Here is a 288358-nt window from a genome sequence, read left to right as displayed (position 1 = left end):
ATATATACTTATAATAAATGCATAAAAGTTTTTACTAGCTTCACAATACTATTCTCTTCTGCTAGCCTATGAAAAAACTTACTGTACCGAAACCCACGTTGGAATATTATATTATTTGGATTTTTAAGAAAGCTATCCGGCAGAGTTTAGGCCACTGCTGTATAGTCAATTTTTGAATATTGAATCGGCATAAACTTGAACTATGTTCCATGCTTGCAATATTCATTCTAAATCTTTTGGCTAATTAAGAGCAGTGATTTTGAAATACGTATAAGCTGTCAACCAGTATTTTGGTTAAACACTGGTTTAACCAAAACAGATGACTGGTCAGATACCTCAAATGTTTATCATTTTAGCAACTACTTTTTAGTTTACTTTGTTGCACTGCACTTATGAATCCTGAAAATAGGCTCATCTGACTTTCATTCTTTTTTACTTAGTCATTAGTTAGTCATCGGCTTCTGTGGCAATATTTTTCCCAACTTCTTAAGTAAGGAATCTATTGATATGAGCCGGTGTTTTCTTTTCCAATAAATAATTGTACGGACCAATGAAGAGAGCCATGTATGGAGCCTTAGACACAAAAGAATAGTACTTGACAGTAATTTCTTTAACTAGCTTCAGCAAATGACCGATAATATGTCGATAGCGTAGACATTTTACATCAAAGTTTTGTGACGAGGTCTTGTTATTCAACTTGGGAAACTTATTTCACTTAACAAAAAAAAATCTTTTCAGAGTAAAGTGAAGATGAAAAATGTTTTGCAACACGTGTCATTGAAAGATTAAAAAGTTTTACTTCAGTCGCTTTGAAAGTTTTTAAGCACAACTGGCAAGCACAATACTTGACAAACATTTTTTAAACAATATGGAGTTTCCATAATTTTTTTATCTTTTCGGTGATTTTTTACTCACGCTTAGTCTTCTTACATTGAATTTAGTTTATTAGCCTTACATGTTTGTAAACGGCTTCGCAAACCAATGAAAATCTTTTTATTAGTAGTTTTTGCAGTTATCTTGTGTTTTCAATTTTAAGTTGAATGTGTTTATGTTATGACTAGCAACTAATTAACATAGCATTATAGATTAACTCGCTCAAATTTTCTGAACATTTTCTAAGAAGTATCAGTCTAGAGTTTCTTCAGTTTTAAGTGTCAAGGTGATCTGACCGTATATGTTTAAAAAGACATTTTGGCAAAGCTTTATCTTGGTAAATCGCTCAGACAGAAAATACTTGCTAATATCAGAAACAATTGCAAAAGATAGAAAATTACGATGTTTTCTGATAAGACCTAAAAAAGTTTTGTAAGAGCACACATATAGTGCACTGAGATATTATTTCAAAAATATAAAGTGGCCTCTTATTTTGGTAATTTATTACCACATGCTAACTTTTAATAAAACATATCTAACTTAGTCTTATTATAAGATCACATCGGACAGCCGAAGTGGAAATTAGTGCATCTATACACATAGTTCTTAAAGTTTGTGTGTGTGTGCGTGTGTGCGCGCGTGTGCGTGTGTGTGTATGTGTATGTGTATGTGTATGTATGTGTGTGCGTGTGTGTGTGCGTGTGCGTGTGCGTGCGTGTGCGTGTGTGTGTGCGTGCGTGTGCGTGTGTGTAAATATACGTGTCCAGCTATAGCTATTAAAATATTAGAATCATGAATTTTTAATACAGAAGATTTAATATTGGTACCTCCCGTTCACCAGTCGACTGTCTTACTAACTGAGTTACAGAGCTTGATCAGTTCTCTAGGCAATTTATGTTCCTACATAGAAGCAAATAGGCTAGCGGTTTATGCCATGGTATAAAGTTATAGCGTAGCTCCATAGAAGAAGTAGCTCATATTAGTAAACCTACTCAAATTTTCCATTGGCATTGTGCCATGCTAATAAAAAGTGGCAGGCAACTTTCAATACCTCTCAATTTTCGAAGGCTGTTTTTTAATACCCGCGCAACGTCAGGTAGCACTGCTAGTTTTTATAATACTTTTTTCAGGTTTTTTTTGGTTTTTCCTGGTGTTCCCAATGACACATTTTTACTTTTACTTCACCAGACTCTGCCAAGTTTACCCTGACCAAATTTTATCCGCTTCAGCACAAAAATCTACAAACACCAGAAATACATGTACATGTATATTTCTTAACATTGTTAGCTTGAATTTGGAGAACATAACATGTTTTACTAAAGTAAACAAAAGTTTAGCCGCAGTAAGCATCAATTTGGCCACTAAAATAGATTAAAGCTGAATAATGTTAAAATAACTCTTTCATTATTTTAACAAACCTTAAAATTTAAATTTAATGTAGAACATCCTGCACCAATTTTAATAATGTGCTGCTCAAGTTTTAACACAACAATATTTATTTTATTTAGATAAAATACTTAATGTTTTAGTTTTTATTAGGTTGGCTCAGAAACATTTGTTTTAAAATTCCTAAAATCCCTGCTTCATATCTTCTTCTTTGGACATCCTGTGTTATAGAATGAAAGTTTTTTATTAATTAAACTTTTTGGAAAGAAAATTACGCGAACATTCAAAGTGTGTAAGACAATTTTATTCTACAAAACACTTATTACATCATGATGACTAATCAAATTACCCTCAAAGTAATATTTCAATAAGGGTGAAAATCTGACAAATGTTCAATTTGTTAGTACAAGCAGTAAAATGACAATCTGTAGAAACCATTACACAAAAAACTGCACGAGAAATACTAGAGATAAAGCAGACAACTCTGAAAAACTAAAATAAATTAAACTTGTCAAAAACAGTAAATAAACTAAAGACATATTTTTTCTAATTTTATTTAAAATGATCTGCTTGGCTGAAGAAATTTCTTTATTAAAAACAAATCAAGCGCCTTTTTTGCAGTAGTCTTTTGATACTCCTAAATCAGGTTGCAGTTGGAACAGTTGCAACGGTTGTTGCAGTATTCTTGCCGCCTACAAAAAATAAATAACTTAAAAACAAAATATATACTTAACTTACATTGTATTTAATTACTCAAAAAGACCTCAATCTTTACAATATGCTGAAGGTTAACAGAAAAAGCTTGTGAAACTGAAAATCTCAAAGCTTTATTTTCCACTTCTCGAAGCAGTTTTACTACTCGAAAAAAAATGTAACTATATTTTTAACGCTCGTTGATCCGATTTATTTAATGAAAGAAGTACTTTAGCCAAAGTTGTAAGCTTTTTATTGCATTGTTGCTGATATTTCTCTGAAATTTGTTCCTTTATTTCTAAATATTTTCTTGCTGCCTGAATGTTGTTCTTGGAAAAACCTAAAATTTGTCTTCAGTAAATGATTAGAGAAAACTATGCAAAAAAATTCTGCAATAAATTGATTCCAATGAATCAGCTTTTCTATATTTGTTGCATTGCTTTTTTTCACAGAAACTAACAAAAAAATGAAAATGATTTACGTTGTGTGGGATTCACATTCTGATTTTTCAGCACTTCGAACTAACATGTTGACAACTGCACCTACCCATAACTTTCCAAAATGGTTGAATTGTAATGATTCTGAATCTCTGTGGTTTAGCAACCATTATTAGCAAGCCTTCTGATGACCTCTTCAGATATACTAGACTGCCAAGCAACTAGCTAATTTTTAAAAAGTAATAAATAGAAGCAATTATAATAACAAAAAAGATAAATGATGTGCAGGTATTTTGGTCACTTGTAAGAGAAAGACTGAAAGCCACAAAAATACATTCAAAATATATACCTCAAACAGTTTATTTATTTCATGAGTGATTTAGTGAAAGGGTTGATACTTTAAAAGGTTCTACATGCAAAAATCTTTGGTTTATTGTTTTTATTGTTTAAAGCATTAAACTTTAGTAGAGCTGATGGTGAAAGCAAAATTAGTAGCGAGTCAAATGTATTGCCAGTATAGGTCAAACATTTAAAATCTGCTACGCTGTAATAAAAAATTAGGTTCACCTGAATTTTACATTTTTTCTCTTCGACAGAAGAAAACGACCAACACTTAGTCTGAGCAGTTGTTAAAAAAATTTCTCTGTCAATTTATTTTAAGTAAATGCATTTGGATTGAGTACATTGAAGTTAATGATTTGAAATCATCACAGAGTTTGGTTGAAAAAAACATTCAGCTACTCTCACAATTCGCAAATCTTACCAAAAGGCAAATCTACTATATAAACGGCAATCGTGGTCTGTGTATCTTTCTATCTGTCTATCTATCGGTCTGTCCACTTTATAGAGTACCGTACTTTTATGACTATTAGCCGCTACTAGGTATCTAGGGCGAATTAACGAAAATCTCCAGTTAGTGCGCCTCTATACATAACCAATTCATCATTTGCCGTTTTCACACAAAAATGATGTAATAATTACAACTTTATGGCTTTATTTTAGCTTCATGACACGCGATGCTTTTTTTTTCGTCGATGTATTAGGGCTAATTTGTTTTTGGCAAAGCGATATCGACAATAGACTCTCTCGATGTTAAAATTTGGCGATTAATCTTTATTAACTCTATGAAACAAGATGCCCTTTTTGTGAACCTCTAATTCTGGATTTTCTTAAAGTTCAATTGCTAAATGGCTGTTAAGGTCACTACTTTTCACCCAGAAAATTTTATTATCTCGAGTAGGAATAACATCCAGATTCTCTCACCTTTTTTCAAAAAAAGACACTACAATATTTTATTTTTACATAACATACCGTTGTACCAGTATCGTCGTATTCAGAGTTTTGATGGATATCTGTTGGTGGAACAGTAACTTTTTTATACACACACTTCTATGCAAAAAATTTTATTATTAATTCAATATTGCCACAAATTTTATTTTGTTTTCTCAGTTTGTATTAATTGCATCATTAACGTATCATCTTTTATTGTAATTGTTGCAAAACCAACTTAGTTTAGCTATTACTCGCTAATCATTAGAAACTTACATCTAATCCATTTTGTAATAGTTTTAATTTTTTTAGTTTATTAGACTGGCAGAAAACCTTTTCCTCATGATATGAAGTTTAAAAGTTACAGTTGTTTGACAAAATTTGATAAACTTTACAGTTGTTTATATTTTCTTTCAAATTGTTTCAACTACACAAAACACTTTTCTCATGATAGGTTACCTATCATGTTTTCTCATGTTACCTATGTAGTTTGAATCCTAGAATGGCAAATGTTGTTATATATGTTAAATACAAATAGATTTTCTGTGCAAAGACTTTTTTATCACCCAGGTACAAGTACAGCTTATGGTGTAAAATGTTGAAAAAATGCTTTACCGAAGTTGTTTTTTTGCCTTGGGGCGGATTAAAGTTTACATAATTTTATTTCAATGGGAAAAATTGTTTCGGAACTCGAACAACTCAGTTTTTGAACTACCTTATGGAACTGAATATGTTCGAGAACTGAGATTCCACTATACGTTATTAAAAGATATAGGTCGCTGAAGTTATGAAATTTTAAATTTACAATGGTTTGAAAACCTTTACAGTTGTTTTATTTATTTTTAAATTAGTTGTCCTGCAAAAAACCTTTTCCTCATGATATGAAGTTTGAAAGTTGCAGTTGCTTGAAAAAATTTGAAAATCTTCACAGTTGTTTTATTTTCTCTTTTAATTTATTTCAACTACACAAAACACATCTTTCATGATTTATAGTTTGAAAGCTAAAAGGACAAATGTTGTTATATGTTAAATACAAACTAATTTTCTGTGCAAAGACTTTTTTACTACCCAGGCAACGCCGGGTAGCACAGCTAGGCTTGGGGCAGTGACGTACACTCCGGGATGCGTGGGAGACCTTTTTCGCCTCAAGTACAGCGAGAGTCTCCAGGCACGGCTTTCCTGATGAATGAGTTAGCGAGTGCGAGGCGATTGAGTGTTAGGCAATTGATTGCGAGTGCGACGCGATTGGTTGCGAGACAATTGGTTGCAAGTACAAGGTGATTGATTGCAAGGCGACTGCGAGGTGATTGATTGCAAGGCGAGTGCAAGGCAATTGATTGCAAGGAGAGTGCAAGGCGATTGATTGCGAGGCGGGTGCGGGCCCATTGATTGCAAGGCGATTGATTGCGAGTGCGAAGCGATTGATTGAGAGGCGAGAGCACGAACGCGATTGTCAACTGCTTGGCGGGTAAAGACTGGTCAGTCGAGGCGGGGGCTCAGCAGAAAAAATGCGCAATTGTCAACTGCAAATATAGACGGGTATGAACGGATGCATGAATCTACTAGACACATAAATCTAGAATATTTACTAGATTTTACACGCATCTAGCTGTAAGACACATTGCAGAGTTAAATTGTTCTTTTCAAAATTGGCATGTATATGTGCATGCATACTCGGATCACAACAACAATTTCAGTAGACTGCATATTTGGAGTTGTTTTATAGTATGAATGACAGCTCTCAATTAACCTTTCGCTGCATGTGAATCTGTTCCTCTAGGCGAGTAATGCAGCTAGTCTTACATAAGGCAACGGAATTGCAGCTAATTTTATGCATTATGATTCAATTTAAATGTCAAAAAGCACACAGTATATTTTTTGTGCGAAAGGATTGTTGTGTAAACCAACTTATTTCAACTATTTACCTGCAATTCTCTAAACATGGTCTGCCTAAAAAATACCAGTTTACGAAAGCAGCAGCTTTTTAAAGCTGTATAACACAGTTTTGTTAAGTTGTACTGTAACATTTGAATTTTTTTAAACATTTAACAAGCATATTATATATTTCATAAACTGTACATTTTCTAACAAATATATTTGCAATGCCAATTAAAAAGGTCAACTTACTAGAAGTAGACGACACAACCCTCAGAAGATTCAGTTCTGCATTTCGCAAAATGCAGATAGAGACAGCACAGACAGCAAAAGATCACGACAACGGCTCCAAAAGCAGCTGTAAAATATCGTTTGTATTGATTATGTATACATGCCATTGTGATACGGTAAAAACATTGTATAAACAGGGTTTTGTATGCCGAGGGTGCACTGTATTTACAATTTCGAAATATTGTATGCTTTGAAAGTTAGAGCATAAACTGTTGTAAAAAAATATTTTAGGGATCTATAAAACTTGACATGTTTGTAAAAGCCAAACTCATGCATTAATCGAAGCTGATATTAAGTTAATAGCTGCACCAAAGCATTGTAAAAGCTGAGCAAGTCAAAGTTCTGTGAACTCACATAAGCCCCAAACGGCTCCAGTTGATTTTTCAGGTAGGAATGATTTAGTCCGACTAGTGACATTGTTGGTTACCCCTAAAACACATATTGCAATATACAAAATATTCAAGTTGTGTTTAGCAAGTGGCTGATATTACGAACATTGACATTTCATATCTAGTGACCAGTATGCCAGCAATACATAGAGTGTGTCAGAAAACCTGACAACTGGTTAGGCATTAACATGGCCCTGTTTACAACAGGTTTTTTTAATACCAACATAAATCAATCAAAATGTCTCATGCATAGGGCATTGGATCAAAAAGTTTACTTTCAGCTACTAAAATTTTTAAATATCTTTATCAATTTTCTTTGTAAATGTTGCAACTTTACTGTGACATTATCACACACAAAATTTGATACAAATTTTTTTTGGTATGTGAGTAATGATTCACATCACTGTGTATGTGAATTTTTGTGAAGCAGATAGAGGTTTTTACAATACTACGTCAATACAATTGTGCTGATTATTGTGAAACAGAAGACATTGATAAACAGTTGTTTGATACGTGTAAGTATAATGCATATGTGAAAAATTTTCAAACCTCTTCAGAAATGTATGAATTTTCTGTTTTCAGCCTTAGAGGTGTGAAATAACTTTCTTATTTTAGGGACATTTGCTATTTGTTTCACCATCAATAGTTTAGGCTTATCAAGCAAATATAAAGCTCAAATATTTACTTGAACTGTGTTTTGTCGTAGTTCAGTCTTGGGTACAGAAAGAAAATCCTTTCACCTTCTGAAGCTGGCAGCTTTACGCAAAAAAGCAACTTTTATTAAGGTTAAGCCTAACTTATAAACATTATGCAGTAGTAATTAAAACTAAAAACCTCTCTCTATTGTTTGATTCATTACCTGTGGACCTAGTGCATTCACACAAAGAAATGAGTCAACCAGTATTTATGGAATTTTTGATTGAACTTGGTAGAGAATAGAATCTGTTTATATTACCTAAGCAATTTTAACCTTAAATTGTTACCACATGTAATGTGCCAATTTATAATGGTCGCTGTTTTGGCACATTCAACTTACCAAGCCAAAAAAAGCTGTAGAAGGTAAATGAAGTCGATTTTGTAAACATTAAAATTTTTATGTATTCAAAGTGGTTTTATTCAGTTAATGTCATTATTGCCAAAGTTTCCTGATGTTATTTCAAATGAAAGGTTACTGTTCATTATACAATGGAGCCTGATTTTTCCAATTTAATTTAATCATGCTTGTTGATAATGATTCAATTTGAAGTATTGGTTTAGCCGATCAAATATTTAAACAGTAAAGGTCCCATAGGCTTTATACCGGAAGGGAAAATATGAACCTAAATGATAATAAATCCATAGCTTTTTGGTTCTTACTCTAGTTGAGATAGTTAAATCTATTATTCAAATTGAAACTTTCTTCAAAATATGATATTTAGAAAATGTGTAACGATGTAATTTTAATTACAAGTCATACTTTCCAACAGAAACCAGCAAGTCTTACACAGCTTCATGTATGACAACACATTACACCAAGCTGACAGAGACTCATACTTTCATATCTTTGCAATCGGGTCTGAATGTGAAACACTGCTTAGTTCCATCAGAATTATTGTTCATTATTTCGTCTACCTGCATCATAGATCAAAAGCTAAATAAAATATATACATGCAAATCGGGTGCATAACAGTTTGATTGAGAGATATTCTCTTTTATTGTTGCAAAGAAGCAGTGTTTTTCGAGTATATTCTTTACCGCCAGATTTTTTGCTTGCCAGCAAATGATTTGTAACGTACAGCAAATATTAAATAATATTACCAAATGACACGTAAAAAGAGTTTCTGAATCATTATAAAATAACTTGTCATATAACCTAAAATGGCTAAAATAGTTTCAAAAGAAAATGCACATTTAAAAAGTTCATTGCCAACAAGAACATTACACTCAAATAATTCACCAATAACCAAAGCAATTGAACTCACTTAATTGTAATCAGTTGACTGATGCATATAAAGGTTATGCATATTTTCAAAGCTTCCAATCATTCCTTTAAAAATAATAATAAAATAATTGTTAAGGTAGTTGAATTATTTTGCAACTAATGTTGCTCAATGCGATAATTATATATAAAGTTTTGTAAGTTTTGTTGTTACAATTAAAACTACCACAAACTTAAGCTTACAAGTTATCTAATCTCATGAAATGTTTTTAAACATTACAGTTTTGTGCCAAAAAACATATAAGGAAAATTTTAATTTTTTATACAGACAAAAAGATTTACAGCTAGCCCATGAAATTTTGTACCAAATGTACTGCACACTTCGCTTAGTGCAGATGAGTCCATATTCGAATCGTTCTTTTCATAAGAGAAAAGATACAATGAGATATCATCTGAAATAAGGATTGTAACCCCTCTGTTTGTCAGTATTTTATAATGTTTAGATTAGTGTATAAGGTAACAAAATATTCGCTTCCTAATACTTCTTGTTTGGTTGTGGTTCATCTGGCATTTTAACCGTTTCTGTTTATTATATGTTTCAAGTACACAAACCTATAGACAAGTCATAACTGATTTGAAAGGTATTAACCCTTTCTCTGCCATCCATTACAAATTTAACTATCTGCCTACTTCCAGCAATTGTACTTAAAAAGGCCAATTTTGCTTCGAGGTATGTATACAATTTTTTCAATTTCAAACTCCATCTAGAACACCTTTGTGATATATTTTGTTTTGTCCACATTTTAGCAAATAGGGTCGTGAAAAAATTTTGATGTATCCATAATTTATGCATTGATACAAAGCTAAAACAATCCTCTAAAATGTTCCTTACTCTTGCAAAACTATTAGTTTCACTACCATCAAAGTCAGTGTTTCTACCCTAATTATCTGTGTAATCACAAAAATCTGAATTGGCTATAGTGTCATCAACATAAATAACTATCTATTTTCTAACTCGGCAGGTACTTAAAAAGAGCCATAAGAACACTAGATAGTTCAAATGTCACAAATAAAAAATATTGTATTCAAGTTGGAAATACACAACAAAAAATTGAACTTGTTTGGTAAATTTAGCCTAATTTTCTAAATCAATCTTCACAAAACACTTTCAATGCCATTGAAAGTGCTAAAAATTGTTGGTTATGTTGTTCACGAACAATTAAGTTTTATTACGATGCAAGTGCTGGGAACTTAAAAAATGCTTCTAAGACAGTACTGTTGACCATATAAGACAGACAAATGTGTCTATGGCAGTCAAAGGGTTAAACACATGGTAATAAGATCATTACAACAGATCTATTTGTACACAGTTCTCTACTAAACTTTTTGCTACCAAGTAGTTTAAATGTAATATATTCTGTCCACCATGATACACCACATTCTGATCCACCTGTCCACATTTATACTTTTGGATGCATGGCATGTAATATCTAAATATCAACAAGGAGGTTTACACTAGCACTTGCCTCATAAAATACTACAACAGTGATGCAGAATGAGTTAGGGCAAATATTTGACTTGCTTCATTACTGCCAAGAGCATGGTCCAAGTCGGACAATCTATGAATAATATTATATAGCATCACAATACTATAATATCAAATAGAAATGAAATAATCACAGCAAGTATTGCTATTGGTCAAAATATCTCATTCAAAAGTCTACTGACCAGCAATAGCAAAACCTCACTGACATACTTTATTATCATAGAAAATTGTAATAAAAACAAACTTTTTAAAAAAGTGAAACCAACTTCAGGGTTTGTTGTGAACGTTTGATATACTGGTTCAACACAAGCGGATGATTGATTAATTTCCTTTAAGTGCAGATACCAAAGCTTGACTAATTAAATATTCATTTATCAGATATATTTTGTACAAAGCCTTCAATGTTGCAAAACACGGCTCTTGGTCTTATTCAACAGCTGTGCTGAACCTCACCACATGGTTCGTGATACACAAAGGGTAAAAATACTGAAAATAATTGCTTGTTTAAATTCCTAGAAAAGAAACTCACAACATATTCCTACACCAAAACATGCAGATTTGGCACTCATTTCTAATATACCATGGTCTGTTCAAGCTGTAATTACATGTGAATGTCTCAAAAAGACAACCATGGTAAGAGTTATGTAAAGCATTGCTGGCACGTTTCATAACAGCACATGTGTATTGCACAATAACCTATCAACAGACTCCGTCATAGGACTCCACTTCTTAGAGAACTTTTACATATGCTTCAGCAAATGGTTCACATATAATGATGATGTTTGATTCAAATTTCTAATTTATGCAGGTATTCTATTTTTACGCATAAATGTTGATAGAAACCGATGGCAAATCAAACAAAACTTACGATCAGAAACATCCTCCACTTGGCCAGATACCTGGTCAACTTCTGTGGGACCACTTGGTCCCACAGATGCAATTATCAAAAGGAACGCAATAAAACGCTTGAAGAATGCCATTTCAAACAGGCCAGCTATATCCTAAGTAGCTGTGCATGCGAATGATGCTATATCAGTAGTTAAAAACCACGTGAGCATTTTTAAAAAAGTCAAAGGTGATTGGCCAGTTATGTAAGTTCATTGTAAAAGTATTTGCTAATTTGATTATTATTGGTCCTATAGCTAAAACTAATGATGATATAGATTAGATGCTCTGTGTTCAGTGTTGGAGTAATTATCAACATAAAAAAAATAGTTCAGCAAAAAAACACATTGTTATTCAGTTTCTTCGATGTTAAACTCTTTGCAATTAATACCAATTTTACAATATACATGTAAGTGTATGTTGATTGTTAAAGATACAGATTTACCATTATTTTTCGCAATGATAATGTTTATGACTACTTTGAACATTTTACCGAAGCAACTGAATTAAGTTGACAACAAACAGAGTATTCCTTCAAAAATGCATGAAGCAACTCAATAATTGTTTAGGCATATTAAAATAATAGGTTAATGCATGATCAACCAAATTATAGCTCAATTAGTTGACAGAGTAGGCTACTCTTTTAGGCATGACTATTGTGTCATATTTTATTCGAAATGCTTAGATGAAAAAATTTATGAGATATCTAAGTGCTGAAACAGTTTTTATATCCCTGAAAGAGGTTTTCTCTCAGGGTTGTCTTTTAGTCCATGACAAATTTTGCACCGGAAGCGCTTTTTGACATTTTATAGTATGGGTAACAGAATAGCACATCTGTGTGGCAGCACAGATAATTTACCACTATGCTATGTATGTTCCTAATAATTCAGCAAAGTTTAGACTCTTTCATTCAATAATTAATATAATAGTATTTATATAATCTTATCAAATAATCTGTATAATATATATAAATATACATATATATGTATATATATATATATATATATTTACATATATATATGGTATGCGAGATCTCTATGTGAACTAACTGTATGCGTATAACTATTCTGCAACCAAAAATATGAAAGAGTGGCCCAATTGGTGTCGCGCCTGACTGTAGAGCAAAGTTAAATTCTCGTGCAAAGCAATCTTTTCTTCCCAAAGCTCTTAGCGTGGCTTTTTACAGACAGACCGTCAAACATGGCTATTAGTGTAGATACAACGAAAGCAAATAAAGTGTATGTTTCAAATCCACATGTATTCAACTATAAAAGGGCTCTCTTTTTGGTAGGTGTGTACAAATCCATATACAAGCTGATTTCCATATTTATTTAGTAATATAAGTCTTGTTTGCACTCTATTGATTAGTAGCGTTGCCAAATAATGTCAGTCAGGTAATAGTCATAAGTAATCAACTAAAATCAGCCTTTAGCTTAGAATTTGTGGTCAAAAGACACAAGGCGCTACAAATTCAAAAGTAACTAGCTTAAACTTTGTTGTTGGTTTCTACAAGTAAACGAATATTTGCATTTTTATTTAACCAAATCTAATAACCACGGTCAAAATTCTCGGGAGAAATATTCTGTTAAAACATACTTTTGAAATATTTTTTGCAAATAAGTTTCCATTTAAATAATTCTTGTTACAGCATCAGGTCATTTCTCTATTCTAGTAACAAGTTTTCCTAATTTTTTTTACCAACATTTGTTTATGTCAGTCAAAAGAAACCTGAATCATTTTGTATATGATTTTAGTTTAAAGAACGTTGCATTTTATGTAGCCTATAGACAAGTCATAACTGATTTGAAAGGTATTAACCCTTTTTCTGCCATCCATTAAAAATTTAACTATCTGCCTACTTCCAGCAATTGTACTTAAAAAGGCCAATTTTGCTTCGAGGTATGTATACAATTTTTTCAATTTCAAACTCCATCTAGAACACCTTTGTGATATATTTTGTTTTGTCCACATTTTAGCAAATAGGGTCGTGAAAAAATTTTGATGTATCCATAATTTATGCATTGATACAAAGCTAAAACAATCCTCTAAAATGTTCCTTACTCTTGCAAAACTATTAGTTTCACTACCATCAAAGTCAGTGTTTCTACCCTAATTATCTGTGTAATCACAAAAATCTGAATTGGCTATAGTGTCATCAACATAAATAACTATCTATTTTCTAACTCGGCAGGTACTTAAAAAGAGCCATAAGAACACTAGATAGTTCAAATGTCACAAATAAAAAATATTGTATTCAAGTTGGAAATACACAACAAAAAATTGAACTTGTTTGGTAAATTTAGCCTAATTTTCTAAATCAATCTTCACAAAACACTTTCAATGCCATTGAAAGTGCTAAAAATTGTTGGTTATGTTGTTCACGAACAATTAAGTTTTATTACGATGCAAGTGCTGGGAACTTAGAAAAATTCTTCTAAGACAGTACTGTTGACCATATAAGACAGACAAATGTGTCTACAGCAGTCAAAGGGTTAAACACATGGTAATAAGATCATTACACCAGATCTATTTGTACACAGTTCTCTACTGAACTTTTTGCTACCAAGTAGTTTAAATGTAATATATTCTGTCCACCATGATACACCATATTCTGATCCACCTGTCCACATTTATACTTTTGGATGCATGGCATGTAATATCTAAATATCAGCAAGAAGGTTTACACTAGCTCTTGCCTCATAAAATACTACAACAGTGATGCAGAATGAGTTAGGGCAAATATTTGATTTGCTTCATTACTGCCAAGAGCATGGTCCAAGTCGGACAATCTATGAATAATATTATATAGCATCACAATACTATATCAAATAGAAATGAAATAATCACAGCAAGTATATTGCTATTGGTCAAAAAATCTCATTCAAAAGTCTACTGACCAGCAATAGAAAAACCTCACTGACATACTTTATTATCATAGAAAATTGTAATAAAAACAAACTTTTTTAAAAACTGAAACCAACTTCAGGGTTTGATGTGAACGTTTGATATACTGGTTCAACACAAGCGGATGATTGATTAATTTCCTTTAAGTGCAGATACCAAAGCTTGACTAATTAAATATTCATTTATCAGATATATTTTGTACGAAGCCTTCTAATGTTGCAACACCCGGCTCTTGGTCTTATTCAACAGCTGTGCTGAGCCTCACCACATGGTTCGTGATACACAAAGGGTAAAAATACTGAAAATAATTGCTTGTTTAAATTCCTAGAAAAGAAACTCACAACATATTCCTACACCAAAACATGCAGATTTGGCACTCATTTCTAATATACCATGGTCTGTTCAAGCTGTAATTACATGTGAATGTCTCAAAAAGACAACCACGGTAAGAGTTATGTGAAGCATTGCTGGCGCGTTTCATAACAGCACATGTGTATTGCACAATAACCTATCAACAGACTCCGTCATAGGACTCCACTTCTTAGAGAACTTTTACATATGCTTCAGCAAATGGTTCACATATAATGATGATGTTTGATTCAAATTTCTAATTTATGCAGGTATTCTATTTTTACGCATAAATGTTGATAGAAACCGATGGCAAATCAAACAAAACTTACGATCAGAAACATCCTCCACTTGGCCAGATACCTGGTCAACTTCTGTGGGACCACTTGGTCCCACAAATGCAATTATCAAAAGGAACGCAATAAAACGCTTGAAGAATGCCATTTCAAACAGGCCAGCTATATCCTAAGTAGCTGTGCATGCGAATGATGCTATATCAGTAGTTAAAAACCACGTGAGGATTTTTAAAAAATTCAAAGGTGATTGGCCAGTTATGTAAGTTCATTGTAAAAGTATTTGCTAATTTGATTATTATTGGTCCTATAGCTAAAACTAATGATGATATAGATTAGATGCTCTGTGTTCAGTGTTGGAGTAATTATCAACATAAAAAAAATAGTTCAGCAAAAAAACACATTGTTATTCAGTTTCTTCGATGTTAAACTCTTTGCAATTAATACCAATTTTACAATATACATGTAAGTGTATGTTGATTGTTAAAGATACAGATTTACCATTATTTTTCGCAATGATAATGTTTATGACTACTTTGAACATTTTACCGAAGCAACTGAATTAAGTTGACAACAAACAAAGTATTCCTTCAAAAATGCATGAAGTAACTCAATAATTGTTTAGGCATATTAAAATAATAGGTTAATGCATGATCAACCAAATTATAGCTCAATTAGTTGACAGAGTAGGCTACTCTTTTAGGCATGACTATTGTGTCATATTTTATTCGAAATGCTTAGATGAAAAAATTTATGAGATATCTTAGTGCTGGAACAGTTTTTATATCCCTGAAAGAGGTTTTTTCTCAGGGTTGTCTTTTAGTCCATGACAAAATTTGCACCGGAAGATTTGTATATATATTGCATATATATGTATATAAATATACATATATATGTATATATATACATATATATATATTTATATATACATATATACATATATATATATATATATTACTATATATATACTATATATAAATACATACATAAATATAGGAAAATACTATATACATGTATATATATATGGTATTTTTCAATCTCTTCTCCAAGAGGGAGATATTTCTCTACCTTTTCCTTTTCTTTGCTGGCTATATTGTAGTCATTGGGTACTGCTATATCTATTATAGTAGCTCTCTTGTTCTCCTTGTCTACCACCACTATATCTGGTTGGTTTGCTAGGACATGCTTGTCAGTTCGGATGTAGAAGTCCCAGAGGATCTTAGCGCGGTCATTTTCATTCACCTTACCAGGAGCTTCCCACCAGTGTTGTGGTTTATTAAGGCCATACTCATCACAGAGACTTCTATACACAACACCTGCGACATGATTATACCGCTCAGTGTATGCGTTTCCTGCTAGCTGCTTGCATCCACTGATGATGTGTTGGATGGTCTCAGGTGCATCTTTGCACAGTCTGCATCTAGGATCGTCTCTAGTGTGATAGATTTTCGTTTGGAATTGCCTTGTTGGGAGCACTTGCTCTTGGGCTGCCATGATTAGCGACTCTGTATTGGCCGTTAGGTTTCCTTTGTTTAGCCACATATATGTCTGGTGAAGATCGCCAACCTTAGATATTTGTTGGTGGTAAGCACCATGAAGAAGTTTCGTGTGCCAGTCAATTTCCTCATCATCTGTAATCTCAGTAGTCATTCGGGCACTGGGCGCAATAACACCGGCGCATAAAATGTGGCTTGCCCAAATACCAACAACAATCAACTCAGGTGAGTTGCAGAAAAGTGCGCTATTGGGAACAGCTAAGACCTTGAGGCGAGTGCTTCAACTCCCAGGTCTCTGGTAGGAGACCCGAGTTAGAGCAGAATTTACCACCCATACGGAGTATCCGGGGTGAGGAAGCAATTTTATATATATATATATATATATACGTATATATATATGTGTGTGTATATATATATACTACAATGGCTAAGCCTACACTAAAATAGCTAAGCAGATGGAATGCCTACTAGAACAAGGTGACCATCCAGAATGGCTGACCAAAGAATGAACTGTACTTCTGATAAAAGATCCAAAGCAGGGGCCAATTCCAAAAAACTATCTATCAATAACGTGTTTGCCCACCACCTAGAAACTGCTCTCAAGAATAGTTGCAGACAAACTGGAATAGCACATGAGTCACTATATGACCAGTGCTCAGGAAGGAGTTGGGTGCAACACCCGAGGAGCCAAACATCAGTTACTGGTGGATCGGATGGTCTGTCAAGACAGCAGGAGAAGGCATACAAATCTAGCCATGGCTTGGATTTCCTACAAAAAAGCTTACGATTCAATTCCCCATAGTTTGATACTTGAGTGACTCAGTATGTACAATGTTTAACCTGCTCTTGTGGCATTCATCAAAATGTCAATGACCAAATGGAAAACGGAACTGGAGGCTAATGGCAAATTGCTGGCGAGTGTAAAAATTGAGCGTGGCATTTATCAAGGTGACTCCTTATCACCGCTGCTCTTCTGCATATGTCTAAACCTCCTTAGCAATATTTTGGAGACAACTCAATATGGGTACCAGTATAAGAGGTGCACCAAGATAAACCACCTCTTTTACATGATTGACATCAAGCTGTACACTAACAAAGAAAGGGACATTGATTCGCTAATATGCCTCACTCAGGTCTACAGCAAGGACATCGAAATGACCTTCAGTATTGAGAAATGTGGAAGGCTAATTCTTAAGAAAGACCATTCTATGCTTACAGATGGCCTAAGAATACCAAACGGTACCATCAAAGACATAGAAGAAGGGTACAAGTACTTAGAGATTATGCAAAGCAACATAAACCACAAAGCCGAGGTACATCACAAAGCCATTACTGAATACAAGAAACGCCTTCAGCAGGCTCTACGGAGCCAGCTCAATGCCAAGAACCAAGTCATGGCAATAAATACCTATGCACTGCCAGTAATAAGATATCTAGCAGGCATAATAAAATGGACTAAAGAAGCTATAAAGGAAACAGATATAGCAACTCGTAAACTGCTGACCATACATGGAGCACTCTACCCAAAATCTGATACCACTAGATTGTATCTCAATAGGAAAGATGGCAGTAGGGAACTCAAAAGTGTACAGCAGATAGTGAAGGAAAAAGAACAAAGCATCAAAGCATATGCAGCCTCCATGGCCATCTCAGATAAGTTGCTAACTGAATTTCCATCGGCTGCTCTTACAACGGACCTACGCCCTGATGATGAGGAAACTGACTGGCACACGAAACCTCTTTATGGTGCTTACCACCAACAAATATCTAAGGTTGGCGATCTTCACCAGACATAAATGTGGCTGAACAAAGGAAACTTAACGGCCAATACAGAGTTGCTAATCATGGCAGCCCAGGAGCAAGTGCTCCCAACAAGGCAACTCCAAACGAAAATCTATCACACTAGAGACGATCCTAGATGCAGACTGTGCAAAGATGCACCTGAGACCATCCAACACATCATCAGTGGATGCAAGCAGCTAGCAGGGAACGCATACACTGAGCGGCATAATCATGTCGCAGGTATTGTGTATAGAAGTCTATGTGATGAGTATGGCCTTAATAAACCGCAACACTGGTGGGAAGCTCCTGGTAAGGTGAATGAAAATGACCGCGCTAAGATCCTCTGGGACTTCTACATCCAAACTGACAAGCATGTTCTAGCAAACCAACCAGATATAGTGGTGGTAGACAAGGAGAACAAGAGGGCTACTATAATAGATATAGCAGTACCCAATGACTACAATATAGCCAGCAAAAAAAAGGAAAAGGTAGAGAAATATCTCCCTCTTGGAGAAGAAATTGAAAAATGCTGGAATGTAAGAACAACTGTAATCCCAGTAGTCATTGGGGCACTGGGCGCAATAACACCGGCGCATAAAATGTGGCTTGCCCAAATACCAACAACAATCAACTCAGGTGAGTTGCAGAAAAGTGCGCTATTGGGAACAGCTAAGATCTTGAGGCGAGTGCTCAAACTCCCAGGTCTTTGGTAGGAGACCCGAGGTAGAGCAGAAATTACCACCCATACGGGGTATCCGGGGTGAGGAAACAATTTTTTTTCAATTTTATATATATATATATATATATATATATATATATATATATATATATAGTATGCGAGATCTCTATGTGAACTAACTGTATGCATATAACTATTCTGCATCGAAAAATATGATAGAGTGGCCCAATTGGTGTCGCGCCTGACTGTAGAGCAAAGTTAAATTCTTGTGCAAAGCAATCTTTTCTTCCCAAAGCTCTTAGCGTGGCTTCTTACAGACAGACCGTCAAACATGGCTATTAGTGTAGATACAACGAAAGCAAATAAAGTGTATGTTTCAAATCCACATGTATTCAACTATAAAAGGGCTCTCTTTTTGGTAGGTGTGTACAAATCCATATACAAGCTGATTTCCATATTTATTTAGTAATATAAGTCTTGTTTGCACTGTATTGATTAGTAGCGTTGCCAAATAATGTCAGTCAGGCAATAGTCATAAGTAATCAACTAAAATCAGCCTTTAGCTTAGAAATTGCTGTCAAAAGACACAAGGCGCTACAAATTCAAAAGTAACTAGCTTAAACTTTGTTGTTGGTTTCTACAAGTATACGAATCTTTACATTTTTATTTAACCAAATCTAATAACTACGGTCAAAATGCTCGGGAAAAATATTCTGTTAAACCATAGTTTTGAAGTATTTTTTGCAAATAAGTTTCCATTTAAATAATTCTTGTTACAGCATCAGGTCATTTCTTTATTCTAGTAACAAGTTTTCCTAATTTTTCTTACCAACATTTGTTTATGTCAGTCAAAAGAGACCTGAATCATTTCGTATATAATTTTAGTTTAAAGAACGTTGCATTTTATGTAGCGTCTAGTTAGAGCAAGCTTAAACAACAGTGATATGTATTAAGAATATAATGAAAAAACAAACTCTGCGTATCTTCCAACTAGCTAATCAATACAGTCTTGATATCTGCTTGCTTATTCAACAAAATTATTTCATAAAGCTTTGTTCAAGAATGGCAAAAGAGGTCTATGAGCCGTATTCATCCGTTATCCAATTTTCTTTAATTCATAAACATACACATATATACATACACATTTATCTACACTAAACATATATTTCTCAATGTTGGTCGTCCTTTGTTGTAAATGTCCATCTATAACTATTAAAATCTTGGAATGAATAATACCTAAAGCGGAAGATTTAAATCTCGTAACCACCAATTGGCCAGTCTGACACTGTGTTGCTAACTAAGCCAAACGTGCTTGATAGAATTTGCTAGCCATTATATGTTGCTGTATAAGAGCAAATAGGCTGCCGCTTTTGGTCACAATGCAAATTGATGATGTAGCCTATTGAGAAGTGGTAGCTTACTCAAAGCGGTAGCTTACTGGTATGCTTACTCAAATTATCCATTGGCAATTTGCTAGGCTAATAGCAAATGCCAGGCAACTCTCATTACATCTCATTGTTTATAAGCTGACTTTATTACCTGGGCATTGCCGGGTAGCATAGCTAGTATATGTATTAATGTATATATATGTTTATATATATATATATATGTATATATATATATATATATAAATTGTTTCCTCACCCCGAATACACCGTATGGGTGGTAAATTCTGCTCTAACTCGGGTCTCCTACCAGAGACCTGGGAGTTTGAGCACTTGCCTCAAGATCTTAGCTGTTCCTAATAGCGCACTTTTCTGCAACTCACCTGAGTTGATTGCTGTTGGTATTTGGGCAAGCCACATTTTATGCGCCGGTGTTATTGCGCCCAGTGCCCCAATGACTACTGGGATTACAGTTGTTCTTACATTCCAGCATTTTTCAATTTCTTCTCCAAGAGGGAGATATTTCTCTACCTTTTCTTTTTCTTTGCTGGCTATATTGTAGTCATTGGGTACTGCTATATCTATTATAGAAGCCCTCTTGTTTTCCTTGTCTACCACCACTATATCTGGTTGGTTTGCTAGAACATGCTTGTCAGTTCGGATGTAGAAGTCCCAGAGGATTTTAGCGCGGTCATTTTCATTGAACTTACCAGGAGCTTCCCACCAGTGTTGTGGTTTATTAAGGCCATACTCATCACATAGACTTCTATACACAACACCTGCGACATGATTATGCCGCTAAGTGTATGCGTTTCCTGCTAGCTGCTTGCATCCACTGATGATGTGTTGGATGGTCTCAGGTGCATCTTTGCACAGTCGGCATCTAGAATCGTCTCTAGTGTGATAGATTTTTGTTTGGAGTTGCCTTGGTGGGAGCACTTGCTCCTGGGCTGCCATGATTAGCGACTCTGAATTGGCCATTAGGTTTCCTTTGTTCAGCCACATATATGTCTGGTGAAGAACGCCAACCTTAGATATTTGTTGGTGGTAAGCACCATGACGAGGTTTCGTGTGCCAGTCAATTTCCTCATCATCAGGGCGTAGGTCCGTTGTAAAAGCAGCTGATTGAAATTCAGCTAGCAACTTATCTGAAGTGGCCATGGAGGCTGCATATGCTTTGATGCTTTGCTCTTCCTCTTTCACTGTCTGCCGCACACTTTTGAGTCCCCTACTGCCATCTTTCCTATCGAGATACAATCTATTAGTATCAGATTTTGGATGGAGTGCTCCATGCATGGTCAGCAGTTTACGAGTTGCTATAACTGTCTCTTTGATGGCTTCCTCAGTCCACTTTATTATGCCTGCTGGATATCTTATTACTGGCAGTGCGTAGGTATTTGTTGCCATGACTTGGTTCTTGGCATTGAGCTGGCTCTGTAAGACCTGCCAAAGGCGTTTTTTGTATTCAGTAATGGCTTTGTGATGTACCTCGGCTTTGTGGTTGATGTTGCTTTGCGTAATACCCAAGTACTTGTACCCTTCTTCTATATCTTTGATGGTACCATTTGGCATTCTTAGGCCATCTGTGAGCATAGAATGGCCTTTCTTAAGAATTAGCCTTCCACATTTCTCAATACCGAAGGTCATTCCGATGTCCTTGCTGTATACCTGAGTGAGGTGTATTAGCGAATCAATGTCTCTTTCTTTGTTAGCGTACAGCTTGATGTCATCCATGTAGAAGAGGTGGTTTATCTTGGTGCCACTCTTAAACTGGTACCCATATTGAGTCTCCTCCAGCATATTGCTTAGAGGGTTTAGGCATATGCAGAAGAGCAGCGGTGATAAGGAGTCACCTTGGTAGATGCCTCGCTTGATTTTTACACTCGCCAGCTTTTTGCCATTAGCCTCCAGATCCGTCTTCCATTTGGTCATTGACATCTTGATGAATGTCACAAGAGCAGGGTGAACATTGTACATACTGAGGCACTCAAGTATCCAACTATGGGGAATTGAGTCATAGGCCTTTTTGTAGTCAATCTAAGCCATGGCAAAATTGGTTTGCCTTCTCCTGCTGTCTTGACAGACCGTCCAATCCAACAGTAACTGATGTTTGGCTCCTCGGGTGTTGCACCCAATTTCTTTCTGAGCACTGGTCATATAGTGACTCATGTGCTCTTCCAGTTTGTCTGCAACTATTCCTGAGAGCAGTTTTCAGGTGGTGGGCAAGCACGTTATTGGTCGACAGTTCTTGGGAATCGGCCCCTGCTTTGGATCTTTTATCAGAAGTACAGTTCGTCCTTTGGTCAGCCATTCTGGATGGTCACCTTGTTCTATTAAGCATTCCATCTGCTTAGCCATTCTAGTTTGAAGTGATGTCAATTTCTTTAACCATAAGGCTTGAATCATGTCATGGCCAGGTGCTGCCCAGTTCTTCATACGCTGCACTCTGCACTTGATGTCTTCTTCGCTGATGGTGAATCCTTGCTGAGCTACAGTGTTGATGGCTCTCTTTAAGCCTCTTCAGCCAATTTGCAGTGGTGTTATGATTAGTCTCTTTCTCCCAGATGTCCTTTCAGAACTTTGAAATGCTAAATCGGGGAGGCTCAGACATTGGCCTCTGCAGTTCACCTTTGAACTGAAAATACACTCTAGATGGATTATTGATGAACAGTTTGTTCATTCTCTTGTTATCCCGTTCTTTGGTGTATCGCTTCAGTCGTGCCGAGAGTGCTACTAGCTGCTGTTTGGCAGATTCTAGAGCTTCTATTGTGTATTCCCTTTTTGGGTGCTCCAAACTGTGGTTAGATCTCTCACTGAGCCTACTAACTTTCTTGGGCAAGTCCTTTATTTTATTTTGTAGCCTCAGCTGCCAGGATGGAATGGCTTGAAACCTTGTTGGCAGTGGCTTATATATATATATATATATATATATATATATATATATATATATATATATATATATATATATATATATATATATATATATATATATATATATATATATATATATATATATATATATATATGTATATATATACATATGTGTACAGCAGACAGTGAAAGAGGAGGAGCAAAGCATCAAAGCATATGCAGCCTTTATTTCCATCTCAGATAAGTTGCTAACTGAATTTCAATCAGCTGCTCTCACAACGGACCTACGCCCTGATGATGAGGAAATTGACTGGCACACGAAACCTCTTCATGGTGCTTACCACCAACAAATATCTAAGGTTGGCGATCTTCACCAGACATAAATGTGGCTGAACAAAGGAAACCTAACGGCCAATACAGAGCCGCTAATCATGGCAGCCCAAGAGCAAGTGCTCCCAACAAGGCAACTCCAAACGAAAATCTATCACACTAGAGACGATCCTAGATGCAGACTGTGCAAAGATGCACCTGAGACCATCCAACACATCATCAGTGGATGCAGGCAGCTAGCAAGGAACGCATACACTGAGCGGCATAATCATGTCTCAGGTATTGTGTATAGAAGTCTATGTGATGAGTATGGCCTTAATAAACCGCAACACTGGTGGGAAGCTCCTGGTAAGGTGAATGAAAATGACCGCGCTAAGATCCTCTGGGACTTCTACATCCAAACTGACAAGCATGTCCTAGCAAACCAACCAGATATAGTGGTGGTAGACAAGGAGAACAAGAGGGCTACTATAATAGATATAGCAGTACCCAATGACTACAATATAGCCAGCAAAGAAAAGGAAAAGGTAGAGAAATATCTCCTTCTTGGAGAAAAAATTGAAAAATGCTGGAGTGTAAGAACAACTGTAATCCCAGTAGTCATTGGGGCACTGGGCGCAATAACACCGGCGCATAAAATGTGGCTTGCCCAAATACCAACAGCAATCAACTCAGGTGAGTTTCAGAAAAGTGCGCTATTAGGAACAGCTAAGATCTTGAGGCGAGTGCTCAAACTCCCAGGTCTCTGGTAGGAGACCCGAGTTAGAGCAGAATTTACCACCCATACGGGGTATCCGGGGTGAGGAAACAATTTTTTATATATATATATATATATATATATGTATATATGTATATTTATATATATGTATGTGCATATGTATTTATATATACATATATATGTATACATATATGTATATATGTATATATATGTATATATATATGTATATGTATTTATATATACATATATATATGTATATTTGTTTATACAAATATATGTATATTTATTTATATATATTCATATATATGTATATTTATTTATATATATATATATACATATATATATTTATATATAATGTATATATATATATATATTTGTATATATGTGACCCAGGCAGTCAGAATGTACAATCGTGCTAAAACAAAATTTTTGAGATTTTTATAGATTTAAACACTTTATTGAACTTGTAAATATATTTTGTGGTTCTACGTGAAAAAATTGTCATGCCACAGGCAGACCATTCTAGGCTGGTGGTCGAGTTGATACACAGGAATCTCCTGATTTTAGAACTCTAGGTATGTAATTGTTTCTCTTGGAGGGAATACACATTTGACCAATTAGAAACCAAGGCTAGTATGTGAGAATATGATGCCAATATGCAAGGCAAGCATGTTTTGCTAGGCACTGGAAACCTGCCTCTTTAAATGTATCTTTTTCCTAGATTAATTCGTTCTCCTTTGTCTTGGGCTAGTTTAAACTCTTGCAGCTTTATTGGTGCACGTTGTGAGCATGCAGAATATAACAAAGTTTTGACCAGAAATGTATAATAAAGTTTTACTGAACAGGGAGAAAGGCAGATAAAAGTTACAAAATGTATACCAATTTCAGATACTTAAACTAGACAAATTTAAATCTAGAGTAGAACTTAATACGCATTCTATGTACATCTGCAGATCTGCAGTATCTTTCCTATGTTACAATTCCAGGGTTGATTATCTCATTCTTTCTAGTGTCACTAATACCTTTTTTAGATATCCTGTGTCATCTCTTGGTTTTTCTGAAGCCACTCATTTCACAAGAGTTAGGTTCCACCTCAATTATACTGGATACAAAAAATTGTGCTTTAATGATCTGGCTTTTCTGCTTAGTTAACTGGAACAGAAAAACCTATTGCAACAGATTAGCGAGAAAAAAGTAAGAGTTTACTTGGAAGGGAGCATTTGTAACAGAGCAGGTTTTTGTGAATCCCAGATTTATGTCCAATGAAAATGTGGCTACTGCAAAAAGTGTTGGAATTTTATAACCGGCCAACATGTGCGCTTTCAAGTTTCACCAGGAAAGTGATAGAAAAAGCGAAACAATTATTTTGACAAACATGTAGATCGGAAATAGTATATTAAATGTGTGAAATCTGTTGCATTAAAGCAAACTATCAGTGAACTTGTTAAAGCAGGAAGAAATGACAAAAAATATAAGGAAAATCATTCACATTCCTGTCTAAAAGGTAGTTTTTTTAGTTTATTTTTACTCAATTTTGCATTTCTAGAACTTTTATTTTTGTGTGTAGCAAGACCACGATAGTTAGCAGCTCACAAATTTTACTCCCATTCCTTATCTATATGTTATGTATATATATGTTATATATAGTCAAACATGGATAACTCGAACTTCAAGGGACCTGGCAAAAGTGTTCGAATTATCAGAGCGTTCAAGTTATCAGAGCACTGTCACAAGTCCATGTATTTACTTATTTATTAGTAGATACATGTACATATACAAACTATAATATAAATCAAAAGCACAAATGGCTTGTTTCAAATTAAATGCTTCTAATGTAAAGTTTAAAACGTTTTTATCAAAAAGTATAGAGATTTTCTATCACTTGAGATTGGTTTGTTGTTTGAGATGATGTTAATGCCAGGACGTTTTTCAGGTTGACATTGGCAAAACTTGATCGTTGTTGAAATGCTCAAAAGAAAAGACATATTTTTCTTTTGAGCGTTTTACCCACGATCAATTTTGTCGATTTTTCTTGAAGTTTATGCAAAGATAACTTTACTTTACCTGGGATTCGTTAAGAGCAACACTCCGAGGCAGTTCAATTAAAAGTTTTACGAGGTTTTACAGTACATTGTATATCACTCACGCTTTTTGAATGGGTACTTATTGAATGTACACACGTATTCTGTGTTTAGGTCAAACGATGAATAATTTTTTTAGCTAAGACAACGTATACGTTTAATTACCACAATTTTTAAGATGTTTTAAACATTCAACATTCCGGCGTTGATGGAACACGGAACCAACGTCAGAAAACTATTCGTCACGGGCTAGCCGGGTCACGCACTCAAGGATTTTCGCCACGCACATACAAAACAACATGCTGTTTTTGTTTTGTATGTGCGTGGCAAAAATCCTTGCGCGCGTGACCCGGCTAGCCCGTGCTACTCATCGTATAGCAGTATAAATCAAATTTCACCAAACCTTTAGAAAAGTCGTTGACAGAAATATTTTGCCGATGGTGGTAATAACGACACTTATGAATTACGAAAAGATGCGGTTTACCTCTATGGCTTTGAAAAAAGTGATTTTCTAAAGCGATAACAACTGTTTCGGTATCCGTTGGGCAAAAAACAGTTCGAATTAACAGTGTTGAGTTCGAGTTATCTATAGCAAATTATCATTACGTGGAAACGGACCAAAGAAACCGTTCGAATTAACCATGTGTTCGAGCTATCCGTGGGCGAGTTATCCATGTTTGACTGTATATAACAAATATTTTTATAACATAGATATATGCGGTATATATAGTAGATAAATATATAGTATATATAGTAGATACATATTTAGTAGATTTATATATATATATATATAAACTATATTAAAGACTGAAAACTTTTAAAACATTTTACAACTTAAAGTTTCATGGTTGCTACCATTCATCAGGTAAAATTAAAATGAACTGAAGCTCATATGACTGTACGTAAAAACACATCGAGTAGCTTAACGATAAAGGCCAGCTACAAATATGGTAATACAACAATTTAATTGGTTCATGTCACAGCATTGCAAATTAAGTGCTTATTTGAATGTCTGCACTTTGAAACAAGCTCGTTTCTCGAGTTTAAGCTTGCAAGCTCAGGCTTCTATAGAATGAAGTATTTCTCCCAAATACATAAATTACAGCATTTACTGGTCTTATTGTAACTACTCGCTTTTTTCAATATTCTCCACTTGATGTCGTACTAGATGGATCAATCTTTAGGCTGCCATATATAATTACTTAGTCCTGTTGAAGTTCGTTTTGATGGATTGTTGAAGCTGCTACGATGGTTGTAATATCTTTTCTTGAATGAGCCCTCTGTCAAGCCAACATATGTCTGTTTGGTAGCATTAGGTTCGTTGGTCATAACTGTAGCCTGATAGATGACAAAACTGGACGGACATGCATTTGGCAGTCGACATGTACTTCTATCTCGACAGTCGCATGTTGCTGGTGGCTTTTCGTTTGATAGCTGCGCTTTGTTGTTATTTGTAATAATCTGTCCAATATTCTTCATGCAGCTATTGCTAAGTTTTAAATTGTTTCTATTAAATATCGAATAAAGTTTGTGATCTTTGGGAAATTCTTCACTCAGAGCTCTGAAGAAAAGCTTTCCTATATTGGTGGCAACATTTTTAAAAAAAGGGGGTTATACCAAAGTATATTTCTCTTGCGTTTGTTTCTGGTGTTATGCGATGTTGTATTCTCACTAAATGTCAGTTTATGATGGTATCCACTTCTATTAAGGGCTTCTTGGTGCTCTTTTGTATTTTGTCTAAATATATCTTGATTTGATGATATTTTGGAGAGGCGCAGGTTGACTGATGCTGGAATGTTTTGATGATGGAGGGTGGATGGTTAGATCTTGTGTGCACGTATCTAGGCATATTATTGGGCTTGCTGAAGGGTCTATATAATTCATTCTGTAGATCAAACGATATATCCAAAAATTCAATGGTGCTTTTATTTGCATCTACAGTTATTTTCAGCCCATATTGATGAACTAATGTGCACAGATTTTTCTTGAGCTTCTCAGTTTGTTTAGGAGTTGCTCTCACTACGCCAAGTCCATCAGCTCGGTATAATCCAAAAGTCTCTTTTGTGATTTGGTTTATCTGATGTAACATAAAGCAGCCAACCAGTTCACATATTTCTGCTCCATCATAGGAACCCATAGCCACATCGAAGCAGTCTGCATGTCCTGATTTCCCCCATGCTTCATGATCACTATATAGCAGGGTCTTTTTGGTGTGCAAGATTATTCTGCGCTCATCAGATGTTATAGTCTCGTAGTTGGTAGCAAAGTCTAAAGCTAGAAATAGAAGGTCAATAGATATAGAGGGGTAGAACTCAACAACATCAAAAGATAGAAATCTACACTCTTTCTTATTAGGAATAGCATTGAACCATGTGATTACGTCATGCGTGTTGTTCCATTGATTTATGCTGATGGCACTATTTATTTTAAAGTTTATGCGGTCTACTATGTTCTTGCTTACGATGCCAAGTTTGTTCTTAGTAGTTCGATATGGCCTGAAAATATCTGTAGATGCAAATAAAAGTACCATTGACTTTTTGGATACATCGTTTGATCTACAGAATGAATTATATAGTCCCTTCAGCAAGCCCAATAATGTGCCTAGATACGTGCACACAAGATCTAGCCATCCATCTTTCATCATCAAAAACATTCCAGCATCAGTCAACCTGCGCCTCTCCGCAATATAATCAAATCAAGATATATTTAGACAAAATACAAAAGAGCACCAAGAAGCCCTTAATAGAAGTGGATACCATCATAAACTAACATTTAGTAAGAATACAACATCGCATAACACCAGAAACAAACGCAGGAGAAATATACTTTGGTATAACCCCCCTTTCTCTAAAAATGTTGCCACCAATATAGGAAAGCTATTCTTCAGAGCTCTGAGTGAAGAATTTCCCAAAGATCACAAACTTTATTCGATATTTAATAAAAACAATTTAAAACTTAGCAATAGCTGCATGAAGAATATTGGACAGATTATTACAAATAACAACAAAGCGCAGCTATCAAACGAAAAGCCACCAGCAACATGCGACTGTCGAGAGAGAAGTACATGTCGACTGCCAAATGCATGTCCGTCCAGTTCTGTCATCTATCAGGCTACAGTTATGACCAACGAACCTAATGCTACCAAACAGACATATGTTGGCTTGACAGAGGGCTCATTCAAGAAAAGATATTACAACCATTGTAGCAGCTTCAACAATCCATCAAAACGAACTTCAACAGGACTAAGTAATTATATATGGCAGCCTAAAGATCGATCCATCTAGTACGACATCAAGTAGAGAATATTGAAAAAAGCGAGTAGTTACAATAAGACCAGTAAACGCTGTAATTTATGTATTTGGGAGAAATACTTCATTCTATACAAACCTGAGCTTGCAAGCTTAAACTCGAGAAATGAGCTTGTGTCAAAGTGCAGACATTCAAATAAGCACTTAGTTTGCAATGCTGTGACATGAACCAATTAAATTGTTGTATTACCGTATATGTAGCTGGCCTTTATCGTTAAGCTACTCGATGTGTTTTTACGTACAGTCATATGAGCTTCAGTTCATTTTAATTTTACCTGATGAATGGTAGCAACCATGAAACTTTAAGTTGTAAAATGTTTTAAAAGTTTTCAGTTCCTAATATAGTTTATATAAATGCTCTATTTTAATATTGAGCACTCTCTTCTAGTGAACTGCAACCTTCTTCTTCATCAGTATATATATATATATATATATATATATATATATATATATATATATATATATATATATATATATATATATATAACGTGGCACATAAAATGTGGCTTGCCCAGATACCGACAGCAATCAACTCAGTTGAGTTGCAGAAAAGTGCGCCATTGGGAACAGCTAAGATCTTGAGGCTGGTGCTCAAACTTCTAGGTCTCTGGTAGGAGACCCAAGTTAGAGCAGAAATTACCACCCGTGTAGGTTAACCTGGGTGAGGAAACTATTTTGATATAAATATATTTTTAAATATATATATATTTACAATATAAATATATAAGTATATATTATATACATACTTGTATACGAGTATATGTCAATAAAATCAGTACTATGAGAACCGAAACTAAGACTAAATATGAAACCAGTAGTGTCAATAAAACCATGCTGATGAAGTCTAATCAGCTGATCTACCAGCTAAGTAAGTTGCAAAGAAATGTTAGATTTAAACCATCCGCCAATAGTACACACAATTTCACCTTGTACTAAAAGTGCAAACAGTTGTGCACTCTATGATAGGTACAAACAGTTGCATACACAATGAGAAGAGCGGACAATTGCGCACAATTGTCTGCGATATGATAAACTGTAAGAAAAGTTCGCTGAAAATGGTGTCATATGCAAATGATAGTTGTATACATATAAGATAAGAAAAATAGACAGGGAATACATAAACTTACCAATCTAAATATTCAACATTGATACTTCATGAAAAAGATGAGATTTTTTAACAATTGAGACAATGCGCTGAAAAATTTCTAAGTAAAAATCGCAAGCTTTCATTTTTTAAGGAAAATGATTCAGCTTGCATGTCTGTTGTTCCTGTCACAATCCAGAACAGCAAAAAGTAAAAATACCAATTATTAAGAAATACCTAAACTTAAGAAAAAATGGCAAACTATTATTGGTTCGACGCGATGACCTTCATTAAAACACTGAAGCGTAGAAAGTTGTACTCAGATCAGAAAACATTATCAAACAAAGTAGGAGAGAATTCAAGTGAAAGTGAATTTGTCAATCCATTGTGGAATCCAATCATCAATCCATTGTCGGACCAAAATTGACAAACTTACCAACTGAGCATGAAAGTTACTTCTGCCTTCTAAAGTATCACAAATACCAATTTAGTAGAGATTGAAAGAGCTTAGTATGTTTCAGTTTGCTCTTATACATCTTTGCTTAATACATGAGTTAGGAACATGACTGTTTTTTTATTATAATATACCCTCTGGTATAATCTCAGCTGTCACTCTAATGGCTGTTTCAGAGGTTGGCACCCTCTTTCAAAACTTTTTATTCAATAAAGGCTACATATTATAGCATTTGGAAAAATACACTATATGATGTGGATATAATTGCCCCAGATACAATAAATAGAGACAATTGCGTACACTATACGTGCACACGATTGTGAATACAATTTTTTAAAACTGTACAAAAACTTTTGACAGATTTGTTTTAATCATATCAAAATAATACAATTGATATTACAACTATTAATTGGCTATTATAACAGACTAATTTAATATTTTACAAAATAACACATTTACCAGTACAATCTAGATGAAGACAGCATCAACATGTATTCTACATATAAACTGTTTTTTGACCACAAAGTAAAAAACAAACCAATTGCTAAAGCTAACATTTTGTTTGTTCATAACAAGTACCTGTAAGACTTGTATAAAATTTATCAGGCTCAGCCACAAACCCACCCATGAGGAAATGGTGAGGATTTCTTTCATTTCCGCAATACTCAGCCAGAGTCGACTCTATGCGGATGGTGAACTTCTTTGGGATGTTGTACCAACAGTACCTAAAAGTGAGCAAAACTTTGATCCTTTTTGCATCAAGCATGTTTACCACTATTGAAAATTTTTATAAAGATTTAGTACAGGAGAAAATACAGTTAGATGCAATTTTGAAAATGGTTATTATAGCCAAATGTTTTACTAAAAAGCCTGCAAAAAAAAACATTTGGTGAGTACTGATTTACTGAACTTACTGGCTAATATAATTTCAGTGTATTACAAATTGGTTTCACTATTTTAGACTGAAACTTCAAACAAAAATGAACGTGCCAAATCTTCTGAATTTTTACCCAAACAGTTCAGTGATGAAATTGAGTTCATTACTAGTTATGAAGGCCTCTACAAGCGGTAAACTAGTGAAGATTTGAGGAGACACTGGACAGTGATTTTTGGCTACAGTAAGCATCAGAAATATTACAGACTCTATAACCTTCGATTAGACAACAATTATGTACATACATTACTAACTGAATTGAACGTAAGAGACAGATTCAATAATGGTTAAAATTTAAGCTACATGCTTCAATTGAATTTGAGCAATAAATCAATAAAATAAACTGATTGCGATACTGGCACACCAGTGCAGGGCATGACAAACTTTGTAATGTTCTGTTGTTAAGAGAAAGGGAACTGACTATGAAAATTGTTTGAATAATTCTCTCAAAAGCAGTTTATAGAAAAAGCAACTTGGTCAAGACCATCAATCGTTTGGTCTCTGCATGTGTTAACCAGCATCATCATCTATCTGTATCTATTATAAAATCATTCTATCAAATTTCCAAAGACTTCACCAGGCTACATCAAATTTAACAAAGCAGTAGTATCAGCTGATTTGAATAGTTCTAGAAGCCCTATCAAAACAACCTTTGCTTATTCTGCGTGGTTGCTTACAATCGAAAAGAAAGAAATAATTTTGGAATTTAGCAAAAAAACAATATTTTAGTATCTTCAAAGCACTGGGAAGGAAACAAAAAACTTCAATGGGGTATCACTCAAAGAGTTAGCAAATATTGAAAAAAATATTTGACATACCAATAAAGTTTTCTAAATGAGAAAAATGAGATTTCATTTGTGGCTACACAAGTTTATTGTTCACAAACCAATTATGAAGAAAATGTGTGCTTTGCACAAAACTTGTAACTTCTCTTTGACTGCATACATGTGTATGTTTCTCGCAGACCAAACATATATATTCTTCAGGCGTTTACTCACTGCCAAAACCATATTTGAGAGCATAAAAGACATTGGAATTGTAGTGAATGACAATTGAAAGCATTATTCATACATACATACATGTAGCTGTTTTTGACATTGAAAACTATCTTAAAACAACCCATTTATGAAAATCTACAAAACAATACAGTGGCTAGCTTAACACAAGCTAGCATCAGTATCTGGGTACTCCTACATTACTGGTTATAAATCACCACAAACATTCCTCAATGACGAAGACGATGAACAATATAATTTGATATAACTATCAAGGCATCACAGACTTTCAGAAGGTTGCATCAGAATTTAAAAAAACCTAGTGTATAACATAATCAATCGTATATTGATTATTCCTTACATAACAATTCAATATTGAAAACTGTACACTGACAGAGAAAAATCATTTGTTGTAAAACATGTAATCTTTGAACTGATAAAATCTTTAAGGATCTCCAAAAAGCGACATCATGAAAGCAACCTATCAACATTTACCTAATCTTCTTTCCCATATATATTAGTGTATAACAACTCTAAATGATCAGTTTTCTGTACATTGTAATGCCTATAACAATTCTGATTAACATTGTTTATAATTTACCATAATCATGCCATTACCATTAGAACACAGCATTCCCGCTATAATTGTTGATTTGGGTAGGGCGGGAAAGTCTACATTTATATCAAGAATGATACGATTTCATAAAAAATGATAATGCCTACACTGAAGAAAGTTTATTTTTGTTATAGTGATTGGTGACCATTGTACTAGTCTGAGTGCTTTAAAGCTGTTGAATTTCACTAACATATCATTAAATAAATAAATTAAATAATTATATAATAAATAAATAAAATGTTAGCTATGATGTTCTTTCAACAAAATGCAGTGAAAAAATAGAGATGATGTTTACAAAAAACAGCCAGCATAGAAATGATAGCGTTATATTTATGACTCAAAATACATTTTATTGCACTAAACACTTAAGGACATGTCACTCAGTATATCATATTTAGTAATATTTAAACATCATAGAGATGTAAACTAAATCATATATCTTTCCATGCAAATGTATGGAAAAAAGTCTAATTTATTAATCAAAGCCTTCAATTATGCTATATCAGTACTATTTGGTTACCTCTTCTTAGAAATAAAAAAAGAAGAAAGAGAAAGAGAGAGAAAAAAAGAGGGAAAAAAGAGAGGGAGAAAAAAAGGAAAAGAGATGGAGGAAGGAAGAGAGGGGAAAGGTGAAAACCAGAAAAAGGAGAAAAAAAGAGGGAAGGAAAAAGGAAAAGTGAAGAAAAGAGGAAAATAAAAAAAGAAAGAGAGGGAGGAAAAGAGAAAAAAGGGAGAGAGGAAAAAAGAGAGGAAAAGCAAGAGAGGGAGAAAAAGAGATGAAAAGAGAAGGGGAGGAAAGGGAGAGAGGGAGGAAAAGAAAGAAAGGCAGAAAAAGAAGAAAAGGGAGAGCGAGAAAAAAAAGGAAAAAGGGAGAAAGGGAGGGCAAGAGGTAAAGGAAGAGAGAAAGCAAAATAAAAAGGGAGAGAGGGAGCAAAAGAGGGAGAGGTAAAAAAAAAAAGGAAAGAGAGAATTTTAGGAAGAAGAAAAGAGAGAGAGACAAAATCTCTGAGTAAGAGAAAAAAGGTACTTCATGAGAGAACAAGGTATTTCTTCAATATATTCAATAGCAAGACCTACTGATGGTCTCACTCAAATATTCCGAACAACCATTTTCCTTCTTTTAACAAGTGTTAACAAGGATTAATAGTGTGGGCAATAGGGTTGTGAGGATCATCTTGAGTTTAAAAAGCTCAATACCATGGCAAGTTAAAAAGTTTTGAACCAATTTTCTGCCATTGAGTCTCCCGATCAAAGTTGGTTTACACTACAGATCTGCTTATTCTCACCAAATAATACCAAGTAACTACAAAATAACAAAATTACAGCATAGTAGAACAAGAGAAATAGCAATGGTACATCAAAGCTCTTCAATAAGTTAGCATATAGAGCTAAGTACTAAATCAACTTACCTAATCTTGATTTACCTTATGTTGATGTACTACATGTATACAGCATTACAGACCTTACGTAAATAACCAACACTTATCTTATACAATCTCTTATCATGACACAAAATAACTTGCATAATCTATCACCAAACAACTCTTAAAAATTCTATATGGTGTTTACGGTGTTTTCTATTAACTACATTATATTTCATATCTCCCAAAATAGCACTATGATTAACTCTTAATCAAAGCTGATCTAAAATTGAACACAATCAATAATGCTGTTTCAGTCACAAAGTCCTACAGCCTCCTTTAAAAAGTTTATCAAAGTTTTAGATAAATTATAACAAATTAACTAAATCACTATTGATGCTGATCTGATACAAAAGCAGAAATGGCATAAGAATATATATCAATATAGTTAATATGTACAATTTATATAAAAAAAAATATATATATATATAAAATTTATTCATGTAAAACCTTAGATAAAAAACAACTTCATTACTATTAGTTTCATGTCTGTTACGCAGACAATCATCAGACTGATGATTGTCTGCGTAACAGACATGAAGCTAATAGTAATGAAGTTGTTTTTTATCTAAGGTTTTACATGAATAAATTTTATATTTAAGCTCTGATCACTCATTGAGCACTATTTGCCAGCTTTAACACACTACATTGGAATATATATATATATATATATATATATATAATATATATATATTATATATATATATATGTATAGTATATATATATATATGTATATATACATACATATATATATATATATATGTGTGTGTGAGTATGTATATATATATATATATGTATATATATATATATATATATATATATATATATATATATATATATATATATATATATATATATATATATATATATATATATATATATACTAAGTTCTTATATATAAATATATATATATATACTGTATATATATACTGTATATATATATATATATATTTTTATTACATATGTGTGTTGATGCTTAATAAAAGTTTCGTGACTAAATATCAAAAGATAATTTTGAATGTGTTTAAAGTTAAATAAGGTTAAAATTGTTTTTTTAATCCTTTGTTGTTATTTATACTATATTTAGTTTTCTTTAGCAATAGCTTGTATGTATTCTTACGTTATTACCTGTAGTGCTTGAGAGGCAAATGTATGGGTTGACTACAATAAATATAATAATTGATAAGTGCAACTGAAACGTTTTAAAATGGTGGCAGCATGGATGGAAATTTTGTTCAATAGAAAAAAGAATTATGTAACTGTAGTGTCATTAAAATTAGTGCCAAAGGAGTGGTTTTTTGTAATATCAAACACCATACAATGTTATTGTCTTATAGCTTTACTTCGTACTTTACTTGGTACATCCATTAACTGTCGAAATCATTTACTGTGGTGTTGTAACTATGATATTTTGCTTGTACTGTGTGTTTACAAATGTTTATATTTATTAGTCAGTTAGCATGTTATCAATGAAATAGAGGTATGAAAAGGAATCTAGGTCAATAAGTAACAAGAGCTAGAAAAGGAATTACAAGTAGAGTATTAATAACAAAATTTGAGTTGAAAAGGACTGACACAGAGAACTTGTAATATGCAACATTTTGATTGATGGACTGTTTAAGAAATGATAACTTGTCAAACGTCAAACTCTATAACCAGTTTCAAGATGTTCAGTTCATTGAGAGTTGTCTGCCCTACTAGTATTTGATAAATTTGTAGGGGTTATCTAATCTATCAGTGGCAGAATACTCATTTTAATGATAGTTTGACCTATCACAAGCTATCGTATATTGTATGTTTGACCAAAATTCGTTTCAACTCTGTAACAAGCTGTTATGTTTTGTACAATGCCACAATAGGTGAATAGTAACAGGTGAAAGGTCACTACATGTGCTAAATGATAGGCTAAAAACTAAAAGGTAAGTTTACAAAATTTAATTTAATTTTAAACTACCCTTACTTATTAGCTTCAAAAAGGATCATTGAGAATTTGAGCTTTTCATTTCTGGAACATTTTAAAGCATAAAATTAGCCTTTGTCACCAGCCAATTTAGCAACTGAGATGCAATGCTAATGCAATAATGACATAATGAGATAATTCACAATTAATGAAATAATGAGCATAATGAGATGCAATGCTAATATTTTTCAAACAATGCAAAACTAATTTAGCTATAACTCTTGTAGCTATTTCTCATAGAAAATACTCATAGAAATAATCATAGAAATACTCCTAGCATGAACATAAAAGTACTCTCATCTACAAAGTAGCTTTCTATTCTTTCCTTAACTCTCTGCTCAATCTCTCGGGATTTAGTCTTTAGCTCTACCTCAAGTCCTGCAAAATTTAAATTCGTGGACAAAGTGAAAATATTTATTATTGCACAATCTTTCGGTTGGGTATTTTAGTCAACAGACCTTTAAACCAATCAGGATCTTCCCTCAGTTTTCAGTTGATTTTCCTGGAGGTGGATTACCTTTTAAGAGTACATCTCAAAGCATTGGGTCATAAATAACATTCAAGCACAACTCATTAAAAACCTTAACTTTTGGAGGACCACTCTTTTTTCCCAACTGCTTCTTTATTTTGTCTATCTGATCTAAAATGTGACAATAACAGATAACACTGATTTGTTATTCTGTGAGGTGTGTCTTCTACGCAATGATGACATAATACTGATTTATATATTTTTTATACAGTCAAACATGAATAGCTCACCCTCGGATAGCTCGAACACATGGTTAACTTGAACGGAATTTTTTGATCCGTTCCCACACAATGATAAATTGCTTTAGATAACTCAACCTCAACTCGGTTAACTCGAACAGTTTTTTGCCCAACGGCTACCGAAACGGTTGTTATCGCTTTAGAATATCACTTTATTTCAAGCCATACAGATAAACTTCAATTTTTTGTAATTCATAGGCGTTGTTATTACAACCATCAGCAAAAATATTTTTGTCAACAACTTTTCTAAAGGTTTGGTGAAATTTGATTTTTAATAAACATCCGCTTAGCGATGGTCCTTCAGAAGCAAGGAAAAGTGAGGTAACCTTCGCATAAACTTCAAGAAAAATTGGCAAAAGTGATCTTGGTTAAAACATTCAAAAGAAAAAGATATCTTTTTTTCTGAGAATTTCAAAAACGATCAAATTTTGCCAATTTTAATCTAAAAAACGTCCTGGCAATAACATCACCTCAAACAACAAACCAATCTCAAGTGAAAAAAAAAATCTCCATACTTTTTCGTTAAAAAAGTTTTAAACTTTACTTCAGAAGCATTTAATTTGAGACAAACCATTTGTGCTTTTGATTTATATTATAGTTTGTATATGTACATGTATCTACTAATAAATAAATAAATACATGGACTTGTGACAGTGCTCTGATTACTTGAACGCTCTGATAACTCGAACACTTTCACTCGGTCCCGTGAAGTTCGAGTTATCCATGGTTGACTGTATTTTGTTCTGTTAGAATACACATATGCATGCTTTCACGACTAATGCTGGGTCTTCTAAAATAAAAGGTCTGGCTGTCTGTCCAATTGAAACGTTCAACTAAAATTTTGCTAAGCAGCAGAACAATTATTGTCTATGGTTAGTGTGTATCAGGCATTTAGTTTTATACTTTCCAATTTAGCAATTGATTTTTAACTAGTTTGCTCCTTACATACAATTTTCATTATTTAGGGGGACTGAAGGCTACGACGTTTTCCCATAATCTATATAATGGCATATTCTTGTTTAAAATTTTGGAAAATCTTCTCGGCAATCTACAACACTAACCGTGTCTATGATGACCCTTTGAATCTATCTTATGAGAGGTAAATATAAAGACAAGTACGATAGAATGCTAGTCTTGCAAAATAAAATATCACAACACTAGATGAAAATTTATTTCATAACCTTGAAATCTCAGCAATTAAAACGAAACTATCTGCAAAAGTGCAAATATGTCTAGTAAACAGCCTCAAATTTAATCTATTTCATTCCTTGGTTTACTGGAAATCTACATGTAGTTGTTTTTGACTAAGAAAAGTGCTGGTCTGTGCAAGCTACAGTTGTACTGTAACTGGTCTATGTTAAATGCACTACATCAAGGGTATATCTATGTAATTTCATTATGCTTGCAAAAGAACATCATCAAAACTTAATCGCTGTTAAAACAGTCAGGATTTCAGGTTAAAACAGCTTAGGAGTTGCAGTGAAAGGACAACTACTTGCAATTTTTTGCCTTTTTTGTACCACATCAATTAAATTTTCAGCTTATTTATGAAACTTAGCTGGTTGTCTGCAGCTACTTTTAGTACAACTACTGACAGTATAAACCTCAACTGTAACAAATACAGATATCCTTACTACAAAGTGGTTCTATTTATAGACATAATAACAAATGCCGGCGTTACCCAAGTAATAAAAAGAAAGTTTAAAAAGAAAATTTTTTAACATATAACTACAATTACTATTCTAACTGTTAAACTTCATACCATGAGAAATGTGTTTTTGTGCAGTTCAAATGAAATAAGAGAAAAAACAAAACAACTGTATAGGTTTCAAAACTTTTTTCAAACAGCTGTAACTTTTAAATTTCATATCATGAACAAATTGTTTTGTTGAAATACATTGTAAAGTTAAAAAAAATAATCAGAATGTTTACATATCACATGATATTACATTACATATTATATACTATCACTATGCACTATAAATGAAAAGCGGATACCTTTCTCTTTGCTATTATTAATGTAAAGCTAGCTATATTCATAAATATTTACATATTATATTTGCATTTATTTGAACATGATATCGAGCTTTAGGGCTTAGCTGCTCTACACAATTGTTCTGGCTCACAATTGAATGCTATCAATGATAAAAGGAGACAAGCTACACTAGTTGTTAGCTGACTCCACCATTAATGCTGCTTCTAGCTGTTACTAGCTCTTACAGCTGCCTGGGACACTCATCTGTCAGCACATTATTATACTGAATGTCTAGTTAGAAATGGCAGCACACGCTGATGTAATCTTCTCAAGTTTATTCATGATATCAAGTCATAAGCTGGATGGTATCTGTTCTGTGTAAGAAAATATATATTGGCTGTCAACCTTGCAATTTAATGTGACATCTGAAGCTAAGATACTAGCATGGAGTAGGAAACAAGTTTTATTTAATGTTGCAACTATTTCGATAATGTTTTTGTAATTAAATTTTCTTCTGTAGTAAAAAGATTTTTAAACCAAATCAGTTTGCATTATAATCTTTGCTCTACCACCACAGCTTTGATTTTATCTGATCCCGAAACATGTTTCCTATAATAGAATGGGTAATTGGAAACTGGTTACAAGTACCTGCTGATGCCAGTCACACTTTAGGACAGTGTTACCATTGACTAGTGCAAATAACCTCAGCTATGCTGCGTGTTTGCCTAACAAAATCAATACAATTTTCTAGCCACTTTCTGTATCGTTCATACAGGCAGTTACCAATCCAACTTTCAAAAATTGAAAGAAGCAAACTTTTCATTTATTGAAAATTAATATTTATTAAAATACAAGTATCTAATGAAGATGAATAAAATAGCCACTAGAGCGAAGCATTTAAAAATTAACAAAAATAAATTATAAAACATAAATTAAAACAATATGTTAATAAAAGTTCAGGTAAAAGCAACAAGCAGGTTAGTAGTAACAGACTAGTAAATATTGAATTTATTAATAACATTACTATAAAAAATATCAAGTAACAGTATACTGGAAATGATCATATATTCACAATACCTATCACCTCTACAATATACCTATCACCTTCATCACATAATGAATTTAAAGTTTATGTGCTACTTTTTGACTTTGGCCAGAGCCTTTCACTGATCTATCGCTAAGTCTTCGTGCGCAAATTTGTCGTGACACACGGAGTGAACAAATTTTAAGTTGTCTTTAGTGAATAATCGCTTATAAAAAAAATCTTTGTCAATATTTTTACTCTTCTTTCCTTTAATGTCTTTCACTAGTTTTTCCAATGCATTTTTCTGTTGCTCCCTGCAACAAAAAATACAGCGCCTTACCAAAGAAGCTAAAATCAATGCAACAATTAAATGACTACAAAGTATGTTGGGTCGTTGTTCAATAACTTCTGGAATTCTGGGTTTCTACACATTCAAAGAAAAAAGGGAGTAGAGGGAGGTAAAGAGATAAACAGAGGGAGTGAAATGAAAGCAAGGGAGTGAGAGAGGGGAATGGGGATAAACGGGACAAGTGAAGGGGAGATATAAGAAGGGAATAAAAAAAGTGATGGAAGGAAAAGGGGTAATAAAGATAAAGGAAGACAAAGAAAACTTCTCTGAGTGAGAAAAAAAGGTAGAGTTTATAAGGGAAAAATATCAAATAACATTATACTTTAAATGATCATATATTCACAATACCTATCACCTCTACAATATACCTTTTTTTCTACAAATACATATCACTTCTACAATATACACACCACCTCTACAATATACCTATCACCTCTATAATATACTTATTACTTCTACAATATACTTATCACCTTCATACTTATCACTGTTGGTCTTTGATCAGAGCCATCCCCTTCTGTCTGTCGTCCCCTGTCTGTCGTTCCCAGTCTGTCGCTAACTGTTTATGCACGGATTTGGTATGACACACAGAGTGAACAAACTTTATGTTCTCTCTAGTGAATAAACGCTTATAGTAAGAATCTGTATCAATTTCATCTTTTTCTATGAATGTGGGGGATAGCCGTAAAGCTATCTTGGCCAAACTCAGAACCCCTTGTGTTTGCCAAGCTACATCGGTTTTCCTCTTCTGAGGCTGCTTTTACAAGCAGAGCAGGAAGTCTGCCAGAGTCTGACTTCTAAATGGTACCTGTAAGGTTTGGCGCAATTTCACTGCTGCTACCAGTGTCAAAGATTTTACCCGCCTTTACTTAAGGCATGATCTAGATTGTAATAAATGTTGCATAAATGTAAAAAAAGAGTGTGGTTTTTCATTTGTTTTATTCCGAAGGAAATTCCATTAGTCGTGGAGCTGCAATTACTCTGCCTTCCTACCAACAGCGCTCCCTATATATACACATATATTAACCTCGGACCGTATAATGGAACCAGGTAGGAAACCATATAAGAATAACGATTAACAGAGTCGCTAACACATTAGCTTAGTTACGGCCAAACTAACAAGTTATTAGAAACAAGACACTTGACACCTAATAAAGACACACACAATATGCAAAAGATATATAAGAGTAATTATATGCGAGAATATAAAACCTCAGAAATAAATTTGTGGCCTGGCATCCGCCACATTTCTCAAGTTTATTCATTATATAAATTTATAGACTGTATGGTATCTATTATGTGCAAAAAATATCTAGTGGCTGTCAACCTTACAATGTAATGCCACACATGAAATTAAGATACTAGCATAGAGTAGGAGACAACTTTTATTTAATGATACAATTTTGAGAGGTTGCCTTCAAAATTATGTTGTTGCCTGTATTACAATATAAAAAAATTAAGTTAGTTTGCTAGTTTTCTATCAAAAACAGTTTTGATCTAGTCCCGAACCACGTTTCTTATAATAGAATGTTTGTTTGGGAAGTGGTTACACGACAGAATACAATAAACGCGGCTTGTCACTTTCTGTAATGTCCATACAAATAGTTATCCGTCCCACTTTGAAGAATCTAGAGAGAAGAAAACTTTTCATTTATTAAAGTATTAATTAAAAATCACATATTTAGAGAAAATAAATAAAATAAATATTTACTAGAGCCACGCAAATAAAAATAAACAAACCTGAAATATACAAGTTAAAACAAAATATCAAGAAAAGTTCAGGTAAACAAGAAGATTAGTAGTTACAAACTAGTAGATATTGAATCTATTAATAACATTGCCATCCAACATATTAAGTAACAGTATATTGTAGATGACTATATATTCATAATACCTATTACCTCTACGATATACCTATCACTTTCATCACATAATGAATTTAGAGTTTATATGCTACTCTTCGTCTTTGGCCAGAGCCTTCTCCTGATCTATCTCCGATTGTTCGTGCGCGAATTTGTCGTGACACACAGGGTGAACAAGTTTTATGTTGTCTCTAGTGAATAATTGCTTATAGTAAGAATCTGTGTTTTCACTCTTCTTTTCTTTAATGTCTTTCACTAGTTTTTCCACTACATCTTTCTGTTGCTCCCTGCAAGAAAGAATACAACACCTTACCAAAGAAGCTAAAATCAGTGAAACAATTAGATGAATACAAAGTATGCTGGGTCATTGCTGAATGACTTCTGGAACTCTGGACCCCTACACATCCAAAAGAAAAAGGGAGTGAAGGGAGGTAAAGAGATAAACAGAGGGAGTAAAATGAGAACAAGGGAGTGAAAGAAGGGGAAGGGGGGTAGAAGGAACGAGTGAAAGGGAGATATAAGAAGAGAATAAAAAAAAAAGATGGAGGGAAAAGAGGTAATAAAGAAAAAGGAAAATAAAGGGAGTATTTCTGAATGAGAAAGAAAAGAGGTAGGGTTCATAAGATAATAAAGTATTCCTTCAACACCTCAGGTTTTAAACCTCAAATGAGTAAGAGAGAGAATGGAGGTAGAGAGGAATAGAAGAAAGGGAGAGCGATAAAGATATACAGTGAGAAAGATAGGGTGAGAAAAAAAGGAAAAAGAAGAAGCATATCTGAATGAGAAAGACAAAAAGGTAGAGTTTATAGAAGTAAAAGGTCATTTTTGAGCATATTCAATGGTCATGCTTACCGGTGGTCAAACTCCCATGTGCTAAACATTAGTCGTGCCCTTCGGGACAAGTAAGGGTTAATCAAGTGACCTAGGTGAAGGTCTTTTCCGAAGTTAATATTTTTGTTATAAGGACAGCTTTCAGATCGGTAGTCCTACAAAAACAACATCTCTTATATTATATCTGCATACGTTCACGCTAAAAACAGAGAGCATGAAACATAATGGATAAGATGTTTCCTGCTATGGTGTCTACATCGAGTGACAAAAACTATTGCTGTAGTTTTAGAAAATTTTTAAACATGTACAAATTTGTCATAAGTTGAAACTTCTGTTAAAACTTTATTTCAAACAGAGAATTGTGCAGAAACGCAGATTATCCCATTCATGATAGGTTACTTATTATATATGAATTTGAAATAATACTTTGGAGTTTTAAACTCAGCTGCTAGGAGAAAAAGAAAAGTTTATCACACCAACACCAAACAAATTCTAATGACTCTTTGTAGTCAGATTAACATCCAACTTTAATTAATAGATCAAGTCTTCTTCAAGAGAGAAGACTAGGAAGAGGCTTGAATTATGAATTGTTCATTTGCTTGCATATAGCTTTGAGCAGTGTTTAGGTGCTACTTTTGATTTATGTTTCCCTGATGTTACGAAACATTAATCTCAAACATATAAACAACGTTTTTGTTTTCACAGTCTTCTGTTTTGTTATTATATATGAGGCATGACATGTTGTCAAGTATAAGCTAAGAGCTCGAATATTTAAAGTTTTTCATAAACATCCTAACAAGTGAAAATTGTAAAAGTGGATTTGCAAACAGATGAGTAATAGAGTTTTAGCTAAAGGTTTGCAATTCACTAAAATATATAGTAAAACTTCCTTCAAGTAATGTATGTGTTTAGTAGAAATTTAAATCTTTTTTGTAAATTAAACCTTTGTAATTTACAGAGATTTACATAATATATGTAAATATTTTTACATAATAATACAGATATTATGTTACACACAGTATCTGTATAATGTTACACACCTATTTCGAAGGTAGGACTATCCACATAGTACATTGTAATGTTACATTTTCTTGCAGACCATATCCTCCAAAATACACTAAAGTTATTGTAGGTAACTATAGTTACTAAGGCTAACATAGTGTAGGGTTTTGTTACCATTATTGTTTTTTTAATGATGATGGCTTTTACTGATTTTTACCGCTAGGCGATTGCATTAGATAATTACTATTGGTTTCCATGCAATTATATACGCCTATACAATATTTTCGCCTTAAAATGTCAGCACTGAAATGAACTAAAATCATATAATTGTATACCAAATAACCTTTATTGTAGTCATAGCAAAACAGACTATATTTAGCCATTACATGCTAAGTATTTCCCATTTACATTCAAACACATTTACAGTTTTATTTTTTTTCCAAATTAATTTCACCAAAACACTTCTTTCAAAATATGGAACCTAAAAGTTACAGTTGTTTGAAAAAGTTTGAAAACCTTAATAGTTGTTTTTGTTTTTTTTCTGTTAACCCACTTGAGCTGAACAAAAAGCACTTTTTTCATGATATGAAGTCTAAAAGTTGAAATCGTAAATGTTGTACATGTTAAATAATTTTTTTTCTGTCCAACAAGCTTTTAATTACCTGGGCAACACCGGGCATTCAGAAGTTGTTATATAAAAACATGTTTATCAGTTGTTGCTTGTTAGGATGTTCATTATTAGCTAAACTGCGAATAAAGCTGAACTGATATAGCGGCAAAATAGCACATGAAAATTTTTGATATTTTGTCGTAATCGGTACAATCATGAAATTTTAATTTCGTGAGAAATTATTGTTAATATTGTATGGTGGAAAACAAATTTGTCTGAGTATGGCGAGGACGACAAAGCATCGTGTTTCATAAAGTTTGGCGAAAAATAGTTTATAACATGGGCATCGTAATTTGTGAGCACAATGTATCAAATAATACGTCATTTAGCGAGTACAATCGAGAAAAGTGTATATAGTACATGATAAGAGTGATAGAATGCTAAAGACTGTGTAGCTTAGTGGTTAAATATGTGGTTAGAAATTTGTGGTTGCTATCTCCATGAGTTCAAATCTACCGCGAATTGAGGTTTTCATTTTAAAATTTCATTAGCCATATCTAGGCAGATTGAAAGACACTGAGATTTATAAATATACACTAGCTGGGCTTTCCGGTGTTGCCTGGGTATTAAACACCATCTTATAAACAATGTGACTTAATAAGAGTAGCTTGTCACTTGCTATTATCCTGGAAAATTGCCAATTAATAGTTTGAGTAAGCTTACTAATAAGAGCTATACCTCTCCGTGATGTTATGCCAACACCTCGCGTAGTAACGGAAAGCAGTAGCGCAATTGCTCCCTTATAGCGACATATATCATCTCGCGAATTTAACAATCTCTGTGACCGAATTGGTACGGCCTCAGACTGACCAAACGGAGGGTCTGAGATCAAATCTTTTTCATTACGAATTTTTTATTCCAAGATTCTAGCTAGTAGTAACAGTTACGTATAGCTGGTCATACCAAAAACAAATGGCAGATGACAAACTTTGGGTAATATATAAATAGATGTATATATAAACACTAGTCTCTGACAACAAAAACTTGAAAAAGTTGAGCAATGAGTAAGCCCAATAAATTCTTTAACTGCCAACTTGACATGATTACTGAAGAGCCAACAAGGAGTTATGTGCTCCCAAAATTTAAACTCTATAGCATCCATCTTGTGATGTATTATGACCCATCAATTTCTATTTTGTAATAGTCAAACCATTACTGACCAAAAATAACTATATTTTTTCAACGATGAATAAAAAATCATTAAGAATGTAATCTCTAAAGATATTTTTTTCAATTTTAAAATAATTTATGTTATTTGTTTCCAATATGCCATAAGCATGAAAGTTCTTCACATGTGTTTTATTTAAAAATTTCCTGACAAACATGAAAAATATAGGAAAAAATATTAATTTGATAAAAACTCGTAAACTTTGAGATTTCCTTTAAGTTGAAAAACTGATATTGTAGTTATTTACATGTTGCACACAAACAACTCTGTTGACAGCATCAGTTGTTACTTTAACAAAAGAACAGTTTTGTGAGTTGCATTCTTTGAATTATACTAACTCGTTAAAAAATCCAGTTAGATAAATTTAACCAAGCAAAAGCTGAGTACTATATTAAGGTACTTAGACCTAATGCAAGTGAAAGACTGAATTAACCAATAATAACTTAATACTATATTTTGATGCACCAAATACACTGAAAAGTTTCTGACCAACCAGTTACTGCTCGTGGCATCAAAAGTTGTATGTTCTACAAGAAACTCACCCCTTTACACTCAAACCACCCGTCAGCATCACAGAATGCGCCTTTGTCATGGTGACTTTTAGCTAAATAGTGGGAGTTGTAGAGACAGTCTTTTGCTTCTAGTTTCGTTTGCCACTCCTCTATAATCTGTATCGCCAGTTGTTGCTCTTTTGTTACTTGTGCCTCTTTTTTTGTTTTTTCAACTTCTTTTTGCAATTCCTCTAGTTCTCCTGGTTTTTCTAGTTTCTTTCGTTCTTGTATTCTTTGTTCGTTTAGTGCTTTTAGCTTTTCGGTTTGTTCCTCCAATATTTTTTGCAATTTCTTTAGTTCTCCTCGTTTTCTTAGATGTTCCGGTACATCAAACTTGTCATACACGATTTTCTTTGTCTAAAATAATATAATAAAGTTAACTTCGTTGACGGCACAATGTGGTTCTTTCTTCAAAGACTGGCCTCAACTTTTGAATTTATACTTGTTTGCTTTCTTTGTTATGGTTTTGATAATTGTGGTATCTCCGTAAGAAGAGCCTCAATATTCTCTCACCATTCAGTCTAACAAAACAGGCCGGTATCTCATCTTCACATTTCTACCAGTATCGCGAGGTACCAGAATAGTCGTGTTCAAAGTTTTGATAGATAGCTTCCGCTGGGACAGTAACCTTTTTTATACACAAAAAAATTATTTTTGAGAATTGTCAATATTAATTCAACATATTCAGGATTTTTATTATGTTTTCTCAGTTCGTATTAATTGTATCATAACCAAATCATCTTTTATTGTAATCATAGCAAAACAGACTTAATTTAGCTATTACTTGCTAATTATTTTATACTTACGTCTAAACCCTTTTATAGTTGTTTTATTTATTTTTAAATTAGTTGTTCTGCACAACACACTTTTCTCATAATAAAAAGTTTGAAAGTTACAGTCATTTAACAATCTTTGAAAGCCTGTACAGTTGTTTTAGTTTCTCGTACATTTTTTCAACTTCACAAAACACTTTTCTCATGATATGAAGTCTAAATGTTAGAATGGCCAATGCTGTTATTTTTTAAATACAAATAAATTTTCTGACCAAAGAATTTTTTATTATCCAGGCAATGCCGAGTAGCACAGCTAGTATACATATATACAAGGAAAATTGTTTTCTCAACCCGGTTAACCCAAATGGGAGGTGATTTCTGTTTTAACTTGGGTCTCTTCCCGGAGACCCGAGAGTTTTGGCACTCACCTCAAGATCTTAGCTGCTCCCAATATATGTACATATATATACATATATATGTATATATACATATATATACATATATATATATATATATATATATATATATAAAATTGTTTCTTCACCTCGGATACCCCGTATGGGTAGTAAATTCTGCTCTAACTCGGGTCTCCTACCAGAGACCTGGGAGTTTGAGCACTCGCCTCAAGATCTTAGCTGTTCCCAATAGCGCACTTTTCTGCAACTCACCTGAGTTGATTGTTGTTGGTATTTGGGCAAGCCACATTTTATGCGCCGGTGTTATCGCACCCAGTGCCCCAATGACTACTGGGATTACAGTTGTTCTCACATTCCAGCATTTTTCAATTTCTTCTCCAAGAGGGAGATATTTCTCTACCTTTTCTTTTTCTTTGCTGGCTATATTGTAGTCATTGGGTACTGCTATATCTATTATAGTAGCCCTCTTGTTCTCCTTCTCTACCACCACTATATCTGGTTGGTTTGCTAGGACATGCTTGTCAGTTTGGATGTAGAAGTCCCAGAGGATCTTAGCGCGGTCATTTTCATTGACCTTACCAAGAGCTTCCCACCAGTGTTGTGGTTTATTAAGGCCATACTCATCACATGGACTTCTATACACAACACCTGCGACATGATTATGTCGCTCAGTGTATGCGTTCCCTGCTAGCTGCTTGCATCCACTGATGATGTGTTGGATGGTCTCAGGTGCATATATATATATATATATATATATATATATATATATATATATATATATATATATATATATATATATATATATATATACTCAAAATATGTAGGATGGGAGGCCCCCTAATAAGAGGCCTTCGTATATATATAAATTATCTAAAATGTGTATAGCAAATTGATAATAGGAGGCGGAACATTTTTGCCTCTTATCGAGGATATATTTTTAAATTCATTAAAGGTAGTTTTGAACTTGGAGTTGTCTCCTCAAGGATATGTGTCCAAAATTAATGAATTCATAGGTAAAATTTTTACACACTTAAGAGTTAAGTCTCCTTACCCCAAATTTTGCAATAAAATGCACAACTGATGGCTGCCAGCTGAGCTTTTATAGGCAGGTTTTTATCAGGCATGAAATCAAAGTGTTATGTGATGTGAATAATAAACAAACCAATTATGAATTGAATTAGCAAGAAGTTATTTTTTGAATATAAACCTTTAAAACTGATGGTTTGATTTCGATGATTGTGGTCTATCTTTTGAACTTATGTGTAAATTGGCTACTTTTCCTCAATATAAAAAACTCATAGCATTTTATTTATTGTACAACAAATATAGTTTGCAAATGTGGATGTTGGCTGACTGGTTATTGTCATGGCAAGAAGGGACTGAATGGTAGGTACTAAAACAGCTGTTTTACCTAACATTTTTATCCAAAAAGTTGTAAATGCATTAAAACCAATTAAAATAGTTTGTATTTTATTACTTCACAACAGTGCTAAAAATAAATAGCAAACAGCAACACATTTATGCAAACATAGTATGATCATGCAGAACTACGCTAAAAAATCATCTCTTGATATTAATGTTAAGAAATCAACAACATATTGATACTTAATTACAAAACGATATAATACCAAATAAATTTAAAAGATATATTCTACAAAAGTAGAGACATTATTATTCAAACACATACAAAGTATTCACAATGTGTTTTTATTATTTGTTATGATTCATCAGTGTCAGTTTATAAAACAAAATATTATTATGTTTTATTTGGTATTGTAAAATGACGCTATTAAACTATACAGTTATATATCCATGTACATATACATATGTACATGTATATAGTTTTAGTGCGCATGTAACAATCGTAGGATATGGAATGTTCAAAAATAGATAGAATGTTAATTTTGACTTCTCCCCTGGTATTCTAAATCACTGCAAGATAATTTAGATAAAAATAGCAAATTTGATGCTCCTATGGAAGAAATTGTATTTACAGGGGAGATAAATCCTAAAATGTCATTTTCGCCAGATCTCTCATAGAAGGGGAAATGACAGCTACGGCACTTTTTCAGCTTTGAATTATCCATACAATAATTAGTCTAAATCACTGCAGAAATTTCCACTGAAAAACGGTGCCAATGGAAACGCAAGATAAACTGTCTTGGCCCACGGCCTATAAGGCATCAAAGTGTTAATTGACTTCATAACAAGTTTTTGGAAAACCATGAACAGGCCATTAGGCAAGCCACTAATTAAAAAGCTTACACTGTTCTGGCTACATTATTACAAACATACTGTAAGAATCGCTTGCAGCTAGTTTTCTGATGAAGGCAGCAAAAATTCAGTTATTTTATCTTAGTTCATTGGCTATCATTACAACAATGTATCAATAGTTACAAAGAACATTTTTTTGCTTCTACTAGCACTTTATATTTGTATATTTGTATTAAATAAAACGTTGATGTTTGTCAATAAAATGCTACCTCACCAAGCGGAGAGTGGTTAAGCGAATTACTTCACCTAATGAAGAACAGGTTCAGGCTTTCCTTTTTTACCGGTTTTAATAGGCAAACATCAAACAGAGCAGACAGTAGTCAATAATTTCTATAGTACGCAACAATTTTGTCTGTGCCTCTGAAGCTAGGGGCAGAGATTAAAAAAACTATTTTTATTGGTTTGGCTACTGGTGGCATACAGCTTAAGAGTCGACTACCCTAACACATGCAATAATGAGCTGTCTTCTTTAAGGGTAGAATAATTGTGGATGTAATTATTCTCTGCACTTTATCAACACGCATGACCATCCCTCAAAGTACAGCGGACTGCCATGGGTATTAGTAATAACAATACAATGATAATTGTAAAGTATGAAAGCCGCAGTCTGAAAAAATACATATTACATACATATACATATTTTAAATAAACTGATAACTAACAATGAATAAGACATGTAAGATAGATTTTAGAAAAAAAAACTAGAAGGTGCTATGCTAGATAATGAACACCAAGACTAATGAATGAACTATAACAAATCAAAACAAGCAATCAGACAGTAGGGGACACATAAGTGGATGACAAAAAGAGGCCTTAAGAAAGAGGCAGGGTGTCTAATAACAGCAGCGCAAGACTAAGCACTGCAAACCAATTCCAGGAATGGTAACTAAGTGCAGGTTGTGTAAGACAAAGGTTGAAACAGCCATATTGTAAACAAGTGCTCAAAGATTGCACAAACTGAATACAATCTCTGACTTGATCAAGTGGCCTCAGCAGATTACTGGAGTATCTGTAAGAAGCATAACATACCACACACAGCATAATAGTATAATCATAGGGTAGAGCCAGTGTCTGAAAATGACAAAGTGAAAGGTTTAGTACTGATCAAAAAAGAAACAACAGATTGTCAGATTAGTTGTATAACCATCATATGTGATGCCAGAGTAAAAAGAAGGAAATATATAAAGGAGATGTACAAAGTGCAAGATTTGAGCATCGAAGGCTGTAGAATTTTCAACCGAAAGTAATATAATGTATGTAGTGGTTGGAGTGATTGATACATTATTCAGCCAGCTTGTGTCATATCTCATTGAGGTCAGTGCTCAACAGTCTTTCAAACAACTCAGAAAACAGTGCTGCTAGGAGCTGGTCAGATTTTAAGGAAGACTATTCAGTAAAATGACTCGTTAAAGTCAAAATCATCAGGCTGAGGCCTTGGCTCACCTCCTACCAGCCATCCGGTTGTGAAGACAGTTTTTAGAATGACACTAATAATATAAATAATAGCAGTGTCTGTCCATATGTCTAAAGCTAGATATAGAGGTTAGGAAAAACATTGCATGGGAAATTGAACTCAAATCTTTGGCTGAGCAGCTGTGCACACTAACAACTAACACTAAAAACGGCTCAGCTTAACCACCTTGCAGCTATGTTGGGCAGTGGGCCAAGGCAGTTTATTCTTGCATCTCCGTTGGCACCCCCTTTCAGTGGCAATTTCTGCAGTGATTCAGACTAATTTTGGTATGGATAATTCAAACTGAACAGTTGCCACAGCTGTCATTCCCAATTCTGAAAAAAATTTGATAAAATTTTGTTTAGGACTTATCACCCCTGTAAATAAGATTCTTTCCATAGAACCATCAGATTTGCAACTTTTTATAATATTTATTTTGCTGCAATTTAGTATGTCATTGGTGAAGTCAAAATTCATCTTCTATCTACTTTCTAACTTTCTATATCTTACGATTGTTACAACCACATGTAAACTATATACATCTATATACGTATATGTAAATGTAAATGTGTGTATAGTTGTATGGTTTATTAGCTTTATTTTACACAAAAAATTCAAAACTTTTTTAATTATGTTTTATAACCTGAAACTGATGAATCATGGAATATAATAATTGGTGATTATTATTAGCATTATTATTAGTGGTATTATTAACAGCTAATATCAGCAGTCTTACAAAACGAGATGGGATATTTCAAAATACCGCATATCCTAACTATTTGTTCAATATGTTTAGTTCTTAATCATTTTCCTCACTATCGGCATCTTCTGCTACTCCTGCTACAGTTTTGTTTCAGTGCATGCATGTGAAAAGCTCTGTGTAAGGCAGCTCTGCCATGATACTGGCACATCAGTTCCCTCGGGACCTGGATTTTGACACTCCCATAGAACAGCTTGTAGAATTTCAGGTGGGGCGATAATTCTGGTATGACACTTTACTGCATACTCATCATTTTCCTTACCCAGTATCCACCAATGTAAAGAAGGAAATTGTGCTTTGGCAAGTTGTGTTGTTGACCCTTTCCATATACATGTATGTATAGCTGCTACATAATTGACACAATGCACATGGTTTTCAGCGATTGAAGGGAGGGACTGACTGGTTTAGACCTAGACACAAACAGCCGGTCTGTTAGTCAGTTGAAGTCTGTACCATTTTCCTGGGTGCTATCTCCTTGGCCATAGAGTCTGCGTGTGTAGGTTTCACATAAAGAATGAAGTCGCTTTGAAACTTAAATGATTCCCAGAGTCCTTTCATTACCTGCTGAAGGTTGACTTCTGAAATACTCACTCACCTCACAGTGTCTTCTCATAACAAGCTCAATTTTGCTGCTATTTGTCTCTGATGGCATATGTTCTGTGAATCTAGTAGCGATTGCAGACAACTTGAAGCGTACACTATTTGAAACAGACCATTCAGGCTCTTTAAAAGTGTTTTCCAGCTTTCTAGACAGTGACTAGTCAATGTTTATTAAGTTAATTTTTTGAGAGTCATGTATGTGAGCTACACAAATCATGTCAAAGCGCAAACAGTGAATGCACTTATCTTGTATCTTATTAATTTCTATTATTCATCTGTGTCAGGTAATAAAACATAACTAATCTGTGTCAGGTTATAAAACATAATTATCGTGTTTTGAATAGTTTTTGTAAAATAAAGCTATTAAACCATACAATTATTTACATACATTTATGTACATATTCATATATACATGTATATAGTTTACATGTGGGTGTAACAATAGTACGATATGGAATGTTCGAAAATAGATAGAAGATAAATTTCGACTTCACCAATGACATCCTAAATTACACCAAAATAATTATGATAAAAAGTTGCAAATCTGACGCTTCTATGGAAATAATTTAACTTACAGGGGAGATAAATTCTAATATATTATTTTTATCAAATTTATCATAGAAGTGGGAATGGCAGCTGCGGCAACTCTTCAGTTTTGAGCTCTCCATACCAAAATTAGTCTAAATCACTGCAGAAAATGCCACCAAAATGGGGTGCCAAAGGAACATCATTTCTAGAACTGTTTTGCCTGCTCGGCCCGTAGCCTATGTGTAATAATTTTAGAAATTCAGCTTGCCAGACTGACAGGGTACCAGTTTTTCTGTAATAAGAATTCTGGGCCTCCTTCTTCTCTAATTAAGCCATGGTTGGAGGTTTGGGAAAAACGTTGCGTAATAGGTAAGGTTTCATACTGGGTAAATATTGAAAAGTTGCAACGAAAAAATTATTTTTTACAAATAAATTGCTGCTTTGATAATTTCCCGAGGTAAAGTTTTTAGAATTCAGCCCGTTCATGAAACATCACTGCCAGAGACAGCTAGAGGAAAAGCACAAGGATAGCGACAGCTGAGAAAATTAGGTTTTCACACTGATCAAGAACAGTCCCAGCAATCTTGTACTATGGGTAGAAAATCAGCAAGGAGATGCAAACAAACATTTGTAAAAAATATTTTAAAGAACTGATCAGTTTACACTCTCATACATTTACAAGTAGAACTGCTTGGAGTTTGTATTTGATGGAGAACAGGCTAATGAAAAGGCTGTACTAATGAACTACCAATACAATCATCCAGGCACCTTGCTTGTAGCTGTGCATATATGCAGGATAAGACAACTTGTGCTTAGAGGCCACTGATGATGGATAGTCAAAGCTGCCATGATTTTTCGCAAGCTTTTTAAAAACGTGTGGTTCTCCTTGCTGTCTGTTACACTTTAATATAACGCTTGCTGTGCTTCTGGAAATGTCAGCAATTATTATACGGTTTAAACAGTAATTAAGATGCTTGTGACATTTTAGTCTCAATTTTAATACATAGTTCATTTGCTTCGATGTCTTAACGGCCTCTTTTCCTGTCAAATTCAAAAATAGTTGGTCAAAAAGTATTGAAGTTTTTCCATCATTTGAAATTTTGTTGGTTGTTTTTGGTGTTCTGACAGACAGGATGTTTTAAGATTAAAATTAGCAAAACTCAATTCCAGTTACAATGCTCACACAAAAAAAGTGCTCAGACCTCTCCAAAAATTACATCCATAGTCATGCTAGTTGTTTATAAAAATAGACATACTGTCACGTTATCAATGAATACTCATGTGTTCATACAGTATTTAAAGCAAACCAGTGGGACTAATTCTAATCAAACTATCTTTATAATATTTGAAACTGGCTATAGCGGTGTATCTAAGGATAGGCTTACATTCTAATTTGCATCTAAACACTCATAAGCAAACACAAATAATATGTACGTCAATAAATATGCATAATACCGCAACTTGGCTGCAATAGCCGATGACATCACTGGATGAAGAACAGGAAGTGCAACGATTGACATCTTTTTGGAGTAAACATTTTCTTCTGAACTTTATCAATGCAATCAAAAATTCTCAATTTTAATTTTGAAACATCCCTGCAGCCAAATCAAATAAAACAACATGCAGAAAGTCAAAAGAAGGAAAATACAACGATTATATAACGATTTTTAAAACTTTATGCAATGGAGAATTTCAAAATATTGGTTTTAAAAGGTTTATAGGAAGTATTTGCCAAATGATGACATCAATATTAGTTGTACGTCCTACTCAATAAATAGTGAGTAAGAGTTGCAACATTTTCGATGATATCAACATTTTAATCTTTTTATGAAAACGCTTTGATAAATATAATTAGCTCGTGTAATACATTGAACTTTGAAACAGAGAGCTACATTGCAAATCTCACAAAAAGTGATGGTTTTAGACGTGTGTGAATTTTTTAGTTAACTATATCATAACTATTGTGTCACACATGCAAGAGTACACCACATTTCATCCAACATATATAACAAGAATTTTAATCTAATTTTTAATTTAAGAGCTTTTAATCAAAAGCTGTAAAGGTTGACTTGCACAAAATAAATTCACATTACAGGTGTATAGTATCAAAAGATTGACCATGTCTTACTCTGCTGTGTTGTTGGTGCAAAATATGTGTAAATGTAATTGCAATTTTTAAAAGCTCTAAATCGAACAGTTAATCGCCGCCGGTTGGAATCAATTTATTTTACTGACGTAGGCTAGTCCAGCATTTTTGGTTATTGTTTTGACAACTGATGTTCTCACGTGAAATTGAAGGCCAATACAAGGCTCAATAGAAAAGTTCTCGTAGCATTAGTTTATGACAAACACTTCGGGTTTTATCGAGAAACCCATATCAAATATAGATGCTCGCTACTTTACAGCTTTGTTTCGGCTTGGTCTAATCATCTAGTCGTTATCTGATCATGAAATTTGGGGAACTTGAACCATTTTTTGCCTGAGTTTGAGGGCATAGCATATTTAGCTGACTTTAGACTCTTATAAATTCAAGAATATACCAGTCAGAGGTATAGATTCTTTTGTGTTTACACACAATTTGTATATTTACACAAGCAAACGAATGAAAAATTTCAGAAGAATAATGTGGGAGATAACTCCGACCGAAAATGACCAAAAATGCTTTTTTAGCGACTATTCAAAAACAATTATTGCTCCTAACATATAATTTGCCTTTGTTTCTGTTATTATTTCTGAATTTCCCCAAGGCTCAGCTATCTAACACTAGTCTCGTCTTCTCTGTAGATGCATCGGGTCTGCGTATAGAAGCCATAAGCCTGCAAGATTAACGTCTTAGTCGAAATACTGCAATAGTAGAGGTCCAGGTCAACTTGTGGTTTCAACAAAGTCACACATTTTTCTCATGTTTACACCAATTCACATATGCAGATTTTATTAAAACCATCTAAAGTTTGTGTTTCATACTGTAAACCGCTTAAAATTGAGTTTCAAATGGCCTCCAAACACCTTTTTAAATCGCCTTAATTAAATGAGATGATCCCGCTTGTCAAGCTTTAACTTGGCTGATTATTATCCTTTCATTATCAAATTTTCTGTTTTCTTTTGGTTTGTGATTGTGATAGTAATGAAGCTTGAATTATTTTATTAACATATATTCCTAAATGTTATCAATTGTTGTAGCTTCAAATGCATATGTTTTGCCTGAGTTGGTCGTAGGTGGTGGCACCACTGCTAATAAAAAAACCGCTCTTGTGGTACCCAGCAGATGTCTTCTCGCTTTGATCATGTGAAATTGTTTGTTGAGCCTTTGCACATGAATCTCACATTAACATCATTGTTCTCTTGATCATAGCCAATTGCCATCCCCATATACTACCGACCATCATATATACAGGCCAGATATTGTCCAGGTTGAGGTGTTAAGGTATTGCTGGTAACATGTGAGTCATCAGTCTTCTCAACTTTATATCTTTGTAGCATACATTTTTTTCAACAAGTGGTGAAAGTTTTCAAACTTCAATGGCTTTCCTACTGAGTGGCTTGAACCAGTGCTGTTCCCGACAACCAATGACTCGTTGTGTTGATTTGAGCCTTGGCTCCAAAATCGCTGCCTAATCTGCGGCTTCATCAGTGGGTACGTAAAACACCTCCACCTCAGCAATGTTTTCCCTAGCATTCTTGTACAGTTGCTCAGTACTGAGCAGTCTTTCTTTTCCTGACTTAAAGGTTGACCTGCAACAAAATTCACATTACAGTTATTTGGTATCAGAAGATTCACCATGTCTTACTCTGTTGTGGTGTAGGTGCCAAATGTGTGAAAATGTAATTACAAGCTCTTAAAAGCTCAAAAACGAAAAGCTGCCGTAGGTTCGAATCTCTCTATTTCTTGGGCGTAGACATGATATTTGGTTATTGTCTTGTCACGTGATGTTCTCATGTGAATTAAAATGCCAATATGCTAAATATTGGCATTTTAATGGTGAATGCTCAATGTAAAACTTATCGTAGAACTGGTTTATGACAAACACTTCGGGTTTTACCGAAGACACCGTATCAAATATAGATGTTTGCTACTTTACCGTTTTCTTTTGGTTTGGTCTAATCGGCAAGTCGTAATCTGATTATGTGACCCAATAAATCGCAAACAATTTCTGCAGCACTTTTCGGTTACAATCCAAAGCGTAAAATCCGGATAACGCATTTTAGATTGTATACATACATTCCAGAGAACGCTCATCAGATTCATTAAAAAAACCTACCTCAAGTGACTCATGTGAATTATTTCAGTGATGGATCTGGCGCCCAATACAAGAATTACAAGAACTTTGCCAACTTATGTTACCATGAGCTTGATTTCAATCTTACAGCATCTTGGAGCTTCTTTGCCATCTCACATGAAAAAGGTCCGTGAGATGGGATTCGCGAGGTGGTCAAGAGACTGGCCACCCGTCACTCCAAGCAGTTAGTTAAGTCAGGAAAAGAAAGACTGCTCAGTGCTAAACCACTGTGCAAGTATGCTAGAGAAAACATTGCTGGGGTGGAGGTGTTTTATGTACTCACTGAAGAAGTCGCAGAACAAGCAGCGAATTAAAAACCAAGGTTCAAGGCAGCACAACGAGTCATTGGTTTTCAGAACTTGCACTGTTTCAAGCCGCTCAGTAGAACAGCCATTGAAGTTTGCAAACTATCACCACTGGTTGATGAAAAATGTATGCTACAAGAATACAAAGTTGGGAAGACTGATGACTCACATGTTACCAGCAATACCTTAACACCTCAACCTGGACAATATCTGGCCTGTATATATGATGGTCGATGGTATATGAGGATGGCAATTGGCTATGATCGAGAGAACGTTTGTGTTAATGTGAAATTCATGTGCAAAGGCTCAACAAACAATTTCACATGGCCACAGCAAGATGAAATCTGCTGGGTACCACAAGAGCATGTTCTATTAGCTGTGGCGCCGCCATCTACCACCAACTCAGGCAAAGCATATGCATTTGAAGCTACAACAATTGATAACATTGAGGAATGTAAGTTAAGAAAATATTTTAGGCTCATTACTATCACAATCACAAATCAAAATTACACGGCATATTTGAACTTGATAGGATAATATTCTAATAATCAGCCAAGTTAAAGCTTGACAAGGGGGGATAACCTCATTTGATTGAGGCAAGTTTTAAAGGAGTTTGGAGGGCATTTGTAACTCAATTTTCAGCATTTTACAGGCTGAAACACAAACTTGTGATAGTTTTAATGAAATCTGAATTTGCTAATTGGTGTAAAACATGAGAAAAATGTGCGACTGTTGAAACCGCAGGTTGACCTTGACCTCTCCTTTTGCAGTAATTCGACAAAGACCTTATTCTTGTATGGCTTCCAGACGCTGACCTGATACATCTACAGAGAAGATGAGACTAGTTTTGGATAGCTGAGGCATGGAGAAATTCAGAAATAATAACAGCAACAAAGGCAAATTATATGATAGGAAGGATAATTGTTTTTGAATAGTCGCTAAAATAGCATTTTCGTTCCTTTTTGGTTTAAGTTATCTCCCCCATTATTTATCCAAAAAAATTTCAAACCTATTTGTTTGTGTAAATATAGAAACTTTGTGTAGACACAAAAATCTAGATATTTAACTTGTATATTCTTCAGATCATATGAGTCTAAATTCAGCTACATGTAGATGTGCTATGCCCTCAAACTCGGGCTACAAATGGTCAATGTTGAAATCTTCTTAGCACCTGAACCAATGACCCTAGAATATCAAAATTTGGAATATAAGCGCTTTTCAATATGGGCAACAACATATTAAAAAAATCATCAAAATCTTAGACTAAGAGGTTTTTTTAGTTAAACTTGGTAAATTATATGCCAAATATATTTTTGCAAAACTACAATTTTTTAAAATAAAGCCAAAACATGTGTGCTTAACTGAAATGGTTGATTTTTACAGTCTCATTTTTATTTAATGAGTTTCCAACATACTTTTAATTTGTCCATGAATGACATTTGAACAAAGATAGCAACAGGGATTCACACAAACATCTATTAACAAGGGGACAAAAAGATTCTCACTTTTACCATATATCTGAAAAATATTAGGAAAACTTGGAAATGTTTATAATACAATAAATTCTTTATACTTCAAAGTTTTGTATGTCATAACTCAAATTATTTTAGAGTGTTTTTATCATGACCATGTCTAATAGTTGTTGAGATGAATTGTTGAAAAAATGCAACTAGATGCGAAAATTCAATTATTATCACAATTTTCTTATTACACACGCTGTCTGTTGGCATGTAGCAGCCACAAGTAAAAAGGCTTGACCTCAATATTAATTAACATCTATGTAGCCAGGTGCCCTTTTTGAAAACCCGCAAGGTTGGCCTTGGTGTCATGAAAGCAACCAGCATGAAGTTTTGGCCTTCAGTTACCACAGTTCTTAGATGGGTTATTTAAGAGACAGGAGTGGTTTTGAAGTATTTGACGGTGCGATTTATAAGATTTTGAAGCGATGTTGAGGCCTTCACCGTTGGTTTGCACCTTCTTTAAAAACTCCATGTATCAGGAGGGGAGGAGTCTACAAATGCGATAATATAGTTATTTTGATTATACTTCAACATTAGTCGTATTGGATGATGTAGCAATGGAAATGTGAGTGAAGCCAAGATTAATTAGTATAATCAGCTTGCATTCAGCTCTGTATTTGGCCAGATCATCAAGCCAGTCCGTAAAACAATGTTACCTAATCAACCTCAGAGCTAACCTTTAGAGCTAATTGTGGTGTACCAATTCATTGCCTATAGTTGCTGGGACAGGCACAAATTTCTGTCTGTTACTCCCTTTATTCTTAGCCCTGCCTAATTTAGGTGCAGGTGACCAATGGACTGAGAAATATGGGTCGGAGTGGTCAAGTTTCAGCTGATTGCCGGGTTTATCCTGTGGGCCTATAAATACACCTATTTATGAAGCAAGACTAACACTAATCGGCACAGTATTTCTAGATGTGACAGAGATGTTATTTATGGCTGCTGCAGTCAAAGCAAGGCCAATGTTATTACATCTGCTTATCTAGTATTTTGCAATATTATCACATACTCGTTATATACGCATTATGTGGCTCTCAGCCTGAAGAGCCAGGTTTGTAAGGCAGAGCTAGTTAAAGAGTGGTAGAACACACATGTGAATAATAAAGCCTGCTCTGTAACACTTACTAGAACAAACATGTACATTCAAACATAAAACATTAAAAATACCTATTTTTGTTACGGTATATGCATGCATGCTATATGCTGACCTTAGAGCAAATCAGATGATGCAGTTTACAGAAAGCTGTTTGGAAAATAGAACTGTCTGGGCCCTAGCTTGTATATTATTTATGTTAGCCGTTTGGCCTTGCTGCTAGAATTTTTAAGATAACACAATGGCAGTTTGAACAAGCTAGAATAAATAAATGCAGGGTTAAATCCAGATATATATATATATATACACGAATCTCAATGTTTGTCTGTCTGTCATTCATTCACCAAATTATAGCGATAAAGCCTTAGCAATGAGAAAATCGCCTTGCAGTATATTGGACTCATGACATTCAGACAGCAAGTCTACTAACAAGAGTGACTAACCACAAGGCTAAGCCATTCTTATCACTCCCATCACTCTTACCATATACAGTAAACGCTCCTATAACGTAGGCCTATACCTCTTAGAACTAAAGTCTAGACGACATACATTTCTGTAAAGTTTTTGCTTCCGACTACCAAAAAAATTCCATATTACATGCTAAGTCGAGTGAGTTCTCAACTTTGATTTAAACTTTAGTTTATATTGATTGCTTTACATGTAAGAGAGAAGACTATGTGAATATAGCATTATACATATTATGTATATAATTTTCGTAGCAATCTAGTTGGTTGTGACAGATTGCCAGATGTACCGACAAAACAGAGAATAGGGTAATTGTGCAATGTTCATAAATATAAAGGCGATTGATTGGCGCAGGTAAGTCCACCTATGTGAATGTAAGGAGTGGGAGTATCATCACTAGTTCTATTTTTTCCTAACCTTGACCTCTGAATACAGAGAGGTGATAAGCAGGCAGAACAGCTTTTGTAAAATATTTTCTTGTTTTGTTTCCTTGTAGACATAAAATATTTGTTATTAGTTTTCCTTTGCAGATTATACATTGCTGTTTAGAAAAATTAGTAAATCGTTGTAAATGAATGTCAAAGATGTACGCTCCCCAAGTTATTGTGGAAGTACTGAAAAATGGTAAAAAACAAATGAGGTTGATCAAAAACAGAGAAAAGTTGTCAATGCACCCTAATATTACTGCAGTTACAGTACACCCCACATATTTAAAAAAAATTACGTCAAGTTTTTCCTCTTTGTATGCCCGAAAGGTCAGTTTGGAAAGGTCTTTGAATGGGTTGTGCAATTCACATGTATTTTACTGTTCTTATATTGTACAATCAATATATTGTAAACTTCACTGGAAAATATTATTTATGCTGCAGGAGCTCGTAATGTAGGCCTACTGTATATTCTTTCAACGATTGGAAAAGCCAAAGTTGCACTTCCTATAGGTAGCTAATTGATATTACCTTTGGTGTTTTGTTTTTTTTAAATCTAATTTTTACCAGTTGGTAGTTTTCAATGGATTTCAATTTTCAATTTTCAATTTCAATTTCAAAGGTCCTGGTACACTCATGTTTCTGGTTTTCCTAAGATTCGATCACTAAATATACATATGACTAACAATATACAGTGTCGTATACGCTTTCACTGCCGTATGCTCAGTTATGTGAAATATATGGTCGACTGCGCATTTTCGCGAACTTCCCAGTAATTGTGTAGTAGCCTGATTTTATTATCCGTTGACAACATAACCAATGATATTTAGGACTTTTATGGTATTGACAATGTTGTCCAAAATTTGTTGTATAAAATTAGCATTGAATCACAAGGTAATTTTAAATTTTTGTTTGGAATTTTCCAACCGAAAAAAACCAACATTGTTGTGTAAGTTTTATGTAAGAACCTTCCGAGATACATATGAATTGGATTACCTATCATAAGCGGAGTAGGATTAAGTCTGTCATTAAATATGTCATTAATATTAGTTTTAGCACTGGCTCACATTCAATCATCTGTTAAAGTATTCATGATGTTTTTCGTCATTAGTTAGTCTTGCCTAAGGTATGTTATGGTATGCTATTATAAAGCAATTATGCTGTGGTTTTTGTATCTGTTTTTGTCGTTGATGAGTTATGCTAGTAGCATTGTTTTGCTGGAGTCAGTGAGCTACGTATGCTTTAACAGTAAAGGAGAGTATCACAACAGAGCTGAAGATGAGAGGCATTTAGTGAATTTTAGTAGACCAAGATACATAACTTACATTAGACAACAGATAATTACTTATGTTGATGATATTATAGCTAATTCAGATTTACTTTTTTTTTCATTAAACCGACAAGAAATAGCAGCACTGACTCTGATGGTAGTGAAAGTAATATTTTTGTAAGAGTAAGAAATATTGAGGAGGATTGTTTTAGCTTTGTAGTGATTGTACTTTACATCGCTTTATCAATGCACAAAAAAGTTATAAAAACAAACTGAAATATTGTTTCCAAGTCTATTTATAAAAGCCTTTTATGAAATTTTTTTATATCAAATATTCCAGATTTATAGGCTCATAAAATTATTGTTATGAAAATGAAATACAGATCAACAACAAACCTAGGGCTCAGCAAACGTTCAGAGTATGACATAGCAGAACGGTAGAACCTCAGCACATTTGCTATTACGCAATCTAGACAGAAACCGGTAGCCACTCCCAAATTGATTCATTATACCAACTACCTAACTGTATATGTAGAAGTGAAAGCATTAGCTCTGGCTAATATGCTTTTGAAATGCACAAAATGCCATTTATTTGCGTTGCAATTAAGTAGCTTGGCTATCTATCACAAACAACTCAAGAAAACATGTTTTTCAACTCTTAATGAAATTTTTGCCATAAAATTTGGCCAATATCTTATAATTGAGTTATATAACATCTATTATAGATGTTATATAACCCAATAATAAGATATTGGCCACATTTTCTGGTACAATAATAATAATACATTAGTTACTTATTTGGCTTCAGCTGTTAGCCAAACCTAAAAAAACAGCAACCTATATGGGCTAGGGGCGCTTATCGGATCCAATCATTAGTATTTACAAGTTCGGATTAAACCAAACAATGTTCTTCTGTTTTTTAGGTGTGAGCTGTAATCACAAACTTGGAGAATGATTAAGCTAGGCTCCTTTTTAACTTCCCAACCTTTCATAAGTTTCATTATCTTTTTAGACAGCCGTTGCCTGTTCAATTAGAACTCCTGGCATTCAAACTGTGGTTCATTGTTCAATTCTCAAATAAGCTCCTATGGATGGCCAGATCTACATCAACCCCTGAAATGTTCTGTTAGCCAATGTTCTCCGCTAATAACTGTTACTTGTTATTGCTATAATAGTTCAAACAGATTGTGTTGGCACAAGATTGTCCTATCATACGGTAGTTTTCAATTATTATCATGTATGTTTTAATAGGAGTTGCATAATTTCCAATTAGGGATTTTAAATGTTTTTCAATTTGATGAATCCAAACATCTATGTTTAGAATGATTGTGATTAGAAATAATCACTCCAGAGCAACGAGCTATGGGGATCAGTGAATGTCCAATTTGGCACAGCAGACCCTCAATGCAAGAGTAATTACGTAATACCTATGGAGTGTCTCCAGCTGGACAAAGGATGAGAGAAATTAACAGCAAATGACGCAGCAAAAGTGTAGCAGTGCCCAGTTTTGATAGAGACACACTAATTAAGGCAATGCCATTTCACTATCACTCTGAACTTTGACGTTCTTACTTACTCCAATGCTTTTAGTAAAAGGCTTTCAATAAATTTTAAAGATGTTGTATTTACTCAGATATCATATATATTAAACTGAAAAAGAAAAGATTTAACAAAAGTTTTTACTGCTGCCTAATGTAGCAGTGTTTTTAAACTACTGTCATTGACAATCAGTTAGCCATGATGGATTAAGCATGCCGATAGCTTGTGAACTGTATACTGTTTTAAAGCATTGCAGAAAGCCCTGCAGTCTTAAAATAAATTTCATAGACATACCAGATAGGTGAGCCTTCCAGAAAGCATTTAAAAAGCATTAAAAGACACCTATATGCTTCAAATATATTTTTTTCTAAAGCATTTTATGCACTATGCATATATTGTTTTTTAAATTTGTGCTCAAATTCATCCCCGCTTTCATCATTGCCTTTTGAACTAATGATTTGGCAAGTCTCTTGCAGTTGTTGTTTTAAAAAAATAATGATATATTGTATATATATATTATTGTGCACGTGGTAGCGTATAAATTAAAACCATCAAAAATTTACAAATCCTGTAGTGAAGTTTATCTTATCTTGAAATTATCAGTGTGGCACTCCTTTGTCTGCGCATGCTAAGGTGAGGCCGGGTTCAGACCTGGGGACAGCTGCGTAATCTCGACTCATTATGTATCCAACAGCTGGAAAGCAAACAAATTGTGTAGCTGCGTATGGGCATCAAATTAATTTAATTGCGCAAATGACGACATTTCTTTCTGTAGGACATAATAGTCGCGCACTCTGAGCTTGTAGTCCATGAGCGATCGCTTGCATAACAGGTACTCTGTCACGCGTGTCTTAGATGCCATATTGGTTTGAACCAGGCCTAAGTAAGGCTGTAAATCTATCTCATTCCATCTCGTTACAGTCAGGCTTTTAGCTTTAGTTTCTGATTTAGACAAACAAGGATAGGCTAAAACTCTATTTAAGAAATAGGACAGATAGTGGAGGTAGCAGGTATGTGTGCTTATGCTTTAGCTCTGGCTTACCATGTACCTTGGGGATTACATTGAACTAAAGAATTTGTGGTTGTCACTCATCCAAAGTAACAAAAAATTAGGACTTTTATTAGAAGCCTGAATGATTGTAGCCTAACATTTATTTCATGTTCAGGTTTTTAACGCAGTCATTCTGACTTTATATATGTGTTAGTCGTATAACAACTGAAAAGCAGAAAATCAAAGAAGAGAAAGGCTGTTATGAATGCTTAGATATAAAGTTATAGGGAGCAAAAAATATGCAGGTACAAAAACTCACCTGACCGCGCAGGCCAAGACAACATATGTAGTTTTAAAAGCTGAAGATAACTGTAGAAATGTCAAGTGATTTGCAAGAATTGAGAGTCGCTATCCTTGGTAATGTTTCCGTAGATATGGATTACAGAAAAATGTTGTCTTGCTAACTGGTTGCTAGATGCATGCTTTACATTAAAGCTTCAAGGTCGCGAATGATAAGTTTTTCAACTTTTTAAAGATTTCAAGGGATTCAAAAATGTACAGCAACTGTTTCAATAATATGGTTTACAGAAGGATGTTTAAGAACTGAATAGTGAAATGGTATATACAGTCAAACATGGATAACTCGAACTTCAAGGGACCGAGCAAAAGTGTTCGAATTATCAGAGCATTCAAGTTATCAGAGCACTGTCACAAGTCCATATATTTACATATTTATTAGTAGATTCATGTACATATACAAACTATAATATAAATCAAAAGCACAAATGGTTTGTTTCAAATTAAATGCTTCTAATGTAAAGTTTAAAACGTTTTCATAAAAAAGTATAGAGATTTTTCTATCACTTGAGATTGGTTTGTTGTTTGAGGTGATGTTATTGCCAGGACGTTTTTCAGATTGACATTGGCAAAACTTGATCGTTGTTGAAATGCTCAAAAGAAAAGACATTTTTTTCTTTTGGGGTTTTACCCACGATCAATTTTGCCGTTTTTTCTTGAAGTTTATGCAGATTACCTTACTTTACCTGGGATTCGTAAAGAGCAACACTCCTTTCAATTAGAAGTTTTACGAGGTTTTACGGTACATTCTATATCACTCACGCTTGTTTAATAGATACTTATTGAATGTACACACGTATTCTGTGTTTAGGTCAAACGATGAATAGTTTTTTGTAGCTCAGACAATGTATACGTTTAATTACAACATTTTTAAGACGTTTTAAACATTCAACATTCCGACGTTGATTCAACACGGAATCAACGTCGGAAAACTATTCATCACGGGCTAGCCGAGTCACGCACTCAAGGATTTTTGCCACGCACATACAAAACAACATGCGATTTTTGTTTTGTATGTGCGTGGCGAAAATTCTTGCGCGCGTGACCCGGCTAGCCCGTGCTATTCATCGTATCGCAGTATAAATCAAATTTCACCAAACTTTTAGAAAAGTCGTTGACAAAAATATTTTGCCGATGGTGGTAATAACGACGCTTATGAATTACGAAAAGATGAAGTTTACCTCTATGGCTTTGAATAGGCCGTTTCGGTAGCTGTTGGGCAAAGAACAGTTCGAATTAACAGTGTTGAGTTCGAGTTATCTATAGCAATTTATCATTACGTGGGAACGGACCAAAGAAACCGTTCGAATTAACCATGTTTTCGAGCTATCCGTGGCCGAGTTATCCATGTTTGACTGTAATTTATATTGTAATATTCATACAAAAATTATTTCCGTACCATATGCTTATCAAAGCTTCCATTGCAAGGCAAAAGTTAGCAGTAGTTTATTTTTCAGTATAGAAATTTAGGACGAAAAATGGATGTAAAATGAGCAACATTGTATAATGCTAGAACTACATGTAGCATCAGCTTTGCTAACAAGGCTTTGTGAAGGATATTAGATACGCATGACATGAGAAAAATCTTTTACCATGGATGTTTATATTATTGAACGATATTATTAATATTCCCAGTTGCAGATATTACTTAAGAGAAAATGACTATTTTGCCATAAGCTTAGCTTTTGCACATTTTTTTGATTGGCTAATCAACCATGATACAGATACATGCAAAATAATTAAGCTCTCTGTATACACATTAATATGCTAGTTAGCAACAAATTTGTGTGTAGCATTAGCAAAATCAATGACTAAAATTTGCTTTATAGTTTTCCAGTGTGCTGCAGGACCCTTTCTGTCTCTTGTGAGCTTTAGCTTTCAGAGCCAGACATTACCCAGTTCAAGAACTGAAGGTCATAATCTAGTAGCTAGCATTATTTAACCATCCATTTGTATATAGCTGAGGGTATGGCATTATGTAATAGCATGGCTGGGGGTTGTTAGTTCAGGCTAATCCCATCGGCCACTGTCAACACCTCGCTGGCACTTGTTACACGCATTACTCATGCTTCTTTGTCTAATGGTGCGTGTACACTGGCCGATTTTGTCACCCATTTTGTCGAGCACAGACCAATTTGATGAGTCGGTGTCGGCATCGGTAGGTGTGAGCAGAGAGATCGGTGTTGGTGCTGATTTGAAAGTCGGTGTCCGGTGAATCCCAGCAGCTCATCAGCCAATCATAAGCTAGGAGCCTCTGATTAAATGAGCCTAAGCTTTAATGGCAGTTCTAAGTTTATGAAACGAAAGGGCTAGGTTTAATGAGAGGCTAGGAGACTGTCATTAAACTTTCCCTAGTGCTCTTTCTGATAGTGAGCTTTTATTTAAATTAATTAAAAGTGAATAGCCAGTTGTATGACTACTACTAGTACTACTACTAGTTCAACTACATGTACTACTTTAAAGGAATTTGCCGGCCCTTACTTGGCACGATCTAAATTATTTCATACAGAAATAAATTGAGTGTGATTTTATTCAAGGTTTTATTAGCGAAGGAAATTTACTAGCCGAGGAGCGTACGGCCATTCGCTCTGTCTACTAAGTGAGCGTTGCGCCCTTATATACAATAAAATTGCCCGTTCCGGCTAACGGAACCGAGTAGGAACACCAGGTAACAATGTTTAAATGGCCAATAATTAGGCCCGCTAATGCGTTGATATGACAACATAAACGACGACAATTGATAGCCTAACGAGTAACAAGGCTATAATAAAAAGGAAAACACATATAATAAAATATTTATAGACAAAAAATATATACAAACATATAATTACATATAATACAGACTGTCAGAGCTCCCGCAGCTGATCCTGCCATCAACAAAATCTAATCGTCATCGGAAGATTCCATTCGGCATTCAGTAGTTGCTTCTAGCGGTAGTAGTAGGAGCAGTAGTAATAGTGTAGTACTAGTATATAATTTTCCACATCAAACGCGTTGATTTTTATGTGTACTCGTCGTTGCGTGGTTGGGTGAAGGTCAGAACGTCGAAGCGCTGTGATTGGCTGTTGGTACCAAAAAAAATGGTTCGATCGTTGCAATGTAAAGGAGAGTCGGTGTCGGCACCCATACGTGAAATGTCTGAGGTACCGGTCTGAGTCAGAGTATTGGCACCTAATCGGAGTCGGTCCTGGCCAGTGTAAACACACCATAACTTGTGATGTACTGTCTAACTGGTCTTGGTCAACATGAATGCATGCTCACCATCAATTGTCTTTTTTTCTGTAGATTCTGCAATCGTGTTTCGTAATGATGCTATGATGCCTGACTTGCTTTTGGTTGCAGGTATGTACTGACAAGATAAAACAGTGAGACTCTTTTTTCAATTTTATTTTCAGGGTTTAATTATATGGTCTATAATTTTGATAACAACTGTGACTTAGTTTTTAGCTGAACGCCCTCTTTTCTTGTTATTTTGTTACTGTTACTCATGCCAACAAGAAATTTAAAAATCATATTGTTTTAACTAATTATAATAGGAAAGGGTGGAGTACTATTTAAGATAGCGTTTTTCTGTAGACCCACATTACAAAAATCATAATTAGCAATCAATATAGCTCTGGTCATGACATTAAAATTAACATTTTTGTGGTTTAGTGTCATGCTTAGCCTCTGAACATTGATTTCAATGTTTTCCAATGTTTCTAACTTGAAAGTTTTGAACTCTTGAGATTACACCATACTGACCCTCTTATAAAGCTTAACCCTGTCTATAACAAATATGATTTCATCTAGTTCTTAATAGCCTAGCCGAATAACCTTATCCACACTGTGTAGTACTGTCCTGATTGTATTGTGGCTGATTTTTGTTAGTACAAATTAGGGTTTGGCACTAGCAGTGAAACTCACTGAAAATTCATGGGGTTATCTTCTCTCAAATCTTGTAATTAGAAAGTTTGAGTATTTTTATCTTGTTGGCTAGAATTTAGACTGCTGCGTGTGAGATTTGGTGCTTGAATTATTTGAACAGAATGGATTAATGTTGGGTTTACTGGGACTGAAAGATGTGTGATATTCAACAACCAGGCTTGCTACGAACTAATGCAACTATGAAAATAATTATAATTGCATTTCAATATCATGATGACTAAGCTGGTGTCTTGTAATAATTTAGGTTGTACACATAAAACACCATAGATATAGCATGTTTCAGTCAGTTCTACTAGTACAATTAAATATGACATGGAGTCGTGTAGTGTTTTTATAATTTTAGTCTCCATTCTTCTTATTTGAGATTCTGACGCTTGTCGCCAATGTTTTTTGTAGTTTTACATGCAAAATGATAAAAAGTTATTTTCACCTGAAAAATTACAATTTAAGTATATATATTGAACAATACTTAAACTGTTCTATGTACTCGAAGAAGAGATAGAGATAAGGTTTGAGTGATCAAAAAAGATATATGTGCATGCAGGGACAAGAACACTCCAGATAACCTAATCGCAAACCAAAAAAACCTCTGTAGTCATAAAAGCCGAAGAAACTGTAGAAATGTCAAGCGATTGGCAGTAGTCGAGAGTTGCTATAATTCATAATGCTTTGGTAGATATGAATTACTAAATAATTTTTCAGCAAGCTTAGCTTTTGAACCATGATACAGATACATGCAAAATAATTAAGCTCTCTGTATACACATTAATATGCTAGTTAGCAACAAATTTGTGTGCAGCATTAGCAAAATCAATGACTAAATTTGCTTGATAGTTCTCCATGTGCTGTGGGACACCTTTTGTATCTTGCAAGCTTTAGCTTTCAGAGCCAGACATTACCCAGTTCAAGAACTGAAGGTCATAATCTAGTAGCTAGCATTATTTAAACATCCATTTGTGTATAGCTGAGTGTATGGCATTATGTAATAGCGTGGCTGGTGATTGTTTAGTTCAGAGAAATGGCTAATCCCATCAGCCACTGTCAACACCTCGCTGGCACTTGTTTACATGCGTTACTCGTGTGTCTTTGTCTAACTTGTGATGTACTGACTAACTTATCTTGGTCAACATGAATGCATGCTCACCATCAATTGTCTTTTTTTTCTGTAGATTCTGCAATCGTGTTTCGTAATGATGCTATGATGCCTGACTTGCTTTTGGTTGCAGGTATGTACTGACAAGATAAAACAGTGAGACTCTTTTTTCAATTTTATTTTCAGGGTTTAATTATATGGTCTATAATTTTGATAACAACTGTGACTTAGTCTTTAGCTGAACGCCCTCTTTTCTTGTTATTTTGTTACTGTTACTCATGCCAACAAGAAATTTAAAAATCATATTGTTTTAACTAATTATAATAGGAAAGGGTGGAGTACTATTTAAGATAGCTTTTTCTGTAGACCCACATAACAAAAATCATAATTAGCAATCAATATAGCTCTGGTCATGACATTAAAATGAAAATTTTTGTGGTTTAGTGTCATGCTTAGCCTCTGAATATTGATTTCAATGTTTTCAAATGTTTCCAACTTGAAAGTTTTGAACTCTTGAGATTACACCATACTGACCCTCTTATAAAGCTAAACCGTATATAACATATATAAGCTTGTATATAACAATTATGATTTCATCTAGTTTTTAATAGCCTAGCCGACTAACCTTACCCACACTGTGTATTACTGTTCTCATGGTATTTTGGTTGACTTTTGTTAGTAAAAAGTAGTATTATACTCACTGGAAATTCAGGAATTATCTTCTCTCAAATCTTGATATTTAAAAGTTTGAGTATTTTTATCTTGTTGGCTAGAATTTTGACTGCTGAGTTTGAGATTTGGCACAAGAACTCTTTGAGCAGAATGTATAAGTGCTGGGTTTACTCTACTTGAAAGATGTGCAATATTCAGCAACTATGCTTGCTATGGACTAATGCAACTCGGGAAATAATTATAGTTGCATTTAAATATCACGCTGACTATGCTGGTGTCATGTATTAAGTTAGGTTTTACACAAAAAAACACCGGAGATGTAGCATGTTTCAGTCAGTTCAACTTGTTCAATTAAAATGACATAGAATGGTGTAGTGTTTTTATAATTTTAGTCTCCAATCTTCTGATTTGAGATTATCACGCTTGTTGTCAATGTTTTTGTAGTTGTACCTGCAAAACAAAAGAAAATTATTTTTCATTTGTTTTTACAATTTAGGTATAAGGAACAATACTAACCAAAACAGTAAATAATGCAGTATCTCATCAATGTTAGCCCTCTGAACCCTCACAGCTGGTATTACGGAATTGCGTAGGCTGTGGCAAAAACCTTAATGGCGGAATACAGGCTTCCATATGGTTCTGTTTACAAAATATGTTTTTAAGCAACAGCAAAAACTAATAAAATTAATTTTTTCGCAGGATGTTAGATTCTGAATTTCACTTCCATTTGTAACATTTTTCACTTATCTTTATCTACTTCTTTCATTATAATAACACATTTTATTAGAATGATATCGCGAAACAATCAATATGACTCATTCGTTGGTAGGTCATAAATGACTGTGATACAAATGTGGAATTTTATGATAATAAATATAAATTTCCAGTATATTTTGAGTCATGAAAGGATGATGAGTGTGCTATGGATGAATATTATCTGTAAATGTTTAATGAGTGTTTAAAATCGTGCGAACTTTTACAGTTTTAGCCCGAATAATGGTGATATACTGTTTTTTTCTGTTTGATGACATCTGCTGTAGGTTGTCCGACTTTTTGTACTGCTGTTTCACCAAATATCATTGCATTGTTAGCACATTTAGCTATATTTGGTAAAAAATTAATAACTTCGGATTGCTGGACATATTGTCTAGGTTTACTGACACGCATTGATTAGATCGAGCAAGGATCATTGGGTTAAAACTCGGTTTCGTATCATGGATTTTTACAAGTTTGTATTTATATTTAACAACTATGATATTATCTTACATGTATTTACATAGCATTGTCTAATTTATTTGAAAATTAGAGCTTTAACTAGCAAATGTGGTTGCTGTCTAATGACACAGGCTTGGGTAATATTTCATACCAAGGGTTAGTACAAAGCCATTTGCATAGCTATTCATCCATAACATCTCGTGTATTGCTTTTCATTTGACCAGCACTTTATGTATTTCTATATCAAATTCATTGACATACACACTGGTGGTGACTCACGGTTCTTTCATCTATATAGGCCTGGGTGGTCATCAAGGTTCTCTTCCTTGCATTGTCTTCCGGAAGATTTTGGCGATGAGTAGATCATAAATGTCAGTTGAACGCTTCTTCCCTGTCATTAGACACGTACCCAACCTAATTTTGAACAGCTGGTAAGTCGTCATTGACTACTTGACTTGATGGGCTTTGTACTTAATGACCTTCCATATACTCTCAACACATTAGTCATAACTTATAATAAACTTTCATGGGTAGCAAAATCGTAAATGATACAGAATTTGAAGCGAACACGAGTCAATACACAAACCGGCTATAGGAAATCAATTGATTCTTCAGAAGATTGCGTCAGTCTACCCCAAACCTTCAAAATAAATATATTGATATATATATATATATATATCATATATATATATATATATGTTATATATTATATATATATATATATATATATATATATATAACAATAACCAATAAATAGATTTAAGAATTCAAGCAATTTATGTTTACACAAATTCTGTACCATTCACTATCTCACTACCCACTTTCGCCTTGAAATTCTAGAAAATTAGAGATGCGAGCTTGCAAGGTGGTTTTTGATGTATCACTAAATGCCCAAAGATGCGAAAGGCCAGTTACGGAAACTACATCACTTGGTTTTCCCGTCAGGTCTGCTTCAGATTTGTTTTAAAAAGGTTGGCTGAAAATGAGAGTATAAGCAAATCGAGAAGTTTCCAGCCAGGAAGAGATGATTTAAAAATTAAAATGACGAAAAAATAGAATTAGCTCTAATATAAGATCAGAACGTATTTTTCAAGAATGCTTTATTAAGCTGAATTCAGTTATATTAAATTTATACTTTAAGTTTGTTTATGCGATGCCACAAAAGTGTAGCGCACCAAGCGTGTTGCATCAGGTCTCTCTCTCACAATCATTAGTGCTATGATTCTCTGAAAGGTAAGAACTCCATACGGTATGCTACTGTATGGACTTCTGCATACTGCCACTACTCAAAATTGTGTTGTACATAATACTGCTACATTTTAATGCAGACCATAACCTTTACATAGGTATTTGTAGCCTTGGGGGCATGGGTATAGAACATGAATAGATAAAATCATGTATTTTTTCATTGTAATATCTCTTATTGGTAGTTTTTTAGAGGATGGCAACACAATAATTTATCTTTAGTTAATTTATATAAAAAACATTTTTGAGATAGGACTTTAAGAAAATTAACTTGCGAGCTTTTGTCCCAGAATGCATTTTGCTCTCATATCAGACATGACTGTACAGTAGGCGCTGCTAAAATGAGATGATCAGTTCTAGGAACGTTTACATGATAAGGATTTTTCATTATAAGAATTTTAACATACATGTAAATTGTCTAAACCATTTCAGGACCTTTCCAAACTCGCTCATGTGAGAATCCGACCTAAATTCTTTGGAATGTATTGGCGGTGCCTTAACTGTATTATTGGTTTTCATCGACAACTTTTCATGATCAACCTCATTGGTTTAATAGACCATGATTGTGGTAATTTGACAATAATTTGATGAAGAGCGCATAGTTTTGACGGCGACAGCGACTTACAACAATTGACTAAGAAAAAATAGTTTCACTATAAAAAAGCGATAGTACATTTTCGTCATCTATTCGTTCTTAAGAGCTCAAGATTGCAACTCTAACTCGTGACATTCAGATGCACCGACCAATAGCCTTAAAGTATTTATCAACAATTGCACTGCTATATGTACCTATTCTCTGTTCCGTTGTCACTTCAGACAAATTATCACAAGAGTCAGAATGTCATGGAAATTGTGTGTATTATATGTATAATGCTTTATGTACAGTGTTGGGAAAAAATCTTTGTCTGCCTGTTTAAGTAAGTGTAGCACTGCAATAAATTCATCATAATTTGGAAATATTTTGCGCCGCATACATAAAACCCTGTATCAAAACAATCCTAATGAGCTGAAAAATAGAAATAACTAGATTTTAAAATTGCCAAATATCTTCTATTGTATCAACCGCTGCCTACTAATTCACACTGCATACCAGAAAATATGTCATGGCAAATTTCGTTATTATCTCTTCTTTAATTATTTTCTAAATTGAAAATAACAGTCTTGTACTGTTATGGACCCAGGAAAAAGCCATTGGGGTTGTTTAGCATTTTAATAATTTATCTGGTAGCCTTTGCAGACTATAACCATTCTGCAGCCTTAGGCATGCTGTGAACAAGCCTCACGAGTGCTTGAGTGTTCATAATCTGAAACCAGCAATCATGTTGGACAGCTGGTTTTTTCAAACGCCTTGATCGTGGTAGATCTTTGGTGGTTTGATGCTGCATTCATTTCTTTACCACTTAATTTTCTTTAGATTGAAATACTCTAAGCTTCTTCGCTATTTTTCTATTGCTCAGATTGCCCATCGTATGCAGGCGAATGATGAGGTCGTTGACACATTTCTTATCCATGGTTGATGTTGACGCTGGTATGAATTCTGGGGTCTCTAGCTGTTCCTCTTTTAACAAGCAAAACTGTAAACCTTTGCTGCACATGCTGTCCAACAGGATCTCTATTGTTGTGATAATATTCCACTTGAAAATTAATAATGTCATATTGCGTTTGAAAATGAGTTAATAAGCACTGATTCACATTGATTGGCCTATAAATGATTATTGATCCCTGATTAACCGTAATTTTATTACTGATGGTGTCAACAAGATCTAATGTTAATTTACTTTTAAATGATGCATGGTTTGTCAGGGTTCAATCCCTCTACATGACTACTACAACAAATTTACCTAAAATGGGCAGTGAGGTTTGAGGTGGACAAATACTTTCTGACACCGCTGTATGTCGCTTTCTTTTCTCGCAGGTGTGGCAAGACAGACTAACACTCAAATCAAACTTTAGAACTTGCCCGATGATACACTTTAAGTTATATGGAGTTTTTTTACGCGGTACGAAGCAAAAACTTCACAAAATTGCCCGACTTTTTCTAGAATTTATGCTATAGGAGGTATACGTTATAGGAGCATATACTTTACTCTAAAAGACCATGTGAGTTTGTGAGGTACAAATATCATGTTTAAAGTGTGCAATAGCTCCTATGTAGGATACTTTTGCTCCCTCATCACTAATTGAACTTGAAAGTTTATTGTGTATTATCTAATTTTTATCACTTTTAGCCTTGCTTGTCCTCTAGCGCAAAGCCGACCTATTGCTCCTAGATGTGACTCTGGCACTTATGGAATAAAAGTGCAAGCTGAGTTATCAGTAAAGATTTTGACAGAACTGTTCATGAAGTGAGTGTGAGAGTGCTTTAATTTCAATGCTGTAGTTTATCCCATTTTCTTTCCACTTAACATGGAATGTTTGATTAGTACGATATTTTAGGCAGTTTGAGGCCGCTTGTTTTTGGGACAATGTTTAATTATGACTGCTGATGTACTGGCAGTTAAGACATTTGAAAAGCTGATAATGGTGTTTTTATAAAACCCCGACAACAAATTCAGAGTAATTTTTTGCTTTGTAGCATATTTGACTCAATAGAACAAGTGTTATCGCTGAAGCATTCTCTTAAGGTGAAAACAAATTAGGCGATAATTAGAGCGATATTGCGTTAGAGCTAATCTGCGTTAAAATTCACTCAGCGTGTTCATGCAGAGCGATAAAGCTAGAATTTCTCTACACAACTTTATTGCTAACGAGATGCATTTCGATTGGTTAGTTCTTACCAGAATGTAATTTTACGGCGGGTAATTATTTCTTACCGATGTTCAACAACGTACATCAGCTCCAATTTTCTATTTTGTTACAAAACATCTTCAGAACGAACACTCAATTATTCATGAATTTAATAATAGCACTCCCGGTTCTGTCCATCATAACATAATTAAAAAAAACCGAGTTGAAAACCAACATCCGGAGTCAATCGTTGCGCCGGTTGACCATCTTGAGAATGGTAAATATTTAATATATTAAATATGAAAAACCACTACAAAATAAAATATGTATAAAAAATTGTAAAAAACAATACAGCTAAAAATACAAGAATCGTTTTTCTTTTGTCTTCTTGTAGTGTAGGCAGTGTACACTCTTTGAAAGGGAGATAGGTTTAATAACAAATGTGGAGGTTGTTTATGTTGTAGCCTAGATGATGACATTTTGACTGGCCTAAATTTATCAACAACTCCGAAAAAACTAATGATACAGATTTTTATTGGCAGTTTGTGAGCGTGCTCTTTATATCATTTGCTAGTAAATCGCTCAAGTGTGTTTATGCACGCACCAGCGATATCTTCGCCCTCATGACGCTTGCAATAAAATCGCCTAGTGTGTTTGGACCTTAAAAGCTCCTTGCTATATTTTCACAAAAGACGAATATACCTAAACCTATACATATACTGATAAGGTAACTTACCTCCTCAAATAGAGTTGGCGTTCATTAAAAAGATGGCGCTCGATTTTCAAAGCAATCTCCTGATGTGGTCCCAAATAGCGGTGCCAATCAAATCAAGGTGCATTCAAATATAGGTTAAACGGTAGCTCACTTTCAACATTTTTTCCAATACCAAATTGAAGGTGGTCAGAGACTCTGTGCATAAAGTCCTCATCAACTTATTTTTTCATACAATGTTAAAATCTTTGTTCTTTTGTAGAAGTTGTTTAATCTGGAGAACGAAGATGAGCTCACCACGCAGAACTATTGTTCTTTAATCATGTTCTCACAGAACTAATCATATTGGCCTACAAGTGTTTTGAAAAACTGAAGGGTAAGTTGATGAGTCCTCTACTTTTTGTAGTCCTAATCTTCTGATAATTAAATTGGGCTTTGATGACTAAAGTGAGCTCTGGAGACTGCCGTCATTACATTGGGTAGTTGGCTACACTAAAATACTATAGCACTGACAATCCGCAAAAACAGTAAAACAATAGTTATGAAGCAAAATAACCATGTATGTAGTGGCATGTACAATTGATATTTAAATTGTACAAATACAATATCAAAGTATCAAAATATTAACCATTTTTTAAAGATTGAATGTATTTCTGAATGAGTGTAGCCTGGGTTTTCCGAATGGAAAAAGTCTAAAACACAGTCAGATTTTGGTCTAGTCCATTAACTGAGTGCGTACAACAGGCTGCGCAGTGCAGCTCAGCACAATGTACGCTTATAACCAAGAGCAACGCGCTAAAAAATATTTGTACAAAACATTTCTTATTAGTGAGTAGGCAATTAGTTAGCCGGTCATATGTGTACCTAATAGAAAAAAACCAATCGCCATCCTGCATCTAACTAATAGAAAATACGTTAACAGCCAACAGCGACGAAAGTTTTTTGAGAATCATTATTTTTGTTTTTACAGTTTATTATTGCAATAAACAGCTGTGTTAGACCTTTACAGCTACCAAGGTTTTAGAAATGGGCAATAAATAAACCTTTGGAAAATGGACTACTGATTGCTACTTATTGTATCAGCAAAAGAGGATGAGAACCTGACCAAGCTCATACTGCAACACACTTTTTAGATTTTTTGTCGGTAACATTAGGCGTAAAACCTTCTGCTGATTAATGTGTATGTTAAAAAACTCTGATAGGCGGTGTGGTTCATAAATAGGGCCATCTTAATCTGAGGGCACACTTCATTGGTGAAAATTAGGTCTTTAATAAGAGCCATCACATGTAGGACAAATTAATGTACCAAAGTCTGTTCTATTCTAATAAAAAGTGTATTACGTTATTCAATAGAAAAATGATATGGTAATGCTGCTACCACTACCAGGCACAATAGCCTTTTAGCTTTTACTTTGAAACAATTTTTATTTACCCTTTATGGCCACAATGTTTGCGCTTTAATTCTGGAATTGTCTGTTTGTGTAATAATGTTCTATCTACCAATCTTTCATACAAATAAAAGTGTCCTCAAGAACCCTGGCCATCATTTTTAGCTGTTTTTTATGAAATCTAGAGGCATTTGAAACGTTCTCTCTTCCAACAGCGTCCATAATTTTTTAACCTTGTTCTTAGCATTTTACAACATATTGAAGGGTAAAGTAACAATTTGTTCAAAACTTCATGAACTTGTAGTATGGCTCTTACTCGGTTTTTTTTACACTAATCCTGCTTATAAAAATGCTGATGAAATGCAGTTGCATTTAAGTTCTGCATAAATTGTCTAAATTGTTTTTTATCACGGCTTCATTAACAAATTAAAGACTTGGTAAATTTTGATCTTGCAGCCATTTTTCCTAATTGTGCACGCAGTATGATGCTCAATTACAACAAGGCATGAAGTAAATGTAATACGAAGCAGTTTTTGCACTGATTTCTTATGTCTTATTTTTATGTTGAAGCTGTTTCAGTGTGAACTCTTAAACTACCAATAGTACAGCTCGTTTGGCAATGTGTTTCTGTATGGCCAAGTGCTGCATGATGCGGCTTTAGCAAGCTTTTGTACAAATTGTTTCCGAATACTGATTAATTAGTAAATTATCTTATTACATCTATACCTGATTGAAAAAAGCTATTATTTGCATATGTTGAGCAAATAAGAATGCGTTTACAACCTGAGCATAGTTTTGCTTTGCAAAAACTTGTTTTATGAAATCTTCTTACTGATGACCAGTAATTTCAGAAGCAATACAGCCATAAATGGTTACTAACTTTAGATCTATAGACTGAGCAACTTTATTGAGCAATAGTACTAATGAGAGTAATTATGTTCATCAGATTAATTAACATGTAAACTAATAATATTCATAAATCATCCGACTAGAGTTTTGTGCTTACCTCACAGTAATTTCAAAATGGACGTAAAGTGGTCCCTCTCACTCGACAACTCGTTTTTAATATTTTTGGGGGCATGAACTAACATAAAAACTTATGCTGACAAACTTGCTATAAAAATATTGTTAATAAACAATTGGGGTGTAAAGTTATAACCATTTATACACTCTTTTAGAAATTAAGTTTCACGAAACACTTATGTCGCGGTAGAGAGATCCATTTGGTAGTAAAGGAGTTGAAGTTATCAGCAGGTAGATCATATGGGTTGCGGTCACAGAAACCATGGTTAAGTCGCAAATCACGAAGTTGAGTTATTCGACTTTGAAGTTGCACCAACTGAACTTATAATATTGGTAACAAATTTTGTAACCTGAAGGTCTGGACCAATCAAAGTGTGATCTTTCTTAATCTGAAGTCAGTTTAGCCAATAAAAGTATTTTACCATCGAAAAAAAACTTAAAACCGTTGCTATGCTAAACAAAAAGTACTGAAAAATGGTGTCCGCTAAAAATAATTGTTTCTTTTTAGCCGATTTTAAAGGTAACTTTGACATTTTGGATGCTTGTAATGAGTACTTTGGTATTCTAACTGATGTCAAAAGCAGTGAAAGTAAAGGGAGTTGTGGTGATATTTTCCTAACGATTCTTACAAGATTACTACAATATTTAATAATAAGAATAATTATTCAATTTTTATGAAATTATAATCAGATTTAGTTATGAGAATAATTATTCGAGTTTGCAAGGTCGAAGTATATAATGACCGATGGTGTGCAATATGTTACTGTGGTTAATTTTCTAAAGATTTGGTTGATGATTTGGGTGTGCCCAATATCGCGATACAATCAAACTGTTTTTAATATCTGCAAAAATAAGTAATACACTTTCTTATAAATATACAGCTATTTCTTTGACAACCAGCTAAAATCTGTTTAGATTTTTAAATTCAGCATAGCTTTTTGGATCCAAGTACAGAAATCTAGATAAATATCACAATATCTTGATATTGGTTGCTATGTTGTTTTGAAATGTAAACAAAACTTTACATTGGTTTTCGTTTCTCAAACTTTAATACCAGTTTTCTTGGAACTATGTTTTTGCACTAATGGTAAACGTGCTTCAGTTTTTTGACCATATAATCTGCTGTAATTAGGCTAGAATCAAAATTTTGTTTGCTAAATCTTGTAATCCCGACTTACCATGAATTCTGTGATCATGACACATATTAATAGTTAATGCACTGTTTGGAACTTATAGTGCTATTGTAGAACTACAATAAAAAATATGTCATCACTAACAGAAATTAACTACCAGTTTTGATTTTGTATAGGTGTCTTGTTTTCTATTACAGATTTTAATGTGTTTGCAGGACAAAATGAAGCAACTGCAAGAGGTTTATCATAGAATTTATTTCAAATTATGTTCTTATGATAGAACTTTCCGTAACAAACTTTCATTTGGCTAATACTTGTATCCATTTTTGACTAAAATAAGTTGAACCAATTTGTTTCACTCCTACTACCTGCCCTAAATTGGTGCAAATGGTCATCAGAAATGTGCTTTCTTTGCGCTGCTAAAATGGCCCATTAAATGTACTTTAATTTGATGAAAACTCAAATATTGGTTAATTATTGGCCTTTCCAAAATACCGTAAAATACTCATCTGATTTGCATGTACGACTTAGCTGCCCAAGTTGTCAATGCATGGTACTGGAGTTTGTTATCATTTTGCTTGTTGAAGGTTGACTTGCAACAAAATTTCATTACGGTTATTTGGTATCAAAAGATTCACCATGGCTTACTCTGCTGTGTTGTGGGTGCAAAATATGGAGAACTGTGATTACAAGCTCTTAAAAGCTAAAAAAGAAACAGTTAATCTCCGCGATCCCGAAACCGCCGTAGATTGGAATCAATTCATTTCTCTGACATAGTAAAATGATTTGGTTATTGTTTTGACACAGGATCTTCTCACATGAATTGTAAGTTCCGTAAAAGGCTCAATATAAAACTTCTTGTAGCACTAATTTATGACATAAACTTTGGGTTTCGCCAAAGAGCTCTTACCAAATATAGATGCTCGCTAGTTTAAAATTTCGTTTTGGGTTGATCTAATCGTCTAGTCGCAATCTGATCATGTGACCCATGCTTCCTGCCAAACAGCGCGCATAATTTCCGCAGCATTTTTTTGACTATCACAGGTGACCAACAGGCTTGTCATGCTTATCAGATGATGATATGCATTCCTTCGAGCTAAGGTTAAAAATTAAACCATTTTTTACGGTAGGTTTTGAGATATCAGCGCTCAAAGTGACATCAATACAGTGATGAGGAAACAGATGCTTGAGGACAATAGACATCGTTTCATTGAATGCGTGAAGTGTAATTGTGAAAATATTTGAATGAATGAGGTTGCATGAAAGTGTAAACAGAAGCCATCTTGTTGAGCTACGTTCCATTTGACCCATGTTTGGAACGGGATTCTAATCTTCGGCAATTTCGTGATGGCGGCGATTAACTTTTCGCTTTTGAGCTTTTAAGAGCATGTTATTACATTTCTACATATATTGCACATGCAACACAACAGAGTAAGACATGGTGAATCTTTTGATACCAAATAACTGTAGCGTGAATTTTGTTTCAAGTCAACCTTTAAGCATTAGTAATCTTTTAGAAAAATGACAAGATTTTCTTTAGGAAACATACCTTTCAAGCAACAAAGGTATGCGAGTGCCACTGTACGTAATTTTGATTAATATTCTTAAACTTCATAATCATTCTTAGTATTGACTAAGTATTATTGCTTTTTAGTTTGTGTATTTTCTTATGTAATTATTATCTGTGAATGTTTAGCTGAAGCTTGTGCAGAGCTGTCATCAACAACAATTTAGTTGAATGTCATTTACTAGTTATTCCGTTTTACAAATTGGACTATGCCTTGTGAAATAACTGCTTTATTTTAATTGTGTATACAGCTCCTATTCACCCTTGCATGTTTATAGTTGTCATGTTCTTGCATTCTGGTTGCCTGTCCACTGACGATAGCACTTGTACAGACTATATGTAAGCATAGTGTCTGGGATAGGAACTGAAACTCACAGTTAAAACCTATGGTGACCAGCTCTAAACTTTACTTTGCAATAATATCTAAAAGCCAAGTCCAGATCAGGGTCAGACTACTGACTATCAATTTTACGAATGAGTAATTGCTTTTGAAATACCACTTCAATAATTGAAGTCCTTTTTTTTAATAGAATATGAATAAGTTTTTACATTGCTTAACTCGCGTTCTTCTATTGCCTACAAATCACAATGGTGACAAATATCAAAGCTGGGATTGAGAGTCATAAGCTAAAAAATCAGATGCACTTCTGCTTGCTCAGTTTTTTCCTTTTTTTGCAGCAAGCAATGAGCTTTCAATTGATTAGCTATGAAAAGAGTTTAATTTAAATCGGAAAATCATTCATTCAAAAAATGTGATATTTCTATTTTGTTATTACTAATTGCAGGGTGTTGCTATAACATGTTCTGCACCCACTCTGGTGCTAGACAAGTTATCTAAAGAATTGGCGATTCAAGGTTACAAAAGCTTACATATTTGGGGAGGTTTCTGGTCAGAGGAGAGCGGACAAAGGAACTTAGTGAAGGTAAATTAGGGTGTCAAAACACCAAAATATTGAGTGACATAGAATGAACCTTGGTGGAAAACAATATTTTTTTAGATGTATTTTACAAATATTGAGATGAAAAATTTTGTGCTAGTCCGAAAATTTCAATAATATGTATTTGGACGATGTATCTAATAGTATGCAACAAGCTATAGCTTTTTTTAACTCTGAATGACACTCGTATTGCTTAACTTGCATTTTTGTACCATTTACAATCTCTGTTTGTGAGAAATGTACCTTTTGTTCCAAATCCTGTTCGGCCTGTCATAGCTGTTTTTTGCAGTCACCATTCAATTTTCGGGATTAACGGGGACCAGGGTCTTTTGTGGACAGTGAAAACCCACAAAATAAAAAGTAATGTTTTTAAGTATATACATAAATAAGCCAAACTTTAAGGCCAAAACACTTGCATTGTTTCATAAGCATAATGTATTTGTTTCCTATGTGAAAAGTAAACTTAAGTTCCTTTCATTGACTTTTAGGTCATATTCTAACTTAAATCCAAGTATTTTAACTCAAATTATGAATTTTTTGTAGTATGGGCATAGGTCAGATTTTTATCTGGTTGGAATAGCTGTACAGCAAATTTTGCTATAATGTACATATATACCTATTATAACGCAAATTCCTCTCAATGTAAATAATTTATGTAAAGCTTTTGTTTGACCAACATAAGTAATGCCATATAGGGTAAAGTTTCAAGTTGGGGAAAGTTCCCAAAATTATTAACAAAATTTTCATAGTTGTCCTTAAAAATATCGCTTACATTCTTGCCAAACTTGAGCAATGATAAGATGCATAGGGTTCGCTATTATAGATACCAATACATTGTTAAACTAGTTTGTCATTAGAGATTGTCATTTTTGTCAAAAATATGTAAAATGATTCGCCTCGCAATAAATCAGAAATATTTGAAGGGGATCTATCAGTGAAAGCTTTGGAGTGTTAATACAGACGGTTTCCTACTTACGAACATTCGAGTTACAAACAACGGTACATACGAACAGGTCTGCGCGTATATTCATCGATTATATTGACGGTATTACCGACTTATTAGCGGCAGAAAGAGGCGCTACATAGAAGCATCGCCCAGCATCCACCTTCCTCTGCCCAGTTCGTTGCAGGGCATAAGTGCGTGAACGTATCTCCAGTGCGCAAAGAACTTTTTTATTTTTCCTGTATGTATTGTAAAGGAGTTTGCCGACCTTTACTTGGCACGATCTAGACTGATAAATAAAAAGAAGAGAGTGTGTGTAGTTTCATTCAGCTTTTTTATTAGCGAAGGAAATTTCACTATTCGAGGAGCGTACATATATCTGCTCTGTTCAAATAAATGAGAGCGCTCCGTTATATTCAGTAATATCAACTGTTCCGTCCTAACGGCAAACGGTGAGAACACCGGCTAACAAGGTGAATAAATAGGACCGCTAGCGAGTTGGTATGACAACAATAAAAGTGACGATAAATGATAGTGTTATAACATGATATCAGATATAACAATAGCATAACGAGTGAAACAACGGTATAATAAAAGGACGACAAATAAAAAAGGACAACAAAGATAAGTTCTAGCATAACGATTAAAACAACAATATAATAAAAAAGGACAACGCATACGATCAATAAGAAATGCTGTGTCATGGCCCGGCGTCCACCACAGTATTCTCTCCATTTTATTAAAAAGTTTTTTCAGTACAAACAAATTTACAGGTTACCTATACAAGCCTTAAACATACTAATATAAACCTTCAATATACTTATATACGTGTAGGCCTTAAAGAATAGATAAAGCATATTATTTTTATAATTTATTATTTATCTTGAGGTGTTGACTGATGTTCTAAAAAAAGAATCAAGGAGATTGACCAACCAGAAGCTGAGATATAGCCAGCCAAACACAGGTCTACCAAAAAACATAAGTTTTTTGGTAGTCATCAATATATGACGTATGAAATCGACTCGTGTGCCATTGGTCAATTAAGCCAACTAATGCGCTCTCCTATAACAATCACGGCGTTTTAATTGGTCTAATCCGTGAAAGTATAAAACAATCAAATTGGGCCTAACAATCATTGCTCTGAGAATTCCGAACCAGTCCCTCTGACGTGTAGATTAGTTTTAGAATAAAATAATTACACGCATCTATTATTTCGCAACATTCTGCTATCAATTTCTACAAATTATATTAGTTACATCATTTATTCTATACGCAGTTATATTATTATTTTGTATAATATGCATTATGATTATAATACTAATCATAAAAAATAATCATAGATAAGATAATAGATCAATAAAAAAATCAAATCAAAAGTTATCGTTTTCTTTTTTTACAGCAAGAGCAGCACGGTCAAGTTATTCTTTATAAGATTATGGCTGTAGTGAACTTACAGTCTGTTAATAGTGACGATAATCATGAAAATCAACTAAATGCTGCGGTAGATACACAATAGAAAAATGTTGAATGAAAAAAAATTCACATTCTCATTTCTTATTCTAAACGACTTGCAATCGCGGATGTCGCATATAGATTATACACGCGCCGTTCTTTGAACAAAGGATCTTCGGAGCATATCCGTGGAGATCGAGTTAAAATTTGAAGCACAATAGTCAAAATATGCTTTTCTGTTTTGACAAATCACGTCGAGGGGTTGTGGGCAAATGCCTTTACCACATAATGTTTGCTTGATTTTCCTGAGAAACCAGAGCTAGTCTGTAAATTATTTACTATCGCGAGTAGCTTTTCACATCTGGTAGCCAAAACAATCATTATACGTAAGGGCGGTAAGGGTGCACAACTCCGGCACTTGAACATTAAGTCGATTTTATACGTCACAGTTTTCGGGATTTTCGAAGGGTTTTCCTTTGATTCTTTATTAGGTAGACCTGTGTTTGGCTGGCTATATCTCGGCTTCTAGTGGGTCAATCTCCTTGATCTTTTTTTTAGAACAATAGTCAACACCTCAGGATAACTAATAAAGCATAATAATATTATGCTTTCTCTAATCTTTAAGCATAAGTTATAATACAAAATATAGCACTGAAGCAACTTACGAACAAATTCACTGTACAAACAATTGTTCGGAACGTAACTCGTTCGTAGGTTGGGGACCGTCTGTATACTAAGCTGAATATCATGATATCTAGTCTCATCAAAATCTATCTTGCTCCCAAGCTCTTCCCGACGATGGATAAATGATAAGTCATACAGACACTGATTTTACTTTGTTAGCTAGCCGCAACAAGTAGCAGCCTGTCTCTTGTGGCTTTTATTCACCTCACCTTCTGTTTGATCTCCAAATTCATGTTTACTACCTTCAAAACTGAATGTTTTTTAATTGTCAAATCAGTTGATATGAGCATCAGAGTTAAATTTTTTGCTGAGCTAGAATTTATTTTGGTCATCTCAAATAGTCTACGAAGATGAACTGTTATAAACGAGCGCATTTGCACAGACATGCTAATGGCAAAGAGTAGCTTTATCATATAAGCAGAGACTAAATGGTGTAAACAAAAGCTGAAAATCTGTTTTAATAGAAACTTCTAAACTATTTAAAGAATTTCAATAATGTCTATATAATTAATGATTAATGTATAATCCTAAATATTTAGGATTTGTTTGGAGTGCACGAGAGGACAACTCTGCTTTGCAGAGTAACCTGGCAGTAACCCTATGCTTAATTTGTACATGTATGCATTGCAGTGAAAGACATATTCATACACACCAACCTTACAGTGTTAAAAGCCAACTGAATGAAAAGGGACTTTTATTCTATTCATAGTCAAACTGTGCATGGAAAAAATTGACCGTGTAGACAGTTAGGAATTTTACTCAGCTCAAGATTTTGAATCAACTTGGCTTGTACCAACAAATACCCTGGCAGTGTAGAGTGCTGTAAAAGATTATCAGTTGCAATAATTATGCATTCAAATATTGCAAATTATTACAAGGTTAATTAGCATAGTTTTTGTAGTGTCAGTCTAGCAAGGTAAATGTTGCAAGTTCAAATCCAGTGGGATGCAATATTTTTCCATTATCCAACGATGGCTTTATATGGACAGACACGGTTCTTAACACAGTACAGGCTGAATGTGTAAAATTTTGTAGATTTTGGTGCATTTTGCTTAAAAATAAGAGGAATGGTAACGCTGTAATTATTAGTTTGTAAAATAAAGCTTTTCTTAACCCAACTATTCATTACATTTTATATTTAAAAGATACCATTCTTACCTAATAGTTTGACAAAAAAGCTTTAGCTTAAAAGAAAGCATTAATGATAATGTTTGTTGTTTTTTACTTTTATTGAGTTAACTTGTGTTAACAACATCGAAACAAGAATTTTTTAAGGCTTACTAGGTTAATTTTTTTTTAGGCATAACATCAACATAGTGAGAACTGCAATATCTTTAGGGCAAACATAATTATGCAGAGTTTCAGTAGGAAAGCATCTTCTGTGTGACCTACATTTAGTACAGCCACCAATATAGCTAGCTGCAAAAGCCTACTCTTCAAGTTTCTGGCCAATCTCCTAAGCGTTCTAAAACAACATGATGGAGCACACTTTTTAGTCAGTATTGTTTTAAAGCTGGTTTGATATCTTGGGAAAGTCTGTAAAATGAGTAGTGTTCAACATTCTCCTAATTTTTAACTATACTAACAGGTTAATAACTGGTTTCTTTGCAGGTAGAGCAGCATATTTACCAGTGGAGGCAAAGTGGTCTGGATTGCCTAACCTTCAAACAACAAGTTGATGTTCAATTTCCAAAAAGGCATCCAGTGACTGGAATGACATCCAACCTTAAAGTTCTTTCTGTAGCTGGGCGTGTCTACAATCAGCAAAGTTCTCTTGCGAATCGCTTCTAAGATCTCTAGCTAAAATCATATTTAAACGTTGTGCAGAGCCATTAGTTACAGCTACCACAACTTCACACATTATACTCGAGGTGCCAGGAGATGGTCACACAATTTGCAAGACAATTATAGAGTTCAGTGTTTTGAAGCTCTACAGCTTTATTTGACAGAAATAAAATAGTCCACTTTTGTTGATAAATGTTTTATGGTATTCTTGTGAATGCTTTGATTTTTAATCTTTTGGTAATGTAACAGCTGTTTGGCCTGCTTTTGATAGGTTGCTCCATTTGCACTAAAGACTTTTAGATTTATACAAACTCATTGTGTTGTAAGAATATTTTATTTGTCACCGTTGCACTCACTTGAGCAAATTGTTTGACGTACTTATATTGAGCTTTCCTTTTCTGTAAACTCAACTCCTTGACGGGGTTGCTTAAAGAGTCAATTTTTTTTCCTTTTCAATAAGTTTGGCTTTTTTTAAAGAAATATGCTGACCAATGTTGATAAATCCGAATTAGATATACATGCATGCAATCTGCACAGTGTGTTCAATGTTACTGCATAGTTTCGTCGAAAGCTCTTATCTGAAACCTTTTATAATCCAAAGGGCCCCACATATGCTATATTTCCCAGTTTTGCATCAGTAGCAATGAATTGACTAAATCAAATTGTATAAGTAATAAATGTGGCCACAGGTATGCAAATCTCCCATGTTTGACATTTATGTTTTAAAAATTGGGTGTCTCTGACTCTACCAGGCATATTTGGCAGCATGAATATATGCACTGTTTTAATTAATATACGTTTTAGAAGTTTTCTATTTGACAAATAGGATGGTTTCAATACCAATCACTTGATGTCAATACCATCCTAGCGTTTATTGCAACTTATTACAACTTTTTTTAAATGAACAAAGTGCTTGTTTTTGCCATGCATGCCCACTAACAAGCTATTAAGGGAAAGCATAAGTTTTAAATTTTATGAATAATACGTATGATAAACTTTAGATCAAAGCACACACAGATGTGCCTGCAAATCGGTTTTCTTAGGTTCTGTTGGCAAATCCCTGAAATGGGGTTTCAGGGATTAGTTTGCCTTTCTAACCAATTGATAGAAAATTAAATGATGCAATAAAGGTTCATTACAAGTAAAAAGAACCAAACTAAATATCATAGTTAGCTAAATTTATTTTAAAAGAAGAAGTAGAGCTTGGAACTAGGACTATCTAATTCAAGATATAAAAACATAATAGGAGGCCCTGAATTTAATGAGAAGATAACTTCTTATGCAAAAGAGAAGACAACTCAGAATTTCGTATAAAAATTTTCAAATTTTACGCTAATGGGAGGTCCTCCATTTCAAACTACAGAGCCTCCTAACCTGCAAAATTTTCCAAAATGTTGAACTCTCCGGCAAAATTTATGCAAAATGCAAAATAGATACGTATGCGATCAGCATGACGAGTAGAGTTGTTTAAGCATGTTTCTAGCGAAGCCTCCTATCAGAAGCCTCCTATTATCCGAAAGCCCTATATCGTGGATATATTTTCCAAAGTGGCCTCCTATTCAATCTAATTTGACTATAAATATATATATATATATATATACATATATATATACATATATATATATATATATATATATGTATATGTATATATATATATATATAAATTGGAAAGTCAAATAGTTTACTTATCTTTCAGCTACTGTCAGTTTCCTGCTGGTGCATTCTTCAGGCTGTAAGCTTCAACTTTATATATATATATATATATACATATATATAAATATATATACATATATATATATATATTTAAAAGTTATATTGATACACATTAGTAAAAAGAGTGCTCAATGTTTAGAGTAAAACAGAGCTGATATAAAACTATGTGTACTAAAAAAACTACAAGTTTAATTAAAACATTTTATTACTTAAAGTTTCGTGCGGTAGGCTTGCACTCTTCAGATAAAATGTCTGATTTTATCTGAAGAGTGCAAGCCTACCGCACGAAACTTTAAGTAATAAAATGTTTTAATTAAACTTGTAGTTTTTTTAGTACACATAGTTTTATATATATATATATATATATATATATATATATATATATATATATATATATATATATATATATATATATATATATATAGGGAACAGCTAACATCTTGAGCTCTTAAGGTTTTGAGCTTATATATATATATATCTATTAAAGGTATATGTTAAATATATGTATATATATATACTGTATATATGTATTTCCTAAAGTACGTCCGCACGTCCATTTTTCCGTACGCTCGTACGCCTGTATGTCAGTCGGGCATTCCGGCCATAGGTCTAAAAATCTTCATATTCCGCATTCTGATAGATTTGAACTCACTACAATTTTTGCATTGACGAGTGTTATATTCTGATGTTCTACCGCTGAACTAGAACACCATAGTGATCAGATGCGTGTCCATATAAAATATACCCAATGTGCGTGCTAATTATTTTAGCCCTAGGTTTTCCACCGAAGATTTTGAGATTTGTTCATCACGGAGCTTGAACATAAATTCTGTTCTCGACTAAACCGAAGAATGCGCATTGCAATTAGCAAAGCTCTGGAAAAGCATAGAAATGGATAAGCATTTTACGCTGCATAATTTCTTCAGAAAAAGAGAGAAATCAAGTGGAACGGCATCTCCTCTACCAAAGAGATTTGCTGGGGAGATAACCCTTCCAGTCGAGTTATTCTAAATTGTTTTGGAGGATGAGTCTCCTTTAAAGATGTAAAGTAAACGTGCCGTTGCTGTTTATATTTTCTTTTTCCTACAATTTTTGATGTAACTGATATGTTGCATCTTTGCTGTCTCATTTCATCGCTGCTCATTTTCTTTGCTGTTTCATTATCTGATTTTGCAATTTTTAGTATTGAATGTTAACCTTTAGTGCTGTTGATGTTTTAAAAATCAATCGTACAAAAATGTTTACTTGTGCTTTCTTTTTCCATCATCGTAAATAAAAAACCTTTTATTAAAATTAAACACGATCTATATACACAAGTTTCTATTTATAATAAGTGGTACACAGTACAGTTTATGGTGTAAAATTTTGTGGAAAAAAATACTTTACCGAAGTATGTTTCCGCATGTACTGAAGTCTTTCTCATCTCAGAACAGATTAAAATCTACATAATTTATTTTAATAAGAAAAATTGTTTCAGATCTCGAACAACTCAGTTAGCAGCGCTAAAACAACCTAACACATAACCTAACATAACGGGTAACACATAACAACATTTTGGAACAAATTTTGTTCAAGAACAGAGGTTCTACTGTACATTATTAAAAGCTATACGCCGCTGAAAGTTATGAACTTCTAAATTTACAGTGGCTTGAAAACCTTTACAGTTGTTTTATTCCTTTTTAAATTAGAAATTTCCCTCTCATACAGCCCACGACCAAAGTGATATTGGAAAAAAGAAAGGGTACTGATGGTTGAGAAATGCACTATTAGCAGTCAAATGGCACTGCAGTGCAATAGGATAACTGCAATGGTAGCTGTAATGTACTGGGTGTTATTATGTACAACAAACATCAATAATTAAAGGAAAATGTTATATGTTTATATCTCTCCCCTGCAATAGGAGAAATGCAATATTAGAAGTAAAATGCACTGATATTATTAGAATAACCAGTATTATTAATATAGTAATACAGTAATTATAGATAACCAATGCACAATTTTGGTTACATTTCAAAACGTCCTAGCTAACAATATCAAGAGGTTGTGATATTTATATAGACTTTTAGAAAATCTATTTATCAAAACTATTTAGAGAAAATAATAACAGTAACATATTGCCCAACATCAGCCACTATCTACTTCGATCTTGTAAAATCGAATATTTATTCTTATAATTAAATCTTCTAAAATTGAATAATTATTCTTATTATTAAATATTGTAATAATCTCATGAGAATTGTTAGAAAATAACAATTGCCATTTCCTTTACTTTAACTGCTTTGGACATCAGTTGGAATACCAAAGTACTCATAAGTGTCCAACATGTCAGTTACTTTAAAATCGGCAAAAAAGAAATGATAACTTTTCAGTACTTCTACATTAATTACAGAAACCTTTGGCAATTCAACAATGCTATAGATTGTTGAAATGTTCACGTTTTCTTCCGTGAAATGCGCACGACTTAATGGGTCTATATATATATATATATATATATATATATATATATATATATATATATATATATATATAAATATATATATAGATATAAATATATATATATATATATATGTATACTAGCTGTGCTACCCGGCATTGCCCGGGTAATAAAAAAGTCTTCTGATATATATTAATGACGTATAGGATATAATCGAGAGTTCAGTTCATAATCAGTTCATAATTCGCAAAGGTTTAAGTTTGAGAATAATTATTGTTGGGCAGAATAAATTGGCCCTGACAAAAAAAAAACGAATAAGCATCACCTTGCATATACTTAGGTTGCAAAATAGTTCAGAACGGAAGCATCGTAACTCGTCGACGCTAAAGGCTAAAATAATTGGCATGCGCTTTGTGTATTTGTTATATTAATACATTTTTGACCGCTATGTTGTTCTAGCTTAGTGTTTGAGTGTCTGGAGTAGAGATTTGTGAGTTCAAATCCCTCGCGGCGCGTGATTTTAATATCAAGATTTTCTGATCTATAGCCGGAATGCGTAGCAACATATCCACATATCCACATTTGGGAAATATATATACATATATATATAAGATGATCCATTAGGCCAGTTGGCATTACATGGATGTTTACAAAAAATAAAAATTATTTCCCGTTTTTGCCTTCCTTTTTTGCACTAAATTGAAAGTAAGGAGTTATTTGCGACTTACTAAGGTGGCGGTTTTGCCAGTTTATTTAGCACATCTTATATTTGATAAATCTGTGTTTGTTGTTTGTTTGTAGTAATAAAGCCTTAGCAAAGTTAAATTACCTTTGTAGTGGATTTGAATTCACAACGGTCAAATCGCAAATCTGCTAACAAACATGTATACATACACTTTATAGGCTTTCTGCGGTTGCACACGCCAAATGTGCACTTTTTATTATCAATTAATATTACCCCTTGAGTTTGCTATGCTTTTTAAAAAGTTAGAAAGCCAATTAAAAATCACTACCCATTTTTTTAATTTGCGATTTTCAAATGTGTTGTTTCAGTTTCAATTACCAGCTCCAATTTTGGGTTCTTCCTAGTGGCAATTGCTAAGAACCACCAGACTTAAAACTTTTACATCTGAACTGTTGTAAAATCTCAAATAAGCTTTGCATCTACATTCTCTCTGTTTAGTCAGATAAATCATCTGACAAAAACAGTCATATATATCATTTTTAAGTTTGTACCAGTGTTCAGTGTTGAGAGGTACTAATGTTGTCCGATGCAATGATTGGATGAAAATCTTTGGTTAAAGCAGTAACCTTTTTTATACACATTTCTATGTAACTATTGATATTATTGTTTCAACATATTCATGATTTTTTTCTTTGTTGTTGTTTAGTCCACAATAATTGTATCAGCGTCAAATCATTTCTCACTGTAGACATTGTTATAGAACAAACTATTTGTAGTAGGAGCTGAGTTGGTGCTGGTTGGTCTGTCTGTCTGTTTAGTTATTGTGATAAAGTTTTAGCTACGAAAAATCACATTCGTGCTAGATTTGAACTTGCGACATTTGAATTTCATGTCTGCCAATAAGCATAACGACAAAACTAAGCCATTCTTCTCATTTCAATACTGTTACCATATACGGTATTGTTGTGGAATCTGATCCACTGAGAGCTGAGCCTAGGGCTGAGCTAAGCCGAGCAGTCAGGCAGAATAACGAGGTGAGAGTCAGTTAGAGCCAAGTCAAGCCGGGCCGAGCTGCGGAGTAGCTAAGCCAAGCCGAGCCGAGCGGAGTAGAGCCAAGCCAAGCTAAAGTCGAGCCGAGTCAAGCCCAGCCAAGTAGAACGAGACGCGGGGCCTACCCGCTATACAAGCCTGAAAATTTGTGCTAGAGAGCAGAGCTGTTCTTGGCCTGTTCATTGGATGTGCTTGACTATTCTTGTAATTGTATGAACAAAGCAGAAATACATGTATAAACTTATGCATCGAGTCTTATACTGGTGGAGTAAGCAAGGGTGGCACAAAACCTTTATATTATACCCTTTTCATGATTGCTAAATGTGAACTTGTTATTGTTAATTAATTTAATTTAATTAATGTTATTAATTAAAACTACCTTTTGTTTTTGTTGTTTTCTTAGTTCTTTAAAAGGTAATTTTTTACCAATGCCTATTTTTGTTTTTGTAATTTTCAAATGTGCAGTTTCAATTTCAAATCGGCCATTACACTCATATTTCTGGTTTTCGGAAAATCTGTAAAAGTTAATTGGTCCTCCCATGAACAATTGCACAATTGTATTATTGTTATTATTGTATTATCTAGAGTCGGAACTGCTCTACATTATCTTTTCATTTGGTCACACAAAGCAGTAGACAGAGAAAGGCTGATAGCAAATTTTTACTTTTGTACTCGTATTAAGAAGTAACCACATCATCCATCAAAACTTTGAATAAGAACTTCTGCTGCAACAGTAACCCTTTTTTATACACACCCTTTTATGTACTCGTTGTTTATTTTTTCTCTTAATTGATTTTAACTGCATGAAACACTTTCTTCATGAAATGAAGTTTAAAAGTTGGATTGATAAAGGTTGTATGTGTTAATTAAAAACAGTTTTCTGCACAAGGAATTTGTCATTACCCAGGCAACTTCGGGCATTCATTAGTAATTTCATATTCAACGTTTTATTTATAAGTAAGGTTTTATAGTTTTTATTATCTTAGTTTTTAATACCTAATAATTTTATGTCTTATCTATACACGTATCATAGAAGTACTTGAGTTATATTAAATATATAATTATTTATAAATAATGCTTTATAAATAAATTCACACTCTTAATTATTATAACTTAGTGAATTGTTAATAACTATTAATTTTATTTTTTATCTCTACTTTTATCATAAAAATACTCCCGGTTTAAAAGCAAATTCACTCACCTTATAAAAGTAGTTTGAAATTCTTTGCTTAGCTATTTTTCCCATCTCTCCAGATTTGGTCTTCTCAGACTTAGTTTCAGCCAGTTTTCCAATCTCAAGTCCTGCAATATGCAAACTCATGCAATAGAATAAAGCGCAACTATTTATTATTGATTACTAGTACCATAAATTTAATACTAAAATAATTTATATTTGACAAAAGTAAAACAAAAATAATTTTATTAAAAACAATAACTCTTTTAATCACCACTTAAGTTGAAATTTCTTATCGACAAAATTTCCCATTAAGCAAAATATCTAGTGTGCATTTTATATTGATTCCACTGCTTCTGTTTTGGTGTTTCAGCGTATTGGTCGGCATGAAGTTATAATTGTCATGGATTTCCAACTCTGATAAGACCAACATACTGATGTCCATGGATAAACACTGATGCTAGTAACTACATGCAGCATCTTGTCAGTCATTGACTTTTATTTATTGACTTAGCAAAAGCCCGTGTGATCATAAATTACCTTCATTGGACACATAGTTACAGTTTCGTTTGAGGAAAATGATAAGTTCATGTCCAATGGCTGAAAAATAATACAAATAAACCATCAATATTGATCCAATGCTGTAAAAACATTTATCTTGAATTTTTTCACAGCATTACACTTTTCTTTGATTATCAGACTGCCTGATCGCAACTGTTGAGCTAATCTCTTTGCGTTTTTTTGTCTGCCCGTTTTAAATAGGTTTTTATAACTAATTTAAATATTTTTAAATAGACCGGAATCCCTGGCATTGCTTGCGTAATAAAAAATTATTTACATAATTATTTTATTTTCATTTTACAACATGTTACCATTTTAACTTTTAAACTTTATTTCGTGATAACAAATTTTTTTGCAAATAAATTAAGAACAAAATAAAGCAACTGTAAATGTGTTTAAATGTAAATGTGAAATAATTAGCAGGTAATGGCTAAATAAAATCTGTTTTGCTATGATTACAACAAAAAATGATTTGGTATTGATACAATTCCTACGAACCAAGAAAACAAAATAAAAATCCTGAGTATGTAGAATTAATAATACCAATTCTTGCATGGAAGGGTGTGTATAAAAAGGTTACTGTTCCACTAGAAACTACCTATCAAAACTCTGAATACGACGATACTGGTAACTCTCGATAATGGTAAACGTTTAAAAATGAGATATCGTAGTGTCTTTGTCTGACAGAATGAAGAGATAATGTCAAGGCTCTTCCTACGGAGATACTACAATTGTCTGCGTGAAAAGAGTTGACTTTGACCCTAGATATAATTATTAAACCTTACGAAAAATATTTTTAACAAGGGCATCGTAGCGCGTAGGCACATTGGTAAAATAATCAGTGTGCGGTATAGTTGGAGCTGTAGCGACACACACACACATACTTTGAGAAATATATATATATATATATATATATATATATATATATATTTATGTCTACATGTATAGCAGTGTGTGTATAAAAAGGTTACTTTTCTAGAGGAAGACTTTCATCAAGACTTTGAACATAATAGTAGCAATGAGATATCGAACTGTATTTGTCTGGTACTTTGCATGACTGAATAGAGAGAGAATGTAGAGGCTATTCCTACTCAAGATAAGACAGTTGTTTATATGAAAAATATTTAGTCTACACAGATTTGGCAATCAAATTTAGCAATCGAAGCATCATGTTTCATAGAGAATGGCAGAAGATATTTTATAAAAGGAACATTGTAACTCGTGGCATAATGTATTAATTAATAATGGTAGGAAAAACTTAGCATTCATCAAGTTTTAATAATAAAAAGTTCCTATTTAGCGTTTGAAATTGCTAAAAAGATACAGAGTATCTATCTATGACATTAAGGAAAAAACCGCCATATTTGTAGAAAGCGATCGTCATTCACTTATTTAATAGTGTTTTATAATAATATTTTGTTGTTGTTTTGATCTTATAATAAAAAAATTGCAAGCAAAAGCATCGTTCACAAAAATTAACTGCAGAAGCTTCCTGTTTTTAACAATAAAGGTTGTTTACAAAGATGGCGGACAATGATAGAATGACTTAACGAGTAAATGAAGGATATGTTGAGAGCACAAAAGTGATAAAAACGGTTTAGCCTTGTGGTTAGGTCTACATGTTCACAAAATTGTGGTTGCAATCTTTGCGAAGGTCTAAACTAACTCGAAGTGGATCTTTCATACTAATAGCTATAGCTGGACAAACACCGAATGACAGACGACAGATGAAAAACTCTGAGATTTATATACAAGGATGAGTAAACTTTCTGAAGAATTAATTTTCTTTGTAATGCTTTCTAATTAATATGAAAATATACAACTGCACGATTTTATGCTACATTTATATTTATTATATTTAATGGTTGTCTTTATTTATTTTGTTCTAACCTTTAATCCTGACATTAAACAGGTGAATAGTACAAACAAACACCATTCTTCTCATAGTAAAAACTAATTTGGAATGCTGTTAGATGGATAGCAGAATTGAAAGACAGACATCTCTCTTTTCATCGTAAAGATTAACTTGGAATACTCTTAGACGGTCAATAATAGTGCATTTAGTTGAGTGTTGATCTATCAAGCTGAATTTCATGAGTTGAAGTCTCATACAAATCAAATTTTATCCTTACATCTGACCTTAGCATCAGACAGATGACAGAAAAACCTGACAAGCAGACAGACATGGCTCTTTTTATAGAAAATATTAAGTTATTTATTTGTAAAGTGATATTATGTGAATCAAAAGACCTTTAAACCAGTCAGGATCTTCATCATAATTTTCAGCCGGATTCCCACGTTCACATTGCCTTTCTTTGATCACTTGTAGAAACCTGGGGTTAGCCCAAACAATCTTGAAAAGCTGACCATAAGACCTATCTTTTGACTGGTCTGACATATGGAAATCTTTGAGCTGCTGGCTTATCTGGTTTATCATTAGATCTAAAAAGTAAATTATTTGGAAATATATAATGCATAGAAGTGTGTGTGTGTGTGTTAGCATGGCGTGATAACTACATATTACTCTGTTTTATATGGTATTTATACTACACAATGCTAATATAATACTAATAAATTGTTATATATTGTTTTGTTATATACTCATATACATGTCTTCATCTCTTTAATGCTGATTTTTCAAGGTGAAGAATCTTTAAGTTTTGTCGTCTGTGTAATAATAACATTTAACTAAATTTTGCAAAGTAATAGAATAGTTATCTTGATTATAGTATTTCAGACATACAACTTTATAATCAATCTTTAACTAGTGGTGATAGGCATACCAGTTTGGTTACATGGGGTGAATATCAGAAGTGGATTATTCTTCAGGCTACAAAAGTATCCATCATCCTCTATAATGACATCGTCGCATTTAATATGCTTGAGATTTTTCTGATCAATCTACAACATGGTTACAAATGTAGACCAATTGTAAACTTGAGACATGAGTTAACCGCGTCAAGGATGATTATTTCAACCTATCTTTGGAGATGGTAAAAGTGAAGACATATAAGGCAGAATGCTAGCTTTGTAGTTTAAACCAGCAAAACATCCAAAAACATGAGTGGGCACTGTAATCTTTGTGTAAGGTATCTTAGCCTTAGGACCTCAGTAATAAAAATGAGACTATCGGCAAAGAAACAAAGATGCCTACTAAATAGTTACCAACTTTTCCAAATTTAACATTTAGTCTAGTTCATAATTTGTATTTACTGTTAAATTTTTTATATTTATTATTATAAATTGTAGACAAAGAATAAGGCAGCGTGTTGCAACTATGATATTGAGTGAAAACATCGATGAATCATGTGAATACTCAATAGTTCTATGTTTCCGAGGTATATCATGGGTTGAGTCTAATGCATTAAGTGAAGTGACTTTGAGAGTTATTAGGTAGATTTAGTTAATAGTATTTATATATAAAGACCAACCAGACACTCACGAAAAACAAGTTTCAAAGTGAAACTCATTAAACGAAATACAATGAGGAGACAACTCCTTGCTAACTTTTTGTTTTTAATTACACTAGCTAGAGTATTAAAAAAATTATAACATTCAACTAGTTGTATTCAGCTATTTTTAGTCAAACTACTGACAACATGAACCTCAACTACTACAAGTAGGGATATTTGTACTACAAAGAGGCTCTATTTATAGACATACCACCCAATGCTCGACGTTGCCCAGGTAATAAAAGTGCTAGCATAGAAAATTAATTTTTATTTAACATAATTTTAATTGTGATGAAAGAGCATCGCGAACGAGGCCAGTGCCAGCGTAATGATCGATTGCCAGACCGAGCTGGGCCTTTCCCTTACCCCCGGAGGCCTGGCCAGCAATAAAGGACAAAGGTGGCTCGACAGTACATGAGTCACGTAGCAGCAAGCGTTACGGCAGCAAACAGAGACCGCGAAGAGGCGGAGCCAAAAGGAGAGAAGAGCATAAAAGGAAAAGTGCGTTAGAGAGGCAGAGCAGCGCAGCTCCCTGCATACGATAGACATTGTATACTAATACCGGTTATCGTTTTTGTATGTATGCTTGACCATGGTTATAATGCAAATATAAATAATTCATAAATTTTTATTATTAGCAAATATCTATTTATTTCAAATATATTATTTTCACAAATATATGTTCATGCTTAGATAACAAGTCAGTCTTCATTATTTACTTAGCCTTGTGGATAAAAGTGAAGGTGGCATGGTAAAATCATTTACACTAGTGGCAGCGGTGATTCACAGTAGCCCAGATTCACAACAACCGAGTAAGCACCAGGAAGTACAGAAGATTACAGAAGAACATACACTCCAAGAAGAGGTTCTAATAAAGAGACTCAGCAATGTTGGAGATGTGGGAAGAAGAGGCACGTCCAAAAGGGGTGACCTAGGGGTAGACCTCCTGTTTTGGGGAATGGAAAAGGGCCGCAGCAATAAGGCCAACTACTGCCTGCACTAAGACCTCAAAGTCTTTACCAGCAGGCGAGACTCGGCCTTTTCGGCTGGGCCTCGGCGCTCAAAAGCCGGCAAGAAGAGGAACTAACTCCAGAAAAACTAAATCAGGACAAACAAGGTCCTGCTGAGGCGGCCATTTGGCCACACTGACCCAAACTTGTACCGCTTCAGGACTACTATGAGAATTTGGAAGGATTGGACACAACTCCTGTTGACGAAAAAAAGAAGAATGACTTTGGTGCTCCTAGACACCGAGAGAGTCAAAAACCGAGGAGCACAAGGAGACAGGGGAAGCGGCTTGCCAAACCTGTTGGTATTCCTGAAACCCAGTCAAAAGGCACAGGAACGAATTCTCATCTAAAGGACCTTGAGCCCCTCTGCAAGGCGGAACGAAGGAAGGTACCCCCTTTGCCCGGTTAGAAGCCTGCCTTAAAAGCGGCAGAACTCATCTCCAGCAAAGCACTGGAACACTGCTTGCGACTATTCCAGGGCTCAAGCGCAGAAAAATCCAGACCTGTGGCAGGTGTATGCAATGGTGCCAAGCTGATCACAGCCCAAGCACTGAGCCGACCTCATCCCACGAGCTACTTCTTTCTAGGGAAGGTGAAGGGGAAGCCTGTCCATTTTCAGATCGACACGGTGTGCACAACGAACCTGCTGAGCAAACAGGTGTTTGATAAGCTTTCTTTGTGTCGAGGAGCTTGTTGGAAGAGAGTGACAGCCACAGTCTTATGGCCAATAAAACCCGGCTGACAATATATGGGGTAGGACGGCTGCCAGTACGACTCTGAGATGTTAAGACCAAGGAGGCCTTAGCGGTGAGTCAGATAAGCGAGGACGCTAACTTAGGAATGTCTTTCCTGTTGGTTCACCAGTGCGCGATGAACTTCGAACAGCCCATCGTGTCCGTACAGCATCGTCCTATCACCTGCACAGACCGACATAGCTGGTTGCTACTGAGTAAAGTTCAAATGTTGTGCGACATCGTGGTGCCCGCCAGGACAGAAATGACAGTGCGTTGCCGAGTCACCACGGAGAACCACTGCCTACTCGGATTAATAGAGAGTTGCCCTAGAGGACCGCCCTTGGCTGCCAGCTTAAACCAGCCTGGTCAAAGAGAAGCGTGACAGCTAGGTGTCTCAACCTCACGGTAACCCTATCACTTCCCGGCTGGATCAGTCGTCGGCAGTTACACGGGAGTGGAAGACCATCAGGTGGATGACAAACCACCTTACCCCGGATCCGGGACCGTCCTAGGAGGCAAAAAAGCGATGCCGGATGTGAAGGTACCATCCCACCTGAGGGATCTTTATGTGTCTGCCAGGAAGAACTGCCAAAGGCCAAACCAGCTGGCGCCGCTGGGGCAGCTGCTCGTGCATTATAAGCACACTTTTAGCACGGGTGACAAAGATGTGGGCCGTACCTCAGAGGTGCAACACTCTACCCTAATGAAGGAAGGTACTCGCTCTATCCGACAGCCACCCTACTGTCTGGGACAGGAGGAGGCAGATGCCGAGTGGCAGGTACAGGAGCTGCTGAACAGGGGGATAATCAAGCTAGACAGGGGAGCTTGGAGCTCTTTGGTAGTATTGGTCCAAAAGAAGGGCGGGAAATGGCGGTTCTGCGACGACTACCGGCAACATAACGTCGTGATTGAACATAATGCCTACCCTCTTTCTCGGGTTGACGACAGTATCGAGGCCATGTCCGGCAATCAATATTTTAGCACACTCTACCTGGTGAGTGGGTATTGGCAGGTACCTCTGGACGCAGACACGCAGGAAAAGTCCACCTTTGTGAGTCGATCTGGGCTCTAGAAATGGAAGGTGCTGCCATTCGACTTGACCTCGGCATCGGCCACATATCCGCAGCCTATGAAGCGGGTCCAGCGCAGCCTGCACTGGAGAACGCTTTTGATGTACCTGGATGATATCATCATCACTGCCCCAGGCTTTGACACTTAGTTGCGACGACTGGATGAGATATTGCAATGCTTGATTGGAGCTGAACTGAAGCTCAAGCCTTCTAAATGCAAGCTTCTGTAGGTGCGAGTTCGGTACTTGAGACACATAGTCAGCAAGAAAGGAGTAGCCACTGACTCAAAAAAGACGCTGACAGTATGGCAATGGCCGAATCCCAGGGATTTCCACAAGCTACAGGGTTCCCTGAGTACAGTGGGGTACTACCGACAGTACATACCCGACTTTGCCTATACGGCCTGTTCTTTGAACCAACTCAACAGCAAGGGGGAGGCCTGGTTTTGCGGCCAGGAGGAGGGCCTCTGACAAGCTAAAAGAGACGCTGTCCTCAGCTCCCATACTGGGCTACCCAGACCCGACACAGCCGTATATACTAGATACGAACGCTAGTAATTGTGGAGTCGGGCAGTGTTATTTTAGGTACATGGGGGAGTTGAGCGAGTCATCACGTACTTCAGCAAGATATTAAGTCCGGTGGAGCATAATTACTGTGTGGCTCAGAGGAAACTTCTCGCCGTGGTGAGGGTCGAAAAACATTTTCAGGTTTACCTCTTTAGGCGCCAGTTTTTTCTCCGCATGGATCACGCATACCTCTAATAGCTGTGTCGGCGCAAGGAACCTTCCAGCTAAGTGGCCAGATAATTGGAGATCCTTGCCGAGTTCCAGTTTACCCTGGAACACAGGGCAAGCCTCCGACACGGCAACACAGATGGGCTCAGTCGACAGACCTGCGAGGTCTGTTGACAGTGCAAGCTGATCGAGTTGCAGGACGGAGGATCAACCCACAGATAGTTGGCCCTAGAGAAGTGACAAAGGAAGAACCCAAGTCTTGACCCGAGAGTTACCGATACCGCGCGAGACGGCCGGTTGCTTAAGTCTGCCTCTTCCCCAAGGGGTATCGAAGTCCAGCTCAAGGCCACGCGAGGCTATCTCGAGACTGTGGGACGGTTTGGGTAAAGACCAGAGAGTCCGCCAGAGAGTTGGCACACATACAGGCAGCCATTCATAGGCCAGTGGCCTTCATGTATCTCTCTATGCAGCAGACAATGGAGTTAACTTCTGAGCAATTAGAACTGGGTGGGCTTGAGCTGCGACAGCTACATTGCATTTACCAATTCCTCCAGCTGCATAACAAAGTACTGGATGCACATGCTGCTCCGCACGGCCAGCCGAGATGGTGCTCGGTCTGCCCCACCTATTCGAGAAATGCTTGTTTGGCAGACTGACACCCTGGCCCATTGTAAAGTGGGAAAAATGATCAGCCAGCTCTGATTGACCTGGTATTGGCCAGGTATAACAGCCATGGGAAGGAAAATGGTCAGGGCCTGTGAGGTCTGCCAGGCGGATAAGCACAGTGGCAACAAGGGAGCAAGTAGCCAGCAGAGGCTATACGCAGATCATCCCTGGCAAAAGGTGGTAGTAGACCTGAGTGGACCAATGCCAGAGACAGTGAGAGGGAATCGATGGATCCTGGTGCTAACGGACCATTTCACTTCGTGACAGGATGAACTGGCCCTCCTGGACGCCACGGCTCCCGTGGTCACCAATACGCTGAACGAATGAGTATTTTGCTACATGAGCTTGCTGAAGCAAATACATACGGACCAACAGTCACAGTTTGAGAGCCGACTGATGAAAAAAGTGTGTCTGCTATGGCAAGTGGATAAAAACACGCACCACACCGTACCACCCTCAGGCTAACGAAATTGTGGAAAAAAGCAATTGGCAACTGGGAGACTCGTTGCGAGCACTTCTGCTAACACGAGTACAGGAGGAGTGGGAGAGGCTGCTATCCCAGCTGGTGCGGGCCTACAGAGGTACTCCGCACTCTCCTATAGGCAAAACAGCAAACCTGCTGATGTTCAGCAGAGAGTTGCGCCTCTCGGACCTGTTGAAAATCAGCCTGCTTCTGCTGAAGGGGGCAGCCTTTTCACTAGTACGTACCAGAAACACAAAAGAGGTTAGAAGCGGCTCATGAAATACTGAGGGAGGCCCAACAGGCTGCAAGACAGAAAGACCAGGAGGAGTCATTACTGTATGCACCAGAAGAGTGGGTGTGGCTTCGGAACAAATGCCAGAGAAGAGGAGAAAACTCCAAACTACTAGCCAAATACAGGGGCTAGTAGTTTGGAACTATAAAAGCCTTTTCAAACTATACTTATTTGATAGAGAGACAGGGCCAATCCTCTGTTCAAAATGAGTGCTTGATTAAAGTTTAATATGCTTGTGAAGAAAATTAAGGCTAACCACCAGCTACACTCAACCCGCGATGTGGCCCAAACATGAAAGGGGCCCACGCCAAAAGGCAAAATAAAAACTGCCAGCTTGAGCTGTACTTTTCCAGAGGGCAAACAGAGGAGATCTCACAACAAAGAACAATAGGCAACGAGAAAGAGAGCCAGTTGGAGTTGGCTCGAAAGCAGGCAGAGCAACTACTAAAATCCATTCAGTGGATAATAGCTGATAGTAACTCAGAACAAAAGGAGCTGACCACAGATGAGTCAGTTGTGAAGAGCTAACAGATCTGCAAATCGACTCAGCCCAGTCGAAGAGCCCTTCTCCAACTCGACATGATGAGGTGTCTAGGGAGCCCATCCGGCATAGCCCCTGGCCGGTCCAAGCCACAAGGCCACCGAACAAGTACCACAAATGGGGGTGGCTGCAACACTTGGCAGCCAATCCGAGCCTTCCTTCAGATAGCAAACAGGCATGTAGAGGAGCAGTGAGGGGATTGAAGCAGGGATCACTTGCATTTACGCCCTGCAGCTACACAGACCGTTTTCAGGATTGCTAGGCTACTACTACTGCGAACATTCTCGTCGGCATGGCTAAAACAGGTGAGCTCGCTAGCTTATTATCTCCCGAGCCTTGCTTGTTTGAGCACATGGAGGGCAAGGAGAAAATGAGACTAGTAGACTTACTGAGCTCGGGTGTGGAGAAGTATGTGCTTTCAAGCCATACTGTGTCTGGTGAGCCGGGATGTCGCAGCGGCCGAGTGATGGAGTGCTTTGGCCAGGCTGCCTTCTCGAGCCTTGCTTGAGTTGAGTCACACCTGGTTAACACTCTTTTAGTCATCGGCCAGTCTTGTCCCGCGGGAATAGTTTGCTACAAGTCTATGTCTAACGGCCAAGAGAACACTGGTGATTTGGCCCCAGCCAACCTGGCAGCATCTACTACCAAAGATGTACTCAAAATACACGAGAGGTTGTGTTGTGTGGCCAAGATTGAGGCAGCCGAGGCGGCTGAGCTGGCTTGGGTTTCTTACGTTTTACAGACTGAGCCTAATCAGCTGCCGGCATCTCCCAATCCCAGCAGGGAGCCAACAGGGCCAGCCCAAACTACACAAAAGGAAAAGAGGCCGATCGTGAGGACTGAGTGCTTTGTGGACAAGACCACTTGGGAGAAGGTACAGGGCCCAATCTTGACACTTGGGAGCTGTGACCTCTGCCAGGTCAAGACAAGCGCACGGCGGATCCGGCAGCATTAAGTACAGCACTTCGCTGTCTTTGTGAGCCTCGGTCAACATCAGCATGTGTCATGCGACCAGCTGGTGGCACACAGAAGAACAGGCAGAGGCAGCGAGTGTAGGAGTGTCATTTACCAAGTAGACAGGCCGAGCTGGCAATCCTTCTTACGCCTCTGGGAATGGCCAGCCGACGTGCCCATGCGAGAGTGTTGGCCCACACTTACGCCAACTAACTTAGCCAGGGCTTTAGCTGTTTGAACAGGAGATGACTACCCCCAGGAGGTGCCCCGGCAGGAGAGGTCAGACTAAAAGCTGCTTGCATTTAAAAAGGAGCAGGTTGGAGCTACAGACTGGCTTTTCCACCACCGTAGAAAAAAGGAAACATCCTAGCCTGTGCCTTCCCTGCCCACCTGAGTGGACTGACTCCAGAGTTTATTGGGAGTGATTTGAGGAGGAGGAGCTCCGACGGCAATGACAGGCCCACTGCGACCGGTTCCTAGAGGATAGCCGCTGGTGGCATCGGATGGCCTTCCTAGCTTGAATGCTCTGCAAGTATGCTCAACATCGAAGCCATGTTGCCATGTTACTAAAAGACACCATCTCCCAGTGTGAAGAGGAGGCTCGACAGCACCAGCTCTGGGCACAGATACTCTCTCCATCTGGCGTCGGTCGAATGGGTCCGTGGCCAGTCCTGGGGGAAGAGTGTGGTGGAAGAGCATCGCGAACAGGGCCGATGCCAGCGTGATGCATAGTTGGCAGATCGAGCCGGGCCTCTCCCTTACTCCCGGAGGCCTGGCCGGCAATAAAGGACAAAGGTGACTCGACAGTACATGGGCCATGTAGCAGCAAGCGTTACGACGGGAAACTGAAACCGCAAGGGGCAGAGCCAAAAGGAGAAAAGAGCATAAAAGAAACAACGCGTTAGAAGCAGCGCAGCTAAGGAAAGCAGCACAGGTTCCTCCATATGATAGACACTGTATACTAAAACTTGTTATTGTTTATGTACATGTATGTATGCTTGACCATTGTTATACTACTCCAAATATAATTATTTCATAAATATATGTTTATGATTAGATAACAAGTCGGTCTTCCTTATTGACTCGGCCTTGTGGATAAAAGTGAAGGTGGCACGGTAAAATCCTTCACAATATAACAATAGTCACTAATCTAAATGTCAAACTTTATATTGTGAGAAAATTGTTTTGCCCAATTCATATAAATTAAGGAAAAAAATAGAGCAACTGTAAAGGTTTTAAAACTGTCTCAAACAGCTGTAACTTTCAAACTTCACAGCATAAGGAAAACATTTTTTGCAGGCCAAACAAATTAGAAAACAAAATAAAACAAATATAAAATTGTTTAAATGTACATCGCAGCATTGTTTAAATGTACACCTTACGCAGTTGAACATGGTGAAGTTTTCACCGCATCATACAAATTTTATTTCACCATACGAATTCAAGAAAACTATCACCCGAGTTCAAATTTAGCAGTCGGTGTACTTATTACGTACGTCGAAATAACAAAGATGCCTAAATGTGGTTTGCCGACAACATTTTCAGCTAGGTTGTAAGAGGCACGATGACCGACTTCTCTCGGGTCAGCATTTCACATGGGAAAAGTATTTATATTTAAGTATATTTATATATAAGTAATTTATTGAAAAGTACATATAGGCGAGAGCAAATACTCATTTTAGCATTATACTCACTTTTACTATAAACTTTTGTTCAGCATACGTATATAACTACAATTATGTATATTTAATTGGTTAGCTATGGAGTCTGAAACCAATACAAACATTACAAGACAAAAAAAAATTTCCTTGACCACAAAGTTGGAGATCATAAATGAATAGGAAGAAGGCACCTGTATTGTTAATATTGCCAAGAAATATGGTTGCAACCAATCAACAATTGCAATTATTTTTAAAAACATTTTTAAAAAAATCCATTAAAGCTAGCACAGGGAAGAGCGTAAGACTGATGACTTGAAGGAGTTGGAGACAATGCATGGGATCAGCATTCAAGAGAAGCAGTAGTGGCGAGTAGTAGAAGAGACAAAAAACCTACATAGACAGAAATCAAAGAAGCTATAAGTTGGTATGAAAACCTTAGTAGGTTCATTGAAAATAAACGTCCAGAAAAGGTTCTCACAGGCAGTGTTATTGACAATGGTAATGAAAGGTGCATGAGCTATTTTAGAGAAATTTCTAGGATTCGTCAGAAGCAGACTTCATTGGATAGATTTTGTTTTCAAAAAAGTGTGAAAAAGCACAGATGATAACAGTAAATCTAACAAAAGAGATGAAAGCACACCTGAAGAAGTGCTATTAGATCAAGTTTTGTTTTAGATTTTTAATTTTACGCGTTTAATTTACTGATGTGAACTGGTACATAAAAACAATGCTCTACAATGCATGTATAATAGATATCATTATTTATTCCTTTTGTTTGGCATGTTTTTCATGTTTTATTCATTTTATGTTTCATTTTATTTCATGTTTAGTAATATTTTATTTATTTAATTTAGATTTTACGTTTTATTTTCTTGTTCAATCATGACTTTGCAGGCGGGCCTGTTTTCTACTACGTAAATACACTTCGTCGTATTTATGTAACTCATACAAAGCTAGCTACTCAAGATAGTTGACGCATCCACATTCCCTTCTAAAACTTGCTAAAGCCCTGTCCTCTAAGGTATAAATACGTACTAACTTTTATACGTATAGTTACATTAATTCTTGTGCACATTTCATATAAGACAAACTACAACCTTCTCTGGATCTTTTTTAAAAGTGTTAGCTCGCTAGCAATTTTCTGCATTGTAGGAGCATTTACAGTGCACCATCAAGCATCATCCTCAATAAGCTATCAAGTAGGCTTCTACATTGCACCAAGTTGGCTTGTTTTTTACAGCACTCTCTGCACCAGCAGGAAAACTGTCTTCCTGGCCATTTCTGCTTTGCAGGACCCAAAATTGGTTAACTTCTTTTAAAACAGTAAAAAGATTGGAGTTGCAATTCCTTCAACAGGGCTAGACAACTTTCAGCCTACTAAAAAACTTCCATTTCATTACGTATTAAATTTATTTTCAAGTGTGTAGTAACATAATTAGTATTGATAAGTCTTTGTCTCCTCTCAGCTCTACTCGTTACATGTACCAGCTCAAGTCCTGTTACTCCAAAGGTATGTATGTACTGTATAGTTAAGAAAATTTCATTTTTTGTTTTAGAGAGCCATTAAATAGTCAAGTGTGCAAAAGGCTGCCTTCAAGAACTGCATCGCTAGTTCTTTCTTGTGGAATTAGGTTGAAAAAAAGTTTTAACCAGACATGCTAAATGTTACAGTGAAAGTAAAAACAAAACTGCTAAGTAATAGAATTTTAGTGATAAAAAGTTTTAATTCAGTAAAATAGTTAAAAATACATACTAAAACTTAGTTTTAAGTGTGGGTTTAGTAAGCTAAACTTATTTGAAGTAAATTAAAAGTTTATGGTATACGTAAGTCTTGAAGGTGAGAACTCTTTACCATATGTACTGCATTTGTTACACATATTATAATGTTGCATTTTATTACACATCATAACCATTAAAATATGTACACTAAATATAGTACAGTTACCGTAGGTATCTATAGTTATTAAAGTTAACATACTATTTTGTTACTAGTTTTTAACGATCGCATTTTTATTAAACTTTTACGGTTTTCACCAGGGGATGTTTGAATTGGATAATTACAATGTTATATCTCTACATACGAATGACAACCCTGGAACAAATCAATATCGTATCCTGAGGGTGCACTGTAAATGTGAAATTTTTAACAAATAATAGCTAAATTGTATGTAACATTGTTTTGCTATGATTACAAAAGAAAGATGATTTGAAAATGATACAATTAATACAAACTGAGAAAACAAAATAAAAATCTTGAATATGTTGAATTACTAATAATAATTAGTGCATAGAAGTGTGTCTATACAAATGATTACTGTTTCAGCATAAGCTATCCATCAAAACTTTGAATATGACAATACTAGTACCTTTTGATACTGGCACAAATTTAAAAATGAGATATCAGACTGTCTTTGTCTTGTACTTTGTCTGATCGAACGGAAAGAGAATGCAGAGACAATTCCTAGCCGAGGTAATACACTTGTTTTCGTAAAAGGTATTAGCCTTTACTGATTTAGCAATCAGACCTCACACAAAAATCGGAAATAGAAGTGAAATGGCACATTTAAAAATTAAAAATTAAAAAATGTAGCAAAAATAGGTAATGTAGCAAAAATATAGTTTTTTAAACTATTACATAGATTAAAAAATGCAACATGTAATATTAGGTAATAATCAAAAGTGCACATCTAGCGTGTGCACGTGGTATACGATATATGATAAAAGCAATAGAATAGTGATGACTGTGTAGCTTAGTGATTAAAAGTGTGGTTTGAAAATTGCGGTTACAATTTCCCTGAGTTCAAATCCAGCGCACAGCAAGCTTTTCATTTCAAGATTTTAGTAGCTATAGCTGGACACACCAAAGTACAGAATCACAAAAAAGACATTTTGATATTTATATAATGTATATAAATACATGGAATTCAATATGAGCTTAGCTAGTCTATTCTGTGATTGATTTTTTATGTCAATGGGCGTTTCGCTAATATATATCTATGTAAACAATAAACTGCAATGTTTGAATTTGCACCACTCACAAGCAATCAATCTGTCCTAAGTAGAAATGTCCATATTACGGTCAGCAAAGTTCTTCAACAATTAAATGTTTAGAAATTGTTTTGATTTAATTGCATTATGGTCTTCCTGATAACTAATTTTAAAAAAAATAAATGCCTCTGCTATTTGAGCATTTAACTGTAAACATTGTGTATTCAGCTTGTCTAGTTTTGTTAGATAAGTTATAACTACCTTGAGAAGATCACATCCTCTCTGTCTACAATCTTCTAGCGAATCAGCAACTATTCCATGTGTTGATTGCCCGGGCTCTGCTCGAATCCTTATCCGCACCATTTTCACTTCTAGTTCATGTATGAGGCTTTAGCAAAACTCATCTCTACAGCAAATAAACACAACCGCAAACAACTAAATAATAATATATTTAATATAATATAGTTTTCATCTGTTCAAAAATATCTGCTCGTTATCACACTGGCAAACTTCAATATCAATTTGAAAGATGCATTTTACAGAATTTCTCATGCACAGAGTTCTATTCATACTATTTCCTGTATTTTATAAACAGTAGAGATCATTGGTACCTCAGTATACTGCGTGGTGGTATCTCACCCATTACATAATGGTTAGAATATTTTTGCTATTAAAACAAATTTTTCTAAAGAGCTCTATCATGCTTTTCTCAACAAAAGATAGAGCCCACAAACACAAAATTGTGTGTGATATATAAACAGTGAAGTTTTATTAGAGCCATTACTTTTTTTTCTCAATAATAGAATAAAAAAAATGATAGTTATTAAGGCTATACATGTATGTATGTGTGTGTGTGAAGGTGAGTTCTCTACTTACATGGTTTGAGTTTCTGTTTCTCTTACGAGCACTGCTTCTGATGTTTTGAGAATAGGTTGACTTGGTACAGAGACAATTGAAACGATTTAAACCAACTAGTGCAATAGATCAACGATCATTTCAACCAAGATACTCACTAACCGATTCAGAAGAGTCTGTGCCTACTTGCTATATGCGAATATAGCAATGATTTTTACCGGCAGCGTTGTCACTAACAACCTGTCAATAAACTCTAAGCTATCACTGCATGCTATGCATGAAAAACGCACCCTCCCCCTTTTACCTATTATTAAAATAAAACTGGCTATTCATAATGTTTACATATTAGGCTCTCATTGATTTGAACATAATATCCAGCTTCAGTATTTATGCTGCTCCAAAAAAGGGGTCACAATCGAATGCCATTGATTGTTTGTTTACCTAAAAGATGAAAAGCTGGTTGTTAGCTGACTCTGTCATTCATGCTGCCTCTAGCTGTTAATAGCTCCTACAGCTGCTTGCGACACCCACTTGTCAGCACAGTGCTATACTGAATGTCTATTTAAAATGACAGCACAGCATGATGTGGCCTTTTCTGTGAAATTCTGAAGTTTATTTATGATATCACGTCATAAGATGGATGGTATCTGTTCTGTGTACAAAAATATCTAGCAACAGTCAACCTTACAATGTAGTGTCACATATGGTAATAACTAATACATTAATACTGTTACAATTTTAAGAATATGTCTTCATGATTAAATTGTTTCCTGTATTACAATAAACTAAGATTAGTTTGCATTACATTCTTGGCGCTATCAGAAACCGCTTTGATTTGGTATCAGAACATGTTTTCTATTACCGAATGATTGCTTGGAAGCTGGTTACAAGTACCTGCCAATACCAGTCACTATTCAGGCCACCATAAACTTGGCAAATAACCTAAGTTATTCTGCATGCTTGCACAACAAAATACAATTCAATTCTTTTCGGTTTTTACATGACAGTTACAGGTTCTCAACTCATTTCAACTTAAGTGATAGGAACAAATTGCATACAATATCTAACAACTATTTAGAAAATATTATTGCCAGTCACTTTAACAATCTTTAGTACTTCATTGTAGTATATATATATATATATATATATATATATACATACATATATATATACAAACTAAAAAATCAAATAGTTCACTTTTTAAATTAAATAGTTCATCTATTTCAGTTACCGACAGTTTCTTGCTAGTGCATTCTTCAGGTTGCACTTCAACTTCTTCAGGTTGTATGTAAACTTCAACAGCCTGAGGTATGCACTAGCAAGAAACTGTCAGTAGCTGAATAGAGGATAAGTGAACTATTTAATTTTTTTAATTTATACTGCTCCATCCCAAGTTGAGCACTCTGATTTTAGTTCTAAGTATGATACATTTCAATACAATATATATTTTTATATATATATTTATTTATAAAGATATTTTTATACATCTATATATATAAAATGTTTTTAAAGTTTTCAGTTCCTAATATATTTTATATATAGATATATGTAAATTGTTTCCTCACCCCGGTTAACCCGTATGGGTGGTAATTTTTGCTCTAACTCGGGTCTCTTACCAGAGACCTGAGAGTTTGAGCACTCACCTCAAGATCTTAGCTGTTCCCAAGAGCGCACTTTTCTGCAACTCACCTGAGTTTATTGTTGTTGGTATTTGGGCAAGCCACATTTTATGCGCCGGTGTTATTACGCCCAGTGCCCCAATGACTACTGGGATTACAGTGGTTCGTACATCCCAGGATTTTTCAATCTCTTCTCTAAGAGGGAGATATTTCTCTACCTTTTTTCTCTTTGCTGGCTATATTGTAGTCATTGGGTACTGCTATATCTATTATAGTAGCCCTCTTGTTCTCCTTGTCTACCACCACTATATCTGGTTGGTTTGCTAGGACATGCTTGTCAATATATATATATATATATATATATATATATATATATATATATATATATATATATATAAGTTGCTTGTCACTTTCAGTAACGTTCACACAGACAGCTATCAGTCCGACTTTCAAGAATTGAGAGAGAAGCAAGCCATTCATTGAATAAAATATTTATTAAATATTGAATTTCTAGAGCATACGAGAAAAGTAAACAGCCAGCCACTAAAGCCATGCAATTAAAATTGAACAAACGTCAAATGAAATAAGAAAAATTGGTAATAAAAGATTGAGTAAAAGCAACATGCAGAATAGTATTACTTTTAGGTATGGAGAGAGAAGTAAACAACTATTGATTAAAATGATTTCTAGGAAATTCTGTTAATATAAATCTGTAAGTTTACTGGCTCTTCTAGCGAGTTGCGTTAGTGAATAACAACTCTATTCTATCTATAGCCAAGGTGCCTCCGGGCTATCAGACTACAAGACAAAATGGGGGATCAGTTAAAAGAAATAGATAGCTAATAAAAACATACAAAATTCAATTCCGAAATGTATAAATTACTACAATCTATCAATAGATGGTTGAGTAAAAACAACACGCTGAATACTAGTGAGATACTATTAAACATTTAATCTATTAAACATGACATTTAGTAACCTATGCTGTACGTAATAATAGAATTGTAGTACCTATAACCTATATGATTGATAAACTACTTTTCCAGTTGGAACTGAACCTTTCTCTCAGCTACCACCAACTCACTATGTTTAGTTTTATCATGACACACACTGTGAACAAGCCTTATGTTATCCCTAGTAAATAAGAGGTCATAAAATTAGTCAAAGTTGATCCTATGTCTATTACCTCCTCGAATTAGTTTTATTAGTCCAGGCATCACTGTCCGGAGTTTCTCAATCCTGCAAGAAGGACGATAAATCAATGTATAGATCAATATTTGCCATTTGTTGATCTGTCCATCAGGGCTCCAGTTATAGCAATTAAAATCTTACTACAAAGATTGCATTAGTTCTGAATTTAAACTTCATACTTAAAGTCTACGGGCAGGTATGTCTAACCATTACGCTACACTGTCCTTGCCAATACTTATTATCTTATCTATTTTTATGTAAAATCTATTGGCTCTGCAATGTTTTGCTGCACTGTACTTTTGTTTTCCTGTATTTCATCCGTTTGCCGTACCACAGTTGTATTACCACTTTTACTTCTAGCTTTTATTAATGCACTTTTATTAATAATTTATACTACCGTTTGCATTTGTTTTTCTTTTGAAAGTTTTTTCTAAGTTTCATCCTCATTACCTATTTTTTGTAGTTATCCGTTTTCAAATGAGTCGCTTCAATTAAGAGCATTCAATTTCTGGTTCTACTAACAAATATTCATAAAGTCAATCGCTAAAACCTGTTAAAACTAAAAACTTTTCACATGGACAGGTGTAGGTTATCTCAAATATGAGTTGCCTCTACATTTTAGGATAAAGTACCTTAGTGCGCTACACTGCTTCAGTGATATCTTCAGATGTTTCCGATATCTTATTTTTACGTTTGTACCAGTTGTTGTAATCAACATATTTGATGGATAGCATCTGCTACCACAGTTTTTTTTTAATTTAAGCAAATGTAAAGATGCTTAAATATAAATTAATAAGCAAGTAATGGCTAGAATTTACTTACTTGCTATTGTTATTAGTTTTCTCTAACTTCATTTGGACTGCACAAAACAATATTCTCAGGATAAGAAGTTTAATAGTTAAAATGGTAAATGTTTTATATGTTAAATAAATAAAAAATGTTGTGCAAAAACCTTTTTATTACTTGTGCAACACTGGACATTAATCTAGTCCTAAAGATGCCAAAACTAATGAAACATTTAGATAACTAAAAAGTATGCTAGGTTGCTATTCAACTCTGGAATCAACAGTTCTTTTCTAGGCATCCAAAGAAAAAGGTGGAAAATGAGGAAAATAGAAAAGAATGGAGGGAAAGTAAGAAAATAGTGAGAAAAAAGAGAAGAGAAAGAGATGGAAGATGCTGCTATGTGTGCCATGCATGAACAACCCAACCCTCCCTGTCACCTTTATTCTCACAAAACTAGTTATTCATAATGTCTACATATTATATTATCATTGATTTGAACATAATATCCAGCTTCAGTACTAAAGCAGCTGTACAAAAGGTTCACAATAGAATGCTATTGATTGTTTGTTTATCTGAAGAGAGACAATTAGCTAGCTGTTTGCTGATAGTGGTGTTGTCAATAGCAACCTGTCAATAAAATCTGCCGGTCTACTATCACTCTCTGTTATGCATGAAAAACCCACCCCTCCCCTTTACATATGTTAACAGAAAACTAGCTATTCATCATGTTTACATATTATTAATAATTTAAACATGATATCCAGCTTCAATACAAAAGCTGCTCTAAAAAAGGCTCACAATAGAATGTTATTGGTTGTTTGCTTATCTGAAGGAAGGAAAGCTAGTTGTCAGCTGACTCCGCCATTCATGCTGCCTCTAGCTCTTATAGCTGCCTGTGACACCCACTTGACAGCATATTACTCTACTGAATGTCTAGTTAGCAATGGCAGCACAACCTGATGTGACCTTCTCTGTGAACTTCTCAAGTTTATCCATGATATCAAGTCATAAGCTGGATGGTATCTGTTTTGTGTAAGAAAATATCTAGTGGCTGTCAACCTTACAATGCGATGTCACATCTGAAGCTAAAATACTAGCATGGAGTAGGAACAAGTTTTATTTAAATAATGCAACAAATCTTTAGACCATGTTTTCGTAATGAAACTTTTTCCTATATTACAATAAAAGATAGTGAGTTTGCATTATGATTTTGGCTCTACAACAAACAGCTTTGATCTGAAATATGTTTTCTATTACAAAATGATTGCTTGGAAGCTGGTAACGAGTACTTGCCAATACCAGTCACAATTCAGAACAAAGTGCTACCATAGGCTTGGGCAAATAACCTCAGCTAAATTGCATGTTTGCACAAAAAAATACAACACAAGTGGCTTGTCATTTTCTGTAATGTTCATAAAGACAGTTAACAGTCTAAATTTCAAGATTCGAGAGTAAAATAAACCTTTTATGGATTAAAATAATTATTATGATTCAAGTATCTAGAGAAGAAAAATAAAATAGATATCTACTAGAGCCATGCAATTAAAAAGAAAGGACATTCAAATATAAAATTTATAAATTACAACAAATTATCAATAAAAGATTGAGTAAAAGCAACATGCAGAATAATATCACTTTTATGTATGGAGAGAGAAGTAAAACACCATTGAGTAAAACGATATCTAGAAAATTCCATTGATATAAATCTGTAAATTTACTGGCTCTTCCAGCGAGTTGCATTAGTGAATAATAACTCTATTCTATCTGTAGCCAGAGGATCTCCAGACTATCAGACTAGAAATTGAAATGGCGGATAAGGTAAATGAACTAGATATCTAATAAAAGCATACAAAACTCAATTATGAAATGTATAAATTTCTACAATTTATCAATAAACAGTTGAGTAAAGCCAACACACTGAATACTAGTGAGAGACTATTACATGTTTAGTCTATTAAACATGATATTTAGTAGCCTATTCTCTACATAATCATAGAATCGTAGTACCTATAACCTATATGGTTGATAGGCTACTTTTTTGTTTGAGCAGAACCTTTCTCTCATCTAGTACCAACCATAGAGTTATCTCCCCCCTAGAGTGATAACTGTGCCATCAACAACACGAGCGTTTCCGGTGCCAACAAGGAGCATTTAGGCCACGCCCCTTTTTTGTGCTAGTCACTTGCAGTGATTAACAGAACGATAACATCAGCCATGAGAATGATCATGAGTTCCACAGTTAAGATAGTAATTATTGCTCATATTAAAGAAATGATGATTATAGTTTATTACTCTAATATATGCTTATTATTTAAAGCAATTCAATACCTACATGCATTGCAAAGTCACTGAATAGATAGTTTTAAGTAAGTGAGTTAATGCAATCAGTTACTCCAATGGTATACAGCCCCATGTGTAGGTGGCTGTATATCATTGGAGTAACTCATATCATTGGTTACTCATAGATAAGATACATTGTAGATAGTCATACTGGGGTTGTATTACCTTGGTGTGATGGGAAGCTAATCGACTGCCATCAACTGAAAGTATTGACATTGTATGGTGATAGAGTGATTCATTGACACCACAGTTCACAAACAGCCCTTGCATGTAGGTGCATATATATATATATATATATATATATATATATATATATATATATATATATATATATATATATATATATATATATATATATATATATATATATATATATATATATATATATATAATTATATATATAAGGAAGTCAACTCTCATTGGTAATGGGATTTGTGTCCCTTGCCTAAGCTCTGAGCTGCACTGATGAGGCTTCAATAGCCGAAACAGTACTGTCTGTAGCATGAGTATTATGCTCCCTCACTTCGGTTTGGTTGAGCGCTCTGTGAGAGGTGCGGCACTACTAGCCTTTGTGCAAAACTCATCACATTTGTGATTTGAGCACTCTGGTGCCAGCACATTGACTTTCTTAAAGTCTGTGAAGCAACTTAGTTGTTTCGTGGCAGGAAGTCAACTCTCATTGGTAATGGGATTTGTGTCCCTTGCCTAAGCTCTGAGCTGCACTGATGAGGCTTCAATAGCCGAAACAGTACTGTCTGTAGCATGAGTATAATTATATATATATATATATATATATAATTATATATATATATATACATATATAATTATATATGTATATATATATATATATATATATATATATATATATATATATATATATATATATACTACAATGAAGTACTAAAGATTGTTAAAGTGACTGGCAATAATATTTTCAAAATAGTTGTTAGATGTTGTATGCAATTTGTTCCTATCACGTAAGTTGAAATGAGTTGAGAACCTGTAACTGTCATGTAAAAACCGAAAAGAATTGTATTGTATTTTGTTGTGCAAGCATGCAGAATAACTTAGGTTATTTGCCAAGTTTATGGTGGCCTGAATTGTGACTGGTATTGGCAGGTACTTGTAACCAGCTTCCAAGCAATCATTCGGTCATAGAAAACATGTTTTGATACCAAATCAAAGCGGTTTCTGATAGCGCCAAGAATGTAATGCAAACTAATCTTGATTTATTGTAATACAGGAAACAATTCAATCATGAAGACATATTCTTAAAATTGTAACAGTATTAATGTATTAGTTATTACCATATGTGACACTACATTGTAAGGTTGACTGTTGCTAGATATTTTTGTACACAGAACAGATACCATCCAGCTTATGACGTGATATCATAAATAAACTTCAGAATTTCACAGAAAAGGCCACATCATGCTGTGCTGCCATTTTAAATAGACATTCAGTATAGCACTGTGCTGACAAGTGGGTGTCGCAAGCAGCTGTAGGAGCTATTAACAGCTAGAGGCAGCATGAATGACAGAGTCAGCTAACAACCAGCTTTTCATCTTTTAGGTAAACAAACAATCAATGGCATTCGATTGTGACCCCTTTTTTGGAGCAGCATAAATACTGAAGCTGGATATTATGTTCAAATCAATGAGAGCCTAATATGTAAACATTATGAATAGCCAGTTTTATTTTAATAATAGGTAAAAGGGGGAGGGTGCGTTTTTCATGCATAGCATGCAGTGATAGCTTAGAGTTTATTGACAGGTTGTTAGTGACAACGCTGCCGGTAAAAATCATTGCTATATTCGCGTATAGCAAGTAGGCACAGACTCTTCTGAATCGGTTAGTGAGTATCTGGGATGAAATGATCGTTGATCTATTGCACTAGTCGGTTTAAATCGTTTCAATTGTCTCTGTACCAAGTCAACCTATTCTCAAAACATCAGAAGCAGTGCTCGTAAGAGAAACAGAAACTCAAACCATGTAAGTAGAGAACTCACCTTCACACACACATACATACATGTATAGCCTTAATAACTATCATATTTTTATTCTATTATTGAGAAAAAAAAGTAATGGCTCTAATAAAACTTCACTGTTTATATATCACACACAATTTTGTTTTTGTGGGCTCTATCTTTTGTTGAGAAAAGCATGATAGAGCTCTTTAGAAAAATTTGTTTTAATAGCAAAAATATTCTAACCATTATGTAATGGGTGAGATACCACCACGCAGTATACTGAGGTACCAATGATCTCTACTGTTTATAAAATACAGGAAATAGTATGAATAGAACTCTGTGCATGAGAAATTCTGTAAAATGCATCTTTCAAATTGATATTGAAGTTTGCCAGTGTGATAACGAGCAGATATTTTTGAACAGATGAAAACTATATTATATTAAATATATTATTATTTAGTTGTTTGCGGTTGTGTTTATTTGCTGTAGAGATGAGTTTTGCTAAAGCCTCATACATGAACTAGAAGTGAAAATGGTGCGGATAAGGATTCGAGCAGAGCCCGGGCAATCAACACATGGAATAGTTGCTGATTCGCTAGAAGATTGTAGACAGAGAGGATGTGATCTTCTCAAGGTAGTTATAACTTATCTAACAAAACTAGACAAGCTGAATACACAATGTTTACAGTTAAATGCTCAAATAGCAGAGGCATTTATTTTTTAAAATTAGTTATCAGGAAGACCATAATGCAATTAAATCAAAACAATTTCTAAACATTTAATTGTTGAAGAACTTCGCTGACCGTAATATGAACATTTCTACTTAGGACAGATTGATTGCTTGTGAGTGGTGCAAATTCAAACATTGCAGTTTATTGTTTACGTAGATATATATGAGAGAAACGCACATTGACATAAAAAATCAATCACAGAATAGACTAGCTAAGCTCATATTGAACTCCATGTATTTATATACATTATATAAATATCAAAGAGTGTTTTTTGTGATTCTGTACTTTGATGTGTCTAGCTATAGCTACTAAAATCTTGAAATGAAAAGCTTGCTGTGCATTGGATTTGAACTCAGGGAAATTGTAACCGCAATTTTCAAACCACATTTTTAATCACTAGGCTACACAGTCATCACTATTCTATTGCTTTTATCATATATCGTATACCACGTGCACACGCTGGATGTGCACTTTTGATTATCACCTAATATTACATTTTGCATTTTTTAATCTATGTAATTGTTTAAAAAACTATATTTTTGCTACATTACCTATTTTTGCTACATTTTTTAATTTTTTATTTTTAAATGTGCCATTTCACTTCTATTTCCGATTTTGTGTGAGGTCTGATTGCTAAATCAGTAAAGGCTAATACCTTTTACGAAAACAAGTGTATTACCTCGGCTAGGAATTGTCTCTGCATTCTCTTTCCGTTCGATCAGACAAAGTACAAGACAAAGACAGTCTGATATCTCATTTTTAAATTTGTACCAGTATCAAAAGGTACTAGTATTGTCATATTCAAAATTTTGATGGATAGCTTATGCTGAAACAGTAATCTTTTGTATACACACACACTTCTATGCACTAATTATTATTAGTAATTCAACATATTCAAGATTTTATTTTGTTTTCTCAGTTTTTATTAATTGTATCATTTGCAAATCATCATTTTTGTAATCATAGCAAAACAATGTTACATACAATTTAGCTATTATTTGTTAAAAATTTCACATTTACAGTGCACCCTCAGGATACGATATTGATTCGTTCCAGGGTTGTCATTCGTATGTAGAGATATAACATTGTAATTATACAATGCAAACATCCCCTGGTGAAAACCGTAAAAGTTTAATAAAAATGCGAACGTTAAAAACTAGTAACAAAATAGTATGTTAACTTTAATAACTATAGATACCTACGGTAACTGTATTATATTTAGTGTACATATTTTAATGGTTATGATGTGTAATAAAATGCAACATTATAATATGTGTAACAAATGCAGTACATATGGTAAAGAGTTCTCACCTTCAAGACTTACGTATACCATAAACTTTTAATTTACTTCAAATAAGTTTAGCTTACTAAACCCACACTTAAAACTAAGTTTTAGTATGTATTTTTAACTATTTTACTGAATTAAAACTTTTTATCACTAAAATTCTATTACTTAGCAGTTTTGTTTTTACTTTCACTGTAACATTTAGCATGTCTGGTTAAAACTTTTTTTCAACCTAATTCCACAAGAAAGAACTAGCGATGCAGTTCTTGAAGGCAGCCTTTTGCCCACTTGACTATTTAATGGCCCTCTAAAACAAAAAATGAAATTTTATTAACTATACAGTACATACATACCTTTGGAGTAACAGGACTTGAGCTGGTACATGTAACGAGTAGAGCTGAGAGGAGACAAAGACTTATCAATACTAATTATGTTACTACACACTTGAAAATAAATTTAATACGTAATGAAATGGAAGTTTTTTAGTAGGCTGAAAGTTGTCTAGCCCTGTCGAAGGAATTGCAACTCCAATCTTTTTACTGTTTTAAAAGAAGTTAACCAATTTTGGGTCCTGCAAAGCAGAAATGGCCAGGAAGACAGTTTTCCTGCTGGTGCAGAGAGTGCTGTAAAAAACAAGCCAACTTGGTGCAATGTAGAAGCCTACTTGATAGCTTATTGAGGATGATGCTTGATGGTGCACTGTAAATGCTCGTACAATGCAGAAAATTGCTAGCGAGCTAACACTTTTAAAAAAGATCCAGAGAAGGTTGTAGTTTGTCTTATATGAAATGTGCACAAGAATTAATGTAACTATACGTATAAAAGTTAGTACGTATTTATACCTTAGAGGACAGGGCTTTAGCAAGTTTTAGAAGGGAATGTGGATGCGTCAACTATCTTGAGTAGCTAGCTTTGTATGAGTTACATAAATACGATGAAGTGTATTTACGTAGTAGAAAACAGGCCCGCCTGCAAAGTCATGATTGAACAAGAAAATAAAACGTAAAATCTAAATTAAATAAATAAAATATTACTAAACATGAAATAAAATGAAACATAAAATGAATAAAACATGAAAAACATGCCACACAAAAGGAATAAATAATGATATCTATTATACATGCATTGTAGAGCATTGTTTTTATGTACCAGTTCACATCAGTAAATTAAACGCGTAAAATTAAAAATCTAAAACAAAACTTGATCTAATAGCACTTCTTCAGGCGTGCTTTCATCTCTTTTGTTAGATTTACTGTTATCATCTGTGCTTTTTCACACTTTTTTGAAAACAAAATCTATCCAATGAAGTCTGCTTCTGACGAATCCTAGAAATTTCTCTAAAATAGCTCATGCACCTTTCATTACCATTGTCAATAACACGGCCTGTGAGAACCTTTTCTGGACGTTTATTTTCAATGAACCTACTAAGGTTTTCATACCAACTTATAGCTTCTTTGATTTCTGTCTATGTAGGTTTTTTGTCTCTTCTACTACTCGCCACTACTGCTTCTCTTGAATGCTGATCCCATGCATTGTCTCCAACTCCTTCAAGTCATCAGTCTTACGCTCTTCCCTGTGCTTGCTTTAATGGATTTTTTTATAAATGTTTTTAAAAATAATTGCAATTGTTGATTGGTTGCAACCATATTTCTTGGCAATATTAACAATACAGGTGCCTTCTTCCTATTTATTTATGATCTCCAACTTTGTGGTCAAGGAAATTTTTTTTTGTCTTGTAATGTTTGTATTGGTTTCAGACTCCATAGCTAACAAATTAAATATACATAATTGTAGTTATATACGTATGCTGAACAAAAGTTTATAGTAAAAGTGAGTATAATGCTAAAATGAGTATTTTCTCTCGCCTATATGTACTTTTCAATAAATTTCCCATGTGAAATGCTGACCCGAGAGAAGTCGGTCATCGTGCCTCTTACAACCTTTGTGAAAATGTTGTCGGCAAACCGCATTTAGGCATCTTTGTTATTTCGACGTACATAATAAGTACACCGACTGCTAAATTTGAACTCGGGTGATAGTTTTCTTGAATTCGTATGGTGAAATAAAATTTGTATGATGCGGTGAAAACTTCACCATGTTCAACTGCGTAAGGTGCACTGTACATTTGAACAATTTTATAGTTGTTTTATTTTGTTTTCTAATTTGTTTGGCCTGCACAAAATGTTTTCCTTATGCTGTGAAGTTTGAAAGTTACAGTTGTTTGAGAAAGTTTTAAAACCTTTACAGTTGCTTTATTTTTTTCCTTAATTTATATGAATTGGGCAAAACAATTTTCTCACAATATAAAGTTTGACATTTAGATTAGTGACTATTGTTATATTGTGAAGGATTTTACCGTGCCACCTTCACTTTTATCCACAAGGCCGAGTCAATAAGGAAGACCGACTTGTTATCTAATCATAAACATATATTTATGAAATAATTATATTTGGAGTAGTATAACAATGGTCAAGCATACATACATGTACATAAACAATAACAAGTTTTAGTATACAGTGTCTATCATATGGAGGAAGCTGCGCTGCTTTCCTTAGCTGCACTGCTTCTAACACTTTGTTCCTTTTATGCTCTTCTCTCCTTTTGGCTCTGCCCCCTTGCGGTTTCAGTTTCCCGTCGTAACACTTGCTGCTACATGACCCATGTACTGTCGAGTCACCTTTGTCCTTTATCGCCGGCCAGGCCTCCGAGAGTAAGGGAGAGGCCCGGCTCGATCTGCCAACTATGCATTACGCTGGCATCGGCCCTGTTCGCGATGCTCTTCCGCCACACTCTTCTCCCAGGACTGGCCACGGGGCCCATCCGACCGACGCCGGATGGAGGGAGCGTCTGTGCCCAGAGCTGGTGCTGTCGAGCCTCTTCTTCCCACTGGGAGATGGTTTCTTCTAGGAACATGGCATCATGGCTCCGATGTTGAGCATCGTTGCAGAGCCTTCAAGCTCGGAAGGCCATCCGATGCCACCAGCGGCTAAGCTCTAGGAAATGGTCACAGTGGGCCTGTCATTGCCGTCGGAGCTCCTCCTCAAATCACTCCCAATAAACCCTGGAGTCAGTCCACTCAAGTGGGCAAGGAAAGCACAGGCTAGGATGTTTCCTTTTTTCTACGGTGGTGGAAAAGCCAGTCTGTAGCTCCAACCTGCTCTTCTTTAGGTGCAAGCAGCTTTCAGTCTGACCTCTCCTGCCGGGGTACCTCCTGGGGGTAGTCGTCTCCTGTCCAAACAGCTGAGGCCCTGGCTAAGTTAGTTGGCGTAAATGTGGGCCAACACTCTCGCATGGGCACGTCGGCTGGCCATCCCCAGAGGCGTAAGAAAGATCGCCAGCTCGGCCTGTCTACTTGGTAAATGAAACACCTACACTCGCTGCCTCTGCCTGTTCTCCTGTGTGCCATCAGCTGGTCGCATGACACATGCTGATGTTGACAGGGGCTCACAAAAACAGCGAAGTGCTGTACTTAATGCTGCCGGATCCGCCGTGCGCTTGTCTTGACCTGGCAGAGGTCACAGCTCCCAAGTGTCAAGATTGGGCCCTGTACCTTCTCCCAAGTGGTCTTGTCCACAAAGCACTCAGTCCTCACGATCGGCCTCTTTTCCTTTTGTGTAGTTTGGGCTGGCCCTGTTGGCTCCCTGCTGGGATTGGGAGATGCCGGCAGCTGATTAGGCTCAGTCTGTAAAACGTAAGAAACCCAAGCCAGCTCAGCCGCCTCGGCTGCCTCAATCTTGGCCACACAACACAACCTCTCGTGTATTTTGAGTACATCTTTGGTAGTAGATGCTGCCAGGTTGGCTGGGGCCAAATCACCAGTGTTCTCTTGGCCGTTAGACATAGACTTGTAGCAAACTATTCCCGCGGGACAAGACTGGCCGATGACTAAAAGAGTGTTAACCAGGTGTGACTCAACTCAAGCAAGGCTCGAGAAGGCAGCCTGGCCAAAGCACTCCATCACTCGGCCGCTGCGACATCCCGGCTCACCAGACACAGTATGGCTTGAAAGCACATACTTCTCCACACCCGAGCTCAGTAAGTCTACTAGTCTCATTTCCTCATTGCCCTCCATGTGCTCAAACAAGCAAGGCTCGGGAGATAATAAGCTAGCGAGCTCACCTGTTTTAGCCATGCCGACGAGAGTGTTCGCAGTAGTAGTAGCCTAGCAATCCTGAAAACGGTCTGTGTAGCTGCAAGGCATAAATGCAAGGTATCCCTGCTTCAATCCCCTCACGGCTCCTCTACACATCCATTTGCTATCTGAAAGAAGGCTCGGATTGGCTGCCAATTGTTGCAGCCACCCCCATTTGTCGTACTTGTTCGGTGGCCTTGTGGCTTGGGCCGGCCAGGGGCTATGCTGGATGGGCTCCCTAGACACCTCATCATGTTGAGCTGGTGAAGGGCTCTTCGACTGGGCTGAGTCGATTGGCAGATCTGTTAGCTATTCACTAACTGACTCATCTGTGGTCGGCTCCCTTTGTTCTGAGTTACTATCAGCTATTATCCACTGAATGGATTTGAGTAGTTGCTCTGCCTGCTTTCGAGCCAACTCCAAATAGCTCTCCTTCTCATTGCCCATTGTTCTTTGTTGTGAGATCTCCTCTGTTTGCCTTCTGGAAAAGTACAGCTCAAGCTGGCAGTTCTTCTTTTGCCTTTTGGCGTGGGCCCCTTTCATGTTTGGGCCACATCACCGGTTGAGTGTAGCTGGTGGTTAGCCTTAATTTTCTTCACAAGCATAATAAACTTTAAGCAAGCACTCATTTTGAACCGAGGATTGGCCCTGTCTCTCGGTCAAATAAGTATGGTTTGAAAAGGCTTTTATAGTTTTAAAAGGTCCCCTGTATTTGGATGGTAGTTTGGAGTTTTCTCCCTTTCTCTGGCATTTGTTCCGAAGCCACACCCACTCTTCTGGTGCGTACAGTAATGACTCCTCCTGGTCTTTCTGTCTTGCGGCCTGTTGCGCCTCCCTCAGTATTTCATGAGCCGTTTCTAACCTCTTTTGTGTTTCTTGTGCGTACTGGTGAGAAGGCTGCCCCTCCAGCAGAAGCAGGCTGATTTTCAACAGGTCCGAGAGGCGCAACACTCTGCTGAACATCAGCAGGTTTGCTGTTTTGCCCATAGCAGAGTGCGGCCTACCTCTGTAGGCCCGCACCAGCTGGGATAGCAGCCTCTCCCACTCCTCTTGTACTCGTGTTAGCAGAAGTGCTCGCATTGAGTCTCCCAGTTGCCGGTTGTTCCTTTCTACAATGCCGTTAGCCTCAGGGTGGTACGATGTGGTGCGTGTTTTTATCCACACGCCATAGCAGACACATTTTTTTCATCAGTCGGCTCTCAAATGTTGACTATTAGTTTGTATGTATTTGCTTCGGCAAGCTCATTTAGCAAAATACTCATTCGTTCAGCGCATTGGCGACCACGAGAGCCGTGACATCCAGGAGGGCCAGTTCATCCTGTCATAAAGTGAAATGGTCCGTTAGCACCAGGATCCATCGATTTCCTCTCACTGTCTCTGGCATTGGTCCAACCAGGTCTACTACCACCTTTTGCAAGGGATGATCTGTGTATAGCCTCTGCCGGCTACTTTCTCCCTTGTTGCCACTGTGCTTATCCGCCTGGCAGACCTCACAGGCCCTGACCATTTTCCTTCCCATGACTGTTATACCTGGCCAATACCAGTTCAGTCGGAGCCGGCTTATTATTTTTTCCCACTTCACAATGGGCCAGGGTGTGAGTCTGCCAAACAACCATTTCTCGAATAGGTGGGGCAGACCGAGCACCATCTCGGCTAGCCATGCGGAGCAGTATTTGCCTCCAGTACTTTGTTATGCAGCTGGAGGAATGGGTAAATGCGATGTAGCTGTCGCAGCTCAAACCCACCCAATTCCAATTGCTCAGAAGTTAACTCCATTGTCTGCTGCATAGAGAGATACATGAAGGCCACTGGCCCATGCCCGGCCGCCTGTATGTATGCCAACTCCCTGGCGGTCTCTCTAGTCTTTACCCAAGCCATCCCACAGTCTCGGGATGGCTTCGAGTGGCCTTGAGTTGGACCTCGATACCCCTTGGGGAAGAGGCAGGCTTAAGCGACCGGCCATCTTGCGCGGTATCGGCAACTCTCGGGTCAAGACTTAGGTTTTTTCCTTTGTCAGTTCTCCAGGGCCAACTCCCTGTGTGTTGATCCTCCGTCCTGCAACTCGATCAGTTTGCACTGTCAACAGACCTCGCAGGTCTGTCGACTGAGCCCATCTGTGTTGCCGTGTCGGAGGCTGGCCCTGTGTTCCAGGGTAAACTGGAACTCGGCAAGGATCTCCAATCATCTGGCCACCCAGTTAGAGGGCTCCTTGCGCCGACACAGCTATTAGAGGTATGCGTGATCCGTGCGGAGAAGAAACTGGCACCTAAAGAGGTAAATGTGAAAATGTTTTCGGCCCTCACCACGGAGAGAAGTTCCCTCTGAGTCACATAGTAATTTTGCTCCGCCGGACTTAGTATCTCGCTGAAGTACGCGATGACTCGCATAACTCCCCCTTGTACCTGAAATAAAATTGCCAGACTCCACAATTACTAGCTTTCGTATCTAGTATATACAGCTGTGTCGGGTCTGGGTAGCCCAGTGTGGGAGCTGAGGACAGCGTCTCCTTTAGCTTGTCGAAGGCCCTCCTCCTGGCCCCAAAACCAGGCCTCCCCCTTGCTGTTGATTTGGTTCAAAACACAGGCCGTGTAGGCGAAGCCGGGTATGTACTGTCGGTAATACCCCACTGTACTCAGGAAGCCCTGTAGCTCGTGGAAATCCTTGGGATTCGGCCATTGCCGTACTGTCAGGGTCTTTTTTGAGTCAATGGCTACTCCTTCCTTGCTGACTATGTGTCTCAAGTACCGAACTTGCACCTACAGAAGCTTGCATTTAGAAGGCTTGAGTTCAGCTCCAATCAAGCACTGCAATATCTCATCCAGTCGTCGCAACTAAGTGTCAAAGTCTGGGGCGGTGATGATGATGTCATCCATGTACATCAAAAGCATTCTTCAGTGCAGGCCGCGCTGGACCCGCTTCATAGGTCGCTGATATGTGGCCGATGCCGAGGTCAGGCCGAATGGCAGCACCTTCTATTTCCAGAGCCCAGATCGAGTAACAAAGGTGGACCTTTCTTGCGTGTCTGCGTCCAGAGGTACCAATACTCAACAGGTAGAGTTTGCTAAAATATTGATTGCCGGACAGAGCTTTGATACTGTCGTCAATCCGGGAGAGGGGGTAGGCATTATGTTCAGTCACGACGTTATGTCGCCGGTAGTTGTCACAGAACCGCCATTTTCCGTCCTTCTTTTGGACCAATACTACCAGGGAGCTCCAAGCTCCCCTGGCCAGCTCGATTATTTTCCTGTTCAGCAGCTCCTGTACCTGCCGCTCGGCATCTGCCTCCTTCTCCTGTCCCAGACAGTAAGGTGGCTGTCGGACAGAGCGAGTACCTTCCTTCATTAGGGTGGAGTGTTCCACCTCTGAGGTACGGCCCACATCTTTGTCGCCCATGCTGAAAGTGTGCTTATAATGCACCAGCAGCTGCTCTAGCAGTGCCAGCTAGTTTGGCCTTTGACAGTTCTTCCTGGCAGACACATATAGATCCCTCAGGTGGGATGGTACCTTCACATCCGGCATCGCTTTTTTGCCTCCTAGGACGGGCCCGCATCCGAGGTAAGGTGGTTTGTCATCCACCTGATGTTCTTCTACTCCGGTGTAACTGCTGACGACTGATCCAGCCCGCAAGTGAGAGGGTTACCGTGAGGTTGAGACACCTAGCTGTCATGCTTCTCTTCAACCCAGGCCGGTTTAAGCTGGCAGCCAAGGGCGGTCCTCTAGGGCAACTCTCTACTAATCCGAGTAGGCAGTGGTTCTCCGTGGTGACTCGGCAACGCACTGTCCTTTCTGTCCTGGCGGGCACCAAAATGACGCGCAACATTTAAACTTTACTCAGGAGCAACCAGCTATGTCGGTCTGTGCAGCTGATGGGACAATGCTGTATGGACACGATGGGCTGCTCGAAGTTCATCGCGCACTGGTGAACCAACAGGCAAGACATTCCTAAGATAGTGTCCTCGCTTATCTGACTCACCGCAAGGGCATCCTTGGTCTTAACATCCCGGAGTCTTACTGGCAGCCGTCCTACCCCATAAATTGTCAGCCGGGTTTCATCGGCCATAAGACTGTGGCTGTCACTCTTTCCCAACAAGCTCCTCAACACAGAGAGAGCTTATCAAACACCTGTTTGCTTAGCAGGTTTGTGGTGCACCACGTGTCGATCTAAAAATGGACAGACTTCTCCTCCACCTTCCCTAGAAAGAAGTAGCTCGTGGGATGAGGTCGGCTCTGTGCTTGGGCTGTGATCAGCTTGGCACCATTGCAAACACCTGCAACAGGTCTGGATTTTCCTGCGCTTGAGCCCTGGAATAGTCGCAAGCAGGGTTCCAGTGCTTTGCTGGAGGTGAGCCTTGCCACTTTTAAGGCAGGCTTCTAACCGGGCAAAGGGGGTACCTTCTTTCGTTCCGCCCTGCAGGGGGGGCTCAAGGTCCTTTAGATGAGACTTCGTTTCTGTGCCTTTTGACCGGGTTTCAGGGATACCAACAGGTTTGGCTAGCCGCTTCTCCTGTCTCCCTGTGCTCCTCGGTTTTTGACTCTCTTGGTGTCTGGGAGCATCGAGGGTCATTCTTCTTTTTTCATCAACAGGAGTTGGGTCCAATCCTCCCAAATTCTCGTAGTAGTCCTGAAGCGGTACAAGTTTGGGTCAGTGCGGCCAAATGGCCGGCACTGCAGAACCTTGTTTGTCCTGATTTCGTTTTTATGGAGTCGGTTCCTCTTCTTGCCGGCTTTTGAGCGCCGAGGCCCAGCCGAAAAGGCCGAGTCTCGCCTGCTGGTAAAGACTTTGAGGCCTTAGTGCAGGCAGTAGTTGGCCCAATTGCTGCGGCCCCTTTCCATTTCCCAGAACAGGTCTACCCCCGAGGTCACCCCTTTTAGACGTACCCCTTCTTCCCACACCCCCAACATTGCAGCGGTCTCTTTATTGGAACCTCTTCCTGGAGTGTATGTTCCTCTGTAATCTTCTGTACTTCCTGTTGCTTACTCGGTTGTTATGAATCTGGGCTACTGTGAATCACCGTTGCCACCAGTGTAAAGGATTTTACCATGCCACCATCACTTTTATCCACAAGGCTAAGTAAATAATGAAGACCGACTTGTTATCTAACCATGAACATATATTTATGAAAAAAATATATTTGAAATAAATAGATATTTGCTAATAATAAATATTTATGAAATATTTATATTTGCATTACAACCATGGTCAAGCATACATACAAAAACGATAACCGGTATTAGTATACAATGTCTATCGTATGCAGGGAGCTGCGCTGCTCTGCCTGCCTCTCTAACGCACTTCTCCTTTTATGCTCTTCTCTCCTTTTGGCTCCGCCTCTTCGCGGTCTCTGTTTGCTGCCGTAACACGTGCTGCTACGTGACCCATGTACTGTCGAGCCACCTTTGTCCTTTATTGCCGGCCAGGCTTCCGGGGGTAAGGGAAAGGCCCAGCTCGGTCTGGCAATCGATCATTACGCTGGCAATGGCCTTGTTCGCAATGCTCTTCCATCACAATAAAAATTATGTTAAATAAAAATTAATTTTTTATGCCAGCACTTTTATTACCTGGGCAACGTCGAGCATTGGGTGGCATGTCTATGAATAGAGTCTCTTTGTAGTACAAATATCCCTACTTGTAGTAGTTGAGGTTCATGTTGTCAGTAGTTTTACTAAAAATAGCTGGATACAACTAGTTGAATGTTATAATTATTTTAATACTCTGGCTAGTGTAATTAAAAAAAAAGTTAGCAAGGAGTTGTCTCCTCATTGTATTTCATCTAATGAGTTTTACTTTGGAACTTGTTATTTGTGAGTGTCTGATTGGTCTTTATATATAGATACTATTAACTAAATCTACCTAATAACTCTCAAAGTCACTTCACTTAACCCTTTCTTGCATGAATATAGCTGCCATTGAGCTAGAGGAGAATAAGCAAGCAAAAACTGCACATTTACACACAAAATACACCAAACATTTATTATTTTACTTCCACCCCATCTTATACATATGTAAAAATTTATGTCCTCATATGAGGACGCCATGCAGTTATTAAACAATGCGATCTGTCCTCATATGAGGACAAACAACAGTATGTTGGTAGCATTATAGGCTGTAGTCAGACAAAGTCACTTGGTATGATATGCTTCAAAGCATTCTGGACAGAGAGCTTTTTTGCAAATTATGCACAAGTATCTGGTTTTGTTGTGGCAGATTGGAGCAACACATCGGCTTGCATATTTCATAGCTGACTTTTCTGGCCAATGTCCAGCATCAAGGTTGTATCTAAAATGATTCAACCAATGTTGTGAAAATTGTGAGCTTTTAAGTTGTAGGGTTATAGCAATATGCACATGCTGACTAAATACACATTTTACAAGTAAAAATTTTAAAATAAATGAGTAAACTATTACTTTTACCAAAATTATTAGTAAACTCAAGACTATTTAGTAATTGAAAATTTCATAATGATCACTTTGCTTACCTCATCTCATCTGGTACCCTCGTTTTGATGTTTGTTAGACTAGGAGGTGTACATATGAGCTTGATGGCCTCCCTTTTTTTTAATTTGACATTGTCCAGCCTTGTGTGATTAGCGCTCGTGCCACAGAGCTGCGGAACTCAAGCAAATCAACGGTTTATCCATTCATGCCATCATTCAAGCCATCCATTCACAATTGTGACATTTACAAAATGCAAAAACAGTTGTAAATACCAACGCTTGTGCTTCAGGCTGTGCATGTAGCATGAAATAAAAATATCTGTTAAATCTACTCATCCTGTATGTTTGTTATAGACTTCAATAGCATGAAGCCTGATTACATCTACATGCTTCTTTGCCTTTTTGTCCCATCGCTGTACTACGCTGGTTGGTTGCATGCCAGCAAATGTGCTTGCAGTGGAGACAGGATTGTTATCATTCCACTTCACAATGGTGATGTTGTCTTTGTTAGTAGCATAGGTAACACTTCCTCTTGTTCTCATACCTTTATCACAAACCAAAACTGCATCTGCGCTGCATAGCCGACTTTTGAGGAGAGTACCAACAGCATTTTTTTTTTCTTTAGCTCGGTCAACAGCTCCAACATTGTAAACAAGTTCGCAAAGTAAACCTTGCGGTTCTTGCCAGCCAAACGGTCTGATAACCACATCACAACATCTGGGCTCAGTCCCAGGACTTTTTTAGGTCTATTACCGCTTGCTCCTTGATACAATTCAAAGTCATGAATGTAGCCTGACGCACCTGATCTCACCCATATTTTGTAACCCCATTTTTTCGGCTTACTCTTGATATATTGCTTTAGACCACTCTGGCCAGTGAAAGGAACCTTCTGCTCATTGATACTATGACATTCTTCAGAAACTACACTTGTAAGAAACCTTTTTCGAAGAGCTTCCATCACAGGGTATAGCTTCCATACTTTATCAGTAGAGTTTGCATCATGCTTTTCATTTTCTACAAAGTGAAGGTGACAGCGTATGGCTTTGAATTTATTGACACTCATTGCATCAGCAATCAATCTACATCGAGTTCCTTGGTTGCTGGACCAATACATCCATAATCTTGGATATCTTATGTAGGTGATCACAATGTTTATCCCCAAAAATACCATAAGTTCCCCTCTTGTAAGATTGAATGCAGAGTTGGAACCAGTGTTGGAACCTTATCTGTGTACCTGCAATGCGTACAGATTTGTGTTATACACAATGTCATCTAGAAAGTCATTGTAAAAAAAATTCTTGATATATTGACTGGTGTTTCAGTATTTGCAAGGTTTACTTGACGTTTACCAGTAAAGACAGGTTCGTTATGCGCATAGTCGTTGTCATTGTTGATTGTCCAACTAGTTGATGCTTTGATAATGGTTGGTGGTATTGCTTTGTTTTGACCAAGTGTTGAAGGTGTAGAGTTAGCAACTGGTGGTGTCTTACACATTTGCTCCTGTGAAGCTGCAGCTGAAGTAGATGCTGAAGAACAAGAAGTCGATGCAACAGCCACTTCTCTTTTGTGGCAAAGGAGTTGTTGCGATGGCTGAGGTAGAAGGTTGAGAAGGCAGAGAACAGACAGAACTCAAAGTGCTGTTGCCATAGAAGTTCCCCCTGCTCAAACTTAAAGTGTTTGAGAAGTATTCCAAGTTAGAGTCATCGCTAACCTGTTCCTCTCGAGCATTCACATTGTAGTCTGCGTCAAAATCACTGCAGTCACCTGATGATGAAATGTAGCCATCTTCAGAGTATGAGCATAGTATAACCTGAAGTGCCTTAGAGGCTGCTTTTCTGGAGTGCTGACTACTTACAGTTGAGAGATACAGAAACTTTAGCAAGACTAAAAACAATGTAGACAGTGTTATTATCAACAAAATTTCTAATGAAGACTTTATGCATAATGGAATTTTCATTCAGTTATTGCATGATGTCCTCAAATGAGGACAATTAAATTTAGTCACTTTGAAAGTTTTAAAAGTTTGTGAACAACATTGTTTTGTTTCAATCATTTACCCGAAAGACTGAAAAAGCTCAGAAAAAAAGGACACCTTTCTAAAAAGAAGAGGAACTGAAAAAAAAGCAAAAGAATCAATGATAATTAGCAAACTCACCTTTTGTACAGCTGCCTGACTTCAGATTTCCCTCCAGACCTTGACCTACTTCCCATGACCTCAATAACAGTACAACAGGAGAGAACAATTTGTAGAATATTGATTGAATGATACAAGAAAAAACAACTTCTAAATTTTAGGTTTAAAAATTGAATGTAGTATTTTGTCCTCATATGGGGACGTCATGCAAGAAAGGGTTAATGCATTAGACTCAACCCATGATATACCTCAGAAACATAGAACTATTGAGTATTCACATGATTCATCGATGTTGTCGCTCAATATTATAGTTTCAACACGCTGCCTTATTCTTTGTCTACAATTTATAATAATAAATATAAATAATTTAACAGTAAATACAAATTATGAACTAGACTAAATGTTAAATTTGGAAAAGTTGGTAACTATTTAGTAGGCATCTTTGTTTTTTTGCCGATAGTCTCATTTTCATTACTGAGGTCCTAAGGCTAAGATACCTTACGCAAAGATTAAATTGCCCACTCATGTTTTTTGGATGTTTTGCTGGTTTAAACTACAAAGCTAGCATTCTGCCTTATATGTCTTCACTTTTACCATCTCCAAAGATAGGTTGAAATAATCATCCTTGACGCGGTTAACTCATGTCTCAAGTCTACAGTTGGTCTAAATTTGTGACTATGTTGTAGATTGATCAGAAAAATCTCAAGCATATTAAATGCGACGATGTCATTATAGAGGATGATGGATACTTTTGTAGCCTGAAGAATAATGCACTTCTGATATTCACCCCACATAACCAAACTGGTATGCCTATCACCACTAGTTAAAGATTGAATATAAAGTTGATTGTCTGAAATACTATAATCAAGATAACTATTCTATTACTTTGCAAAATTTAGTTGAATGTTTTTATTAGACAGTCAGCAAAACTTAAAGATACTTCACCTTAATAAAGTCAGCATTAAAGTGATGAAGACATGTATATGAGTATTCAATAGAATAAAATATAACAATTTATTAGTATTATGTTAGCATTGTATAGTAGAAATACCATATAGAATAGAACAAAGTAATATGTAAATATCACCCCATGCTAACACACACTTCTACACATTATATATTTCCAAATAAATTACTTTTTAGATCTACTGATAGATCAGATAAGCCGACAGCTAGAAGATGTCCATATAACAGACGAGTCTAAAGATAGGTCTTATGATCGGCTTTCCAAAATTGTATGGGATAACCCAAGGTTTTTGGAAATGATCAAAAAGAGGCGAGAAGAGCACGGAAGTAAGAAAGAGTGTTATACTGAGGATCCTAAATGGTTTAAAGGTATTTCAACTTACATTACCTATTATTCAATAATCTTAAATGAATAATAATTCACTAATAAATAACTTGATACATGTATTTACTATAATAAAAGCTATGCTTGTCTGCTTTTCTGTCATTTGTCTGCAGCTAAGGTCAAATCTTAAGATAACAATTGGTTTGTATAGAACTTCAACTCATTACATTCAGTTTGGTAGATCTACACTCAAGTAATCATGCTAATTGACTGTCTAGTAGCATTCCAAATTAATCTTTACTATGGCAAGAATACGGTCTGCTTGCTGTCATCTTATTATCCACCTGTTCAATACCAGGGTTAAAAGTTAAAATAAAATAAAATAAATCTAATATTAAGTATATTAAATATAATAACTATAAATAAAGTATAAAATCGTGCAATTGTATATTATCATATATGCCAGAAAGCAATACAAAGAACTTTTATTCATCAGAAAGTTTACTTATCGATGCATATAAATTTCAATGTTTGTGATCTGTCATTTAGTGTTTGTCCAGCTATAGCTATTAAAGTGATCAACTCGCTTCGAGTTGGTTTAGACCTCACAAAAATTGCAACTAAAAGTTTGTAAACATGCACATCTAACCAAAAGGCTTAGCCATTTTTATTAATCCCTTCACTCTTACTATATACTCTGTACCTTTTCTCTATCTTTTTTCTCGGTTGCTAAAATGTGCACTTTTTATTGATAATTATTATTACCTTTTGCATTTGTAATTTTTTGAAACTTTTTAAATACTATTTTTTCCTACCATTATTTATACAGTGTCATGGGTTACTTGCTCAATGAAACACGATGCTTTGATTGCTAAATTCAGTTGCTAAATCTAAACGTTGATAAATGTTCTAAATCGAAATGTTGATAATAGTTTTCTTGAAAAGGAATAGTCTCTACATTTTCTCTTCATTCAGAAAAACAAAGTACTAGACAAAGACAGTCCGATATCTCATTTTTACATTTGTACCAGTATCGAGCAGTACCAAAATCATCATATTCAAAGTTTTGATGAATAGCTTTTGGTGAAACAGTGAACTTTTTATACACACACATTTCTGAACACATGTTCAAAATTTTTATTTTGTTTTCTCAGTTCGTATTAATTGTATCATTGCCAAATAATTTTTCATTGTAATCGTAGCAGAACAGAATTTATTTAGTCATTAAATTATCTGCTAATGATTAACATTTACATTTAAAAACCCTTACAGTTGTTTTCTTTGGTTTGTAATTTATTTGCACAAAAATCCTTTCCCATGATATAAAGTTTGAAAGTTAGAATAGTAACTAAGATCTAGAGATATATGACTATATGTTACATAAAAATAAATTTCCTATGCTGTGCAAAAAATGTTTCCTTACTCGAGCAATGCCAAGCATTCACCTAGTAGATACATGTATATATAAATTTACAATTTTATATTTATTTAAAAATGGAAAAAGACAAAGATGATGATCGAAAAGAAGAACGTTACTGTAGAAACACTAAAATGACTTCTGTTACTTCTGTAAATCAATATAATTGATGGTTTCATCGTATTATTTTGCAGCTATTGGAGACGAACTTACCACTTTCCTTAAAAAACATTGTAACTTCATGTTCAATGAAGACAATTTATAATCAGACCTGCTTTTGCTGTACCGATAAATAAGAGTGAAAGACTGACAAGATGCTGCATGTAGCTACTAGGTCTTATCGGATTAAGAAATCCATTCCAACTAACAATTTAAGCTATCAACAAAAGTTTGCCAAAGCACCAAAACAACGAAGATCCAACATGAAATGCTCATTGAATATGCTGCTTGTTTAAAAATTTTGTAGATAGCAGCTTCAACTTTTTTCCAAACAAAACACTCATAAATTTATATTTGAGTTTTTTTGTGTGCATTTTATTGTGTATTAATTTAAATAGAAGGCTAAATTGGTGATTGAAAAGTGAATTCTTTTAATAAAAATGTTTGTAGGTTCTACTTACCTTTTGTGTCAAATATAAATTATTTTATTATTACAGTAACGGATACTAGTAATCAGTTATTATTACTGTAGTTGTACTTAGTTCTATTACGTGAGTTTGCATATTGCAGGAATTGATGATGAAACCAATGATGGAACCACGGAGGAAACTCAGCCTAACCAGAATAAGTCTGAAGTGATGAAAAACATGGCTAAGAGCAAAATTACAGACTACTTTAAGGAAGTGAGGAAACTTACTTTTAAATCTGATGTAATTTCTATGATACAGCTCGAGACAAAAAATAAAATTGTTAGCTATTAACAACTAACCAAGTTATAATAATTGGGTTTGTGTGTTTATAAGACATTATTAATAGTATAAAGCCTTGAATGTAAAATTACTGAGGAGTGCTTGGTGTTGCCTGGGTAATACAAAAGTCTTTTCACAGAAAAAAATGTTACTTTACGCATCCCACAGTTACCATTTTAACTTTTAAACTTTATATCTAAAGAAAAGTGATTTCTGTTTTTTAAATAAATTGAAAGAAAAAAAACAACTGGTAATATTTTTAAATGTACTTGTAAGATAAGTAATAATGTAATTAATGGCTGAATAAAGTCTGTTTTGCTATAATTACAATAAAAAATGATTTGGTATACAATTTAATTTGTTTTAGTGTGGGCACCGAAAGGCGAAAATGTCATATAAAGTGGCATAGAAAGCCATAGTAATTATCTAATGCAAACACCTGCTGGTAAAAATCATCAGCATTTTATATGTGCAAATATGAAAAATTGGGGACAAAACAAAGTGTTAACCTTAGTAACTATAGTTACCTACAGTAACTTTAGTGTATTTAGTGGTCATGGCTCGCAATAAAATGTAACATTACAATGTACTACATGCAGTATGTACATTATGGAATTTTTACTTTCAAAACAGTCGTATGACATGAACATTGAAGTTAACTCAAATTAATTGAACTTATTAAACACACAATTAAAGCTAAGTTTAAGCATGTACATTACTAAACTGAACTACAAATTTGTTTTTTGTTAAAAGTTTATGACTGGTCGGTTTTCAGTGAAATCGAAATCTGAAACAGAGAGCAAACACTGTATCTCGTTTAAGCATTGTGAGAGAGATTTTAGAAAATATATTTTGGCATCTTTCTTAGTTCGGTGCAATCAGCACACCGGCGGCCAAATTTTAATTCTGCCAAAAGAATGTCTGCCAAAAATGGTTGAATAAAAAATTAATATTAATAATAAAGATTGGAAACTAACCAAGTAAAAATAACGATGTTGGAAAATAATAAATGTTTAAACTTCAAACACGATACTCAAGTTATGTTTAAAAAAATTCAAGTTGAAAAAATAGCTATGATGAAACCAACTTTAAAAACTTATATTATAAACTTCAAAAGTAAGTTTATAAATGTAATGAGAGGATTTAAATCTAGATATATATTTCTCATAGTATGCAAATATAAGAGAGCGAGGAAAAACTTTGCCTTAATAATAAAGATTGGAAACTAACTAAATAATAATAAGAGTGCTGGAAAATGAATAATCTTACAAATGATTGTTGTAAAATGTAAAATTAACTACGAATTACTAAATGGTTAGGTTTAGAAGGAAAGATGTGTAAGCTAATACACAAAGCGAGCACTGATAAGCAACTTTTGTGATTTTCATGTACGTTTACGAACTTCGTCTTATTCATCTGTTGAGGAAAGAGAATTGTGCATGTTAATATACTATATTGCTATTAAAATAAACATTAAATAAAAAATTGAAAAATTTTTGTGCAAACAAAGATGTTTTAATTTGAAGTAAAAGAAATGGCGTCGAAAAATTTCTTAAAAGAACAACGTTTTTGTTCGTATTTAAGGATTTTGGAGTGCAAAGTATCAAATCTGAATCCAACAAACATAATGTACCTTGTAAAAAGAAAGTACCACAGAAAGTATGATGTCAAGGCAGATACAGCATTAGCACCCTACAATAATAAAACAACGCCAACACGATATCCTTTTTATGAGATACAATAAGGAAAACGAATGCATGAAGCTATATGCATGTATATACTGAACGATATGTTAGGAAATGCTGCATGTGGATAATATGTAGGTATAGCAAAACATGAAGGACATAGCGTGACATAACAAGAACATAACATTAAATTAATGCAAGCATTACATAACAATAACACAATGTTAATTCAATGCAACATTTGCGGATAGACAACATTTTTTGTTTTTCTGTTGGGTGTATGAGCCAACAATTTTTGGCTTGTGCCCACTCTTAAGCAGGCGATGTACAGCTAGCCGAGCAGCTGCTGTAGTTAGTGCATCTTGCTGTTGTCGCCGTTGCGTCTGTTCTGGAAATTCAGCTCGCCGAGCAGCTGCTGTAGCTAGTGCATCATTTTCTTGTTGCCGCTGCAACTGCTCAATGATTTCTGCACATCTGGCAGCTGTAGCATCTGCTCTGAGCAGTTTGGGTCGCTGCTGGGTCGGCTCAGCAGTTTCTGCCCTTCTAGCAGCTGCAGCATCTATTCTGGCCTGCTCTTGACGTAGCTGTGTTAGTTCAGCAGTTTCGGCTCTTCTAGCAGCTGCAGTAGCAATTTTCTGTTTTGTTGTAGGCATAGCTGTGTTTGCTCTGCAGTTTCTGAACTTTTAGCAGATGCAGTAGCAATTTTGTTTTGTTGTATGCGTAGCTGTGCTTGCTCTGCAGTTTCTGCACCTCTAGCAGCTGCAGTAGCTGTTCTGGCATGTTCTTGTTGTAGCTGTGTTTGCTCTGTAGTTTCTGCTTGTCTAGCTGCTGCTTTGCGAATTGGGTTTTTTTCTCTATGGAAATCAATCTGTTCTAGCGTCTTGGCAGTAGGCTTTTTGGGAGGCATTTTACTGTTTCAAGAGGTGAGCGTTTTAATTGGTAAAACTTCTGGTTTTTAGGTTACTTGAGGATATTTTCATTTAGGAACATTTTTAAATGTGAATGAGATAGTGTGCTTTTTTGTAATATACCCTTCTCTCTTTCTTCTCACCGTCGCCTATCGCAGCGCTCGGAGTACCTGTGCAAGTTCTGTAGTAGCTGTAGTTCTGTAGAACTTGTAGGTAGAAAAAAGTAAAATTAACTCAGCTGCGGAAGGAAATGAACATGTTTACTATCACAAACAGTTGCAAATTTAATGTTTTTAACACTTTCACTGCCGTTGACGCATTTATGCGTTTTCTATGGTCGGCAGCCGTAGTCGCATTTTTGCGACTTTCCCAGCAATGGCTAGTAACTGAATTTTATTATTCGTTGATGACATAACTAACAATCTTTAAAACTTTCATGGTAGTGACAGTGTTGTCTGAAGATTTCTCTGCAAAATTAGCTTAAAATTTAATTTTAAATCTATGTTTGGGAATTTCTAACTTGAAAACTAACATTTTTCTTGTAAGTTTTGTAAGTGTCTCCCGAGATAGAAAACATGTTGGCCAAATCAAATCTATAACCAAAATGTTCTAGATAAAGTTTGAAATTGAAAAAATATCGAATACATATAAGCAATGTCAGCAAAATGGCTGGCAGTATGCTGATTGCTAAACTTCTACATGAATGGCAGTAAAAGAGTTAAGTAGTGGAAGTGTGGCAAATCATAGACAATACAACGTTGAATGAGAAGTACTTACCTTTTTGAGGTTGAAATTTAGTAGGTAATTTTTGATGCGAAACCTATGTGGCCAAAAAAAACAGACGTTCACGTGACCTTCCATTGGCTTCGTACGACCGCGGTGAAATTTATAAACAATCTATTTCACCATAAATATTTCGGCAAAACATGACTGTTTCGGTTTAACAATAGGCGGTCGAAACGGCATCTAGTCCATAATATATTGTTTAAAAATTTCACCATACAACCGAATCGAAAAAAAGAAAAGTCTGCTTTATAAGGTGGACTAACACACACACACGCACGCACGCACGCATGCACGCGCACGCGCGCGCACGCACACACGCACACACGCACGCGCACGCACGCGCACACGCGCACACGCGCACACGCGCACACGCACACACGCGCGCGCACACACACACACACATGCACGCACAAAGATTGCCGTTTATGTAGATATATACAAATTCTAGTATATTTAGTTTTAGTACATATATTGCTGCTAATTTCTCACAACACTTTGGATTTTCTGCAATTTCCTTCATATAACTGTACATGTACTTGCTCTTTGCCAGACTCTATGTTTAGAATGCACAAAAAAACAAAATGTTGCAATCTGTAGCATTGACATGCTTTTTCAAAGGTTCAAAAGCCATATTCAGATGAAGCAATCTGTTAAAAAAGTTAATCAAAGTCCTTATTTTAATAAGCATTGTCAAATAGAGTATTTTATGTGAAATCAGTAAATATTAAAATCAATGATATTGCAGGAGAGACAAATAGAAATATCGTAAAAGCATTTTTTTCTTGTAACAATTAGTGAATGTTTATCTATCTATTAATGTTGAAGGAATGTACTAGTTGAGTTATAAGTCTTGTTGACAAAGCTAATTTTAAACGTTAAAAGTTCCTAGGATCAGAAAAAGTCAAAAGTGAAAATGACTTAAGTTACCGTTTTGTAAAAAAGAATTTTTAGTTCGTATTTACAGCCTGTTGTCCTCACCTGTAGTGGCCTGTCGCGTGTTACCTTGTATCTGGTGTAGTCTTTTACCAAGCACGTCAAGCTGAAACAATGTTTAACACTGAATATGAAACATGAGGTGTAGGTTGGTTGATGCTCCTGTTGATGCTGTTATTTTGTGAGAAATCGCTGTTAAATTTGCTTCGTCATTTTATTAGTTTGTGTGAATTAGCTTGATTATTACTTGTTCATGTGAATTGTTAACTATTACAAGCAGTACTGATACTCGCCAGTAAAACGGCTCTTTTGTTTGTCCATGTTCCTTTGCTCAGTTTAGTATGTCGACAAGTTCTGACAGTCAAAAGAGAGTCAGGACAGTCTATAGATAGAAAGGTTCAACTGTTGAAATAAAAGCAGCCTTAGCAATTGCTAAAGCTTCAGCGAATAAAAAAGAAAGGGCATCAGAGAACGAAGAAAAAAAGGGCGGAGTCATTAGAACTGTTCTCTGTTATCGATATCTCTGTTACCCTGTGAGTAGTTGTTTAGGTGCTCAGGTTCTGTTCTTTATGTTGTAGAGGGTTAGTATTTTATTCAACTTACATGTATCTCGAGTAGGTTATGAGAATGCACTGATTGGAAATGGTGACTAACTCCTTTTATATTAGTTTGTGTCTGGTAGAGGCTGGCAGAGCTGAGCATGTGTCATCACTTCTAATTTCCTTCGACAGTTTTCTGGCAGGCTGATTGACACATCTTTTCTGATATTTTCCTTCCAATGGAAGTTTTTAATCTGCTTGTTAATACTTTTATATTTCTTGTTTCTCCTGATGGTATTTTGATGTACTCGGTGTTTCGTTTGCTGCAGTATTTTGTATATATCTTGTTGTTTAAGAACTAAAACCTTCTGGAATCTGCTTAGGCTAATACCTCCATGCAACACTGTTTTCGAAGTCTTTTTTGTGTTTCTGAATGGCATCTAGACGAACAAAGTTTGAAGTAAACATGGGTGTCATTTTTAAAGCTAGCCATTTAAAATATATAGCGTTGAGTTTAATGTACAATTTTAGAGTTTATCATATTGATTACATCTATACTTATCATTTAATTTTTAAATTGCTACACTGTTTACATATTTAAAACTTTTATAAAGTAGTTCTCAAATGCCACAGTAAAGCTAGGATTAACCAACTTAATTATTCAAGGCTCATCAAACTGTTTCTTGCAAAGTTTATTTTTCTTTTGTACCAAATAACTTCTTTTTTTTATAAAAGTTCTCAAATATGGATCATTATCACAAAAACCATGGTTAAGTCGGGACTGTAAGATTTAGAGTTATCTACAATAGGAGAAGGAAAAAATTCTCACAGTTATTTTGCAAAAAAATTTTGATTCTAGCTTAATTACAGCAGAATTTATGGTCAATAAACTGAATGCACATTTACAATTAGCGCAAAAACATAGGTCTGAGAAAACTGGTGTTAAAGTTTGAGAAATGAAGCCCAATGCAAAATTTTGTTTACATTTCAAAACGTCATAGCAGCCAATATAAAGAAGTTGTAATATTTATCTAGATTTCTGTATTTATATATAACAAATTATGTTGAATTTAAAAATGTAAATGTATTTTAGCTGGTTGTCATAGAAATAGCTGTATATTTATAAAAAATGTATTACTTAATTTTGCAGATATTAAAACGGCTTGGCAGTATCGTGATATCGGGCACAGCCAAGTCATCAACAAAATCTTTAGAAAAATAACAACAGTAACATATTGCACATCATCGATCACTATATATACGCCGATCTTGTAAATTCGAACAATTATTCTTATAAGTAAATCTGATAATAATCTTATAAAATCGATTAATCATTGTTATAACTAAATATTGTAATAACCTTGTAAGAATCGTTAGGAAAATATCATCGTAACTTCCTTTACTTTCACTGCTTTTGACATCAGTTGGAATACCGGAGCACTCATTATAAGTGTCCAAAATGTCAAAGTTATCTTTAAAATCGGCAAAAAAGAAACAATTATATTTATCGGACACCATTTTTCAGTACTGCCTGTTTAGCATAGTAACGGTCTTAAGGTTTTTTTTGAGAGTTAAAGACTTTAATTGGCTAAATTGACTTCAGATTCAGAAAGATCACTCTTTAATTGGTCCAGATGCATGTGCTACAAAAATCGTTACCAATATTATAAATTCAGTTAGTGCAACTTCAAAGTCGGATAACTCAACTTCGTGATTTACGACTTAATTATGGTTTCTGTGACCGCGACCCATATTATTAAACTTTCCTTGAAATGTGAATGTTTTTGTTCTATTTTAGACAAAGCAGTTGTTAAAAGATGCTAAACTGACAGAGAAAAAGAAGAGAAAGTCAATAAGCAAAAATTCAAAAGTTGAGACCAGTTTTTAAAGAAAGAACTGCATGGTGTTCTGAAATAATTAATTTTATTATATTATTTCAGGCAAATGACTACATTCTTAAAGAACTTGAAAAACCAAAAAAAGCCAAACCAAATAAAAAACTAAGCGAAGAGAAAAGAAAAGTTGAAGAAAACCTTAGAGTTGAAAATGTAAAAGAAAAAAAGCGAGTGGCTGACAAAATCCTAAACGGGTGGAATCCTAATTCCTAATTCTGATTCTTCCTAATATAAGTTTCCAATCTGTTTGTTGATACTTCTGTAATTATTGTTTCTCCTGATGGTATTTCGATGTACCAGGTGTTTCATTGGCTGAAGTATATCTCATGTGGTTTAGGAGTTGAAACCTGCTGGTATCTGCTGGTACTAATAACTCCATACAACACTGTTTAAAAGGTTTTATTAGTGTTCATGAATGACATTTATACAGACCAGGTTTGAAGTGAGCATAGGTGTCATTTTTTAAAAACAAGCTATATAAAATACATAGCGTTGAGTTTAACATGCAATTTTAGAGTTTATCATATTGTTTAATACCATACTTACTATTTGATTTGCAAATTGTTACACTGTGTACATGTTTTTAATTTTTTTATAACGTAGTTCACACTGTCATTCTCCCAATAAGATTTGCCTTGGAAAAACCAGAACTAACCAAATAACTTATTCAATATGTAAAGAAACTGTTTATTGCAAAGTTCTTTTTTGCCAAATAGCTTCTTTTTGTGTAAGTTCTTAAAGCTTATTAGATTTTTCTTGAATGGTTTTTTGGTGCTATTTTAAACGATGAAATTCATTAAAATATGCTCAGCTGACAGAGAAAGAAGAAGAGACAGCCAACAAGTATAAATTCAAAAGTTGGGACCAGTTTTTGAAAAAAGAATCACATGGTGTCATCAAATAATTGAACTGTATTATATTATTTTAGGCAAAGGACTACTTGTTTAAAGCATTTGAAGTACCAAAAGAACCAAAAAAACCAAAAAAACTAAAGGGAAAGAAAGAAAAGGTTGGGCTAAAAGAAGAGCCTAAATCAGCAGAACTAATAAGAAAGCAACAAGTGGCCATAAGTATTATAGAGGAGTGGGAAGCCAAACTAAAAGAAGCTGACTACTACTCCCACTATTTTTCTAAAGCCGATCATGCTAAAGGCGCATTCTGTGATGAAAAGGGGTGGTTTGAATGTGAAGGGGTGAGTTTCTGATTGAGCATATAACTATTGATGCGATGAGCTGTAATTGGTTAGTCAGACACTGCTGGGTGTGTTTAGTGCCCATTGTCACTTGTAATTGGTCTAACTACCTAAATCTAGTACCAAGTTTTTTGATTGGCTAGATCAATCTAATTAGATTTCTCAAACCCTCTCAACGAGATTGTATAGTTTAAAAACTGTAACTCATAAAGATTTTTTCGTGATGGTGAAAACTGATGCCGTTAACATAGTTGTTTGTGTGCCACATGTAAAGAACTACTTTGTCAGTTTTTAGACTTACAGTTATCTGAGAGTTTAAGAGTTTTCATCAAACCAAAAATCTCTTCCCTATATTTTTCATGTTTATCAGGAAACATTTAAATAATGCAATTGTAAACAACTCTCATGTTTATTAGAAACATATTAGCAAGATTTGTTTTGAAAATTTTAAAAGATCTTTGCAGAGATGACATTCTTACTGATTACAAGCTGTAAAAGCTCAAAAACGAAAAGCCGCCGTAGATTGGAATCTCTTTATTTCGATGACGTAGCCACGAAATTTGGTTATCTTCTTGTCACGTGATGTTCTCACGTGAAATGAAAGGCTAATACAAAGATCAATATAAAACTTATCGTAGTACTAGTTTATGACAAACACTTTGGGTTTTAGCGAAGAGCCTTTACCGAATATAGATGCTCGCTACTTTACAGTTTTGCTTCGGCATTATTCAATCATCAAGTCGTAATCTGGTCATGTGACCCAAGACTTCGCCAATATTTTCTGCAGCACTTTTCGATTATCACAAGTGACCAACAGGCTTGTCATTATTATCAAATGATGATATGTACTCCTTCAAGCTAAGGCTAAAAAATTAAACAAATTTTTACGGTAAGTTATAAGATATCACTGCTACTGCTAAAAGTGACAGCATTACGATGACGATAAAACAGACGCATAAGAACAATAGACATAGTTTTATTGAATGCGTGCAGTATATTTGTGAAAATGTTTCAACGAATGAGGTTGCAAGAAAGTGTAAACAGAAACCATCTCTCACAACTACATCACATTTGAGCCGTTTTGGAAAGGGAATCCCAACAACGGCGGTCTCGTGTGGCTGTGATTTTCTGTTCGCTTTTGAGCTTTTAAGAGCTGGTAATCACATTTCCACATATTTTGCACCTACAACACAACAGAGTAAGACATGGGGAATCTTTTCATATCAAACAATGGTAATGTGAATTTTGTTGCAAGTCAACCTTTAAGATTTTCATGATGAACTTTAAATATTTGAATGGTGTCTCTTAGTTTATACTTGACAACATGTCATAGCTCATATATAAGAACAAAAATAAGGCTGGGAAAACACGTTAATTACATGTATATATTTGAGATTAATATTGCCCTACGTCAGAGAAATATATATCAAAAGCAGCGCCTATAAACCACTCAAAATTCACAATTCAAGCCTCTTTCAGGTCTTCAATCTTAAAGAAGATTTGATTATTAATTAAAGTTGACTACAAAGGGTCATTAGAATTTGATTGGTGTTGATGTGATGGATTTTTTACCTCTTACCAGCAGAGTTCAAAATTTCAAAGTTTTAACTCAAATTTATATATAATAAGTTTTAACTCAAATTTATATATAATAAGTAACCTATAATGAATGGGATAGCCTTAGTTTCTGCACTGCTCTCCGTTTCAAAAAAGGCTCTAATGGAATTCTCAACTTCTAATGAATTTGCAGATATTTAAAAATATTCTAAAACCACAGCAATAGTTTTTGTCACTCGATGTAGACACCATAGCAGGACTAATTTTATCCATTGTGTTTCACGCTATTTTTTTCAGTGTGAAAATATATAATTATAATATCTCAGATGTTGTTATTATAGGACTACAAACCTAAAATCGGTTGTACATACAACCAAACCATGAAATGTGGGGAAGACTTTCATCTAGGTCACTGGATTAACCCTTACTTGTCACGAGAGGCACGAATTCTGTTCAGCACATGGGATTTAGACCACCGGTAAGCATGACTATTGAATATGTTCAATAAATACCTTATTCTTCTATAAACTCTACTTATTCTTCTATGAACTCTGCCTTTTTGTCCTCCTCATAAGGATATGCTTTCTTTCTCGTCTCTCTCTCCCTCTCCAACTCTATATTCCTCTTTTTATCTCTATTTCTCTCTCTTTCTCATGTCCTCGCCTTTCATCTCTCCTTTTCTCTTTCCCTTGCTTTACTTTTCTTACATACTTTGCTTTTCAGCATACAAAATTGTTGATTCTGAACAGCCGCTTTTGCAACTTTTTGCTTTAGTTAAGAGTTGTCTGTTTTACAGGATTGAGAAGGAACGAACAGTGCTGCCAAAATTAGTGGAACTAATTGAAGCCGGGAAAGATGAAGATAGTATAAATGTTGATTATTTCTACGACCTTTTATTTACTAGAGAGAACATAAGGCTTGTTCACATTGTGTGTCACAACCAAAAGGAGCGCAAAGATATGGAGCTAGATGAAGATAAGGTTTTGCTCTGATAAGATGCAGCAAAAGGAGCAGATGATGGTTGAGCCTTACTGTAGTTTAACTGCTACAAACATCCTAAACAAACTAACCATGTTTATCAATACATAAAGGAGTATACATGCATATACTACTATTATGTAATGTGTATGTAGTGAGATGTGTAGTAAGCAACACTTTATGTACTCGGAACTGTGGAGTGTTACCATAACTAAAGTATTGAAATGAGTATATTTCAAGCTTATATTTTTTAAACTCGTCAGATGACTGTCTGTAAACAGCTAGTATTTCCTACTTTGCGGTCTTTGCTTGAAATAGTTTGGTCTCAGCTAGTTGAAAAGGGATGAGGGAGTAGACGTGAGCGTGCCTACATATGTTGTTAATGTCACTTCTATCGTTTAATGTAGCTGCTGCTGGTTCCAAGATCATATGGCACTTTTGAGCTAAACTTAAGTAGCATTCCTTTGTAATATTTAACTTTCTGTGTAGCAGTCCACTTGGTACTAGAGCTTATGTTTACAGTTTTAACATTCTAGATGCGTTTGCTTGCGTTGGCTTCGCATATCCTTGTGTGAAAGAGCGTAGTAGTCTGTTCTCATTGCTTTTTATACTATATTTGTGTTGTTTCATTGATGCGCTTTATTAGTTGCTCGTGCAAGAAAATTTGTGATTTACAATAAAACTATCTATTAGCATGGTTTATGATCTTACAGTTGATCTGTATTAGCAAAAAATCCGAGTTTAAAATGCCAAATAACATAATAATGTAAAATGTAATGCTATATTATTTGATTAATATAATGAATTACATAATATAATGCATTTACATCAATGTGGCCCATTAAAGCTATTTTACAGCTCCATACAAAGCGTTAACAGGAAAAAGTAGGTCAGGCAACAAGGGAGACAAATCCAATTATTGTAAGAACAAACATCGCGCTGCCCTTATCTTCATTGCCATGTACCAATCAATGAATTGTATACATTAATGTTAAGAAAATATGCTAGTTGAGAAAAAGCTACATTAATTAACTGTTTATTAATTTAACTTAACTTAACTAATTATTAACTTATTAATTAATTGTTTGAAAAATATTGTCGTCAATTAATTTAATTTTGGTCTCATGGTGTGAGCTATTGATTTATTGCATGCTGTTTGTTCAAAGGTTAAAAATAAAATGTGTAAGGTTTTATCGATGTTAAATGTTGTTTTATGTCTCAATAAAAACTCTACACTTCAAAAATAACCTTTGTAAAGGTTTTCTCACATCTAAAGAAACTTACACATAGACTAGGTTTCTTAAACTTAGATACTTGTCATACTAAAGTCAATGATCTCAGTAAAAACTTACCGCAATGAGTACAGCACTGTTAACCAATCTAGTTATTTGTTGCTATTCAACCTTGACCAGAATTAGGTTAGTCCACTTAATAGTCTTGTTATAGCCCAGAGTTGTGATATTTGTCATCAAGCTTTAATAAGTCTCTACTTATTATGGTCTACTTTAATAGTTTCTAGTATTCTGGCAGTACCATGCTCGAGATCATCACGTGTAATAACTCTGTGCACAAGTATTTCTTAGTGTGGAAAAGTAGTTGACTGGTGCACATGGTGGTGAGCTTGACTAGGAGTTCGAATGCCCCGGTTTAATCCCTATTTTGTGGAGTCTTTTTTTCCTTACAATCTTAATGTTGCTTCAGACAGACAGACAGACAGACAGATAGACAGACATAATTCTATAATCACCCCGTGAAAGTTAATGTGCAACTTATGAATGCTGCACGAAGTTTGGTGTTTGTGGAATCTGCTTTGACCTTGTGTTATACTCATTTGCCATGTTAGGTAACAGAAACATGTAGCGTAGAGACCTGATGAGGAAAATGTATGACAATGGTGGCCAAAAAGATGTTTTTATTCTGGGTCCATGCATTGGCTAACATTGGCAACGTGTGCCTGTCATATGTTTATACTTGGCTATAAATGACCTTTGTATGTCACATGTTGGAGCTCACTTTACGATTTTTTGGGTTCCAAAATGGTTTAGCATCAGAATCATTGATGAAAAATGAAATAACATGATAACTTTAAAATACTGTCAGTTACCATTCAAATAAATAGTGTCTAAGTAGGCATATCTATAATCTTCTTCATGTTTCTGGCTATCGTCTTATCTTTAGCAGGTTATTTTAACAATTGGAAAAATAGGCAACTTTATTTTACATAACCAGAATATATACACGTGTATTTCTTATTCACATTCTGTGATATGTTAGAATAAATGATATTATCATATCATATTGTTTTTATTATAACACCGCATGCATATTCTCATGACATAAAATAACAGGTAAATATTGTATCATCAGTGAGCTCATGTCTTAAAGTGGTCAAAAGTGGTGAAAAATTGGTATAGTTACCTTCGAACAGAATTGGGACTTGCATTCTGACAATTAACAAACTCTTATCCTTTTCATAATACTATATGTGGTAAACATGAGTCAGAGACAGGTTGTGTGGTAAGCCTTAGGAAAATCTGGCAAAAAAGGACTTTGAAATAGTCATATTTTGCTACAGAAGACAAACCAAAGTGGATGTCTGAGATGGCCTAAAAACTGTTGATTCAGAAACTGGAGGGCTTGAGGAGACTATTGCTAAGAGGTGCTTGCAGATATAAACTTATTCTTTGACCTCTACTATTAACACAGCCTCATGCTGTGTGTGTCAAGTTCTGAATGAATGAAGTGGAGCACCTGCGTTGATTTTAAGTTGGATGTTGTAATACCATAACAAAACATAATCATAGCGACAATAAAAACTGACAGATTATGTGAAAAACATCAGAAAGGGCTACAACAAGTGACTGAAGTCATTGGAGAAACAAACGAGCAAGAAAGGCTGCCAAGAGAAGAGAAAGGAGAAGAAAAATTAAAGAATGAATGGAAAAAGCATTACATGGTACCATCCTCAGTTAGTGGCAGACACTGAAGGCAAACTAACATATGCATGAATAAATAACGGCTATATAAATATATAGACAGAAGAGATGTTGATAGCAGTTCAGGACCAGACACTACCAACTATGTAGAGAAGGAAACAAATTGAAAAGGAGAGACTCAGCACTGTCCAGAAAGTGTGGAAAGAGGGTAGAAACTACATTCTATATTTTAAGTGAATGCTGTAAGATATCAACATCAAAGTACAAGAAAACATGGTGGAGCAGCAAGAATAGTGCACTGGAATCTATCTAGAAAGAGTGGATTCAAATCATCTAAAGAGTGGCATGACATCCACACAGAAACAATCTTTTCCAATAAAAAAGCATAGATATTTTGGGATTTGAGCATTCATATAGTATGCGTAATAGCAAAATATGATGCAGGCTAAATGACCACATTTAGTATTGAAGAACAAGGAGCTAAACCACACATGGCTGATTGATGTGGCTGTACAGGAAACTGGACAGTAAAATACAAAGAACAGGAGAAATGGGAGAATTATCAGGATTTGGCAAGAAAGGTAAGGAAGGTCTGGAAGACATCTGTGACAATTGTCTCATTGGGGTGTTAGGTGCAGTCAAGAAACTAGAAGAGGAGCTTATCCAACTGAATGTGAACAGTAAGGAAATCCTTAAAGTGCAATTTGCTGCACTGTTGGGATTAACTAGAATACTCAAAAAGGTTTAGGATCTCTCAGGTTATTTGTTCTGATACGAATTGTAAAGGTACCAACACCAGCTTTACATCAATCTTTACATAATTTGGGTGGGGCTTATCTACGATCAGTGCCTACAAAGAAACTTGAAAATGATGGAGTTATATTATTTACTAGGTGAATGCCTGGTGTTGCATAGATATTAAAAATAACTTATTAACAGTGGCAGGTAATGTAGTTGTTATAGATTATTTTGAGTAAGCTAGTATACTTACTAGTAAGCTAGTATTACTAATTTTACTAATGTGACATTGCGCTTAACACAGAGCCGCTATAAGTATTTTAACTCAGATAAAGATTATCTGCTCATTGAATTCATTTTATCCCATGTAGCTTAATAGTTAGCATGTTGTTTTGTGAACAGCAGGTTTCAAAAACCATATCTTTACACTACAGACTTTTCCAAGCTAGATTTTAATTGCTATGACTGAACATAAGTTGTGCAAAAGAGCAACAGACTCTGAGATTTACATATAGATTTAGGAATCAGCATTTAAAGGAAAAAATGCAAGACTCCTTGTTTAAACTCAAAAAATCATGAAAAAAATAAATTATTATTTTAAGTATAAATTGAATTGCGTTGAAAGACTAAAATTACATGCTACCAGATAAAGCAGTTGTGATCAGCATTTACAGTAAATGCCACCAATAGTGATAAGCTAAATGTCTGTTTAGATACTTGTTGCCTAAAAATCAAATTGCATCTCTGATCTTCTGACCATATACTGCCTTTTGACTTTTCAGAATAACCACTACACCTTATAACAGACACCACCACCTGACCAATTTATATTATAGAACAAAGTTATGCAAAAAGAGCTTTTTCTTTCAATGCTCATAATTTTACTTTACTATCTTTATTTTTGGTCTCAAGGTCTAATTTATCTTGAACGACCTTGACCTGTGATAACAAATTTAATATATAATGCTTATAATGTTGCGGTCTGTCTCATTTTTAATATTGTTTAACTCAGAATCGTTGCGCAAACTTTTGTAATCTGTTAGAATGTAAAACTATAAAGGAATAAAATTCAGCAAGAATTTGTTATTAGTATAGTGAAAATTAAATCTATATCTAAATCTAAAATTACTGTTTTTTTAGTAAGGTGAGACAACTGCTAACTAAAATAAGACACTTCAGAGCTATTCTATATAATTAGGTTAATCCACTTAAACATCAGTCTTGTTATAACAAGAAGTTGTGATATTTGTCAGCAAGCTTCAATAACTGTGTACTTATTATTGTCTACCTTGTGGTTACTAATATACTGGCAGTTCCATGCTCTAGATCATCATATGTAATAACTATGGGCACACTTACTCTTCAGTGTAGATAGGTAGTTGAGTGGCATGCGTGGTAGTGCACTTCTCTAAGTTCCAAATGCCCTTGTTCAATTTAAGTTTTGTGCAGTCTTTTTTCCTCATAAACTTAATGTGGCTTCAGACAGACAGACTTCTATGCCCACCACTCAGAAGTTAATGAGCAATTTATAAATACTGCACAAAATTTGGTACTTGTGCAATCTGATTTGACCATGAATATACCCTACAGGATGAAAATATCTAATGGATATAAAAATTCTCAATTTTTCCAACAGTCTATTCCACGAATAACTATGTTCACAAGTATTCTTCAATGTGGAAATGTAGTTGAGTGGCGTGCATGGTGTGTGCTTGACTAGGAATCAAAATGCTCAGTTCAATTCAATTTCACATCAATGAATAATTGATGGCACTCTATAACCCCTGCTCAAAAGATAATGCGCGACTTATAAATACTGCTCAAATTTTGGTGCTTATGAAATCTGATTTGACCTTGCATGACCGCGGTGGCCAATAGAAGCAATTTGGTCCCGCATTGACGCATTGGCTAACCATCAACGCCGTATATCATATGTTTAGGTTTGGCTAAAAATGACCTTTGTATGTCACATGTTAGCACTTGCTTTACAGTTTTTTAGACTCCAAAATGAGGGTTTAGCATCAGAATCAATGCTGAAGAATGAAATACCATGATTATATTTGCATATATAAATGTAATTTTAAAATACTGTCAATTACACTTTAGCTAAAATAACCGAGCTTCAACTTTTAGGTGCCTACTTTAAAAGAGAATTTTTTAAGAGTCAGCAACTCCTAACGCTGCAAACCAGAATACTTGGTCTCCTTCAGTACCCTTTTTGTTACTATCTGCTAAACTTTCACGTGCCTCATGTATCTTCATAGACTCAGTCTGCTAAAAATGGTATTTCCTCTGTCGGTGCATCATAGAAGGCTGATATGTAGTACTCGTCACTACACAAAGATAAAAATAATAAATAATTAACATATTATGAGTGAAAAAAGAAATGAAGTAGAATATAAACACAAATGAACTGAATGATCAAACAACTGTGAAATGTCCATGTAACGGACTCATCTAACACTGATCAATTGATGAGGGTAAACTTTAGAAACCTGTTACCATCTGTCTGCAGAGCTCAACTGACATTATTTGACAAATAACAGATATACTATTTCTCGCTGACTGATGGACACAGAACTTATTTCTATAACATCTGTCACCGGCAAATAATTAACAGCTTTTGGCACCTGCTGACTCAAGTCAACACATGTCCAGTTGTCACTGGTGAATTGGTGAGTAAACTTGTCCGACAATCTTGTCGGAAGATCTTGGAAAAGAAGAGAAAGAGAGTAGACTGCCCATGTAACAGACTGCTTTAAATAAAAAAGGCTTGCAAGACATATTAATGCCTCTCATCACCTAATACAAAGAAACAAATTCGTGTTTAAAAAGATTTATGAGAAATGACTACGATAATCAATAGTAACACATTACAGAGACAATGTTCAGACTTTAAATCAAGCCTCAGCAAAGGTATTGCATAGAATATTCCCAAACAAGATCCTGGAATCTAGAACAGAACTTGACCCCACATGGAAAATCATACATATATCCTGTTACAAAAACCCAACACTTTCTATTGACACAATAAAGCTGTTGAAACTTTCTAGCATCACTATGTCACTAATCATAACCTATAAATCAAAAAAGCTCCATTATTATAAGACTCCGCATGGTGGTAGATGAGAAGGCACTTCACACTCTGCATCATCTGAAGGTGGCTCTTTTACATCTAGTGAACAAAATTTTTATAACTTTTGCCACCGTCAGCATATATGGAGATCTCATTGAATAAATTTAGAGTATATCCTGAACTCTGGTCAATACAGAAAAACTAGAATGACCTGAGGATTGCAAAGAAATGATCGGTGACACAAATATGCTTGTATTGACTTTTTGAAATCGACCTATAAAATTTCGAACAAAATCTTACAGGATTGGTTACCGAAAACCAATCTTGAGTAAAGAAGTCTAATGGTTTTGAAAATTCATTTAACCTTGGAGTACCCTGTATATCAAATATGGTGGAAATTTGCCATGCGATAGTAACTCGTTCCAGTGTTGGCATCGTAAGGTGAAAATGTCACACATAGGGGCATTAAAAACATAAATTAAAACACCTCTGGTGGAGTTCATCAAAATCTTATCTAAGTACTGTACTTATTAAAAATTAGTGACAAAATAATATAGTAACCTTAGTATCTTGGAGCATCAACTTTCTTTCATGTGCTGTGGAAGAGATTTTGGAGAATAGCATATCGACATCTTTGGTATTGCGACATAATCAGCACACCAACTGACAAATTTGGATTTTAAAAAACTTTTGGTTGATATCGTACCACGAAAAGCATGTTGCATGGCGAGGGCAAAAAGACAGCAAACCCCCCAGCGTAAAGGAAAAAAATCGTATAGCAGGGTCATCTTAAACCGTGGGCACAGCATGTAAAAACGGTTTTGTGGAGTTGTCATACCATAAACATGCATTTAACTATAAAACATATTTAGGCCAGGAAATGTAATCTTTTAGCTTTACGATGACAACAAATGTGTTTGGTCCACAATAAGTCATGTACCCAGATGGCCTTTTTAATTTGGTTTTCTCCAAATTAGAAGTAACTCGTTAGGCACACCGGAACTATCAAGATACAACATAAACATCAAAATAGATGGTGTGAATAATAGCAGTGTGTATTGGATCCTGCGACCAACACGTAGAGGCGACCTGGGTCGGCTTACTCTACCGGTCTGCATTCACCCTCCACAGGGGCCGTGTAAGTATTGCCCGTAGACCAACACGCGGAGGCGACTAGGTCGACTTACACCACCGGCCTATTGCAACCACCTTACACCAGGAATTGCTCCCTGGGAGATATTATGCTCGTTCGACAAGGTCGACCTGAGGTCGACGGGGTCGACAGTGTATCTATAACCCTACTCCCAAAGCACAGTCCGAAGGACCGAGGCTTGGAGTACGTAAGTGCTCAGTGTGATTCTGTATTGCGCAAAGTAACAGAAGAGTGTGGGTCCAAATGCAAAGCATGTATTGAACGAACTTACTAGGCCGAAACACGGCCTTAAATATAACCAGATATGCAAATGAGGTGGCTAAGGCCAACCTCCTCTAGGGGCGTGACTATATAAAAGAACACAAGAGAACACAACTCTAATGACAATAAACAAAAAGGAGATGGTAATGCATGTTTCCATCACACACGCCGCCCCTATAGACGACTACCGGCTATATATAAAAAATCACAAGAAAGAAAAAAAAGATACAAGACATATAGGAAAACACCAACTATCTACAACAACAAAAAAAAAAATAAGGGAGTATAATAATACGAGAGACACCAATTACTAAACGTACCAAGAGAATTACTGATAAATCATGTCGACCGTGTCATCTAGGAGGTCGACATGCGGTTTGCCAGGTCCTCCAGGCGACGAGCCGCCCGTCGGAGGTTGGAGGCCTCCTCTCGCAAAGCGTCCACTGTGACCCGGAGTCGTACGTCCCCCAGCCGGCTCTGGATGCTGCCTATTGTCGTCAATCTTCTAGGAGCTGGGACCGGTCGTTCCAGCTTGGGCGGACTGCACCACTTCTTCTTCGGGGGAGAGGGGAGAGGTGCCTGGGGCCCTCTTCGCGTAGGTGGCTTGGTTTTAATTGGCCCGTAGGGTGTGGGCTTTTCGAAGGCTGGAGGATTATTTAATTGTACCTTTTTGCTCCAGGCCGGGTAGCTATTTCGGTCGACCTCGTATATAGTAATTCCTTTTCCACCGTGAGCCTTCCGTACTTCGGCATCCTTAATCCGAGCCTGATGTTTTGCAATAGTATCTCGAGATGTGGAGTTTCTCCCACATTTGCAGAAGAAGCGTGTAAAATGTTGGGCGATGTGAATTCTGCGCCGTCGAGGGGTAGAGAGTAGTTGTTGGCATAATGGACAGTTAGTGCCTTTCTCTCGACATAGTTTCGAGATCGTTTTAGCTGTCTCCGCCGCGATCCATTTGGTCGGTAATGGGGAGTGTGGAACGTGATTATCCAAAGAATCCGTTTCTGAGTCATCCAGGGTTTCACCCGGCGCTGGGTGGAGCTCCAGTGGCATGATCTTTACTTCGGGCAATAGGGGTAAAGCTCCGATGATCGGTGCAGCCTTCTTCACGGTTTCTTTAGTGACTTCCATGTTGAGAAAAGATATAGGTGTGTGCGCCTCGAGTTGGTAACAAGTAATGAGCGCGTTCTGTCCGGGACCCAAAATGGCCGCCTTCTGACCTTGAACTCCGAGGGCTTCTCCCGATTGGACGGTGCTAGTGTCGTAATCGGCCAAGTACGCGGGAGGCCTCCTGATTCGTTGGGGCCGTGGTGCATCCCCAGCCCCGGTATCACTAGCCTGGGCTCCCGTATTTTCCGTGGCTCTTTCCTCCTCGGGTATCAACTCGTCGCCAGGGTCGGGGTCAATCATCGAGGTAGGATTGTGTTCCCCTGGGGGGACCAAGGAATCTCCCCTGGGAAATCGAAGTGCTTCTGACCTTCCTGGCGACTGAGGTATTCGCAACTCCGTCAGTTGGCTAGGCAGGGGCAACTCTGGAATAACGACTTCTGGGTTATCGTTTCCTCGTGCGATTTGCCTTCTGGGTCGGCCCCTCATGTTGGGACGGCGAGCAGGCTCGACCTCAACCGGGGCTCGTCCTTGTTGCACCGGACTGGGGCGACAGAGTCGTAACCTTCCCTCCGCTTGGATAGATCGCTGTCCATACCTCTCTATTTCGTAAGTATGGTTTTCGTGACTCCTTAACACGCGATAGGGCCCCAAGTACTTGGCTGCTAGCTTCGGGTTTTCCCCTCTTCTCCGCCGCTTGCTTAGCAACCACACGAGGTCACCCTCATTGAATAACGGAGGCTCTCTCGCGTCAGTTGACACAATTTCTTTTTGCCTATCTCGGAGGAGAGTGTGGGCTTGTATCAACCGGTCGTGGACAGTCTGCACATACTCATGTATGCTTGCGAATGATTCTAGTCTATTCCCATACAGCAACTGGTCAGGAAGACGTAGTTCCCGACCCAACATCAGATAGTTGGGTGTTTCTTTAGTGGCGGAGTGTGGTAACCCTCGCAGCGTCCGCATGATTTGTGGCAGTAACTGGTCCCAATCTTCCTGTCCTCTGCCCAGCAAGAGAGCTCGTAGGGAGTCACCCAACACACGATTGTTTCTCTCAACCACCCCATTCCCTTCGGGGTGGTACGGGGTGGTCCGAGATTTATCGACTCCCCACAAGTCGCATAGCTCCTGGAATAACGAGGACTCAAATTGGCTCCCCTGGTCGGTATGGATAATCTCGGGTAGCCCGAAGTAACTAAATATCCTCTCGTCTAGGATCTGGGCTACCGTTGGGGCTGTAGCGTCGGGGATGGCTAAAGCATCTGACCACCTAGTGAAGTGATCAGTGAGCAACAACACCCAACTATTTCCTCGAGGGGTCGGAGGCAGGGGTCCCACCAAGTCTACGGCTAGGCGTTGCCACGGCCTCCCGGCGTACAGCCGTTGTCTATTCCCGGAGGTCCGCCCCTTTCCTGTTTTGGCCCTCTGGCAAACTTCGCAAGAGAGGACTGCTCTCCGGATATCTCCGGCCATACCCGGCCAATACCAGTCCAATTGGACGCGTTTCAATGTCTTCTCCACCCCGCAGTGTGTTTGCTCGTGGGCTTTCCACAGGATTTCCTGTCTCAATGTTTTTGGGCATACCACCACCACCTTTTCTCGCCCATTCTGGGTGAGATGGAGGGTCAACACGCCCGACTCGTCGAGCTGGAGCTGGTGAAACATCCGGGCCAATCGCTGCAGCTCGGGGCTGCCTACTCGTAGCACGGCCTCTTCCACTCCTCTCCGGTTCCTGACGGCCTGGTAAATGACCCCTAGGTCGGTAGCGGCTCTCTGTTGTAGTGCCCGTACATCATCCAGCGGAGTTTGTACCACCGTCAGTTGTTCTGGAACCTTTTGGACTACACTTTCACCAGTTCCATCAACAATTTTGGTTTCGCCAGTTACCTTGACGGCTTGTAACTGAGGATCCTGAGGCCTTCTGGGAGGGTGGTCCAACACTCTGGGTGTTCCTGCACCGCCCGGCAGCCGTACTGGGACTGGACTGGTTGGTGTGGGAGTCGGGAGGCCGTGCCCTAAAACAGGTCTGTTGCCAGGTAGTCGAGGCCATTCATCCTCATCCAACTGGCGGGGGTTGGGACTGGATGTTCCGGTGCCTCTTGGCGGCTGTACCGGAACTTGGTCCACTGGCACCGCAGTTTCCCAATTCGTTCCTGGGGTTACTAGCGAGTCGCATACTTGCGACCTCGTTGGCCCTTGATCCCGCCTCTCAATAGCAGCACACTGCCGGCAGTCGACGCACTGTCGTCGACTCAATCCATCGGCGTTCCCGTGTTTATCGCCTTTTCGATGGATAATTCGGTACTTGTGCTCGGCCAGACTCTCCAGCCACCGGGCCACCTGGCAAGAGGGTTCCTTCCTCCGGTGCAACCAAACCAAGGAGGCATGATCGGTTCGGATGGTAAACTCTCTGCCATATAGGTCGGGCCGGAAATGCCGGACAGCCTGTACCACTGCCAGTAGCTCCCTTCTGGTTACGCAGTAATTGCGTTCGGCGGAGGAGAGGGTCTTGCTATAGTAGGCTATGGGTCGCTCCGTGCCCTGCTGGACCTGGGATAACACAGCCCCAGTCCCTACGTTACTAGCATCGGTATCTAGCACGTAGGGCAAGGAGGGGTCGGGATATGCCAGTACTGGAGCGTGTGTCAGCGACCATTTGAGCCTAAGAAAAGCTTCCTGTTCCTCTTCTCCCCATTTCCAGGGGACCCCTTCGCTGGTCAACAAGGTGAGAGGTTTGGCGATCGAGGCGTAGTCCGGCACGTATCTGTGATAGTACCCAGTGGTACCCAAGTATGACCTTAGCTGCGTCACGTCCTGGGGTGCTGCCCATCCACTTATGGCCTGAATCTTCTCAGGGTCGGTAGCCACCCCCGTGTTGCTGACTATGTGGCCCAGGTACTTGACTTGGGTCTGGAACAAGCTGCATTTGGAGGGCTTTAACTTCAGCCCGGCCTGCCTCAATCGTTCCAACACCTCGGCAAGCCTAGTGACATGACTAGAGAAGTCGGCTGACATGACAATGATGTCATCGAGGTACAGCAGCAGGGTTTTCCAGTGTAGCCCTTGGAGGACACGTTCCATCAGCCGCTGGAAGGTAGCTGGGGCGGAGGTCAGTCCGAAGGGGAGCACTTTCCACCTCCACAACCCACTGCGTGTGGCAAACGCCGACCGCTCCTGGGCTTCGGCGGAGAGGGGTACCTGCCAGTATCCGCTCATCATGTCCAAGGTACTGAAGAACCTACTGCCGGACAAGGCGTCCAAGCTCTCATCAATCCGGGGGAGGGGGTAGGCGTCCTGGCGAGTGACACTATTAAGTTTCCTATAGTCTACACACAATCGCCACGCCCCGTCCTTCTTCCTCACCAAGACCACCGGAGAGCTCCAGGCCCCGTGAGCGGGCTCAATCATGCCTTGCTTTTCCAGGGCCGAAACCTGTCGTTCGATTTCGGCTTCCTTCTCGTGTCCTACACGGTACGGGTGTTGACGGATGGGTTGTGCCTCTGGGAGGAGGGGGATCTCGTGTTGTACCAGGGTGGTACGCCCCATGTCTTCACTCCCTTGGCTGAATACATCCGCATAACGGGTCAAAAGGTCTTCCATCCTTCTGTGCTCGGTAGGGGACGAGCAATGTGGTGCCGCCTGTCGGAGCAGGTCCAGCATGTGGGGAGGTACGTTGGAGACAGGAGGGGGAGTTTCTTTGGAAACCTCGGCTTCTCCCTTCGCTGTCCAGGGGGCCCCTATTTCGTCCGGTCCGACCCCAGTGTATTGCCCCACGACCGTTCCTGCCGTCACGCTGACGGGATGGTCGGTGGGGTTCATACAACGGATGGCTACTCTCCCCTTCTCACCGGGTTGGTGTAGGCTGGCGGCCACCATATATCCGTTTTTCGTTCCCTCAAATAACCCGACTGGCTGATAGGAGGAGGACGTGAGACGTCCGGCAACCAGGACCTCGGTTCGAGGGGGAAGCGTTGTGGCTCGCATTATCTGCACGCTGCTTGTCAGAGGTCGACCCTCTCGGTCAGTGCAAGTCAACTTCTGTCCATTTAACACCAACGTGGGTTGCTGAAAGTTCATCTCGCAGTGGTGGTCGACCAGGAAAGGCATGCCCAGGATGGCATCCTCCTTCAGGGCACACACCACGAGAGACACAGTAACCTGGACACTCCTGACTCTGACCGGGAGAGTGATGAGTCCGTGGAACTGCAGCCGGGTACCATCTGCCATTTGTCCATAGTCCTCCCGGACCTCCAATTTGCTTTTGACATCTTTAGGTAACCGCTCAAAGACATGTCGTCCCAACAAATTAGAGGTACATCCGGTGTCCACGAGGAATTGGACGGGCTGGCCTCCGATGCGACCTGGTAAGAAATAGCTGCTATTATGCGGCTTCCATGCCTCGTCTCCGTGGGTCCGTCTGGCTTTGCTAGTCCTCTGGGGGCCCTTCTTGGAAGGCCGAGACGGCTTTGGCCAGACGTAGGTTTTGTCCTTGGCTTCTGAGAGTGGGAGACCCGCACACTCAGGTAAGGGTTGATATTGGTTATGCAAGGGGACCGGTGGCGAGCAGGGGGGGAGCCTGTGTCGCCTAGTCCGTCGTGGCTGTCGCCACTGTCCTTGCAAGGGTATGTTTGATCCACAGTCAGTACTTCCCCCTACTGCTGTGGATGGTAACCGTTTCCCGGCCTCGTGACTTGAGGCTGTTGTCCTTGGGAGGCTTGGGGGCACCGGCGTTGGGTGTGCCCTGCCTGGCCGCAACTCCAACAATTTGGTCCCCTTTTGTCCACTCCCCGTTGTCCCAACAGCTTTCCTTCCCTCAGTCCATCTGCTAACCCCTTTATAGCCATCAGGACGTCGTTCAAGGTGGCTGATGGGGGGTCCGAATGGACGGGGGCGACTGTAGCGGGGGTAACTTCTTCCTCCTCCACCGTCATTATTAGGGGTCGGGCACCAGGTCGAGGAAGAGTGGGCTGAATTTGCAGGAACTCGTTCCCCGCCTGTACTGCTTCCTCCAAGCTCTGTGCTTTCATTGCTAACAGGTGGCGTTGGAGGGGCGTATTTCCCAGTGTCAGAGAAAACGCATCCATGGCCATACTGGACTGGTAGGATTCTGGGAGGTCAGCGTAGGCTATTTTCACCAGACGCTCCATCTCTGTGGCATGTTCTTGGAGGCTCGTCTTGGGTTCCCTTTTTAGGTGGAGTCTACTCCTAGCCTCTCTCGGGGAGAGCCCGTACTTCATGCGTAAAGCCGAGAAGATGGAGGCAGGTGAGTCCCCTCGACTGCAACCTCTGGCTCCCTCCTTCAGGGTCTCCCGCAGGTGGAGGAGCGTGGCCTTCTCACTCCACTCATTTGCTTCCGCAACCTCTTCGAACTGGGAGATGAATAACTCTACATCCTCACTCCCATCGAACTTCGGAGGCTTGAAGCTGGTTCCCCCTCTGGGTATCTGTAAGGCTCTAGTGATAGCCTCTGTCAGTTGACCAATCTGGTCGACCTGCTGTAACTCTGCCTCAGCCAGATCTCTGGTAGCATTCCGTCGGCTGTTTGGCATGGTTACTAGGTTCGTCTTATAAGTCCTAATTACCGCAGTTCTATCCCACCGCTGCCACCAGTGTATTGGATCCTGCGACCAACACGTAGAGGCGACCTGGGTCGGCTTACTCTACCGGTCTGCATTCACCCTCCACAGGGGCCGTGTAAGTATTGCCCGTAGACCAACACGCGGAGGCGACTAGGTCGACTTACACCACCGGCCTATTGCAACCACCTTACACCAGGAATTGCTCCCTGGGAGATATTATGCTCGTTCGACAAGGTCGACCTGAGGTCGACGGGGTCGACAGTGTATCTATAACCCTACTCCCAAAGCACAGTCCGAAGGACCGAGGCTTGGAGTACGTAAGTGCTCAGTGTGATTCTGTATTGCGCAAAGTAACAGAAGAGTGTGGGTCCAAATGCAAAGCATGTATTGAACGAACTTACTAGGCCGAAACACGGCCTTAAATATAACCAGATATGCAAATGAGGTGGCTAAGGCCAACCTCCTCTAGGGGCGTGACTATATAAAAGAACACAAGAGAACACAACTCTAATGACAATAAACAAAAAGGAGATGGTAATGCATGTTTCCATCACAAGTGTAAACTAGTATAATAATATACAAATGCAGTTTCTGTTTTTATATTTAAACTATACGTGAAAACCGACGTAAATACAAGTAAAACATTAAATATGCTTCTAAATTTTTGCATCTTGCAGAAATACAGCAACTTTGTTCATTACAAGCATTAGTAGTCAGTTTTATTTTATTAGAAAAACTGACTTGTATAAGAATATATCTCCATAGCAATAACACGAGTGCCAAAAATAAACGATACACATATAAGTCTCTAAAATCGTATTTCGATATTCAACAATAAACGCAGATGAAGGAGCATTAACTTCGTAACTATATAATATAACATTATAATAACTCATCTACTCTATCTCTCCCTCTCTCTCTCATCCTCTCTCTCCCTCTCTCTCCTTCTCTTTCTCCCTTTCTCCCTCTCTCTTCCTCTCCCACTCTCTCTCCCTCTCTCCCTCTCTTATCTTTTTTCCGCTACTGACAGTTTCTTGCTAGTGCAATCGTCAGGCTGCAGACTTCAACTGGAACAACATGGTGACTTTTCAAACATCCCACTCTTTCACGTGTATGGTGGATTTTGTTGCGCTCCGATTAACTTATTACTAAAATTGCAGAGAAGATAACTCTTAGAGTGAGGGCAGGATGGGAAAATTTATGTTCTTCTATTAAGTGTTGACATGTCAAGTTTTTTAATAATGAATGTTTTTCAGAAATACATGAGTCACATCTTTTACTTGAGTTACTGTAGGGTTTAGCGACACTATTTTTATATGTATACTAACTGCATAACCCGCCTACAGTAACAGATTCACGGGCAGCATAAGGTTTATTGAGAGTTGGCTTTCATACTGTGATACAACACCAAATATGCACTTACATCTCCCTCTCTCCATCTCTCCTTCTCTCCCTCTCTCCTTCTTTCTCTTCTCTCCCTCTCTCCCCTCTCTCTCTCTCCCCTCTCCCTCTCTCCCCTCTCTCTCCCCCTCCCTCTTCCCCCTCTCCCTCTCTCTCTCCCTCTCCCCCTCTCTCCCCCTCTTTCTCCCTCTTTCTCTCCGTCTCTCTCTCCCCCTATCTTCCTCGCTATCCCTCTCTTTCCCCTTCTCTCCCTCTCTCTCTCTCTCCCCCTCTCCCCCCTCTCCCTCTCTCTCTCCCTCTCTCTCCCTTTCTTTCCCTCTCTCTCCCCCCTCTCCTCCTCGCTCTCTCCCTCTCTCTCCCCTTCTCTCCCTCCCCCTCTCTCCCTCTCCCCCCTCCCCCTCTCTCCCCCTCTCCCTCTCCCTCCCTTTCTCCCCCTCTCTCTCCCTTTATTTCCCTCTCTCTCCCTCCTTCTCTCCCTCTCTCTCTCCCCCCCCCCTCTCCTCCTCGATCTCCCTCTCTCCCTTCTCTCCCTTTCCCCCTCTCTCTCTCTCCCCCCTCTCCTCCTCGCTCTCCCTCTCTCTCTCTCCCTTTCTCTCACTCTCTCTCTCTCCCTTAGTTCAACGCAACACATGCGGATAGACAACATTTTTGGTTTTTCTGTAGGGCGTATGAAGAAACAGTTTTTGGCGTGTGCCTACTTTTGAGCAGGCGACGTATAGCTGGTCATGGCTGATGCAGGGTGACAGTAAGTCGATAGCAGCTGCTCTTTTTCTTTTCACAATAGCGTATCACAACGCTCGGAGTACTCGTGAAAGTTCTGTAATAGTAAGGTACAGTAGGCCTACTCGTAGCTGGAAAAAAAATTAGTAACTCGGCTGCTGAAGGAAATGAACATGAACCACTATCATGAACAGCGGCAAATCCAACGTTATTAAGTAGTGGAGATGTGGCAATTCATAGACAATACAACATCGTATAAGAAACACTTACCTTTTTGATGTGGAATTTAGTAGGTGAGAAATGCGTTTTTCCAGTGGCTCCAAGAAACAAACGTTTACGTGACCTTCTCGGTACACGTTGGCAGTAAATATTAATTGCATGTAAATAACTACTCGTTAATTTATTTAATTTAATGAATAGTACATTTGCATAGCTGTATATACACCTTTGTATAGGCCGCAGTACTCAGGAAAGGTGCTTTTAAACACGGCAGAAAATTTGCCGTTTAAAAAGTGTGCTAACGGGGGATTTCGGTTAATGCACTCGAGCGGTGAAAGAAAAACAACAGAATCGCCACACCTTTATATAAGCCACTTGGCTCAAATCGTCAGAGAAAAGTAGCGGCTAATAGTCCATATTACGAAATTACGATATTACGATAATTAGTACTAATATTAATTCGGTTGGCTTCGTCCGACCGAATGGAAAAAGAAAGACCGCTCTATAATTTATTTACCATTACTACACATATTACCTAATTCAGTTTGCTTCGTACGACCGAAATTCGTACGACGATAAAAGGAAAAACCGCTCTATAAGGCAGACAATCAATCAGATAGACAACGATTGCCGTTTATATAGTAGATAGAGAACAGCGTTTTTCTAGTGGTTGCAAGAAACAAATGTTCACATGACCTTCCCGGTACACGTTGGCAGTAAATATTAATGAGATGTAATTTACTACTCATTAATTTATTTAAAGAGTAGTAAATTTTATTTAATTCACAAATAATATTTACTGCTAATTTAATTTTACTACTTACTCATATCAATTAAGTTTGCTTCGTATGATCGAATCGAAAAAAAGACCGCCATATAATTTATTTATACTGCTCATATTTGGGAGTTATCGGTGACTCAATATATTGAGAAGACAACTCATACTATTAGCATATCAGTATTTATCTTCCATCCCTACGATGAATAGCAGGTTACGTATTATAATAGAGGCGTGTACTAACCGGAGATTCCCGTTAATGCGCACTAGCAGTGAAAAAAACACAGAATAGACACGCCCTTATACAAAAGTAGCGGCTAATAGTCCGAAAAGTACGGTACTCTATAAAGCGGACAGACAGACAACGATTGCCGTTTATATAGTAGATATATATATATATATATATATATATATATATATATATATATATATATATATATATATATATATACTATAGTATATATATATATACTATAGTATATATATATATACTATAGTATATATATATATATACTATAGTATATATATATATATACTATAGTATATATATAAATTAGAAAATTAAATAGTTCACTTATCTTTTTCAGCTACTGACAGTTTCTTGCTAGTGCATTCTTCAGGTTGCACTTCAACTTCTTCAGGTTGTATGTAAACTTCAACAGCCCGAGGCATGCACTAGCAAGAAACTGTCAGTAGCTGAAAAGAGGATAAGTGAACTATTTAATTTTTTTAATTTATACTGCTCCATCCCATGTTGAGCACTCTGATTTTAGTTCTAAGTATGATACATTTCAATACAATATATATTTTTATATATATATTTATTTATAAAGATATATTTATACCTCTATATATATATAAAATGTTTTAAAAGTTTTCAGTTCTTAATATATTTTATATATAGATATATGTAAATTGTTTCCTCACCCCGGTTAACCCGTATGGGTGGTAATTTCTGCTCTAACTCGGGTCTCTTACCAGAGACCTGAGAGTTTGAGCACTCACCTCAAGATCTTAGATGTTCCCAGGAGCGCACTTTTCTGCAACTCACCTGAGTTTATTGTTGTTGGTATTTGGGCAAGCCACATTTTATGCGCTGGTGTTATTACGCCCAGTGCCCCAATGACTACTGGGATTACAGTGGTTCTTACATCCCAGGATTTTTCAATCTCTTCTCTAAGAGAGAGATATTTCTCTACCTTTTTTCTCTTTGCTGGCTATATTGTAGTCATTGGGTACTGCTATATCTATTATAGTAGCCCTCTTGTTCTCCTTGTCTACCACCACTATATCTGGTTGGTTTGCTAGGACATGCTTGTCGATATATATATATATATATATATATATATATATATATATATATATATATATATATATATATATATATATATATATATATATATAAGTTGCTTGTCACTTTCAGTAACGTTCACACAGACAGCTATCAGTCCGACTTTCAAGAATTGAGAGAGAAGCAAGCCATTCATTGAATAAAATATTTATTAAATATTGAATTTCTAGAGCATACGAGAAAAGTAAACAGCCAGCCACTAAAGCCATGCAATTAAAATTGAACAAACGTCAAATGAAATAAGAAAAATTGGTAATAAAAGATTGAGTAAAAGCAACATGCAGAATAGTATTACTTTTAGGTATGGAGAGAGAAGTAAACAACTATTGATTAAAATGATTTCTAGGAAATTCTGTTAATATAAATCTGTAAGTTTACTGGCTCTTCTAGCGAGTTGCGTTAGTGAATAACAACTCTATTCTATCTATAGCCAAGGTGCCTCCGGGCTATCAGACTACAAGACAAAATGGGGGATAAGTTAAAAGAAATAGATAGCTAATAAAAACATACAAAATTCAATTCCGAAATGTATAAATTACTACAATCTATCAATAGATGGTTGAGTAACACCAACACACTGAATACAAGTGAGAGACTGTTACACATTTAATCTATTAAATATGATATTTAGTAGTCTATTCTGTACATAATCATAGAATCGTACTACCTATAACCTATATGATTGATAAGCTACTTTTCCAGTTGGAACTGAACCTTTCTCTCAGCTACCACCAACTCACTATGTTTAGTTTTATCATGACACACACTGTGAACAAGCCTTATGTTATCCCAAGTAAATAAGAGGTCATAGAATTAGTCAAAGTTGATCCTATGTCTATTACCTCCTCGAATTAGTTTTATTAGTCCAGGCATCACTGTCCGGAGTTTCTCAATCCTGCAAGAAGGACGATAAATCAATGTATAGATCAATATTTGCCATTTGTTGATCTGTCCATCAGGGCTCCAGTTATAGCAATTAAAATCTTACTACAAAGATTGCATTAGTTCTGAATTTAAACTTCATACTTAAAGTCTACGGGCAGGTATGTCTAACCATTACGCTACACTGTCCTTGCCAATACTTATTATCTTATCTATTTTTATGTAAAATCTATTGGCTCTGCAATGTTTTGCTGCACTGTACTTTTGTTTTCCTGTATTTCATCTGTTTGCCGTACCACAGTTGTATTACCACTTTTACTTCTAGCTTTTATTAATGCACTTTTATTAATAATTTATACTACCGTTTGCATTTGTTTTTCTTTTGAAAGTTTTTTCCAAGTTTCATCCTCATTACCTATTTTTTGTAATTATCCGTTTTCAAATGAGTCGCTTCAATTAAGAGCATTCAATTTCCGGTTCTACTAGCAAATATTCTTAAAGTCAATCGCTAAAACCTGTTAAAACTAAAAACTTTTTACATGGACAGTTGTAGGTTATCTCAAATATGAGTTGCCTCTACATTTTAGACTTTACACTTCAGTGATATCTTCAGATGTTTTCGATATCTTATTTTTACGTTTGTACCAGTTGTTGTAATCAACATATTTGATGGATAGCATCTGCTACCACAGTTTTTTTTTAATTTAAGCAAATGTAAAGATGCTTAAATGTAAATTAATAAGCAAGTAATGGCTAGAATTTACTTACTTGCTATTGTTATTATTTTTCTCTAACTTCATTTGGACAGCACAAAACAATATTCTCAGAATAAGAAGTTTAATAGTTAAAATGGTAAATGTTTTATATGTTAAATAAATAAAAAATGTTGTGCAAAAACCTTTTTATTACTTGTGCAACACTGGACATTAATCTAGTCCTAAAGATGCCAAAACTAATGAAACATTTAGATAACTAAAAAGTATGCTAGGTTGCTATTCAACTCTGGAATCAACAGTTCTGTTTCTAGGCATTCAAAGAAAAAGGTGGAAAATGAGGAAAATAGAAAAGAATGGAGGGAAAGTAAGAAAATAGTGAGAAAAAAGAGAAGAGAAAGAGATGGAAGATGCTGCTATGTGTGCCATGCATGAACAACCCAACCCTCCCTGTCACCTTTATTCTCACAAAACTAGTTATTCATAATGTCTACATATTATATTATCATTGATTTGAACATGATATCCAGCTTCAGTACTAAAGCAGCTGTACAAAAGGTTCACAATAGAATGCTATTGATTGTTTGTTTATCTAAAGAGAGACAAGCTAGCTGTTTGCTGATAGTGGCGTTGTCAATAGCAACCTGTCAATAAAATCTGCCGGTCTACTGTCTGTTATCCATGAAAAACCCACCCCTCCCCTTTACATATGTTAATGTAAAACTAGCTATTCATCATGTTTACATATTGTCAATAATTTAAACATTATATCCAGCTTCAATACAAAAGCTGCTCTAAAAAGGCTCACAACAGAATGCTATTGGTTGTTTGCTTATCTGAAGGAAGGAAAGCTAGTTGTCAGCTGACTCCGCCATTCATGCTGCCTCTAGCTCTTATAGCTGCCTGTGACACCCACTTGACAGCACATTACTCTACTGAATGTCTAGTTAAAAATGGCAGCACAACCTGATGTGACCTTCTCTGTGAACTTCTCAAGTTTATCCATGATATCACGTCATAAGCTGGATAGTATCTGTTTTGTGTAAGAAAATATCTAGTGGCTGTCAACCTTACCATGTAATGTCACATCTGAAGCTAAGATACTAGCATGGAGTAGGAAACAAGTTTTATTTAAATAATGCAACAAATCTTTAGACCATGTTTTCGTAATGAAACTTTTTCCTATAATACAATGAAAGATAGTGAGTTTGCATTATAATTTTGGCTCTACAACAAACAGCTTTGATCTGAAATATGTTTCCTATAATAAAATGATTGCTTGGAAGCTGGTAACGAGTACTTGCCAATACCAGTCACAATTCAGAACAGAGTGCTACCATAGGCCTGTGCAAATAACCTCGGCTACAATGCATGTTTGCACAACAAAATACAACACAAGTGGCTTGTCACTTTCTGTAATGTTCATAAAGACAGTTAACAGTCTAAATTTCAAGATTCGAGAGTAAAATAAACCTTTTATGGATTAAAATATTTATTAAAATTCAAGTATTTAGAGAAGAAAAATAAAATAGATATCCACTAGAGCCATGCAATTAAAAAGAAACGACATTCAAATATAAAATTTATAAATTACAACAAATTATCAATAAAAGATTGAGTAAAAGCAACATGCAGAATAATATCACTTTTATGTATGGAGAGAGAAGTAAAACACCATTGAGTAAAACGATTTCTAAAAAATTCCATTGATATAAATCTGTAAATTTACTGGCTCTTCCAGCGAGTTGCATTAGTGAATAATAACTCTATTCTATCAGTAGCCAGAGGATCTCCAGACTATCAGACTAGAAAAAAAAATGGTGGATAAGATAAATAAAATAGATATCTATTAAAAGCATACAAAACTCAATTATGAAATGAAATGTATAAATTTCTACAATTTATCAATAAACAATTGAGTAAAACAAACACTGAATACTAGTGAGAGACTATTAAATATTTAACATATTAAACATGATATTTAGTAGCCTATTCTGTACATAATCATAGAACTGTACTACCTGTAACCTATATGATTGATAAGCTACTTTTCCAGTTTGAGTAGAACCTTTCTCTCAGCTAGTACCAACTCACTATGATCAGTTTTATCATGACACACAATGTGAACAAGTCTTATGTTATCCCTAGTAAATAAGAGGTCATAGAAATAATCAAAGTTGATCCTATATCTATCTCCTTCTCAAATTAGTTTTACTAGTCCAGGCATCACTGTCTGTGACTTCTCAATTCTGCAAGAAAGAAGATAAATCAATATGAAAACTAATGGTGAAAACTAAAAATTATACTAGGCTGTTATTCAATGACTGCTGGAATCAACAGTTCTGTTTCTAGACATCCAAACAGAAAGGGAGAGAATGAGGAAGATCGAAAAAATGGAAGGAAAATAGGAAAATAGTGGAAAAAGTAAAGAAAAGATGGAGAAGAGGAAGAGATAAGATAAAAAAGAAAGGAAAGCAAAAAAAGAGGAAAATAAATAATCCCTAAATATGAAAAGATAGAAAGAGTTCTGAAAAGAACAATGCACATTCTATAATCAAACTTACTGGTGGTTTAAATTCCATGTGCTAAACAAAATTCGTCCCTCTCTTGACCAGTAAGGGTTAATCCAGTGACCTAGATTAAGTTCTTGCCTAAAGTTCATGGTTTGTTTATACGGACAGCTTTCAGATTTGTAGTCCTATAATAACAACTGCGCAGATATATTAGCTTGTTCTTTCACTGATAACAGAGAGTAGAAATACAATAAATAAAATATTCATGCGAATCTACCAAGTTCCTACACTGAACTATCCAAATTATTTGACATAAAAACTATTGACCATTGCAGTACGACAAATTAAACCGATCAAAAACTGAATACACTACCTTTAGGTAGTTAGACCTATCACAAGTGATAGACTGATCTAGCCAATCAAAAATGGAATACTATATTTAGGTAGTTAGACCAATTACAAATGAGTATAGGTACTAAACACACCCAGGGGTGTCTGACCAACCGGTTACAGCTCGTGACATCAAGAGTTGCATGCTCTATCAGAAACTCACCCTTTCACATTCAAACCACCCGTCAGCATCACAGAATGACTCCTCAGTATGATTATCTCTAGAAAAATAACAAGAACAATGGTCGTTCTTGGATAAACGACCTTTCTACTGACATAGAGTTCTCCTGACTATCTCTGCTTCTTTCTCTGTCAGTTTAGCGTCCTTCAATGACTGCTTTGCTTTAAAGAGTATAGATAAAGCATTTTAACAACGATAAGGGTTTTGTTAATCTTAATCTTGAAATATCCAAGCAGTCAGATCACCTCAAACATTAAAAACAGTCACAAATGATAGAAAACTACTGATACTTTCTGATAAAATGAGTAGGAAGACCACAAGGAGTAGGAAAACCACGAGGACTAAGAAGACGACGGAGAGTAGGAAGACCACGGAGAGTAGGAAGACAACAGGGACTAAGAAGACGACGGAGAGTAGGAAGACGACGGGAAGTAGGAAGACCACGAGGAGTAGAAAGACAACAGGGACTAAGAAAACAACGGAGAGTAGGAAGACGACAGGAAGTAGGAAGATGACGAGTAGTAGGAAGACAACAGGGACTAAGAAGACGACGGAGAGTAGGAAGACGACGGGAAGTAGGAAGATGACGGGTAGTAGGAAGATGACGGAGAGTAGGAAGACGACGGGAAGTAGGAAGATGACAGGAAGTAGGAAAATGACAAAGAGTAGGAAGATGGCGGGGAGTAGGAAGACCACGAGAAGTACAAAGACCACAAGGAGTAGGAAGACCATAGTCAGTACGAAGACCACAAGAAGTAGGAAGACTATGGCGAGTACGAAGACGATGGGCAGTAGAAGGATGAGTAACTCTCTGCCTGTTGTTGAATACCCCAACAGCAGGCAGAGAATCACTTGCAGTGTAATAACAGTCAATTATCAACATAAAGATACTCACATCATAGAAATATGAGCAAACTCTATTTTTAGCACTCTCCTCCATTACTTTAGACTTAGTTTTCCAAGATTTATTCCCGATACCTACAAAATACAATCTATGAGACCTGATGGCGGTATCACCCTTGGTAACCATCAGGTCAAGGACAGTTTTGGGTAGTTCTGATTTGACTTTATCTCGAGCCAACATGACTATATCATCCCGAGTCATGCCATTCATTCGCTGATGCTCGAGCAGCTTACATATCAGATCTGTCCTTGAATCTACAAAGTGTTCTATATCAATTATTGACAATGTGACTCATAGACCATGTTGGAACCTGTATTAGTTTGAAGTTTATCATTGATCATACAGTATTCACTCTCTAATTCATAATTCACCTTTCATGGTTTGATTACTCAACGGAGTAACAATATTCATTAAAAAATCAAACAAAAAAAATACATAAGACTATCATTTCTCCGCAAATATCATTATGCTAGCAGCTAACATGCTAACACTATTATGCTAGCAGCCGTCACAGGTTGTTACTTTTCTAAATTTTGTAAAGTACAAATGTGCAACGTACTTGTGACGTCTTTCCTCATTTATCTTAAACACCCTCAACACTCAAAATCAACTAATCAACCTAAAAAATTAGTTTCTATTTTACGAATTTTCACTGATCGTGGGAGTGATTACTGTACTCAGTGATATTTGCTATACAATCAGTACTTGTAACACTAACAAAACAATAATTTATTAAATTGAAATATAATGATGCTTTTAACTAAAATACAGGAACAGTAAAATAATTTGAATAGTAGCGTTTATGGCCTTATTTGTGGAGACCAATGTTTCTCTTACTCTGGAGGCTGCAAAGCATATTACTATTCAATAGTTCTGTGCATCCCTACAGTACTATCTTCATCCTCACATTTCATGTGTTCGTCATGTAATAAATAGAGATATTTTAGTGGACATACCAGATTGTGTGGTGAATATGAAAAGGCTATCAATTGGCAAGCTGACAAAGTAGGTGTTAGCTTCTACAATTGCGTCTTCATGTATGACATGTTGAAAATCTTTCTTATCGATCTAAAGCAAATAAAATTGGTTTGAACTGATCACATCGTTTGTGCAAATCCATGATTAAGAATGACGATGACAAAAGGTAAAAAAGGAAACTGTAAACTAAAAAGCTGGTGATCTACAGGAGGGTCAGACGTAAAAAACAAACACTAGCTAAAAAGATCAAATATAATGAATAAAATTATAAAAAAATGCGAAAGATAGTTGCAAGGTATGAGGGGTTCAATTGAACCAGAATTCAGCAAAAAAAAATTTATCTTTAAAAAGCTACCACTCCTTGTTAAACTTTCTAATTGGCTAGATAACTACTCTGAACTAAAGCCATTAGTAATCTAAACATCAAGACAAATTGATGACTCTGAAACTGCTTGTTGTAATATTATAAGTTATTTAAAAATGTTTATAATTCATAATAATAATTATAATAATAATAATTCATAATAATAATTAATAAATAATAAATTAATAATAATACTATAAAAACTTGTCAACAAACCAATCATGTTATTTTAATCAGTCAGTATTAAAGTTTGACTTGTGTAATAAGTATGATATACACAATTATTCCATAGTATGGCCAGTTGGATGTAATGGATAGTAAACCTGTCTTTGGAACTGGAAGTTCTAAGTTCAAGGCCAGTGTGAAGCGGCCTTTATATATAATATATATATATATATATATTATATATATATATATATCTATATATATTATATATATATATATCATATATATAATGAAAAGCAGATTCTACATTACTATAACTTTATTGCTATAACTGGACACAAACAACAGAAAACAAACACTATAATCTATATATATATATATATTAGATGGATGACCGACGTTGCCCAGACATTGAAAATCAGCTTATAAACAATGAGAGGTAATGTAGTTGCCTGCCACTTGCTATTAGCCTGGCACATTGCCAATAAATAATTACAGTAAGCTAATTACTTGCTCACACAATTGAGCACACATAAAATTACGCTACAGATCTCCATGATGTTGCGCCATCACGCGGTGTCGTAACGGAGAGTGGTAGCGTATTTGCTCCCATATAGCGACATATATCGCCTAATGGATACATCAAGCTCCTGTGACTGCATTGGACTAGTGACTGGGAGGGTCTGAGATCAAATCTTTTGCGATACAAATTCTTTAATCCAAAAATTTAGCTATACATGTAGCTGGACAAATCCAAACGTGGAAAGACCACCTTTGAGAAATATACATTTTTTGAGCTTTTTTGTAAAACATTACGGTGGAGAATATCTAATGAGAATTTTAAAATAGAATGAGAAAATGATCATAACTCAAATTTACATGTATAAAGTTTCCGATCTCAAATCAAATCAGGTTTTGACAAAAAAAGCTTCAGATTTTTAAGCTTCAGATTTCAACCAATACTTCGGTTTTCAATCAAATCAAACAAAGCTCAGGCTATCCTTAAATACCCTGATGTAGCATCTTTTTGCTAGTCAGTAGAAATAGAAGAGAAATGTTTCTCTCATCATTTTTATTTTTGCTAGAATTTGTTATAGTAATTTTTTAAATTCTTTTAGATCTCTAACCTAGCATAGACTATATTTTGATACTTCAATGTTTATGTTAAAATGAGTGAAAACAAAACTTATGAAGTATTTGTTTTTTATGACCTTGGAACATATTTTATTAAAACGCAATACAGTATATTCCTACACTTCTCTATTTATTATATAGAATATACAAGACCGAGTGAACAAGTTGCTACAGATATAGTACAGTACATCTGTCAAACTATTGACGTATTTATTATGATACAGTCACTGTATTTTACATATTACCTGCTTTCTATTACATTTGTATAGAGTTTATGGTGTGAAATAGTAGAAAAAAACTGCTTTGAGAAAATGTAGTTGTCTAGACTAGCAAAGGGCTCAAACTATTTACATTAATGATAATGGGAAAAATAGTTTTGGATTTCAAACAAACCGCTTTCCGACAGCTTTCTAGAACAGATTATAGTTAAAAACTGTGGTTTGACTGTATAATGTAAAACAGTGTAACACCAAGTGGGGAGACAACAATAAAAAATAATACCAAAATATATATATGTAGCAAGAATTAGCATATACATTACTGAGACCGATATTAACAAATCTTGTCAAAGAGAAAAAAGGGCTAGACACAAAAATGGGTGAATCTGATACAGAAGGTCAGACTAAATAACTCAATTGGAGTGAGAAAAGTTGTGAAAGATACTAATTCTTTATTCAGGTTTATAGGTTGGATTTGCATTAAAGCACAACAAATGGTTTTGAATTTCTTTCAAGAATTCTCACTATGGTGAGCTCCTATTTACAGCAAGCATATACTAGGCCAAAAAAACCTATGATTGGCATGTGCTCAGCCCTAGAGGCTAGATTTTGGCATTTCAGAGCATTAATGACATGAAGTTAAGTAGAATGAATGGTGAAGTTGGAACTACAAATGCTTCCTATTCATGTACACATCTATTGATAAATCTATTGTTGATAACTACCTTAAAAAGTGACATCCCTTCTTGATGCACTCTTTCAGAGAGTTAGCAGCAATTCCATAAACATCTGAACCCGATATTCGTCGAACTTTCACTCGCTTCATTTGCATTTTCCCTGTATGCAGACCCTCACGAGAAAGATTTCTAAAATAAACATCAATCTGGTAAACAACATGATTGTTTACCAGATTAATGTTAAAGAAGATTAAAGCAGCAATTCCATAAACATCTGAACCCATTTTTCCTCGAACTTTCAGTTGCTCCATTTGCACTGTCCTTTTATGCTTACCTTTACAGGAAAGATTTCTAAAATAAACATCGATCTGGTAAACCAAATGATTATCTTTTCCCATTAGGGGTCACTTGTATTTACTTGATTCACTTGCAAAAATGGCCACCCTCCTAGTATGGGATTTACTATCACCAATTGCTCATGAGAGTTAGCGCATAAGCAATCACGGCTAGATGCCCTTCCTAACACCACTAATGGTTCTCATGGGATTTGAACCCCTTAACTACTGATCATATGCCAGCGCACTAACCACTGAGCCACAGCTGCTCCCCACATACCACTCATCAAACATCAACTCAACATCAACAACAACATCAACTCATCAAACATACAGTTTGATCAAATTTGTCTTGCAATGGCATCACATTCTGGCTTTAGTAACGTAGTTACTAACATTTCTATCATCTCAGTGAATGCATACTGTCATTTCTACTAATATCATTTATAATTTAAATAAACTATAAGTTATTTAACAATCTAAGACATGTAGATATGCTTCTGGATATTAGTTCATCATATGCATCAGTTATGAGAAAAACTTTCATGCAATAATCTTTAGAAATACCTCAAAGTGAATGGAAAAGGGCTGTAGGTACAGAAAGTAAGTACAGTACATTGAAAATTATGTATCATTGTTGCAACGACTGTCTATGAACACCATAGCGCCATCAATATCCTCTGCTGGTATAGATGTAAAAAGTATCATTGAATGTACGATTATTTTCGATGTGTGAACAAAGTATATCCGCAAAAAACTATTATTACAATTTGCAAACAAAATGCTTTATAAGCTATCGTTAAAATTCACAAAAGCAAGATCCCTGCATTTTGTAGGAACAGGTTGTTTTTGAGTTAGGAACTGGTTGACGACAGTCTACTTCACTTATTGTGAGAAAAGATTACGGTAGGTAAAAGGTCGTGTGTATGATCTCTACTTGTTTGATAGAAATAGAAGCCATGTACGATAGAAACTCTTGAGCAGTCTTGTGAACTTCCTCAGGTGTCTTTCTACCCACTAATAAGGAATTATTGATGACCAGTTTGACTCCCGGCATACCATGCTTCTGGCTCAAATCATTGGGCCTTGTCAAAGTATTGACTTCCAATGTGAACAGAGTAAAAATAGATATATTGAATGCATGTAACGAGAACGTGTGTTGGTACTCTAATGTTGATGTTCGAAGTAGGTTTATGTTTTAGTGAGTAGTGTGATTGTACCATGTTCTATTGTAGTACGTTTGAACTGAATTTTAACACTAAGGCGACTCGCTTTTCGGCAAGCAATACAATATTTTCTCAGTGCCGGGTATCCCAATTTTGTAATAAAAGAACCCTCGCAAATATGACAGGCATATATCTCCCAATATAGAAAAACACGGTTTTTTTAAAAGTGATCGATCTACTACTATTTGAACCACCATATTCCAAGAGATGGACGAGCTGGGTGTTTTATTTACAATTCCCCTCTGACTCTTTGATTTTCCCTTTTAGAACAGAAACCATTGACACAATTAATAAGTAATAATGAATGTATTATACAGCCCTAGCACTACTATTTTATTACTAATTTTCAAATTGTAGTGCATATAATTTTTAACATGTGAGATGTAAAAAAGATGATTAATTTCATGATGTGGTTTTTGACCAAAGTTATTTTTACTGGTATGCTGCAAAGTTTGATGTAAACGATCTTTTACGAAGCTAGCTTTTTCTAGTATAAAACCTGAGGGTAGCTGGTTTGAATAGCTCTTTATTGAAACATCTCGAAAGAGGCACTGAAATGGCTTCAAGTTGACGTAATAGCAAGTAACAAATAGCAAGTCTCATAATTATGACAAATAGTCAACTATCAATATAATAGGGTGTGACCAGCCTTTTATTCAGAACATTATCAGCCTCATATCAGCTGGTATCAACTAAAAAGAAACCACCAAACTTGCTAACAACAATTGTAACAAAAACCTGACATGACAAGTTTGGCTATTCAAGTGTAAAAGGAACATAAAAAGTAGTCATGAAAATATATAGAAATTACGAGAAATCTGAAGTTTTGGTGAAAAGGGCTAAAAAGAAGCCTATAGTTTTGGTAGTCTGTGGAGAGGCTCGAATACAATTGACCCCTAATGGAAACTCCTCATCTAACGTTTCTCCTCGATGAGACCAGCTTGGTAATGCTTCTTCAAGTGTAAACCGGCCCTCCATCTGGGTAAGCACATCCCTCACCACCTGTGAAACCAACAAAGATGTTCAAACAACTTACAGAAGCTAACGAAAAAAGATATGAGCTTCGACAAATGTTTCAAAGTTGATCTTTAATAGGGTAAGGAAAAAATTTTTAAGATTGATTATAAATAGAAGCTGGTGGTAATAGCATCTTATAGCAAATGTCTTATCATGATGCAGAAATTAGGTTATGGAGGGTTGTAATCACGTCTAGCAACATAAAATATCCAGGCCATACAAAGTAGCAAAACTTATACAGTGGTACAGAGATTAAATCTGTTTGATGTCCAGACAACTTGTATAGATGACCTTAGTAGCAAAGGAAACATCATCTCAAAGTTATAAAGACCCAACTGCCTTATCTGATTAATATAATATGTCATGAAATTACTAGTAAACCCACCTGCTCATTTTCCTTGCTATGCGCTGAGCAGGTTGAGTACACAACTTTCTTTACTCGAGGAAAAGAAAGAGCTTTCTTTAATATAACTGACTGAAAAGAAGCGAGCTTCTCAAGACGTTCTTCTGAGTAGGAGTTGTCTTCTTCAATAGAACCAAGCCTGCCAGTGATACCTATGCCATAGCAAATTAATGGAGATGAGAATGAAACATGCAATAACAGGAATGAATGGGAAAGCTAGCTATAACAAAAAATGTATCAATTATTAAATAAAAAATACTATTAATTAGACCCATTAAAAAATTAAGTTTTATAATGGTTGGGGATTTGTCTGCGCTTGTTAATAAGAACACACTCTAACGTAATAGATAGTTTTTCGATTTGAAACTAATTGTATAGTTTTACTAATTCTAAAAAGATGCAAATGAGAAATACAATGGAAAATTTTTAAACCCTAGTTTTACTGAAATAGTGTACTTATGGAGAAGCTTTGTTTGAGAAAGCCAAAGCTTGCAACCAAATAGCCCGAGCTGCATGCAAATCCTTTGGCCAGGATCAACAGAACTGCATCTTTATTGAACAAGATATTATTAGTGAGTGTAGTATTTACATTATCGCTTCATAAATAATGAATTCGACTATAATTAAAACGCAGCAAATAGAATTGCGCACCCATAGGAAAAAAAACTGGAATAACGCTAATTTTTAGATAACAGTTGGGGGCTGTCTTGCCAATTTTTACGAACTTCGATTGTTTTGGCTGAGATATGCACACTTTGACAGCTTCAATGACTTACTGCGCGGCAATCATAACAAAATCATTATAGGGTAAAATTTGATAAGTTGCATTAGGCTCGATTGATAATGTTACAGAGGTAAACCAAAGCTTTACCTGATCCACTACACGAAGGGTCTACCAATATATACTCTACATCACTGTATTTAGTAACATCACACTGAGTGAAGTCAGCATTGATCACTTTAGAGCAGGTAACCTTGGCTTTACTTAGCATGCTTTCAAGAATCTTTGAGCGTTTCTTGTTCTTTTCAAATGCCGTTATCAGCCTGCAAAAGATATGTCACGGATTTGCAAAAGCATGTGATTAATTTCATACACACGGCGGCTAAACATGTAAACTGATCTCTGATCTTACCCCGTATTGCTCATAATAGCGGCGAGATGAGATGTTTTATTTCCAGGAGCTGCACAAGCGTCAATCACATGACTGCCAGAAGGAGGATTCAAAACGAAGGAGCTCAAGCAGCTGGCCTGTAGCGACAGAACCATGAATCTATAAAATATCTACTTTCAACTAACTGTATAGGTTTGGGCAACTGACTAAGGTTATTGTTAGTGCCTAAACTAAAAGTAATGGCTCACAGTTGAAATTATAGAACATGACTGGACGATTCAATGCTTATAAACTGTAGGGGACAATTCATCTATTTCTAATTTTATCAACCCTTTAATAAAAGACCCTTACCTTATCTTGTAGTATAATGCTGCCGTTCAGCAAGATATTATGATTGTGAAGATCTATGGAAGTTGGTAAGGTGAGTAAGTTGCTAATATCTGGGTCAACACTGACCCAACTACTTGAGGATTGCGAGTCTGCATTATCAATATCGATATACTCATAGCCTGAAGACTTGAATGTGGAGAGAACATCTGATACTGAAGCAACGATAGTATTCACTCGAATGTACCGTGGAAGCGCTGCGAATGATAGCACTAGATTTAAAAACAAATTTGACAGTAGTCCAAGTTATGATCAAAGAACCATGTAGTTCTGAGTGCGAGGAAGCCATGCCATGACAGTTTGTTTTTCAAAAGATTGTTTCAATACATACCTAGTAGCTTGAAATATCAAAACAGTAAAGACTCAGAACAACATATAAGCAGAAACCAGTTAAGTGAGAAAAAAATTGGGTATTCTATGAGTGCAAAAAAGAGCTGAACAGAGGAAACAACAAATATCGGTTTTGTAGGATACAGATGTGAATAAAGCGGACAGAAGACGAATATAAAACAGACAACTAAACGAACAGGTACTACAGGATAATACCTGGGATATTAGAACTGGAGCTGACTATCTCATTCAATGATTTGACTTTGTGTATTAACTTAACTCTCACTGTTGCTGAGTGTATTGCAGACTTTTGACTTTCGACCGTTTTCTATTCGAAAGAAAAATTAAATATAATATTGCTACAGGAAGTCTATAAAAAAGTTTATTCCAGGGTCTAGGGATAGCAAATGTCACAAAATGTGTCATCTATTCTTATAAAAATAATATGGATGAGTAACAAAAGTTGGCAGATTCTAAGCCATGATACGTGACTAGCGTAATTACTAAAGCCTACAAGAGAGCGTTAGTTGAAAAAGCTTCCAAACAAAATCAGGGCCGTGTCATTGGTATTTCAATTTTCTTCTATTCAATTGTAAAACACACGAGTCTATCTCATGAATGCAAATACTCTGCACTAAAATCAAAATATCTAAAAGCACAAGCTTCATGAAGAGGTTCAACTTATCATTGTGGGATCAAACGAAATCCATTACAGCTTATATTAACACCTTCAGAAAAAGCATATATTTTAGTTTCCACAAGAGAAGCAAACCAAATTATCAACTTCTATCCAACACTTGCTATTCTTGTATGAAAGAACTTGAAGATGTGAGTAAAGTGCACCTTGAACTTAGAGTAGCAGCCATTCAACCCCTTCCCAAACAGATGCTGGTGCAAAACAACAAGTGCTAGCTCTTCATTCTTCTTGAACCTTTTATCACATAGCTGAAAACTACTAAGCTCCAAAACTTCGCGTAATATTGAAGCGTGTCTCAGACATTCACAAACAACTGACATCAACTGCTTCTTGTTCTGCAATATCATAGCGGAGGTAATACAATAACTCACTGTGAGATTACAAAAAATACAAACGAGTTGATGATGTTAGTGTAATGCTACAATTTTTAAACTTTTTAGGAGGCTCTGATTTTTGCTCTGCAACTATGTATTGTAAGCATATATGGCATATCTTCCATTGGAAATAATCTTAATTCTTCGCCTGCACATTCTTGAATAGTTTTGGAAATTTATATGCAGGTGGGATGAAGCAGATCTAGAATGATCAAGAAAGATTAACTAGTGATCTAGATAGCTACTTGTATATTGAACTCGTTGATAGGTAGGCCAAAATAAAACAAAATCAAACACATTTGTAATGCAATAAAGCTTTTTGAGACACCAAAATATCAAACTCAAATAATTAGTAGTAATTAAATTTTCTAAGGCACTAACATAACAAAGGCATGTTGTAAACAATACATAACCTGTTTTCAAAAAAGGCGACAGAAAAGCACCGCTTAACTACAGGCCAATTTCTCTGACTAGCGTCCCGTCGAAGTTAATTGAGCATATTATTGCTCACAGCATACGCAACTTTCTCGATCATAACAACATCCTAAGCGAAACTCAACATGGTTTCCGCAAAAAACACAGCTGTGAATCACAGCTTATTCATACAATATCAGATTTAGCTTCTTATAACAATCACAATACTCAAGTAGACGTTTTAGTTCTAGATTTTAGTAAAGCCTTTGATACGGTCCCTCACAATAAATTATTGCATAAACTTATATACTATGGCCTAAATCCAAACATAGTGGCATGGATCCGAGACTGGTTCTCGGGTCGAACATTCAGGGTCATCGTTAATGGTTGTCTTTCTCAGCCGACCCAGGTGACCTCGGGTGTGCCTCAGGGTTCAGTGCTCGGACCACTACTTTTTCTCATTTACATCAATGACCTGCCAGAGGCTTTAAACTGTCCATCAACATCTATACGCTTATTTGCCGATGATGCCATCCTTTACAGGCCTGTTAGTTGCGTGTCCGACAGCCAAGCATTGAAGGACCAGTTGAGCAGAGTTGCTGCGTGGGCCGGATCTTGGCAGCTAAAATTTAATGTAGCTAAATGCACATCCACGTCAATGGAGCCGGTTAAATTTTTGCATACATACAGTTATGGAGGCACTCCACTTATTTCATCCCATTCCTTTGTATACCTGGGCATACAGGTTTCTAAATCGCTCAATTTTAGTGATCATATAAATTTTATTATGCGTAAGGCTAATGCCACCCTTTACATGCTTATGCGAACTCTTAAAGGAACTTCCCATGCTGTTAAGAGAACGGCTTATTTTAGTGTATGTCGTCCTTTACTGGAGTATGCTTCAGAGGTGTGGAGTCCACATTTTATGTACATCATTAGGGATTTAGAAGCCATAAACAGAAGAGCGTTCAGATGGGCAAACGGTTTTAGAAAGTATGACAGTATTACATCTTCAATGGAAAACATGTCTTGGCACACTCTTGAAGAGAGAAGATGCACTAAGGATAAAAACACTTTACTGAAAATTTTAAATCAAGACCTTATGGTCGATTTTAAAAAGTTTACACTGTGCAACTCCGCCTATTTTACTCGTGGGTCTAATATTAGGCACACTATTAATACAGATGCCATGAAGTTCTCATTTTTTCAACCGAGTCATGAAGTTTTGATATATATATGGAACAAGCTCAATAGCAGATTTTATTTAACTCTCGATTTCACAAGAATATCTGATCTCTTTTATCGTTATAGTGTGATGGAAACGTATGTTGCCATTTCCTTTTCTTTTACATCATTTGGAGTTGTACTCCCTTTTTCATTTATGTAACCACGCCTCTAAAAGAGGCTGGCCTTTGCTACCTTATTTGCATAATCAGCTGTATTTAAGGCAGAGCCTCGGCTCTTGTATAGTGTTCAATATATGCCTTGCATTTGGAACCATACTCTTCTGTTACTTTGCGCAATAGCAGAACCACACTGAGCACTTACTTTACTCCAAGACTCAGTCTATGGACTGTGCTGTGGGAGTAAAGCCACAGAAACACTGTCGACCCCGTCGACCTCAGGTCGACCTTGTCGAACTAGTATAGCACCACTCTGGGAGCAATTCCTGGTGTAAGGTGGTTGATGTGGACCGGTGGTGTAAGTCGACCTAGTCGCCTCCGCGTGTTGGTCACGGGCAACCCTTACACAGCCCCTGTGAAGAGTGAATGCAGACCGGTAGAGTAAGCCGACCTAGTCGCCTCTACGTGTTGGTCGCAGGATCCAACACAATAGTCGCATCTTATCTCTAAAGGCTTATCGGGCCACAAGAGATATTTTATCGAGATAGATAGATAGATAAGCATTATAACATCATATATACCTATTACATTCAAACAGGACTCTTACAGGAGACTAGACTAACAGAATAGATAGGAACTAAAACGAGAATTTACCTGATAAACAGTCGAATAAACTGCGGTTTTTACCGTAGATTTTTTCGAATTTATGTCGCGTAAAATACTAGCAGCAAGAAACAGTAAAGACATTGCTACCTATTTTGGTGGTACACAGAAACGAGGCGTGAAGGTTAAACTTAACAATAACTGTGTAACCCTAAAGAAAAACATTTACAACTAAAATACATTCTCAGATAATTTCAACCAATGCAATACAGTAGTTGAACGCTCACAATAAGAAAAATATCAGGCGTCATGCTATTGCTCTATATTATATTTTAGAAGCATTGAGAAAAATTTATTTTCGCAAAAAAGGTTGAGATGGAATCGCTAAATTCACGATTGTTTTCCGCGTTACAGAAGGAACAACCGTGCGGTGTTGTTGCCGGTGTTAACACAGCTGGAACTGTTCCTGGTTGACTGGCCATGCACGAACATACACTAGCATATTCTAGCATATTCATAACATATTCTAGCAGAGCCCTGTTTAGTATTACCCAAAGCAGCCATAATGTTACTTTATTTGATATTATATTAGTACATAGTAAAACATGTATTTTTGAATACCAGTCTAAAGCATAAATTAAAAACGATAAACAAATTTAGTGCTGACTGTAGATCCCATAGGCAGTATTTTCCTCCTTCATAGCTTTTTAAACAAAACCGTCCAGTATAATATTATTTTTTGTCATGAGTAATACGCACGTAGTACTCGCGACTACTAATATGCATTGTAATTAGGATAAAAATTGTCAGTTTAATTATGAACTATTTCTCTTTTCGCCTATGCTATATTCGCCATTGGAATTCGTTAGCAATGCTTAGATGTAAGTCTTTGGCTTCATGTATCTTATGTGAAGTTTGAGAGTGTGCCAAACAAGTTTAAGAAGCAACATTTAGACTTAAAATTTGGTAACCGCGTTTCAAAAGTCATGCTATTGTAAAGAGACCTAGCTTGTGTTGCTTTTTGATCAATATTTTAGATCTTATCTATTGCCTCCTTAGAATATTGCTCAAATCACATACAAACCAATCTGACAGCATTGACTGTCAATTTTAGCAATAAGTATTGCCTGATTGTACGCAATCATACATTGATTTTTATGCATACATTTGCATGCATCCTTGAGAAATGGAGGTACCATCATTTCCTTCTAACACTAACAATGTTTTCTTTTAGGCTTATGTGATAAATTAATCAAGAACTTTTTTGCAGTTGATATATTTTAGTAGCTAGGACAACAACACATCGCTTTTATATACTTTGCCTTCAGGATGTTTCTTACCATGAAAACTATGGTATCTTTGCAAATGTCTGTTCTCTCTTTTTTGAAGTCTAATCTTTGTTTCTCATGTAGAAAGTTTAAGTCAAAGACACGTGCTTTTAAAAAATCCAATATATCATACAATAGAGCTTTATTAGTTTCCAGTGGTCAGTATTTGTTATATTGGACATAAACTCTGTACTAGGGTGAATAGGAATGTATGAATTGCAGGTAGTTAAAGGTAATATTATCTCAACCTTAAACCTATAACTAGTCTTTCCTGTTGATTCCAATAGTTCAAACTGAAAGACAAATTTGCAAGTGGCATTGCTTGTAAGCCTAATAGTTGCAACTAACTCTAGCTTTTGCAAAGCATTACAGATCTAATATTTGGAACTTATTGTAGTCTATGGTGATAGTAACTCGACGAGCTCTCAACTATGAAGAAACCTGGAGATGTCAAAACCATCCATCGGGTAGGTTCTCATGCTAGACTGATGTAGAACCTAAATAGGTTAGCTGTTGAATAAATGTTTAATCTTTTTGCCATTGCTTTGCTATAGTTTAACAAAAAAAATGGCATCTACAGTTTCCTGTGAAAGTTGTAATCGGTTCATTGTCTTAAGACAATTTAATAGTTTATCACTTTTTTTTAGTTTCAACCTTTCTCTGAACGAATACAGTCAATCAGTGTAGATGTCTCCAGGAAGATAGAGAAGAGGACTGAGGTGCCCGAGGTATGTATTGTTTAAATGTTCTGCTGTAGTTTTCTAACAGTACTGTGTTGTACGCACTGTGATGTTTGGTTACAATCTGGTTGAAGGAATAATTCAGGCGTGTTGTTTTCAAATATGGCATTTCAAATATGGTCAAAATGGCAATAGTGATCGACTTGTTTATTGCGCCTCCGCCATTTTATAAGTATGTAATTTAAACATGAAAGTATATAAGCAATGACATTACAGAGTGCAACGTGCAAACAGGCAATATATAAATACTGAAGAATATTTTGCACGCATCATATTGCATAAGTTGAGAAAGGGATTAGAAATTGTTTCTATGACAGATAGGGTTATCCCGCTCTCTGACTATAAATACCGCTGTATATTCAAATAAGATCACATATACTACTGTATATTCAAATATGATCATATATATTACTGTATATTCAAATATGATCATATATATACTACGGTATATTCAAATATGATCATATATATACTACTGTATATTCAAATATGATCATATATATACTACTTTATATTCAAATATTATCTCTATTATGTTTTAGCAACAATAATGTTTTAAGTGCATTTCATTTTACTTCCATATAGCTCTGATTGTTTAACTTGACACAGCCTATGCCTGAGTTCTGTGACTTTATGTCAGTTGTGAAGTGTTGATGCCTCACACTGCCTGTCTAATTCCAGGATGAAGAGACATTTTTTGCTGAGGGTCTTCTTAAATGGCGAGATTTAGACCAGACTGCCCATTTTAGTGAGTAGAGTATTTCCTTTTCTTTATGATGCTTCTCTTTGGTGCATCTATCCTAACATGCTGAACAGTCCAACAACTGTTTAAGTGGGATGTTCAAGCAACTAGAGATTGTTACTGGAACAGCTCCAGCCAGACATTCTGCCCACCCTGACTTGTGCAGAATGTCTGGTTTTTACCTGTAATGTATCCCCATCAAAAGTATCACACAGATTGGGACCAGTCACTTTTCGTTAAAATTAAATAATGGCTGGTTTTTCTTCATACCTATAGTATGTCTAGTTTTTTCAGTAGTTGACCTTGTATGGCATTTGTAGCCAAGTTCTACCAGTCTGTAGAAGGTTGTGCCGACACCTTTGCTCAGCTTGTGTACAATGAGAAGAAGGTTGTGGAGTCTTTGGTTGAACACCTGGGAGTTAAGGACAGCATGGCCTTAGAGGCTCTCTTAGAGTGAGTTCTTTGTGACATTTCTACAAGTTCTATTGTATTTGTTTTTCTTCATTACGATATTTGTAGTCAGGTGTCAGTATTTGACTCACTTCTTTGACTGATCAGTTTATTCATGGGAACAGATTAGTGCTAGTAATTTAGAATATCAGAAGGCTTAAAAATGTCATGAAAACGCAAAGATAGCTGTTTAAGTGCTCCTCCCTTAGCAAGCTCATAGAGTTATGAAGATGTTTGTTTCTTCCTCATTGAGCTCATAGAGTTTTGAAGATGTTTGTTTCTTCTTCATTGAGCTCATAGAGTTATGAAGATGTTTGTCGCTTCCTTATTGACTTAATAAAATTTGGAATATTAGCCTGAAAACTGTAGTTACTTAAATTTATTCTGATCAGTACGTGACCAGTCTATTGAGAAACACTATTTCTCTACGACAGCATCCAAGTTTTGTTTTATTCGCATCATAAACAATCTGAAATTATTAATAATGAAAAAAATACTTGTAAATATATTATTAATTATCGGTCATAAAAATAGTGGTACAGGCCTCAATACACAATAGCATGGCTAATCAAGGTGCTGGACCTGAAAGCCAGCAAGCAAGCCCCAGGGGTGAGCTATCTAAGGTTATCCAACAAATACTGTTTCAGTGCCATTCTAAATTTAACAATACATCTTATCTCAAGACTGGAACTCTATGGATGTTAAAATGGTAGTAGCAGGCCATAGATACAACCACTTTATTTATAATCTGTCCCCTGTTTTAGTTTGGTAGTGCACCTAGCGCGTGACCTGCAAAAATATTTTTATCCCCACTTTAAGAGGTTCTTCACCGCTATTGCTGCCATCTTGAACCGGTCTCACAAGTCCTGGGAAACACTTGAGCATGCTTTTTGTTGTCTGTCTCACCTCTTCAAAATTCTCTGGCGTAAAATGCTTCAGGACATAAAACAGGTAGAAATCTATGAATCACATGTCTTCTCCTTGTCATAGAGTTGTTACCGTGGGTTCTGTCATATAGTTTCTGAATGTTGTCCATTTACACATATATTTACCTTACAATTGGTTTGTTTTCGAATTTCATGGTATGAACTTTACATAGTGTTACCTTGTTATAATGTTAGCCAACTGGATTCTGTATAACAGAGTTCATAGTTTGGCATTTCATAGGTGAGATTAATTTCTTTGTAGATATGAAATCATAATCTCAGTCGTCAGTGTGTTTATACTGATGACATGTGTTGACAGGTGGTAGCCCTTTATAGGCCTTTCCTCAGTGACACCTGTCGGGATTACATTAGACGGTTTGCGGGAGAGAGTTTGAGTTATCTCATGAGGAAGGTGAGTTTTTCATTTTCTCTTTTAGTTTTACTAGTTTAAAGTTTGAGTTTTTTTAAATTTTTAATGACTTTTCTACCTTGCGCTCAAATTTCTTTGATTTACTCAAAATGCCTTGTTTTGAGTTTATTTTAATGTATCAGTATTTGTTATGACGATTTTTTGTTTGGAAGTATAATATAGTTTTTTTACATTTAGGGCTTTTTACATTTACATATACATGCAGTTATTGTCTTCTGATATAAATTTGATTTGTGCAAATTCCACATTATGCATCCAAGGTAAGTTTTCAACATACAAAGTTTAAGGCTTTTTGAAACATCTTAAATGTGAAAGTCGAGAGGCTGAGGATGAAAATTATAAGTGAAGACATTAAATAACAACAAATTATGACATGTGTTATGAATATGCAAAGTCGAGTCAAACTTAACATGGAATAAGTCACAAATAAGTTACACTGTGTATCTCTATCACTACAAGGTAAAGGAAATGTAGCCATAAAAACTTTGTATTGATAATAACTTTATGTGTTTAGTTTCTTTACATATATTTTATAAAATGTGTTTTATTTAGTACTATGCATAATTTTATATAATATTATATGATAGTAAAATTATCTGTAGTACTTTTTACAGATTTTTTGCAGTTATATGGACTCGGAAACAAATTAAACAAATTTCAGTGTATTATAATAAGAATATATTTCAACATATAATGGTTTCAACATACAAAGTATAGATCATATTTTTCATGCCAAGTTGTGACTGTACTTTGCCTGACATTGTACTTCTAATATATTTCTTTATACAGCATTCATAAAGCATTACTTGATACCATCATCCTTTCAGGTTAAAGATAGAAAGGGTCTCTTTAGCATTGTCTTCTCTTTGCTTGAAAAGTATCCAGATCTTGTTCCTGGAGTTGGAAATCTTATCTTTGAGATGGTGAAAGGTGCTAAAGGTCACTTTCATTCGTAAGTTTACTTTATTACTGAGAATTGTGGGATTTATCACCAAGGTATGGTGTTTGACGTATATATATGCACCAATATATATGTATATAAATCTCAAAGTTTGTCTGCGTTTCTGTTTGTCCAGCTATAGCTAATAAAATCTTGGAATTAAAAGATCACATTCTGCTAGATTTGATCTCAGAACCTCCCGTTTGCCAATCTTGGAATTAAAAGCCCTGCTGGATTCGGTCTCGGAACTTCCCGTTCGCCAAGCAAATATCTTACCAATTAAGCTACATGAGATAATTAAAGTGATTGGGCGATATATGTCGCTATGTGGGTGAAAATACGCCGTCGTGTTCCGTTACGGGGCAATGTCATTTAATGCTTGCTCTCATGGCTTTTACTAGTAAAAGCTTACTCAAATCAGCTATTGGCAATGTGCCAGGCTAATGGCAAGTGGCAGGCAACTACATTACATTTCATTGTTTATAAGTTGGTTTTTGATACCCGTGCAACGCTGGTCATTTTGCTAGTATTTTTAATTGTGCAATGTGTTTAGTGTGTGTGTTTTTGTATATATACACTAATATATGTGTATATCTATTATAATATTATTGTTAAAAGTGATTGTAGATTGTAAAATAGATGTCTGTAAGCTGAAATATAAAATATTGATAACATGTTGATATATATCTATTTTTCTTGAAGAGTCTGTCACAACTGCTTCTATTCTATAATTGGCTGAATTTATTCTCAAAAAATGTTGATCACCAGCTTTTGTTGTTGTGCCATGATGTTTCCTTGATTACATCAATTCTTGCAGATGCACTCATGAGACTTTGTGTCATCTGCTACGCACTGTCAGTGAGAAGGGTATCTCTAGCCTGCCATGGCATGCCTTGCAGGTGTCTTTCAACCTCATGGCTGAGCATGTAGACCAGACTAATGCAACTGCTCTCTGGACTGTTCTTCAGGTTGGCACATTCATAAGATAGCGTGTGCTGCATGGTGTTTATGCCATTAAATCATTCTGGATTTTAGCAGAAGTCCTAACTGACTGAGAACAAACTAGTTAAATTATTATCAGTAAATAGTCTGAGAAAGTTGAGTTTACTGGTTAGTAGCAGTAAGCCCTGCGATGTTCGAGGTTTCTCTCACGTTTAATTAAATTTAAACATGCCAATTAAAATATTTATTCGTAAGAGCAGAACATGCATTATAAAAGATGGCTTCTAAGTTTAACCATTTTTATGGACAATTAGTCAAAGTTCCAATGAAACCCTAAACATAGACTGAGCACACTTCCTGCTAGTGACTATGAATGGTCTTCATTAAAATGCCATTGTTGATGATTGAAGTACCAGATATATAAACTATGCTGGTGATTGCAATCTGTAATTCGCTAAACTAAGGAATGGCTTTGAATTTTGAATTTGATTTCGATTTCAATCTGATTTTGAAATTCTGTCCACTATCTAATTGTCCGTTGTTCCTGAAGCTGACTTGGACATTTTGGGCTCGCTTAGCGTCCGTCGCTTCTCCTGGTTTTTATTTGTTTTTGTCACTGCTATTATAATTACAGTCGTTATATAATAATAGTTGTTGTATAATTGGCTTTCTCTTTTTCACCCATCCTCTCTCCCTTCTTTCTCTCCCTTTATCTTCTGACTAGCATCTGAATGCCCTTAATGCTGAGTAGCTAAATGTGTTTTCAGATAATTATTTATTTACTGTCTAAAATACTCAAATCGTATCTCCAACCTGCTTGACCATTCATTATAAAACAGCGTTTCGCAAAAAAGCATTTTCTGTCAATGCACATGATTTATTTAACTGTTTTTGTCTCATGGTCTAATTTGTTTAAAACAATAATATTTAACAATATTAAAACAATAATATTTAACAATATTAAAACAATAATATTTAACAATATTAAAACAATGATATTTAACAATATTAAAACAATAATATTTAACAATATTAAAACAATAATATTTAACAATATTAAAACAATAATATTTAACAATATTAAAACAATAATTGGCAGGTGTGAATAAAGGTAATATCCATCTAATCTCTCTCCTCCCTTTACACACCTGCTCTCTCTCCTTATTGCTTTACATTTCTATTTCTCTCTTTTTCTCATCCCTTCTCCTTTTGTATGTCATCATTCTCCCCTCTTTATCAGCTCACCTTTCAAGTGTTCTATCTAAACAGGAGGAGATGAAGGCTTTATTAACAGCTCCTCCTATATCTTATGACAAGTTGGAATGTCTAGTTACACTCCTCTTCCATCTCATTGAGTTCAAGGGTGGCTGTTTACTGCCCCGTCTCTCCACTGACTGGTGCAAAGATACTGTGCTACCGTTACTAGAGACTATTGGAGAACAAGCAACATCTGAAGAGTTCGTTTCTATGTACGTTGGGTATTACTGTTAAATCGTATGTTAATGTACAGATTTTGCTCTTCTACAGGTCTTTTACAGAAAGGAGTTTCTGTCGTGAGTTGTACACATTTAACGCCTACACTTATTCTTAGTGCAACTAGAGCTTCACGATGTCCAAAGGTTATTTTTCGAAATGTATTAGAAACAGCCTGTCAACACTTTTATTTCATATAATTTTTTAGAAGGATCTTTCCGCCCTAAGCTGCAAAGAGTATTCACCACACAACTTTTACTTTCCTCCTCATAACTCCTCGTGGTGCTCGTTGGAAACATGTCCTCTGTAGTGTAAAATGATAAAGCTATGATGATGCCAAGTTTCACTGCTCACTATCATATACAGGGCTAACATAGGAGATCACAAAACATGAGTAACACTAATTTTTTTGTTATAATCAATTCCTGCATTTTAAAGGCGATTTATAAATTATTTTTCTAAACCATTTTTATGGATCGGAAGAACTGAGTAAAGGTAGCTATTTTACAGATCATTAAAAAGGAAATGTTGTGCTGAATAAGATACAATTCTTATTTTGAAGTAAAGTATGTATAAACCTATCTCTAATTGATAACATGATTAAAAACAAATTTCACAATTATTTACTTATTTCTTTATTTGATTTCAGCATAAAAAAGACACAACCAGGTTTTTCTAGTTTTTTACATTAGAGTTTTGAAAGTCGTTTGCCTTATTTGCAACAAGCTTTCACAGAACATGTTTCAGTAGTATCAACAGCTCTTGCTGAACATGTGATTGAATAAGTAGCCTGTGTTACTCTAAATCCCCTTGTACGTTACTAAGATATAATGCCTAAGATTCCTATAATTCCTAAAATGTTATGTAGTGTTTTCATGCTATTTTCTTCACGCTTGATACGAATAACACCGATGATTGTTCTTTATATGTAAATATTTTGTTCAGCGTGTTGGGAAGTTTCTCCTCTCTACTCCTTTGTGGTAAGACAACCCTCGAAGTCTCGACCATCTCTCGATGTCTCTCCCTCGTCTATCGTTCAGAGTGTGTCAGGCATTTAAGCTGCATTTTCAGATTCACTGAAGCTATCTTTTCTTACGGCCAATTTGAGAAGGTAAAACTCTCTAAATATAGCCTCAGATACATTGATATAGATGTAGATGATTTAAGCAAGGTTGTTAGAATTTTTCTCATCGTTTTCTTCTGAACGTTGTGTAAACATAAAAGTACCCGATGGTGATGAGACCGTATATTTATCACTTATTAACATTATGCATGACTATCGACGTCATTTTGAGGAAGCATTTTTTCCTGCTGAACATTTTTAACTGCGATCAGGTTTGTCGATTTTAATCTCGAAATATCCTGGCAGTCAAATCATCTCAACCAACAAACAATGTCTCAAATGATAGAAAAATATTTAGACTTTCTGACAAATATTTTTAAATTTGATATCAGTTTAATGATGAGGTTTGTTTGACAAGCATCACATTTGTTTACAGGGTGTCTTACACAAGTTAATGGACTTCTGTGAAGACTGCTTGTGCGAAAGCCAGTATGGAGAAAATGTGGTAGACAACCTATCAGAAGTGGCAAATGTGGTAGACAACCAATCAGAAGTGCTGGCAGTTCTCAGTAAGCTGGTTGCGGATCGACGGCCAGAAAGAAGAGGTGGTCAGTATAAACCACAGGATGTATATCGTCTGAAGTCTATGGGGGCTGAGATAACAAAGTTCTTGCACAAGATATTATCACAAAGAGAACTCAGCTATGAGTGTCTCCAGTTAACATGGTCTGCCCTTCACCTCCTTCCACACTCTACCAACCTAGTAGGTTGTTATTATATCTTTGTGTATTCATTTTAAATAGTATCATAATGTTTTGGTACATTCATAATCAACTGAAACATTAGTTGGATTAAGAGTATAGAAATGTGCGGATATATATCAATGCTTGATGTATGTGGATATACAGTCAAACATGGATAACTCGGCCTCGGATAGCTCGAACACATGGTTAACTCGAATGGTTTTTCTGGTCCACTCCCACGTAATGATAAGTCGCATTAGATAACTCGACCTCAACTTTGTTAACTCGAACAGTTTTTTGCCCAACGGCTACCGAAACAATTGTTATCACTTTGGAAAATCACTTTATGCCAAGCCATAGAGGTAAACCTTAACTTTGCGTAGTTCATAGGATTCGTTATTACCATCATCGGCAAACTATTGTTGTCAACGACTTTTCTAAAGGTTTGGTGAAATTTGATTTTTACTAAACATCCGCTTAGCGATGGCCCTTTGGAAGCAAGGAAAAGTGAGGTAACCTTCGCATAAACTTCAAGAAAAATTGGCAAAATTGATCTTGGTTAAAACGCTCAGAGAAAAGAGATGTCTTTTCTCCTGAGCATTTCAACAGCGATCAAGTTTTGCCGATTTTAATATAAAAACGTCCCGGCAATAACATCACCTCAAACAGCAAACCAATCTCAAGCGATAGAAAAATCTCTATACTTCTTGATAAATATTTTTTAAACTTTACATTAGAAGCATTTAATTTGAAACAAGCCTTTCATGCTGTTGATTTATATTATAGTTTGTATATATACATATATCTACTAATAAATAACTAAATACATAGACTTGTGACAGTGCTCTGATAACTTGAATGCTATGATAATTCGAACACTTTCGCTCGGTCCCGTGAAGTTTGAGTTTTCCATGTTTGACTGTATATCTATGTTTCATATATATGGAGATGTATGAAGTCTAATCTACATATATTTGATATAATCTAGTGTGTATATAGATGGTCTGTGTCTAAATAGAACGGCTCATCTTCTAGTTATTCCTTTGTGTCTTTACATCTGATGTATTCCTATTATTATGGTGATTGTTTATCCAGGTTGATGCCAAAGATATGTTGAATGATTTGTTTTGTCACCTCTACACGACCTTGCTCGAAGACAAGTTGTCATCCAGTCAAGTTGGACTCGTAGCTAGTCAGAGCCTGCAGTGCTGTCTTTGGGCCGAGCTCTGTCCTGATATTATATCCGTTACAGATCTATTAAAGTAGGTAGTAGCGATATTTATGGTTCAGTCTTGTCAATTCACTCAACAACCTTCTACTTGTTTGAATATTTTTAGTATACTGATAATTTTATATAGTTAAATCACTCCACATACAGAGTTAATCTGTTCCAAAGTTTGCTTCATATGTCAAAACCATTGTATGGTGGACCAAATAATTTTATAAGAATACATTGCATTTTGTTTAATGTTCTAGAGCCCAAAAACAACAAATACTTCAAGTAATTACATATAGCATTGAAACTAATGCATTGAATATATTCAACAGCATATATTACATGTAAAAATTTAATTATTGAAGTACCCTAGGACACTTATGTATTCGAATCATCTAACTTTCGCGTTTTCGCGGAGTCATCCTCTTGCGAAAATTTCATGTACGAAACTAAACTATCATAACGAACGAGCGAAAACGCGAAATTAAATAGCTTTGTTTATTGATAGTCAGGCTTGATTCACTAGTTGCAAGTTAGGGCGGCTAATGTTAGGCGACTAGTTATCAACACCTAGGGTGTGGAGGGAGGCGGTGTAAGCCCCCAACAGGTTTCTCTCATGTAGGGCCTCAGCCAGGCCTCTCATGTGAAGTTTTAAAAAATTTTATCGGAAAGTATCAACCTTTTTCTATTTATTTATTTATTTGATCACACAAATGCTATTATTGCTTGTAGAAAATATCCGAGTTGTCCACAGGTTCTGAGGCTTTGCTCCCTGTACCTCACTTACCTCAAGTCTTCCTCCACAGACTATGAGCACATGTTTGCTCTGCAGAAATTTGAGGAACTTTAACCACTTGTAAAAAGTAACATCAGCTCCCACAAATCACAGGTAGAGGGAAGATGAATCCAAATGTAGCTACATTTATGCAAATAGTGAATGTGTCTGAACATGTGGTTGTTTCCTCCATCGGCGTCATGAAGTTGTCGGAAGTTCAGATCCCATTTCTAACCGTAAAGGTCAGATTGAGGGAAGTTGTCTGACCAATGATCTTTCTTTGAAGGGATTGCGACTCCAACTTTGCTGCTGGTTGTATAGAGAAAACATTCCCATTTTACGCGCAATAATTGCTAAACTGAGAAAAATCGGCCGTGTCTCTTTCAGATATTTTGGAAATACTTTTGGCAAACAGCATTTCGGTGTCATTATTATTTTGATGTGCATAATAAGCACATCAACTGCCAAATTTGAACGCGGGTGAAAAAATCTTTGACTCCTATGGTGAAATAAAATTCGCATAGTGAGGTGAGAAAGTCATAATGTTCCACTTCGTAAGATAAAAAAATCTTATATCAGGGTAATTGTATCCTGAGGGTGTCCTGTATTTATTATCATATTACTATGTTATTTTGTTCATTATTCATGTTATTAGTTTATTTATGTATTAACTGTGTATACTACATGTTATATATAATATATACTGTTGTATACACAGTATTAGATATGTACAATGTATATTATATGTATAATATAAATTTTATGTATAATATATATTATATGTATAATATATATTATATGTGTCATGATCACAGAAACTATGGTTAACTCGAGATTATAAGATTTAGAGTTATCTGCACTAGCAGAAGCAGAAATTTCTCACTGTTATTTTGCAAAAAAATTATGATTCTAGCCTAAATACAGCAGATTTTATGGTCAAAAAACTGAATGCACGTTTACCATTAGCGAGAAAACTGGCGTTAAAGTTTGAGAAACGAAAACCAAGGCACAATTTTGTTTACATTTCAAAACGTCATAGCAACCAATATCAATAAGTTGTGATATTTATCTAGATTTCTGTATTTACATGTAAAAAATTATGCTGAATTTAAAAAATCTAAACAGATTTTAGCTGGTTGTCATAGAAATAGCTGTATATTAATAAAAAAAATGTATTACTTATTTTTGCAGATATTAAAAACGGCTTGGCAGTACCGCGATATTGGGCACAGCTAAATCATCAACAAAATCTTTAGAAAGCTAACAACGGTAACATATTACATAGTAACATAGTAACCATCGGTCACTATATACATGTATATATATATCGATCTTGTAAATTTGAGTAATTATTCTAATAATTGAATCTGATAACAATCTTATAAAATCGAATAATTATTCTTACAATTAAATATTGTAATAATCTTGTAAGAATCATTTTAATTTCACTGCTTTTGACATCAGTTGGAATACCATAGTACTAATTATAAGTGTCAAAAATGTCAAAGTTGTCTTTAAAATCGGCAAAAAAGAAACGATTATATTTATCGGATGCCATTTTTCAGTATTTCCTGTTTAGCATAGCAACAGTTTTAAAGGGGTTTTTCCGAGGGTTAAAAACTTCTATTGGCTAAACTGACTTCAGATTCAGGAAGCTCTCTCTTTGATTGGGCCAGATGCACGTGTTACAAAAATTGTTACCAATATCATAAATTCAGTTAGTGCAACATCAAAGTCGGATAACTCAACTTCGTGATTTGCGACTTAACCATGGTTTCTGTGACCGCGACCCATATGTATAATATATATGTATAATGTTATATGTATAATATATATTATTTGTATAGTATATATTATATGTATAATATATACAAGTAATTTTGCCGTGTTTTGGTGTGGTTTCATAGTGCTAGAACGGATTAATACATGTACATGGAACCTCGGTTCTCGAACATAATCCGTTCCAGAGGTTTGTTCGAAAACCAAGTTGTTCGAGATCCGAAAAATTATTCCCATTAGAATTATTATATGTGTATTTTAATCCATTCCAAGTTGAGAAAACAACTTCGGTAACGTATTCTTCTAACATTCTACACCATAAACTGTACTGTATACTACATAACATAAATAAAAACGGGTAGATATAGATCGCGTTTAATTTTAATAAAATATTTTTTATCTTTGGTGATAAAACATAATACAACAAGTAAACATTTTGTACTGAATGATGTGCTCCTAAAACATCGAAAGCACTCTAGGTTAAGATACAAAACCAAAAATTGCAGAAATTGATAATGAAACAGCAAAACAGTGCAACAGATCAGTTACATCAAAAATCGTGTGAAAAAGAAAATATAAACAACATTGGTGTGTTTACTTCACATTTTGAATGAGAATCCTCTTCCAAAGCAATTTGGGGTAACTCGACTGGAGGAGTTGTCTCCTTAGCAAATCTCTTCGGTAGAGGGATTTGTCTCTTCGTCCCAGATGTTTCCTTCCTTTTTGTAAAGAATTTATGAAGCGTAACTTGCTTCTCCCTTTGTTAACGAATGTTTCCATGCTGTTTCTGAGCTGTTCCAAATGTTTAATTCCAATGCGCATGCTCCGATTTGGTCGAAAACCGAATTTATGTTCGAGACGAAAAAATCTCTGATCTTTTGGTCAAAAACCGAATTGGTCGAGGGCCGAAGCGTTCGAGAACCGAGGTTCCACTGTAATTAAATAGGAAAAAAATGCTTTGAGATATAATTTTTTTGGTATATAATGATGGTAATGAAACAAATTGAATTTGTATGTCAAGGTTACATGGTAGGAGTAACTAGTAGTCGGTAAGTAGTAATTGCTAGTGACTGACTACTAGTAGCAAGTAATCTGTGAGTATTAATAGAATTAGTTATCTTATAATATTACATCATGGTTTGTATTTGCATGAACTTACCAATATAGACTCACAAACCATCTCCTTCTGTATTGCTTATTGTGTTTAGTGGCGTTTCTGAGAGTTACTTTTTGATACAGGTCCGTCTGCTGACCTTTCGACTTTTGTCACTGTTTGACGTTGGAGAAAGAGGAATGAAAACTGATGCCGAATTGGAATCAGATCAAGATGAGCGTCTGGGAATATTCGAACTTTGTCTGCAGGCTGAGGAAAAGGAGGCGACTCTCACAAACTACAGGTAGCTGGTGCCACCCTCATATATACCACTATATGTAGCATGAGTATATATATATAGTATATGTAGTTTACACTGTAAAGTAAAGTGCTCAATAATCGAGTCAATTAGAGCTGTGTATGTAGTTTATTAAAAACTACAGGTTAAAATCATTACTACTATCAGTTTCATGCAACCGCGTTGCAATCTTTAGGTAGAAGATTCTACCTGAAGATTGCAACGCGGTTGCATGAAACTAATCGTAGTAATGATTTTAACCTGTAGTTTTTAATAAACTTTATATATATATATACACTCATGCTACAGACAGTACTGTTTCGGCTATTCGAGCCTTATCATTGCAGCTCAGAGCAGGCAAGGGACACCAATCCCATTACCAATTATATATATATATATATATATATATATATATATATATATATATATATATACTAGCTGCATTACCCGTCTACAGGAATAGATTCACGCGCAGCATAAGGTTTATTGAGAGTTGTCTTTCATACCGTAAAACAACTCCAAATATGCAGTTACATCTCCATCTCTCCCTCTTTCCCCTCTGTCCCCTCTCTCTCTCTCTCCCTCTCTCTCCCCCCCCCTCTCCTCCTCGCTCTCCCTCTCTCTCTCTCCCTCTTTCCCCTCTCTCCCCTCTCTCTCTCCCTCCCTCTTCCCCCTCTCCCTCTCTCTCCCCCTCTCTCTCTTTCTCTCCGTCTCTCTCTCTCTCCCCTCTCTCTCTCTCCCCCCTCTCCTCCTCTCTCTCTCTCCTTCTCTCTCCCTCCCTCTTCTCCCTCTTTCTCTCTCTCTCTCCTCCTCGCTCTCTCTCTCCTTCTCTCCCTCTCTCCGTCTCTCCCTCTCTCCCCTCTCTCTCCCTCCCTCTTTCCCCTCTCTCTCCCTCCCTCTTCCCCCTCTCTCTCCCTCTTTCTTTCCCTCTCTCTCTCCCCCCTCTCCTCCTCGCTCTCCCTCTCTCTCTCCCCTTCTCTCCCTCTCCCCCCTCTCTCTCTCCCCCCCCTCTCTTCCTTTCTCTCCCTCTCTCTCTCCCTTAGTTCAACGCAACACATGCGGATAGACAACATTTTTGGTTTTTCTGTCGGGCGTATGAAGAAACAGTTTTCGGCGTGGGCCTACTTTTGAGCAGGCGACGTATAGCTGGTCATGGCTGATGCAGGGTGACAGTAAGTCGATAGCAGCTTCTCTCTTTCTTTTCACAATAGCGTATCACAACGCTCGGAGTACTCGTGAAAGTTCTGTAATAGTAAGTTACAGTAGGCCTACTCGAAGCTGGAAAAAAATTAGTAACTCGGCTGCTGAAGGAAATGAACATGACCCACTATCACGAACAGCGGCAAATCCAACGTTATTAAGTAGTGGAGATGTGGCAATTCATTGACAATACAACATCGTATAAGAAACACTTACCTTTTTGATGTGGAAATTTAGTAGGTGAGAAATGCGTTTTTTCAGTGGCTCCAAGAAACAAACGTTTACGTGACCTTCTCGGTACACGTTGGCAGTAAATATTAATTGCATGTAAATAACTACTCGTTAATTTGTTTTATTTAATGAATAGTACATTTGTATAGCTGTATAGACACCTTTGTATAGGCCGCAGAACTCAGGAAAGGTGCTTTTAAACACGGCAGAAAATTTGCCGTTTAAAAAGCGTGCTAACCGGGGATTTCGGTTAATGCGCTCGAGCGGTGAAAGAAAAACAACAGAATCGCCACACCTTTATATAAGCCGCTTGGCTCAAATCGTCAGAGAAAAGTAGCGGCTAATAGTCCATATTACGAAATTACGATATTACGATAATTAGTACTCATATTAATTCGGTTGGCTTCGTTCGACCGGATGGAAAAAGAAAGACCGCTCTATAATTTATTTATCGTTACTACACATATTACCTAATTCAGTTTGCTTCGAACGACCAAAATTCGTACGACGATAAAAGGAAAGACCGCTCTATAAGGCGGACAATCAATCAGATAGACAACGATTGCCGTTTATATAGTAGATAGAGAACAGCGTTTTTCTAGTGGTTGCAAGAAACAAATGTTCACATGACCTTTCCGGTACACGTTGGCAGTAAATATTAATTAGATGTAATTTACTACTCATTAATTTATTTAAAGAGTAGTAAATTTTATTTAATTCACTACTAATATTTACTACTAATTTAATTTTACTACTTACCCATATTAATTAAGTTTGCTTCGTACGATCGAATCTGTTACAATCTTGCCACAATCAATACTCATAGAGGATCTATTCTTCAGCCCTGAACCCTTGTATATAGTACATATCAATCAATTTATCTTTGTATAAGCTATCCTGCATTACTTATTTGAAGTCATCCTCTCATGTAAATTTTCTTTTAACTTTTACACAAATAATCTCAAACTAAATATGAATTGTTCACTACTATCTTGCATTCAGGATTCTTCTACAGTTTCCGTTTTATTGGATAATATGCCTGCAAATAGAGGCTTTTTGTTATTTTGTTATCAACAAAATAAAAGATTACTAACTAACTAACGATCGAATCGAAAAAAAAGACCGCCATATAATTTATTTATACTGCTCATATTTTGGAGTTATCGGTAACTTAATATATCGAGAAGACAACTCATACTATTAGCATATCAGTATTTATCGTCCATCCCTACGATGAATAGCAGGTTACGTATTATAATAGAGGCGTGTACTAACCGGAGATTCCCGTTAATGCGCCCTAGCGGTGAAAAAAACCCACAGAATAGACGCGCCCTTATATAAAAGTAGCGGCTAATAGTCCGAAAAGTACGGTACTCTATAAAGCGGACAGACAGATAGACACATAGATAGACAGACAGACAACGATTGCCGTTTATATAGTAGATATATATATATATATATATACAGTCAAAGATATATAACTCAAACTTCACGGGACCGAGCGAAAGTGTTCAATTTATCAGAGCGTTCAAGTTATTAGAAGACTGTCACAAGTCCATGTATTTATTTATTTATTAGTACATATACAAACTATAATATAAGACAACAGCATGAAAGGCTTGTTTCAAATTAAATGCTGGAATATTTATCAAAAAGTATAGAGATTTTTCTATCACTTGAGATTGGTTTGTTGTTTGAGGTGATGTTATTGCCGGGACGTTTTTTATATTAAAATCGGCAAAACTTGATCGCTGTTGAAGTGCTCAGGAAAAAAGACATCTTTTTTCTCTGAGCTTTTGAACCAAGATCAATTCGGTCAATTTTTCTTGAAGTTTATGCGAAGGTTACCTCACTTTCCCTTGCTTCCGAAGGGCCATCGCTAAGCGGATGTTTGGTAAAACTCAAATTTCACCAAACCTTTAGAAAAGTCGTTGACAAAAATATTTTGCCGATGGTGGTAATAACGAAGCCTATGAACTGCGAAAGGTTGAGGTTTACCTCTATGGCTTGGAATAAAGTGATTTTCTAAAGCGATAACAACCGTTTCGGTAGCCGTTGGGCAAAAAACTGTTCGAGTTAACAGAGTTGAGGTCGAGTTATCTAAAGTAATTTATCATTACGTTCGAGTTATCCGAGGGCGAATTATTCATGTTTGGCTGTGTATATATATATATATATACAGTCAGTTTGACATATATATATATATATATGTATGTATATATATATATATATATATATATATATATATATATGTATATATATATATATATATATACAGACAGTACTGTTTCGGCTATTGAAGCCTCATCAGTGCAGCTCAGAGCTTAGGCAAGAGACACAAATCCCATTACCAATGAGAGTTGACTTCTTGCCATGAAACAACTAAGTTGCCTCACAGACTTTAATAAAGTCGATGTGCTGACACCAGAGGGTTCAAATCACAAAAGTGATGAGCTTTGCACAAAGGCTAATGGTGCCGCACCTCTCACAGAGTGCTCAACCAAACCGGAGTGAGGGAGCATATACAAATACATATATATATAAATGTGATATATATATATAATATACAGTCAAACATGGATAACTCAAACTTCACGGGACCGAGCAAAAGTGTTTGAGTTATCATAGCGTTCAAGTTATCAGAGCACTGTCACAAGTGCATGTATTTAACAGAAGATACATGTACATATACAAACTATGTATGAAGCAAAATCATAGATTGCTTGTTACAAGTTATGGGGCCTCTCATGTAAAGTTTCAAAAGTATTTATCAGGAAGTATAGATGTTTTTCTATTACTTGAGATTTGTTTGTTGTTTTAGGTGATGTACTGCCATGAGCTTTTCAGATTAACATTGGCAAAACTTGATCGTCGTCGAAACACTCAGAAAAAAATCCATTTTTTTCTTCTGAGTGTTTTAACAGGAATCAATTTTGCCAATTTTAATCTTAAAACATCTTGGCAGACACATCACCTAAAACTACAAACAAATCTTAGCTGACAGAAAAATATCTAAATTTTCGGATAATTTTTAAAACTCCACACAAGTAAACATTTACGACCAAAAATGCATGCTTCACATCTGAGTAGTTGTTTAGGAGGAAGTAGGAAGGTAGAGTAGTCGTAGCTCCGTGATTAATGTAAATTCCTTCGGATTAAAACAAACCAAAGTTTGTTTTAAGTTTGGTCCTTCGGCAAAAAACTGTTTGAGTTAACAGTGTTAAGTTCGAGTTATCTAAAGCAATTTATCATTGCGTAGAAACGGACCAAAGAATCCGTTCGAGTTAACAATGTGTTCGAAATATCCGTGGCCGAGTTATCCATGTTTGACTGTATATCACATTTATGGCTGGTGTGGCAGATTCTGGATGACTACACTGAGTGCAATAGTTTCTTTTTTATTGAAATATGCTTTGTTTTTAAGAGCAAATATCGATTGTAAAAAACTGTCCTTCACACACAGTGTTTTATGTGTTTATTATGACTCTGACAGGTTTTAATAATGTAATATGTGTTTTTAATATGTAATTTTTTGTTAGTGTGATGCAATCATGACTCAAAATATTGTGGGATGCATGTAAACAAGCTAATGTTATTGCAGTAGGAATTTTTGTCGAATACTTTGTTGTGGCGCTATTTTACACTGAATAATTTATTTGTGCAGTTATTATACCGTAAGTCCTCATGCTCAAGTCGCCCGGCTTGTGCTCACAAACAGATGACTCGCGACGAAAAAAATAACTCTACAACAGGCCGTCTGTGGTATCTAGCCGCCCTTACCAATAAGCCGCACATGCCCACACGGCTAACGACTGAGGTTTTGTCGTCCTTGAACTCTTCGGGACCGAGAGTGTTGAGACGGGTTTCGCTATAGGGCTACCCCCGTTTTCTTGAATAAGAAAACAGGCTACATCAGTACATGTAAAAATAATTTTTTTTACCTCCAAGTTCGAATTAAAATTCCTGAACCCTTGTATCAAGAACTTACTTGCCATGTCCCAACTAGATTTTGATTTCGCTGTTAGATGGCTTATAGGCTACGCAGTAGGTTTTTCGTGAAGGTTTAGCACTAGTGGACATGGTTGTATCAACTTAATGAGTTCAGTCTTGCTGCTGCTACCGATGTGAAATAACTGAACGCCTGTGGCTTGCTGCAATTTGTTTGATGTGGTGAGTTTTGCACTCAGTTTGGTTCATAGTTTCCGCCTCGATGTCAGCAGGCATTAACATGCCCCCAACCACTTGTCTCTCACTCGTGTGTCACGAATTCATCTAGACTTGGAGCGATAAATTCTTCTTTAGCCTAAAGTATTCCATAAACATGACCTTGAGAATAAACGAGTAGGTCGTCAAAACATAATAGTACATAAAAGTGTATCATGAATGCGATTATATGGTTATAGCACAGGAGCTGAGCAGAAACCGCATTTATCGATAAGCCGCCCTGAGCCCCACATAAGTTTTAAAAGAATGGCCTTCAGCTGCGGTCTATGACCTTGAACCAGAAGCCTCGCCCAACGACAAGCCGCGCGGCTTGAGCATGAGGACTTACGGTATATAGTATAATAACCGTATATAACTGCATTATACAGTTATATACGGTTATTATATATTTGTACATAATAATATATATTGATATATTATTATATACAGTAAATAAATAACACAGTGATAATAACAAGAAAATGTTAAATAAACATTATTTAATTTTATTATATTTTTATTTATTTTAATTTATGAGGCAAATGAGAAAGAAATCTGAGACATAGAGAAAAAATTGCTAGCTATCATATTTGGGTTCAGCATATTTTACTAGTTAAGCTTAGTATATCACTCAGTATATCAAAATAGCACATCATCTATCCATTGAAGCCTGTATATAATGATGTTATTCTCTGTGCATATGTTGTAATGATGATGTTATTCTCTGTGCGTATGTTGTAATGATGATGTTATTCTCTGTGCATATGTTGTATAGTGTCGCTCCTACAGTAAGATCTTTAACAGTTTGGTATTTTTAACAATAGTATCTATTATCTTTTTTCACATAGTTAGACATCATCTGAAAAGAAATAATTTATTGCAGAGAAAAGCTACGAGTGTTGAGAGAGCTCCACTATGACCTCATCATGCCTCGCCTTCCCTCTGATGGCACACTCCATGATGTTCCTCTGCTTTACCTTTCAGCTGTTCTGTATGTTAATTTCTCTATGCTTTGGCCTGAGGTGCTGACTCTCATGGAGAGCCATGGTAGTTCACTCACTCAGGAGACTCTCTGGACTTGCTATGACGGACTACTAACTACAGCAGCGCACAATTGCACAGGTGTGTCTGCTTCATCAATCCTTCATTTTTGTGATATCGTTCTATTGACGCCTGCCATCTTTGTATACAACTTTTACTATTGAAAACACAGTAATGCATCAGTTAGCTCTGATTGGTTAGTTCATTGTGCCAGTGGTGGTGGCTTTACGTAATATCAATGACTTCATGTAAAGTCAAAGGCAATTCTAATGACTTAGTCAGGTAATACTGGCACACAAAATCGAACTAAAAATTTAACGCTGTTCAAGTTATTTGTGTGATAGTCTATTATTCCATAAGTCCTTCTTAGATTCATTCTCACATTTGTTAAGTTTCTCTTCTCAAGATGGGTTTTTGATAACCAACTGAGGGTGACTTGCGGCAAAAATTCATTTGTCCTCCTGATGCTATTTCTTAACCGTATTTTTGTTCATTACAATCCTTGGGCTATGAGCTTTCTTTCAAGCGCAAACATTTTTCCTGTACTGATCAGTGTTCAGGATATACTCTGTGACTTTTTATCTAATGAGATCTCCATACTCTGCTGATAGTAGAGACACTTTTTTCACTAGATGTACCAAAGCCACCTTCAGAGGATACAGAATGTGAACAGTTTTCTCCTATGCTAGAGATCTACCACCAGGTGGAGTCTTATCACACGAATGACTCTGATGGAGCCGATTTCCACAACCAAAGGCTGCTCCTCTGGAAGGCCCTGCAGAACTTCTCTCACAGCTTTCAGCAGCACTCAGCCATTTTTATGGAGCTCTTTTTTCGGCTTCTCAAGTATGTTCTGTAGATCTCTGTAGATTCTCAAGTAAGTTCGGTAGAACCTACATCCTACTTGTCTCTTAGACCTGCTAGTGCTAAAGTCCACTAATCACCTTTGTTCACCTGTTAGATTCATTCTGGGTTGAATGAAAGTGATTTTGGTGCTTGGTTAGTTCTCTCAGGCTAGTCAAGGATGAACCTGCACAAAGTTTTAATAGATTTTATCAGAAAGTATCGGTATTACTCAACGTAACTTCAACGCAATAGCCAATATCAACTGTAGCAATGATAATAACTAGGGATATTTCGAATTTACTTTTCTTGATCAAATGTTAAGGAAGTGAATAACATACAAAAGATGAGGTTATGTAGGTAAGATGAACCCTCAACTACAAAACCAGAGTAGTCTATACTTGAAAAACCTTCAAAAGTGTGTAAGACCTACAAATGCATTTCTTACCTATGTAAAATATGGTGATCTGATACCAGTCACCTAAGGGTACATTTATGTAAAGTATGGTGCTCTGATACCGATTAGCTAGGGGTATATCTATGTAAAATATGGTACTCTGATACCGGTCAGCTAGAGGTATATCTATGTAAAATATGGTGTTCTGGTACCGATTAGCTAGGGGTATATCTATGTAAAGTATGGTGCTCTGGTACCGGTAAGCTACGGCTATATCTATGTAAAATTTGTTGCTCTGATACCGGTCAGCTAGGGGTATATCTATGTGAAATATGGTACTCTGATACCGATCAGCTAGGGGTATGTCTATGTAAAATATGGTACTCTGATACCGATTAGTTAGGGGTATATCTATGTAAAATATGGCGCTCTGAAGCCGATTAGCTAGGGGTATATATATGTAAAGTATGGCGCTCTGGTACCGGTAAGCTACGGCTATATCTATGTAAAATTTGTTGCTCTGATACCGGTCAGCTAGGGGTATATCTATGTGAAATATGGTGCTCTGATACCGATCAGCTAGGGGTATGTCTATGTAAAGTATGGTGCTCTGATACCGATTAGCTAGGGGTATATCTATGTAAAATATGGTGCTCTGATACCGGTCATCTAGGGGTATGTCTATGTAAAATATGGTACTCTGATACCTGTCATCTAGAGGTATATCTATGTAAAATATGATGTTCTGATACTGGTCAGCTAGGGGTATATCTATGTAAAATATGGTACTCTGGTACCGGTAAGCTAGGGGTATATCTATGTAAAATTTGTTGCTCTGATACCGGTCAGCTAGAGGTATATCTATGTAAAATATGGTGCTCTGATACTAGTCAGCTAGGGGTATATCTATGTAAAATTTGGTGCTCTGATACTAGTCAGCTAGAGGTATATCTATGTGAAATATGGTGCTCTGATACTAGTCAGCTAGGAGTATATCTATGTAAATTATGGTGCTCTGATACTAGTCAGCTAGGGGTATATCTATGTAAATTCTGGTGCTCTGATACTAGTCAGCTCGGGGTATATCTATGTAAAATTTGGTGCTCTGATACCGGTCAGCTAAGGGTATATCTATGTGAAATATGGTGCTCTGATACCGATCAGCTAGGGGTATAACTATGTAAAATATGGTATTCTGATACCGATTAGTTAGGGGTATATCTATGTAAAGTATGGTGCTCTGATACCGATTAGCTAGGGGTATATCTATGTAAAGTACTATACTCTGAAACCGGTCAGCTAGGGGTATGTCTATGTGAAATATGATGCTCTGATACCGATCAGCTAGGCGTATATCTATGTAAAATATGGCGCTCTGATACCGATTAGCTAGGGGTATATCTATGTGAACTATGATGCTCTGATACCGATTAGCTAGCGGTATGTCTATGTAAAGTATGGTACTCCGATACCGGTCAGCTAGAAGTATGTCTATGTAAATATGGTGCTCTGATCCCGGTCAGCTAGAGGTATATCTATGTAAAATTTGGTGCTCTTATACCGGTCAGCTAGGGGTATATTTATGTAAAATATGGTGCTTTGATACTAGTCAGCTAGGGGTATATCTATGTGAAATACGGGCTCTGATACTAGTCAGCTAGGGGTATATCTATGTAAAATTTGGTGCTCTGATACTAGTCAGCTAGAGGTATATCTATGTGAAATATGGTGCTCTGATACTAGTCAGCTAGGAGTATATCTATGTAAATTATGGTGCTCTGATACTAGTCAGCTAGGGGTATATCTATGTAAAATTTGGTGCTCTTATACTAGTCAGTTAGGGATATATCTATGTGAAATCTGTTGCTCTGATACTAGTCAGTTAGGAGTATATCTATGTAAATTCTGGTGCTCTGATACTAGTCAGCTCGGGGTATATCTATGTAAAATATGGTGCTTTGATACTAGTCAGCTAGGGGTATATCTATGTGAAATATGGTGCTCTGATACTAGTCAGCTAGGGGTATATCTATGTAAAATATGGTACTGTGATACTAGTCAGCTAGGGGTATATCTATGTAAAATATGGTGCTCTGATACTAGTCAGCTAGGGGTATATCTATGTGAAATATGGTGCTCTGATACTATTCAGCTAGGGGTATATCTATGTAAAATATGGTGCTCTGATACTAGTCAGCTAGGGGTATATCTATGTGAAATCTGGTGCTCTGATACTAGTCAGCTAGGAGTATATTTATGTAAAATATGGTGCTCTGATACTAGTCAGCTAGGGGTATATCTATGTAAAATATGGTGCTCTGATACTAGTCAGCTAGGGGTATATCTATGTGAAATATGGTGCTCTGATACTGGTCAGCTATCGGTATATCTATTTAAAATTTTGTGTAATCTTTTCAAGTTTACATAAAACAAGAGTGGTCAACTCTTTTTCTCTCCAAGATCTTCTGACAGGATTGTTGGACATGTTTATTGACCAATTGACTCGTGACAACTGGGCATTTGTTGACTTTATCAGCTAGTGCCAGTAGGTGTAAGTTGTGCGCCGGTGACAGTTGTTATAGAAACAAGTTTTGTATTATCTGTTAGCGAGAAATGGTATTGCTGTCAGCCATCAAATAATGTCAGTTGAGGTCTGCAGACAGATGGTAACAGGTGGCTAATTTTTGCCCTCATCTATTGATGAGTCCAAACATGTCTGTTCGTGTCTGTCTGTTATGCGGGCAGTTCACAGTTGTCTGATCATGCAGTTTACTTGTGTTTATCTTCCATCTTATTTTTTATTCATTATGATAATACGTTAATTCTTTATTACTTTTGTCTTTCTGTAGTGACGAGTACTACATATCAGCCTTCTATGATGCACCGACAGAGGACATACAAAGACTTCAGCAGACCGAGTCTATGGAGACAGATGAAGCAGGTGAAAGATTAGCTGATGGTAAAGAAAAGGGGACTGAAGGAGACCAGGTATTGTGGTTTGCAGCATTGGGAGTTGCTTACTCTTAAAAACTGTTCTTGTGAAGTAGGCAACTGAAAGTTGAAATTCTGTTATTTCAGTGTAGTTACAAGATTTAAAAAGTAGGCAAGTAGCAAAGATCATATGCAGTTTGCTCTTGTTGCCAAGAGATGACCTTCCACAAGATTTCAGTAGATTTCATAAGAAAGTATCAGTATTTCTTTATCATTTGCGATTGGTTTTGATGTTTGACGTGGTCTGACTGCAAGAATATTTAAATATTAAAATTGACAAAACGTGATCTCTGTGAATACAAATTGTTTTATTAACTAGACTTTCTTAGTGACTTATTGACCTTAGGTCACTAAGTCACAAGGAAGTTGAAAAGTGCTCTTGAGCTAATCTTGTAAAGTTTCTGTTTGTATCGCTGACATCAACCAGCTCGTTGCTAGGAGACTTTCATATCAATATGTTGTGAGTTCCCATTCATACCTTAGCAACAATGATGACAGTGTATTGCTATATGTATTCAAATAGAGGTCACCACCTGTAGATCGAATGCTCTGAAGTCACCTAGTGACAGTAACATATACAGTAAAGCTGTACAGTGTACTGACTTGTTAATTTATTCATGTCGATCCAAAACAATGACTACAACTTGGGTGCTACATAAAACCAAAGTTAGAGTTACTTTTCTTGACATGAATTTATACAAGAGTAGACAACTATAGATTGGCATGTAGTAATACTAATCGCTTAGTGATGTTGGTGCTAATATAACTTCTGATTTGTTCCAGCAGGACTGCTGATTGAGAAATTAAACTGTGTTTCTCACAGACATATCCTTGCTTTTTTGTAGATCTACTGCACCAGGACCTGGAGCCTATGTTCCGGAAGGTTCTGGACAACAAGCCTGCTTTAGACACCCAGCCAAATTATTTGGGACAAGGCATAGACAAAGACGCAGTGATAATGTGCCTGCACCAAACAAGTAAGAATAACTCTTAATACTAGTGAGAAAGTTAATAGACTTTGTTAAAATATACTGGTGTGTATTCTTAACCCTTTCGAATGTATATTAATTAATTAAACCTTTGTGTACAGAGTGAATATATTTGCAAAACGACTATTAATTTGTACATAGGGATACATAAATTGTTATAACTATTTTATTTACAGGAATAACTACATGAAATTTAAAATACATGTAACTCACGCACATAGAAGTCACTACATGTGATATTTCTTGAGGTACCTTTGCACAACCCCACCCCACAGTCCTTGCATTATGTTGTAGTTCTGGTGCCTTTATAGTTGCCATCACCTCGGTTACTAGCACATACCACAGTTTTACAAAAGATGAGGTTATGTAGGTAAGATGAACCCTCAATTGCAAAACCAGAGTAGTCTATACTTGAAAAACCTTCAAAAGTGTGTAAGACCTACAAATGAATTTCTTACCTATGTAAAATATAGTGATCCGATACTGGTCACCTAAGGGTACATCTATGTAAAGTATGGTGCTCTGATACCGATCAGCTAGGGGTATATCTATGTAAAATATGGTGCTCTGATACCGGTCAGCTAGGGGTATATATATGTAAAATAAGGTACTCTGGTACCGGTCAGCTAGAGGTATATCTATGTAAAATATGGCGCTCTGATACCGATTAGCTAGGGTTATATCTATGTAAAATATGGTGCTCTGATACTAGTCAGCTAGAGGTATATCTATGTAAAATCTGGTGCTCTGATACTAGTCAGCTAGGAGTATATCTATGTAAATTATGGTGCTCTGATACTAGTCAGCTCGGGGTATATCTATGTAAAATATGGTGCTCTGATACTAGTCAGCTAGAGGTATATCTATGTGAAATATGGTGCTCTGATACTAGTCAGCTAGGGGTATATCTATGTAAAATATGGTGCTCTGATACTAGTCAGCTAGGGGTATATCTATGTGAAATCTGGTGCTCTGATACTAGTCAGCTAAGAGTATATCTATGTAAAATATGGTGCTCTGATACTAGTCAGCTAGGGGTATATCTATGTAAAATATGGTGCTCTGATACTAGTCAGCTAGGGGTATATCTATCTGAAATATGGTGCCCTGAGACTGGTCAGCTAGGGGTATATCTATGTAAAGTATGGTGCTTAGATACTAGTCAGCTAGGGGTATATCTATGTAAATAATGGTGCTCTGATACTGGTCAGCTATTGGTATATCTATGTTAAATATGGTGCTCTGATACTAGTCAGCTAGGGGTACATCTATGTAAACTATGGTACTCGGATACTAGTCAGCTAGGGGTATATCTATGTAAATAATGGTGCACTGATACTGGTCAGCTAGGGGTATATCTATGTAAAATATGGTGCTCTGATACTAGTCAGCTAGAGGTATATCCATGTGAAATATGCTACTCTGATACCGATTAGCTAGGGGTATATCTATGTAAAATATGGTGCTCTGATACCGATTAGCTAGGGGTATATCTATGTAAAATATGGTGCTCTGATACTAGTCAGCTAGAGGTATATCTATGTGAAATCTGGTGCTCTGATACCGATTAGCTAGGGGTATATCTATGTAAAATATGGTGCTCTGATACCGATTAGCTAGGGGTATATCTATGTAAAATATGGTGCTCTGATACCGATTAGCTAGGGGTATATCTATGTAAAATATGGTGCTCTGATACTAGTCAGCTAGAGGTATATCTATGTGAAATCTGGTGCTCTGATACTAGTCAGCTAGGAGTATATCTATGTAAATTATGGTGCTCTGATACTAGTCAGCTAGGGGTATATCTATGTGAAATCTGGTGCTCTGATACGAGTCAGCTAAGAGTATATCTATGTAAAATATGGTGCTCTGATACTAGTCAGCTAGGGGTATATCTATGTAAAATATGGTTCTCTTATACCGGTCAGCTAGGGGTATATCTATGTCAAATATGATGTTCTGATACCGGTCATCTAGGGGTAAATCTATGTAAAATATGGTGCTCTGATACCGATTAGCTAGGGGTATATCTATGTAAAGTATGGTACTCTGATACCGATTAGCTAGATGTATATCTATGTAAAATATGGTGCTCTGATACCATTAGCTAGGGGTATATCTATGTAAAATATGGTACTCTGATACCGGTCACCTAAGGGTACATCTATGTAAAGTATGGTGCTCTGATACCGATTAGCTAGATGTATATCTATGTAAAATATGGTGCTCTGATACCGATTAGCTAGGGGTATATCTATGTAAAATATGGTACTCTGATACCGGTCACCTAAGGGTACATCTATGTAAAATATGGTGCTCTGATACTGGTCAGCTAGGGGTATATCTATGTAAAATATGGTACTCTGATACTAGTCAGCTAGGGGTATATCTATGTAAATTATGGTGCTCTGATACTGGTCAGCTAGGGGTATATCTATGTAAATTATGTTGCTCTGATACTGGTCAGCTAGGGGTATATCTATGTAAAATACGGTGCTCTGATACTGGTCAGTTAGGGGTATATCTAGGTAAATTATGGTGCTCTGATACCGGTCAGCTAGGGGTATATCTATGTCAAATATGATGTTCTGATACCGGTCAGCTAAGGGTACATCTATGTAAAATATGGTGCTCTGATACTGGTCAACTAGGGGTAAATCTATGTAAAATATGGTGCTCTGATACCGATTAGCTAGGGTATATCTATGTAAAGTATGGTACTCTGATACCGATTAGCTAGGGGTATATCTATGTAAAATATGGTACTCTGATACCGGTCACCTAAGGGTACATCTATGTAAAGTATGGTGCTCTGATACCGATTAGCTAGGTGTATATCTATGTAAATTATGGCGCTCTGATACCGATTAGCTAGTGGTATATCTATGTAAAATATGATGTTCTCATACCGGTCAGCTAGGGGTATATGTATGTAAAATATGGTTCTCTGATACTGGTCAGCTAGGGGTATATCTATGTAAAATATGGTACTCTGATACTAGTCAGCTAGGGGTATATCTAGGTAAATTATGGTGCTCTGATACTGGTCAGCTAGGGGTATATCTATGTAAAATATGTTGCTCTGATACTGGTCAGCTAGGGGTATATCTATGTAAAATATGGTGCTCTGATACTGGTCAGCTAGGGGTATATCTATGTAAAATACGGTGCTCTGATACTAGTCAGCTAGAGGTATATCCATAGATATAGTAAACCCTAGATATGCGAATAATCAAAACAAGTGAGGCCTATAATTAGCATGACGCAACGTCATGGTGATGTGCAAAGCTAATCAGCTGATCTATTAACTCCTATTGACTTAGCCCTAAAACTGCTCAATTTTTTCATAGTTTGTGCATCTGAGACTGCATATTTTATTGAAAATATGTAAAACTTATATGCAGTAATATTTCAACTTACGAGTGCCCTAATGTACGAGAAACTTGAGGTACGAGCCAGCTTTTAAGCAAGTTTTAGCACTAAAATACGAGCCATGTTTGAGATACGAGCACATGAGACAGTTGCCAAGTATGTCGGAGGTGTTTTATGAGAACAGCATCACTCTGTATTCTCAGCTGCTCAGATTATACTTTTGTACCATGTTTTTTGTGCGCGATTTTCAGTGCAGAATTATGTGAATTAAAAGTACCGTGCGTAGACCGAAAGTTTGCCAGTAAAAGGATAGATAATGCAAAGAAAAAGCGAATGATAACAATTGATATTAAATGGAAAATTATTGAAAAATATGCAAAAGATGTATGCGTGATTGAGCTTGCTCAACAATATGACAGAAATACATCCACATTTATCAAACACAAGGATTATATTCAAGGCATTTAGTCTGCAAAAGGACTAACCATAGTTTCTAAACGATGCAGCGATCTTCACGACCACTGATGGAGAGACTGCTCAGGTTTTGGATAAAAGCCAAACAATTGGCCGGTGACTGCGTAACTAAAACGATGCTACGTAAAATGGCCGGCGCTATCTATCAAGACTATAAAAAATAGACATTCGGACAAGTTGCCTAGCGGTCGTGCATTAACCCTTGGTGACAATACCTGTGTTCGTCCTGATCGCAACACGTTGAAAGGGCGACAAAGGCAAATGTCCTTAGATAGGTTTCTCTTAAAACGGCCGGCTGGTCGTGAGAGCGAAACAAAAGAAAAATTAGCAAACCAGCGAGAAACTTAAAACTATGAACGCCGAAGAAACTTTAATTACGTTAAGTTAAAGATTAAAGTTTGCTTTTAGGTTTGCTTTTAAGTTTGTCTTTTACGACTTGGATAAAATCTAAATTTATCAAAGTCAACTGTTGTAATGAAGGATAACTTATCTCTCCCTCTCTGGCAAATGCTAGCGTTAGCCGCTATTTTATGTATTTAATTTTACATTTTAATAAATCACATTTCCTTGCATTATTTTTATTTGTTGTTTTTTGAAAGCATGTGGTAAGTTAGGACAATAACCAACATGTTCTTTCTGTTACAATATATTGTTTTGAGTGTTTTATATGCATTTTCAGAGTATGAAAACCTATCAATATGTATTTAATTGTTCTATATATAAATAAATTGCACCAACATGCGAGTAAATTGACATACGAGCTCAGTCTCTGAACGCATTAAGCTCGTAAGTCGAAGTATGACTGTAATGGCTTTGGATGAGAAAGGCAAGAATCTTACACACATGGTAATGAATAATACCAATGATTTAGAAGCTTCTATATTATTGATAATACAAAGAGTGACCAAATAAAAATTAAACTAATAACAAACTAATGAATCAAATGAGGTTTAGAAGCAGTTACGCTGGACCACTGTATTAAACACCCATTAGACATGACTGAAAATAACTAGACGAGATAGTTTTTGTCTAAGGTTGGTTGAACTAGATTCCTGCTTTGAAGCGGCATAGTGTTTTCTGATTTTAGTATAGCGATTTACTAGTTTTGAGTAGACTGTTGGCATGCACTGTACATGTAAAACCTTGATGGAGGTTATGTAATAAGACATATATGTTACTGTCTGTGATGTTACTTGTTTAAAAGCTCTATGTGTGATACCACAGCTCTCCATGTGTGAACGTAGGCACTTTTCTGCAGCAATTCATATTCGGCCTATCAATCTGGTCACCAATCCTCCTCTGTTTTTAACTGAGATTAGGGTTATGTCATCACTATTTCTACTTCCCACTACTTCGACATCGGTCAAGAACTTGATACGCTCATCACATTTGAGTTAGAAAAAAATCCTCATCACCGAACTCATCATCTCCACCTTCCTCAGCTTTTGTCTCTTTCTTTTTCTTTCTAGCCAAAGAATGTAGCAGGAGTTGGCCAGTTTTTTCAGCCCTGCTCACATCCAGATCAATACAGTTAACATTGGGACATGGTGTGATATCTGCTTTTATGAACAGTGCTCGAAGTGCAGATCTAAAGTACTGCACATCCGGATTATTGTTATAGCCACCCTTAGATCGTATTGTGGAAAACAGAATCTCAATGTGATCCTGGTTGATCTTAAAGGTTAGGAAGTAGTTGATGTAAGGGTAGTTGCTGAAAAGATATTGAGCAATGTCATGTACAGATTTGGCTGCTGACTCAAAACCAATGACGAAATGATGATGATTTTCCTATTATTTTCCACTAGCAGCTTTCAGCTTGGTGTCTTTAATCGGCATAGATAGCTTATGATATTGTTGAGAACTTCTTGTTTTGAGTTGAAGTTCTGTTTTGTTATGGGCAATTCAGGATATACCTGGGGTGTTGTGGTCTCTTCTGATGACATTTCACTAACAATTTGGTCTTATTGTTATGTTTATGACTTAAAAACTAGCATGCCAAGCGTGCTTCCACTACTAAACTTATTGCTCAATTGAAGGCTTTGATGCTGTGATGCACATCACTACGACGTAACGTCGTGAAAACAACAGCCAATTATAGGCCTCACTTTTGCTCCATTGTATTGATAGCTATTCGCCAATCTAGGGTTTACTATATCTATGGGTATATCTATGTAAAATATGGTGCTCTGATACTGGTCAGCTAGGGGTATATCTACGTAAAATATGGTGCTCTGATACTGGTCAGCTAGGGGTATATCTATGTAAAATCTAGTGCTCGTATACTAGTCTGCTAGGGGTATGTCTATGTAAAATATGGTACTCTGATACTGGTCAGCTAGGGGTACATCTATGTAAAATATGGTGCTCTGATACTAGTCAGCTATGGGTGTATGTTTGTAAACTTTTGTGTAATCTTTACAAGTTTACATAAAACAAGATTGGCCAACTATTTTTCTTTCCAAGATTTTCTGACAGGATTGTTGGACATGTTTATTCACCAATTGATTCGTGACAACTGGGCATTTGTTGACTGTATCAGCTAGTGCCAGTAGGTGTAAGTTGTGTGCCGGTGACAGTTGTTATAGAAACAAGTTTTGTATTATCTGTTAGCGAGAAATGGTATTGCTGTCAGCCATCAAATAATGTCAGTTGAGGTCTGCAGGCAGATGGTAACAGGTGGCTAATGTTTGCCCTCATCTATTGATGAGTCCAAACATGTCTGTTCGGATCTGTCTGTTACGCGGGCAGTTCACAGTTGTCTGATCATGCAGTTTACTTGTGTTTATCTTCCATCTTATTTTTTATTAATTATGATAATACGTTACTTCTTTATTATTTTTGTCTTTCTGTAGTGACGAGTACTACATATCAGCCTTCTATGATGCACCGACAGAGGACATACAAAGACTTCAGCAGACTGAGTCTATGGAGACAGATGAAGCAGGTGAAAGATTAGCTGATGGTAAAGAAAAGGGGACTGAAGGAGACCAGGTATTGTGGTTTGCAGCATTGGGAGTTGCTTACTCTTAAAAACTGTTCTTATGAAGTAGGCAACTGAAAGTTAAAATTCTATTATTTCAGTGTAGTTACAAGCTTTTAAAAGTAGGCAAGTAGCAAAGATAATATGCAGTTTGCTCTTGTTGCCAAGAGATGACCTTACACAAGATTTCAGTAGATTTTATCATAAAGTATCTGTATTTCTCTATCATTTGCGATTGGTTTTGATGTTTGAAGTGATCTAACTGCAAAAATGTTTCAAGATTAACATTGAAAAAATGTGATCTCTGTGAATACAAATTGTTCTATTAGCAAGACTTTTTTAGTGACTTATTGACCTTAGGTCACTAAGTCACTAAGAAGTTTAAAAGTGTTCTTGAGCTAATCTTGTAAAGATTCTATTTGTATCGCTGACAACAACCAGCTCGTTGCTAGGAGACTTTCATATCAATATGTTGTGTTTCCATTCATACCTTAGCAACAATGATGACGGTGTATTGTTATATGTATTCAAATAGAGGTCACCACCTGTAGATCGAATCCTCTGAAGTCACTTGGTGACAGTAACATATACAGTAAAGCTTTACAGTGTACTGATTTGTTAATTTATTCATGTCGATCCAAAACAATGCCTACAACTTAGGTGCTACATAAAAGCAAAGTTAGAGTTACTTTCTTTTTACATGAATTTATACAAGAGTAGACAACTATAGATTGGCATGTAGTAATACTAATCGCTTAGTGATGTTGGTGCTAATATAACTTCTGATTTGTTCCAGCAGATCTGATGCTTGAGAAATTAAACTGTGTTTCTCACGGACATATCCTTGCTTTTTTGTAGACCTAATGCACCAGGACCTGGAGCATATGCTCCGGAAGGTTCTGGACAACAAGCCTGCTTTAGACACCCAGCCAAATTATTTGGGACAAGGCATAGACAAAGACGCAGTGATAATGTGCCTGCACCAAACAAGTAAGGATAACTCTTAATACTAGTGAGAAAGTTAATAGATTTTGTTGAAATATACTGGTGTGTATACTTAGCATGAACACAAACATTGTCAACTGTTGTGTTAAAACATACCGACATTGCTTGCCTTAGTTTATAAAAGAAGCAAAGCACAGAGATGTGCTGTGAAAAAGTATAAATGGGTCCCATGAAAGGTAGACAACCCCTAGTTTGGTTGTAGAATTTGACACCAGGTTTTATGAGTGAAGGCATTTATACAAATAGGATAGTTTGGAGGTACTAAAAAACATTTCAATTTAAAAAAGTGTTCTGTCATTACATAAGAAACATGCTTCAAAATCAAAATCAAAATCAGAATTCAAAATCAAAATCAGAAAATCAAAATCAGTTCGAAAAAAATGCCCTCTTCTGAATAAAAGGTAGCAAAACAGGCTAATTGCATCAATCTTTGAGGATGATTACTACTCAAAACTTGGGTATATCTTAGTTATACCCTTCCCACAATGCTAAGCAAAACCTATCAGTCAGGTAAGCCACAGGCCACTTGCTACTTTGTGGTTGGCAGGAAGAAAGTTGGTAGCTTTCATGAAAACCTGAAAAAGGTAAGACAACTTTTTAATCACAAAATAAACCAGTCCATGTGTACAGTTGGCTTGTTTTAATATATATATAAATATTCAAATATATAGTACTTTATTGGCAATAATTTCATTTCACAAATAGAAATGTTTTTCAAATTAGGCCATACAACAATAGTAAAACCAAAAAAAGGGAAAAAAGCAACAGTTAGCCATTAAAATTGAATAAATAGTCTGACAAATAGTGTTTAAAATGCCTTTTTGTTTGTGTTTCAAATGAATTTTTGTTGCCTAAGATGCGGACTAGAGATAAAAATAAGTTTTAAAAAATTTTAATAGCAGATATCCTGTTACATAACATTTGAATCTCTTTAAGCATCTTGTTTAATCTCAAGTTATAATTAACTATTTAACCTACAAATATAAAATATGACGCCATATTATATATTTTGCATTATTGTTTGCATGATCATTGAAAATAGAATTCATCAGTAATTTAATAACCTATCGATAAGTGCATGAACCGAAGCAACAGAAACTTTCTGACTCGGTGAGATAACAACTCTAAGGTAATTCCTGAACGAATCTTCGATGTGTTATGTAAGTTTCCGGTTTCGATTGATCATAGGCACCAGGACCAGGAGAGTATGACATGACAAAGCCAAGTACTTACAACGATGAATCTCCTGAATACAGCATGGTGAGCAGAAACCCCATGCCACGAGATAGTACTCAGAAACCAGGACCCAGAGCCCACACTCCCTGTGTAAGCAGCTATGAAGTGTCTTATTTTAGTTAGTAGTTGTCTTACCTTACTAGGAAACAGTCGTTAGAAGTGACTATTGTATGTACAGACAACCCTCGTTTATTCGGGCTAATACAGACTAGGCCATGTGTTGGTATTGAGAAATTTTCAACATTGAAAATTGATTATTGATGGGAAAATAATGGTGCAAATTCTTCTCAAATCACGTGTAAACAAATCAAGGTGGGTGAAAATAGAACTGAAAACTCATGCGCATGCGTCACTCACGTCGTGTGTCACGACAGCCATCTTTTGGTCAGAGTTGTCATTCTTCGGACAGACATGAACACGGCCTGAGAAATGAAACTTGAAGAAGCTGGGTTGGCTGTACTAACCTTTGGCTTCCAATACTCTTTGAAAGTTTATTGCATTAAATTTTTTGCAGACGACTTACTATATCTGGTCATATAGCTTATATCACATGATCCTTTTTGAACGCTCATATCCCATAACATCTTTGCTTTTTCAGACTCTAAAACGGTTTCTGTCCGGTCGTCATGCCACTCCTTAGATGTTTTGAATTCACTTTAGAATTTAGGTAGATCCAATGCTATCAACATCTATTAATACTCTGTTATACACTATGCTATACACAATGCCGAGTCTGTCTCCTTTTCAATATGTTTCCTTCTCTATCTTCTTCTCCTTTTGTACCTTCATATACCCATTATTTATTCATGCATATGTTAGTGTTGGCCTTCAGTGTCTGCTACTAGTTGAGGATATTACTATGTAATGCTTTTGCTGTACTGTCTTTAGTATTTCTTCTCCTTTCTCCATTCTCTTTGCAGTCTTTCTTGTTCCTTTCTTTCTCCATTGACTTCAGTCACCTGTTGTAGCCTTTCTCGACGTTTTTTCACATCATCTGCAAGTGATTATTATTATGTTTTATTTTAGTATTGTAGCATACGACTAAAATCAAACCAGCTGCTCCACTTTATTCCTTCGGAATTCATCACACGCAGTATGATGCTCCTTTGGTAGTAGAGGTCAGAGAATAAGTCCACATCCACAAAACCTGTTTTTCTCAAGCCTTCCAGTTTCTGAATCAACAGCTTCTTGACCATCTCAGACACCGGCTTCAGTTTGTCTTTTGTAGTGAGAGACGACTATTTCAAAGACATTTTTGCCAAATTCTGCTAAGGCTTACTGCACAAACTGTTTGTGACTCATGTGTACCACATATAGTATCATTGAAAGGAATAAGGATTTGTTAGTTGTCAAGATGGAAGTCTCAATTCTGTTACAAGATAACTACACCAAATTTTCAAAACTTTTGATCACTGTAGGACAGGAGCTCACTGATGGTTGAATGTTTACCTGTTATGTTATGATAATATGCATGGGGTGTTCTAACAAACACAATACGATATGGCAATATTATTTATTCTAACATATCACAGAATGTGAATGAGAAATTTTTTTATGTAAAACAAAAGTACCTATTTTTTTCAATTGTTAAAGGAACCTGCTATAAAAAGAAAATAACCAGAGACACAGAGAGGAAGATTATAGATATGTCTACCTAAACACTATTTATTTAAAGGGTAACTGTCAATATTTTAATATTTCATCTATTTATACAAATATAATCATACTATTTCATTGTTCAGCATTGATTCTGATGCTAAACCATTTCGAGAGACTAAAAACCGTGAAGCAAACTCCAACATATGACATAAAAAGGCCATTTTTAGCCAAACAGACATAATTATGATATATGGCGCCAATGATGACGGTTAGCCAATGCATGGACACGGGACATAAGTATTCTGTTGGCCACAATTCTCATGCATTTTCCTCATCCACGCATGTGTTCCACCTATCTCTCAAGTTACCCGACATGCCAGATAAGTATAACACAAGATCAAAGCAGATCCCACAAATACCAAAGTTTGTGCAGTAATTATAAGTTGTGCATTAATTTGGGAGTAGTTATGGATTTTGTAGTTTGCATCATATTATGTACTGTATTATGTAACACCCTCTTTGTCATGTAGCTAGAACTAATCCCTCAAGCCAGCATTAATGAGAATACATGCATGGTGTCAAGGTGTACATTTTTGTGATTGCTCTAATAAACCACAAGCTATTTCGGCTCTAAACTACACTAGAAATGTCAGTGAAGGTATCCGAGCTTATCAAGACATATGAGGATGGTGAAAGCGGTGACTTCAGTGTCTGGGTGGGCAAGCTAGAGTTAGTGGCCAAGCTTCAAAAAGTGGACGATCTCACAACCATCTTACCATTATTCTTGTCAGGAGCAGCATTTGCCGTGTATAAACATTTAGAAGATGATATCAAGGAAGACTACCCTAAACTAAAGGCAGCTTTGTTGACAGCTTTTAGTGTAGACAGGTTCAGTGCTTATATTCAGCTGCAAAACCGAGCTTTAAGAGATGGTGAAGCTGTAGATGTATATCTGGCAGATCTCAAACGTCAAACAACTTTGATGGGACAATCAGAACCTGACCCATTGCTTAAAGGTGCATTCATGGCAGGACTACCTACAGAAGTGGCTACACAAGTAAAATCTATTGCTTCTGTAGAAGACATGGGTCTTTCGGAGTTAGTGAACAGGGCCCGCATGATGATAACTGCAGGAAATGGCGAAACGACCTCATGTGCTGCTGGGAAAAGGAGGCAGCATTGGCAGCGCTGTGAGGTCAGGTGCTACCGGTGTAATAAACTTGGTCACATCCAGAAAAACTGTTTTCAGATGCAGGGAAATGCCAGTGGGGAAGTGTATGCACCGGCTCTTCCCCCAATGTAAAAAACTTGGTGCTACCCTTTGTTTATGTATGGATAAAAGGCACAAAGATAAAAGCATTGGTGGATAGTGGATGTGAGCAATCAATTATACAACAACAGTGGGCACAGCAGTTAGGATTGCTGCCGAAAGGTCCTCAGCGACAAATAATGATGTTAAATGAACATATCACTACATGCAAGGGTGAGACAACTCTTGATATAGAACTGGATCACTCTTGTAAAATTACAGTTCAGTGTATGATTGCTCCGAAGCTAGTAAGCGGTTGCCAGATGATACTGGGAATGAATGGCATTGCAAAGCTAGGCGGGGTATCTATAGATAAAAATAGAGGTGTACTTTTTGGAGCAAGACAGTTAAGAACAGTTGGCGTGATGCTACGTAACAAAGCTAGTCCTGTCAGTCATAATGATGACCAGCAGCCGCCGATAGTTATAGATGATAGAGACTTTAAAGCACAATTTGATGGTCACAAGTGGACAGTTGCTTGGAAGTGGTTAAGTAGAGAGCCTATATTGTCCAATACATGTGGAGAATACGCTATAAATGATGCTGTCAGAGAAGAATATGAAAAACAGGTTATGCAATGGATAAAGACTTAAAGAAAGCATATTTACAACTGCATGTTGATGGTAGTTTGCAGAGATTTCAAGCTGTTAAGTTCCATGGAACATTGTATGTCATGACTAGACTAGGTTTTGGTCTCAATGCAGTGCCTAAGATTATGTCAAAAATATTGTCAACAGTGTTGTCACTTGATCCTACGGTTGCTGCTGGTACTGATCATTATATTGATGATATTTTAGTAAATAAGTCAGTAGTGCCAGTCGAAGTTGTGCGCAGCCATTTGTTAAAGTTTGGTCTAGTCACAAAAGAGCCTGTTGATTTACGTGAAGCGGGTGTTCTAGGGCTTTGCGTGACAATCAGTAAAAAAGGTATATGTACATGGCAACGTGACTCAGCTGTGCCAACAGTAGAAAGCATTCGTACAAAAAGAGATTTGTTTTCTGTGTGTGGTAAACTGATTGGTCACTACCCAGTAGCTGGCTGGCTATGAGTCGCATGCAGCTACATGAAGCGGTGTGCTGCTGATGGCAAGTGGGATGATTCAATAGCAAAAGAAGTGCTGCATATGTTAGATGAAACACTAAATAGGGTAACAAGACGACCCAGTGCAAGGCAAATGGTCTGTGAATAGAGATGAATGTTGCAAGGTCTGGTGTGATGCGAGCTCTATAGCTAATGGTGTGTGCATAAAAATGGAAGGTAGCATTGTAGAAGATGCATCATGGCTAAGGAAAATCGATGACAGTATGCATATAAATGTAGCTGAACTTGAAGCCGTACTTAAAGGATTAAATCTTGCAATAAAGTGGGGAGTAAAACAAGCTACGATTGTCACTGACTCATTATCAGTGTATAACTGGGTTAATTCCATTATCACAGAAAGCCATCGCCCCAAAGTCAGTGGATTTTCAGAAATGATAGTCAAAAGGCGGCTTGGGGTCATTGCGCAATTGGTAGAAGAATTTGGCATCACTCTACAAATGTCCTTGGTCAAGTCAGCGGACAATCGTGCTGATGTTTTAACGAGGGTGAACAAAAAGCGGCTGAAACCACTAGTATCATGTGTGGGCGTAGCAGCGGAGGAAGTTTCAAGTATTGATGAAGAAATATATAACATGCATCAAGTTCACCATTTAGGAGTTGACAAGATGAGTTACTTAGCTAATCAGAGGTTTGGTGACAGAGCCGCAAAAGATGTGATTGAAAGGGTTGTGAAAGAGTGTCAAATCTGCAAACAAATTGATCCTTCACCTGTGAGATGGGAGAGAGGAAATTTGGAAGTCGAAAAGGTGTGGCATAGACTTGCTGTTGACATCACACATGTGGGCCGAATACCTTATTTGACCATCTTGGATTGCGGCCCTAGCAGATTTGCAATATGGTTCAAACTGAGAGATGAGACAGCCAACTCTGTAATAGCACAGTTGGTACGCATATTTGAGGAGCGGTGTCCCCCACAAGAGTTGCTTTCTGACAACGGTCGATGCTTCAAAAGCGCGCAGTTGTCTAGCATCCTAAAAACATGGAACGTAAATCATTTGTTAAGTTGCGCTTACAGGCCATCTGGTAATGGCATTGTCGAACGTAACCATAGGACAATTAAAAGAATGGCTGCGCGTTCAGGAAACGAGGTTAACAGAATGGTATTTTGGTACAACAGTACCCCAAACAGGCGAGGTATCGTACCTTCGCAAATGCTATACTCCTACGCAGTAAGAAATCCTGACGTTGTTGCAGAGCCACAAAGATTTTCACGTGGAGCGTTAAGAAACCCGTACAAAATTGGTGACACAGTATATGTTAAGCCAGTGCATGCTAAATGTACTACTGTATGGGCAAAAGGAACAGTAACTGCATTGGTATCTGATGTTGTCTTAGAGGTTGATGGCACAAACAGGCACATTTTAGAAATACGGTTAGCTGATTTTAATGGCGAGGATACGGGCAGTGATAGGGTGTCAAGTGACAATGCTGTGGAAGTTGAATTTGATTTTGATAATCTCAACATCTGTAAAATTGACAATAGTTCCATAGACTCAGATACTGAGAGTGACAGTGATCATGACAACGAAAATACTGCAGTGGGCAATACCAGACCAATTAGAGACAGGCGACCTCCAGAAAGATATGAAGAATTTTATGAACACTAGAGCCATGTTTGGGTTGTGACGATTTGTATTGTCAGTTCAGATATACATGTATGTTATGCTAGTATGTAATCTATTAATATTTTCTGGTTACCCTGGTTGTGATTTATAAATCAAGGGGTGATGTAGTTTGCATCATATTATGTAATGTATTATGTAACACCCTCTTTGTCATGTAGCTAGAACTAATCCCTCAAGCCTGCATTAATGAGAATACATGCATGGTGTCAAGGTGTACATTTTTGTGATTGCTCTAATAAACCACATATTTCTGTCTGTCTGAAATCACATTAAGATTATAAAGAAAATAAGATTGCTCAAAATTGGAATTGAATCCAGGCATTTAGATTCCTAGTTAAGCACACCACCATGTGCACCACTCAGCTACTTTTCCACATTGAAGAATACTTGTGCACACAGTTATTACACCTGTTGATTTGAAGCATGTGACTGCCAGCATACTAGTAACCACTCAAGTAGATCATATTAAGTAGACACTTATTAAAGCTTGCTGACAAATATCACCACTCTGTGTTGTAACAATACTGATAGTTAAGTGCACTAACCTAATTCTGGTCAAAATTGAATAGCAGCAAATAACTAGATTGGTTAACAGTACATACTGTAATCATTGTGGTAAGTTTTTACTGAGCACGTATACTTCGGTATGACATATGTCAAAATTTAAGAAATCTGGTCTACGTGTAAGTTTTCCCTAAAGTTCTTTGGAGGAATGATAACTCCTAGAAAGAATATATTTGAACTGTAAAGTTATCATTGAAACATAAAACAACATTTAACATCGATAAAAAAACATACACATTTCATTCTTAATTGTTCAACAAAAAACATGCAAAAAATCAAGAATTCACATCATGAGAGCATAATTAACTCAATTGATGACAATTTTCAGACAAACTGCAAAACTGCTGTAGTATAGCTATTTCTCAACTAGTATATTTTTAACACTAATATATCTATGTCATTGACTGGTACATGGCAATGAAGAGAAGGGCAGTGGGATGTTCGTTTTCACAATAATTGGAATTGTCTACCCTGTTGCTTCACCGACTTTTACTGTTAACTCCTTGTGTTGAGCTGTAAAATAACTGTATTGGGCCATGTTAATGTATATACATTATATTATGTAAATCATTATATTTATCAAATAATGTTGCATTATATTTAACATTATTATGTTGCTTAGCTTTTTAAAATCAGGTCTTTTGAAAATACATAGCAACTGTAAGCACCTACGGTACAGTTTTTGCTAAATAGTTTTATTGTAAATCACAGATGTTCTTGCAAGAACATCTGATAAAACCTATAAATAAAACAACATAAAAATATAAATAGTATAACAAGCCATGATAACAGAGTACAACGCTTTTGCACACAAGGATATGCAAAGCTGAAGCAAGCAAACGCATCTAGAATGTAAAAACTGAGCACATAAGCTCTAGTACCAAGTGGTCTGCTACACAGAAAGTTAGAGTTTACAAAAGAGTGCCACTTAAGTTCAGCTCAAGAGTGCCACATGATCTTGAGGCCAGAAGCAGTTACAGTAAATGATAGAAGTAAAATCAACAGCATATGTAGGCATGCTCAAGTCTGCCTCCTCACCATATCAACTGGCTGAGACCAAACTATCTCAAACATCAGCAGAAAAGGTGGAAATACTAGCTGTTTACAGACCGTCACCTGATGAGTGCGCCAACATGAAACGCAGCAATCATGTCGATAGGAACAAAAATAAAAACTTTAAATAAACAGAAGTAAACATATTCCAATACTTTAGTTATGATAACAGTCCACAGTTCTGAGTACATAAAGTGTTGCTTACTGCACATCTCATTACATAAACATTACGTAATATTAGTATATGTATGTATGTATGTATTCTCATTTATGTATTGATAAACATGGTTAGTTTGTCTAGGTTGTTTGTAGCAATTAAAATACACTAAGGCTCGACCATCATCTACTCTATCGCAATCTCTACTGATAGAATCTGTGTTTTAACGGAGGAATACCAAGTTTATGCGAGCAAAACTTGGTCCTCATCTAGCTCCATATTTTTATGGTTCTTTTCATCATAACACATAATGTAGTATGGACAAGCCTTATGTTCTGCCTAGTAAATAAGATGCTATAGAAATAGCCCCAGTTTATTTTTTCATTACGTCCTTGACGAATTAGTTCCACCAGTCTAGGCAACACTGTCCGTCTCTTCTCAATTCTGCAAAACAGACAACTCCATTGAAGATAAAACCAACAAACTAACTGTTCCGAATCAACTAACTTCTGTTTCAACATATCTCAAATGAGGATTACTAAAAGATGATAGACATTGGCACAACACTCTTCAGAAAGCTTCAGTTTTAGATTCACGTTCTCGGTTGCGAAATTTTTTTGCTGTTATTCTTATTAGCTGCAATCCATTTGATCCTAAACAATTATGGCTAGATCATAAAGGAAGCATGAGTGAAGATGTACGTCAACAATTGAATCAACTTTAACCACGGATCTCTTTAGATTTTACATACAAAATTTTCAACAAAGCTTTGATTTTGTTAGAAGACATGGTCATTAACATTTCCGGTAAGAGACTAGAGCAACCCGGATTTACATCACCATGCAGAGATTGATACCTGCTTCTTCAGACAAAATTGCTACGAGAAACCAACTATGACATGGCAAATTTAGATAGATTTGTTAGCAGCACAGAACCAAACCTTACATTTGATCAGAATTTAGTTTATGGAAAAGTTTTAGAAGCTGTGGATGGTGAGTGTGAATCAATATTTTTCTTGGATGTTTTCGGTAGAACTGATAAAACTTTCTTGCTCAATCTTTTGCTTGCTAAGATCAAATCTAACTGACCAGTCACACTGGCAGTCGCATCTTTGGGTATAGCCGCTACATTGCTGGAAGGTGGAAGAACGCCTCATTCCAAGTTTAAACTACCAATGGAAATAAGATGCCTGGAGACTCTTGTTTGCAACATCCGTAAAGGTACTGGATTGGCTCCATTACTACATACCATGAAAGTAATCGTTTAGGATGAATGCACAATGGCACATAAAGTAACATTGGAAGCTCTGGATCGCACACTTAAAGACCTTTATAAGTAGTGTATAGTATTATTGGGTAGTAGTCTTTATGGGTAGTGTATGTGTACTTTTTGCTGGCGATTTTTGTCAAACATACCGGTCATACCTAGAGAAACTCCAGCTGATGAACTCAAAGCTTGCTTAAAGGATTCATATATATGGTACTGTGTAGAAGTTTGTAAACTAACGACAAATATGAGAGTGCATCTACGAGGGGATGACGCTTCGAGGGAGTTTGCTGCACAGCTGTTAAATATCGGTGAGGGAAAGCTACCAGTAAACAATGGACTAATCTTTCTTCCTGAAAATTGCAAACTTATTGTAGACACATAAGACAATTTACTGCAAAAAAGTTTACCCCAATATTTACGACAACTATCTTCAGCACCAATGGACAAAAGAAAGGGTAATTCTGGCACCTAAAAATGACACTGTTGAGCACATACATGTAAATCAACTACTTCTTGAAAATATTCCTGGCACTACGACTTCATTCTTTAGCATAGACTGTGTTGTTGAAGAGAATGACTCTTTCAATTAGTCTACATAATTCTTAAACTGTTTACAGCCTGCCAGTAAGCCTCCTCATAATCTTTGACGATGCATTGGTGCCCCAGGTATGCTTCCTCAAAATTTGGATTTACCTAGACTTTGTAACGGAACAAGAATGATCATCGTAAATCTATCACCAAATCTTATTTGTGCTACATCGCTTACCAGACCTGCAATGGGTGAAAAAGTTTTTACCCCTAGAATACCACTTATTGCTACAAATCTGCCTTTTTAATTTAAACATATTCAATTTCCTGTTCGACTTTCATTGGCATTGACTATCAACAAATGTTGATGTCAATTAAATAAAGTAATTATATTTCCCAAACAACGCCGGGTAGTATAGCTAGTTAATATATATCTGTAAGTTTATTGGTTTTTTCAGTAGCTTGCATTAGTGAATAATAACTCTATTCTATCTATAACCATAGTGTTTTCAGGCTATCCAACTAGAAGGCAAACTGATGGATAAGATAAATGAACTAGATATCTAACAAAGAGCATATAAAATTCAATACTGAAATGTATAGTTTAAATTACTACAACTCATCCATAAATGGTTGAGTAAAAACACCAAACTGGAAACTAGTGAGAGACTCTATTAAACATGATATTTAGTAGCCTATTATGTATATAATCATATGACCGTAAAACGTATCAACAATATGATTGATAAGTTACTTTTCCAGTTTGAATAAAACCTTTCTCCCAGCTAGCACCAACTCACTATGATCAGTTTTATCATGAGACACAATATGAACAAGTCTTATGTTATCCCTAGCAAATAAGAGGTCATAGAAATAGTCAAAGTTGGTCCTATGTCTATTTCATCATTGAATTTATTTTACTAGTTCACGCATCCCTGTCCGTGACTTTTCAATCCTGCAAGAAAAAAGACAAATCAATATAAAGATCAATATTTGCCGTTCTTTTGTTGTTCTGGCTGTCAAGTATCCAAGTATAGCAATAAGAATTTTTCAACAAAAATGACCCTGCGCACTGGAGCTCAACTTCAGACCTTGAAGTCTACAGACAGGTTGGTCTATTCATTACGCTAAGTCGTTCTTACCAATCTGAATAATCCCATCTATCCTTATGTAAAGTCTATTGGCTCAGCATTGTCTTCACGTATTGCATCACTTCGTCATACCAGACTTGTCTTACCACTTTTACCTCTAGCCGTGATCACAGGTTACAAGCTAAGTATGTAAATTTTATTATCAATTTATATTATCTTTTGTGTTTGTTCTTCTTTTGAAAAATTTTTTAAAAGCGTTGAATTTATCATCAAGTTTTTTTTATTTATTAATTTTTCAAAGTAATGTTTTAGTTCACGCCCCTTGAATTTCTGGTTTTACTAGCAACAATTCCTAAAGTAAATCACTAAAATCTGCAAAAGCTAAAAACTTTCCACCAGGACAGTTGTATGTTATCTCGAATACGAATTTCTTTTGAATTCTAGGAAAAGGTACACTAGTGCACTACACTGCTTCAATGATATCTTCAGATGTTTCTGATATCTTATTTCTACGTTTGTACCAGTAGTTGTATTCAAATATTTGATAAATAGCATCTGCTGCCACAGTTCCTTTAAATTTAAACAACTGTAAATATGTTTAGATATAAAACGATAAGCATAAATGGGGCAGGCTGTCTAAATAATCTTCTAGGATTACACATATATAAATATGTTGAAATAGATACAGAATCAGTTGTGAAATATTTCTGCCATGGACACATTCACAGAACAAGAACTATTGCAATAACGAAGTAATAGCTTTTGTTCCGTCAGTGTTCTTTACAGAAATCTGCTGTGTCGTGAGTTTTATATCGTTCGTTGAATAAAGAAAAAGTTTTGCCTACCATGAACCATAAACAATATATTTATGTAGATTTTGATGCTTACAATTACTTGCATTTATGCATACTTTAATAGTTGTTGATGCTTAAAAGGTCTTGAGCTTTGGGATGATGCCCCAAACTCTCCTGGGGGCTTACATGGCCCCCAAACCCCCCGGGTATTCATAACTAGTTGCCTAACATTTGCAGCCCCAACTTGCAACCAGAGAATACTGGCCTAGAATGGAGGGAAAGTAGAAGAGTGAAAAAAGGGGAGAAATGATGTGAGGGAGAAAATAAAGAAAGTGAGAAAGAAATGGAGAGAAAGAAAGAGAGCAAATAAATCATAGAGGACATAAAAGCATCTCTGAACACTCTGAATATGAAAAGATAGAGAGAGCACTGAAAAGAGCGATGCACCTTCTATAATCAAACTTACTGGTGGTCTAAATTCCATGTGCTAAACAAAATTTGTCACTCTTTTGACCAGTAAGGGTTAATCAGTGACCTAGTTGAAGGTCAAGCCCAAAGTTCATAGCTTGGTTATATGGACAGCTTTCAGAATCGTAGTCCTAAAATAACAGCTGCTCAGATATATTAGCATGTTCTTTTACTTATTACAGGGAGTATAATTATCATAAATAAAAATATTCATGCAAATCTACACAGTTCCTACAAGAAGCTATAAAAATCACAGAATGACTCCTCAGTACAATCAGCTCTAAGAAAACAAGAATAATGGTCCTTCTTGGAAAAACGACTTTTCTACTGCCATAAAACTTTCCTGACTATTTCTTCTTTCTCTGGCAGTTCAGCATCTCTCAGTGACTGCTTTGCCTTAAAGAGCAGAGGTAGAGCGTTTTAATCACGATCAATTTTGTTAATTTTAATCTTGAAACATTCTAATCCTAACATCTTAAACAAGTTAAAATTCATAGCCTGGTGAAATTAGAGTGAAACTTCCTTATACTATTATTTACATCTCAAGGATACTGATAAAAGGAGATGATAGAGAATCATGAGCGCCAGTAGAAATGGCCAAACCATAAAAATACTCACAAATAGACATAATCATACAGATAAGGTGCACATTAGACCAATACTTATCTTAAAACACTTTTAATTATAAACATAGAAGTTCTCATGCCATAGAAATATTCTATGAATGTAGATTAACTGACGCTATAGATCACTTTAATCATAAACATTGAAATGCCGTGGAACTTCTGCTTACTATATTAATTCATGTCGGAAGCCGTTTCATAAATAGAACTTTTCCTGAATAAAAACACATTTTACCATATAAATGCCCTATTCTGAATCAGGCTACCACATAACTCGGACATAACCTTTGTATGAACTAAATATACATGTAACGGTTAAACCCTGTTAAAAATATGTATTACAATTATATTCCTACATGATGAATAAGTTATTACACATTAATAAAGCAACAGAAAAATAACGAAGAAAAATTAAAAAAGGAAGGTTTGTTTACGTTTGGCATTGACGGGTTAGATGAGGCTACAGGAGGAAAAGGAGAGCAAAAACACCAAGGAGAGATGGTCATAGACGCTGGGTGTTGTATTGTTGTCTTAGTTTTGTTTAACTCAACATAAATGTTTTATGAATGTATGTAAGTAGAAAGATTAATGTACATTGAAGCGAACTGAAAAACTGTCATCATACAAAAAATGCAGAACTTGAACTGCCAAAAACTAAACTTGTTTTTTTGATATGTGACATATGACAACTTCAAATTTTACAATAAATGAAAGCCAAACACTGTACTGACATTCACTAAGAAATGAAACTGAATGAAATGCATTGCATTTTCTACTCATGGGAAGCAAAGAAGCCAAAATATGAAACAAAGAATTGGGTTAAGGTACGAAACAAACAATCGTGTCAAGATATAAAATGTTTTTCGTAAGTTAAAGCAAACTGTTTACCAAAATACACTTCGTAACTTGAAAATTCTGTATGTACAGCTTTTCCTAAGTAGAGGTTCAACTGTACTCATATAAAAGAAATACGCCAATAACAGGCAGAGAATTACTCACAGTGTAATACCAGCCAAATGCAAACATAGAGATAGTCACATCATAAGATATGAACAAACTCTATTGTTGCACTCTCCTCCATTACTTTAGACTTAGTTTTCCAAGATTTATTCCCAATACCTGCAAAACACGATCTATGAGACCAGTGCAGTGCTACTGAGGATAACGTAGTTTGAGATCATGAAAAATAAATTTCTTAAACCAACCTTCAAACCAATTGGCATCATCACTCATCTTCTCACAAAAGTGTTTAGTTGCAGTATCACCCCTGACAACCCATCAGGTCAAGGAAAACTTTGAGTAGTTCTAATTTGGGTTTATCTTGAGCCAACATTACAATATCATCCCGAATAGGCTGTGGGCTGAGCTGGCAAAAGATATATAGAAATGATGTTCGGTATAGGTGCCCCCTTTCAGTGGCAATCTCTCTAGTGATTTAGACTAAGTTTAGTATGGAGAATTCAAAACTGAAGAGCTGCCGCAGATGCCATTCCCACTTCTATGAAAGGTTCAATAAAAAAAGCTTTTAGTATTTATCTCCCCTGTTAATAAGATTCCTTTCATAGAAGCCTCTGATTTGCAACTTTTTCTTATAATTATTTTGCAGTGATTTAGCATGTCAGTGGTGAAGTCAAAATTCATCTCCTATCTACTTTCTAACAATCCAGATCTTACGATTGTTACATGCACATGTAAACTATATACATATGTAAATGCATGTTTGTACATGTTTGTACATGTGTTTATATATGATTAATAACTTAATTTTTTTTTAATTCAAAAAAATATAATTATGTTTTATAAACTGACACTTTTGAGCCATAGAAATAATAAGAACACCGCAAGCAGTGTGAACATAGTGATTATTATTAGCATTATTGTTAGTAGTATTATTAGTAGCTAATATCAACGGTCTCACAAAACGAGCTGGGATACTTCAAAATATCGCACACCCTAACTATTTGTTCAATATGCTGAGTTCTTATTCTTTGTCCTCACTATCAGCATCCTCTGCTACGGCTGCCTCAGCTTTTTTCAGTGTACACATGTGCATTGCTTTGTGTAAGGCACTTTGCCATGATACTGAAATGGCAGTTCCCTCGGCAGCTCCCTCGGCATTTTTTACGCTCACATGAAACTGCTTATAGAATATCACGTGGGGCAATTATTCTGGTATGACACTTAACTGCATACTCATTGTTTTTCTTACCCAGTATCCACCGATGTCAAGAAGGAAATGGTGCATTGGCAAGTTGTGTTGTTGCCTCTTTCCTTGTACATGTTGGTAGATGCTACATAATTGACACAAAGCACATGTTCTTACAGCGATTGATGACAGGGAGAGTGGGATTGATTTGCCTTGTACGTTAGTCAGTTGAAATCTGTGCCATTTTTCTGGATGCTACCTTTTTGGCCATATAATCTGCATTTGTAAGTCTCACAGAGAGAAAAAAGTTGCTCCGAAACTTAAATGATTCTCAGAGTCCTTTCATTGCTTGCTGATGGTTGACTTCTGTTTTGATGAGTTTCATTGTTCTATGACTTTTTTTATTTTTGCTGCAAAGGATGAAACTGCATCACAGCCAGAGAAACTGCAAATCTATGAGATTTCCACATTGGTAGATTATCTCAAAGTTTAGTAGTCATTGTACTGACATTCAATTACCACTTCTCGTCTCTCTGTCCAATAAGAAAAATGGAGTCCGCAATTAATATTCTTACCGTGGGCAAGTGCCATGATAGCGATGCCTTTGTCAAAGATTTGATCATCGCCCATGAACAGTCATCAGCAGCATGAGATGCATGCAGCATGAGACGCATGTCTGACTCCTTGCAATCGCAAGTCAAAGTAGGCACCTCTATTATAGAGGTGCCTACTTCCGTACCAATATAATATTGGTAGCATGATCTCGTTGTTGTAGTGTAGATTATCAGGGTATCATGCTTGACTGCAGTCTTCCAGCGGGAAACAACGAATGCAAACATCTCTTCCTTGTTGCTTCCAGACTTTACAGAGGCTTTTAAGTTTGACCTCTTCACAGCTTTATTACTAAAATGAAAATTGCTTTTTAGTTTCTTATCACCTTCTGCTTCACTCACTCCCTCTGATGCTATTCTTACAATAGTTGTTGATTACAAAATCCACACAAACAGCTTTTTACTTCTGAGCATGAGCAATAAAAACATCAAGAATGGTATCAGCAAGTTGATGGAATGTTGAGAGAATGGCACTAGCAGGAAAGGCTTGGATAAGGGCCATAACATTCACAAGGATGACCTTACATCCCCAATAGCTGGATTCTCTGCATTTATGGTAGCTCGATCATGTCTGCCATAGATTTAAGCTGGTCCTCTGAGAAGGTTTCCAACTCCGTTGCCCTCTGGGAATCCGGGCTGTAATATCCAAAAACTACAAAGCCCCCGCCCCTGTCAGAGGCACAGCTCTCTGCTTGTCCCTTTACATAGAAAGTTCTAAGGTACCATTAGTATAAGTGGTGAAAAATATTCTTAATTGATTCTTTCGAGGCAAGATTGATCAACATTTTCACCACTTACGCAGTTGTGTGTCAAGCATGACACATATATACTCTGTCATAACACATGTTATGAGAGGTCATCTCTAAAGCATCTGCTTGTTGATCAAAGTTCTATAAAGTATACCTTCTTCTTCTTTGATTGTAGCAGCATTACTGTATTTTATCTATCTGCAAACGTAGGCAGGTGCACCGCTCACAAAACTAGCAAGTTGTTTTCTTGAAACCATGCTTGAACATGTCGATTGGAGTTTAAATCAGTTTAGGAGGAGGCATAGTTGCTTGTAGAGTGATATGATGCTAATCATTAGTACTGCACCAGTACAAGTTGAACTGCAAAACAATACAGGGCACTGCTTATCAATTACTTAATTATAGTCAAAGCAACCGAAGAAATACATTGTATCTTAAGTTAATTTACAGGATAGATGAACACATCAGCAGACACAATTTTGACCACATAAAGGACAGCTTTGCGAGTAGTTGATTTGTGTGAGTAGTAGTTACCTCCTTTTTACAAATCATGGATTCATGTTTAAATGTACTGTAGGTCTTGATGCGTATAAGTGGACAGCAAGATTGGATCTTGTGATATTCTTTGGTGGTTCATCTTCATAGTGACAAGGTGTATCATGAGTATTCCGAATCTGTTCATGTGGCTAAATGAATGCCAGAACAACATTGACTAGGGAAATCACTATTACTTAGTTACCTTAGACCAACAAACTAGAGTGAATACACGCATGAGTTGTCTATTTGATAAACAAGGGCAAGACCAATAGTTGGGCTTATTGCCTTGCTGGATTGAAAATCAGTTATTTTTCAAACTGAATGCAAGCACCTTGATCAGTATAGTCATTACAACTGGTTTGTACAGATTAAAATGTCACAATTCTTTCCATCTGAATAATGATTATTAATTAAGTAATTAAATTACATAATAATTATTTTATGGAATAATTATAAGTCACATTACATCACCTTAAATGTTTGAGTGGTATAGTAGCACAAGTCTAAAAAATGCTCACTCATCTCACTGTGTTTTTCTCCCAGCAAGCTCAGTCTTGCTGTTGTTATTCAGTCTATGATAGCATGTTCTGTGAATCTGGGAGCCCTTGCAGACAAGTTGAAGGCATACACCATTGAAAACAGACCTTTCAGGCTCTTTAAAAAGCGTTTTTCCTGCTTTCTAAACGGTGACTAAGTGTTTGAATTTGGTGCTTAGTCAATTTTTATCAAATTAATTTCTTAAGAACCATTAATTTTATGTGGGTTCCGCCAGCCTTGTCAAAACTCAAACCATGAATGCATGACAAGAAAATAAATTACAACAGATGATGCTTTGACCTTGACCTTTGTAATAAATGTACAAGCTGTGACTCACTCCGTAAAAAGCCAACTATATTTCGGTATGAAAGGAGACAACTCCTTAAAATTTACCAAACATAAAATGAGAAAATTATCCCCTTGTGGAAATGGTATGCATGGCAACTCATTGGATATACATTCTACACCATCAATTCTATCTACTAAGTGCAAAAAATTCCACTGAAAAGAGGTGCCAGCAGAAAAGCAAGATAAACTGCCTTGGCCCATAGCATAGAATCGGGTCATTCATTCGCTGATGTTTGAGCAGCTCACCTATCCGATCTCTCAATGAATCTATAATGTGTTCTATAGCAATTATTGACAATGTGACTCATAGACCATATTAGAACCTGTAATAGTTTGAAGTTTATCATTGATCATACAGTATTCCCTCACTACTTCACGACTCACCTTTCACGGTTTGATTACTCAGCAGAGTAGAATATTCAATGAAAATTTCACAAAAAAATACAAAAGTATTTTTTTGCAAACATCATTATGCTAGCGGCCATCACCGATCATTATTTTTTATGCTTTGTAAAGTGAAAATGTGCAACATACTTGTGACATCCTTCCTCATCTCTCTTAGACACCCTCAACAATTAAAATCAACTAATCAATCTAAAAGATTAGTTGCTATTTTAACGATTTACACTGACTGTGGGATAGATTACTGTACTTAGTGGTATTTGCTATACAATCAGAACTTCTAATGCCAACCACACAATAATTTATTAAATTGAAATTAGTGCTGGGCACGAGTACTTTTTGGCCAATGGGTTTAGATTCGTTTCCTTCCGTTCGGGTTTTTCGAGTGTCAGGTAGCTAGTAGTGCTGGGAATAAGTACTTCTTGGCCTACGGGTTTTTCGAGTATCGGGTTTGTCAATACGGATTTTATGTCTAATGCTTACCGTACTAGTTTTTTCGGCTGGAGGGACAACTCCATACAAGTAATATATCAGTTTTAATGGACACAAGCTAGAAGCAAAAACTTGTAGAGTATCCATGTAACTAAATGGTGTGCTGTTCATTATATGCGGTGCACCTTATATTCAGGCTAATCTTGTTCTATATACTTAGTTTGCAATTATTAGTAAAAAATCTTGTTTTTATTTTATAACTACAAAGATTCTGATGGTATATGCCAAAGCTTCAAACAGACAATGAAGGGTAAGAATATACTAAGAAATACACTGCTCTACACCATATTCAATTGAGAAATTGACATTGACAAAATTATAATACCTGCACAGACACGATTGCAAAGTATTTAACTTAAAAATTTTCTACTATGTAAAATTAATGAACAGTTACTTTATAGGCAAAGCATGTGTTATAATTTTACAAACATTTTAAAAAACATAAACCCCATCAAAATCTCATCTGCGAGATTCTTTTGACAGAGATGCCAGGTTTGTGAATAAAAAACATAGTTGATTAACTTTGGCAGGCTTTAGGCTATTTCATCTGGCTGTGATAATGTTCCCAGCGGTTGAAAACAGCTTTTCACTAGCTACACTCGAAGCTTAAATGCACAAATATTTTTTAGCAAGCTTTGCCAGGCAAGAAAAGGAAGTTTCATGCTGGCTCCACCAAGTCAAAGGGTCAGAGTCTTTTTTAGCCACTGTCGGGAGACTTGTGTATAATGAAACTTATTTGGTAAGTCGGTCACCGCTGGCAGTAGTGAGAACCAGACTAGTGAGAGCATTAAGATATGCTCTCCATGTTTGCGTTTTGCTGAAGCAGTACAGCTGGTGGTGGCAGACTCTAGTGTGATTGTTTCTCGTATATACATCTGGAGCCAGCTGTTCCCACTCACAAAGTATAATAGCTGTCACACTTTCATTGTGGGTAGCTTTGAATCTAAAATTTCCAAAATAAACCTTCACAACATGTTATATTACAATGCTGTGTTTTCTACTAACGATTAAAGTATCAGTGGAAAATGTTATTTTCATCCTGTAGAGTAATATACAACACTGTTTCAAAAGCTTTGTACCTGCAGTGTAGCCTGTGCTATGTATCTTGTAGCTATGTCACACTAAAATGCCAGTAGAATTTGTTCACATTAGATTTAAAAAGCTATATTTTGAAAGAGTTGTCAATAATCAACATTGTGCTGATGGTGTTTTTTAATGTACTCTAAGATGGAGGACTTTATCTGTGAGGTCAAGGCAACGCCACTTTTTCCGGCACTAGAAGTTTGTTAAACAGTATGACCGCTGGTTGAACAGGTGATATTGTGACTGTGACTTCACCTATAAGTAAAGCCTTTAGCAGATGACTATCACAGTATGGCCTCAATATGGCTAACCTAAAAGACCACTTATCAATATAGCTCCAATAGCAATATAGGAAAAAAGGTAAGCATAGTCATGCCCCTCCCAACTCCACATCACAAAAAGGTTTCAATTTTTTTTTTGAAATGGTAAAATGTTATTTTTGGCCTAAAAATTTGTTATTTAAACATCTAATTTTTAACAAAAGGACCTCCAAATAGTATAATGGCAGAGTATATGTTTAATTTACATTTGGTCATATGCATTATAGTAATTTTTAAAACACATTTATAGTAAGTGCTTAGGATTGTAGTGGCAATCTTCATATTAACATTACATGTTTACAAAACCTACCTGATATCATGTCAGTAAAAGGCGGTACATGTTCTAAAGCACTTCTGATGGCTTCCAAGGTAGCCAAATCCTCTCCGGTTGGTATTAAAGGGGTGTACTTTTAATCAGCTGAAAGCACTTTCCTCACAGCACACTCTTGCTCAAAAAAGCGATTGATCATTACGAACTTTGAGCCCCATCTCGTAGGGCTTTCGTATAGTAAATGGTATTTTGGCAGATGGAGTTCTTCTTGAGCCCCCTCTAGAAGACAACTCTTCTGATGCGAGTGAGCAAAGTGTGTCACCACCTTTTGACAGCTTGAACTGGCTTTATCTATTGCCTTGTCACCCTTCAGTCCATTTACAACTGCTAGGTTAAGGCGGTGACCAAAACATGACATTCTGGTTCAACCTGTAATGCATTGCAAACAATCACAACTAGGTATACTAGTCAGCATTCACTGTACTCGTGTGCTTATCAAGGATTGAATGTGAACCAATTCACTTACTTACGTACTTTTCGGACTATTAACCACACCTCTATATAAGCCGCATCTGCTTTATTTTCAAAAAACCGATAATAAAACAATACATACGTATGCCGCACTATTGTATAGGCTGCAGAACTCAGAACGGTGCTTTTTAACACGGCAGCAACTTTGCTAGTTAAAACGGAACAGTGCCTTTAGGCACTGTTCCGTATAAACCCAAGCTTTTTAACCCAGCGCCTAATGGAACAGTACAGTTAGGCATTGTTTCATTTTTTTTCATCGCTAAAAGCGCACTAACCAGAAATTCTGGTTAATGCATCCTAGCGGTGAAAGAAAAGCCCACAGAATAGCCGCACCCTTATATTAGCCGCATGGCTCAAATCATAAAAAAGTAGAGGCTAATAGTTCAAAAAGTACGGTATAAATGGAAATAGCAGACTAAACATGAACAAAAAGCTGCGTTTTGTCAATCTATATATATAGCGGCTATAATTGTTCAACTGCTATCACAAGAAATTTTTTTAGAATCAAGAATGCAAATTTGGGGGTCACAAAAAATAAAATTTAGTGTGAAATTAGTTACCACCATCTCTGCATGCTTTGATGATGCTAGCAGCATTATCAGTGGAAATAGCATTCAACTTAGCCTTATCGAGCCCCCAGTTTTCAATTATCCCGATGAAGCCAGGTTTTAGGTTTTCAGAGGTATGATCTTCAGGGGCATGTAAAACCTAGCAAAGTATAACAGTTTACGATGTGTTTTTTTAAATAATGGGATTGCCACTTTCAGTCATTTTATTTGATTTGAAAGTGTAACACTTTCAACTCGAGCTTCTTTCGCTAAAACTAATTACAAAACAATAGCATAATGCATCACTCTGTTGTTGAAATAAGATATAAAATTTGGTGTTAAGTAGGATTAAAATTTACTAAAAGTTAACTAAAACTACATGATATTTGGAAATCTTTCGCGAAAAATTTCCAAATATCAGACATATCTTAAAATTTACAATAATTCTCGTCAATTTATTTATTATTTATACTATTTTCTGTCGATCGGCACTCAAGCGCTTTATCTTAGCAGGCGCGCAGTTAAACAGTGCTAACTGGGCAGGCGCAATAAATCGGGTTTTTGTTCACACTACTCGACGGATCCGTGTACTAAAACCCGAACCCGAAAGACCGAATTACTCAAAATTGCTATTACTCGATACTCAAGAAAATACAAACCCGCGAGTTCAACGGGTATTAGAACCTGCGCCCAGCACTAATTGAAACATTATGATGCTTCTAACTGAAATTTATGTTGGAACAGTGAAAACAATTTGAATAGTAGTGTTCATGATCATATCATGTGGAGACGATGTTTTTCTTACTCTGGAGACTGCCGAGCATATTATCATTTAGTAGTTCTGTTTATGCCAACAGTACTCCAATTACCCTTCAATCTCATGATAATGTCATCTTGTGATAAGTAGATATATTGTAGTAAACATACCTTTTTAAATTACTTTTTACATATATTTAAAGAATAACTGACAGTAGATCTATTTATACAAATACAATCATGAGATTTCATTTTAAGCATACATTCTGATGGTAAATCAGTTTAGGAGATTAAAACGTGAAACATGCTCCAACATGTAACCTAAAAAGGTTATTTTTTAGCCAAACATAAACGTATGATATAAAGTGCCAATGCTGATGGTTAGCCAATGCAATATTGTCATGCATTTCTTTCATCCAGTCTACATGTTACATGTTTCTATTACCCAAATGGCAGATAAGTATAACGCAAAGTCAAATCAGATTCCACACACACCAAAGTTTGTGCAGTCTTTATAAGTTGCACATTAACTTTCAAGTGGTGGTTATAGATATTACATCAATTGTCAATTGATGTGAAATTGAAACTTTATGCAAGCATTTGTATTCCTAGTCAAGCACACCACCATGTGTGTCACTCAACTACCTTTCACATTGAAGAATAGTTGTGCATATAGTTATTACACCTGGTTATATGGAACATGGTACTGCCACCATACTAGTAACCAATAAAGTAGACCATAATATGTCGAGACTTATTTAAGTCTGCTGACTAATATCACAACTCTGCGTTATAACAAGACTGACTTTTAAGTGGATTTACCTAATTCTGGTCAAGGTTGGATAGCAACAAATAACTAGATTGGTTAACAGTACTGTAATCATTGTAGTAAGTTTCTTCTGGGTGCATAGATTTTGGTTTGACATATATCTAAGTTTAGAAACCTAGTCTACACATAAGTTTTTCTAGACTTCTGTGGAGGGATTAAAATTCTTACAAAGGATATATTCAAATCGTAGAGTTTTTATTGAAACAAAAAAATTTGACATCAATAAAAAAATTACACATTTTATTCTAAACTGTTCAACTAAAAATAAGCAATAAATCAAAAATTCACACCATGAGAGCAAAATTAACTTAATGTCAATAATTTTCAACCAAACTGTGCAAAACTAATGTAGCTACTTCTGAACTAGCATATTATCTCAATATTAATGAATGTAATTCTTTAGTGGGCACATCTCAGTCAAGAGAAGGGCATTGTAATGTTGGTTTTTACAATAGATGGATTTTTCTCCTCTTTGCAATACTTATTTTATTATTTGCTCTCAACCATGGTATTGTTGAGGAAGCAAGACTTTGTCCTCATCTAGCTTCATATGTTGCCGTTTCTTTCTGTCGTGACATACAACATGAACAAGTCGTATGTTCTTCCTAGTAAATAAAAGGTCATAGAAATAACGGACATTTATCCTTTTATCATGTCCTTCTTGAATTAGTCTCACCAGCTTAGGCAGCACTGTCCGTTTTGTCTCAATCCTACAAAACAGACAGCTAACTCTAGTGTATTAAGTCACCAAAACGGCTGTCCAGAATCATCAATTCTGTATGTTGAACTCAAGAAAACCTCCTTCACTTTACGTAAAGGGTAGAAAAGAGGAACATAGAAGGGAGAGGGAAAGAGAGAGGAGACGGAAAGAGAGAAGGTAAAAGAGAAGAGAAGAAAAGAGAGAGAGAAGGGGAAAACAGAAAGGAGGGGGAAAAAGAGAGGAGAGGGAAAGAAGGAGGAGATGGAAAGAAAGAGGAAAGGGAAAGATTGAGGAGAGGGAAAGAGAGAGAGAGAGAGGAGAAAAAAAGAGGAGAGGGAAAGAAAGAGGAAAAGGAAAGAGAGAGAAGAGGGAAAGGGAAAGAGAGAGAATGGGAGAAATGAATCTCTTATTCATCTCTGAATTGGAGAAAAAAAGGTAAACTTCATAAAAAGAACCAGGTATTTTTTAAATATATTTAATAACCATTCTTACCGGTGGTCTAATTCCCATGTTTTAAACACTTGCCAATTCTCTTTTGACAAATAAGGGTTGATAGTGTGGGCATAATGGTTAGACGTAGTGTTATGTTGACACTTATCAGCCCAGTACACCTAAAAACATATATAAATAGTTAACTAGTTTTCCAGAAAACAGACAGTGAGATTAAAAAGAGAGATAATATAATTATATGCCATTACAACTTCACAGTTTAAAGAGTTCAACACCATATCATTTAAAGGAAATGTTCAAACCCATATTTTTCATGTCTGCCCTTGAAAAGCCCCATCAGAGTTATTAAAATATTTTGGTTTGTTCTACAATTCTGTATATTTTTACCAAATGGTACTAAGTAACTACAACATTACAAAAGTGAAGCATAATCAAACAAGAACAATTACATTGGTACATGAAAGCTGTCAAATAAATTAGCATACAGAGCCAAGTACTAAATCGATATACCTACAAGGAACTTATTCAGAACTACCCTTGCATACAGCCTGTTCTTATTTTAGCTCATTCTGCACAGCAGACATTACGTAACTAGCCAATAATTATCTTATAAAATATTTTATCATGACACAAAATAACTTGCATAATATATCCCCAAACAACTCCTAAACATTTCTACATTTAAGTTTATCTAGTGCTTACAGTGGTTTTAATATTAACCACATTTAATATAAATTCTCTCTAAATAGCACTGTGATTAACTTATGACTGAAAGTACAGTATCTTTAGCAATATAGTCAACAAATTACAGGTAATATAATATTAAATTACATATTTACTAATATATGATAGATAATAGCCAAAGCATCAGCCATATTTGCTTATCAGTTTTTTATAAGCTTTACAACTGAATTGGCCAATAACATAAAGCTTTGTCAATACTACGCTCTTTGTAACATATTTAGAGCATTTCAAAAATCTGTTCTCCACTGCAGGAAAGAGAAAGTTTAATTTATCTACCTTTCTGGGCAGCATGCAGATCACTAACCTGGCGGGTGGTGAGAGGTTAACAAATACTAATTTCTAAATACTAATTAAATAATAGGTTAATTAACAAATACTCAAATTTATCAAGCAACATAACATATGTTTATGATCAACCATGAAAGTTATAAAACTGATACGCTGATCACAATTTAGTAAATGTGCATTTATAAATCATTTGTTAACTTCTTATATCTGTAGTTATTTACTTTTAACTGTAGAGTCTTTTATAAGTCTAGACATTGTAAAGACTGGCATTTTTACATGACCGAATGAACACTCCAATATATATGCTAATATATATTACACATTCATAAGTTTGTAATATTAAAATATTAATAGAAAATAAAAGTTTATTCCTATACAAGTATATACATAAATAAAAACTTTAAAGATGTTTATACATAGTTCTGCAACAATGTGACAACCATAGTTGATCTAAATTCGAAACAATCAGCAATACTGCTGAAGTCATGAAGTCCTGCAGCCTTCAAGAAGTACACTTTTCGCTATCAAAGTATGCTGAGCAGCCACTGTATGTTTATTTTTATATATTTTTATTTTTTGGGACATTTAAGTCTATCAAATTTTGCTGAAATCTCAACTAAAGCGTATGAAACAAACTAAATCGCTATTGATACAGGTCTGATACAAAAACACTAGTGACATAAGAACATGTCTCAATATAATCAATATACACTATTTTTATGCATGTAATATGTATATTGTTGCTTAATAGAAATTTAATGACTAAATAACATAAAATAATTTTGAAGGAGTTTTAAATTAAAAAAAGCTCTTTTATAAATGTTTTACCGTCTGCTGTTATTTAAATTATTTCTAATTTTTTTTAGCAAAATGTTGTATATTTTCTTCTGTTGTTACTTGCAGTTGTTGCGACTGAAGTGTATTGGTTGACTGTAACAAAATGTGATAATTGATAACTGGCAATGATAGGAAACTTTATGGATTTTTGATGAGTTTCCTTCAAAAGAAAAAACTACTGTTTGTATCTGTAGTCTCAGTAGAGCTAGGGCCAAAGGAGTGATGTTTTACATTGTGACTAATGAAAAAGCATTTATTTTTATTGTCTTATAGCTTTACTTGGGCATTCAGCAGCTGTCAAAATTGTTTACTATTTTTTGTAACTATGATATTTTTGTCTATGCTTGTGCATTAATAAATGTTTATAAGTATCAGTCAAAAATTACGTTGTTTCAGTGGAATAAAGGTATGAATGACAAAAAATCTAGGTCATTAAACAATGAGTAACAACCCCAAGAAAAAAGGATTATGGGCACAGTATCGATAACAAAATTTGAGTTGAAAATGGCTGACACAGAGAACTTGTAAAATGCAGCATTTTGATTGATAGACTGTTTAGCCAATGATAATTTGTGAAAAAATCAAGCTCTATGACCAGCTCCAAGATGTCTAGTCTATTAACAGTTGTCTAACCTACCAATACTTGATAAATTTGTAGGAGTTGTCTAACCTGTCAGTATTAGGGTAATATTTGTAATAACAAATTGGCCTATCACAGATAGTCTTAGTCTTAGATAGGCTAGTCTTAGGTTTTAGCTACCAAAGTAACCAATTTACCAGAAACTCACCCCTTCACACGTAAACAATCCGTCAGCATTACAAAATAGTCCATCGTCATCTTCGTCATCATTGTCATCTTTGTCATCACCACCACCATCCTCACCACCATCATCACCAACATCATCACCACGATAGTCACTACTATCATCATCACCACCATCCTTACCACCATAATCACGACCATTATAATCACCACCATCACTACCATCACCACCATCAGCACCATCACGATCATCACTACCATAATCACAACCATCGTCATCACCACCATCATCACCACCACCATAATCGCCACCAAATTCACCACCATAACCACCACCATAATCATCCCAACCATCATCATCAACACCCTCACCATGATCACTATAATCACCACCACCATAATCATCACCATAATCATCACCACCATCATCATCACCACCATCACCATGATCACTATAATCACCATCACCATAATCATCACCATAATCACTACCACCTTCATCCCCATCATAATCACCGGCATCATCGTCACCATCATCATCGTCGTCGTCGTCATCGTCGGCGTCGTCGTCATTGTCATAGTCATAATCGTCATCATCATCATTCTCACCATAATCACCATCATCACCACCATAATCATTGCCACCATCATCATCACAATCATCCTGATCACTATAATCACCACCATCATCACCACCATAATCACCATCATCATCATCACCACCATAATCACCACCATCATCATCACCACCGTAATCACCCTCATCACCACCATAATCATCGCCACCATCATCATCACCACCATCATCATGATCACCATAATCATCACCACCATATGCATCACCAGAATCACCACCACTATCATCACCGTCATAATCGCCACCATCGTCATCCCCACCATCATCATCATAATCATCACCGTAATCACCACCATCATCATCACCACCATAATCACCCTCATCACCACCATAATCATTGCCACCATCATCATCACCACCATCATCATGATCACCATAATCATCACCACCATATGCATCACCAGAATCACCACCACTGTCATCACCATCATAATCACCATCATCATAATCACAACCATCATCACCACAATCACCACCATCATAATCACCAGAATCACCACCATCATCATCACCCCCATCATCATCATCATCAACATAATCACCACCCCCATCATCACCATCATAATCACCACCATCATAATCACAACCATCATCACCACCATCACCACCATCACCACCATCATAATCACCATAATCACCACCATCACCATCACCACCATAATTACCACCATCATCATCACCGCCATCATCATCACCACCATCATCATCACCACCATCATCATCCTCACCACCATTCTCATCACCATAATTGTGATGATGAGCTCTACAAAAGTAATGGGACTTTTAGTTGTTGTATTTTAGTCGATTTTTCCATTCGCCTAGAATCCTTTCGGCTACAGCCTTTTGAGTGTCATTTAGTTCTCTCTCAGATGAAAGCATGTAGCGCTGTGCCTAAAATAATATATAAAGTTTATAAGTGTTCATTACGCTGTGTTTGTCTCACAGTATCAAGTTGTAAATTTTCACTTGTTGGCTGCAATGAGTGAAACAATCTTTTATTAGGTTATTTAGCAAAGTTTCGCAAAAATATTTTTGCCAAACATTAAGAGATTTATTGAACTTGTTTGAAAAGAAGTTATTGGGCAAGTTTGCACAAAAGGGAGTTGATAAAATTTGCATCAATATTTTTGTGAATCCTGACCTGACTGAGGCAACCTTTATTGGTAGAATGACCATGTGAACTACTTTATACAAGCTATAAACATGTACACAGTATAATTCATAGCAACTAAAATAATGTAAAGGTTTTGTGCCACCCTTACTTCCTCCAACAGTACAAGACTCAGTGCATGAGTTTATACATATATTGCCTGCTTTGTTCATAAGAATACAAGAATATTCAAGCACATACAGTGAACAAGCCCAGAACAGCTCTGCTCTTTCCTGCAAATGTGCAGGCTCATATAGCGGGTAGTCCCAGCCTTTTGTTCTACTTGGCTGGGCCCGGCTCGGCTTGGTCCGGCACACCTTTGGCTCGGCTCGACTTGGCTTGGCTCTGGCTTAGCTCGGCTTTGGCTTGGCTCGGCTTTAGGTGGACGCCATCCACCACACACTCCCCTTATTGGCAACTAGGGTCTCCAAATTACATCTTGGGGAAGCACCAGTTATGCCAGGGCTTCATGCTGGCGGGCTCCGTAGCTGAGGCGCTCCACCTCATCCAATAACGACTGGCATTCTTGAGCCTTCAGGTGTTGTTGCTTCAGTATGGTCTGCATAGTCTCTGCAGCCTTCTCCCAATCCTGTGCATCCTGGGCCAAGAGCTGGGCTTGGCTACACTGGGTTTGCAGTAGTGTCTGGCTGGCTGTGGTCTGTCCTACTATCTTGGCCAGCGTGAGGTGCCCGGATCGGTTCAGGGTCGACTGGCTTCTCCTGGTTAAGGCTGCACAGGGGAACGGTGTTGTGTCCTGGTCAGCTGCGCTCCTCCGCGTGGGCTGCGGCGCCTCTTTCTTTGGGTAATTGGGGTACAGGCAGCCATAGTCAAGGAGCCCCACATGTTCTCATGGCAGAACTCCTTCCAGGTGTCCTGGTCGACCAGATACACTACTGGCTAGACTCCCCTGCTGGTGTGTACCGTGGTGTATCAGCATCTGGTCCCATGACACATGTTGCCAATCACAAGGGTACACAAACACCGCGTAATGTTGCAATACATAAAATCGGATCCGCCGGGTGCTGGTTGTAAATTGGCAATAACGGCAGCTCCGGTCCTTCACCTGCTCTTCTACTCGTGTGACAGTCGGGGCAGACAGATATTTAACCGTCTTCACCACTGTCCTCTTTCAAGCATTGCTTTCTTTTGGCTCCGGTTCCCTAATGGACGTACTCTCTCTAATCGCAACAGCTGGTGGAGAAAAGGGCAACTCTGGTGGAGGGAGGCTGATCCGTTTCCTCTTGGTCTGTATGGCAGCCACCCGGCACTCCTCTTCTTCCTCCTCCGACAGGGTTTTGTTGAGCAGCACTTCTACTCCCTCCTCAGTTAGGGTCTTGTCCAGCAGTGCTTCTGCTCCTTCTTCTGTTATTTCCAACACGGCAGAGTCCAGTCTTCGTGCTATGTTGAGCTCCGCGTTGTTTCCTTGTAGGCCGTCACATTTGCCGGTGTTGGCCTGTCTATCACTTCTCTAGCTTCTTTCAAGCTAATTGCAATTGAAGTCAGTAGATCTTGTAGTGAGGTGTTACCTTCGCTGTCCATCTTCTCAAGTGCTCTAACATCGTCCAACAAAAACGAGTGCTTTAAAAGGAAAGCTCTGGTTGTGTTCGTGAGAGACGTTTTACTGTTTTCCCAATCGACTTCCGGACCGTTTTCCGACAATTCCATAGAGTAGCATACCCCATCTCCATTCCGTTTTGGTTCCCTAGTGGTCCGGGCCGGCCTCAGATTGTGCCGGACTGGGGCTGATAGGATTTTTGGAGTTGTGGTTTCTCCAGCCTTTTCCGGGTTTGATTCCGGTTCTCCCAGAACTTCTTCTAGTGGGACCGGATTGAGTTTCATCAAGCTCGGTCTTTGCTGATTCCCTTCTTCTGGTCCGGCCAGGTTTTCTTTGGAAGTTGTCTCCTGCTTTTATTTTGCTGCGGCTTCCATAAACAATTTCTCCTTGTTGGGGCTGGCATTACTGGTACTGGGTCATTCTTGACTTCCTCCGGCTTTCTCTCTGACCTGCTGTGTCGAGCCTCCTTCATGTTAGGGCTTCTTTTTGAGTAACTAGTGGCCGGGGCCTGTTCTAGCCTTTCTGGACAAGCATGGTAGGGCTTCAGCCTTGCTTCGGTCTGAATGGAGGACTGACTATGTCGCTCTACCAGGTATATGTAGTTGCCCCAGGCCTTCAGGACCTGGTATGGTCTCACGAACTTCGCCTGTAGCTTTGGAATTTTCTCTCCGTCTCCGGCGTTTGTTCGTGAGCCATACTCAGTTGCCTGGGGCGTATAGCAGAGGCTCCTCGTGGCTCTCCTGTCTTACCTTTATCTGATTTTGCTGTAGTGCCTCATGCACTGTTTGTAGCCTTCACTGCACTTTGAGGGCATGCTCGCGGCAAGAAAGAACTCGGTCATTTGGGGTGGCTCTCCAGCTGGTCTGGCAACATCAGCATGTTAGGTGCTTCTCCGGTTGAAGAATGGGGGGGCCTCAGAATGCCCTCATCAGTTAGGGACACAACAGATCCCATTCATCCTGTCTTCGGTTTAAGATTAATGCCCTTAAGGAGTCTCCGAGTCTCAGGTTATTTCGTTCAATGATTTCGTTGGTCTGTGGGTGGTAAGGAGCGGTGTGTGTCATTCCCACATTCCAGAGTTGGCACAGTTCAACCATTAGTGGGCTCTCGAACTGCGCCTTCTGGTCTTTGTTGATCTGCTCTGGCAGCCCCAGGTAGCAGAACACCCGTTTGTTCAGCGGGTTCGCGACCACCGGTGCCGTGGCGTTAGGCAGTACCAGCACATCCTGCCATCCTGCCAGTGAAGTGGTCAGTGAGCACCAGCACCCACTTATTTCCTTTTGGCGTGGCCCGAAATGGCCCGACCAGATCCACAGCCACTTTCTGCTAGGGTCGTTTGGTGCAAAGCCTCCATTTCCCCCAGCTGCCTTTGTTCCTCCATGCTTTGCGGCCTAGCACACCTCGCAACTCTTGCTGAGCGGTCTGACTGTGGACGTCAGTCCGGGCCAGTACCAAGTCAGCTGGAAGCGGCTTGTTGTCCTTCCCTCCCCAGAGTGGACCAAGTTGTGTGTTTGCCACACCGTGGTTTTTCGCAAGGCCGGCGGGCAGATGGCGCACCATCTAGTGCAACCCTAGTGCGGCTAGGGCCGCGCCTATCGGGCGCGGCATCTAGCTCGTGCGTCCAGCACGCCGTTTTGTTGTGTTTGCAAAGAACCCTGCATGATATGCAGTATAGCCAGTCCTCTGCTTCCGATTTCCAGGTGTTCTGCCAATTCTTCCTCTCCTGTGGCGATTGCCCGGTACATGATGGCCAACGGTCCTGGTCTGATAGCCTGTAGCCTTGCCAGCTTGCCCTTCTGTCTTGGCTTCCCTGGTGGAGCTGGTAACCCCTCATGGGTACCACCAGCACTCAGGTTCAATCCCGCCACTGTTGGGGTGAGAGTCCCGTGCAAGTTGCCGGCCAGACCCCCGTGGGAAGTGATGTTGCTTATGGTAGATCCCATAAGCAACATCATGGGGGGGGGTTGGGGCTGCCAGACCAGCTGAGTGCCCTCCTTGAGTGGATTAGAGTGTTCCACCTCGGAGGTCCTTCTTACGTCGTCGTCGCCCAAACTGAACACTGTGGCATACCGACTCAGCAGGAAGGCCTCGCCGTCTGACTTGCTCCATCACAGTGCGCTCGGGCCGACTAAAATAACTCCTTAAATGAACCAGCATTTCATTGGCTGAAGTCAGACCCGATTCATACAGTAAGGGGCCGTCCTCGACTTGTGGGGTATTCACCCCGTGTACGTGCCAATGGTGGCTCCAGACCAGAAAGTCAATGGCCGCTCCATCGTGCTCATACAGCGGATGATCATCTGTCCTTGGCTCCAGGCTGATTTAGCCTACTTGCCACTAGGGGTTCATCGGGGAATCCTTTGATCAGCTCCATGGGGCAGAAATGTTGTGTGGTGATGCGACAATGTATCGACATCTCTGTCCAGACTGGAACCACCACCCCCTGATCACCTGCACTTTACTCTGTAGCAGTCTTCCATGCCGGTCCGTGCAGACTAGCTGCCTGCCATCCACTCGGACCACTGGTTATTTAAACTTGAGAGAACACTGGTGGGCTACAAAGAACGACATTCCCGGTATGGCATCTTCGCTTAGACAACTGACTCCAAAAACTTCCTCCGTCTTTACCTCCCTCAGACAAATTGGCAACCGGATTATCCCGTAGAAAGGAAATCGTGTCCCATCGGCCAGGAAGCTGTGACTGTCACTCTCCTCGAGCCGGTCTCGTACGGCTCTCGGTAGTCAGTCAAAGACCTGTTTATTTATCAGGTTTGTAGTGCATCCCGTATCTAAAAGAAACTGGATGTGCTGCCCCTCCACTCTTCTTGGAAGGAAATAGCTGGTGGAGTGAGGTTGGCTGAGTGATCGCGCCCTAGTGGTGTCTTCCAAGACATCTTCCGAGGGGCCTGGAAGACTTTCTTTTTGCGATGGAGCAGAATTAGTTCTTTGGGTTGTCCCATGTCCGTGGTAGACCCTTGATTCCTGAGGTTGCCACTCCCAAGGTGGGGAAGGTGCCGGTCCTGCCGCTTTTAAGACATGCTCCTGACTGTCTTGTTCGGTAGGGGGTGGTTCTCGGTGTCTTGGGTGGAGGGGATTTGAGGGTCACCCTCCTTCGTTTTGAGTTACGTCCTTGCCACTCATGCAGAGAGGAGTAGGTGGTATCCGGAATCGGAAAAGTGTCAGGACTGGCCTCACTCAAAGGCTGATAGTAATTTCGTGTTTCCACAGGCCCTTCCTGTGCACAAATTTCCCTTGGTCTAGTCCTTGCTGGTTGAGACCAACCATCAGCGTTCACCTAATCCTTTGGGGCTTTAGTACATTTTTGGGGTTGTTTGGCCTTGGCACAGTCAGTAGCTGGAAGTACTGCTGTGGCCTTCCCTCATTTTCAGAAGCCGATTTTGAGTAGCGGGGGCAGTTCTTCCAAATGTGCTTTAATTGGCTACAACCCCAGCAAAGGGTAGCTAGCTGACTCCTTATTTTGGTTGGAGTGTGGACTCACTCCTGGAGCCGTTCCACCTTCTCCGAGAAAAATTTGACTAGCTGGACCAGTTGTCCAATAACGTCGGTTTTGGCCGAGTTTACTTGGTCAGAGGATCCTCCTTCCAGGGCTCGCACCGAAGAACCGGCAGATTTGCGCTTGCCCCCTTGAACCTGGAGGTAGTCATTTCCGGATCGAACAGCGTCAGTTAGTGTTGACGTGTGTACAGCCAACATATGTTGCTGCAGAGCAAGGTCACTTATCGAGTTGTAGAACGTCTCCATGGCCATGCTATTCGGTGTCAGTTCGGCAGGTCCCTGTATGCAATGCTAACCCGAACTTATATATAACCCGAACCTTGCCCGGAGGGTATTGAAGATGGCCTTCAGATCCTTGGCCCGTCCAAAGTTCTTGGCCTGGTTGCCTAGCGCCTTTCGGAGGTGCAACAGCGTTGCTCCCTCTGTCCACTGGTTTTGCGTCGGCCATCTCCAGGATGTGGGCAATGAATTGTATTTTACGTTTCTATGTCCTGTGTACTGGAGAGTCCTGGAGCGTGGTGCCAGTTCCTAGGCCTTTATTATCCGTAGCACCTATTCTAGTGCTACAACTAGTCGGTTGGGTCCTGGATTGGCGCTTCGTGCCCTTCTCTTGGCCATGCTTGGCTTTCAGTAAGTTTCTGCTCATTTCCTAGATCAGTACCTCCACTGAGTCCATGGCCATCGGCTCCTTTCTAGGTTTCTTTCTGTTGCCAGAAAGTTCTTTTAGTAGGAGCAGTGCTGCCTTTCTCAGGCAAGTCCCATTGAAGCCTTCAGTAGGTTTCTGGTTCTAGAGCAGTGCATCTACTGGGTCTGTTGCTGCAGGGTTTTACACAGTTTTCTCTGGGTTTCTTCATGTTGCCAGGAAGTTCCTCCAGTTCTAGCAATGCTGCCTTTTTCAGGCAGGCTCTTTCTCGTGTCGTCTGGGTTTCTCCCTACTGCCACTTTCAAGGCAGCAAAAAGTTCATCCAGAGTCCAGTGATCCAATGCGAGTCTCGTGGTGTAGTTCTTGGGATTGTCAGAAATCCCCTGTTGCCACCAGTGTAAAGGTTTTGGTGCCACCCGTATTTCTCCCATCAGTACCAGACTCGGTGAATTAGTTTATACATATATTTTCTGCTTCGTTCAACAGAGTACAATAATATTCAAGCACATACAATGAACAGGCCCAGATCAGGTCTGCTTTCCACTGCAAATGTTCAGGCTTATATAGCGGGTAGGCCCGCCTCTTGTTCTACTTGGCTGGGACCGGCTCGGCCCGGCCCGGCCTGGCTCAGCTTTGGCTCGGCTCTGGCTTAGCTCAGCTTTGGTTTGGCTTGGCTTGGCTTGGCTTTGGCTTGGTTTGGCTCGGCTCGGCTTTGGCTTGGCTCGACTTCAGGTGGATGCCATCCACCACAATAATCAGTATGTGTAGTCCTAATTATAATGCTAAACTTCTAATAATTTAAATTCAACACTACATATTTTACGGTTTTGAACAATAACAATTTTGTTTACTTTACTCTTGTACTGAACAGCATCATTCATTCATGAACAAAAATAGGGACTCTCAAACAGCATGATACTGCCAACCACTCAACGCCTCAAGGCTGATATTCTGCAATAAATTTATTCACAGAACCTTAATACAAATTTACATGATTGGTAAAAGGCCCTAACGGATAAAAGTTTGCATGTGATAGGCTGCTACAGGGGATAAATAACAGCTCATACCTAAGAACTGAAAATTAATTCTATTTTTTCAATGCAATTTTACGTTTCTTTCTATTGTCTCTGCAATGATCATTGTCACGATGAGCCATTTGCTTCTGGGAGGTTTTAACAGACAATAAGTTTTGTCACAAGCCAATTTAGCAGCTGAAATGGGAGAAATGTAAATAAGTTTTAAACAAACAGTGCAGACCTGATGGTGCTATTTTAAACTAGTATATTATATCTACATATTGTACTTTATCAACATAAATGGATAAAATTAAACAAATGGTAAAAAGATGCGAAGTTTGATACTCATCTTCACAATAATTGGAATTGTCTCATCTGTTCCATTCAATTTATTTTTATTGTTTTTTACGCATTGTACACAGTTGTATAAAGTTGGAAGATTGATGCACATGTTGTATAGTAAGTAATTTATTATAATAGATGCAAAATATTTCATTTTATTATTATTATTATTTTATTTTATTATTACCATATTTTGCATTCAGCAATCTCGCTTTTTTGTATAAGACTGCGCATTTGATGTATCATATTCAGTTAGGAATTTTAAGTGCCTACACATGGTTCTGAGATGAAATTAGTGCCACAAAGGTTGCCTGTAAACTTTCATGCTTGTGTATTCTCAGTTTAGTCACAACTTTTCATGTTCATATTTCAGCTCATACTTGTCTTCAGTTGACCATTAACAAAACTGAGAACCAAAGTTTTCTTTCCTCTAATTTATCAATTCTTCCATGTTTACATTCCCACTTGCTTTCTTTTTCCCAGTTTTTCTGAAGAAAATTAAACACGTAAAAATGAGAGTGATGCACTTGCTATAGTGTTCACACTATAGCAAGTGCATCACACTTGCTATCGTGTGATGCATATCTGTCTTGAGGGTAAAAACTTTTTATGGTATGTACTGCACATTGCAAAATTACATTTTAATGCAGATCATAACCAATAAATATACTAAATACAGTGTACTAAAGTTACTGTACTTTGCACAACAAAGTACAATACAAATGGCTTGTGACTTTCTGTAATGTTTATACAGGCAGTTATCAGTCTCACATTCAAGAATGAAGAGAAAAGCAAACCTTTCATTGATTAAAATATTTATTAAATTTTGAGTATCTAGAGAAGATGAATAAAATAGATATGCACTTTTGTAATATACCTACAAAACTAAGTTTACCATACTATTTTTTTAATTTTTAGTATATATATTTTTTTCTAATTTCTAATACTAGTTTTATAATAATACCCTTTAATTTTTAATAAGGGTATTGGTATAAAACTCTGGTGATTTTACCAGAAGATATTTGCATACTATAATTACTATGGTTTCTATACCCCTCCATAAAAAATTTTCCATACAATATCAACCCTGGAGTATATTAAAATCGTTTAAATAGGGTGCACTGTAGTCACATGCTAAAATTATTTCTCACATAACAGTGAGCAAACCGAAGTTATTGATAATTTTATATTCAAGATTTTTATTTATATAGGCTACGTATATCCTAAATATATTGACTTAGTCAAGTAGCATCACGACTGCTTCTGCTTTTCAAGTAGTCATAGCATGAAATAACTTTTAGTGTAAACATAAAATGGCTCACAGATTTGAAGTGTTTAGAAATTCTGGTTCTAGCCATATCACACATCTTGTTAGATATAGTCTGGAACTTCTCATCAACATCTGCAATATGCAGTCTTTTGTAATAGAACAATGTGCAACTATTTATTATTGATTATTGAATAATGTTCGATTAGATACTTAGGTCAACAAACCTTGGAACCAGTCAGCATCGTCTTCATAGTTTTCAGCTGAATTACCATCATGATTTTTCCAATCATTGAGAGCTTTTGGAAACCTTGGGTTATTTGAAACGGTCTCGAAAAGTTGATCGTAAAGCTCATCACTTGACGCATCTTGATCTTCTGTCACTCGAACACTTTCTAGCTGTCTAGTTGTCTGGTCTATCAGTTGATCTAAAAAGTAATTTATTTAAAAAATATAGTGTGTAGAAGTGTGTGGCAGCATGAGGTGATAACTACATATTACTCTTTTCTGTTCTTCTATGTGTTATTTCTACTACACAATGTTAACATCATCCTAAAAACTGTTATATTTTGCTTTATGTACATGTTTTCAACAATACAATGCTGAATTTTTGAAGATGAAATATTTTTAAGTTTTGCTGTTCTTCCAATTGAAACATTTGCTTAAATTTTGTAAAACAGTAGAATAATTACTGTCTTGCTTATATTATTTCAGGAATTCAACTGTATACTTTCAGATGATTAATTTTTAACAAGTGGGTCGCTTAGTGATAGACATACCAGTTTGGTTCTTTGTGGTAAATATAAGAAGAGCTTGTTTCTTCAGGGCCTGAAAATCTGTATCATCCTTGATAATGTCATCATTATGTTTAATATGCTGAAGATTTTCCAATTTAATCTACAACATAGAGAGAATACTCGGAGTGATTACACACTCGTGTAAGAGAATCGTAAGTGTAGACTAACTGTAGACTTGAGGCATAAGTTAACTACATCGAAAATGTCAGTTGGAACTTATCTTCTGAGGGGTAAACATGAAGACAGGTAAGATAGAAGAATAGTCTTGGGGGTAGACTAGCAGAACCCTCGAAAAAATGGGACCATAACTAAATAACCTTAACAATGAAAACGGGACTATTAATAAAGCAGCAAAAATTCCGACCAAATAGCCCAAAATCTTTAACATTTTTAGTCTAGTTTATTCTTTGGGTTACTGTTAAGTTAGTTGTTCTTGACCAACATTAGATGTAGATGAGAAATAATATATCTGTACATAATATTATACATAGATAACCACATCTAGGATGACAATTTGAACTAATCTTCATAGATGGTAAAGATGAAGATAAATAAAAAAAAGTGATAACTTTACAGGGTTAACGAACACAACACCCGAAGAACATGGTCGTAGCATCATCTTTGTATATGATTGTTAGCCTCAGGACCTCAGCAATAAAAATGACAATGGCGGCTAAGAAACAAAGATGCTTACTAAACATTCACAAACTTTTCAAAATTTAATAATTAGTCTAGTTTGTAGTTTGTGTTTATTGTTAAGTTATTTATTATTGGTAAGTGTGTTATGATTATTATGATTATTATTATTATTATTAGTTTTATAAATCGTAGATGAGGAATAAGACATCGTGTTGCAACTATACTATAAAGTGACAACATCAATGAATCATTAAAATATTCAATAGCTCTATGTTTCTGGGCTGTATTAAGGTTGAGTCTATTGTTTCAAGTAAAGTGACATTGAGAGCTATTGGGTAGATTTAGTTAATAACATTTATATAAAGACCAGCCAGACACTCACAAAAGGACAAATACCAAAGCGAAGATATTAGATGAAATACAATGAGGATACAGCTCCTTGCTGGCGTTTTGTTTTTTTAATAATGCCAACAAGAATCTCAAAGACTTCATCTAATTGTCTTCACCTAATTTTAGTTACAACTACTGACAATATAAACCTCAACGACGACAATTCTTAATATCTTTACTAAACATTGATAATAACGAAATCATGCTCTCGTCTATTTATAGACAATAATATGAATTTCAATTTCAGCTGACGCTAGTTTATTTCGTGAGAACTTTTTATCTCAAATTACCCTTTACTTATATATAATATATACAGAACCATAAACAGCAGTGTTTGCACTTATATCACTCACGGGCAATTGTCTGTGCTATGTTGAAATAACCATATTATAGTTGAACGTTTTTTGCAACAGTTGCGTGTTTATAGTTTGTTTTTTTATTTTATTTCATTACAGTCTTCTTGATAAAGAGTTTTTAAAAATGAATTCATCTACCATGCAAGCATATGAATGTAAACATTGTGTATTCAACTTGTTTGGTGTTCTTAGATTAGTTTAACTACCTTGAGATATTGACATCCTCTCTGTCTACATTCCTCTAGCGAATTAGCATGAATTGCCTCATCACATGGTTTTCCTGACCCTGCTTGAACGTACACGATCACCATATTCACTGTCAGTTCTCTTCTAGTTCTTTAGCAAGACTTATCTCTACAATAAATAAACACCTACTTTGAGCAGCTACATATTATAATTTTATTTGCACAAAAATGCATATTTTGACAACAAATTAACAGTGTCAAATTGGAGAGCTTCAATATAAATCTAATAATGTATTTTTACAAAATCTCTTAGATGCAGAACACTGTTGATAGTATTTTCTGTCTTTCATAAACAGTAAAGCTCATTGGTGCTTTAATATACTGTTGAGTGGTTCTCATCCATTACATTATGCAGAGTGTTTTTGCTATTAAAACCCCTTTTTCTAAATAGCTCTAACATGTTTCTCTCATTGTAAGATAGAAAACCCACAAATTCAGTGAATGTATAGGAAATAAACCGTGATTTTTAATAGAGCTATTACTTTTTGCTCTTAAAATACAATACAAATATGATAGTTTTCATGGATGATTTTGTGAAGGTGAATTCTCTACTTACTTGGTCTGAATTTTTGTTTCTCTTATAAGCTCTGCTTCTGATGTTTGGTGAATTAATTGATTTGGTACAGACAGATGAAACAATCAAAGTCAACTACTGCAGAAGATCGATGACCATTTCAAACAGGATACTCACTAACCGATCCAGAAAAGTCGTTTGCACTTGTTACATGCAAATATAACAAAGCTGGCTACCAGCTGCGTTATCACTAGCAACCTGGCAATAAAATCTTAGCTATCACCGTGTGCTGCACATGAAAACACACCCCTTACCTTTACCTATTCATAATGCTTAGATTATATTATCATGTTTAAACAAATGATAAAACAACACTTACATATGATTTCATCATTGATTTGAACATGATAACCAGTTCCAGTAGAAAAGCTGCTCTAAAAATAGGCTCCCAATCAAATGCCACTGATTGTTTGTTTATGAAAGAGAAGAAAGCAAGTTGTTAGCTGACTCTACCTTTATTGCTGCCCCTAGCAGTTAATAGCTGTCATGGCTGCTTGTGACACCAACTTGTCAGCACATTACTATATGGAAAGTCACTTTAGAAATGGCAGCACAGCCTGATGTAACCTTCTCAATCAACTTCTCAAGTTTATTCATGATATCAAGTCATAAGCTGGACGGTATCTGTTCTGTGTAAGAAAATATCTAGTGGCTGTCAACCTTATAATGTAACGTCACATATGGAGCTAAGATACTAACATAGTGTAAGAAACAATTTTTATTTAAAAGATGTAAAAAAAAATGTAAACCATGTTTTTGTAATTAAATTGTTTCCTGCATTACAATAAATGAAAGTCAAGTTGGTTTGGATTATAATTTTGGCTTTACCAGAAACAGCTTTGATCTGGTCCTGAAACATGTTTTGTATAAGAGAATGAGTGTTTGGAAATGGGTTGCAAGTACCTGCCAATGCCAGTCACATTTCAGGACAGAATCTTACCATAGACTTGTGCAAGTGACCTAAACTATACCACATGTTTGCACAATAATACAATACAAGTGACTTGTGACTTTCTGTAATGTTTATACAGGCACTTATCAGTCCCACATTTAAGAATCAAGAGAAAAGCAAACCATTCATTGATTAAAATATTTATTAAAATCTGAGTATCTAGAGAAGATGAATGAAATAGATATGCACTAGAGCCATAGAGTTAAAACGACCAACAATAATATATAAAACATCACAATAATAAAACATATATAAAACAAATGAAGTTAAAACAATTTATTAATAAAAGATTAAGTAAAAGTAACGTGCAGATTAGTACCACTTTAAGAGAGAGTAGTAAACGACCATTGATTAAAAGAAGTTCTAGAAAATTTCATTGATATATTTATTTGTAAGTTCACTAGCACTTCCAGTGGCTTGCATTAGTGAATAATAACTATATTTTAATTATAGCCAATATGCCTCTGAGCTATCAGACTAGAAGAAAAAAGGGCAGATAAAATAAATGAATAAGAAATCCAGTAAAAACCAAGCGAAATTCCATGTATAAGTGAAATGTATAAGAAATGTATAAGTTACTGCAATTTATCAATAAAGGGTTGAGTAAAAGCAACACACTAAATTCTAGTGAGAGACTATTAAGCATTTAATCTATTAAACATGATATGTAGTACCCTATAATTCTGTACATAATCATAGAACTGTAATACCTATAACCTATATGAGTAATAAGCTACTTTTCCAGTTTGAGTAGAACCTTTCTCTCAGCTAGCACCGATTCACTATGTTCAGTTTTATCATGACACACAATGTGAACAAGCCTTATGTTATCCCTAGTAAATAAGAGGTCATAGAAATAGTCAATGTTGATCCTATGTCTATATCCTCCTTGAATTAGTTTTACTAGTTCGGGCATTACTGTCCGTGACTTCTCAATCTTGCAAGAAAGAAGACAAATCAATATATAGATTAAAATTTTCCGTTTGTCTACTTGCCAGTCATTTCTCCAGTTAGAGCAATAGAATCTTACAACAAAGATTACGGTACGCACTCGATATGAACTTTGTACCTTCTAGTCTACAGAGAGGTAAGTCTAACCATTACACTACACTGTCTTTACCAATCCTACTTATCTTATCTATATAATACTATTGTGAGGTAAGTATATCTCGACGACAATCGATAGCCAGGCCATTCCTACCAAACCTTGACCTCTACATATGTAACAGCATCCTTCCGTTCCCATGTCAAAGCTGAATGATGGTCATTCCAACTTGAATTCACTCTAGTGAGCTTTATTTGTATAAATACGCTTATGCCTATATATATATATAATAATATATATATATATACTCAAAATATGTAGGATGGGAGGCCCCCTAATAAGAGGCCTTCGTATATATAAAAATTATCTAAAATGTGTATAGCAAATTGATAATAGGAGGCGGAACATTTTTGCCTCCTATCGTGGATATATTTTTAAATTCGTTAGAGGTGGTTTTGAACTTGGAGTTGTCTCCTCAATGATATGTGTCCAAAATCAATAATTTCATAAGTAAAATTTGTACACACTTTAAAAGTTAAGTCTCCTTACACCAAATTTTGCAATAAAATGCACAACTGATGGCTGCCAGCTGAGCTATTATAAGCAGGTTTTTATCAGGCATGAAATCAAAGTGTCATGTGATGTGAATAAAAAAGAAACCAATTATGAATTGAATTAGCCAGAAGTTGTTTTTGAATATAAACCTTCAAAACTGATGGTTTGATTTCGATGATTGTAGTCTATCATTTGAACTTATGTGTAAACTGGCTACTATTTCTCAAATTACAAAAAACTCATAGGATTTTATTTAATGTACAACAAATATAGTTTGCAAATGTGTATGTTGGCTGACTGGTTATTGTCATGGCAAGAAAGGACTGAATGGTAGGTACCAGAACAGCTGGTTTACCTAACATTTTTATCCAAAAAATTGTAAATGCATTAAACTAATTAAAATAGTTTGTCTTTCATTACCTCACAACAGTGCCAAAAATAAATAGCAAACACCAACAAATTTATGCAAACTTAGTACGATCATGCAGAACTACGCTAAAAAATTCATCTTTTGATATTAATGTTAAGAAATCAACAACATATTGATACATAATTACAAAAACGATACAATACAAATAAATGTAAAAGATAATTTCTACAAAGTAGAGATATCAAACATTATTCAAACACATACAAAATGTTCACAATGTGTTTTTATTATTTTCTATGACTCATCAGTGTCAGTTTATAAAACATAATTACAATGTTTTTATTTTGTATTGTAAAATATAGCTATTAAACTATACGGTTATATACCCATGTACATATACATATATAGTACATGTATATAGTTTACATGTGCGTGTAACAATAAAATGATATGGAATGTTCAACAATAGATAGAAAATGAATTTTGAGTTCTCCCCTGATATTCTAAATCACTGCAAAATAATTTTGAAAAAAAGTTGCAAATCTGATGCTTCTATGGAAGAAATCGTATTTACAGGGGAGATAAATCCTAAAATGTCATATTTGTCAGATCTTTCATAGAAATGAAAATGGCAGCTACGACAATTCTTCAGTTTTGAATTATCCTCACAATAATTAGTCTAAATCACTGCACAAATTTCAACTGAAAAACGGTGCCAATGGAAACGCAAGATAAACTGCCTTGGCCCACAGCCTATACGGCATCAAAGTGTTAATTGGCTTCATAACAAGTGTTTGGAAAACCATGAACAAGCCATTAGGCATGCCACTAATTAAAAAGCTTACACTGTTCCGGCTACATTATAACAAGCATACTGTGAGAATTGCATGCAGCTAGATTTGCGATGAAGGCAGCAAAACTTCAATTATTTTATCTTAGTTTGTTGGCTATTACTACAACGATGTATCAATAGTTACAAAGAAAATGTTTTCTTGCTTCTACTAGCATTTTATATTTACATAATTGTATTGAATAAAACATTGCTGTTTGCCAATAAAATGCTTCCTCACCAAACGGAGGGTGTTTAAGCGAATTACTTCATCTAATGAAGAACAAGTTCAGGCATTCATTTTTACCTGTTTTAATAGGCGAACATCAAACAGAGCAGACAGTAGTCAATAATTTCTATAGTAAACGACATTTTCGTCTGTGTCTCTGAAGCTAGGGTCAGAAATTAAAAAAACTATTTTTATTTGTTTCAAACTGGTGGTATACAGCTTAAGAGTCGACTACCCTAACACATGCAATAATGAGCTGTCTTGTTTAAGGGTAGAATAATTGTGGATATAATTATTCTCTGCACTTTATCGACATGCATGACCATCCCTCACGGTACAGCGGACTGCCATGAGTACTAGTAATAATAATAACAATGATAACTGTAAAGTATGAAAGCCGCAGTCTGAAGAAATACACAACGACCAGAGTGAAGAAATAATACATAATTATTTAAAATGAACTTATAACTAACAATGAATAAGACATGTCAAGATAGAATTTAGAGAAAAAAAACGAAATCGTGCTATGCTAGATAATGAACACCAAGACTGATGAATGAACTATAACAAATGAAAGCAAGTAATCAGACAGTACGGAGACCCAAAAGTGGATGACAAGAAAAAGAGGCAGAGTGTCTAATAACAGCAGCGCAAGACTAAGCACAGCAAACCAGTTCCAGGAATGGTAACTAAATGCAGGTAGTGTAAGATGAAGGATAAAACAGCCATATTGTAAACAAGTTCTCAAAGATTGCACAAACTGAATACAACCTATGACTTGATCAAGCGGCCTCAGCAGATTACTGGAGTATCGGTAAGAAGCATAACATACCACACGCAGCATAATGGTATAACCATAGGGTAGAGCCAGTGTCTGAGAATGACAAAGTGAAAGGTTTAGTACTGATCAAAAAAGAAACAACAGATTGTCAGATTAGTTGTATAATCATCCTCTGCGATGCCAGAGTAACATAAGAAGGAAATATATAAAGGAGATGTACAAAGTGCAAGATTTGAGCATCGAAGGCTGTAGAATTTTCCTCCGAAAGTAATATACGTACTGATTGGAGTGATTGAGTCATTATTCAGCCAGCTTGTGTTATATCTCACTGAGGTCAGTGCTCAACAGTCTTTCAAACAACTCAGAAAACAGTGCTGCCAGGAGCTGGCAAGATTTTAAGGAAGACTCTTCAGTAGAATGACTCGTAAAAGCCAAAATCATCAGGCTAAGGCCTTGGCTCACCTCCTACCAGCCACCCGGTTGTGAAGACAGTTTTTTAGAATGACACTAATTATATAAATAATAGCAGTGTCTGTCCATATGTCTGAAGCTAGATATAGAGGTTAGGAAAAACATTGCATGGGAAATTGAACTCAAATCTTTGGCTGAGCAGCTGTGCACACTAACAACTAACACTAAAAGCGGCTCAGCTTAACCACCTTGCAGCTATGTTGGGCAGTGGGCCAAGGCAGTTTATTCTTGCATCTCCGTTGGCACCCCCTTTCAGTGGCAATTTCTGCAGTGATTCAGACTAATTTTGGTATGGATAATTCAAAACTGAACAGTTGCCACAGCTGTCATTCCCAATTCTGAAAGAAATTTGATAAAATTTTATTTTAAGATTTATCACCCCTGTAAATAAGATTCTTTCCATGGAAGCATCAGATTTGCAACTTTTTATAATATTTATTTTGCTGCAATTTAGGATGTCATTGGTGAATTCAAAATTCATCTTCTATCTACTTTCTAACTTTCTATATCTTACGATTGTTACAACCACATGTAAACTATATACATGTATATACGTATATGTAAATGTAAATGTGTGTATAGTTGTATGGTTTATTAGCTTTATTTTACACAAAAAATTCAAAACCTCTTTAATTATGTTTTATAACCTGAAACTGATGAATCATAGAATATAATAATTGGTGATTATTATTAGCATTATTATTAGTGGTATTATTAACAGCTAATATCAGCAGTCTTACAAAACGAGCTGGGATATTTCAAAATATCGCATATTCTAACTATTTGTTCAATATGTTTAGTTCTTAATCATTTTCCTCACTATCGGCATCTTCTGCTACTCCTGCTACAGTTTTGTTTCAGTGCATGCATGTGTAAAGCTCTGTGTAAGGCAGTTATGCCATGATACTGGCACATCGGTTCCCTCGGAACCTGGATTTTTGACACTCCCATAGAACAGCTTGTAGAATTTCAGGTGGGGCGATAATTCTGATATGACACTTTACTGCATACTCATCATTTTCCTTACCCAGTATCCACCGATGTAAAGAAGGAAATTGTGCTTTGGCAAGTTGTGTTGTTGACCCTTTCCATATACATGTATGTATAGCTGCTACATAATTGACACAATGCACATGGTTTTTCAGCGATTGAAGGGGGGGACTGACTGGTCTAGACCTAGACACAAACAGCCGGTCCGTTAGTCAGTTGAAGTCTGTACCATTTTCCTGGGCGCTATCTCCTTGGCGATAGAGTCTGCGTGTGTAGGTCTCACAGAGAAAATAAAGTCGCTTTGAAACTTAAATGATTCTCAGAGTTCTTTCATTACCTGCTGAAGGTCGACTTCTGAAATACTCACTCACCTCACAGTGTTTTCTCATAACAAGCTCAATTTTGCTGTTATTTGTCTCTGATGGCATATGTTCTGTGAATCTAGTAGCGATTGCAGACAACTTGAAGCATACACTATTTGAAACAGACCATTCAGGCTCTTTAAAAGTGTTTTTCAGCTTTCTAGACAGTGACTAGTCAATGTTTATTAAGTTAATTTTTTGAGAGTCATGTATGTGAGCTACACAAATCATGTCAAAGCTCAAACAATGGATGCACTTATCTTGTATCTTATTATTTTCTATTATTCATCTGTGTCAGGTAATAAAACATAACTAATCTGTGTCAGGTTATAAAACATAATTATAGTGTTTTAAATAGTTTTTTGTAAAATAAAGCTATTAAACCATACAATTATTTACATACATGTATGTACATATTCATATATACATGTATATAGTTTACATGTGGGTGTAACAATAGTACGATATGGAATGTTTGAAAATAGATAGAAGATAAATTTCGACTTCACCAATGACATCCTAAATTACAGCAAAATAATTATGATAAAAAGTTGCAAATCTGACGCTTCTATAGAAAGAATTTAATTTACAGGGGAGATAAATCCTAATATATTCTTTTTATCAAATTTATCATAGAAGTGGGAATGGCAGCTGCGGCAACTTTTCAGTTTTGAGCTCTCCATACAAAAATTGGTCTAAATCACTGCAGAAAATGCCACCGAAATGGGGTGCCAAAGGAACATCATTTCTAGAACTCTTTTGACGGCTCGGCCCATAGCCTATGTGTAATAATTTTACAAATTCAACGTGCTAGACTGACAGGGTACCAGTTTTTCTGTAATAAGAATTCTGGGCCTCCTTCTGCTCTAAGCCAAGGTTGGAGGTTTGGGAAAAACGTTGCGTAATAGGTAAGGTTTCATACTAGGTAAAGATTGAAAAGTTGCAACGAAAAATTTATTTTTTACAAATAAATTGCTGCTTTGATAATTTCCCGAGGTAAAGTTTTTAGAATTCAGCTCGTTCATGAAACATCACTGCCAGAGACAGCTAGAGGAAAAGCACAAGGATAGCGACAGCTGAGAAAATTAGGTTTTCAAACTGATCAAGAACAGTCTCAGCAATCTTGTACTATGGGTTGAAAATCAGCAAGGAGATGCAAACAAACATTTGTAATAAATATTTAAAAGAACTGATCAGTTTACACTCTCATACATTTACAAGTAGAACTGCTTGGAGTTTGTATTTGATGGAGAAAAGGCTAATGAAAAGGCTATACTAATGAACTACCAATACAATCATCCAGGCACCTTGCTTGTAGCTGTGCATATATGCAGGATAAGACAACTTGTGCTTAGAGGTCACTGATGATGGATAGTCAAAGCTGCCATGATTTTTCACAAGCTTTTTAAAAACGTGTGGTTCTCCTTGCTGTCTGTTACACTTTAATATAACGCTTGCTGTGCTTCCGGAAATGTCAGCAATTATTATACGGTTTAAACAGTAATTAAGATGCTTGTGACATTTTAGTCTCAATTTGAATACATAGTTCTTTTGCTTTGATGTCTTAACGGCCTCTTTTCCTGTCAAATTTAAAAATAGTTGGTCAAAAAGTATTGAAGTTTTTCCATCATTTGAAATTTTGTTGGTTGTTTTTGGTGTTCTGACCGACAGGATGTTTTAAGATTAAAATTAGCAAAACTCAATTCCAGTTACAATGCTCACACAAAAAAAGTGTTCTGATCTCTCCAAAAATTACATCCATAGTCATGCTAGTTGTTTATAAAATAGACATACTGTCACGTTATCAATGGATACTCACGTGTTCATACAGTAATTAAAGGAAAACAGTGGGACTAATTCTAATCAAACTATCTTTATTCTATTTGAAACTGGCTATAGCAGTGTATCTAAGGATAGGCTTACGTTCTAATTTGCATCTAAACACTCATAAGCAAACACAAATAATATGTACGTCAATAAATATGCATAACACCGCAACTTGGCTGCAATAGCCGATGACATTACTGGAGGAAGAACAGGAAGTGCAACGATTGACATCTTTTTGAAGTAAACATTTTCTTCTGAACTTTATCAATGCAATCAAAAATTCTCAATTTTAATCTTGAAACATCCCTGCAGCCAAATCACATAAAACAACATGCAGAAAGTCAAAAGAAGGAAAATATAACGATTATATAACGATTTTTAAAACTTTATGCAATGAACAATTTCAAAATATTGGTTTTAAAAGGTTTATAGGAAGTATTTGCCAAATAATGACATCAATATTAGTTGTACGTCCTACTCAATAATTAGTAAGTAGGAGTTGCAACATTTTTGATGATATCAACATTTTAATCTTTTTATGAAAACGCTTTGATAAATATAATTAGCTCGTGTAATACATTAAACTTTGAAACAGAGAGCTACATTGTGAATCTCACAAAAAGTGATGGTTTTAGACGTCTGTGAATTTTTTGGTTAACTATATCATAACTGTTGTGTCACACATGCAAGAGTACACCACATTTCATCCAACATATATAACAAGAATTTTAATCTAATTTTTAATTTAAGAGCTTTTAATCAAAAGTTTTAAAGGTTGACTTGCACAAAAGAAATTCACATTACAGGTGTATAGTATCAAAAGATTGACCATGTCTTACTCTGCTGTGTTGTTGGTGCAAAATACGTGTAAATGTAATGGCAAGTTTTTAAAAGCTCTAAATCGAACAGTTAATCGCCGCCGGTTGGAATCAATTTATTTTACTGACGTAGGCTAGTCAAGCAATTTTTGTTATTGTTTTGACAACTGATGTTCTCACGTGAAATTGAAGGCCAATACAAGGCTCAATATAAAAGTTATCGTAGCATTAGTTTATGACAAACACTTCGGGTTTTATCGAGAAACCCATATCAAATATAGATGCTCGCTACTTTACAGTTTTCTTTTGGTTTGGTCTAACCGGCGGGTCGTAATCTGATTATGTGACCCAATACTTCGCAAACAATTTCTGCAGCACTTTTCGGTTACAATCCAAAGCGTACAATCCGGATAAAGCATTTTAGATTGTATACATACATTCCAGAGAACACTCATCAGATTCATTAAAAAATCTACCTCAAGTGACTCATGTGAATTATTTCAGTGATAGATCTGGCGCCCAATACAAGAATTACAAGAACTTTGCTAACTTATGTTATCATGAGCTTGATTTCAATCTTACAGCATCTTGGAGCTTCTTTGCCATCTCACATGAAAAAGGTCCGTGAGATGGGATTTGCGGGGTGGTCAAGAGACTGGCCACCCGTCACTCCAAGCAGTTAGTTAAGTCAGGAAAAGAAAGACTGCTCAGTGCTAAACCACTGTGCAAGTACATGTATGCCAGATAAAACATTACTGGGGTGGAGATGTTTTATGTACTCACTGAAAAAGTCGCAGAACAAGTAGCGAATTAAAAACCAAGGTTCAAGGCAGCACAACGAGTCATTGGTTTTCAGAACCAGCACTGTTTCAAGCCGCTCAGTAGAACAGCTATTGAAGTTTGCAAACTTTCACCACTGGTTGATGAAAAATGTATGCTACAAGAAGATAAAGTTGGGAAGACTGATGACTCACATGTTACCAGCAATACCTTAACACCTCAACCTGGACAATATCTGGCCTGTATATATGATGGTCGGTGGTATATGGGGATGGCAATTGGCTATGATCAAGAGAAAGTTTGTGTTAATGTGAGATTCATGTGCAAAGGCTCAACAAACAGTTTCACATGACCACAGCAAGATGACATCTGCTGGGTACCACAAGAGCATGTTCTATTAGCTGTGGCGCTGCCATCTACCACTAACTCAGGCAAAGCATATGCATTTGAAGCTACAACAATTGATAACATTGAGGATTGTAAGTTAAGAAAATATTTTAGGCTCATTACTATCACAATCACATACCACAATTACACGGCATATTTGAACTTCATAGGATAATATTCTAATAATCAGCCGAGTTAAAGCTTGACAAGGGGGGATAACCTCATTTGATTGAGGCAAGTTTTAAAGGAGTTTGGAGGGCAATTGAAACTCAATTTTCAGCATTTTACAGGCTGAAACACAAACTTTTGATAGTTTTAATGAAATCTGCATATGTTAATTGGTGTAAAACATGAGAAAAATGTGCGACTGTTGAAACCACAGGTTGACCTTGACCTCTCCTTTTGCAGTAATTCGACAAAGACGTTATTCTTGTATGGCTTCTAGACGCTGACCTGATACATCTACAGAGAAGATGAGACTAGTTTTGGATAGCTGAGGCATGGAAAAACTCAGAAATAATAACAGAAACAAAGGCAAATTATATGATAGGAGGGATAATTGTTTTTGAATAGTCGCTAAAATAGCATTTTCGTTCATTTTCGGTTGAAGTTATCTCCCCCATTATTTATCCAAAAAATTTCAAACCTATTTGTTTGTGCAAATATAGAAACGTTGTGTAGACACAAAAATCTAGATATTTAACTTGTATATTCTTCAGATTATATGAGTCTAAAGTCAGCTACATGTAGATGTGCTATGCCCTCAAACTCGGGCTACAAATGGTCAATGTTCAAATCTTCTTAGCACCTGACCCTAGAATATCAAAATTTGGGACATAAGCGCTTTCCAACATGGGCAACAACATATTAAAAAAAATCATCAAAATCTGAGACTATGAGGTTTTTTCAGTTAAACTTGGTAAATTATATGCCAAATATATTTTTGCAAAACTCAAATTTTTAAAATAAAGCCAAAACATGTGTGCTTAACTGAAATGGTTGACTTTTACAGTCTCATTTTTATTTAATGAGTTTCCAACATACTTTTTATTTGTCCATGAATGACATTCGAACGAAGATAGCAACAGGGATTCACACAAACATATATTGACAAGGGGACAAAAAGATTCTCACTTTTACCATATATCTGAAAAATATTAGGAAAACTTGGAAATGTTTATAATACAATAAATTCTTTATACTTCAAAGTTTAGTATGTCATAACTCAAATTATTTTAGAGTGTTTTTATCATGGCCATGTCTAATAGTTGTTGAGATGAATTGTTGAAAAAACGCAACTATATGCGAAAATTCAATTATTATCACAATTTTCTTATTACACATGCTGTCTGTTGGCATGCAGCAGCCACAAGTAAAAAGGCTTGACCTCAATATTAATTAACATCTATGAAGCCAGGAGCCCTTTTTGAGAACCCGCAAGGTTGGCCTTGGTGTCATGAAAGCAACCAGCATGAAGTTTTGGCCTTCAGTTACCACAGTTCTTTGATGGGTTATTTAAGAGACAGGAGTGGTTTTGAAATATTTGACGGTGCGATTTATAAGATTTTGAAGCGATGTTGAGGCCTTCACCGTTGGTTTGCACCTTCTTTAAAAACTCCATGTATCAGGAGGAGAGGAGTCTACAAATGCTATAATATAGTTATTTTGATTATACTTCAACATTAGTCATATTGGATGATGTAGCAATGAAAATGTGAGTGAAGCCAAGATTAATTAGTATCATCAGCTTGCATTCAGCTCTGTATTTGGCCAGATCATCAAGCCAGTCCATAAAACAATGTTACCTAATCAACCTCAGAGCTAACCTTTAGAGCTAATTGTGGTGTACCAATTCATTGCCTATAGTTGCTGGGACAGGCACTAATTTCTGTCTGTTACTCCCTTTATTCTTAGCCCTGCCTAATTTAGGTGCAGGTGACCAATGGACTGAGAAATATGGGTCGGAGTGGTCAAGTTTCAGCTGATTGCCGGGTTTATCCTGCGGGCCTATAAATACACCTATTTATGAAGCAAGACTAACATTAATCGTCACAGTATTTCTAGATGTGACAGAGATGTTATTTACGGCTGCTGCAGTCAAAGCAAGGCCAATGTTATTACAGCTGCTTATCTAGTATTTTGCAATATGATAATATTGCAAAATACTAGATAAGCTCAACAATTCATCACATACTCGTTATATACGCATTATGTGGCTCTCAGCCTGAAGGGCCAGGTTTGTAAGGCAGAGCTAGTTAAAGAGTGGTAGAACACACATGTGAATAATAAAGCCTGCTCTGTAACACTTATAATATATAATAATAATATAATAACTACATACTAGAACATAGACACATTACTAGAACCAACATGTACATTCAAACATAAAACATTAAAAATACCTATTTTTGTTACGGTATATGCATGCATGCTATATGCTGACCTTAGAACAAATCAGATGATGCAGTTTACAGAAAGCTGTTTGGAAAATAGAACTGTCTGGGCCCTAGCTTGTATATTATTTATGTTAGCCGTTTGGCCTTGCTGCTAGAATTTTTAAGATAACACAATGGCAGTTTGAACAAACTAGAATAAATAAATGCAGGGTTAAATCCAGATATATACATGTATATATACACGAATCTCAATGTTTGTTTGTCTGTCATTCATTCACCAAATTATAGCGATAAAGCTTTAGCAATGAGAAAATCGCCTTGCAGTATATTGGACTCATGACATTCAGACCGCAAGTCTACTAACAAGAGTGACTAACCACAAGGCTAAGCCATTCTTATCACTCCCATCACTTTTACCATATACAGTAAACGCTCCTATAACGTAGGCCTATACCTCTTAGAACTAAAGTCTAGACGACATACATTTCTGTAAAGTTTTTGCTTCCGACTACCAAAAAAATTCCATATTACATGCTAAGTCGAGTAAGTTCTCAACTTTGATTTAAACGTTAGTTTATATTGATTGCTTCACATGTAAGAGAGAAGACTATGTGAATATAGCATTATACATATGATGTATATAATTTTTGTAGCAATCTAGTTGGTTGTGACAGATTGCCAGATGTACCGACAAAACAGAGAATAGGGTAATTGTGCAATGTTCATAAATATAAAGGCGATTGATTGGCGCAGGTGTTACAGCGTTAGTCCACCAATGTGAATGTAACGAGTGGGAGTATCATCACTAGTTCTATTTTTTCCTAACCTTGACCTCTGAATACAGATAGGTGATGAGCAGGCAGAACAGCTTTTGTAAAATATTTTGTTGTTTTGTTTCCTTGTAGACATAAAATATTTGTTAATAGTTTTCCTTTGCAGATTATACATTGCTGTTTAGAAGAATTTGTAAATCGTTGTAAATGAACGTCAAAGATGTACGCTCCCCAAGTTATTGTGGAAGTACTGAAAAATGGTAAAAAACAAATGAGGTTTATCAAAAACAGAGAAAAGTTGTCAATGCACCCTAATATTACTGCAGTTACAGTACACCCCACATATTTAAAAAAAATTACGTCAAGTTTTTCCTCTTTGTATGCCCGAAAGGTCAGTTTGGAAAGGTCTTTGAATGGGTTGTGCAATTCACATGTATTTTACTGTTCTTATATTGTACAATCAATATATTGTAAACTTCACTGGAAAATATTATTTATGCTGCAGGAGCTCGTAATGTAGGCCTACTGTATATTCTTTCAACGATTGGAAAAGCCAAAGTTGCACTTCCTATAGGTAGCTAATTGATATTACCTTTGGTGTTTTGTTTTTTTTAAATCTAATTTTTACCATTATACATTTTTAGTTGGTAGTTTTCAATGGATTTCAATTTTCAATTTTCAATTTCAATTTCAAAGGTCCTGGTACACTCATGTTTCTGGTTTTCCTAAGATTCGATCACTAAATATACATATGACTAACAATATACAGTGTCGTAGGCCTATACGCTTTCACTGCCGTATGCTCATTTATGTGAAATATATGGTCGACTGCGCATTTTCGCGAACTTCCCAGTAATTGCGTAGTAGCCTGATTTTATTATCCGTTGACAACATAACCAATGATATTTAGGACTTTTATGGTATTGACAATGTTGTCCAAAATTTGTTGTATAAAATTAGCATTGAATCACAAGGTAATTTTAAATTTTTGTTTGGAAATTTCCAACCGAAAAAACCAACATTATTGTGTAAGTTTTATGTAAGAACCTTCCGAGATACATGTGAATTGGATTACCTATCATAAGCAGAGTAGGATTAAGTCTGTCATTAAATATGTCATTAATATTAGTTTTAGCACTGGCTCACATTCAATCATCTGTTAAAGTATTCATGATGTTTTTCGTCATTAGTTAGTCTTGCCTAAGGTATGTTATGGTATGCTATTATAAAGCAATTATGCTGTGGTTTTTGTATCTGTTTTTGTCGTTGATGAGTTATGCTAGTAGCATTGTTTTGCTGGAGTCAGTGAGCTACGTATGCTTTAACAGTAAAGGAGAGTATCACAACAGAGCTGAAGATGAGAGGCATTTAGTGAATTTTAGTAGACCAAGATACATAACTTACATTAGACAACAGATAATTACTTATGTTGATGATATTATAGCTAATTCAGATTTACTTTTTTTTTCATTAAACCGACAAAAAATAGCAGCACTGACTCTGATGGTAGTGAAAGTAATATTTTTGTAAGAGTAAGAAATATTGAGGAGGATTGTTTTAGCTTTGTAGTGATTGTACTTTACATCGCTTTATCAACACACAAAAAAGTTATAAAAACAAACTGAAATATTGTTTTCAAGTCTATTTATAAAAGCCTTTTATGAAATTTTTTTATATCAAATATTCCAGATTTATAGGTTCATAAAATTATTGTTATGAAAATGAAATACAGATCAACAACAAACTATAGGGCTCAGCAAACGTTCAGAGTATGACATAGCAGAACGGTAGAACCTCAGCACATTTGCTATTACGCAATCTAGACAGAAACCGGTAGCCACTCCCAAATTGATTCATTATACCAACTACCTAACTGTATATGTAGAAGTGAAAGCATTAGCTCTTGCTACTATGCTTTTGAAATGCACAAAATGCCATTTATTTGCGTTGCAATTAAGTAGCTTGGCTATCTATCACAAACAACTCAAGAAAACATGTTTTTCAACTCTTAATGAAATTTTTGCCATAAAATTTGGCCAATATCTTATAATTGAGTTATATAACATCTATTATAGATGTTATATAACCCAATAATAAGATATTGGCCAAATTTTCTGGTACAATAATAATAATAATACATTAGTTACTTATTTGGCTTCAGCTGTTAGCCAAACCTAAAAAAACAGCAACATATATGGGCTAGGGGCGCTTATCGGATCCAATCATTAGTATTTACAAGTTTGGATTAAACCAAACAATGTTCTTCTGTTTTTTAGGTGTGAGCTGTCATCACAAACTTGGAGAATGATTAAGCTAGGCTCCTTTTTAACTTCCCAACCTTTCATAAGTTTCATTATCTTTTTAGACAGCCGTTGCCTGTTCAATTAGAACTCCTGGCATTCAAACTGTGGTTCATTGTTCAATTCTCAAATAAGCTCCTATGGATGGCCAGATCTACATCAACCCCTGAAATGTTCTCTTAGCCAATGTTCTCCGCTAATAACTGTTACTTGTTATTGCTATAATAGTTCAAACAGATTGTGTTGGCAGAAGATTGTTCCATCATACGATAGTTTTCAATTATTATCATGTATGTTTTAATAGGAGTTGCATAATTTCCAATTAGTGATTTTAAATGTTTTTCAATTTGATGAATCCAAACATCTATATTTAGAATAATTGTGATTAGAAATAATCACTGCCAGAGCAACGAGCTATGGGGATCAGTGAATGTCCAATTTGGCGCAGCAGACCCTCAATGCGAGAGTAATTACGTAATACCTATGGAGTGTCTCCAGCTGGACAAAGGATGAGAGAAATTAACAGCAAATGACACAGCAAAAGTGTAGCAGTGCCCGGCTTTGATAGAGACACACTAATTAAGGCAATGCCATTTCACTGTCACTCTGAACTTTGACGTTCTTACTTACTCCAATGCTTTTAGTAAAAGGCTTTCAATAAATTTTAAAGATCTTGTATTTACTCAGATATCATATATATTAAACTGAAAAAGAAAAGATTTAACAAAAGTTTTTACTGCCGCCTAATGTAGCAGTGTTTTTTAACTACTGTCATTGACAATCAGTTAGCCATGATGGATTAAGCATGCCGATAGCTTGTGAACTGTATACTGTTTTAAAGCATTGCAGAAAGCCCTGCAGTCTTAAAATAAATTTCATAGAGATACCAGATAGGTGAGCCTTCCAGAAAGCATTTAAAAAGCATTAAAAGGCACCTATATGCTTCAAATATATTTTTTTCTAAAGCATTTTATGCACTATGCAAGTATTGTTTTTTAAATTTGTGCTCAAATTCATCCCCACTTTCATCATTGCCTTTTGAACTAATGATTTGGCAAGTCTCTTGCAGTTATTGTTTTAAAAATATAATGATATATTGCATATATATATATTATTGTGCACATGGTAGCGTATAAATTAAAACCATCAAAAATTTACAAATCCTGTAGTGAAGTTTATCTTCTCTTGAAATTATCAGTGTGGCACTCCTTTGTCTGCGCATGCTAAGGTGAGGCCGGGTTCAGACCTGGGGACAGCTGCGTAATCTCGACTCGTTATGTATCCAACAGCTGGAAAGCAAACAAATTGTGTAGCTGCGTATGGGCATCAAATAAATTTAATTGCGCAAATGACGACATTTCTTTCTGTAGGACATAATAGTCGCGCGCTATGAGCTTGTAGTCGATGAGCTATCGCTTGCATAACAGGTACTCTGTCTCACGTGTCTTAGATGCCGTATTGGTTCGAACCAGGCCTAAGTAAGGCTGTAAATCTAACTCATTCCATCTCGTTACAGTCAGGCTTTTAGCTTTTAGTTTCTGATTTAGACGAACAAGGATAGGCCAAAACTCTATTTAAGAAATAGGACAGATAGTGAAGGTATCAGGTATGTGTGCTTATGCTTTAGCTCTGGCTTACCATGTACTTTGGAGACTACAATGAACTAAAGAATTTATGGTTGTCACTCATCCAAAGTAACAAAAAATTAGGACTTTTATTAGAAGCCTGAATGATTGTAGCCTAACATTTATTTCATATTTATGTTTTTAACGCAGTCACTCTGACTTTATATATGTGTTGGTCGTTTAACAACTGAAAAGCAGAAAATAAAAGAAGAGAAAGGCTGTTATGAATGCTTAAATATAAAGTTATAGGGAGCAAAAAATATGCAGGTACAAAAACCCACCTGACCGCGCAGGCCAAGACAACATATGTAGTTTTAAAAGCTGAAGATAACTGTAGAAATGTCAAGTGATTTGCAGGAATTGAGAGTCGCTATCCTTGGTAATTTTTCCGTAGTTATGGATTACAGAAAAATGTTGTCTTGCTAACTGGTTGCTAGATGCATGCTTTACATTAAAGCTTCAAGGTCGCGAATGATAAGTTTTTCAACTTTTTAAAGATTTCAAGGGATTCAAAAATGTACAGCAACTGTTTCAATAATATGGTTTACAGAAGGATATTTAAGAATTGAATAGTGAAATGGTATATAATTTATATTGTAATATTCATACAAAAATTATTTCCGTACCATATGCTTATCAAAGCTTCCATTGCAAGGCAAAAGTTAGCAGTAGTTCATTTTTCACTATAGAAATATGGGACGAAAAATGGATGTAAAATGAGCAACATTGTATAATGCTAGAACTACATGTAGTATCAGCTTTGCTAGCAAGGCTTTGTGAAGGATATTAGATACGCATGACACGAGAAAAATCTTTATCTTTTTATTTTACATGGATGTTTATGTTATTGAATGATATTATTAATATTCCCAGTCGCAGATATTACTTAAGAGAAAATGACTATTTTGCCATAAGCTTAGCTTTTGAACATTTTTTTGATTGGCTAATCAACCATGATACAGACATATGCAAAATAATTAAGCTCTTTGTATACACATTAATATGCTAGTTAGCAACAAATTTGTGTGTAGCATTAGCAAAATCAATGACTAAAATTTGCTTTATAGTTTTCCAGTGTGCTGCAGGACACTTTTTGTCTCTTGTGAGCTTTAGCTTTCAGAGCCAGACATTACCAAGTTCACGAACTGAAGGTCATAATATAGTAGCTAGCATTATTTAAACATCCCTTTGTATATAGATGAGAGTATGGCATTATGTAATAGCATGGCTGGTGGTTGTTTAGTTCAGGCTAATCCCATCGGCCACTGTCAACATCTCGCTGGCACTTGTTACATGCATCACCCGTGCATCTTTGTCTATTGGTGCGTTTACACTGGCCGATTTTGTCACCTATTTTGTCGAGCACAGACCAATTTGATGAGTCGGTGTTGGCATCGGTAGGTGTGAGCAGAGAGATCGGTGTTGGTACTGATTTGAAAGTGGGTGTCGGTGAATCCCAGCAGCTCATCAGCCAATCAGAAGCTAGGAGCCTCTGATTAAATGAGCCGAAGCTTTAATGACAGTTCTAAGTTTATGAAACGAAAGGGCTAGGTTTAATGAGAGGCTAGGAGACTGTCATTAAACTTTCCCTAGTGCTCTTTCTGATAGTGAGCTTTTATTTAAATTAATTAAAAGTGAATAGCCATTTGTATGACTACTACTAGTACTACTACTAGTTCTACTACATGTACTACTTGAAAGGAATTTGCCGGCCCTTACTTGGCACGATCTAAATTATTTCATTCAGAAATAAATTGAGTGTGATTTTATTCAAGGTTTTATTAGCGAAGGAAATTTACTAGCCGAGGAGCGTACGGCCATTTGCTCTGTCTACTAAGTGAGCGTTGCTCCCTTATATACAATAAAATTGCCCGTTCCGGCTAACGGGACCGAGTAGGAACACCAGGTAACAATGTTTAAATGGCCAATAATTAGGCCCGCTAGTGCGTTGATATGACAACATAAACGACGACAATTGATAGCCTAACGAGTAACAAGGCTATAATAAAAAGGAAAACACATATAATAAAATATTTATAGACATAAAATATATACAAACATATAATTACATATAATACAGACTGTCAGAGCTCCCGCAGCCGATCCTGCCATCAACAAAATCTAATCGTCATCGGAAGATTCCATTCGGCATTCAGTAGTTGCTTCTGGCGGTAGTAGTAGGAGCAGTAGTAATAGTGTAGTACTAGTATATAATTTTCCACATTAAGCGCGTTGATTTTTATGTGTACTCGTCTTTGCGTGGTCGGGTGAAGGTCAGAACGGCGAAGCGCTGTGATTGGCTGTTGGTACCGAAAAAAATAGTTCGATCGTTGCAATGTAAAGGGGAGTCGGTGTCGGCACCCATACGTGAAATGTCTGAGGTACCGGTCTGAGTCATGGTATTGGCACCTAATCGGAGTCGGTCCTGGCCAGTGTAAACGCACCATAACTTGTGATGTACTGTCTAACTGGTCTTGGTCAACATGAATGCATGCTCACCATCAATTGTATTTTTTCCTGTAGATTCTGCAATCGTGTTTCGTAATGATGCTATGATCCCTGACTTGCTTTTGGTTGCAGATATGTACTGACAAGATAAAACAGTGTGGCTCTTTTTTCAATTTTATTTTCAGGGTTTAATTATATGGTCTATAATTTTGATAACAACTGTGACTTAGTCTTTAGCTGAACGCCCTCTTTTCTTGTTATTTTGTTACTGTTACTCATGCCAACAAGAAATTTAAAAATCATATTGTTTTAACTAATTATAATAGGAAGGGGTGGAGTACTATTTAAGATAGATTTTTCTGTAGACCCACATAACAAAAATCATAATTAGCAATCAATATAGCTCTGGTCATTACATTAAAATTAACATTTTTGTGGTTTAGTGTCATGCTTAGCCTCTGAACATTGATTTCAATGTTTTCTGATGTTTCTAACTTGAAAGTTTTGAACTCTTGAGATTACACCATACTGACCCTCTTATAAAGCTTAACCCTGTCTATAACAAATATGATTTCATCTAGTTCTCAATAGCCTAGCCGACTAACCTTACCCACACTGTGTAGTACTGTCCTGATTGTATTGTGGTTGATTTTTGTTAGTACAAAGTAGGGTTTGGCACTAGCAGTGAAACCCACTGAAAATTCATGGGGTTATCTTCTCTCAAATCTTGGAATTAGAAAGTTTGAGTATTTTTATCTTGTTGGCTAGAATTTAGACTGCTGCGTGTGAGATTTGGCGCATGAATTATTTGAACAGAATGGATTAAGGCTGGGTTTACTGGGACTGCAAGATGTGTGATATTCAACAACCAGGCTTGCTACGAATTAATGCAACTATGGAAATAATTATAATTGCATTTCAATATCATGATGACTAAGCTGGTGTCTTGTAATAATTTAGGTTGTACACATAAAACACCATAGATATAGCATGTTTCAGTCAGTTCTACTAGTACAATTAAATATGACATGGAGTCGTGTAGTGTTTTTATAATTTTAGTCTCCATTCTTCTTATTTGAGATTCTGACGCTTGTCGCCAATGTTTTTGTAGTTCTACCTGCAAAATGATAAAAAGTTATTTTCACCTGTAAAATTACAATTTAAGTATATATATTGAACAATACTTAAATTGTTCTATATACTCAAAGAAGAGATAGAAATAAGGTTTGAGTGATCAGAAAAGATATGTGTATGCAGGGACAAGAACACTCCAGATAACCTAATCGCAAATCAAGAAAACCTCTGTAGTCATAAAAGCCGAAGAAACTGTAGAAATGTCAAGCGATTAGCAGTAGTCGAGAGTTGCTATAATTCATAATGCTTTGGTAGATATGAATTACTAAATAATTTTTCAGCAAGCTTAGCTTTTGAACCATGATACAGATACATGCAAAATAATTAAGCTCTCTGTATACACATTAATATGCTAGTTAGCAACAAATTTGTGTGCAGCATTAGCAAAATCAATGACTAAATTTGCTTGATAGTTCTCCAATGTGCTGTGGGACACCTTTTGTATCTTGCGAGCTTTAGCTTTCAGAGCCAGACATTACCCAGTTCAAGAACTGAAGGTCATAATCTAGTAGCTAGCATTATTTAAACACCCATTGGTGTATAGCTGAGTGTATGGCATTATGTAATAGCTGGCTGGTGATTGTTTAGTTCAGAGAAATGGCTAATCCCATCAGCCACTGTCAACACCTCGCTGGCACTTGTTACATGCGTTACTCGTGCGTCTTTGTCCAACTTGTGATGTACTGTGTAACTTGTCTTGGTCAACAAGAATGCATGCTAATCATCAATTGTCTTTTTTTCCTGTAGATTCTGCAATTGTGTTTCATAATGGTGCTATGATGCCCGACTTGCTTTTGTTGCAGGTATGTACTGACAAGATAAAACAATCTGCCTCTTTTTTCAATTTTGTTTTTCAGGGTTCAATTATATGGTCTATAATTTTGACAACAACTGCGACTTAGTCTTTAGCTGAACGCCTTTTTTTCTTGTTATTTTTTTACTGTTATTCATGCCAACAAGAAATTTAAAAATCATGTTGTTTTAAATAATTATAATAGGAGCCTTTGGAATACTATTTAAAATAGCCTTTCTCTGTAGGCCCACATAACAAAGATCATAATTAGCAATTGATTAAGCTCTGGTCATGACATTAAAATGAACATTTTTGAGGTTTAGTGTCATGCTTAGCCTCTGAACATTAATTTCAATGTTTTCCAATGTTTCTAACTTGAAAGTTTTGAACTCTTGAGATTACACCATACTGACCCTCTTATAAAGCTAAACCCTGTATATAACATTTATGATTTCATCTAGTTTTCAATAGCCTAGCCGACTAACCTTACCCACACTGTGTAGTGCTGTTCTCATGGTATTGTGGTTGACTTTTGTTAGTACAAAGTAGTATTATACTCACTGGAAATTCGGGAATTATCTTCTCTCAAATCTTGATATTTAAAAGTTTGAGTATTTTTATCTTGTTGGCTAGAATTCTGACTGCTGAGTTTGAGATTTGGCACAAGAACTTTTTGAGCAGAATGTATAAGTGCTGGGTTTACTCCACTTGAAAGATGTGCAATATTCAGCAACTATGCTTGCTATGGACTAATGCAACTCGGGAAATAATTATAGTTGCATTTAAATATCACGCTGACTATGCTGGTGTCATGTATTAAGTTAGGTTTTACAAAAAAAAAACACCGGAGATGTAGCATGTTTCAGTCAGTTCAACTTGTTCAATTAAAATGACATAGAATGGTGTAGTGTTTTTATAATTTTAGTCTCCAATCTTCTGATTTGAGATTATCACGCTTGTTGTCAATGTTTTTGTAGTTGTACCTGCAAAACAAAAGAAAATTATTTTTCATTTGTTTTTACAATTAAGGTATAAGGAACAATACTAACCAAAACAGTAAATAATGCAGTATCTCATCAATGTTAGCCCTCTGAACCCTCACAGCTGGTATTACGGAATTGCGTAGGCTGTGGCAGAAAACTTAACGGCGGAATACAGGCTTCCATATGGTTCTGTTTACAAAATATGTTTTTAAGCAACAGCAAAAACTAATAAAATTAATTCTTTCGCAGGATGTTAGATTCTAAATTTCACTTTCATTTGTAACATTTTTCACTTATCTTTATCTACTTCCTTCATTATAATAACACATTTTATTAGAATGATATCGCAAAACAATCAATACGACTCATTCGTTGTTAGGTCATAAATGACTGTGATACAAATGTAAAATTTTATGATAATAAATATAAATTTCCAGTATATTTTGAGTCATGAAAGGATGATGAGTGTGCTATGGATGAATATTATCTGTAAATGTTTAATGAGTGTTTAAAATCGTGCGAACTTTTATAGTTTTAGCCCGAATAATGGTGACATACTGTTTTTTTCTGTTTGATGATATCTGCTGTAGGTTGTCCGACTTTTTGTACTGCTGTTTCACCAAATATCATTGCATTGTTGGCACGTTTAGATATATTTGGTAAGAAATTAATAACTTCGGATCGCTGGACATATTGTCTAGGTTTACTGACACGCATTGATTAGATCGAGCAAGGATCAACAGGTTAAAACTCGGTTTTGTATCATGGATTTTTACAAGTTTGTATTTATATTTAACAACTATGATATTATCTTACATGTATTTACATAGCATTGTCTAATTTATTTGAAAATTATAGAGCTTTAACTAGCAAATGTGGTTGCTGTCTAATGACACAGGCTTGGGTAATATTTCATACCAAGGGTTAGTACAAAGCCATTTGCACAGCTGCTCATCCATAACATCTTGTGTATTGCTTTTCATTTGACCAGCACTTTATGTATTTCTATATCAAATTCATTGACATACAAACCGGTGGTGACTCACGGTTCCTTCATCTATATAGGCCTGGGCGGTCGGTCATCAAGGTCCTCCTCCTTGCATTGTCTTCCGGAAGATTTTGGCGATGAGTAGATCATAAATGTCAGTTGAACGCTTCTTCCCTGTCATTAGACACCTACCCAACCTAATTTTAAACAGCTGGTAAGTCATCATTGACTACTTGACTTGATGGGCTTTGTACTTAATGACCTCCCATATTCTTTCAACACATTAGTCATAACTTATAATAAACTTTCATGGGTAGCAAAAACGTAAATGATACAGAATTTGAAGCGAACACGAGTCAATACACAAACCGGAGTCAATACACAAACCGGCTATAGGAAATCAATTGATTCTTTAGAAGATTGTGTCAGTCTACCCCAAACCTTCAAAATAAATATATTGATATATATATATATATATATATATATATATATATAACAATAGCCAATGAATAGATTTAAGAATTCAAGCAATTTATGTTTACACAAATTCTGTACCATTCACTATCTCGCTACCCACTTTCGCCTTGAAATTCTAGAAAATTAGAGATGCGAGCTTGCAAGGTGGTTTTTGATGTATCACTAAATGCCCAAGGATGCAAGAGGCCAGTTACGGAAACTACATCACTTGGTTTTCTTGTCAGGTCTGCTTCAAATTTGTTTTAAAAAGGTTGGCTGAAAATGAGAGTATAAGCAAATCGAAAAGTTTGAAGCCAAGAAGAGATGATTTAAAAATGAAAATGAAGAAAAAATAGAATTAGCTCTGATATAAGATCAGAGCGTTTTTTTCAAGTATGTTTTATTAAGCTGAATTCAGTTATATTAAATTTATACTTTAAGTTTGTTTATGCGATTTCACAAAAGTGTAGAGTACCAAGCGTGTTGCATCAAGTCTCTCTCACACCGTCATTAGTGCTATGACTCTCTGAAAGGTAAGAAATCCATACGGTATGCTACTTTATGGACTGCTGCATATTGCCACTACTCAAAATTATGTTGTACATAATACTGCTACATTTTAATGCAGACCATAACCTTTACATAGGTATTTGTAACCTTGGGGGCATGGGTATAGAGCATGAATAGATAAAATCATGTATTTTTTCATTGTAATATCTCTTATTGGTAGTTTTTTAGAGGATGGCAACACAATAATTTATCTTTAGTTAATTTATATAAAAACAGTTTTTGAGATAGGACTTTAAGAAAATTAACTTGCGAGCTTTTGTCCCAGAATGCAGTTTGCTCTCATATCAGACATGACTGTACGGTAGGCGCTCCTAAAATGAGATGATCAGCTCTAGGAATGTTTACATGATAAGGATTTTTCATTATAAGAATGATAACATACATGTAAATTGTCTAAACCATTTCAGGACCTTTCCAAACTCGCTCATGTGAGAATCTGACTTAAATTCTTTTGAATGTATTGGCGGTGCCTTAACTGTATTATTATTGGTTTTCATCGACAACTTTTCATGATCAACCTCATTGGTTTAATAGACCATGATTGTGGTAATTTGACAATAATTTGATGAAGAGTGCATAGTTTTGACGCGACAGCGACTTACAACAATTGACTAAGAAAAAATAGTTTCACTATAAAAAGCGGTAGTACCTTTTCGTCATCTATTCGTCCTTGAGAGCTCAAAATTGCAACTCCAACTCGTGACATTCAGATGCACCGACCAAAAGCCTTAAAGTATTTTTCAACAATTGCACTGCTATATGTACCTATTCTCTGTTCCGTCGTCACTTCGGACAAATTATCACAAGAGTCAGAATGTCATGGAAATTGTATGTATTATATGTATAATGCTTTATGTACAGTGTTGGGAAAAAATCTTTGTCCGCCTGTTTAAGTAAGTGTAGCACTGCAATAAATTCATCATAATTTGGAAATATTTTGCACTGCATACATAAAACCCTGTATCAAAACAATCCTAATGAGCTGAAGAATAGAAATAACTAGATTTAAAAATTGCCATATATCTTCTATTGTATCAACCGCTGCCTACTCATTCACACTGCATACCAGAAAATATGTCATCGCGAATTTTGTTCTTATCTCTTCTTTAATTATTTTCTAAATTGAAAATAACAGTCTTGTACGGTTATGGGCCCAGAAAAAAAGCCATTGGGGTTGCTTTGCATTTTAATATTTTATCTGGTAGCCTTTGCAGACTATAACCATTCTGCAGCCTTAGGCATGCTGTGAACAAGCCTCACGAGCGCTTGAGTGTTCATAATCTGAAACCAGCAATCATGTTGGACAGCTGGTTTTTTCAAACGCCTTGATCGTGGTAGATCTTTGGTGGTTTGATGCTGCATTCATTTCTTTACCACTTAATTTTCTTTAGATCGAAATACTCTAAGCTTCTTGCTATTTTTCTATTGCTCAGATTGCCCATCGTATGCAGGTGAATGATGAGGTCGTTGACACATTTCTAATCCATGGTTGATGTTGACGCTGGTATGAATTCTGGGATCTCTAGCTGTTCCTCTTTTAACAAGCAAAACTGTAAACCTTTGCTGCACATGCTGTCCAACAGGATCTCTATTGTTGTGATAATATTCCACTTGAAAATTAATAATGTCATATTGGGTTTGAAAGTGTGTTAATAAGCACTGATTCACATTGATTGGCCTAAAATTGATTATTGATCCCTGATTAACCCTAATTTTATTACTGATGGTGTCAACAAGATCTAATGTTAAATTACTTTTAAATGATGCATGGTTTGTCAGGGTTCAATCCCTCTATATGACTACTACAACAAATTTACCTAAAATGGGCAGTGAGGTTTGAGGTGGACAAAGACTTTCTGACACCACTTTATGTCGCTTTCTTTTCTCGCAGGTGTGGCGAGACAGACTAACACTCAAATCAAACTTTAGAACTCGCCCGATGATACACTTTAAGTTATATGGAGTTTTTTACGCGGTACGAAACAAAAACTTTACAAAGTTGCCTGATTTTTTCTAGAATTTATGCTATAGGAGGTATGCGTTATAGGAGCATCTACTTTACTCTAAAAGACCATGTGAGTTTGTGAGGTACAAATATCATGTTTAAAGTGTGCAATAGCTCCCATGTAGGATACTTTTGCTCTCTCATCACTAATTGAACTCTGTTCCAAATTTTGGTCAGGTTACCACGTTTTGTCGCAATGTCTCAGCATTTATGCTATATTTTTGTGTAGACAAATAAAGTTTATTGTGTATTATCTATTTTTTATCACTTTTAGCCTTGCTTGTCCTCTAGCGCAAAGCCGACCTATTGCTCCTAGATGTGACTCTGGCACTGATGGGATAAAAGTGCAAGCTGAGTCATCAGTAAAAATTTTGACAGAACTGTTCATGAAGTGAGTGTGAGAGTGCTTTAATTTCAATGCTGTAGTTTATCCCATTTTCTTTCCACATAACGTGGAATGTTTGATTAGTACGATATTTTAGGCAGTTTTTGGCAGCTTGTTTTTGGGACAATGTTTAATTATGACTGCTGATGTACTGGCGGTTAAGACATTTGAAAAGCTGATAATGGTGTTTTTATAAAACCCCGACAATAAATGCAGAGTAATTTTTTGTTTTGTAGCATATTTGACTCAATAGAACAAGTGTTATTGCTGAAGCATTCTCTTAAGGTGAAAACAAATTAGGCGATAATTAGAGCGATATTGCGCAGTGTGGCGCTAATCTGCTGTGTGGCGCTAATCTGCTATGTGGCGCTAATCTGCTGTGTGGCGCTAATCTGCTGTGTGGCGCTAATCTGCGTTAGAATTCACTCAGCGTGTTCATGCAGAGCGATAACGCTAGAATTTTTCTACACAACTTTATTGCTAACGAGATGCATTTCGATTGGTATTTCGATTGGTTAGTTTTTACCAGAATGTAATTTTACGGCGGGTAATTAT

The 288358-nt window shown here is 36.2% G+C and overlaps 3 protein-coding genes, 3 long non-coding RNA genes and 1 pseudogene across 7 annotated transcripts in view; 5 read left to right on the top strand and 2 right to left on the bottom strand.

Annotated features, from left to right (window-relative positions):
* Nucleotides 1-65995: 65995 nt before the first annotated feature.
* LOC137403807 (uncharacterized) lies at nt 65996-280623 on the top strand. The gene is made up of 4 exons (XR_010979619.1): nt 65996-66129; nt 69753-69809; nt 71564-71620; nt 280565-280623. It is a non-coding gene; the product is annotated as an uncharacterized lncRNA (long non-coding RNA).
* Nucleotides 73674-88981, top strand: LOC137403805 (uncharacterized). The gene is made up of 5 exons (XR_010979617.1): nt 73674-73805; nt 76848-76964; nt 78321-78434; nt 83955-84092; nt 88798-88981. It is a non-coding gene; the product is annotated as an uncharacterized lncRNA (long non-coding RNA).
* On the top strand, nt 134836-149167 carry LOC137404051 (gelsolin-related protein of 125 kDa-like). Its single transcript, XM_068090207.1, has 9 exons — nt 134836-134847; nt 135317-135434; nt 135774-135965; nt 138068-138180; nt 143137-143139; nt 145038-145145; nt 145921-146184; nt 148083-148219; nt 148538-149167. The coding sequence occupies exons 1-9, from the start codon at nt 134836-134838 to the stop codon at nt 148731-148733; spliced, it is 1143 nt and encodes a 380-aa protein (XP_067946308.1). The 3' UTR covers nt 148734-149167.
* LOC137404663 (DNA fragmentation factor subunit beta-like) lies at nt 168826-234758 on the bottom strand. Of its 2 annotated transcripts, none has more exons than XM_068090886.1 (5): nt 234688-234758; nt 173613-173695; nt 172700-172757; nt 172198-172331; nt 168826-168933 (listed from the first exon to the last, which is right to left on the bottom strand). In XM_068090886.1, the coding sequence occupies exons 2-5, from the start codon at nt 173615-173617 to the stop codon at nt 168852-168854; spliced, it is 279 nt and encodes a 92-aa protein (XP_067946987.1). In that variant the 5' UTR covers nt 173618-173695; nt 234688-234758; the 3' UTR covers nt 168826-168851. The 2 variants fall into 2 exon arrangements, with proteins under 2 accessions (XP_067946987.1, XP_067946988.1); XM_068090887.1 differs by lacking the exon at nt 168826-168933 and adding an exon at nt 171724-171882.
* LOC137404223 (28S rRNA (cytosine-C(5))-methyltransferase-like) lies at nt 179231-185464 on the bottom strand. The gene is made up of 9 exons (XM_068090384.1): nt 185450-185464; nt 182811-182999; nt 182184-182295; nt 181602-181759; nt 181272-181387; nt 181152-181182; nt 181010-181055; nt 180121-180290; nt 179231-179720 (listed from the first exon to the last, which is right to left on the bottom strand). Exons 2-9 carry the CDS (start codon nt 182982-182984, stop codon nt 179526-179528), a joined length of 1002 nt encoding a protein of 333 aa, XP_067946485.1. The 5' UTR covers nt 182985-182999; nt 185450-185464; the 3' UTR covers nt 179231-179525.
* On the top strand, nt 187158-212236 carry LOC137404050 (small subunit processome component 20 homolog; annotated as a pseudogene).
* A 1653-nt stretch (nt 280624-282276) lies between the features above and the next one.
* Nucleotides 282277-288358, top strand: part of LOC137403806 (uncharacterized) — a 17030-nt gene continuing 10948 nt past the window's right edge. The window contains exons 1-3 of the long non-coding RNA XR_010979618.1: nt 282277-282426; nt 284465-284601; nt 287693-287809. This is a non-coding gene — a long non-coding RNA (uncharacterized lncRNA). The remainder of the gene's footprint in view (nt 282427-284464; nt 284602-287692; nt 287810-288358) is intronic.

This window comes from Watersipora subatra, chromosome 9, assembly GCF_963576615.1.
Source record: "Watersipora subatra chromosome 9, tzWatSuba1.1, whole genome shotgun sequence".
In the NCBI taxonomy this organism is placed as follows: Eukaryota; Metazoa; Bryozoa; class Gymnolaemata; order Cheilostomatida; family Watersiporidae; genus Watersipora; species Watersipora subatra.
This window is presented reverse-complemented; position numbering and strand designations above follow the sequence as displayed.

Excerpts from the sequence above, each read along its gene's own strand:
- LOC137404223 (XM_068090384.1), bottom strand. The coding sequence starts at position 182,984 with ATGTCAGTTGTTTGTGAATGTCTGAGACACGCTTCAATATTACGCGAA. Across the intron at positions 182,296-182,810 it reads GCTGCTACTCTAAGTTCAAG|AAAACGGTCGAAAGTCAAAA; the intron begins GTGCACTTTACT and ends TCTTTCGAATAG. Across the intron at positions 179,721-180,120 it reads ATAGCAAGGAAAATGAGCAG|GTGGTGAGGGATGTGCTTAC; the intron begins GTGGGTTTACTA and ends TTGGTTTCACAG.
- LOC137404663 (XM_068090886.1), bottom strand. Across the intron at positions 172,332-172,699 it reads GGTGGTTTGAATGTGAAAGG|GACTACAAATCTGAAAGCTG; the intron begins GTGAGTTTCTGA and ends TTGTTATTATAG. Across the intron at positions 168,934-172,197 it reads ACATGGAATTTAAACCACCA|GATTGAGAAACTCCGGACAG; the intron begins GTAAGTTTGATT and ends TCCTTCTTGCAG.
- LOC137404051 (XM_068090207.1), top strand. Across the intron at positions 135,966-138,067 it reads GGATCCTAAATGGTTTAAAG|GAATTGATGATGAAACCAAT; the intron begins GTATTTCAACTT and ends TGCATATTGCAG. Across the intron at positions 145,146-145,920 it reads AAAACCTTAGAGTTGAAAAT|GCAAAGGACTACTTGTTTAA; the intron begins GTAAAAGAAAAA and ends ATATTATTTTAG.